This window comes from Camelus bactrianus, chromosome 23 (genome assembly GCF_048773025.1).
Source record: "Camelus bactrianus isolate YW-2024 breed Bactrian camel chromosome 23, ASM4877302v1, whole genome shotgun sequence".
NCBI classification, from domain to species: domain Eukaryota; kingdom Metazoa; phylum Chordata; class Mammalia; order Artiodactyla; family Camelidae; genus Camelus; species Camelus bactrianus.
The window spans coordinates 18041815-18330172 of NC_133561.1; the positions used below are offsets into that span (position 1 = coordinate 18041815).

The 288358-nt window shown below is 37.2% G+C and overlaps 5 protein-coding genes and 2 pseudogenes across 9 annotated transcripts in view; 4 read left to right on the forward strand and 3 right to left on the reverse strand.

Annotated features, from left to right (window-relative positions):
- The first annotated feature begins 3111 nt into the window (after nt 1-3111).
- Nucleotides 3112-85335, forward strand: AHCTF1 (AT-hook containing transcription factor 1). 2 transcript variants are annotated; one of them, XM_074351713.1, is made up of 36 exons: nt 3112-3568; nt 18639-18766; nt 20532-20785; nt 23118-23298; nt 27589-27796; nt 29310-29426; nt 34057-34141; nt 35424-35574; nt 37175-37307; nt 37406-37587; nt 38007-38068; nt 38836-38964; nt 43769-43859; nt 44942-45031; nt 46828-46968; nt 47633-47737; nt 48644-48737; nt 49863-49986; nt 50138-50194; nt 50974-51120; nt 51786-51973; nt 59154-59298; nt 59374-59505; nt 60183-60333; nt 60977-61127; nt 61438-61545; nt 64072-64264; nt 65708-65911; nt 66475-66889; nt 68471-68594; nt 70533-70630; nt 72427-72632; nt 74150-75986; nt 80390-80523; nt 81624-81702; nt 82668-82857. In XM_074351713.1, the coding sequence occupies exons 2-36, from the start codon at nt 18646-18648 to the stop codon at nt 82703-82705; spliced, it is 6675 nt and encodes a 2224-aa protein (XP_074207814.1). In that variant the 5' UTR covers nt 3112-3568; nt 18639-18645; the 3' UTR covers nt 82706-82857. The 2 variants fall into 2 exon arrangements, with proteins under 2 accessions (XP_074207814.1, XP_074207813.1); XM_074351712.1 differs by having other exon boundaries at nt 3117-3568; nt 81624-81706; nt 82668-85335.
- On the reverse strand, nt 40019-43653 carry LOC141574721 (polyribonucleotide nucleotidyltransferase 1, mitochondrial pseudogene; annotated as a pseudogene).
- A 6114-nt stretch (nt 85336-91449) lies between the features above and the next one.
- On the forward strand, nt 91450-133832 carry LOC105084021 (kinesin-like protein KIF28). The gene is made up of 21 exons (XM_074352087.1): nt 91450-91569; nt 92239-92430; nt 94445-94648; nt 99090-99125; nt 100198-100422; nt 102042-102196; nt 106023-106134; nt 107828-107895; nt 109972-110078; nt 111044-111165; nt 112615-112705; nt 113703-113757; nt 115423-115546; nt 116550-116694; nt 119895-120013; nt 120636-120743; nt 127077-127351; nt 131695-131829; nt 132564-132730; nt 132952-133058; nt 133264-133832. Exons 1-21 carry the CDS (start codon nt 91450-91452, stop codon nt 133450-133452), a joined length of 2856 nt encoding a protein of 951 aa, XP_074208188.1. The 3' UTR covers nt 133453-133832.
- A 7954-nt stretch (nt 133833-141786) lies between these two features.
- Nucleotides 141787-172019, reverse strand: SCCPDH (saccharopine dehydrogenase (putative)). Of its 2 annotated transcripts, XM_010973628.3 has the most exons (12): nt 171682-172019; nt 169056-169168; nt 163586-163666; nt 161318-161447; nt 158965-159014; nt 152404-152534; nt 151636-151753; nt 150585-150704; nt 150440-150496; nt 144795-144906; nt 143451-143532; nt 141787-142420 (listed from the first exon to the last, which is right to left on the reverse strand). In XM_010973628.3, exons 1-12 carry the CDS (start codon nt 171869-171871, stop codon nt 142315-142317), a joined length of 1290 nt encoding a protein of 429 aa, XP_010971930.1. In that variant the 5' UTR covers nt 171872-172019; the 3' UTR covers nt 141787-142314. The 2 variants fall into 2 exon arrangements, with proteins under 2 accessions (XP_010971930.1, XP_045365416.1); XM_045509460.2 differs by lacking the exons at nt 151636-151753; nt 152404-152534.
- Nucleotides 172020-204399: 32380 nt separating this feature from the next.
- Nucleotides 204400-277386, reverse strand: CNST (consortin, connexin sorting protein). 2 transcript variants are annotated; one of them, XM_074351715.1, is made up of 11 exons: nt 277115-277386; nt 253897-254325; nt 242934-243139; nt 235991-236021; nt 233988-234074; nt 233421-233535; nt 230977-230998; nt 230709-230805; nt 222817-223709; nt 210595-210730; nt 204400-207708 (listed from the first exon to the last, which is right to left on the reverse strand). In XM_074351715.1, exons 2-11 carry the CDS (start codon nt 254273-254275, stop codon nt 207503-207505), a joined length of 2172 nt encoding a protein of 723 aa, XP_074207816.1. In that variant the 5' UTR covers nt 254276-254325; nt 277115-277386; the 3' UTR covers nt 204400-207502. The 2 variants fall into 2 exon arrangements, with proteins under 2 accessions (XP_074207816.1, XP_074207817.1); XM_074351716.1 differs by lacking the exon at nt 235991-236021 and having other exon boundaries at nt 233988-234087.
- LOC123613988 (large ribosomal subunit protein uL23 pseudogene) lies at nt 211331-212733 on the forward strand (annotated as a pseudogene).
- Nucleotides 277387-277516: 130 nt separating the features above from the next.
- The window catches only part of TFB2M (transcription factor B2, mitochondrial), a 15740-nt gene continuing 4898 nt past the window's right edge, over nt 277517-288358 (forward strand). For both annotated transcript variants that reach the window (XM_010973585.3, XM_010973594.3), the window contains exons 1-5: nt 277517-277965; nt 278835-278923; nt 282796-282949; nt 283278-283426; nt 285758-285847. In XM_010973585.3, coding sequence (XP_010971887.1) covers nt 277656-277965; nt 278835-278923; nt 282796-282949; nt 283278-283426; nt 285758-285847 — 792 coding nt within the window. In that variant the 5' untranslated portion in view covers nt 277517-277655. The remainder of the gene's footprint in view (nt 277966-278834; nt 278924-282795; nt 282950-283277; nt 283427-285757; nt 285848-288358) is intronic.

Genomic DNA, 288358 nt, shown 5'->3' on the forward strand with positions numbered 1-288358 from the left:
ACATAAAAAATAATTTTTTAGGAAGAAATTAATTGTGGTACAATGCTTATGACAAGTATTACCAGTGTTCAGAGAAAGAAAAAAAATCTGTGGCTTTCTTTTTAGTACCATTCATGAAAAACAATTTTTCAAGTGCATAAAGACTATATTTTAATGACAGAAAATATTTATATCACCTTTCTTTGAAAACTATAAATCTGATTCAAAATCTATTTTTTAAACTAAGCAAATAAAATTCATCCCAAAGTTTTTGTGGCAAATTATTTGATAATGTTGTCCCATCTATAAAATGAGGTGTTTAACCTAGAATATCTCTAGGGTCCGTTTGAATCTAATACTGTATATTTTGCTTTGAATGGTGAAATCAATAAACATATATTCATTCACTAAACAATTATTTTAGCACTTATTTATATGCTGGCCACTATGCCATCACTGGAAATATAGTAGGGAGCAGGAAAAATATGACTCTTCACTAAGATGATTGTCTAATTGGAGAAATTAAGGTGGGGGTACTGATTACTATAACCAATAATCTCTACAAAAATTATGAAAATGTAGCTATTAGGACAGCGGTATTGACTCTATTTCAGACAGACAAGCTCCATGTTGTTGTTGTTAAAATATCAAGGTTTTCCTCCATTACTTTGAAAAACAAATGAGATTTAATTCAGAACAGTTCAATGAGGTTCAAAATTCTCTGAAATCAGATAGCCGGCTGTAGCTCCCAGGATGTTGGAAGGGTATTGAAATATCACCTCTTGAATAAAGCATTCCAAACAGAGGCATGAAGGTCCATACTAGTCATTGTCATTTTCTAGGTTTTTTACCAAAATAACTAAGCTGGACACATACTTCCCTTTAATCTTTGCAACAGCTCAGCAAGGAAAGTAAGCAACATTATCCTTTCTTTTTAGATGAGAAAACAGGCTTGAGTGGAGCAATTCAATTAAAGTCATGTTGCTAGAAAGTAGGGACATGGATTAAAACCCAAGTTTGAGTGGTTCCAAATAACTATATTCTTTCCACTACGCAGTGCTTCCTCCAGTAAGGGAAAGCTTTGAAGCCGTGTATACCAGTTCATTCTGTGGAACAGTAATGAGGCAAAATTTTCCACAAGCACAAATGGATTCATTCCATGGTCAAGTAACTTTGGGAAATGCCAAGCATATTAAAGGCAGTAAAGTGTTTCATAAAATAAATGTTTAATTTTATTTAATTAGCTTTTCCCCAAACTCATTTGACTACCAAATCCAGATTTCTTTTTCATTTTAACACTTGTTAACATCTCTTGAAACTGAAATAATTTGGCATGTGCTTAAATGACTGAAAAGAGGAAACAGGAACGAATGAGAGCTTTAAAGTGGAAATTCAACTTACAAAGCAATTGAAATAAAAAAACTAGCAGTTATGAAAGAAGCATTTAAAAAAAGTATAAGATACAGTTCGTGCTCTCAGGGTAGCTGTAAGATGGGGAGTGATGGGTAGATGGAAGGAATCAAAGCAAAAGTGGAAACATAATAAAATAATGCAAACAATGTATTTTCATTGCCAGTTCTTAGCGATTAATGTGGGCTAAAGTTGAAGATTTGGGGGAGAAAACAGACGAGCTGGACCCTGAAGGGATATTAGATTCAGACAAGGGACGAAGAGAGTGGGAGACACTGAAAGGTAAAAACACATTTGGAAGAAAGTGAAGAAAACATTCTCAGGAACTCTATAGGGAAATAAAAAGGGATAGGTAGGATTGGTCCAGGTTATGGGCAATTGTACAGAAACCATATCAGCATTCGGTTGGTAATGACAGAAAGATGATTTTAGAAAGTAATCTGGATAGTGAAGTATAATGAGATACATTTTTCAATTTTACAACTGGCAGAGCCCCTAGAGCAAAGTTAACGAGTGTCTGTCTAATGAATCCACTGATCCTCTAATTCAATCCAGGGTGCTCTACAGATAACTGAAGCCCAGAGAGGTCATTTGATTTTCCTAATGTCACAGCTCATTAGCAGCACACCTGAGTTGAGAACTCATGTCTTCAGACTACCAAGAAATACCTCACCTGTGAACTGAGCACAAAATGGTGCCAAAGTAAGGAATTGTAAAATGGGGAGCGAGTCAAAGGACATGAATTAGCACATCTGACTGCAGAGTAGTTTCCGTTTGAAGAAATCTATTTAAAATAATTCAAGACAAACAACCGAAAAACCTTTTACCTCCTTCTCTGCCGCAACTTAGCCCAGTACCTTTTGCAAACAAATATGTTCCGTTTAGAAGTTGCTGTCAATAAAGAAACAAAAATTATAGAAAAAAGGATATTACATTTCTAAAACACAGCCTATTACTTAAAAACATATGGGAAAGGGCGACAGAAAAGGATAAACTTTCCTGATTAAAAAAAACCCCGACCTGCTAGAATCTTCCCGCTACCTCACATTGCAATCCTTTTATTTGGTATTTACTATTACGGATATATTCCACAAGTGTTTGGTGCTGGGACTAGCTTCAAAGATACTAACAACAAACAAAAGAAATTCTACAATGAAACTCCAGGGTGACCAAACAAGCAACACTTGATTTAGGGTAAAAATTTGAGTTAAAAAATTAGACTAGGCCTGGTGAATACCTGTGGTCACAAAAGCACGCTCAGATATTTAAAAATATATAGGAGGGGGAAAGAAGCGTTTCCCGAGAAGTTAGGAGCCCACTTTTTGGCATGAAAAGTAGGAGCAGGGAGAAGGAAAAAGACCGAGGGCAAAAATTATCATTTGGCCGCCAGCAAGCACAGCCAGATGATAACGTGGCGACTCTACCGCCACAAAAATCAACCCGAGGAACCAGGAGGCGGGCGGATCCAGCCCCGCGCTACTTTCGGCAAACTACCACTCCCGACTCCGGGCCCACCCACTAGACCGCCAGGGCTGTTTAGCGCGCAAGGTATTGTGGGATTTGTAGTCTTTCTCCCCCTCAGCTCATTGGAGATCTTATGTAAATGACCTGCCCTTCCCGACCCTGCTTCCCTTTCCTCCCTTTCCCTCCTCCCAGCTTCTTTGACGAGTTTGAAAATTCCCGCAGAGCCGGCGCCCAAAGGCCGGAACACTCGCGAGAACTCAGGTCCCGGCGCCGCGATCTCCTTTCCATCTCCCACCTCTCGCCGCCCTTCCCCGCCCCTCTCCTCCCCTCCCAGGCGTGTGGGACTCGGCCTGTCTGCCGAGAGTAATGCGCAAAGTCGACCCAGCGTTGCCGGAGCGGAGGAGGCAGAGTCGCGTAGGGGAGGACGCGGAACCGCTGCGCAGGCGGCGGTTGCGTTTTAGTCGCTGAGCAGTCGGCCGGCCTACAGCCGGCGAAGGCGCTCGCGGCGGGTGTGGGTCTGTGGCTCCGGCGGTCGCAGGCGGAGGCCCGCGAGGAGGGAAGCAGCTTCCGCGGGGCGGAGGTGTGCGCGCCTTGCCTGTGGCGGCCGTGTCTCCCGGGAGATGCTGTGACGGACTTGCACGGGAGCAGCTCGGGCCTCGCCTCGTGCCCCACTGGACTCGGCAGCCGCAGCGGCTCGGTCACCGGCCCTTCTCAGGTAAGCAGAGGGGAAGGAGGGGGTTGGGCCGGCACGGCGGAAGGCGGCTTGGCGCGGCCTGGGCCCGGCGCGGCGGCCCGGCTTCTCCCGCCGCGCCCGGCTCGCGGGGCCCTCCCCGCGCCGGGCCTAGACCGGGCTTGTGGCCGTCCAGCGAGGAGCGGCGGCTCGGCTGGCGGAGATGCCTGGCTCGCGGAGCGGGCCCTCGGGGGCGAATGTGGGCGTTGGCGGGTGCAGCACGCTCCAGGGCTTTGGCGGTTTGTTATATAAGCTCCTCCGCGGAACGGCGGCACATGGCGGCGGAGAGGCGCCTTGGGGTCTACCCTCCGCGCCGAACGGCGGACAGCTCTGTCCTCCAGTCTCTCCTGGACCGCGGCGCCTTTTCCCCACTGTACTCAGGTACAGTTGAGAGCTTGGCGGACTTCCCTCTGGGGGAACCTGCTGGTACTTTGAGCCTGTCTTACGTTGGTGCGTGCTCCACATGCTCCTGGGCCTGGCTGAAGTTAAGTCCGCGCAGGGGAAGAAGTTTGACTTGTGATTTGGAAAGTGCAGTGAATTGGTCAGATAAAGGAGATTTAAAATAACAGTACCTCCTGGAGTGATTATTAATTTGCCCTACTTGTCCCACCTGAAAATTAGAGGCTGATTACTTTTGTCACTGGTTGACTGCTTTTGGGGGGCGTGGGGAAGTTAATTTGTTCTTAAAGCCACGAACTTCAAACTAGCCGTTATTATCTTTTTTAAATAGTCAGTTTGAGAAATTTTTGATAAGAACCTGGATCCTTTAGGATAAAGTGTAGCTCTCTTGGAAACTTCAGTTTATTCTCAAAATATCCTTAAGAGCCAGTAGATTTTTAGTACTTTCGTGAGTTTTCATTGAGTCTATGAGGAGGGAAGAAATTAGGGTAGGTTTACTTATTTTGGAGGATTTGACTAGGGATGCTAAGCCTCGCTCAAGTTGATGTTTGAGGGATGCTCTTAAGAGTGTAAGCGCTATGGGAAGTCTGCTTCCCCCCCCCCCCCACTGTAATTTTTGATCCTAATTTTCAATAGCCTACTACTAAGTGTCACAGCAGTAATTATTTTTAAAAGTTTTTTAAAAGATTGTCATACGGAAGTTTTCGAATGGACACATCTTGATATAAGAGGAAAGCAGATATTGTTTCTTTCTCTCCTAATCATGAAAATTCTCAGGAAACTGTTCTTTTTTTCTTCAGAATGAAGTCTAATTCCCCTAGGTTTGATCAACGGTCTCTACAATAACTCTGTTCTATCATCCAGCCTCAACTAGTCACTAATTTATGCTTCAGCTATTCCAGAATCACCCCCTAACCCTGGGACCATTTTCTTGAAGATGTACTTTGATGTTCCTTTGCTCTCGTCCTTCAGCCTGAAATGCCATTTCTGCCTTTTTCCAGTTTTCAGCTTTCAAATCCTCCCTAGCATAAATGCCATCTTTTCTATGCCCTCTTTCATTTCTCTCTATCCCAGTTCTTTCCTGGGGATCTCACAGAATATATACCTTTATTGTAGCATTTATTTGTGTCTGATATTTTCATGATTGATTATGTGTCTCCTAGAATGTTAACTCCTTGAGGTCAGTAAGTCATCTTCCTGCCCTTACATTCCCTTCCCAACACGTTTTAAAAGTAGTTGGTGTTTAATACGTTTTAATTAAGTTTGAAAGAACAACTGCTAAAAGGTTGAAAGTTTCTGGGTATGCTGACAGTTTACGTTTAAATCATAATAGTCTTTTTAAGAGTCAAAAAAGTAAAAATACACACAAAACTTTTTGAAGAAATGTTTGTTCAGTATATGTTGCAATGTAATTATTGAACAACTAGATTAGAGCTTTATTTTCGTTAGTGGAATTTAGCAGCTTTCTTTTTCTAGGATGTATGTATTTCACACAGCTGATTTTTGGTGTTAGTATCTTTCCCAGTAATTTTGCAAATTCTGCTTTGCTTCTTAATATTGAAACAATGTACACTTACTTTATTTTTTAGTGTTTATTTGGGGGTAATACAGTTTATTTATTTTAATGGGATGTTCTGGGGATTGAACCCAGGACCTTGTGCATGCTAAGTACACACTCTACCACAAAGCTGTACCCTTCTTCCATTACACTTACTTAAAAATAAGTTGGACTCAATATTTATTGAGTTTTTTCTTTTTAATACACTTTATTTTTTAGAGCAGTTTAAAGTTCACAGCAGAATTGAGTAAAAAGCACAGAGATTTCCAGTATACCCCTTCCCTGTTCCTAGTCATGCATAGCTTCCCCCACTGTCAACATCCCCCACCAGACTGGAATATTTGTCACAGTGGATAATCTGCATTGACACGTCTTCATCACCCAAAGTCCATAGTTTTCAGTACTGTTCTCTCTTGGTGTTGTACGTTCTGTGGGTTTGGATAAATATATAACCATTATATTCTCATTAAGAGTAGTTTAACCACCCGAGAAATCCTCTATGCCATCCCCTCCAACCCTGTCCCTCCAGTCCCTCCCTGTTAAGCTAATCTCTTGTCAACCACTGATCTTTTTGTCTCCATAGTTTTGCATTTTTCAGAATTGTCCTATAGTTGGAATTGTGCAGTCCATAGCCTTTCAGATTGACTTCACTTTGTAATATTTTCTTTCAAGACTTTTCATGACTTGATACCTCATTTCTTTTCAGCATTGACTGATATTCCATTGTTTGAATGTACCACTGTTTATCTATTCACCTACTGAAGGACATCTTGGTTTTTTCCAGGTTTTGACAATTATTAATAAAGCTGTTATAAATATCCATGTGCAGGTTTTTGTGTTTTATATAAGTTTTCATACAAGTTTTATCTTAAGTTTTCACTTCCTTTGGGTAAATACCAAGGAGTGTGATTGCTGGATCATATGATAAGAGTATGTTTAGTTTTCTAAAAAACTGTCAAACTGTCTTTCAAAGTGACTGTACATTTTGCATTCCCACCATCAGTGTATGAGAGTTCCTGTTGCTCCACATCCTCACCAGCATTTGGTAGTTGTCAGTGTCAGGATTTCGGCCATTTTGATAAGTGTGTGGTGGTAGGTCATTGTTTTAATTTGCATTTTCCTGATAACATAAGATGTGCAACATCTTATCATGTGCTTATTTGCTATCCATATGTCTTCTTTAGTGAGGTGTCTGTTAAGATCTTTGGCCTTTTTTTTCCTTGCACATCTTTAATTCTTACTTTTTACTGAAGTGTAGTCAAGTTGCAATGTTAGTTTCAAGTGTACAACAAAGTGATTCAGTGATACATATACATATATATACACACCTTTTTTTTTTCAGATTCTTTTCCTTTACAGCTCATTACAAGAAATTGAATATAGTTCCTTGTGCTATGCAGTAGATCCTTGGCTATTTTTTTAATTGGGTTATTTGTTCTCTTGTTGGGTTTAAGAACATTGAGTTTTTAAAAACTGATTTTATTTTTCAGCATGTATATCCCTGTCCCTGTAGTATCTTGCTATCCTGATTTACCACATGTTTAGGACCTGTTAGTTTGCAAGGCATTGTGATCCTCCGGAATTCACAGGAATAAGATATGATTTTTGCCTTTTAAGAATTCATGGATGGTATTGTGGAGAAGACCAACACATACAAATAATGAATTTAGAAATCATTTTTAGGATTGCTGATGTAAAGGTGGAAAGGAGGGAGCTCAGAGATGAGATTGAATAGGAAAGGATTGATCTACCCAGACCACATTGTGTATCTAGTTCTTGAATGATGGGTGGGGCTTTGGCAAATGGAGATGGAGGAGGGAACAGCATAAATCAAAGAATGAATATATTAGACATTAACAAACTGATGAAGGAAGGGGTTTGGGGAGACAGACCTGTGAAGATAGTCTGGGACTGCTAGACTGTAGAGGGCCTTGATTGCCTGTGGCTGAGGATGTCAGTTTTTATAGGCAGTAGGGGAGTCATTGTAGGTTTTTGAGAAGACAGTGACTGTGCTTTATCAAGAAATGAACAGTATTTTCTTTGACAGAAGGCAGAATGTTCCTGCTCTGCCTATCTAGACCTTGGGAGTTGAAACTTTGTAAATTACTTTTTAGAAGTTGCCAATACTGGCATGTCTTGAAAGCTAGAACTACTAAATTTTGTGCAATACTGAACAAAGCTACTTAATGTGTGTTTGTGAAAATATATATATATGTATGTCTTTATTTATATGCAGTGTTCTTTCTTTTTTTTTTACATTTTACAAATTGCATTTTTTTCATTAACAGTTTTTGTGTGCTCTTTTTTTTTTAACATTTTTTATTGATTTATAATCACTTTACACTGTTGTGTCAAATTCCAGTGTTCAGCACAATTTTTCAGTCATTCATGGACATATACACACTCATTGTCACATTTTTTTCTCTGAGTTATCATAACATTTTGTGTATATTTCCCTGTGCTCTACAGTGTAATCTTGTTTATCTATTCTACAATTTTGAAATCCCAGCCTGTCCCTTCCCACCCTCCACCCCTCTGGCAACCACAAGTCTGTATTCTCGTCTGAGTCTATTTCTGTCCTGTATTTACGCTTTGTTTTTGTTTGTTTGTTTTTGTTTTTTAGATTCCACATATGAGCCATCTCATATGGTATTTTTCTTTCTCTTTCTGGCTTACTTCACTTAGAATGACACTCTCCAGGAGCATTGCAGTGTTGTTTCTAATATAATTTTTAGACGATCTCCTCAATGTGCTAAAAATGTTAAAATTCACCCTGTAAATTCGGGATTTGAAAGGACTTGAAGCCAACTTTTGCCCTGCAGATTCAAAGACTAACTTCTAAATTTGGAAAACTTTTCCTTCATTCACTGAACGGTTTTTTGAACTCCTCTGCATCAAATACCATGATAAGCTAAGAGTCGAAGAGATAAGTATTCTTTTCTAGAAACTTTGGTGTAACAAGAAGGAAGGCAGAATAAAGAAGTATAGCATTACTAGTAAGTGGTAGAACCTGGGCTTAAAGTCATTTCTAATTCAAAGTTTGTGTCTTTTCTAATACTCTGATTGGAACATGTGATTATTGCTCAATGTGGTATTTCTTAGACGTTTCGGGCTTTGAGAATTTCTTTTTCCCCTTGAAATAGGCATCAGTATACTATGAAAGTTTGAGTCCGCTACTCTAATTTTAGTGGAACTAAAGGAGTAAATTCCTTTGGCTGTGTAGAAGCTTACTCTGACTTACAGGACCAAGAAGTGAGTTAAATTGTTATCTTAAGAAACAAGTTAATAAAAAGGTGGTGAGACAAAACTATGAGGAATGCTTGGGAGGAGTATAATTACTGAGGGTGGAGAGAAAGCTATAGTTTTAGCATTTTTAGGGGGCATGTAGCATTTTAACATATTGTAAGCATTTAGTATTAGTTCGATGAATTAAAAATAGACTCAGAATTGATTATCCACTGAATTGGGGAGGTGATACAGCGGAATCATGAAGGAAATTAAGCTGAGCAGCTTTAAGAATTCAGAGTTCTAGTCTTTATAATTACTTTCAAAATTTCTAAGGACAGCACTAGTTTAACATGGTTACAATGTTAACCTTTTGTGGAAATATCTCAGTCACAGGTAAGATCTGTGGGGTACTTGGAACATTTTAACACTTGAAAACAAAAACATGGTTTAGCCCACAGTTGGTACAGATCTGGGTTCTGTTTCTGATGGATTAATGCAGTAAATATTTATTTGTTGAATTTATTTCAGCATAAGATAATAAAGAATATTATTGATGACCCATGCACTGTAATTTTAATTTAAAATTACAAATGTCTCAAAACATTTTGCTTTTATTTTAGATTAATTGTCAATTTGTATAAATTTTATCAAGTTTCCCCCCCTACTTTAAGTTTTTCTTTTGCAATTTAAAAATTCTCATATTTTGGGATATAGTGAGCAAGTCACATGACTATCTCTCACCTTCTGAGACTGTAATTCTTCTCCCTTGAACTTTTTCTTCTTAGACCATTACCCCCGATCCCCGAAAAAGTTTCTATCTCTATATGTCCATTTTCAATTTCAACACTATTATCTTTTGGGGGTGACCATTGAAGACTTTTTTTCCCTCAGAAAGTAACATTGAATGCTGTGCTTCTCAAATTGATAGTACCAGTGATATAAAGATGAGGTGAAATACCTGAAACCATAGGACAGACATGGTGTCAGTTTTACCTGAAGATTTAGTCTCATTAATGTACATAGAAGTTGCTTCATAGATTATAGCTTCCTCTCCCCTCCACCCACTTTTTTTGGATGTGCCTTTAGCTCTTTCTTCCATCTGTAGTTCCCATTTCTATGTCATATTGAGGAGATTTTTTTTCTCTCAGAAGGGGTAGTTGAATTGTCTCAGGACATTATTAAAAGTTTGTAATTTTCACACTGATTTGAAATGTTATCTTTGCCATAAGTGAAAGTTCAGTTTCTGGTCTCTTCCTTTCATTGATCTATTTATGTCAGTATAGTGGAGTTTTGTTTTTTTTTAAATCTCAAAGAACCAGCTTTTGATTTCATTGATTTTTTTTTTATGTAGTTTTTTTGTTTTCTACTTTATTAAATTTTAACTCTTTTATTCTTTTCTGCTCATGCTGGGTTTAATTTGCTCTTTTTTTCTTGTTTCTTAAGGTGAAAACTTAGGTTCTTGATATGAGATCTTACTGATATCCAGTGCTGCCAGTTTCTAAGCACTGCTTAAGCTGCATTACACCAATTTTGATGTGTCATATTTTCATTTTCACCCAGTTCAAAATACTCTTCATTCACTTTTTTGATCTCTTCTTTGATCCATAGGACATTTAGAGGTATGTTATTTAGTGTCCGAATATCTGTAAAATTTCCAGGTGTTTTTCTGTTACTGATTTCTAATTTAATTTCAATGTGATCAGAGGACATACTTTGTATGAATTGATTCCTTTTAAATTTGACACTTCCTTTATGGCCCAGGATACAGTCTATCTTGGTAAATCATCTGTTCGTTTGAAAAGAATGTGTAGTCTTCTTTTTCTTGGGTAAAATGCTCTATAAATATCATTCAGGTCAAGTTGGTCGATTTGTTGTTTAGGTCCTTATCCTTACTGCTCTGTCTAGTTCTATCAGTTATGGAGAGAGGGATGTTGAAGTGTCAAATTACAATTATGAGTTTGTATGTTTCTTCTTTCAGTTCTCTTTGTTTTTGCTTCATATAGTTTGAAGGTCTATTATTTGGTATATAGATGTTCAGGATTGTTAATGTTCATTTGGTGAATTGACCCCTTTAATATTATAAAGTGACCCTCTTTATCCATCCCTGGTAATATTCTTTGCTCTGAATTCTACTTTGATATTAATAAGCTGCTCCTGCTTTTTTGATTAATGTTAGCTTGATATATCTTCCATTATTTTACTTTCACCCTATCTAGTCTTTTTGAACTTGGTCTTGCTTTTTTTTAATCCAGTCTGATGGTCTTTGCTTTTTAATTATAATGTTAACATCATTTTGTTAATATAATTAGTGATGTAATGGTTAGGTTTAAATCTGCTGTCTTCCTATTTTTTATTTGTCCTATTTGTTCTTTTCCCCTTTTTTTATATCATGTGTTTGTATGTGTGTACTTAGTGGTTGTTTTAAGGTTTCTAGTATACATCTTTAAATTATTACAGTCTCTCTTTAAACAACATAGTATTTAAGGTATAGTGTAAGAACCTTGTAACAGTATGCTTCCATTTCTCCTCTCTAGGAGAATTGTGCTATTGTCATTTGTTTTACTGTAAATATGTCATAAACTCCTCAATATATTGCTATCACCTTTGCTCCAAATAGACAGTTGTCTTTTAAAGAGATTGAAATTAAGAAAAAAAAATTGACCTTTTTTGAAGTCTATTCCTTTATGTAGATCCAGATTTCCATCTGATATCTTGCTTCTGCCTAAAGGAATTCCTTTAATGTTTGTAGTGCAGATCTGTTGGTGACTGTCTTTTCAGCTCTTCTACGTATGAAAGATCTTTATTTTGCCTTCATTTTTAAAAGATATTATCATTGGATATAAAATTCTAGGTTGACAGGTTTTTTTTTTTCTTTCAGAATTTAAAATACCTGTTCCACTATATCTGGCTTGCATTGTTTTTAATGAAAAGTCTCTGTTATTCTTATCTTTGTTCCTCTGCAGTGTGCTACTTTAAGATTTTCCCTTTGTCCCTTGATTAGGATGTATTATTTTGGTGGAGTTTCTTCATGTTTCTATGCTTGAGGTTTACTGACCTTTTGAATTTGTGAATTTATAGTTTTCATCAAATTTAGAAAGACTGTTGCCACTAGTTTTTCAAATATTTCTGTCCTCTCCTTTTGGAAATGGCTGTTACACATATTAGATCACTTGAGGTTGTCCCATAGCTTCCTGAGGCTCTCTTTCCCTGCTTGCCTCAGCCTTTTTTCTCTCTCTGCTTCATTTTATTTAGGTAATTTCTTTCGTGTGTCTTCAAGTTAACTAATATATTCTATGTCTAATCCGTTAATCCCATTAAATGTTTCTCTCATCTCTAGAAGTTTGATTTAGACTTTTTTTATATTCCTAGTCTTTCCTTCATGTGCTCATGCTTTCCTCTAACTTCTTGGACATAAGATTTATAGCTAGAATAACTGACTTAACTGTCCTCATCTAGTGAGTCTAATTTCTGTGTGATTTCTAGGTCTGTTTCTATTTGTTATTTTTTTTCCCTCCTAATGGGTTATTTTCCTGCTTCTTTGCATGCCTGACAATTTTTGATTGGATGCTAGACATGAATTTTCTGAATTCTGAATATTTTTGCAGTCCTTTACATTTTCTTGAGCTTTGTCTTGGGATGCAGCTCAGTTACTTAGAAATAGTTTTGATTCTTTTGCTGCTTGCTTTTTGATCTTCTTTAGACAGGACCAGAACAGTCTTTAGACAAGGGCTAAATTTTCTTCCCACTACGAAGCAGTTAATACTTTTCTGAGTACTCTACTCAGTGCCCATGTATTAAGAGGTTGTTTTTTTTCTCCCCTACACTGGAGATATACCTGGCTTTGTGTACATTTTGGGGATTGTTTCTCCTCTACTTTTCTAATAATTCATTCCTTGGCCTCTGGTAGTTTCCTTACATGCTTGTGCTAATCATATGAAGATTCAGGGGAACTCACTGCAGATCTCTATGACCCTTTGCACTGCAGCACTCTGCTCTGTGAATTCTAGCTGCCTTTGGAATTCTCAGCTCCTGTCTCAACCCAAGGAGACCCTTGGGCTCTATTTGGGTTTTCTCTCTGCTCTGTATCCTGAATACACTATATACACTGGGACAGTCCTAGAGGTCATCTTGTTTGTTTTCCTTTCCTTAGGGACTACTGTCCTGTACTGCCTGTTGTCAAGTGTCTGAACACCTTGTTTTCATATATTTTGGGGTTTTTTTAGGTGGGAGAATATATTGGGGATGGAAATTACAATTCTTTTTAAATATTGTGACTGAGCCATTGCTTCCACATCATAATCTTTGTTTTATATTAAAAACAACATAACACAAAACACATCCAGCCTGAGAAATGGAATGTTTATTATATTTCATTTTCAAATAATTGATTATTGTGCAACTTTCAGATGAACTTTAGAATCATTTTGTGAAAGTCTTTTAAAAATTCTGTTAGGGTGATCTTGATTGAATTGCAGTGATTGTGAAACATTTTGCTTTTGTCCATGAACACTCCACTGATTATACTTTGGGAAAAACTACCCAAAGTGTATGGAATTTTAAAGGTTTTAGCTGTGAAAAAAATGATTTTGGTTTTAAGCTTAACAGGAAAAATGTATTAACTTCAGTTTACCATTGTACTGGTTTTATCAAGGCTATAGAAGGCCATTAGAGGGGAAAACAACATACTGTCAAACTGATTGTGGCCTTTCCCAAATTTGTCTAAAATCTTTGGTACCAAAATACTTTAAAGGAGAGGGATAGGATTAATTTGTGTAAATATAATGCTTTCAGCAACTAAAGCTTGAGTCTAGGACCCTCATTTATATAAGATTTTAGTATAAATATAAGAGGCTAATGATCATTACTTTCTACTGACTATATATTATAGTAATTACAGTCTATTTTAAATTTGATTGTACTTTTGGATAATAAAAAGCAAACTTCCACTTTTAATCTCACATTGGGAAATCACAAACATAACTTTTTTTGAGTTTTTGACTTAATAGTGACTCGGGTAAGTTTTTGGAGGTAGTGGGTCAGATTTTTGTCTAGAAAATAACACTCATAGCATGAACAGAAAATGCATGTTTTGGTTAACTTTTTGAATAAACCTTTTCAGATCTATTCATTTCTGCCACATAAATTGGGGTATGTGTTGGGGGGTTATCTAAGTGCTTGCCATTTATAGAATGATAAGAAGGAACAGAAGACTGGAGGAGATGAAAAGACCATTAGTCTAAGTTTTTGACAAAGGCTGAGTCACTAAGAATAGAAGTAATGGACTAGAATGTAGAAATGGTTTTGTTTTTGTTTTTTTTTTTGTTTTTTGTTTTTTTTTTTTTTGTAAAATTGGCTGTTTTGGGTTACCACTTGCATGGTAAAAGAAGGAAAAGGAAGCCATTTATTCATATAGTCATCCAGTATTCTGTGCCCCCCTCCAGTGTGGAAACTGGGATTAAAGTAATGAGTAGGGTCCAGTTTGTTTCCTAAGAACTTCCTAGCTGGGGATACAAAGAGGCAGTTACATAGTGTGATAAGTATCATCCTTGATAGGGGTAGTACCAAGTTCCTGAGGAACAAAGAGAATTGCAACTTAATCTGGACAAGGAAAGTTTTTTTAAGAATTAGTTTTTAGCTAAGTCCTCAGAGTTTCTGGGGGAGATCATGGAATCATTAACCAGGAAAGGAAATAAAAGTAAAGTAACAAATCTGTAGAGAGGAAAAAGGAAGATTGTTTCATTTTGGAAATGTTGAAGTTGAGATGCAGTGGAAGCATCCACCTAGAGAGTAGTTAGTAGTGTCTATCACTTTGTGTCAGGCGAACGTAATAACCACTACACTACATAAACAGTGATGTCTATCACTTTGGAAGGAATTTGTTGTTGCTGTCATACAATATTTGAAGTCATGGAATAGCAGGGGTTTCTTTCACCAGATGATTTGAATAAGTGAGATAGAGGATATAAGTCTTTTGTCTACAGGAAATAAAAATTCTACAATTGCCAAGTCAAAAGATTTGTCCATATAGAATTAGGACCTGGCAAATTATCCTCCAAAAAGGCTGTTGGAGTCTGTGTTCCGACAAGAGTGTATAAGCGTGTGTGTTTCCCTATACCTTTAACAGTGATTGGAAAAAATGGTATCATGACTTAACGTGGCATTTTCTTGATTGTTAGTGAATATTAGGTTGATTTGCACCTTCTTCCCAACTTAGATTTTATAAATATCTCTTATGTTTTCAAAGTTTTCTTTATATTTTAGATTTTGTTTTTTAAAAAGTTCTTTAATTATTGATTTTATAAAAATGAAAACTGTTTAAAGAAATCTAAGCCATACAGAAAAGTATAAAGTAACAAATCACCCCAAATTGGGGTCACACAAAAGTAAATAGTACTAATGTTTTGTATTTCAGTTATCTCTGTAGTCAGATATATAGATAGAAAAATTCATACAGAGACTAGTTTTATGAAATGAAATAGGCCATGCATGCTATTTTTCTAGAAAATTAATTTTATAAGAAAAATAAACTAATTAAAAGACAGGAATTATTAAGCTTATGATAACTTTTTTAACACAATCATTTCTTTATAAAAGTGGTGTTCTTTGGTTTTGTTTTGTTTTTAAGAAAGATCTATTAAGAGTGGCTGTTAAATAACTATTGTTTTGCCACCGGTTTCAGATTGATAGCATGGATTTTATTCTGTGAGAATGGCTTTGAGCTGAGTGTTAAAAATGTGTGTAGTCCCTGCTGGGGAACCATGTACCTAGTGAATTGACTTGTACCTGGGATTCCTTTCCTACCAGGGAGATTCCTTTGTATTTTAATGCCTTTCTTCCAAGAAAGCAGCACAGTGCCCTGGAAGATGGCCCTCTGCTGAGGTCCAGTGGTCTGTAGTATGTAATTATAGACTTCAAGACCTGGAGTTTTCCTAGAGAAAGGTATTCCAATTCTCTGAATTTTTTAAACTCACCTTTTTCTATATTGTTTCATGACGTACACACAAATATACTTTCATTCATTTTCTAGACATTAGGGGAGGAATGGGCAGAAGTATGTGCGTGGGTAATGTGTGTAACTTTGCTCTACCAATGTGTAATTGCTTTGTTGGAAATGAGTAGCAGATTGTACAAATAATCTTAATAGTCCATACTTCCATTCTGATTTGAATACCCAAATATGCTTTTTATGATTATTAAACTTTTGTGGTTCTGTGTCTGGATTGTCTGTTTCATTGATCTATTTGTCCATTACTAGCCTACTGTTGTAATTATTATAGTTTTAATTATTATAATGTAATAGTATGTTTTTACTGTCTGATAAAGCAAATTTCTCTTTATTCTTTTGTTTGGTTAGTTTTAGTATATTGCTGCTAAGGAAACTTCTGGTGTATACATTCTTGTGTATGCCTCTTCCTGTGTATATTTTCAACACGGATATGTAAGAAAGTCTAAAATAAGTCAAATCTATCTTCATTTTCTCAGATAACAGAGGATTACAGATACTTCATTTAAATCCCATACTTTAACCATTATTATTGTTGCTGTTATGTAGTCCGTATTTTAGATTTTTCCATTTATTTAACATTACTTTGACACACACGATTCTTTTTGTTATCTCAGACATTGTGTCTGATCATTATTCTACCTGAAGCCTTCTACCCTGTAAGCCTTTAGAATTCCCTAAGCGGGGAGGGTCTATTTGTGCTAAACTGGTTTTTGTCTAAAAGTGTGTTTTATGTTTGTTTTTGGGGATAATTTCAATGATATGTAAATTATATGTTGGCAACTATTTTTTCTTAGAATTTTAAAGATATTCCAGACTTCTGACTACCACTGTTGTTGAAAAGTCATTTATTTTTATATATTTGACCTAGGATTCACTGGTCTTCCTGATTTCAGAGAACTAGTTTGTCTCTAGAAATCTGAGAAATATCTTAAAATATTGCCTCTTCCTTGCTATTAGTGTTATGGTTGGGGGCTTCTGAATAAATATATGTGAAATCTTCCCTCTATATTGTCTATAACTTTTAATTCTCATCTCTTTGTCTCTCTGTGCTACATATTAGAAAAGTTTTTGGGGTTCTCTTTCTCTTGCTTCCTTATTTTTTGAGTTTGTTTTCGTTGACTTCTAAATAGGTACAAAAGAATTATTTGTTGAGTGGGTACAAAAGAATATTTTTAAGTTATGGAAAATTACAATGCAAAGAACACCTACGTGTTGGCTACCAAGTTTTAGAGAAAGAACTTTACCATTACTTGGAGTCCTTTGTGTATTCCTCTCCATTCCAGTCCCCTTTCCCTCCTCTCATAGGTAACTACTGTTGTGGATTTTGTATTTATGGTATCCTTTATTTTATTCATAGTTTTGCTACATGTGTTTGTATTCTTAGGCAATATTTGATTTAGTTTTGCGGTCTTTTTAACTTTATGTAAATGAATTCTGCATGTATTTTCTCTACTTTGTTTAATATTATACTCTGATGTTTGTTCATACTGTGCATTGTAGCTGCTACATTCTCATTGCTCCACTGAGGTTTTTTTCTTCATTGAGTTCTAAATTTTACTTACTTCATTTTTCATTCCAGAGATTCTGTTATTTTTTTTTTCCAAACCTACTTGGCCACTTTTCATTATAATTTTTAAAGTGTATTCCTCATTAGCAAGCTAAAGCTTTAATTTCTCTAAACCTATTAAACAGCTGTTTTCTGTTCTCTGGTCATTTCAATATCTGAATGAAGTCTGATAGACTGATTTTGCTGGCTCTTGATCATGATATCCTTGTTTTGTTATTTTATTATAAGGTCATTTTCTTTGGAACTTCATCTTTGAAATCTCTTTGAGATTCCAGAGAATATCTGGTGTTTCTGTGGATTGCCTGGAGCCTTACCAACCTGAGAATAGTTTATAGTATTCTTCACCTGAATATTTTCTGATAACATAGCTTGAATTCTGGCCACTAATTTTTGTGAAGAGAAAATTTCTTTTTTTGTAGAAACTTATAACCGTGGTCAAAACAGCTTTATTGCTCACTGTTCTGCATAGAGGGTGGTTCTCTCATTCACCTTTACGCTGATGGTATAGCTCTATTGGAGTTTAATATAGTTGGGGGAGCCTCTTAGCTTGCATTGGTTCTGTTAGCTCTAAGCTTTATCTTCAGCCTCTGTGGACCTCAGAATGCTCAAAACAAAATCAGGCCACCAGGACTGGATTTAGTAGCTGAACCTTCAAGGCCCAGACCAGCTTACATGTCTTCCAAAATTCCTGTTTCTACTTTTGGCTTTGCCAACTCCATAATAATTCCAAATGATACTTACATTTCAGCCATCATTTTTTTGTGGTTTACAATGGGAGAGTCATTCAGGAAATCTAGTCTTCTATACATTGGAAATGAAAGATAATTAAAAAAATTTTTTCTATCCACTTAAAGATATGTCAGACTCAATTCCTGAGGTTACTGTGGGTTTGGACATTTTTCATGGACTTTGTCTCCTTTTACTGTAGCAGTGATTTTTCCAAAATATTATCAATTTTTCCTATTTTGTATGTGAAGTATTCTTCCAGAATAAAGCAGTAAGATTAATCACACTGAATCAGTCTTCAGAGAATCTAGGGAATCATTCATGTCCTTAGGACATCTGGCTTAATGAATCTTTACTCACCTAAGGCTGTTTGGGAAATATTTTCTTAGGAGAGAATACCTCATACCCAGAAGCACATAATATGTATTTTATAGTCAGATTTTAATTTTAGTTTACTTACTTTTATATGGTAGTTTTGTCTTTTTCTTTTTTCTTTCTTCTGGCTAGAGATAATCAAATATCTTATAGTACAAATGTACCATGATGATCTTACTTTGAAAAATATTTACAGTGGAAGTATGCGAGACCTCACAGCACAAGTGACTAGTGGTCTTCTGCAGTTCCCAGAAGTGACTATTCAAGCCCTTGGAGAAGACGAAATAACATTAGAATCTGTGCTTCGTGGAAAGTTTGCTGCAGGTAAAATAATGTTGCTGAAAGTTTACTAATTTGATTGATTTGTAAGGTAAACAATAACAAGCATATATCACAGTTTCTTTAACGTGGAAGAAAAAAAGTAGAGCCTGGTTAGATTGGTGTTACATAAATATATAACATCTATAACTATAAATGTGATAACTTCTACATGAACATATTTTCAGTGAATCTCTTGGGATGTTACAGTTCATTTTTCCATATTAAAAATACCATATATTTTATATCTTAGTATTGAATATCTACATTTAGAAAGTAGAAATAATACAGGGCTGTTTTTTCTTTATAATTAGGAAGTTTTATTGGTGGTAAGTTTAGATTAGATTCTATATATTCTTATGAGTAGAAAAATATGATTGTATGATGGGTGATACAATATATTCAGAAAGTCTTATCTCTTAATTCCATTAATCTGAATAAGATCTTAATACATGGTTTAGATTGTATAATACAGCAGGAAATTATACCAAATTATGGATTTCTGTCTAGTGAAAGATATTACAGAAGACTTTTCTGAAAATGAATTTCGCAGCCATCCTTCTTAGCAGGGAGACAGCAAAACATATATATCAGTCATTTAGCTATTTAAAGTGCTGTTCTCTTGAATATTAAAAGTACGTGTAGTACTACTTTATATGCTAGGCACTATAACAACTTTTCATTGAGGCAAGTATTAGACTTTTCTAATGTAGGTGAGAATCAAAAAGGTTAAGTAATTTGGTCCCAGTTACACAAAGCAGGTGGCAAAAATAAACTTTGAATCCATGCATTCTGGATCCCCACTGTGCCCTGCTCTTCCCTCAAACTAGATAGCCTCTTTCAGCTGTAACCTAGTATATACAGCTGTCTGTTTGGATGCATGAGACGTCACAAATTTAGTAGTAAAAGTTAACACCATTTGTCTAGCTGCTCAAGGGAAAATTCAGGGTCTAGTTGTTGATCCTTCTCTATTACCTCCTTATTCATCAGCAAGCAAATCCTTTAAGTTCTGCTCTGAGATGAATCTCCAGTCAATCCACTTCTCTATTCATGGCCACCAATGAAGCATAGGGTATCATCTCCCTACTTCTCTATTCCCACCTTATTGTCTATTCTCTGTTTAGCAGTTGGATTAACATTTAAAAACATAAATCAGATTGTTATTTTCCTGCTTAAAACTATTTGCTTTACACTTAATACAGAATAAAATCCAGACATGACTAGTAAGGGGCTAAGAAGTGTTTCTGGTATTTTCTATTATTATGCTAGTTATGTCTTGTCTTCTCAGATTTTGAACTATTCGGGGACAATCATGTGTTACATTTTTATAACTCCCATAACACCTAGTTTAACTCTTAAGGTATAATGTACAAATATGTGTTTGGGAGCGAGACAGACTCGGGGATCCACTTCTGCCTCTAGTATTCACAGCCACATGGGTTTTGGGCAAGTTATTTAACTGTATGAAAGTTTAGTTACCTTATCTCTGTATTGAGGTATAAAAAGGAACAAATGAGATAATGTGTTTACGCATATAGCATGGTACCTTTATTGAATGGTTACTTTATTATTATTGTAGTAGTAGTAGTTCAATTTATTTTACTAATTTTAGAACAACTCTGTTCTATAAATGCTTGTATTTCAATTTGGAGATAATATGTAAAGTTTTATATAATGAGATATATATTATACATGTAAAAGAGCTGACTGCTAGTTAGTTTTGTTGTGTATATGCAGTATTAAAATAGGCAACATTTTTTTTTTCTTCTAGGGAAAAATGGACTTGCTTACTTGGCTTGCGGTCCACAACTTGAGGTTGTAAACTCTCTAACAGGAGAGCGGTTGTCTGCATATCAATTCAGTGGAGTGAATGAGCAGCCTCCTATAGTCCTGGCTGTGAAAGAATTTTCTTGGCAGAAGAGAGCTGGATTGTTAATCGGATTAGAAGAAACAGAAGGGAGTGTTCTCTGTCTTTATGATCTTGGTTTATCAAGAGTGGTTAAAGCAGTTGTTCTTCCTGGAAGGGTAGGTACTGCTTAAGATATGTGAACTGTCTGCTTTCAAAACTGAACCCCTGCTGGTTACATGGGTATGTTCCCTTCGTGAAAAATTATACAATTATACATTTATAATTAGATTACTTTCATGGAAGTTTATTATTTTTCATTAAAAAGTTAAAAATTCAGAGGTTAAGAATGTATATTATTAAAGGAACATAGCATTTATGACTTATTCTTGGCTAGAAAATGACAAAGTAAAAATAGTGATGATAATGTAGTGTTCTAATCTTTTATATGAAAAGTGGCATCTGAATCTTGTTCTTATCGCAGTTATGTTTAATGAGGACACTGAAAGTGTATAAAAATATTATATTCATTGCTAGGGCATTTTTTTCCTCTTATGTCTGTGTGTGGTTTTTAAATTTTTAAATTTTTATTTATGTATTTGAGACTATAGCTTTGGAGCAATATGGAAAATATGTCTTTTACTGTATAAGATTTGAGTAATATATTTAAATAGTGGATTTATTTATAATCATTATTTATTAATTCTAATATGTATATACCTTCCATAGGCCAGGTATCTTACTCAGTAATAATTATCGAAATCCTTTGGATTCAGGTTGTTTCTTCAGGAAATTTATTACTGCTCTTTTTACATGATGAGAAAAGTATGTATTTACAGATACACATGTGCAGAGGCAAATAAAATCATGGAAGAGTAGAATTCTTTTTATACATGGTGTGAAAAAAAATGCACTTAAATACACACAAAAGTAAATTACATATATGTAATAAATATAGTTATAGAATAGAATTGTTAAAGTTAAAAGGGAGCTTAATGAAAAAATACTGTGTTTTTACAGTGAGGAAACTGACCCAGTGTGCTGATGTGGAGTCTGAAGTAGTTTATAGCCTGGTATCTTATATATACTTGTCAGTGGTGATGATTTTGAAGACAGACTTAATTTTGCAGTTTATTGAGTGCTTACTCAAGCTGTGTGCTAGATTTTGGAGATAAATAAATGAATTAAAGTTAGTCCATGCTGTCCAAAAAGCTTGTGGCCTAATAAAATTATAGAATAAATATAATAAATGCTTTGATAAATTTTAGTACTTGGAACATAGAAAACACCTGGGTAATGTCTACTCAGAAAGTTTGGACATTTCAAGTAAAGAGACCAGCATGTGAAAAATCAGTTTATGGAACATTTGGTAAACTAGGCTTATTTAGAATGGCTGGAAGGGAGAGGAAAGGGGAAGTGGGAGCCAGAAATGATGAAGACTGAGATTTCTTATTTTCTTTCTCAGATGTTCATCAGTATTATAGTAGAAATCACAAGATCCTTAATTATCATATCATACCTAATTAATTTTTGTGAATTAATAGGAAACAGAAGGAAAGCTAAGTATAGAGTAAAATATGGACTATTAGCTAAAGACATTTAAAATTTGACTTATGAGATGAGGGGGAAAATAGAACTACATAATGTTACTACAATATGATCTTAAAATAAATTTAGTCCTTGTTAAGTGTCAGTGATACAGTTACTGCTGAAGTTTTGTGTAAAGTCCATTATAATGTAGCCCTTTTAAAGAAAGGTTAGACCTCTTCAAGCTTTATGGCATAAAAGGGATTTTTAAAAAAATTGTAAATAGTAAATTTTTCTGGAATGATTTATTTTTAGTCTTATTTAGAGGAAAGGCTAAATACCTAAAGAGTAGCTGGTTAAGAGTTTTAAAATAAGAAAAATTTAGATTTGAGTTTTACACTTAATGACTGTGTGACTTGGATGACTAAGTTAAACTTTCTGAGCCACACAGTGTTTCATCTTTTAGATAGCTATTGAATTTTATTTTATTTTATTTTTTTTTTGAGGGGGGTAGGTAATGTTTATTTGTTTATTTTTTTAATGGAGGTACTAGAGATTGAACCCAGGGCTCCATGCACGCGAAGCATGCACTCTACTATTGAGCTATACCTTCCCCCCAGGGTGTTTTATCTTTAAACAGGTATAATTATATATAACCCAATATCAAAGAGTTATAGTGAACATTAAAATGAATCAGTTAGCACAATGCCTGTAATATAGTAAGCTCTCAATAAACATCGCTTGCTATTCCAACTGCATGATTTTTTATATACTGAAATAATGGTGTAATTCTTGTTATATCTGAAGATTTCATTATGTTATTCAGATTCACAAACATCAAATGTGGATTTATGATTCTATCTTGGAAAATGTTAACAACTATTGTAACTAATAATCTGTTTTAACTGTAAAATTGGCTTGTTATGTTTTTAATTGTATTTTCTCACTTTGTATAAGAAAAGCAAGTAACTTTCCGCTTTATAGGTAACAGCTATTGAACCTATAATCAATCATGGAGGAGCCAGTGCAAGCACTCAGCATTTACACCCAAGTCTGCGATGGCTTTTTGGTGTAGCAGCTGTGGTAACTGATGTTGGACAGATCCTTCTTATTGACCTGTGTTTGGATGACTTGTCATGCAGTCAGAATGAAGTAGAGGCATCAGGTAATAAGTCATTCTTTGCTTGAAACCAGAAATTGAGCACTGGAATATTCTTATGCAATAGATTTTTTTTCTTACTTTAAAATATTTAAAATAGACAAACTTTTATATAGAAACTACTTTATGTATTTTTTTAAATTGTTAGAATCTGTTTTTTTGCATGAGTTATTCTGTTGATTGATGAGTGTTTATAGACTAAAGTCGGTCTTTTAAAAAATCATGTATTTATTTATTTTTTATTATTATTATTATTTTTATCCTTTCCCACTCCCTTTACCCACTGTTAACCATAAATTTGTTCTCCGTGTCTGTGAGTCTATATTTGTGTTTTGTAGATAAGTTCATTTGTGGCTTATTTTTCAGATTCCACATGTAGGTGATACCATATGGTACTTTTCTGGCTTACTTCACTTAGAATGATGATCTCCATGTCCATCCATGTTGTTGCAAATGGCTTTATTTTATTTTTATGGCTGAGTAGTATTCCATTGTGTATATATACCACATCTTCTTTATTCAGTCATCTGTCAGTGGACATTTAGGTTGTTCCCGTGTCTTGGCTATTGTGAATAGTGCTGCTGTGAACATTGGGGAGCATGTATCTTTTTGAATTGTATTTTTCTCCAGATACATGCCCAGGAGTGGGATTGCTGGATCATGTGGTAAGTCTGTTTTAGTTTTTTAAGGAACTTCTGCCTTGTCCTCCATAGTGGCTGCACCAAATTTGCATTCCCATCAACAGCATAAGAGGGTTCCTTTTTCTCCACACTCCAGCTTTTATTGTTTGTGGACTTTAACGATGGCCATTCTGACTGGTATGAGGTGATATCTCGTAGTTCTGATTTGCATTTCTGTAACAGTTAGTGATGCTGAACATCTTTTCATGTGCTTGTTGGCCATCTGTATGTCATCTTTGGAGAGACATCTATATAGATCTTCTGCCCATTTTTTGATATTAAGGTGTATGAGCTGTTTGTGTATTTTGGAAATTAGTCCCTTGTCGGTTGCACCATTTGCAAATAGTTTTCTCCCATTCCGTAGGTACTCTTTTAGTTTTGTTGATGGTATCCTTAGCCATGCAAAAGCTTTTAAGTTTAGTTAGATCCTATTTGCTTATTTTTCCTTTTATTTCCATTACTCCAGGAGCTGGTTCAAAAAATATTGCTGCAGTTTATGTCCAAGAATGTTCTGCCTATGTTTTCCTCTAGGAGTTTTACAGTATCGGTCTTACATTTAAGTTTTTAATCCATTTTGAGTTTATTTTTGTATATAGTGTTAAAGAATGTTCTAATTTCAATCTTTTATAGGTAGCTGTCCAATTTTCCCAGCACCACTTACTGAAGAGACTGTCTGTTCCCCATTGTATATTCTTGCCTCTTTTGTTATAGATAAATTAATTGTAAGTGTAGTGGTTTATTTCTGGACTTCCTGTCCTCTTCCATTGATCTATGTGTCTGTTTCTGTGACAGTAATATAGTGTTTTGATTACTGTAGCTTTATAGCATAGTCTGAAGTCAGGGAGCTTGATTCCTCCCGCTCCATTCTTCTTTTTCAAGATTGTTTGAGTATTTGAGGTCTTCTGTGTTTCCATACAAATTTTAACATTTTTGTTCCAGCTCTGTGAAAAATGTCATTGGTAATTTGATAGAGATTGTATTGAATCTGTATGTTTATTGTCTTGGGTAGTATGGCCATTTTAACAATATTGATTCTCCCAATCCAAGAACATGGTATATATTTCCATTTGTTTATGTCATCTTCAGTTTCTTTCATCAGTGTCTTATAGTTTATGGAGTACAGGTCTTTTGCCTCCTTGGGTAGGCTTATTCCTAGGTATTTAGTTCTTTTTGGTGCAATGGTAAATGGTATTGTTTCCTTAATTTCTTTTTCTGCTATTTTATTGTTAGTGTATAGAAATGCAACTGATTTCTGTATATTAGTTTTATTTCCTGCAACTTTACCTAATTCATTGATGAGTTCTGGTAGTTTTCTGGTCTCTTCTTTAAGGTTTTTTATATATGGTATCATGTCATCCTCTTTGCCAATTTGGATTCCCTTTATTTCGTTTTCTTCTCTGATTGCAATGGCTAGGACTTCCAAAACTATGTTGAATAAAAGCGTTAAGAGTGGGCATCATGTCTTGTTCCTGATCTTAGAGGAAATAATTTCAGCTTTTCCCCATTAAGTATGATGTTAGCTGTGGGTTTGTCATATATGGCCTTTATTATGTTGAGGTATGTTCCGTCTGTGCCCACTTTCTGGAGAGTTTTCGTCATAAATGGATGTTGAATTTTATCAAAAGCTTGTTCTGCATCTATTGAGATGATCATATGGTTTTTATTCTTCAATTTGTTAATGTGGTGTATCACATTGATTGATTTGCAGGTATTGAAAAATCCTTGCATACCTGGGATTAAATCCCTCTTGGTCATGGTGTATGATCCTTTTAATGCATTGTTGGAGTTGATTTGCTAGTATTTTGTTGAGGATTTTTGTATCTGTATTCATAAGTGATTTTGGCCTGTAATTTTCTTTTTTTGTGATATCTCTGTCTGGTTTTGATATCAGGGTGATGATGGCCTCATAGAATGAATCTGGAAGTGTTCCTTCCTCTGCAGTTTTTTGGAATAGTTTCAGAAGGACAGGGTTAACTCTTCTCTGGTAGAATTCACCTGTGAAGCCATCTGGTTCTGGACTTCTGTTTTTTGGGGAGTTTTGAAATTACTGATTGAAGTTCCATACTAATAATTGTTCTATTCATATTGTCTATTTAGACTAAGGTAGGTCTTGAAAGAGAGAGGGATATATTTCCAGATATACACTTGAAGAGTATGTAATTAAGTAAATGCCAGAAGAAAGGCTTTATGGTATAAAATCTTGATCCTTATCAGACAGTATAAAATTATCCAACTGTATAGTATCTAACAGAGTGTTTTTGGCATACTGTTATGTTCCTACAGTAAACCCAAGATGGAAATAAAGTAATTTAATAGGAAATAACAGTAATTAGAAAAAAAGTCTTTCTTCATAAAATAACATCCTGAAATAGAATTAATGCAACTTAAAAAGTAAAGAGAGACAATTTCCCCCTTTAATACTGATGGTTATATTTTATAAACCTACTGTTTATCAAGTGCTTTCAGTTTTTTTCTTTTCTTTTCTTTTCTTTTTTCTTTCTTTCTTTCTTTCTTTCTTTCTTTCTTTCTTTCTTTCTTTCTTTCTTTCTTTCTTTCTTTCCTTCCTTCCTTCCTTCCTTCCTTCCTTCCTTCCTTCCTTCCTTCCTTCCTTCCTTCCTTCTTATGAGACTCTAACTTGGTTTATGTAGGGAGGAGAGCTAAACTAAAAACTTTTTTAAAAATATGTATATTATAAAGTTTCAGAAAAGGACTGTTTGACCTTGAGGACCACCTGGATTTTGAAAGCAGTTCTGTAGTATTAGTGCAGATCTGTTCATTTATAAGTCAGCTGAGAAATGGATACAAGCAATCAGTATTTTGTCCCAATTTATAGTGGGTGTAACTAATAAACTGTTGGTAAGTAATAAAACTGATTGAAACCGCAGGTGGTAAAAGTTATGTTTGACCAGAAATTGGATGAAAAACCAAATGACAAAATATAACCTGAAAAATTTTGATTTGGCAGAAATAATGGTCACATATGCACTTAAAGAGAAAAAAATCCATATATAAACTATACGTTTAAATTTGATATGTATAAAGATCTGATTCATTAACAAAATCCTGGATAAAGTTTAGATGAAAAGAATTGATTAGCAAAAATAGTAGGAGCTAAAAATGAATTTGTAGAAAATTAGAAATGATTGAACTACTTTTTATAGAAAATTGATAGAGGAATTAAATAGTCTTGATGGAGTTTTGTTTCAGAGTGTTTTGTAGATGGTATTTTAGGTGTAAGGCTAATTAAAATACTTGCATTCGTAATTAAAACTCTTCAAATCAAAGTAGTAGAGCTGAAACATCTTTTCTTTCAGAAGTCAAGAGTCAGTAGTTGAATTCAGCACAAGAATAATTTTATAATGAAACTGGATTTTGATCAAAGATCAGAACCATTTCTCAATTATGAGAATTATGAAGCCGTTGAATTTTATAGCATACAAAAGGTGGCTGTTGTATAGTTCAGCATGTTTTGTTAGCACTAATCTTATTTTAATTGACCCTATTAGCTTTTTGTTTTCCTAGCAGCTTTCAATTGCAGCTTGAAGAATGGGTGACAATTGCTTTTGTGCTGTTTATAGTTTGTTAATCTCACTTGTCTTATTTATTTATTTTTTAGATCTTGAAGTTATAACTGGTATCCCTGCTGAAGTACCACACATCAGAGAAAATGTGATGCGAGAAGGACGCCATCTGTGTTTTCAGTTAGTAAGCCCATCAGGAACAGCCATTTCAACTCTTAGTTACATAAACAGGACAAATCAGCTTGCTGTGGGTTTTTCTGATGGCTATCTAGCACTTTGGAATATGAAAAGCATGAAAAGAGAGTAAGTATACCTTTCTTCCCTTTGATTATTGGTAATTTCTTTCTGAATATAATTTGTGTTCAATTACTATCTTTTTTTTAACATTTTTAATTGAGTTATAGTCATTTTACAATGTTGCGTCAAATTAATATTTTAAAATTAGCATAATGAGGAAAAGGTTGGATAGATTCATGATTGAATGACTGCATAATTTTCCATTGTGTTAAATCATAATGTGGTATAATAAAGAAATGACTTAACACATGAATTTAGGTAGATTCAGTGTATTGAAAAGGCATTTCAATTATTGTGGTGTTCCATGTGCTAGTAAAGATAAACTACATACTTGTATAGTATGAATTCTTTCAGAAGTACTTTTATACATAACCATGTGTGTAAAGTATTAGTTTAATAGTAATCGTTCTTAGTTGACAGAAAAAGAGGCTTTTTAAAAAGTTATAAATTAATGTGTTTAAAATTTTTTGTGCTGTCAAAAACTTCCTCCAAATAAAATTGTGTGATACTTTTAAAATAATTTTTTATGTTAAAATTGCTGAGGAACTAACCGTTTATTGAAGGAGGAAGCGATGGGCATTAGAGGTTTTAAATCTAATCTCTATTAAGAGTTAAGTAGATACCTATTTGTTTCTTAAGTTGTCAATTTAATATTTATTTTTTCCCCCGAGCAATTGGAATATATTCTTGAGTAATTTGTCATGCAAATGAGTCAACAAACTAGTCACCGTTCCAGACATTCTGCTCAATTTGTCTTGCCAACAAATTGGTACCTACTTGGCTTTGCTTGATAGTGAATGTTTGCCAAGTTGAAGTGAAGGAAAGAGAGAGATGAAAAATAGGATTCTCATCTATATCAGACCTATTTCTTACTTTTGGGTCCTTTGATAGTATTAGAGTATTAGTAGCCCTGTAGGTAAACAGTGACCATCCTTGCACTTCCTTGATGTCAGATTTTTCTGCAAAGTGCCAGTGATGAAGTGGCAAGTGCCTAGTAACTCCCTGTGGAAAGTCCACCTCAACTCTCTTTGCTGATATCCTTTTATTAGCTGTTGTCTTTGAATTGCTCCCAAAGAAGAACCTGTCTTCTACAGCATTTTCTTTAACTATCATTTCTTCACTAATTTTGAGAACTCTTCAGATTCTAACTCATTTTGTTGTAGTAATGGGGAAACTGACTCTAAACCCAAGCAGCTGAAATATGGGGTGTTGTGGCAGTATTTCATCTTTTTTAGAGTGCTTGTTATTGGCAAGCAGTGCATACACTTACATGACTGGAAGGATTATTTCACACATAAGTATATACATGTGCTTCAGTAATTTTAACCCTTTCTGGTTCTACGTGGGAGATGGATGCCATGCCCATTGTCTTGATGGTTTTTGCCCTGTGTGTTTTTGAAGATAAGACGATTGTATGAACAGTATTGCTCTAATCCAAATTCTTACATGAGGTACCTTTCTTTTTCATGAAATCAGAACTTAAAAGTAGGAAGTGTACTGATTTTTGTGCTTGTTACAGATACTTCACACAGTTGGAAGGTGGAAGAGTTCCTGTATACGCTGTTACTTTTCAAGAACCTGAGAATGATCCTCGTAATTGCTGTTACTTGTGGGCTGTTCAGTCTACCCAAGATAGGTAAGTGTGTTGCATGTGGTTTTTAATAATATTTGTCAAAAATGGCATAGCAGTTGATTTCTTTTACAAAGCTTTGTACTATATTCTCTCTCTCCCTTTTCTCTTTTTAACAACACCCATTTATTAGCTCAAGTTCTGTAGGTGAGAAATTCTAACATGGCATGGCTGGGCTCCCTGCTCTGGCTACCATAAAGCTGTAATCAAAGTGTCTGCTGGCCTGACACTGAGGAAAATTTGTTCCAAGATCATTCTTGTCATTGGTAGAATTCAGGTCCTTCCCACTGTAGCACTGAGGACCCTGTTTCATTGCTGTCCGCTGGGGGTCACTCTCAGTTCCCAGGGCTGCCACATCCCTTCTCCCTCCTTCACCTTCGAGCCAGCAGCAGCTCAAGGGATCCTTCTTGTGCTTTGACTCTGACTTCCTCTTCTGCCCTATGTTGTCTCTTTTTAGTGAAGGGAACATAATTCAGTGAGTTAGTGAGTGGTAGTTGAAATGACTTTAAAAAAAGTAAATGATTGTTTCTTTGTGTTTGAGTATTTTGAGATATCAGTGAGAAGAAATTGTGCTTGACTTGTTTGAATGTTATTTCGAAGAGCAGTCTGATACGCATGAGTAGGCAACCTCTTATTCCTTAGGCAATTTTTGTGGCCTTCTATGTTCTCTCATGAGAACATTTTTTCTTTTATAATCTCATTGCTTTTTTTCTCCTTGTTGTGTATGCCTCTCTCATTTTTGTGTATCCCTGCTGTGTTCTCTAGTCCTTCCACTTGACCTTCTGCAGTATATTCCTAGATTTTAATTTGGTTAATTTTTCCTTGTCTTTTCATAAGCTCTAATTTTGTTCCAGCTGTAGCTTGTGAGAAATCTTTCAGTTTAATTTCTAACTGGTTAAAATGGTTTATTTTCAGTGCTGGAACAGTAGAAGTATTTATTTTTCTTTGGTTTTCAGTTCTTTCTTTGATGATCGATGAAATAGTTAAGTCTGGTATAAATGCAATGATTTTGATAACTCACTGCTCCCAGTACTTTCTCTTCCTCAGTTCTTTCTGTCTTAGATTCTGGGTACCTAAATTGTGGTCAATTTGGGTTTTTGTGTCAGGTATCCTCACTTTGAGGTTTTGTTTCTCCTTACACTTTAGTAGGTCAATGAAGGAAGAATTGATTTGTGACTATTGAAATTTGTCAATCCTGGAGGAAAACTGAAATAAATATATACCGAAAAGTACTGGAATACTCCTTATTAAATCAAATCCATATTTCCATCCATCTGAGTGTAATGTGGACCAGCAGCAGCTTTAGTAATGTGCCTTATGAAGGCTCCATGTGATGAATGTGAGGGAAAATGTATGTGAACAGTTACTGTATCCCATCTATTTTTTATTCCACAGTCTCTTGTGATCTTAGGTTCTATAAATTTATTATTCTTTGTTTTAAATTCTCTTTTTCTAAATTTTATTCTCTTTTTCTAAATTTCTCACACTGAAGTCTAGAGGGGTTCCCTCTTATTTTGGAACTTGGTGAATTAGTCTACATTGATTTTTACCATGCCACTCATAAATTTATGGATTTTGTAAAAGTTTAGTCTTTTAAAAAGTCTTATAAGTGATGAATACTCTGTCCTTATAATCATGAAGTTACCTGAACATTCGTTGCTCCTCATTTTTTCTTAAAATCCTTGTGAACTGTACGTACTTCCCTTAGTCCTTTTTTGAGGTAGTTTGTAGAGCTATATAAGCATTCTAAGTGAGTCACAGTTTAAAATGTGGGCAGAATAGTATTTTCTGTTTTTCTTCCGGTGATGCCCTATATTTACTTATCTTTATTTATCTACAACATGTTGAGTAGTTAGCACATGGGAAAAATTGTCTAGTGATTTTAAATGACTTTATAGTATTCTATATATATTCTTTTAATGGGACAGATTTAATTTAATTTGAAATATTTATTCCCAAATGATTTACGTTTGTGAGATATTTTTGAGAATATTTTTGTGGACTTCTGGTCTTTGATTAGAATCCTTAAATTAGTAGGTCATGTACCTCTTTAAGAATCTGATGAAGGCTGTGATGTATGTTGGTATTTGTGTGTGTGCACTATGATTTAAAGCAAGATTCCTGACCTGTGGTCCACAGGTAAACAGAGCAGTCTGTGAGCTCCTGTAGATTGTATATAAGATTATTTACATTTGTTTATATATATGTATGTAGACAATACATATATAAACAATACACTTATACATATATAAACAATACATATGTACACATATACAAACTATATATATGTGCAGTACATACATAATATATATAAGCAGATCATACACACACACATATACAGTCAGCCCTCCATATCCGCGGGTCCCATAGCTGTGGATTCAACCAACAGTGGATCTAAAATAGGAACAAAACAAAACTCAAACCCAGAAAGCTCCAAAAGGCAAAACTTGAATTTGCCATGTTGGCAGCTATTTACATAGCATTTGCACTATATTTAAAATTATTTACGTAGTATTTACATTGTATTAGGTATTATAAGTAATCTACAGATGATTTAAAGTATAGGGTTGTGTGCATAGCTTATGTGCAAATGCTATGGAATTTTATTTAAGGGACTTGAGCATCTGTAGCTTTTAGTATTTATAGGGGCCCTAGAACCAATCCCCTGAGGGATTATGGTATCAACAAATGTAAATAATCTTGTATACAATTTATGGGAGCTCACAAACTGTCCTGTTTACCTATCGGCTACAGGCCAGGAATCCTGCTTTAAATCATTCTTAGACTAATCTCTTACTTTACAAAAGTGTGTAATGTAACAAAGTCTCTTCTTCCATCCCTCTGGTCATTGAATCACCCAGCACCTTATTGACTTTGTAAGTAGATTAAAATAATGTAAATTTGGTCTAAATTTATCAGTCTAAATCAGAAAGACTAGTGGTATGGTCTTGCCTCCTCCCCACCATTAGAGCAGTCTGAACAAAATAAAAGAAAAAAGAATCACTGTAGAGTGACTATACACCACAAAATTCAATGGGGATAGATCTTAAATTGTTTCCATACTTCTCATCAGTTATAATAAAAGCCACATTTAGTTTTGTAAATGAAAAAACTGGTATTGCCTTTAATGTTGGTTGTATGCAGTTTCTCCTGTTTTAATTGGTCTTTTTAGAAGTGTCTTTCCTTGTTTCATATCCTTGTATTTCTTCATTCAGCTAAGTTAATTGAGCATCTACTGTCCACTAATAACTTTTCTAGTGACTAGCAATGCAGGAGACAATTTTTCTGTTCTAGATTTTATATTTCAGTAAGGAAGACAATAAATAAATATACTAGTACATATATTTAATATAATTTCAGATAGTGATATTATATACAGAAAAATAATAGGAAAGATGATACAGAGTGTGGTGGAGTAGGGAACTGCTATTTTAGATAGGATAGTTAGGGGATTTGAATGAGGTCGGTTGGGGCAGGTGGCAGGGTAACTATGGGAAGAACTAGGGGAAAGAACACAAAGGCCTTAGTAAAATGTCACAAGGGAAAGCAAGAAGGCAACTAAGGAGAGAATGCAGGGTAGTCATAGGTGAGGCCAGAAAAACAGAACTAATTTATATAGGATTGTGTAGGCCAGGATAAGGAAGGTGTTTGAATTTGGTCTGGCTACCCCAGTCCAGTTAAATCAATTTCTGGTAGTAGGGCCTAAGCATTAGTATTTTTTCATAGCTCCTCTGGTAGTTCTAATAATAGGCAACCAACATTGAGAACCACTGGCTTCAAAAGTAAATGAGATTAGTAGAGAAAACAAGAGAGCTGGGGACTGAGCCTTGGAACCCTTCTGTACTTGGAGATACTTGGAGATTGAGAATAAGAGCAGAACAGCCAGCAAAGGAGAGTGAAGATAGTGTAGTATGAGGAACATTGGGAGAGGGTATTCTGGAAGTCAAGTAAAAGATATTTTTAAAGAAAAATCAGCTAGTAAGAATAAGAGTTCAAATTCAGACAGTATGGCTTTGAAATCTGTGCTCTTACTACTCACTGCATGCATGCTTGAGTAGTGCAGAGTTGATTTGCTGTCTTTACTTTATATCCTTATTGTATAGTCCTCATCCATCTTCATTTTAGGTATAAGCCTACTAAGATGGAGGAAGAGACCAGGAAGAAGGAGCAATGGACACGCTCTCCATTAAGAAAGATTTTCTGTAGGTGCTGTGGGATAGTTCTGTTTACATCCCTTTGGCCAGAACTTGGGTCTGCTACACCTAGCTGCAAAGGAGCTAGGAAATGTAGTATATTTTAGGAAGCCATGTGCCTAACTAAAAGTATACCTATTGAGGATAGGGAGAAAGAATATTGGCTAAACGATTATGATCTCAGCCACATAAGATGTCACCTAAGATAAGCAAAAACATCAGCTTAAGTTAACTAGAATCAATAAAAAATTAAAAATCAGTTATTTCAAAGGACTGCATTTTGTGAAAACAACCATGTAAAACTAATTTCTTCACAGTGACCTTAGTTTTGTCACATGAACTCAATATTATATGTAAACTAAATTTATTTGGACATAAGAGGTGCTTATTGTGTTAATAAGATAATTTAGTATTTTTCTTTGGCTGATTTCTGTTTCTTTCAGTGAAGGCGATGTCTTGAGTTTGCATCTGCTTCAACTGGCCTTTGGTGACAGAAAGTGTTTGGCATCAGGACAAATCTTATATGAGGTAAATGGTAATGGTAATATGGCTTCATAGTACCATTTTGTTCATTGTTTGCCTATTATAAGTCTGTTTTAAAATACTGAGATACTGAAACGTTATTCTTATATTCAAGTTAATACTATACTCATAATATAATGGGAAAAGTATTAGATTGGGGTCAGGAGACTTGTATTTACCAAGGTAGCAATTGTAAAATCTCTGGGTATCATTTTCCTCTAGAATGAGGGGATTGGACAAGGCTCAAGCTTGTGTAGCCAAGAAAAATAATCCCACTTTGTTGCTCTAACACATTGAACAATAAGCCATGGGGTGACTTTATAAACAGTCTTGCCATTTACAGTTGTAATAGAGGGTAAATGTATCTAGCATTTCAGATGATTATTTTTCTCCCTGAATTCTTGAGGAACTAGCAGGGTGCTATTAGCCATATTTGATCAGCCGTCACATTCCTTTCTCTAGAACAGGCTTTCTTAACCTAGTATTTCAGAGTATGTGATTGGATTTTAGGGAATCCTTGAAGTTCCTGAATTATGTGTGGCATTTTTATGATTAGTTTTCCCCCTTATCCTCCAGTTCCACATACATGGATTTATTAACCAATCATCGATCAGTAAGAGGGGAGGGGGAAGAAATTCTATAAGGTTCCAAAAAGCAAAATTTGAATTTACCTTGTGACAGCAACTACTTACTTATCATTCACATTGTGTTAGGTATTATAAGTAATCTAGAGTTGATTTAGAGGAGGATGTGCATAGGTTATATGCAGATATTACATCATTTTATACAAAGAACTTTGGAATCTGATGGGGGTCCTGGAACCAATCACCTATGGATAACAAGGGACAGCTGTATACATTTTTCTGGGAAAAGTTTTAAAGCTCTTGTCAGATTCTTATAGGATCAATTTTTTTTTTTTTTTAAATGTAAGGACTACTGTTTTAGTGGAAGAATTTCAATGAGAACACAGAAATAGGTTTACTGGCCTAGAGTATATATATGTATATATAATTTTAATGCTCAGTCCACTTTACACCCCAGCCAGTAGTCTATGAGATTTCCCATGTTTATTAACATTTTTAGAAGATTTATTGGTAATTATTTTTGAGAGACTAAATTTCACATTTTTATTTGTATTTTGTGCTATATAAAATCCAATGGTTGGTTCTCTTCATTTTTTAACTTTGCATCATCTGAAAACTTTTAAATTTGGAGAACATTTGATTTTAGAATGAGTTTTTCTTAGAATCCTCTTAAGATATAGATTGATGTACATTTTATGTTTCAGGGGTTAGAGTACTGTGAAGAAAGATATACACTGGACCTCACTGGTGGCATGTTTCCTTTGAGGGGACAGACTGGTAATACCAAACTTTTGGGATGTCAGAGTATAGAGAAATTTCGATCTCATGGTGACAGGGAGGAAGGCATGAATGAAGGTTGGTTAAAAGTACTCTTATTTTATATCATGTGAATGCTTGATTTAAGATTTATCTTGGTTTAAGATATACAACATGTATTGGTTTCTAGAGTTCATACTTCTGGCAGTTAAAATATTGAAATACTAATTGTGGAGTTTATTCAGGTCTGTGTGAGATACAAGGTATTTCTTGCTCTCCAGATTGCTCTGTGTAAACTCAAGAATGAATAGATTAAGGAAATGAGAGATGATTAATACAGCTCTCAAAACAGACCAAAAAAATGTATCAGTAGTCTCTGAATAATGTATAAATCTCTGAATTAAAGTCCCTGAATAAAGTTTCTCTCTGAGACATATATGGAAACATACTTTGGTTGCCTTGAATTTTTCCAGTCTCCTTTAGTATTATTCCTTCTTCCTAATAAATATCCTGACATAGTGAAAATAGAATTTTAGAATCCAACCAACATGGGTTCAAATCCCAGCTTTGTCACTCGTGACCTTTCAGGAATTATTTAACGTTTGGGACTGAGCCTTTGTTTCCTTATATGAGTGGTATAACAATTATACCTCCTGCAGAGGATGGTTGTGAGAATTAAGTGTGATAATGTGATAGGTTTATTCAGCTGGGAATGCGCACTGGGGCCCTGGTTTTGTTTGTTCTTACTGGGATTCATTCTCATGGTTAGCTCATTCGTACCAGAGATGTCCTCTGTCCTAGTCCCCACATCGATATGTGTAATCTAGTTTCCACATCCAACTGAACATGTCAAAAAAGAAGTTATTGAACTCTGTCTTTTACTCCCCACCCACATCTTCCCTTTTATATTTCCCATTAGTTGTGCCACAGATTTTTGCTTTCCTCATTCCTTTTCTTCATCTTTTAACTTTGTTCCTGTCTTTCCATTCCAGCCACCATCCCTATACTTGTCTCTACCCCTGCTCCTTACCATTTAGCTAGATCAATCATTCTCAAGTAGAATTCCTCTAAAGAATTAAATCCTAATGCCAAAAGGCATCCATTTTAGGTATTGATGCTTTCTGTACTAGCATTGTATTCTTAGGAAAATACTCATTTGAATCATTTTCTACTTTCTACCTACAGTACCTCGTAGTTGTCAAAGTGTAACTGACACCGAACATAAAACTTCTCTGTTGAGTGTTTTTTAATAAAGTCTTCTTGAAATAGAAAAACAGAGGGAAGAAGGGGGATAAATTGGGAGTTTGAGATTTGCAAATATTAACGAGTATATATAAAACATAAACAACAAGTTTCTTCTGTGTAGCACAGGAAACTGTATTCAGTATCTTGTAACCTATAATGAAAAAGAATATGAAAATGAATGTATGTATGTATATGTATGACTAAAACATTATGCTGTACACCAGAAATTGACATATTGTAAACTGACTACTTCAATTAAAAAAAAAGAAATAGAAAAAGTTAAGATACAAGTGAATAAATCTCTTCTTATAGAACAAATGATAGAAGTGTGTTTTGACAAATCAAATATGAATTAAACTTCTTAATTTAGGAGAAAATCTTGCTATAATTTTATTTGGGGGACTTACTTTGAGATTATTTACTCTGTTTTAAAAATTACATTCTTTTCTTTTAGCTCTGTCTCCTGACACCAGTGTTTCAGTCTTTACCTGGCAGGTGACTGTATATGGACAGGGAAAGCCTTCTATATATTTGGGACTTTTTGACATAAATCGTTGGTATCATGCACAAATGCCAGATTCATTAAGGTATGATTTCTCACTCTCTATGTGCGTGTGTATGTATGTTTGGAATTTTTATGTGTAGCAAATCATTGACTTAATAATTCTATAAAATTTTCTTTTAGATCAGGAGAGTATCTACATAATTGCTCTTATTTTGCTTTGTGGTCACTGGATTCTGTTGTGAGTAGTACTTCTCCACACTACATCTTGGATATATTAGTACATGAGAGAAGTTTAAGTCGAGGAGTTCCTCCTTCATATCCACCTCCTGAGCAGTTTTTTAACCCAAGCACTTACAATTTTGGTATGTATTTCGTTAACATTACTTTTTGAGAAAAATAACATGCAAAAGTATATGTGTGTGTGTATTTGTGCTGTTTGTGTGTATATAGTGTATTACTATTTGTTTCTCATTATTGTTAATATATGGATAAGTTAGAAAGTTAATTTGATATATGTACACAAGAAGTTTAATGCTTATATGTTTAATGAAGAAATCACTTCTAAATTTGCTAGAAAAGATATTAACTATTTCACATTTAGTTCATTTGTGATAAGGTTTGGCATAGTGTTAGGATAAAAATACCTGGGAAAATTATTTTCAAATGTATTGTATGTAGTAATTTCATACTTTGCCTAGAAGTCTGTTATTAGGATAAGTTTTGTCATATTAATGCCATCTCAAATATATCTAAGTGGATTTTTTTAAATCTTTTTTTTTAGATGCCACCTGTTTGTTGAACTCAGGAGTTGTTCATATAACTTGTACTGGCTTTCAGAAGGAGGTAGGTGACAAGTTGTACAGGGCATTTCTTCTTGAACTGAAGTCAGTTCATGGGTTTAAATTTTACTTAATGTTAATTACATAAACTATTGTTTCATCTTTCATGGTAGCTTCTACTAGGTTTATGAGATTAGCAGCTAGTAGCGTCAGTTACTGATGGCAACCTTCTAGAAGAGGTATTGGGATGTTTTTAGCAGATTTATGTGAATGTTAGCTACTTGAACCCCAAGCAGAAGAGTGAAGTAGGTCAGTGCCTTACCACATCTCTTTTTATCCATCTTCTTAATTTTCCTCCTTCAGAGAAAGCTTATGACTAAATAAACTAATGCAAAGAAGGTACCTAACACAGTGGCACAGCGACTGGCACAGAATGGGTTATGACTGTATGTTGAAAATACTTTTCCATGGAGTGACTATCAGCTAGATGTGGATGAATGCCCTATTTATATTTCATATCAGATCTCTTAGACCAAGAGGAGTAAAGTGCAGGATTTTTCTTTTGTGTGTGTTAAGTTCGTTAAGATCTGTCACCACACCCGTTAGCTTTATAGTGGGTAACTGGGTTACCTAGCAAGCACTGGTCACCTTAAAAACCTATAAGCGCTTTCCTTTGCAAGTAGTACAAAAATGTAGTCTTCTACAATTTTCATTCGGTATCTTTTAGTTTTATTCAAAATGTTAAGTGCAAAGAATGGTGATAAGTTATTAATTAACTTAAATTTGATTATTTGAATTGAGTATTGACTGATATCTATCACTGTGTTATAGACTTTGACTTTTTTAAAGAGATCAGGACCATCTCTGAATGAAGTGATTCCTGATGGTTATAATCGATGTCTTGTGGCTGGCCTTCTCTCACCAAGACTTACTGATATTCAGCCTTCCAGCTTAAGTCAGGTGAGATGATTTTTAACTGTTGTTTCTTTTGGATCATATGTTATTAGCTTTCTATTATAAAAATCTGTTAAATAATTTCTGCGAAAGAATGTTGAGTGGTATGATGCCTACTCTGCATGTCTGTAGCTGTGGTCTTTGGTTTTGCTTAAAATTCTTCATACTTCCAGGATCCGATAGGCCTGACTTGGCACCAGGTCTGTAGGATAGGAAACGTATCATGGCTGCATCAGGCATTAGTAGAAATCATTACAACAATCTGGGAGCCATTTTTCAGCCCCAGAGAGAACAGCATAGGTGTAAGAGAATGAGACCACATGAGTGGAAACCATCTTGACTAAGGTGAATCTCATAATCTATAGCAACAAATTGTGGTCTCTAATAACACCTTCCCTGGGAACTTGTTAGAAATGCAAGTTCTTGATTCCTACCTTAGAGCTGTTGAAGCAGAAACTGCTGGAGTAGAGCCCAGCAATTGGTGTTTTAATAAGCCCTTGATATGATTTCCAGTACAGTATTTTGAGAACCACTGCTCTATAGAAACCAGTATACTGTGAAAGCCTATTAGTGATTCCTAGTTCCTGCAAAACACAAGACAGTTATGGGAGTCAGACTCAGTTGTGGAAGTCAGAATCCTAATTTTTGAAATCTGAATCCAGATTTTTTTCTTGAGTCATTCAGTGTTTCTAGAGATCTATCAAACTGGCCTCTGCAGTTCTTTGCTGCCGGGTAACAGAAGAGTGGGACTGTCTATTCCATATACTGAGTTTTAACTTGTTACCTGTTTTTAACCCCATGTTTGACCACCCTTTCACCTACTTTCGTCTGTACTTGGTTTCTCCAAGAACTTAACCTAATAGGATTTTGAGAGCCATACTGACCCTATTCTATAATTTCCCTCTGTGCGGACTTTTAGGGCATGGTTTACTTCACACTGCTACATCAGTCACCTTTCTTCTACTCAGTACTGCTTTTCAAAAGTTTTGCTGAGCTGTCTTATCCCATGATGACTTCTGTTTTTTCTTTATCCTTGTTGATTTGTATCCTTTTTTACTCTTTAAAGACAAATGGTTGTGGTGTGATACTCCATTTTTATCCACAAGTAACAGGAATTACTTAAGAGAAACCTGTTTGAAGACTGGAGCACTTTACAGGAAAGCCTCATTTCTTTCATCAGCCAGATCATGTCCAAAGTATTTCACCTGAATTTCTTGGTCAACTTCTGATCCTCAGGCAGTGGGATGTTAAACCTTTCATTGATCAAATTGTGTGTTAGGAAGTAGTGCTGTAGTCAAATGGATATCGTTTTAACCATTACTCCAGTGTCTGATTTCAGTTATTGTGGTGTATGCACTGCTTCAGATTATAATTGCTGCTCTTGATCATCTTTGCAGATTTCAGTAATGAAGTCTTGCTTCATGCATAGCACTGGGTGTTGGTGCAAACAGGAAATGTTTCTTCATCTACCTGATTAATAGTTAATCCTGTTTCAGCTTGAAATAACATCCACCTGTTCAAATAGATTTTGCTGATTTTCATAATGGAACCTGAACAGATTCTACAACAGGTCCATTTTCTTTTCTAGATGCTTGAGGTTTTGGAATAGTTTTATTCAGTTTCTAAATAGGAAAGAAAAAAACCCTGGCCAAAATGACTTTTGGGCTCATGTGAAATAGTTTTGTTGATAATCTTTTTTTCATTGTAAGTAGTATGGTCTTTTTAGCCCATCTATTTGGTGACTGTTCTAGAAGAATTGTTAATACTTTGTGCAGAAGAAATCTGTTCTTTCTATTTAATGGGCCCTGAATAATATAAGAGTTATGGTTGATGAAACAGGATATTCTATGGGCCCATGCATTTGCATTTAAGCTAGTAAGATTCCATTCAAATGGCTTTGTGCAGCTCTGAATTAGGTTCATTAAGAGACTTCATGTAAATTTTGCCCTGGTTGCCCTGATCATAGGGCCCTTCGGTCAGGGATTGAAGCTGACTACCTTTCCCTGCCAAAAGCTTCAAATTAGTGTTATCTGGGAACTGTTAATCATCCTTGAGGAGTTCGGCACTTTGAATGCAATATTTAATTTTTTTTTTTTTACTTTAGGGAATTAATAATGATTTTTCTTCCTAATTATACATTATTATATTTAGTTAAAAGTAATGATATCTAAGTTTTGAAAAGAAAAATGAAATAATAAAAAATAACTGGTATTTTAGCCACGTGAATTAAATAAGCATTTAATGTGTTCTGTGATTATTTTAAATCTGGTCATCCAAACCATGTTTCCCCCCCCCCCCTTACATAGGTAATAAACAAATAATTTGAATTTAGAAATTGACTAAAATATACAGAAACATGCAGATGTTCACATTTTGTTGACCATTTTTTCATGTATCTTTTTTAAAAAAACTTTATTCCTACTATTGGCCAAATTAAGCTGTATTTGTTAGTGATGCATACTAGAGGTGAAACGAAAAGAAAAGCAAGAAAATGATTCCTCAGAAAGCGGGAGAATGGTTACCATGGGGGATGGGAGGAGTGGGTGGGATTTGCTTTTGATCAGGTAGGAAGAGACAGCTTCTGGGAAATGTTCTCAATCTAGACGTGGTAATTTTTATCAGTGTCCACTTGGTAATTTGTTAGTTTGTATGTATGGTATATGAATTTTCTGATATGTATGCTTTTCTTTCATGTATCTATATATTTCTCCATATACATGAAAAGAATGTTACCATATATGTAGTTTCAAAAATTTGTCATCAGGATTTGTTCTTTAATTATATATTTATAGGTTTTACCTTTTATTGAGTTGTCTTTCTGTTTATAGAAATTCTTTGTAAAATATATAGATACTCTGTCAGATCTTATAGATGTCTTTCCTGCTATTTCCTCTTGATTGTTTTATGGTATCTTTTTATGATATTCAAATTAATATTTTTATAGTCAAATGCACTTTATAGCTCTGGCTTAAAAATGGTTTCTAACACATGAATTTTTTTTTTAATTTAAGGCTGTAATTCATCTTTTTGTATCAGATCAGGTAAAGGTTCAGTTTTCTTTTTCCCAGATGATTAGTCCAGCTGTGATATACCATTTATGAGATAGAACCCATCATATCCCTTCTCATGCTATTGAAATACCACTTTTATCTGATATTATACGTTCGTATCTATTGGGTTCTATTTCCAGATTTTAATCTTATTTCATAAATCTAGTTATCTATTTCTATGTTATTTTAGTATACTGCTCTGATAGTAATGCAGTGCCTTTTTTATCTGTAGTTTTTGGTAGTTCATAGGCATTTATCCTTTTGTATTAATTACAAGATGATTTTATCCAGAACCCCTATTGAAATTATTTTGGAAATTTTGTTATATTCACAGATGAATTTGGGGGAGAATTGACATTTTTATAATCATCTAAGTGTAAATGGGTTATCTTTCCATTTATTTAGGGTTTGTTTTATATCTATCAGTAAGAGTTTATGGTTATTTTCTAGTGTGTTTTCTTTCTATTTTTATCCCTAAATGTCGTTTTTTATGAGTAGACCATTTTCCCTATATTCATTTCTAGATGATTATTGCTACTCATTTGATATCTACTTAATTAAATTAGAATCTCTTGGATTTTCAAGCTATGCAATCAGCAAATACAGGCTTCCCCCCCATATTTTTGTTTATTACTTTATTTTCTCATAACATTTGGTAGAACCTCTACAAACTGTAGAAAAATAATGGTACTAGCAGACATCCTTGTTTTGTCACTGATTTGAATGTAAATTGTTCTAATGAATCTCACAATCATGCTTTTTTCTAGTTTGGGGGAACCCTTTATCGTATTGTATCTGCTTCTATTCCTGTTTAACTCATCTCTCTCTCTCTTTTTTTTTTTTTTTTTTTTTTTTAAGTAGAGGTACTGGAAATTGAACCCAGGACCTTGTACATGCTAAACACACACTCTACCACTGAGCTATACCCTCCCCCATGAAATTCATGGATTCTTGAACAAGGTGTATATAATCCCTTTTTTAAATAATGGCTTTATTGAGATTTAATTCATATACCATTCAATTCAGTGTTTTTTACTGTATTTATGGAGTTGTACAACTATCACCACATTGAATCTTAGAACATTTCATCACCTCCAAAACCCTATACCCATTAGCAGTCAATTCCTTTCCCACTCTTCTTTCCCCTAGGCTTTGGTAACCACTAATCTGCTTTCTGTCTTTATAGATAATACTTGTTATAGACATTTCGTATGAATGGAATCAAACAGTATATGGTCTTTTGTGACTGACTTGTTTGACTTAGCACAGTGTTTTCAAGGTTCATCCATGTTGTAGCATGGATCAGTACTTCATCTCATTTTGTAGCTGTGTAAGATTTCACTATATAAATATACCACAGTTTATCCATTCTTCAGTTGATAGGCATTTGGGTTTTCATTTTTTGACTATTATGAATAATACTGCTTCATATACAGTTTTTGTACAGTCATGTGTTTTCATTTCTCTTGGGTGTATACCTAGATATGGAATTGCTGGGTCATATGGTAAATATATTTAAGATTTTGAGGAGCCACCAGATTATTTTCCAAAGTGACTGTCCCATTTTACATTCCAGCCAGCAGTGTGTGAGGGATTCCAGTTTTTCTACATCAACAGTGCTTGTTTTCTTTTTCTTTATAACCATCTTAGTGAGTCATAATGATTTTTAATCCTTTAACGTTCTTTATTCTGAGCTAGAACTTGCCACCTCTGTCTCTGATCACATATCCATTCTTTTTCTTTTTAAATATATGGTTTAGGAAGAACAGTTAGAAGCTATATTGTCAGCAGCAGTACAGACAAGTTCTCTGGGACTTTTGACTGGATGTATCAGAAGGTGGATAACAGAAGGTAAGATTATATTTAATAATTAAAGAATACTTTTGTATTTTTAAAATTAACAGTTCATCTTTTTGGGGGGTGGTGTTTAAGTTAAACTTTATTTTGAGATAATTGTAGGTTCACATCAATTGTAAGACAGAGAGATAGTTTACCATTTACCCTCCCATCCCCTTCTTGTGAATGGTAAGACCTGGCAAATCTAGTAAAGTGTCACATTCAGGATGTCCCATGTTGTCCATGTGTATACACACCTACTACCTCTGCCCCGCCCCCCTCATTTCTAACCCCTGACAACCAAATTTATTCTCTATTTCTATAATTTTGTCATTTCAAAAATGCTCGTAAGTGAAATCATATAGTATGTTACCTCTTAGGATTGGTTCTTTTCACTCAGAAAATTTCTCTGGGGATTCATTCAGTTTGTTTGTATTACTCTCTTTACAAACACACACTTCACATGCACACATTTTTGTTCTGACCATTTGAGAATAAGTTGAAGGCATTGTGCTGTGCTTCTTTACTCATAAATATTTCAATATATATCCTTTTAAGAACAAGGATATTCACTTAGAAAACCAGTTTGCAGTTACAAAAATCAAGAAAACTAATATTAATACATGCTATTTAATCGATATATCTTTTAATCTCACTACTAATGTCCTTTGTAACATTTTTTAGGGAGAGGGAATTTAGAATCCAATCCAGAATGTATCTTGTATTTAGTGTTCATCTTTTTACACTCTCTTAATCTTGTTTAATTCTTAAGGCTTTGTCTTTCAAGAAATTGACAGTTTTAAAGAATATGAGCCTGTTATTTTGTAGACCACCTGTCAGTTTGTTTTTTGATCTTTTCTCATGATTAAATTCAGATTCTGCATTTTTCACAGTAGCACTACATAAATTGATGTGCTCCCTAATGTGATACACTGAGAAGAAGGATATGTGATACCAGTTTGTCTCCATTAATGTTGTTCATGCTGATCACTTGGCTAGGGTGGTTTCTGTCAGGTTTCTCCATTGAAAAGTTTCATTTTTTTGTTGTTTGTAATTAATAATCATTCTTTTTTTTTCCTTTCATAATTACAAATAAGAACAACCAAATTCTGCTGCTAATTTGCGTTTTGTTCTTGAATGGACATGGAATAAAGTGGTTCTCACAAAAGAGGAATTTGACAGACTTTGTAAGTATTATATGAACAAACTAATTTTGGCTTATGATTTAAGTATATAACAACAATAATTTTTAATGATTTTGAAGTTGTAAACTGTTTAAAGAAGTCCCAGAAGAAAACAGTTTCTTTTTTTTAACATTCAACTGACAGGATTGTTTTTGAACATTTTGCAACAGATTGTTTAAATTGGCAACATGTTGGGTATGTCCATAATAGCAGATTTCAGAATTACACCTTACTTAACTTTTGCTCTTAGGAGTTTAATTGATAAAATATGCCGATGATGGCATCAAGTATGCCAGTTAACCTCTGAACTTCGTTCATTTTTATTTAAAATATTTACAAGTATAAAGAAGCTGAAAGGCAGGGCAAAAATTCATCACCTCTGTCTTCTACTAACAGATATCATTACTCATGCCAAGTCTTGTTTATTAGTCTGTTGTACACTTTGAATTTTTTGGTATCTTGTGAATATTAAACCATTATGCGCGATTAGTGCAAAATAACATTAAAGGTAAAATGATTGCCTTGTACATGAAAAAAAAATTCAAGTTTCTTTAGAAGTGTGTATATATATGTATTAGTATTATTGTGTCATGATGAATGAACAAATGGACTTTTTAAAAAAGTATTTATTTAAAAGTAGGGAATTTTTAAACCAACAAAATTTAATAGTAAGACATGGGGTTCTATATAGTATTTTTAGGGCATACTTAAACTGTAAACAAGAAATAAGAAATTTTAAATATTTTAGTGATCACAGTACATTTGAAGTCTGGAACACCTGATAATTCAGAATCAGGGTAAAAAGTTTTTTTGAGAGGAAAATGTTTTCAGGGCTGATTATGTAAGTTATGTTAAAAAAAAAAGTTCAACTCATTTCATAAATTGTATGTCTTTATTATGCTTTGAGCATAATGTGATGTTTCAGGGTTGAACTTGGCAGCTCAGTCATTATTGCTTTGAATTTTATTACTGATTAATTTTTTTTAACTAAGAATAATTAAAATAGAAAGCATAATAGTATTTTAAATGTATTGAAAGTAAAACAGTTTGAGGAAGTAATTAGAAGTAAGATATTTGTTTTCTGATCCAATCACACATTAAATATTAATTAAATCTTATCTAAAAAGATGTAACCAAAAGCACCTAAAATAGTTTCCCCCAAAATGCACTTGTAAATTCAACCTTCAGTTTGAAATGAAAGGACAATGAAGTCTGCAATGCATTATAGCAAGCATGCAGTTGTATTGTAATTAAGTCTTACTTGGGTCTTAATTTTAGTGTCTCACTATTGAAGACTGGAGTTAAAAGAAAGAGTTCTTATAAATAATAATCACAAAACAACATGGTACATAAAAGATCTGATATAAAACATTTTTTGAAAGATAAGCATTTAATGAATATAACTGATTTCTGTTGAATCTAAAGTTGAATGTATCACTTTCCTCCGTGCTCACCTCATTCTACATTTTTGTATTCAGGCAGGCAGGTAATTAGGTTTCTTCATTGATTTCGACTTGGAGGAGGTACCGGGGATTGAACCTGGGACCTCTTGTGTGCTGAGCATGTGCTCTACCAATTGAGCTATACCCTTCCCCTTCATTCTACATTTTTAACAGTAATTTGTATTTTTCCCTTCTAAATTCCTTGAGGATATTTGTCACTTGAAGCTTGTCTTTGTAAATCTTATGATGTATAGAGTAATTCTGTGGTTAATAGGAATTTGAAGTATTTTGCATTTGTGGTTATGATTAATTTAGATTTACTGTGTCAAAACTAATCATATATTTTATCCTTAAAAGGTGCACCATTATTTGATGGTTCATGTCATTTCATTGATCCACAAACTATACAGTCCATCCAACAGTGCCATTTACTTCTGAGCAACCTTCATACAGTCTTAAGCTGTTTTGCAACAGAAGCCCAAGAAATCACTGAAAGAGGTGTGCTCTTTGTCTTATGTAAATGAATATTTTATTGAATTTTACTTCTTGACTTTGAGAAAGAAAATATTTCCTGTAAGAAGGATCATTGGGCAGAGAGGCCATTATTTCTCAAATGCTGAAATTTTTTGTTTTTTAAATGATAAGCTACAGAATGTTTTTAGATGTACTGTGAGCCCATGATTAAATAAGCTTGGGAAATTTGAAGGTTAAATGTAAGGATTTTTAAGGTAATGTACGAATAGCAGAACTTCAGATTTTAAAATTTTATGTAAGTTTTTATTTGTAGAGGTGGTCATTGTAATTTTCATCTTTGTTTTGCCATTTAAACAAAATAGCCAGTTTCCTTTAAAGTCCTGGTTTGAACAACCTGTATTAATGATACTGTACTAGTTTGTATTAATGTATAAATTTGACTACTGAAATTAGTTAAATGGAAGTGTAGCTAATGTGGAAGCATATTTACCTGAAATATCTATTTAATCATTGAGTTATTTTAGCATTTTGGAGATTATTTGTTCAAGCTAAGTTTGTTTAAAAATACATATGTATTGTTAAAATCACCAAGGAATTAATTACTTTTTTTGAGAGCAGTTGAGTGCCTTGATTTTTCATTTGTGGTTGATAAAGTAAAAGCTAAACAACTGTTTTTAACTCTTTACAGGACTTATGGACTTGAGCAATAAGTATATGGTTTCCCAGCTCATCTGTCAGTATGCACAAGTGGTTCTTTGGTTTTCTCATTCTGGGCTGTTACCAGAGGGCTTAGGTAAAATATTTACTTGATACATATTAATCGAAACCTTCTTAAATCTTTGTAATTTTGTTGTTGTGTTCTAATATTGTCACGTTCCTTTCTTCTACCACTTAAGTTTTCTTCTGTTCTTACCTTCTTTTCTTACATTCTTCCTTACTTTGTATCTTCAGTGCCTCACTTCACGCCTGATACACAGGTGTCCATACATGTTTATTGGGTTAGAGGGAAAGAATATTTGACAAAATATGGCTTCTGAAAATGGGTTCAATATCACCAGCTATAGTTTAGATCCATAGAACTAGAAGTTTTATAATCTAATTTGCTGATCTTTTTCACTTTAAAGATTCTTTTAATATGGTTGCTAACCAGTATTATTTGCCATCAATTAAATATCTTCTTTTATCTAATTATTCATGTTAATACCAAGAATTATAGAATTTAAATCTTAACTATATTTGTTTACAACATCCTTCTAAAGCCTTTAATTCTTGCATTTCCAGGAAACACATCAGATTTACTTAGAAGTGCTTCTGCCACTGTGCATAATTACTGTTGATCTTATACTTTCATAATTCTCTTAGATTTTCACTTGAAGAAATAGTGAGCTTGCTTGCTTTTAAATTATCATTTGTGCCTAAATAAGTAAAATCATTTTCTAGAATAGCTTTTCCAGGGATTTAAGCCAACATCCTGTTGTCACAAACTTTGATGAGATACTCAGTTTTCTCAGTTGTGCCTCTGTTAATAAAAGGGCATGTAGTGTTCTTTTATTACTTTAATTTAGGAAGTCTGCAAATTAAATAAGATTATAAAATTATAGTAAAATATCAAAAATATCAATGTGTGTAACCTTAAGTATTGTTGGGATATTTTGGAAATATGACTAGCTTTTTTTTCCAACTTTTAAAAAACATCTAGATGATGCTGTGCAGTTGTCAAGGTTATACTACAACTACCCTGTAATTCAGAACTACTACACCAGTCGTCGACAGAAATGTGAGCGCTTATCAAGGTATAGTACATCCAGAACCTTCAGAAAGCATTGTAGAAATTACTTGTGTAAGAAGTCAAAGCTTTCTCAGATGGAACAGAATTCATCATGTTATAAAAGGATTAAATGGAAATAAATGAATTTGTCATCAGTATTACTATTTTAGTTGTAATGTTTGCCTTGACCTAATGATTACACCTTTATTTGAAAACTTGAGTATAGCTATTTATTATTTCCTAAATAAAATGACTTACCATGATTGATTTATTAGAAGAGATTCTATAATTTAATATGTATTTTTCCTGAAAATTCTTACTCACAGATTCCCAAATCTTGATTCCAGATTTCTTATGTCAGAATCTCTTGGAAATCTATATAAGGCTGTGCCAGCTGTAATTTTGATGCATGGCAAGTTTTACGATCCAGTGCTTTTGAATAATCTAGGATAGTGAGCATGGACTTGGAAGATATATTAGGCATATTTTAAAATTTTATTATTTCCTAAGTGTATGTCCTTGAGTAGGTTGGCTAAGCTTTCTAATCATATTTGTCAGATAAATTACAAAATCAGTATAAAAATGAAATAAAACATCATCTGCAAGGTACCTCTTACTGTGCCTGACTCATAAGAAAACTTCATTCAGTAAATAGTAACTCCTGCTATTATTAATATTAGATGAGGAAACAGAAAAGGTCAGTATCTGCTTATTACCTTGTAGGTGCTCAATAATATATATTTTTGAAGGGATTACCGAGGTTAAAAGACTAGTCCAGCTGATGAAACTGAAAATATAACTGTTTGACTTTGAGCTGCAGTATTACTTTCTCTGTACTGAGTTGCCATGCTCTTTGGTAGTCTTCTCAAGATGGTAAAAAGTAAACAGCCTCAAGCATTTTCCTGGCTAGACCACGTTCTCCCTTGGAACCTGACCTTTGGTTAGTGCTGATGACCAGACTTGAGGCTTCTTCAGGGTTTATGTGACTAACTCCTCAATATCTGGATTTGTAATGATGGGATCCTGTCCTCAAATCTCTTCTTTTTGGTAGTTGAGATCATTACTTTTAAGAGTTTGGTGTGTATTATCTTAATAATAATATTTAATTAACAATAATACTAAATAATCTTTAATGTTGCCCTTATTACAGAGGGAAGTGGAACCCTGATTACTTAATGATTGATGGAATGGTTTCTCAGTTAGGCGATCGAGTGGAGAAGTTGTGGAAGCGGGATGAAGGAGGCACAGGAAAATATCCTCCTACTAGTCTACATGTAGGTTTGCAATAATACGGTATCACTTAGTCTCCAGAGTTGGGGTGGAAGAGGGAGACATGCTTAACTGTATTTTTCATACCTGGCACAGGCTTGGGAACGGGAGCATAAATGAACAAATATATAACATGCACCAATTTTTTTTTAATAGGCATTACTTGACATATACCTACTAGACAACGTTGCCGAAGCAAGCAAGCATTCTGTTGTATCCTTTAAAATTTTATCAAATAATTCATGTATTACAAAAGTCATATAGTTGCAGAGTAGTAGGAACCTTATACACTAATCCATTCTCAGTTACACATTTGAACTTGTTTTAAAGGAAGAGTTCTTAATCCAGGATCTGTTTGTTGGATTTAGATGGTCTATGGTTAACCCAAAACTATGCAAAATTTTGTTTTATGTTTATTTTTCTAGGGTTAAAGTTAATGGCTTTCATCAGACTCACACAGCTGCTCTAAAGCACTGCTAGCAAGTGGTCATTCTAAATGAGATTAATTTATATGCTGAGTATGAATAAGTTAGCTTTATATTTCTTAGGCTTTGTGTTTGAGCCTTGTGGTCTTTTAAATAAGATCTTCGTACTAATGTCACTTTCTTAGTCGAAATGTGCAGTTCTGTTCATAATTTATGAGATAAATGATGTGTTTGCTTAAGCTGCCAGGTTTTGCTGGGTAACTGAAATTTTGTTTATAACTTTGTTTCTTTAATTTCTTAAGCCACTAACTTCATAAAGAAAGTATGCTTTAGTTCTTTTCCTTTGTGGTGGTACTTACTGAGAATGAATGAAGTTGTTTGTGGAATTGGCTGTACCCACATTTAACAAAACTTTAATTCCATAGCTGGACGTCCACAGCAGCTTTTCTGAACACTAAAAGAAGTCGCTTACGACATTTTTCTGATATATTCTATTGCTGCCTATTGCAGATGTATACATAGGAGTTTTTCTTTTGTTTATTGTCCTTAATCTTCTTTTTTTTAAAGACCATTTATTTGCTACTTGATATTATGTATTCCTTTCCAAACAAAACGGATACTTCCATCGAATCATTTCCAACTGCCTTTGCCATTTCTTGGGGCCAGGTTAAACTTATCCAAGGGTTTTGGCTGATAGATCATAATGACTATGAGGTAAGTCTGTAGTTTACTTAGGATATATGCTTTTGTAAACTATTACAATTTTAGAAAAATACATAACTGGATTAAATTTGGTATTAAAGATATGATACAATCTACTTTAAGGATTCAGTTTAATCAGTACCTTCACCAAGCACCGTCTTAGGCAGTAAGAATATTCAAAGATAAAATAGTTCAGTACCCCAGGTTCATTGCTATCTAAAGGAGGAAACAAACAAGTAAACAATTACTAATAGTGCACATATGGTGATTGTTAGGTTAGAAATGTGTTTGGTGTGTTGGGTTAAATAGAGAAGGCAGGATTTGGCATTGATATATGAAATTGGTGATGGAAAGATTTTATATAGTTAGCTTAACAAGGTATCAGAAGTGTGAGGCTTTGATAAAGCTTTTATTTAAAATAAAGCATACTATATTTCATGTATAACTGAAAAATTGTGCTCTACGCTGGAATTTGACACAACATTGTAAAATGATTATAAATCAATAAAAAGTGTTAAAAAAAATAGAAAAGCATACCATTAAGTAGATCTTTTCAGCTATATTTAAACTGATTTTATCTTAATTTAGGTAAGTTTGGCACGTTACCTTTTTTTTTACCCCTGTCTAAATGCAAAGCATTATGTTTGTAATAACAAATTTTCATGTCCTTTTTGCAGAGTGGTTTGGATCTTCTGTTTCACCCAGCTACTGCAAAACCCTTGTCATGGCAACATTCAAAGATTATTCAAGCCTTCATGAGTCAGGGTGAGCACAGACAAGCCCTCAGATATATTCAAACAATGAAGCCAACAGTGTCCAGTGGTAGTGATGTTATCCTTCACCTCACTGTTTTGCTTTCTAATAGGTAAGTACATATTTTGAAAGTACAAACTCTTGATCATATATGTTAATAAAATGGAATTGATGACCTAGACAGTAGCAGTATATATTTTGCCTTGGTTGCATTACACAATATTCTTACGATCTTCATCTTTCATCATTAAGAAAAATGTAAAGCAGCTTTTATCTGGAATAACGTGAGTAAAAGAAGTACCTTGAATAAAAGGGAAAACCAACAGAAGTTTAAAAATAATGTTTGTTGCTAACTGACAATGTTGACAGTCTCCTGCATAGATAATTGAGGTTTGGGTATGCTGAAAAGCAGACAGAAATATAGAGGAAGAATGAAGTTATGTTGAGTTGATAAATTATATTCTTTGAGGGTGTATTCTAATGATGATATACGCTTGTTAGTCTTGATTGCTTGGGTATTGCAGTTCTTTGCATTTTATTTTTATTGTTGCATCGTTAAAAAGAAAATCTTGAAGCATCTGTTTAAAAATTTTTTAAGTATCAGATTTTGTAACTTAATAACAGGTTTGAGCATGTGCTATCTTTATTTTTCTTAATTCACTTCTCAGTGTTTTAATGTTCTCTGATTAGTGTGCTATATATTATAGCAGTACACATATTGCTATATAATATTTGTCATCTATAGTAACTGTGACACGTTAAGTGGCATGATTGGAAATATAGTGGTCTGGTTATTGGATTTTCTAAGTACCTAATTAGTTGGGAAAATTGCTTGAGGCTGAAATTTCTTACTAGATTGTGACCAACAATTTGTACTAGTTTTTTTTCAATCTTACTAGTTGAGTCATTTTTATATTTTTAGAAATAAGTCACTTTACTCACCCCAAGTTGTCATTTATGAACCATACATCACTTCAGTGTCAGAACTCTGAAAGTTAAGTTTTCTTTGTTCTTTTTAGTTTAAACAATATTTCTAAGGGGAGAGGGTTGTATCTTTACATTTCAGACAGACGAAAAGTTCTGCAGTTTAATAGTAAATTGGTTAGACATGTAGAAACTTAGCATCCTCAAAAATATTGAATTAAGTACTTTTTGAAATAATTTGGGTTAGCAAAAGTGTTTGGCTAAGCTGAATAAATCAGGAATAAAAATAAGATATAAAGAAGCTAAAAGAGGTAAATGTTTAGTAAGTGAGTTAAGAGTTGTAGTATTTGGTAAGCAAGCAGCATGTAAACTTTTTTCAGTTGCATATAAGTTTCTCACTCTTAAGTGACTTTAAAGAGGTGGTTCTTGAACATCAGTGCTTTTACATTAGAAGAGCACATGTTTGGAGTTTGGGGGGAAAAAAAACTTTGAAAGATCGGTGGTTTTTCTCTTTGATTACATTGTCCTTTAATTCATCCATAGTATGCTTCTCTGATTTGCCAGATTCTCCTCTCCCTTAGCCATAGCAAATATTATGTAATAATGTTTACAGGGACTAGGTATAGCTCAGTGGTACAGCTTATGTTTAGCATACTCAAGGTCCTAGATTCAATCCCCAGTACCTCCATTATTTAAAATTAAAAAAAAAAAACTTTAAAAAAATGTTTCCAATAATATAATTTCTATATAAATATAATTTTGAAACCTTATTTCTCTTAAGTATAGTAATGCCTCAGTTATCCAGTCCCCGGAAAACTAGCATCATTGTGTCCTTTATAGTAAGTGCAGAAATAAAAACAATGAAACATTCAGTGTCATTTGTGGGATAGCATGTTTTCAGATTCAGTAAGTGTTTAAAATAATTACTGGTCCTGTAAATGGAGAATTACTCAAATGTTCTTAAAGAGATAGAACACACTATTAAGACAAGTAAAAGTAATGGGAATTTTTTTATTTTTAAATTGAGATATAATTGACATACATTATGTTAGCTTCAAATGTAGAACATAATTGTTTGAATTTGTACACATTGCAAAATGATCACCACATAAGTCTAGTTAGTATTTGTCACCATACGTAATTACAGATTTTTTTCTTGTGATGAGAACTTTAAAAATTTACTCTCCTAGCAACTTTCAAATATGCAGTACAGTATTTACCATAACTTACTTATTTTATAACAAGAAGTTTATGCCTTTTGACCCTTTACCCATTTCACCCACTCCCCACCCGTGCTCTCCTGTGGAAATCACAAATCTCATCTCTTTTTTTGAGTTTTTGTTTTTGTTAGATTCCACATAGAAGTGAGGCATTTGTCTTTCTGTCTGACTTATTCACTTAGCATAATGCCCTCAATGTCATCAATGTTGTTGCAAATGGTAAAATTTAATCCTTTTTTTTTTGTGGATTTTATTGAAAGTAAGAAAACAGCACAGGAAGAGGCTGCTTTCGTTTTGAACTGACAATTTTTCAGAAAGACAGCCACATTTCATTGCTTAGGATGTCATGCAGCTACATATTCTGCACTCTGCTTTTATCAGAAGGAAGTAAATGACAAGAAAATATGCTGATTTTTAGGGATTTTTCAAGAAAGCAGAGTTCTCGGGTATGTCCTGTGTTTAGTGTGCCATCACCTAATTTCCCCAAATACCTCCATCTCTAATCCAACAGAATGATTAACCAACCACAGTGTCCTTGAAACATGAAAAAAGGCTAGGCTTGAAAAGTTTGAACTAAAAATAGGAGAAGTCAGGCTACACAGTGGTCTTTCTAACACCCATATGCCATGATTGCATAGTGATAGTTAAAATAGCTGAAAAAGTTTTAATCAACCATCAAAATATGAATCCCCTCCTCAAGCACACCCCCTGATAGATAAGTGAGGTAGGTGTTGCTTGGCTTTCCAGCTATTATTTGAATTTATATTAATGATGATATTGTTTATTAATTAATTTACACCTTAAAAAAACAATATTGTAATGGCTTCTGATTGTAGCACAGATGATAAGAGCAACCTTTGGACTCAAATTAATTTGAATTTATACCTAAATTTTGCTGCATTCTAAAATATGATGAAAAGCAGTTCAATTATCATCTCTGAGCTTAAGTTTCCTCATTGGTAAAATGAGGATAATAATGACCACCTTGCAAGATTCTGAGGGTTAAATTGCACAGCCAGTATTATAGTTGTAAGTAGTAAATCAGAGCATTAGTAAATGATGTTAGTGATTGACTTTTTGGCAGATAGGTTACTTGCAGAGTAACCATAATGTACAGTACGTGATAGACTTGAAGTAAGAACTTAACATGAAAGTACAATACAGCTGGAAAACCCTTTTGTATAGGTGTAATCATTGTCTTCATTTTTTTCTTTCCACTTTCTGTGGGTTTATTCTGCTGTGCTTTTCAACTCAAGTTGGGTAATTTCTCATTTTCAGCCTTTTATCTTTACTAATACAAAAATATAAATCTGAATGTTCTATATATTGCTTTGGCATCATCCCACAATTTTAAAAAATTATCTAAGTATTTAAAATTTTTCTTTATGTTTTTCTCTTTCTATTATTCAGAAATTTTAATCTACAAATGGGTGTTTAAAAATTACCTTGTTCTTTTCTAACTCGGTTGCATTGTGACAACATAATGTGATCGATGTGGTGCCTGTACTTCAAAAAATTCAGGAAGACTTTGTATTCACTGATAAGTAGTCAGTGTGTGCCTCATTTATTAGGTGAGGTGTCAGTATATTTGCCTAAAATATCAAGTTCGTTCATTATGTGGTTTTAATCTTTCTGTGTCCTTAATAATTTGTGTGTGTGTGTATGTGTGTGATCTCTTAATAAGTTATAAGAAAGGTATGCAAGTTGCCTACTCTAATGAAGGATGTATTCATTCCCTATAATACTGCTAACTTTTTGTATTCAGAATATTAGATACATGAGTTTTAAACTGTTATTTTTTTAATGACTTTAACGTTTTTTTATTATAGCATAACCTTCATCACAAGTAACTGTTAGTGTAGCTGTACCAGTGTTGTTATTTATGGTATATCTTTTCCTAATCTTTTAAGTTTTACACTAATCTCTGGAAATCAATAGTTGCTTTTTTACCTGTCTGGGATTTCTTTTTTTTTCATTGTGATCATCATGATGCATTTCAAAAGTTTGTTTGTATTCAGTCTACCATTTTTAAGCTTGTCACAGGAGTGTTTTTTCAGGCTATCTTTTTCGCTGTATTGTCCCATATAAGTCCTTATTGAAATAACTTCTACTATCAACACCCTGGTCTAGCCTTTCATCAATTGAATTGGTTTTCTTACTGCCTTTCTACCATAGGAGGCAGGAAAATAGTGGGAATTTGGGACTTATTTACTTTAAAATTTATATAAGTGTTGGCCCAAAATGGAGTATCCATTTCTTGAAGTTGGAGGTAATTATATCTTCTCCTGTTATGGGAGAAACTGGGGGAAAAAATATTATCATTTGTTTTTATTTTCAGGTATGCTCAGTTATTACATTGATATTTAATAAGTCATAAATAAATCAGTCTTACTCCTACTAGTATATCTGCTCGACTGGGAGTGGATATCATATTTTAAAGTAGAAAACTTAAAAAACATATGCATGGGCTGGAGGGAGGGAGGGTCAAGAATATGGTTTTGTTTTTGAATTGTAAGATACTTACCTGCTTCTTTCTAAAGGTACAAAAAGATAGGCAGTGAATTCCCAGCCCCCAAGCTTCCTCCCAGTTCCCAAAGTTAATAATTTCTAGTGTATTGTTCTAAGATATTCTGGATATACTTAAGCAAATGCACATGTATGTCATCTGCCTTGCCCCCTTTAAAAATACAAATAGCATACTATGCATCTTTCTGCAATATACTTTTTTTTTTTTGAAGTATAGTCAGTTTACAATGTTGTATCAATTTCTGTTGCACAACATGTTTCAGTCATACATACACATTGGTTTTCATATTCTTTCTCATTATGTGTCACCACAAGATATTGAATATAGTTCCCTGTGCTATGCAATGTACTTTTTAAGCTAATTTAGTTTGGAGTTCATTTCATTATAGTACATGAAGAGATTCCTTATTTTAATTATTGCATGGTAGTTCATTGTGTGGATATACCAGTATTTATTTATCTGGCTTCCCTTAGTGAATATTTAGATAGTATTAATCTTTTGCCATTTTAAACACTGCTATGTTTGAGTAACCATGCATTCTGCAGAACTACAAATTTTGTTAAGATAAAATCCTGGAAGTGGAATTACTGGGTTAAAGGATATTTTGCAGTTGTAATTTTTGGTAGATAATGACATGTTGCCTTCCATGAGTGTCGTGCCAGTTTATCACCCACCACCACCCATCATCTTATGCTGTGCTTTTTAGTTGGGTATTTATCCATCTGGTAAGTGATTAATGGTAATATTAATGTGATTGGTCTCACTATGGCAATAAGAGAATGTATCTTTTCATAAAGAGCTATTCCTTTTATGAAGTCAGAATTATCAATATTTTTATTTATGAATTTTGTGTCTTTTTCACTTCATTATTATTATTTAATACTCTCATTGTTTCTGCTACCACTTTTATGGTTTTTGTTTCAATCATTTAAATTTTTGATGCATTTAAAAGTTTATTTTGGTATAAGCATTTTTGTAAGGAGCTTCCAGAATATACAAAAGTAGAATAGTATTATGAAGCTACTACACACCCAGTCTAAATCAAATTCAGTAAATAACAAGATTTTGTTATACCCACTTCTCCTATTTCTTTATATAGTTTTTAAAATCAGTGGAGAGATGTTCATTCATCTTCCATATCTACAAAAATGTTGTGCTCATTTTAACACTCCTACATTTTTGATTTAGGAAAACACTTAGCCCTCTTAGCCACAGGTTATAACAACCACACTGTCATGCGTGTCCTGGTAGAAAGAGAAGGACAAAGCAATTTCCGATTTTTAGGGAATAACAGGGCCCTGAACTGTTAACAATGGGAAATACTTCCCTGAGGAACTTTGTATCTATAAGAAGTCTGAGACAGTGCTGGCAGAATTTTCTCAGATGCATTTTCATTATGAATATTAATTGCTGTACCTTTATTCATATATTCTATGTTTCTTATGCATGTCAGCTATTTATTTACAAGTCCTTATTTCAGTATTTGTGATTATTTCAAGAAAAACTGTAGCTAAAGCTTTTTTATTAAGATGCCTATTAAAATAAAAATTACCTAATCACTTGGAATTAGGAATGATGATTTTTTAGGAAAATCATACCTATCTACTTGTCATTCTCTATTCTACCCCTCCTTCTGCCTTGAAAGTTATCAGCTCCTCCAGAAATCCTGTCAGAGTAATCATTGTCAATCTTAGTGTATATCTTACAAGACATTTTGTTATCTAATTAAATAAGCATATAAACATTTATAGGCTTTGTTTATTGGTTAATTTTTAGAAATTATAGTTATTATTCATGCTGTTTCAAGCTTATTTTTACTTAATATATCATGAGAAACACTACTTTATTTAATGACCTTATTGCCCACAGAAGGACATTTCAGCAGCCCCACGTGATATTTAAAACTAATTTGACCCAAATTCTTCAGTCAGATCTTTTCTGTAGATCAGCCAGAATTGTCTGTTACTAAGCTAAACCTTTCACCTTCCATAAACACAGTGTGCTATTTCTGTCTATAGGCCTTTGCTCAGTTTCTTTTCCACTCTTTTCATGCTGAGTGTCACTTCCTTAAGAACCTCACTTTTGTTTGTCACACCACACCAAATGAAGACCACATAGTTTTTTGTCTTCTTGAACTCTGTGTACAGATAGTCCCTGACTTATGACAGTTTGACTTAAAATTTTTCAATTTCACAAGGTACACAGCAATACGCATTTAGTAGAAGCCTTACTTTGCATTTTGATCTTTTCTGGACTGTCGATGTGCAAGTGATGCTAATGATGCTGGACAGCAGTAGGAAGCTGTAGTTCCCGGTCAGCCATGTGATCACAACTATGAACAACTCATACATTTACAGCCATTCTGTTTTTTTCTTTTCAGCACAGTATTCAATAAATTACACGAGATAATCAACTTTATTATAAATAAAGTCTTTAAAGGTCCCTTGTTTTCTTGTTGACATTAGCAAAACTTCATTATGAAGTGGTTAATATTCAATAAAATTTTAAAATAGTTTAAATTATATGTACAAAGTATCTTTGGGATTCTTTAGGTGGGTTACTTATTTTGAACATTTTAAATAGCTTTCCTAAAACTTAACTTTGATAAATATTGATTTCAGATGCATGGTTGAGGCCTGGAGTTTACTGCGACAACATTCTAATAGGTTGAATATAGAGGAGTTGCTCAAGCACACGTATGAAGTCTGTCAGGAAATGGGCTTAATGGAGGATTTACTGAAGCTGCCATTTACAGACACTGAGCAGGTAATGACATATCAATATAAACTTGTCAGAAACTCAGGGTAAGTTTGTAGCTTATAAATGTTTTGTTCTTTCCAGGAGTGTTTGGTGAGATTTTTACAATCCAGTGCCAGTGTTCAGAATCATGAATTCCTTTTAGTTCACCATTTGCAGCGTGCCAATTATATTCCTGCCTTGAAGCTGAACCAGACTCTGAAGATTAATCTTATGGTACAGTTAAACTTGTTTTATTATTGGGGACAAGAGAATAAGGAAAACAGGTGTAGTTTGGTAACCACTGAGCTTTGTATAATCTTGAGCTTGGAAAACTTTCTTACCTTCTGTAGTGGATTTGGGAAACAGGGTATTACTATTTACCTAATTCTTTCATATATGCCATTTTTGTTTAGATGTCTGGCTGCAGTCTTGCCAGACTAACTACTTCACTCAGGGAAAATAAGAATTGGTAGAGGACAGCAATAGGAAATAAATAGTGCAAAAAGCAGGAGCTTCAGTGGTCGGACTAATTCTTAATTTGTGTGCTTGGAACACCCTCTCTGAACCTTGGTTTCCTCAATTGTAAAAAGACAGGATCTCTTTGTGAGGATACTCAGAGATGTGTGTGAAGTTACATGTTACCTGACACATATAGATGCTTAGTAAATGATAACCATTCCATTTGTTAGTTATGAATAATCAAGGCTGGGAATGAGAGACTTGGAATTTATTGATGGGTAAGTAAAGCAATTAAGTATATATATGAGATCCTTAGTTTGGAAGAATGGATATGTTGGGAGAAGGAAGATATTCTTGAGTATTCATAATTATATTTTAAATCATAAATATATAAACATAGCACTTAACATTTTTGAAGATTAAATTTTTGCCAATTATGGTATGTTTAATAGAATGATCGTGATCCTCGTTTGCGGGAGAGATCAGTGGCTCGAAATTCTATATTAGACCAGTATGGGAAAATTCTTCCTAGAGTCCAGCGAAAATTAGCCATTGAGCGAGCTAAACCTTACCATGTGTCAACATCATCAGTTCTTCGAGAAGGTAAGATTTCATTGAAAAATGCCATAAAGTATTGGGCCAGAAAAGATATTGAATGGTTACCTTCTGAAATGATTGTTACCTTCTATTTAGCTCAGTTTTGCTTTGATTGACCACAGTGGTACTTTGTTTTTCACTGGCCACTCTACCCCAAGAAATATAAAGCTTTCCTGGAACTTTTTTTGTGTATCTGAAAGTCAGTTTATTTAGCAAGATATGCATTCCTTAGACAGAGCACAGGCCATCTCAGAAGGCAAGAGAAAGGCCAAGAGGTGGGATGTTGGGTGTTTAGTTTAAAGTAAAAATAGATACATACTCCATAGACAAGAACATGGGCCGCCTCAGAAGGCAAGAGATAAAGGGCCTCCTCGAACTTTTTACAGTTTATTTAGTACAGAATGACAGAACTCTTCTTATTTCATTTAGAAGACTCATGTTCAAATTTTAGAAAACATGTGGAATAATTATTTTAACATCTCCTAAAAGCCCAGATTGTTAAATTTCTGCATAGATGTTGCAAAACCAAATATAATTTTAACTACTCTTATCTTGTGTTTTATTTTCTCCAACTACTCTTTCATATTAATCTTCTATTGAAATCCTGGTGTTAGAAATGAAATGAAATCCTACATTTTTCACTTTATAGTTTCTAGACCGAAACCATTATCAGCAGTTCCAAAGCAAGCTGTAACGGGGACTGTGTTAACAAGATCTACTTTCATCAATAATGTGTTATCTAAAATTGGAGAGGTTTGGGCAAGCAGTGAACATAAAAATAGCATCTCAATCTACAATAGGTACGTTTTTCTTACACCTTTTATAGTCATGCTACTGGATATCAGCTGCATTCATAAACAATCAAATCTTAAAGTTTATTAGTGATGTAAAAAAGAAAAACTTTTATGTTGGCTACTTTTCTTGCAAGAAGATCATTCTTTGTCTTTAAATTTAAAAGCAATTATGTTCATTGTTATTTGTAAATAAGCAATTGTACGAAGTAAAAAATGAAAGCCCTCCTCTCCATCTAATCTCTCCTTCTTACAGCATTTGTAATTTAATCCTCCTTGTGATATATAATCAAGAGTTAAATTCTGATTTTCTTTGTAGTCCTAAAATAGAGGAACCATCTCCTGTAGTATATTCTCTCCCAAATCCAGAGCTGCCTGAGGCATTTGTTGGAACACCAATTTCGAAAGCATCACAAAAAATTTCTAGGTAAGAAATTATTAAATCGCTTTTAAAAGACAATGTTACACAATAATTATACTGTGATTTTAATTATCTTTAAAATTTTACAAATATTGTTTTAAATTCTTTTTTAAAATTGATGTAGGGCGAGGGTACAGCTAAAAGTGGTAGAGTATGTACTTAGCATGCACGAGGTCTTGGGCTCAATCCCTGATACCTCCATTAAAAAATAAATAAATAAATCAAGCACACACACACACACACACACACACACACACATATTGAGGTATAGTTGATTTACAGTATTGTGTTAGCTTCAGATTTATATTCTATTTTATCAAAGACAGAATTGCATTATTTTATAGGAATAAATTTATCTGAATTAATGATACCAAGAATAAGGTGCCCCAAATAAGTTAATAATTTGCAAACAATTGGGGCCAAAGCTATTTGTAGTATACATAATGGACATTTTTCAAAGCTTGAAAGGATTTTCTATTTTTTGGATTAGATTTTATTAGATTGAGGTTGTTTTCTTTTAATTACCTTTATGAGATGTTAAGAATATTTCTTCAAATAGAAGCAGTTATTAGTGACATTCTGTTTTCCTACCAATAATTTTTTTTCCCCACCAATAATTTTTTTTCCCCCACAAGTCACTTTTTCTCAGAAATACATCTGGGATTCAAGAAGGGAGTGATAGTAAAAGTTTTAAGACTTGTGACTAGTGGCCTAAGGACCTAAAGATGTATTATGAGACTCCTTTAAAGCCAGTATTTACTCATATGGAATAGAGCCAATTGAGTTGTGAATATTTACCTTGTATAAAAATCACTCTGTTCCCGGGGGTGTGGTATAACTCAAGTGATGGAGCTCATGCTTAGCATGCACAAGGTCCTGGGTTCAGTCCCCAGTACTGCCTCAAAAAAATAAATAAACCTAACTGCCCCCCCCCAAAAAACTTAAAAAAATAGTCACCTAGAAAATGTAAAGCAAAATTTTTTTTAATTATTCTGTTCCCTAATTCTGTATTTTTCAAATTGGTTTGCATTAGTGGGTAGTAAGTAAATTTTTTTTTTTTTTTGGTAATAAGTAAATTTAATGAATTGTGACTAGGATATCTTTCAATGAAATAGAATAAGTAATAGCTAAGTGCTATATTATGTAATTCATGTTTTGTGTATGTACATGATCTAACATGCATTATTTATTTGGCTCATGATCAGAAACTTCTTGAGGAAATCATAAGACCTAATGTAATATTTAGCATTTTCTTCAGAGAATATTAATCAGTTTTTTTCTTGATGTCTTTTTTAAGTATAACTTAAATATGTTAAGTCTTGTTAGCGTGAGAAGTTGGCTTTTACTCAATAGGTGCCATTTGTTGCACAGGCCTTGCTTTGAGAAGCAGTCATTCATAAATAAGCACCTTAAACTAAATGTTAGTACAATGCAAAGCATTTAACAAAATATCTATTTGCGATAGTATAATACAAAAATGAGCAGTTTACAGATACAGAATTTGAATACAAATGAGGTAGAGAAGGAAAGAAGAATCAACAGCCAATGAAGAAAGAAATGTGTAGCAGCCTCACTGAGTATTCTTGGTTTGGTAGATATCTCAAGGCTGCACTTAGTACAGAATAACAAAAAGGAAGACCATGTATAAGAAAATGCTTCCTGTAAATATTTCCGTACTGAATAATAGGCTGAATCTTAAAGCACCTTTTTCTCTTGGCCTGTCACCCCTAATTGCAGAAGTCTTTTCTGAATTTAAAGGATAGAATGACAAGGCATAGCAACGGGAAGTTTTTATTTCTGGGCACCAAAACATGTATTTTTCTGGTTATTCTCAGTTTATCTGTAAATTAAGTTTTTAAGCTATTTGGAGTAAGCATGCTTAATAAAAGTCATCAGTGAGACAATTTTTATCATTTGGTATGAATTGGGTCCAGGACATTATAGAAAACCATTCAGCAGAATACTGAGATGGTATTTTGCCACTAAGCTCATTAATTTGAGAGAATTAACTGTTGTTGTCGTTGGTAAGTCTAGTTTTTATTGTAATCAGAACCATTAAAGGTAAATAAACCATTATGTACATCACATGGAGGTGAAAGGAATTTTTATGTGTTAATTAAAGTGAGTCGTATTAAATGGATTGCTGGGGAAGCATTGCCCAGTTTTCTTGAGTGTTTAAATCATTAGCAATTCATCTTCATTTGAAAATAAATGAAGGGCTCAGTAAATATTGGTAAATGGGAGGGAGGAGGACTAGAACTCATTTTGGCAAGGAGGGGTGGGGGCGTGATCAAATTAATTATTATGTAGAATTCATAATTCTCTTTTTTTGCTACTAAATTAATTTTGATTTTTTGAACTAAGCATGGCATTACAGTAATATACTTGTCTGAATTTATATTTTCATGTGTTTATCATATTTTCCAGTGAATACAGAGGTCTGCTTAATTAAATAGGATATCAAATTCTTTGTTTTTTCAGTATAACAATAAATGTGTCACCAAGATTTTTCTATTTATACTGTGATTACAGACTACTGGATTTGATTGTTCATCCTGTCCCCCAGCCTTCTCAGTGTCTGGGGTTTATTCAGCAAACCCTCATAAGATCTCCTTTGTACCTGGCATCCAGTTCATTGCCAGTAAGTTCACAATTAAAAAGATCACATCAAAATTGCTCCAGAGCTTCAGAATTACATTTACTTGAAACTCCTCTTGTAGTTAAGGTGAGTATTATATATCTAACATTCACAATGAAGTTAGGAAGTTCTTACTTTTCAAGTAGCAGAGAGAAATAAGCTATTTATAATTGATTTTTTTGGGTAATAGGCAGCTCTAAGCCTTATTTTCTTTTTTCTTTTATGTGGGTATCTTTCCAAAATGCTTACTTTATTTTTATATTGTCATAAACAGACTTTACTAAATTTACCCTTTGTGCTTTACTGGCATTATACTCAAGGTTAACAATTATATTCTGAAAGTAATGCAAGACTATACGGTTATTATAAATTGGCCTTTATTCTTTGAAAAATGCTTTCACATTTTTGGGTGTTTTTTTTCTTTAATTCCATTTCTGATGCTATTTTGTTTTTCTTTCCTTTATCAAATGCTTTTTAGTTCCTTTTTTTTTAATTTATTTTAAAACTCTGGCTTCTTCTGTCTTTAAATAAATGTCCTTAAATTGCCTTTTCCTTCACCTTCTTTGATAAATTATCAGCTAAGAAACCACAAAACCAAACATGTAATGATTGGAAACTGGTTTTTTTACCTTCCCATTGTCAAAATGTTTTATAAATGTTATCTCCTAGCTCCTTGTTCCCAGAAGCTTTCTTAATTGTTTCTGGATACCCAGCATTTAAAGTGAAGCCAGGAAATTCTTATTTTTCAAGTTGGAGAAAAGATACTTCAGTAAATGTTAGTCCTAAAGTAGTAAAAGAAGTTGAAAAAAAGTGCTAAGATTATTAAAATCCTGACAGTTAATATCCAGTATGATATTTTTAACTTTTTTTCTTCTATTGAAAAACACATTTTATATTCTCTATAACTAGGTTCAAATGAAATTTAATAAGGGAACAGTTCTGTACTTGTTACCAAAAAGAACCTAGAAAAAAAGTCAGTATAATCTTGTACTGAATCTAATGGGATCCAATAATCTGTTTACTAGTCCTTTAGAGAAGTTATTGAAGGAATTATTTTTACTAACTAACTAGTTCAGTTATTTGTATTCATTATCATTAACTGTCTTTGGATTCATGTGATGAAGTTGTATTTTTCTAAAACATTCTTAAAGTCAGTCTTACTAATTTAGATTAGCTTGCTATAATTAAATTAGGTTCTGTTCATCACACACTATCACCTCTTTTACCTTACTAAAGTTTTCTAAGCAATAGTTAAATGATTTATCTCAGCACTTTATTTTTTAAGTTGAAATTCAACTTGTGGATAACCAAGTTCTTTAGATTGATTATGGATGCAGTTTTATGTTTTATAGCCTTATATATAGATAGAATTTTGTATTTTCTTTCCAGTAATCTGTAATAAAAATTTTTATTCATGTATTTATTAGAGATGAGCATATAGCCACCTTTGTGACTACTTGATCCTGTCTGTCCTTATGTTAGTGCCCTTTACAGATACTAATGGTGAATTCCATTCACTCTTTGTCTTAGAAAGCTAAGACTTTGGCCATGTCAGTTACTTCCTCTGGATATGCTGAGTTCACTCCTCAATCCATTCTAAGGTCTGGTCTTCGAACAACACCTTTAGCGTCTCCCTCGCTGTCACCTGGAAGGTCTCTTACTCCTCCTTCACGACTCAAAGAAACTAGAATTTCATTCATGGAAGAAGGCATGACCATAAAGTGGACTGCTGGAGTAAGTTTGATAATAGTTGGAACAAAAAAGACATAATAAGAAAATGTTAGTTCCTGTAAGTAAAAAGTTAGATAAGTCAGTTTGAATAATAACACTACAGATTTTTGTACATAGTCTTGCAAATAGTCATAAGATCAGAAAACATTTGTTGAGAAAGAAACTTCAGGGCATTGACTAAGCCAAACCAATGATTTCCAGTGAAGAAAATAGGGCTAGAAGCACCAGATTAAATTGTCTGTAACCAAATAGCAATTTGGTGGCATATGTCTTCAGATCTCCACTGTAGGCTGATAACAACCCATTGGTACTTACTGGGCATCTTGCCTATTCTGTGTTTCAGTCTTTTGGAAATACTGATTTATTACCAGTTAGAGAATCATCAGCAGTCATTAACTTTTAATCATGAAACTGAAGAGAATGAATTTAGAATAAGTGGATTTCGATTGAGAAGAGAATTTGGAAAAAAACTGAACATGGAAAGGGTGGATATAATTGGGATGGATAGCTTAGACTTGACTGATTTTTACTAGTAAAATTTTTTTTCAAAACCTTTTACTTGACAGGCTGCAGATGACAGCAAAACAAAAGCATTTGTTACTGTACCTTTCCATAAATGTGGAGTTCCAGCAGAAACCGAATGGCTAAAGGACAAAGATAAGACAACATCTTTTCCCCTGAATAGCACTGAAGAGGACCATCAAGAAATGGATGTACGGTCACAGGATACAACTTCACAAAGTTTGGAGAAACTGGATATGAGCATAGAAAATAGCAATGCTTCAACCAGATCAGACCAGACTACCTTGGAGTATCAGGATGCTCGGTTACCAGAAGACTTTGAAAATAGTCTCATGGCCTCTAAACCAGTGAGCTCTTCCACTGAACTGATTACCAATTTAACTGAACAAACCGAGAAGGACAGTGATAAAGATGTGTTTGAATCAGAAGTAACTCCTCCAGACCTGGAGAAACAAACGGGTAAGAACTCATTTCCAAGTATTTTAAATGGCCGTTGATTGATGTCCCTCAGTAAAATTTGTAGTAGAAGTTTTTCTGTTGTAAGATGAGTATCACATATCACATACAAATACACAGCTTACTTACATTGTTCCATTCATTAGAAAGTAGGTATGAGATTTGAGAGGAGAAGAACTTATGTGTGTTCTGTTTTCATTTCAACCTGAAATTTGGAAAAGAATAGTAATGGTTAAGGAAGAAGTATCAGATATCAGTCTGACTTAAGGTCTTCCTGTAGCTATGAGATATACTAATACTAACTTTACATACTAGATTAAATTACCCATCCAGCAGCCTCAGCTTTCTAGAAAGCTGCTCAGAAAACAGGAGATTCGTTATACTTTCCATCCCTACCTCCAAAATAATCACTGGAAAGTGAAAATAAATGTCCGAAGGCCCACAAATTTATTGTCTTTATTTTCATTTATCTATCAAAAATTTCTGATCCCCTAATGTATGTATAACACATGGGCTCCTTTGGGTGTGCTAGGTGTTAAGGATCAAGCAATAAGTAAAGTAGATATGGCACCTACCCACATGTAATTTAGAGCCTAATGGCTTATATAAAACAAGCCTATGCAGTGCTGTTTGATATATACTATGCTGGGGGACATAGAACAGACCAGTAGAACACCAGGAAGGGGAGAGACTTGGCTTAGAATTGGTGGATCAGAAAATAGTCTGTTTTTATGTTTCTTATCCTTGCACAGATTTTAACAAGCTGATTTAAAGGTAATTCCTAACTTTAAATCTATAAAACCAAATATTTATATAAAAATTTATGTCATAGTGATTCCTTTAGGGAAATATTTTCTGCCTAAGCTGAACTAGGGTTTCTTAAGATGTGAATCCAGTGAAGTTTGGGCTATGATTTCTTTATTTAAAAAACATATGCATTATTAATTGCTCTAAAAACTCAAGACTATCTTCATAAATAGCATATATTTAGAAGTCTACATTACTCTTTTGTGTGCTATGTTTCACTAAAATATTTGAATGGTAAGTACTAGATGAAGGTGTTCATGGCAGTGTCTTCATTGATTCATCTGAAAATGATTTGGCAGTCTCAAATAGAAAATTTCATTATTTTTGTGGAGGATTATATAGCACAAACTATAAAGTGAAACAAACTAGATTTGAATCTTACTAGCTCAGCTAGTTACTAGGATTGTGATCTGGGATAAGCAGTGTAACCATATGCTTCTGTTTACTCAGCTGTAAAATGAGGAGAATAATACTATGACTTTGGGTGTTGAGGATTAAGGGACTTGTAACATGTAAAATATTTGTGCAACAATGCCTGTTATACTGAAAGTAAGAGTGATAGATTAAAGAGAGGGTGGGGATTGGAGGGGAATCGCTCTTGGCCTAGGCTCAGAGAATTAGAAGAAGGACCTGTTGGCAGTCTGATGCCAAGGGAATAAACCAAAGAGTACAAAAGAGCAGACCTAGCAACTTACTGAAAAGTAAATAGGCCAAGACCCTGAATAATTGCTAAACATTTAGCATAAATGTAAATGTTCTTAACTGTATGATTTATAGACACTTCAGAAGATGCAGAAACAAAGGATCTCTTAGTTACAGAGGGTGCACTTTCAGAATCAAATCACTTAAGCCCCATTCAAGGAGTTGAAGCTTCTCTTTCTGTGCCATCAATCTGTGAAGGGTAAGTTTATTGAGAAGATTTCAAATATTAATAAAGTATAATGAAACTGTGAATCATTGTGTATATTCTATACATAGATTAGCTCTTATTTAGATCTATGGCATTTCCATTTTGGTAATGTTTTCTCTTATGAAAGAAGTTCATTTATACAATTTATGTTTTTTAGTAGTTTTTGAGTTCTTAAGTAGTCATAAAGTCTTAGAATGATACCAGACATTTCCTAAATATATAGAGACATGATGAATTGAGGCATAACTCTTTAATATTCTTCAGTGATTCTATTTTTGTTGAAAATCAACAGTTTCACTCACAAACACTCATTCCTTCTTGCTCTCCCATTTTCAGTGGTTTTAGGATGATGAGATATGTATTCTGTAGTAGTACCAAGGCAGACTATAGGGGAGATGGTTCAGAGGCAGTATTGTTCTCTGCCATTTGGTTGATACGACTCTAGCAGGTTTTGTTTTTCAGTGATTGCTTGAACTATTATGCTCCCAATTAGTCAGTTTGATTTACACTTACACATTTAGGCAATGTAGTAGATGATGTAGGGCAGTGCTTCTTAAAGTGTGGTCTAACGAAAGATAGATGCCAGTTCCCAGACAATTTATGGCCTGCAACAAGGTAAGCAGCTTGTATTAAAATATAAATCGATACTCTTCCTTTACTGAAAAACAGCTAAACTGATCAGTGAAGTGATTGATTCATCTTCTGGCATAAACTACTTATCGCAAGACTAGATATACTTCATATCAGCACTTTGAGTAACACTGTTCCAGAGGATACAAAAAATTTTGCAGCTTATCAAGAAGTAGTAAGGATAATTTACAAAGATTAACCCACATAAAACATGATAATTTAAGACATTGTGAATAGTTCATTACTTTGTAAGTCCTGAGAGTGGCTTCACAAGTAAATTACCCACAGTAATCAGTATCATAATAGTCACCTCTTAGGTTGAACTCAGTCATATGCTTTATTTCTGAGAAGAGAAATCCTGATTTAACTGCAATCTTTGCCAGGTCATGGAAAAAGTGGGAGAAAACAATATGAAAGGATTATCAAGATTGTTTCATTGTTTAATTCTGAGGATTTTTTGAATTTTAATGAAAGCTAATGTTTACTGCAATGGGTTTGATGGTTAATTACAATGACAGTGCAAAGAACAATCACTTGACAGGGAAACTTTGTGGTTGTCGATGATAATCTAGGTGAATGTTCACCATCTTGGCAAACTAGTTCCTTTTTAATTGTAAATTTATTTGGTTGTTGGTTCTTAGTTATTCTTACTATAAACATTGTGATTGAGATAAGCCTTACAAATATATCTATAAATAAATGTGTATATATTCCAAATATGTACTTTTTCTTGAATTTACTTAATAATTTTTGTCCCTTTAAAAAAATCAGTATACTTCAGTTGCATTTAGGAAAAGACCAGCTAGAACAGGAAGGGACCGCTGTCAACATAACAGGTGGAATAATACAGGTCCCTTTGGTCTCCCATTCTGAGTCATTTATCACACTTTTCAGTTAGCATTAAAATATCGAACTGATTCTACTGAGTATATGAGAAAACCATCCATAATATTTGATATACTTATTTGATGAATGTGGCCAGAGATAATTAAAAATTGACATAAGTGTAATTTATACTGACCAGCATTTAAAGTCATTTTATTTCTAGTTTAAGACCATGCCTTTGTCTTCAACAAAATAAAATATTAGAAAATAGTAAAAACAAATACAGCATTTCTTACTTCTAAATTCACTTGTAAATAGTACAGTATTATTCAAAATGAACCTGCATGGTATTAATTTCTCTGAACTTCAGTTTTCATCAGCAAAAAGAAAAGTAGGAGTTGGGGCAAGGTTAAATAACGCAGGTTAGAGCACCTAGGTTCTTATGCACTAAAACACATATTTCTATTTCTAAAGGAAAATCCTCATCCCGAAGTCCAAGAAACCAGTTTTAGATGAAGGACCAGTATCTGTTGAAACCTGTACCTCTACAGTTAGAACAGATAACAATAAATGTATGTATTATTTTGACTTTAGAATTATTTCATTTTATTTTGACTAATGAATGTTCTGTTCCTGGGGCAAAAGAATTTGTTATCCAGACTTTCTTATCTCAGTTATTCCTCTCCAGTTGCTTCCCAGGCTAAAAATAGAATTCTGAGGAGGTATATCAGCTCTCAAAATGGTGGGTTGCTTATAAACACTGTATGGTTCTAATAGTGTCAGTCTTAGAATGGTTTTTGTGGATGTATTTTCCCTCAGAGCATCAGAGAAGAATAAAGTAAATTACTAGTCCTCAGCCAGACTGCACATCTGCTTTTTGATCGTCTGGGATTCAGATATCTGCACAGGGCAACTTCCATATTTATTCTGTCTGTGATAACTTACAGCCAAGATTGGCATATTGTTAGAAAATAATCACAAGTGACTAAACTTACTCCAGGGAAATTAACAGTTACATGGAGTTTGATTTTTTTTTTTTTAATGCAATGGATCTTCTCTCTCTTCTCTCCTCTCTTCTCCCTTCCCTCTCCTCCCCTTCCCTTCTTTTTTTGTACCTCCTCTCAGTTAGACCCTGGCCATACAGAGATGAGGAAGATATATTTTCCACATTGAGCTCACAGTTGGGTTTAGGGAAAAGCAGGTACCTTGAATGTCTATGCCCAGAACTTGTCTAAGCATTTCACATGAGGACATAACACTGCTGTATGTTATGGTGTTGATGCTGTCCCACCCTAGAACTCATGCTCCTAACTGTTAGGGTAGATTTCCTAAACATGGACCTCCTGGGTCAAGGAGTGTGCACAGATTTTTAATATTTCATTATTTTCTCCAGTAAAGGTCATTATCTGTTAAAAGTGTGAAAATATTTTTTCCTAGTTTGTCTTTTTTTTTTTTTTTTTTTTTTTACTTTTTAATTGATTTTTGTTAAACACTTAGTTTTTCTTTTTTGTTTTCATTTTTAATGGCGATACTGGGGATTGAACCCAGGACCTTGTGCATGCTAAGCATGCATTCTAACTACTGAGCTATACCCACCCTCCCTTAAATGGTTTTTAATTAAATTACTCAGATTCATCTCCCTCCCCACTACCCCAGGTGATTTGAATTTTGTGTCATTCACAAACTCTAAATCCAAATATGGCTGATGGGTGCTAATAACATAAAACTTTGGCAAAGTGGAAGGTGAAAAATTAGGAGGAATTTTTTTAATGACAGTCCTCCCTGCACCCGCCATCCCTTATTTAAGTGGTAGAGTACGTTTGCGGCCATTTGAATGCTTTCTGCCAAAAGGGGGATATCTAGTCATTTTCACAGCCAGATCAAAGCCCAGGTTGCATGTCTCTCGTGTAATTCTATAATGGGTCAACAGGGATAGCTGGTTGTATAGTTAGTAGTCACCTGGTAAATATAATTTTCAGACTGATTTAATAAGGGCCAAATATCTGAGTTCCTCAAAGCAGTTGTCATATTAGTAAGGGCAAGAATTATATTCCAGTTGAGAAAAATCAAAGTTGTTATTTTTAACTGTAAAATTTATCTTCTGTTTTTTATCTTTGTGGAAAGCAAATATGTACTTAAACTGAGTGATTGGATACTGATGAAACAGGAGTAATGTGTAAATCCTCACAGGCATTTCCTCTTTAAGATGTTAGAAATTTTTTGGTTATATGACAGTTTTTCAAGGAAGTATTACGCGCAGTGCAGCCTTTTCCCTTCTGTTTGCTTCCCAGACTGTGTATGTATCTTTTGTTCTGTTTTGTTTTTAGTTTAGAATATAGAAGATTAACTTTTTTTTTTCCTCCCCCAGCGATGGCAGATGTCCTTGGTGGTAGTGGAAGCTCTGGGCTCATTACCTCTGAAAGCCCTGTTGTCTCTGAAGATAGGCTTGACCAGGAAATAGCACTGAACTTAAAAGAAGATCATGAAGTAGAAGTTGATATATTAAAAGCAAGTGTTGACATACCAGAAGAGCCTCCAATTTCTGATGATCCTCCTGATTCTCAAGAAATTCATGTAAAAAAAATGATTTTTCTTATTTCTTTGTCAGTCTTTCAGTTTTGGTTTAGTTAGGTTTTAAACCATAGTTCAGATCTAATGTATTCATTTATTTGACTGCTGTATAGAAACCTCTTTTAAAAAATCTGTATTAAAAAATATATGAATATATGGAACACATCTTTTAAGTAAGGAATTGTTTTACATGAAAACCAAAAGGCTGTGTTAGCAAGAAGTCACAGTTTTAACAATTTAATTTTCACTTAGTGTCAGGTTCAAATAAAAGGTTTTTTTAGCCATAAAACAGATATTGGTTACTTTAGAGACAAGTATGACATTGAAACTATCCAGAGCATATATTTGAAAATAATTGAGTACAGTTAAATAGGATTCCACCTCCCCACCCCTCAGTCATACTTGTGGGAAAATGATACTCAGCTGGCTGAGGTTTAATTTCTTATACACTCCAGAAAGGTTTTGTTTTCTTTAATACTTAATATGACGTAAGTTTCCTAAAATTTCCACCAAATCTCTTTGAATATCAGTAGGCAGTTTTTATGTGATAAATGAATTTAAGATGAAGGAAAAACTCACCTCTTCTAATTATTTATAGAAATATGATTATATAATATTTGGGAAGCTTAACTCATAAAACTGTCATGGTTATCCATATTCAATTTCATGAGCGTTCTCACTATGAAATAGATGGATAAAGTCCCTATTCCTTCAGCTGGGAAGCTAATAAAATTTATGGGCATGGTATAAGTGGGAATCCTCATTTCTGGGTATTTCCAGTCTTTCATCTCACTGAATGTCTGGGGAGTGGGAAAATGTCATTGTATAGGTGGGTGGTAATGTTCTACCTTCTTGGTCAGGAGATCTCTCTGTTACTTTCTGCCTCCTCCTTTTTCTCCCCTTCCCTTACCAAAAGGTAAATGCAAGGACCATTCCTTCTTCCACCAAACCCTTGCAAGAGAGGTTCTGAACTTGAAAGCCTTAGGAATTTCATGGTTTATGCAGCCCCAGCAAAGGGAAGAGGATTGAGTCTAGCCCAAGGGAGCTTATGTAGGTGACTTCTTCTTCAACCTTATGGGGATCGTGCTGTTTAGAAAAAGTGTGGTTAGTTAGGTAATTTGGGGATTAAATTAAAACCAGTTTGGGGGTTGTTTCTTTTTCTCCAGTTAATTTTTTTTTGGGGGGGGTGAGAATAGAATAAATCCTTAATTCTCACAACTGTTAGCATCATAATAATTTTTAAGGCTTTGTTAAGACTATGTTTTCCTGTAATTCTACAGGAAAATGTAGAATTTCTACTTTTAATTCCATTCAGAATCTCAATCTTTTTCTATCTAGTTATTTTGACTGAGAAAGTCTAATTGCTTAAATGGATATTTTATAAAGTAAACCCATAAATATATTGCCATATCAAATGTAGTTTATGTTTAATAATTCATACACCAAGAGTGAGATGGTCATTTAAAAAATTTATGCTTTAGGTTGAGTATATACGTTAACAATCTCTTTAATCATTTTAGGTAATTGAGCATGAAAAGCTTGAAGTTCAAGATTCAGAACAAGAGGCTAGGAATCTTTCATGTAATGAGTTGTATCCCTCAGGAACTCTTAAGCTTCAATATAATTTTGATACCATTGAGCAACAGTTTTGTGACTTGCCTGATAATAAAGACTCTGCTGAGTGTGACATTGCTGAAGTAGATGGGGAACTTTTTGTGGCACAGAGCAACTTTACCTTGATTTTGGAAGGTGAAGAAGGAGAAGTAGAGACAGGTGATTCTGCAGCATCTAATGTGTTAGCTAAAGCAGCTAACACGGCAACTGAGGAAAAACTTGTAAACAGTGGAGAAAATGAGAATCACAGCCATGTTGCAAATGTGCCATCTGTCATAACTAGTGATCAGGAGTCCCAGAAGGTAGAGACGTTACCATATGTGCCTGAACCAATTAAAGTAGCAATTGCAGAAAATTTATTGGATGTAATTAAAGACACAAGAAGTAAAGAAATTACTTCGGATACAATGGAACAGTCCATTCATGAAAACATACCTTTAATAAGCCAAAAGGTAATGCGTTCCACCAGGTTAGCCAAATCTACGTTTAAGACTGTTCAGGAAACAAGTACAGTGACTATAAATGTCAGCCAGGTTGATGACGTGATTTCTTCTAGAACTCGCAAGAAAAGACGTGTCCAAAACATGAATGTCAAATCAGCACAACAGGAAGAGTCAGCAGATGTTGCTACTCCTGAGAAGCTGGGGCTTTCAGTTACAAAGAAAACTAGGAAAACAAAAGAAGTTTCGGGGGCTTTTGAGAGTGTCTGTTGTGATGGCAGAGAAGTATCTCAGAACCAGCAAATACCTCAAAGTTCTATTACTCCTAGGAGAGGAAGGAGAAAAAAAGAAATTAACCAAGACACATTAGAAACTGTTAATTCTATAGAACAAGAATTACAAGTTACTCCAGGTAGGGAATTAAGAAGATTAAAATCATCTCAGCCTTTGGAACCAGCAACTGAAGAAACTTTTTATAGAAAAGAAGTTAAGCTTTCATCTGTTACAAAAAGGGCTCCTAAAAGAATGAAAAAATCGGTGGAAAATGAGGAAAGTGTTGAAATTATAAATGATCTGAAAGTTAGTAAAGTAGCAAGTCCTAGCAGAAGTACCAGAAAATTGAGACATGCTAATTTGGAAACTTCTGAAAATGTAGGATATAAACAAGATGAGGAGTCCATTGAACAGCAGCTGCCTATTCGACATAGTAAAAGGATTAAAAAGAGAGAAGTTAGTGCATCGGATGTTATAGGAGATTCCAAACATGATTCATCCCAATTGACTCTCCAAGCAGAATTTGATACACCTGCTACGCCTAGGAAACGTGGTAGACCAAGAAAAAATAATCCATCTGAAGATGCAGGATCTAAGGCTGTTAAGGAAGCAAGAAGTCCCAGGAAGGTAGAAGGTCTCAGCATCCAAAGGAGATCTACAAGAAATACCCCAGCTAAAAGTGAAAATACTGATGTTGGAAAACCAGCTTTAGAAAAATCAGTTTTAGTGCCAGATGAGGAACTTGCTACAGCAACGAGTTCTAAGAAAAGGCTTACAAAAAGGTCTGAAAACCAAAGCCAAAAACGTCCATTACGCTCAATATCAGAAAAATGCATAGATGAAGAAATGACACACAAAGAATCTAATGAACAAGAAGAAAAATTGCTTGCCACAGTTGCTTTGACTAAATCTTCCCGTAGCACAAGGACTAGATCTAGCAAGGCCATCTTATTAGCAGACCTTTCTGAACCAAACAATGACTCTTTTTTATTTTCTCCTCCTGTGTCAAAGGATCCAAGGAAAGAGAAAGGTACTTTTTTTTTTCTATTCAAAGCACACTTTTCATTTCATTCAAAGTCTTCAGCTTAAAATTCCGTTGCTTGAAACATGATTAGATTTTGTTTAAGACACTAATAGATTATTTTTCCTAAAAATGACTGGTTACAGGGAATTCCTCCCTCCACCCCTGAAAAACAGTTTTGATTTTTTAATAGTAAAATTTAAAGGCTTTTATAGTTCAGAGTTTGTTTTTGGATTAAAGAATTTCCTGTTTCAGTATGACTTTTTAAATTCTATAATTCACTTGACTTAGGTTTAATTTTTTCTCTTCATTTGCCCTTACATCATAAGGGACTTAATTTTGATTTCTCCCCAGATAGAACTATCATTTTTGGCTCATGTCCCAGGTGATATCCACAACTTCATATTGTTTTGAAGGGAAACAGCAGTAGAACTCTATTGATTATGATACAGAAATTATTTAAATCCATATTTTCTATTGCCCATGAACTGAGAAGGCTACATGCTCAACTGCCCTCGCTGACAGTTATGAGCTAATGATTGTATTGTTTGGTTAAGATCTCAAGAGGAATGATGTCTCTCCCAAAAGAGTGAAAATGTCTTACCCTTTTTAGTATAAAGCAGAGATATATGTAAAGTACATAAACAGATATATAGTATATCTGTGCTATTAAGATTTCTTGGGGTGGGGGAAGTTCAGTGAAGGAGGTAATTAAGAAAAAAAAGGTCTAAAAAAGTGATAATAAAACAGTTTAGGGGCTTGTAAGTAAAGTAGGTGACTTTGTTGTTTTATTAATAAGCTTTTTAAAACTGCTGCATTTATTTTTAAATACATTAGTGAATATCCTATGTAGTTGCCTCCTGACTTGAGGAAGGTTAAGAGAAAATAAGCCATTTAAAAATCTGCAAGCTGAAATTTTCTATCTTCAACATTCACTATGCAAAAACTTCTTTTAAATATATTGTATTCATGAAGTCAGTTTGTTATATTAACGTTGCCTGAAAGGAAAGGGCCCTTTGCCATTGAACTGATCATTTGTCCTAAAAATGATTTGTAGTTTTAGTAGTGTCTTCTCTCCCCGCCCCCTACCCCCATTTTTGAGTAAATCTTTGATTTTGTTAGTACTGTATAATTCAGTTTCTTCATGCTGCTATTAGGAAAGTGTAGTTATGCCTATACTTTGCATGGAGGAAAATGAAATGACCAAACATGTGAGATTTTAGCTCACTTTACTAAGCTGTTATGTTAGATAAAAGTTAAAATGAAAAAGAGCAGTGATATAGAAGAATGTCATTAACAATTCTTTTATACTTTGCTCATGACATAAAGAAGTGTAATAAACATTCTGTGGGTTATTTTGGTATAGCATAACAAACATCAGTAATTCTGATCATTATCATCTTTACATAATTGTCATCTATATACATACTTTTTTTCTGTAATAAAAGTAATACACGCCTGCCACAAAATTAGAAATTAAAAATATTTAATCTAGCCATCTAGAGAACCAGTAACCACTGTTCATTTTTTTGTGTATGCTTCTGGTTATATATATTTTTTATTATATATGTATTTTTTGTTATATATATATATACAAAACAAAAATATATATATAGTTTTTAATGTAACAACCAACAAACTGCAGTTTGTATCTATATGTGTACACCCGCTCCTACTTATGAGCATTTTTAAGATACTGGTAAATATTCTTTTAACTCTGAGTGTTCAAGTTTTGTATTTTTTTGTTTCTGTTTACACATTGATAAAGTCCAAATGTGGCATTTCATCTCCTGATGCGCCACGGATTGCTTAAGCATTCTTCTGCTAGGTATTTGAATTGTTTTCAGATTTTCTACTATGAAGAATAAGCACTTTCTAGTATGAGATTAGAGGCGATAAGAAATTTGGGACTGAGATCTCTCATTTCTGCCATTTACTAGCTGGACAGAAAATCATTTAACCTTTCAGAATCTTGTTTTCTCATCTTTACAATGAATGTAATAATATCTATTGTATAGGGTTCTTGTGAGTATTCACTACTTTTCAAAGCAATTACCAACATAAAGTTTTCCTTTCTTCTTTTGCCCTCAGATTATTGTTTCTATACTCTTAACAATACCTACTGCCCCTTGTGCCTATTTAACTTGTATTTTTAAAGCTCCTTCAGGGAAGAGTGGGAGGTACAGAGAAGAGTGGTTACAGAAATACTACTGTATGATTAGAAAGCTAGAGACCATCCTCTGTTTAATCGAAACCTGTCTAAGAAACAGTATCTTAGAATTACTAGCTAAAAAGAATGTGAAGTTTGACATTTCCGTGGATTTTCTCTAATTCCGTTACTCAGCAGCAGATATTTAAGAAGGGTTTACTATATGCTTGAGGCTGTACTAGGGTACACATTCATCAGTTCATTTGATTCTCACTACAACCCAGTATAGTATAGGTACTATTTCCTTCTTTTCATAATGAGGAAAATGAAAGTTCAGTGAAACTGAGCACCTACATCAGCCAGGTAATAAGTTAATAGTGATGTCCTGGAGCCAGCTCCTGCTCACTAGTGAGAACCAGTTATTAAATATTCAGGAATTTTGTGAGCCAGCCATGTAGGGACATTTACAGCACATAAGTAGGCAAATGCTATTAATCAGAGCTGTGCCCCCTACCCCCCCTTAAGAAAGCTGTTCACCGGTACGTTACTGGGTTTGAACCTATAGGACTTTTAAACTTCTTAGACCTTAAGTAGCACTGGCCATCAAAACTTACCCCCAGGGAGCTTACAGAGATGAGTGAGAAATTGACATACAAAGAAGTATAATAAAATTTCATCTGGCTGTAGAAGCAGATGGAAGGAATGATGGGGGCTGAACAGTTTTGCATGTGATGATGTATTTCTGTATTTCCTTCTTTATTCTTTTGGATGCAAGGGAAACCATAGGTGAAGAATATGAACTAGAATATGAACAAAGAAGCTGTTGTTCCAGGTAGCCTGAAAGAGAAAACTAAAATGTATCATTTTCATAGAAAGAATATAGGTTTGTCTGTTTTTTAATGCCTAAAGAGGGGAGTTACCACCACCAGTGCCATTTATGCCACTTATCAGCTGGGAGCAGCGATGACTTCTGTTTTTGACATCACCCCTCTTTTTTTGTTTGTTAAGGATCACATGCTTTAAAAGCAGAATTTGACATGTTATAGAACTCTTGTTTGTCCTAATAGGTGAAATAACATTGAACTATAATTTGAGAATTTTATTTCAAAGATTTGTAAATTGTTGCAATAATAGCATCATAACATGCAAACATCTGTAAAGCACTTACCATATACCACACGTTATACTAATGCTTTAATCTTCACAGTAACTTTATAGGTGCCGTTATTAATCCCATTTTATAGAAACTGAGGTACAGAGAGGTTTTAGGTAACTTGCCTTTGGTCCCACAGCTAATAAATCCAGAAACCAGGATTTAGTTTCTAGGAGACTGCACCGTGCCACTTCCATAATTACATTGCTAATTGCCATTAATGTGGAGACCCTAAAGTAAAACAGGAAAAAAAAAAATCTTAAGATCAAGTCTGTGATAGATGTTAATTACATATTTTCAACTAATTCTTAATTAAACCATGTATACTTTTCTATAGAATATCTTCCTATCAGCCTATTTTTCTATATTCTTTTTCTGCCTACTTTTGTCTTTTTGTGATACGGACTTTTCTGTTGTTCTCCTTGCCTGTAACAACTAGCTCAGAATGAGCTGGAAGGAAAGAGGGTTTGTCTCTCTTTGAAAATAAAATTGCTTTTTGAAATAAAAACCTCGCTTCTGGAAAAGTCAAAATTACGAAGCAGAGTAGCTCAGGTTATGCAGGTAGGCATATCTTGGAGATACTGTGGGTTCAGTTCCATACCATCACAATAAAGGGAGTATCATGATAAAGTGAGTCACACAAGTTTTTGGTTTCCCTGTCCATGTAAAAGTTATATTTACACTACACTGTAGTTTATTAAGTGTGCAATAGCATTGTCTTTTTAAAAAAATAGTATGTATCTTACTTAAAAAATACTTTGTTCCAAAAAAATACTGACCATCATCTGCGCCTTCAGCAAGTCTAATCTTTTTACAATAGTAACATCAAAGATCACTGATTACTCTAACAAATATGATAATAAAAAAGTATGAAATGTGAGAATTACCAAAATGTGACACAGAGATGTGAAGGGAGCAAATGCTGTTGGAAAGATGGCACTGATAGACTTGCCACAAACCTTCAATTTGCCATACCTCTTTTTACTGTGCTTTGCTTTATTGCCCTTCATTGCACTTCACAGATAAACTGGATTTTTTTGCAAATTGAATTTGTGTATGTGTGTGTGTGTATGATAATAGTGTTTTTTCTTTCTTTTTGCCTTCCTTTAGCTAAAAAAATAGAGGCTCCTGCACAGTTGAAAGAATTAGTTTCAGATTTATCCTCTCAATTTGTCCTCTCACCTCCTACTTTAAGGACCAGGCAGAAAATCACATCTAATACATCCAAACTTGTGGATAAACTGGTAAGAAATACATGATTTTATTTGTATGCGTATTTAAATGTGCTTTTTATTTTTTTTAAGCAATGCCTCCTAAATAAACTTCTTTAAAAAGAGCAGACATTTATACTAAAAGTCCAAAATTGTCTGTACTTTTGCGGACCCTGCCTTTCAGACAAATCAGTATGTTACTTATGGTGAATTACTGGCAGCTGCCATTTAAATTACCCATTAGGAGAAAGATTTTTAAATTGTAGTTTCCCACCAGAATTTTCTGGATGTATTTCAAATGTAGGTCCCTGACCCCCTGGAGTGTCATCACAGACCACACTTGGAGAGACATTGTTTCAGAGTTGACTATATTACCTAGTTGCACATAACTCTGAAATAAAAGTAGTTCAGGAATTAAGTGTGAGCATGAGACCCTTATGTTTATTAATCTTAATTCATGAGCATTTCTTGAGTTATCTGCTATGACCCAGTTTTATGCAAGGGCAAAGACTTACACAAAAATAATTCAGGCAGATTCCTTGTCTTTCAGGAGTTCAGTTTAATTGAAGAGGCAGAACACACAATTATTTCACAGCATGATAAGAATCATTTATACCCAGATAACCTTATAGACAGAAGGTAAAGGAGACAAGCATTCCTGAAAGAGAAGACAGCAGATACAGAGGCACAGAAGCGTGGCAGTGCATGAGAAAGGGCAGTGGGGCTGTTCACAGACTAGCAAATAGCCATGTACATGTTCTAAGTAAAGTTTTGATGAAAAATTCTAGGGAGGAAAAAATAGTCACTGGTGGACTAATTCTTACGCAGCAGCAAGAACCTGGATTTGGACAGAGGCAACAGGACAAAAGGGCAGTGGACAGTGGAAACATTCCAGAGCAAAATTGACAAGACTTGGAGAGCAATTGAATGTGTGCAGATGGGGGATAATGGGCTGTCCTAGATGACCAGTGTTTCTACCAAGAAATATGAGGATTCCATTTGAGATTTGTTGAGTTTTGATTCATTTAGCACTATTTGGCTATATTCCTTGACTCGGGATAGAACTGTTTCAGTTTAGATTTCAAATGTTTAATTACTTAAGGTTGATCTTGTAAACATTGTTTAACCCATAGGAAGATGATGCTCAATCAATAGAAACTGTGGGAAAGCAGCAAGTGAAAAGAATCAGGGCTACAAAAACAAAACAAGCAAGCAAGTATGACTTTTTCTACATCATATTTTTTTGTTTGTATGTTTCTTAAAATTAGATTTGAGAAGAATCTTAATTTTAAAAAGTGAAATTAAACTCATCAGAAAAGGATAATTCTTAGGGGAATTTTTATGCACTGGCTCCATGTAATTGTTAGATTTCACTGCAGAAAGTGGCTCTCTCTTATAGCACGAAAGCCTATTCATCCTTTTTAAAGAAAGATAGTAGGGTGGGCGAGTTGAGTAGCCAGTGAATATTTGTTTTTGCAATGGGTTGGGGAAGGGGAGTGGAATGTTTTACCTTTTCCTTAGTAAAGATAGATAACTACCAGTAAAATAGTTAAAAATTTAAAAATCCTGTGATTATTTCACTGTAGCAATGAAAACTTCATCCATGGGGAAATTACTCCACTTCAGATATATTTGTGCTTTAGGCATGGTTGAATTTCATAAAAGTACAACATAATCAATTTTCTCTTATTTTGAAAACTGATTTAATGAGAGGTTTTTTTTTTTACTATAATTCATAACACTTTACATATAAATTGGCTTTGTGGATATGTGGAAAATAAGTTGTATTATAAAAATATATTCATATTTTTGAGAATTGTCATTTCTCATACACTTTATTATTGGCCTGCTGGGCTCTCATTCCATGGACTGACTGCTGGTACTTGGCCAATCCTTGTAGCCTGTCAGTATTTATTAATACATATGAAACATTTAAGTGAAAATTCAGCATAATTGTTCTTGAGTATTCTAGTCATAAAGGGAAAATTCTATCATGTGAAACCTTCACTCTGCTTCTAATTAGCTCATACGACTTAAGTTTTAACTTGACTTCTCCTTTATAAAATGAAAGCACTATGAAAGGGTAATCCCTAAACTCTCCTCAAATATACTGGGAAGCCAGTTACATTTTATATTATAATGTGTTTATTCTTACCTGAATTACATCTTTATTTCAGAAACACAGAAGAAGAAAGTTGGTCACCTCCTCCAGTAGAAATTAAGCTGATTTCACCTTTGGCAAGTCCAACTGATGCAGTAAAGAGCAAGCCAAGAAAAACTGCAGAAGTGACAGGAAAAACTCTTGGAAGGAGCAGGAAGAAATTGTCTTCCTTTCCAAAGCAAGTTTTACGCAGAAAAATGCTGTAATTTTTTTCAAGTTTTTAATGTACACCTATTTGTAAAGTCATCAGAATTCTGTGGATTATTAAAAATCATCTAATTTGGAAGAAAATAATTTATATAAATTATTGTAAATTTTTGTAAACATAAGGTCTTCAATAAGTAAAGTAACTCCATATGGAGTGTGATTCTTTTAGTCCAGGCAGTTTTTCTATTTTATATTAAGACTTCATACATTTATATTATATGTAAATATGGCTTATTATTGGAATGTTAAATAAAGTATATACTTCACAGTAGTTTGTGTCTGTTAGATTTTTAAGAGGGGATTTCTGTTTTAATGATTTTATATGCTAGTAGATACTGGTTCAATTTTCTTTCTCTATATAGGTATTAGACCAATTTTAAAATGAGGATTGAACTGTTTTTAAGTTGCTATCTTATAATTTATGCACTTTGCTTCTGTGATTAAGATACCTAATCATAAATTGGGGGAGGTTGCTATTAACTGTTGAAATTGGATTATGGGCATGTAATTTTGCCACTTTTGTTTTTACAGTTCAACAAATTTTGTATATTCTACCTCAAATTAGTAATTTTTTAAGCAATGCTTTGGTTAAATATAATATTGACATTTCTTGTTCAGCAAGCTTAGAGGCTATTTTTTAAGTCTCTTAATTATTCAGAGACTAATTATCCAGGTTAGACTGACCGGTTCACTGCTCACTAGCAACTTCTTAAAAGGTTTTGAGAGGGAAAGAGAATGAAAAACAAATCTGTTTTGTGGCTATTCAGTGCAACTTTTATGTGCTTAATATTAATAGAATGAGAAGTCTGAACAAATTTTATAATATTGCTGTGAAGGGGCTTGCTACTGAATCACAGAAATCCCTTAATATTCAGGTTTTAAAACTAACAAATTCTCATAGGACCTCAGGCACAGAGTATGGGGAAAGAGTGAGTAGATGTGGAAAAAGGAAAAGAAAAAAACACTGTTCTCTGCAGTGTGACTGTGTGCAGTTAAGTGGTGATACTTGATGTAGGCTATAAAATTCATCAATAAATAAGTGTTGTAAAATAATTTATAACAGGTAATTGATAGTATGTAATGAATGGACCATTAATAATTGATTGTCTAGAAACAAACTGCTTTTGTTGGCTAAGCTTTTAATGTTTTAGTGTGAAGCATAAGCAGTGTACTTTCTACATTATTTTTCCACCAAATAACAATACAAATAATGGGAAAATGATGAAAATGCCTATGCCAAGTATTGACAGAGTGAAAGTAGCAGTACGAGTGCGGCCTTTTAGTCAGGTTAGTGATAAATGTTACATTGCCTTGTTGAAAATTTGACTACGACTTTAATTTTATTAATTTTTTAATGATAGTTATCAAACTTGTATTTAAGCTGCTTGTCATTTATTGAATATTAAACTTATTTAAATGAACTTGTTAAATGAGTAATTTAAAGATCTAAACATAATTCAGTAAACAGTTTCTTTGCGCAAGTAGCACAATAAAAAAAATTGACAAGAAAAATTTATTGTCAAGTTAATTTTTAAACCAGTGCAGTTTGGTGAGTATAGATATGTGCTATGTATTTTTAAAATGTACTTTTCCCTTCAAAAGCAATAGATTGTAAGCAAGCAAATTAATTCTGAATGAACTCTATGTATTGTAAATGCTTTTATGTATAAATATATTTATATAACTTTTTACAAAAACACCAGTCATTAAACTGTTGCTACAACATCTTAGATAATACATGGATTATACTCATTCTAGAACATTTACCATTTGTCTATCTTTGATTATCGATGGAGAAGTTGAATTTTAAGATAATTCTAAACAATTGATCCATTCAGCAGACTTTTGATATTCTGCCATGGATTTAACGCTCTTGAGGATACAAAGGAAAGTCCTTGTTTTCCAACAGCTTGTGGTCTTGTGTATGTTAATAATGTATAGCAGTATGTACCATAGTAAGGTAAGTCATTGTGGTACCCAGAGAAAGATCAGGTGTAGTTCATTCTGCCTATAGAGAACTTGAAGACTTCTGGAGCTAGAAGCATTTGAGATGGACATAAAGGATAGGTAAGATTTGGATAAGAGTATGCTAGAACAACATGCAAAGGCTTACTTGACAATAACGGTTCCTGAATGGGATACAATGTAATGATGACCTCATAACGGGTCTTCATTGCCACTTGTACAGTTTGCTTTTTCTCTTTTTACTGTTAATATAAAATACTGTTTTGCACACTTTCAGTTGGTATCAGTTCTGTCCCTTAACATCTATATTGCAGAAAATATTTTAGCAATCAGGCCAACATGTAATTAGATAAATTTATAGCTAGACAACTTTTAAGTGTATCACCTATTTAAGACTTCTAAAGTGGCATGGTTTCTCAGGAAACCGACTCAAAAAGTGTCAAAAGAAATAATCATGTGATCAGTAAATTAAATGTTTTGACAAAAAAAAAAAAAATCATTTTATAACCTAACACATCAACACATTGAAAGTTATCCCAGAGGTGTTTTTCACCAGCCTTTAGTATCACTAAAATAATTGCAAAGTTTTGTTTTTGTTTTGTTTGTTTGTTTTTTGAGTTTTAATTTGAGGGTAAATAGTTATGGATCACAGCTGGATAACTGTTATATCCCCTTAGTGACCTAGACCCTGCCTAATTTTCTAATTTCATACCCAATCTATCTTCATTGTGAGATCAGAGAAACAGCTTTGTCAGGAGCTTTTGAACAGATGAACTTGGGTTCAAAACCTTACTATATCACTTGTCTACTGTGTTGCTTTGAGCAAGATTTTAAACTCTGAGCCTTGGTTTCCTTACATGTAAAATGGAAATACTGGTACCTCACAGGGTTGCTGTTACACTAAGTAAAATAATGTGTAAATCAGTGAGCACTGTGCCTGACAAGTACTTTTTAGTATTAGCTGCTGTAGTTATTTTCACGATAATGTTCTTAAATGTTTTTCTTGAGATTGTAATTCACATACTATACATTTAACTCATTTAAAGTGTATAACTCAATTTTTAGTATATTCACAAGTATATGCAACCATTACAGTGGTCAATTTTAGAACACTTTTACACCTCAAAAAAGAATCTGTACCCTTTAGCTATCATCATTCTCCCAGTCCTCAACGATTAAACTAATCTCTCTGCATGTTTCCCTGTTCTGTACAGCACATGAATGGAATTATGTAGTCTTTTGTGACTGGCTTTCACTTAGCATGATGTTTTCAGAATTTACTTATGTTGTAGCATATATCAAAAATTCATTTCTTTATGCTGGAAAATATTCCATTGTATGGACATGCCACATTTTGTTCATTTCCTCAGTGGACGTTTGGGTTGTTTCCACCTGTTAGCTATTATGAATCATGCTGCTATAAACATTTGTTTACAAGTTTTTGTGTAGACACATTTTTATTTGCTTTGGTCATACATCTAGACATTGAATTGCTGAGTCGTATAGTAAATTATGTTACTATTTGAGGACTTACCAGACTTTTCTAAAGCAGCTGCACCACTTTATATTCCTACTTGCAGTGTATGAGAGTTCTAGTTTCTCTAATCCAGGCCAACACTTGTTATCTGACTTCATTATAGCCATTCCAGTTGGCGTGAAGTGGTATCTCATGGTTTTGATTTGCATTTTTCTTATGATTAATGATGTCACGTATCTTTTCATGTTCTATTATTGCCCACTAGTATGTCTTACTTGGGAAAATGTCCAGATCCTTGTTCATTTTTAAGTTGGATTAATTACCTCTTTATATTGAGCTATTCCTTATATATTCTGGATACAATTTCTGATTAGATAGATGACTTGCAATTTTTCTCCCATTCTGTGGGTTGTCTTCGTTCTTTGAAGCACAAAAGTTTTTAATTTTGATGTCCTTTTTTTTAAAAAAATTGTGCTTTGGTGTCATATCTAAGGATACTTTGCCTAATCCAGTGTCATGAAGATCTACTCCAGTGTTTTCTTTTTCAGTTTTTGCTCTTACATTTAGGTCTTTGGTCCATTTTGAGTTACTTTTTGTGAATGTTATATAAGGTGAGGATCCTAGTTCATTCTTTTGGACATGGCCATCAAGTTTTCCCAGCTCCTTACCTTGTAAAGGCCATTCTTTTTTCTTTTTGTCAGCCTTTTGAAAATCAGTTGATCATAGATGTTTGGGTTTATTTCTAGACTCTCAATTCATTACATTAATCTGTACGTCTGTCATTGTGGCACTACTACATTCTTGATCACTGTTGGTTGTACTAAGTTGTGGTAAGTGTGAATCCTACTTTCTTCTTTGTAAAGATTGTTTTCGCTATTCTGGTTGCTTGGCAGTTCCATGTGAATTTTACAATCAGTATGTCAATTTCTACAAAGAAGGCAGATGGAATTGTTGCTGAAACTCGGGCTCTGTACCCCCAATTACCAAGGACTGAGTTTTAGGATGAAGTAGAAGAGGCAGCTTTATTTTTTTGCCAAGCAAAGGAGGTCACAGTGGGCTAATGCCTCTGTAAGCCTGTTGGGGAGAGAAGGTATGGGGTTTTATAGTAAGGGTTAAAAAAAAGAGCTCAAGGGGTGGTACTAGGTATGAGGTCACATACAGGGTAACAAATTGTTGCAAAATTGTTTTTGCAGATGCAACGGATCTGGGTCCCCTTCTGGGTATGATGTTTTCCCTGGCTTTGGGAATCTCTAAATATTCTTGTGCTTAGAACAAAGGGTGTTTAGGAAAGGGGGTTTGTGAAAAAGTGCTCTAGAGAAAAAAATGCAGTTTAAAGTCAGATTGATATATACTTACAGCATTTAGGCTGAGGCCAGGGGACCTGCACCTTGAACAACAGAATACAAAGAAACCACAAGTGACTGCATGTTCCGTTGAGGTGAGTTATAAACAACAAGATACAAAAAGCAGAAACCCAACTGCCATTTCTGAGGTATCAGGAGCAAAAGCAGGGCGCTGAGCATGATCCCCATGTGCAGCACCATGAGGAGGTTGGGCAGACCATCCAAGCCTCTCCTCTCTCCAGCCTAATCCTGGTTGATTAGGAAAGCATGATCAGGAAAGCCATTTAAACTATTACACAGTCAAGCAGTTAAAAATACCATATTGTCACCAATGACAATAGGGTCCTGCTTGATTACAGGATTCTGATAGAGATTGCATTGTATGTACATCAATTTGGAGAGTATTATCTTTTGATCTATGAAAGTCTTTTGATCTATGAAATGGGATGTTTTTCTAATTTTCAGATCTTTAGTTTCTTGCAATGATGTTTTGTAGTATTCAGATTATGTTTTTTGTTGTTGTTAACTTTATTCTTAAATATTTTTGGTAGTATGAGAAACGAAATTTTCTTAATTTCATTTTCTGATTGTTCATTTAAAGTGTATAGAAATACAATTAATTCTTGTATATTGACTTTGCATCCTGCAACCTTAACTCATTTATTAGTTCTACAAGTTTTTTAGTGGATTCTGTAGGATTTTCTAAGATCATGTCATACATAAATAAGAGATCATTTTACTTCTTCCTTTCATATCTGGATGCCTTTTATCTCTTTTTCCTGCCTGATTGCCTTGTCTATAACCTCCAATACAATATTGAGTAGAAATGTCAAGAAATCCTTGTCTTCTTCCTGATCTTAGAGGGTAATATTCAGCCTTGACTATTAAGTATATTAGTAATGATTTTTTTTTGTCAATGCCCTTTTTGAGATTGAGGAAGTTCCATTCTAGTTCTAATTTGTTGAATTTTTTTTTTATCACAAAATGGTGTTGAATTTTTGTCAAATGCATTTTCTGCTTCTTGAGATAATATGTGATTTTTGTGTTTTATTCTATTGATATTATGTATTACATTAATCATTATTTTAAAGTGTACCCAAGATTTGTTTTAATCAGGTATAGTAAGGTAACAGATACAGCGACAACTTGCCTTATAATTTCCAAGAGAAAGGAGCATTCCATACAGCCGCATAGGTAAGTATCAAAGTTGGTCAGAAGGCAGGAGCAAAGAGTACATGGCTCATAGCCTTACTGTGGTTTCCACAGGAAGGAATGGGCAAGGCATGTAGGCAAGTTTGAGCAGTCTTAGGATTGGATAGTTTGAGTCGTTTACATAGGTTCTGGGCTTTAGTTGGTCAGGTGCTCTCTAGTTGTCAGGTACCTGACCCTTGGGTGATAATTGGGCAGGGAAAATATTGGCTTGGTATGTGGCTAAGGTAAAGGAGGTATTTGGGATATGGACTTTGGATTGGTTGATTTGCATGAAAAATAAGTTGTTTGCTATCTCTAGGAATTCATTAGTCCTGGGAGGGACAATCTTTCTAGGTCCCAGGTTGTCAAAGCATCATAAAATAATAGAAAATAAAAAATATGATCAATAGAATCATTTCCAGATATTAAACCAGCCTTGCATCCCAAATGATCCCTTGCATCATTTGGTTATGGTGTATAATTCTTTTTGTATGTTCCTGGATTCATGTTGTTAATAATTTATTGAAGATTCTTGTATCTATATTCATAAGAGATATTGGTCTGTAGTTTTTGTGTGTGTGTGTGATGTCTTTGGATTAGGTATCATAAAAATAAGTTCGGGAGTGTTCTCCGTTTTGGAAGAGTTTATGAAGAATTGGTATTAACTCTGTAAATGATTGATAGAATAAAGTAGTCAAGTCATTTCTTTGAGAGTTTTTTGTTTTCTTTTACTACAATCTTCACTTGTAGGTTTATTCAGGTTGTTTTATTTCTTGAGTCTGTTAATACTTTGTATCTAAGAATTTGTCAATTTCATCTAAATTTAGCTAATGTAATCAATTGTTTATACTATTCATTTATAATTTTTACTTTAATCTGGTTTCCTTTGGTTCTGTGAATGTTTGTAATGATAACTGTAAAGTCTTTTTCTGATAACTCCAGTATCTGGTCACTCAATTTCTGTTGCCTGCTTTCCTTCCAGTGTGTGAGTCTTACTTTCCTATTTCTTCGCATGCCTCATAGTTTTTTTTATTGGAAAGTGGACATTTTAGATGATATATTGTAGCAAGTCTGGGTACTGGTCCTCCCACCCCTCAGTAGCTTGTTATTCTTATTTGCTTGTTTATATGTATAGTGATTGGCTGGATTATATTAGTGAAATCTTTCTCCCACCAAGTTCTAATTACTTTTGCCATAATCTTTGCCACAAATATTTTCACCATGTGACTAACTGGCCATGGGGCAGTTTTACCATAAAAAAAAAAATAATGAAAAGTAAAAGGGAATTAAACGACTTTATTTCAAAATACAAAATATTTTAATATGTTTAAAACGTATGTGTATTCATAGCAATACTGCACAAATAACTGGTTTTATTTTGTGGGTTGTACCTAAGCACTTATCTACAAAATCTTTCATTTATAGTATAATGCATTTTTTTGGCTTATTGATTCATTTCCTCATTGGTATTGCACTTTTTCTTTTTCACTAAAATTTCTTCCTTCATTAAGAGAGGTATCAGTTTCCAAACAGTAGGATGCGTATTTGTAATGGAGCTTTGTATTGTGTTGTGAAAGCCTCTGTCTACACTGTTGTTTGTTCTTGGCATATTGTCACCTGTCCTTTGATGGACGTTCCAAAGTTCTATGGGAAATGTGAGTACAACTCTGTGCTTTTAAGGTCTTTGCCTCTTTATTCTCTAAAGTGTGTTTCAAAATAAGAAACAAACTCTTGAGGCAAATAAATCATCGTCATCTGTCAGCTTGTTAAAGCCATCGATAACATGGATAACTGGAAGAAATGCTAATGCATTTCAACCAGTTGGAACCAAACTGTCAACCAGTTATTTTATCTTTCGAGACAAAATTGCCTTATGACCAGTTAGTTTATGCAGTGAAATGTTTGCGGTGAAAATGCCTGCAGCAAAGATGTTTGCAGCAAAAAAGTGCTTAATGGCGAAAATATCAAACATCAAACAACACCCCTACTTTTGTTGTTGCTCCTCAAAAAGATACAGCTTTTGGTATGCCCTGGTCATCCAAGGTTGATAACAGTTTTGGTAGGGCCTCCTGTCTTTCTTGACCACGTCAAGCTGTAAACCCCGCTGACTGCTGATTGTTTGCTATGTTGTTTTCAACAATGCCCTGGGGTACAAATTGCTCTACAAACTAATTCAGTCAAATTCTGGTCCGTTTGAAAGGAATAGTTTCTGAGATCGATGTTTGATATATTTTCTGAGTCCAGGTAGGTTCCTCCCAGCTATCTTATTCCCCAGTTCCTCCCCTGCAAATTAGAGAGCCTATAATTTAACCTGTATCTTCAATCTGCCAATTGCCTTTCATCACAACCACCCTAGGATTGAACTTCTCTACAGGAGCAAATGAAGTCAGTTCTTTTGGGAAGAGATTAGGTGCTATCTGCCCAAGCAGGATCTCTAAACTAGGGCTCTGGACTTGGGGGTGGGGACAACAGCAAGCTACCCTATGTGACACCCTGCTCTAAAAGGCTAGCACTTGGTAAATGTGGAAGAGTAGTCTGAGATCCTCTCAGCTTGTCTCTCCTGGCATAGAACCACCACCTCAGGAGCCAGGGTAAGCAACCCCAGTATTCTCAGCATGCTGCAACCAAAGTGGAGCCTCCATTCCATGAGTGGAAAATGGGTAGAAGAAGGAACTCCCGTCTCTCAACCATACTTTCCTCAGACTTATCCTCAGCCACAGGTAGATGGGAGCAGGGTAAGAAATGCCAATATTCTCCTCCCAGGAAGAAATCCCTCCTACTGGAATCTGGGGAGAAAGGGAGGCCCGTGGTTTTAGCTCTGGCATTCCAGAGTAGTCTCCACTTTGCTGAGTTGGCAAGGGAGAGGGAGGGAGTGGTCTTGCTTAGCTACCACAGACTCTTCTTTCTTACCAAATTTTGATAGATTTTATTGAATTGATATTCCTTCATTGGCTGTTTATTCTTATTCTTTTCTTTTTTGGGGTGCGGTGTTGTTTATTCTTAGAACCGTTTCCAGAGGCTTAAAATGGTTGGTTTTTTCATTGTCATTTTTTCATTAATAATTTTCACCAGTTTTACAGGGGGAGTGGGACCGTGGAGCTTCTTTCATTGTGATGCTGAAAGTGGATCTCTGACGCTATAGTCATTGCTATTAGTACAGTTGGGTGTTAGATATGCTATTCTCAGAAAGGTAATATGACTAGAGACAAGCCTTTCAAAAATTCTAAGGAAGTATAAGAGCAACTGTTGTCATAACAGCTGCTAAGAATAACATAATTAGAGAACAAAATGAATGAACGGTAAGTTTCTGGCTTAATTTTTTACTAAATATGAAGACCTGGAAAACAATTGGATGACAAAGAAAAATTGCATTGATTGACTCTCAATTTGTAATTTGACTATAGAGAGAGAAGAATTCTGGAAGCAAATGCGTGATTTCCATGCATTCCAGGACTACCATTATACAAGACCCTAAGAATCCAGAACATATGAAGATGTTTACTTTTGACCTGGCATATTGGTCTCACAATGGATTTCAGAAGGATAAAGATGGTGTGTTTATTTCAGCTGACCCAAGCAGTAAATTTGCAGGCCAGGTAAACTGCTTTAAAACAACTTCGATGGAAGTTGTTTCTTTTTTAAATTTAAGTGTTAGCAGTGTAACAGTATAATAATTTTTAATGCAAGAATGGTACAATATATGCTTCCATATGAGAATTTGGTTTTAAATTTATTCCTTTTCATGATAAACATGAGGTCCAAAAAGTGCAACTATTGCTTAGTTAAAATTTTAGACACTCAAATCAGTTATTTCCCAATGTGTTGACATATTTTGAAAAACGAATGTCAGTCAAGTCGATTAGTTTTCCTGAGATAAGCAAAATAAGCAAAACTTGTGAGGCACTCAGCATTTGAGAACTTTTGGTTTATTGACTATTTATCACGTACTATGCACTATTCTGCTGTAAAGTTGCTCACAATTTGGTGTTAAGAGACAGGCAAAAAAAAGTACATTCAGATGTTACAGGTTCTGTGACAAGAATATGTATCCAGACAACTACGTGCAAAAGAAAGAATGTTGTACACTTGAAACTAATATAATGTTATATGTCCATTATATCTCAATTTTTTTAAAGATAGCTTTAAAAGACTGCAAGAATTATGCTGTAAAGAGACTTGACTAACTTTGTCAACAGCATTTCCTCTCATTCACAGTGAAGATGAACACCTATTTTTTCTTGACCACCTATTAAAATATTTCAGAATATTGTTTCACATACTGTAGTGCAGAAAAATGTTTCATGTAATTGATTATAGGAGGGTAAATAGGAAGAAATTAGAAATGTAGTTTTATGACTTCTTGGTTTACCTAATATATGAATCACTGACACCCAAAAGAGATTTCAATGGAAAACTGTACAGAAAACTCTACAGCTAACAAAATTTATAGAATGATTCAATTCTCTAAGATTTTATTTATTTAATAAAATTCTATTTTAAAGTTTTCAGTTCATAAAAGTTGACAATAAAAACATTTCTCCAAATCTCCAAGTAGCACAGAAAGAAAAAGACAGCAAAACTAATTACTAAGCTTAGTAAGCGGTCCTTAGTTTTAGCTAATAGCCCATAAGGTAGACTGGATATCCATTATATAAATATAATTTTCTGGTAAGAGTATGGTCACAAGGTTCTGAAAAACCACTGACTAGATTCTATGGTTTAAGTCTGGAGCTCCACTAACGCTTGTACTGCAATAATTTTTCTTCTTTTCTCATGAGAATTGAATAGTGTAAGAATATTGGCTATTGTCTGTGGTCCATATATAAGTCACTCTATGTTGGTATGTGCATCTTTTCCAGAAATAAAAATTATATAAATAATACAAATATATATATTGCAAAAAGTGGAACATGTAATGCTTACTATTTTATTGATATTAGAGAATAGAATGTACACTTTGAAACAGCCTCAAATAAGAGAATTCATGCTGACTGGCAATAATATGTAATAATAGCTATAATATTATAGATAATACAATAGATAATAAAAGAGCCAGACCACACTCTCTCTTCTAAGCAATTGTGGGCACAAGCACCGTCTCCCACTTAAGGAAAATAAAAGGTATATGTGTATATGTATGTGTTGGCCTCAGAACCACCAGGTCTTGTGAAAAAAGCATTCAGCAGCAGTGGGCTAGAATTAATCTAGTCATTTTGTGATGTTATTATTTGAATGAAAGAATACAGAGAAAGTAGAAAACACTTTGACCTGTCTCTGTCCCTTGGTGCATTGAAATTTTTGTCTAATTGCTGAATTTTACAGACCTAGCCCATGTTTTGTCAAGGGTGTAAAATACACAAATCCGATACTGATGGATACTAGCTGGTTGAAGATCCATGGTGATCCCTGGTAATCAGTGTTTTCCAAATTGACAAATCCCTTTTTGGTTTCTAGCTTTATTCCATTGGTTCTAAGAAAGCATCTGAGTTATACTTCCAGTTAAGTTGTATGATACTAATTAAGGTGGAATTCATTAAAACCAGAATATTTGATTTTAAGAGTACTGTGAAAAGCCTGTGCTGAACATGATGCCTGTGATCTTCTTTCCAGAGAGATGTTTTCCACGACCTTGGCAGGGGGATTCTGGACAGTGCTTGGCAAGGCTATAATACTACTCTCCTGGCCTATGGCCAAACTGGCTCTGGAAAAAGCTATTCCATGATTGGATTTGGAGCAAACAAGGGTATTATTCCAAATGTGTGTGAAGAGCTATTTAAAGCAATTGAGAACCGGGAGAAAAATCAAGAATACCAGGTATGTATTATTCTAAAACTCCTTCTTTAAGAATTTTTTTTCATTTTAGAAATTCCCTGTCCCCATTGGAAGTTATCAGCATCTCTATTTTAGGATAATATTAATTTTCCATACCAAAATGTTTACATGATTACCAAATCAATTTGCAGCTAAATAAATGTTAAATTTTTCTGGTTCTATGGGTGCAAACCAAAGGAAATATTTTTAAAAGGCATTTTGAGTATGATAGAAGCAGGCTTCTTAAATGCTGACAATAATGAAGGAATATTGTTGAGGCTTATAACACAAAACCTAAGCTAACTTAAGTCTCTGGTTCCCTTTGCTCCCCTCTTCTACCAAGGTTGTGAGTGTGTTCTCATCTTAATTTTTATTTCTAAATAAAGAATATTATTTTGTTTCTTAATTGTCCAAGCGTAGTTTCTTTTTTTTAAATTTTTTTAATTTGAAATATTGTCAGTTATAATATGTCAGTTTCTGGTGTACAGCATAATGTCCCAGTCATGCATATATATACATATATTTGTTTTCATTAAAGATTACTACAAGGCATTGAATATAATTCCCTGTGCTATCCAGAAGAAACTTGTTTTTTATCTATTTTTATATATAGTGGCTAACATTTGCAAATCTCAAACCCCCAAATTTATCCCTTCCCATCCCATTTCCCCAGTAACCGTACCATTGTTTATTTACTATGTGTGTGAATCTGTTTCTTTTGTAGATGAGTTCATTAATGTCCTTCTTTTTTTTTAGATTCCACATATGAATGATATCATATGATATTTTTCTTTCTCTTTCTGGCTTACTTCACTTAGAATGACGATCTCCAAGTCCATCTATGTTGCTGCAAATGGCAATATATATATATATATATATATATATATATATTTATGGCTGAGTAGTATTCCATTGTATGAATATACCACATCTTTTTTATCCAGTCATCTGTCAATAGACATTTAGGTTGCTTCCATGTCTTGGCTATTCTATGTAATACTGCTATGAACATTTGAGTGCATGTATCTTTTCAAATTAAGAGTTCCCTCTAGATATATGCCCAGGACTGGGATTGCTGGATCATATGGTAAGTCTATTTTTAGTTTTTTGAGGAATCTCCATACTATTTTCTGTAGTGGCTGCACCAAACTACATTCCTGTCAACAGTGTAGGAGGGTTCCCTTTGCTCCACACCCTCTCCAGCATTTATCATTCATAGACTTTTGAATGATGGCTATTCTGACTGGTGTGAGGTGATATACCTCATTGTAGTTTTGATTTGCATTTCTCTGATATTTAGTGATATTGAGCATTTTTTCATATGCCTATTGGCCATTTGTATGTCTTCATTGGAGAATTGTTTACTTAGTTCTTCTGCCCACTTTTGGATTATGTTGTTTTGTTGTTGTTGTTGTTGTTGTTATTAAGTTGTATGAGCTCTTTATACATTCTGGGAATTAAAGCTTTGTGAGTCGCATCACATGCAAATATTTTCTCCCATTCTGTAGGTTGTCGTTTTGTTTTGTTTATGGTTTCCTTTGCTGTGCAAAAGCTTATAAATTTCATTAGGTCCCATTTGTTTATTTTTGCTTTTTTTTCTGTTGCCTGGGTAGACTGCCCTAGGAGAACATTGCTAAGATTTATGTCAGAGAATGTTTTGCCTATGTCTATCAGTGGATGAATGGATAAAGAAGATGTGGTATATATTTACACAGTGGAATACTGTCCATCTGTCAAAAAGAATGAAATCCTGACATTTGCAAAATGGTTGGACCTTGAAAGTATTATGCTAGGTGAAATATGTTAGGTGGAGAAACTCAATTACTAAATGATTTCACTCTTATGTGGAATCTAAAAAAACAAAACAAAAACAAAATAAAATGAAAACAATCTCATAGATAAATTTAGTGGTTATCAGAGGAGAAGAAGGTTGGGGGATGAGTGAAACTGGTGAAGTGAGTCTACTGTATAGTGGCGCATGGTAACTAGTCTTGTGTGATGATCATTTTGTGGTCTATACAGATGTCTAATTGTAATGCTGTACACCTGAAACTTACAAAATAAAAAAGTTTTCTTCTATACTCCACATTGTGTGTTTTCTCTGAGTTCCTATTTTCTATTGTTTATTTTGATCTCTCTTTCATACTGGAAGCTATCCTTGTTTGCTAATCCTTGACCAATTGTTTATTTTAGTTCCCTTTTCTTTTAGCTTCTTCCTTTGTAGTTTGATGATTTTCTTTAGTGGTACGCTTGGATTCCTTTCTCTCTAGTTCTTGTGTATCTATTGTAGATTTTTAATTTGTGGTTACCACGGAGTTCAAGTATCTTGACTTATACCTACATCTAGCTTTAAACTGGTGGTCATTTAAGTTCAAACACATTCTAAAAAAAATCTACATTTTTTTGCTCCCCTTTTCCATGTTTTGTGTTTATGATGTCATATTTTACAACTTCATGCTTATCTCTTCACCGTTTAATTCTAGCTAACTATCATTTTTGTCTTTTAATCTTCATACTAGTTTATTTAAGTGGTTGAGCCACAGCCTTTACTATATATTTACCTTTATTAGTGGAATTTTTCTTTTCCTACAAGTTCTTACTTGTTGTAGCCTTTTCTTTTCTACTTAGAGAAGACTTTTTAACATTTCTTTTAGGTTGATTTAGTATTGGTGAACTCTGAGTTTTTGCTTGTCTGGGAAATTGTTTCTCTGTCCTTCAATTCTAAATGATGATCTTGCTGGGTAGAGTATCCTAGGTATGTCTTGGGTTGGGTCTGTTTGGGTTCATCTTGTTTGGTACCCTCTGTACTTCCTGTACCTGGATATCTCTTTGTTTGGTAAATTATTTATTTATGTTTTATTAGTTGTTTTTTTGGGGGGGGGATTTCACTTATTCTTTCATTTAAAACAAATTCCTCTGTCTTCTCATTTTCCTTAACTTTCTCTGTCTCTCTAAAGTTAGGTGAAACAGTTACCTGTTGCAGTCTTGCAGAGGTGTTTTTGTGTGAGCTTATCCCTATACAATTTGTGTGTGCCCAGTGGCTTTGGTGGGAGAGCTGAATCTGACATGAGCACATGAGTTAGGTCTTCCCCCAGGGTGTGCTGGCAGCTATCACCCTGGTAGGAGCTGGGGCTGGAGTTGGAGGAACTAAGGTCAGACCTAGGTGTGTGAGCCAGGGCCTCTCCCCTCTGCTCAGTGACTGTCACTGCCCTATACGGGGTAAGGCTGAGTCCCAAGTTGCTGAAGCAGAAGCTCTGAGGGTTGGATCCACGCTGGCTCTGTTCCCTCTTAAGTGTGCTCTTCCTCCTCCTCCCAACAGAGGAGAGCCTTTCTGGGGCAAGAGGGGCTGGAGGCTGGAGTGGATGCTCGGCTCAGGCTGGAGGCTGGAGTGGATGCTCGTCTCAGGCTAGTTTCACTCACAGGAAACTAGCCAGAGTCCCATGACAGTTTTACTCTCTCTCTGCCTTGTTTTGGGAGTAAGCAAGTGTGTGTACATTCTGTGAGTGGAATCTAAGTTTCTTACAACCCTGCTGTCAGTCCTACTGGTTTTCAAACCAGCTATGGGGACTCATCCTCCCAGTGTCATACCCCAGGGCTGAGGCTCCCACTATGTGGTTCAAGCCGCTCACTCTCGAAAAGGATCTGCAAGCCTGTGTAATACCCTTCCTCTTCTGTGTCTCCTCCTAGGGTGCAGGTCCCAACTGATTGTTCCCTTCCCTTCCTAACCTGATTCTGTGTGGACCTTTCTTTCAGCCTTGGTTTTGTAAGAGTCTTTCTGCTAGTTTCAAATTTGTTTTCAGTGAGAATTGCTCCACATACAGATATATTTTTGATGTGTTAATGAGGGGAGGTGAGCTCTGCATCCTCCTACTCTGCCATCTTGATCTCCCCTCCCATTTGTTCATTTTAAAACATGAGTCACTCTGAAGCTAGTTGGAAGCTCTGAGGACGTTAGGTTTGACTGGCAAGATTCACCACAAGGTGACTAATAGACAGGCTGGCTTTTCACGGGTAGGGGATGATGGTGGCAAAATGTCAATATCTTAGAACATTTTCTCTAGACTAGAGTCATTCAGATCCCTCCAGTCTCCTGTTTAAGAGATGTAATCCTGGCTAGCAATGTTCCAGAAGCACGGTACAGTAAAGACCAATGTTTTTTTCTACATATGTTCAGATTGGAGGGTAAGCAATAAAGAACAACTTTTTCTGTTCACAGTTGAAACTGAAACACACACAGAGTTTTGTATCTATTTTTAATTTATATTAAGAACTTCGTATCATTAAAATTATTTGAGAACCTCGTATTGCATGGGAAAGAGCCTTACTATATTTAATATTAGCCTTTTCCTTTGTTATACATTTATGTTGTTTCCATGTTACTTTTTTTTCCCCCCCAAAGATGTCTGTTTCAAGAGACTCTTAATTTATGCTCTTTTCTACACAGGTTACATTCAGTATGCTGGAAATTTACAACGAACAGGTAACAGTGATTATATTCTGACATACAAATCTAACTTACTCTCTGCAGCTTAATAAACGTCAGGGGTTCCCCCTCACCTATCCTGCACGTAAAGTCAAAACTCATCAGCCCGGCATTGACCATCCAGCCCTAACCTACCTCTTTTTAGGCAGGTTCAGCTTTGTTTTGTTTCTTTTTATCTCCACAGTCTCTGTGCTTCAGCCACATAAAACTGCTCTTGCTTTCCAGAACATGTCATTCTTTCCTGCATTTATCCTTCCTCTTCCTGAAATGTCCTCCCTGCTTCCTCTGGCCTGAAAGAACCCACTAGACTTCAAAATCCAGCTCAGATGTCAGTTCCTCTATACATGCTCAGACAGTTGGCTTCAGTCAGCCTAGCTTCAGTACAGGGGCGAGCAAAGTACAGATGGAAAACATTTTAGGCTTTGGGGGCCATAATGTCTCTGTCACAAGCACTCAGCTCTGCCCTCACAGCACAAAAGCAGCTACACGTAAGCGAGGATACGTGAGTGAGTGGACGTACCAATAAAACTGTTTAGAGACTGAAGTTTGAATTTCAGATAATTTTCACATGCTACAAAATTTTTTTTTTCAGCCATTTAAAAATGTGGAAAACTTTCTTCCCTTAAGGATCATACACAAACAAGTGGAGGGCTGAATCTGGCTCCCAGGATGTAGTTTGCCTGATCATAGTTAGAGCATTCTTTGAAATCCTCTCATTTACGGGCTGTGTGACTTTGGAGAATCACTTTATCTCAGAGCTCAGTTTGCTCATTTATAAAGTAGAGGCTTTAAAATAAGACACTGCGCACTGAGATGTACTGAATTTTAAATGTCTAATGCAGTGCCTATCACATATATTCAGCAAGTGCTTTTCCATCCTGGCCTCTCCCTTTGCACTTATATTATGCTGTAAATTCTTATTTACATATTTATATCTCCAGAATACATAACTGCACCTTTCTATTGGCAATACTTAGTACAATATTTGGTCTAGAATGGATGCCCCTAAGGTTTGCTGAGTGGGTAAACTGACAAAGGTATCTAAAATTATTTATTCTTTTTTCCACAGGTAAGAGATTTGCTGTCCAGAACCAAGAAACCTGGAGGGCTAAAAGTAAGAGAAGACCAACAGCTGGGCTTTTATGTGGATGGTCTGAAGTCAGTGCCTTGTGAGAACTATGCACAAATTGAAAGACTGATGGAACAAGGAACAAAAATAAGGACCACAGCTTCGACCAACATGAATGCCAGCAGCAGCCGTTCTCACATGGTCATCACCATTCAGTTCAAGCAGGTGAGATTCAAATGGATGCACTGTCCGGACCTCCCACCAAGGTGGTCCATGGGAAGGGGTCCCAGGGGCATTATGGGCTGGTGAGTATTATGGAATCTTTTTAGATTTGACCTATGGATTAAGGTGGCCACTTTCAATCATAGGCTACAGGGTCAGAAGCAGGAGAAAGTGAGGCACTTGCTCTTTTCTTGCCTCCCCCCACATCCATGCCCCACCCCGGCTAAGTGAGCACATTACTAAGGGAGGGGTGGTAGTAAGGTCTACCAGATCCCAGAAGTGCCCGTGGGACTAAGGCTGCCTTCCCTCAAGAAAATTCCATGTTCTGAGGAATGAGTTTTGCCACCCTAGTTGATCAAATGGGGGAAATATGACAGTGACTCTGTGGTTTGTCGTGGAGAATTCCATTAGTATCCCTTCTGTTCATCACCAATATGATGATGACCAGCTTTCAGATCCATGAGCCTAGGGGACCACTGGATACTGAGGTGCCTCTCTAATGTTTGGAAGTACCAGTATAAAGTCTTTGAAACCGGGCAATCTATGTAACCCTCCACTAACTAGAATCTTTGGTAAACTAGAGCATACTTTTCTCCTTCGTTCTCCTTGGTGGATTTCAGCCAGTGATCTCTACCATTATCAGAAATGGTTATTCACAAAGCCTGGGAAAACATTATAGTTAGCTACAGTTTTACCACCTCTGTTCCCTAAACCGCAGCGCTGGTAACAGATAAAACAGTAATAAGTGAACATTGTCCTGCTCTAACCAGGGACAGTGGGAAAATACTAAACCATGTATGACTGTTTACGAGTTCTGAACCTTTGGGAAATTTAACTTTCTTGAGTCTGCGTTTCTTGTTCTGTAAAATGAAATAAATAGCTATCCTCATAGGAATATTGGGAAGCTTAAATAAGATACCGCATTTTAAAGAACTTTGTAAACTTTTAAGTATTATTCACTTGATTTTGCAATGTTGGTAAGATTCATCAACTTCATATATGATTTGCCCTGCTATTTTTTTTAACTTGGTATTTAGAGGCAAGAGATGAAATCAACTGAAAAAATGAGCATATTCTGTTTATTGGTGTCAGTAATAATATTTACACCTATTAGTGTATGCCAGGCATGGTTAGAACCATTACACCTTTTATCGTTTACCCTCATAACATCTCAGTCATATGCTATCATCCCTAGTTTACAACTGAGAAAGTTGAAACTCTGAAAAGCTGTCATTTGCTCATTGCCATGTAACCAGCAAGGGAATCTGCAGGATTCCAAAATACATTGTTCTTTCCACTACATGACATCTTGAACAGTTGCTTATTTTGCAGATTTCACAGTATATTTAAACTGCTTATTGATCTTAGAAATACTTGGTATCTAATATAACATTGGAAATTGCTTTGCAAAATTGGGAAGGGGCAACTGAGACAGCTGGGCCCAGTAATGTGGTTGTAAAATGTCATTGTAAAGAGGATGGCATTTTAACTTGTAAATTTTATTATGCCTTTTCTGAGTGGAAAATATAATTAGAAAAAAATATTTTAGAATGTAAAATAGATCGACTTCTTATGTAGCCTGCTACTACTCTAATAGCATGACCTGTGGTGCTTCCTCTCAGGTTTTCCTAGACAGAGACCTCACCAAACAATCCAGTATTAATCTGGTGGATTTAGCCGGAAGTGAAAGGCAGAAATCTTCAGGATCAGAAGGAGACAGACTGAGGGAAGGATCTCGAGTTAACTTAAGTTTAACCAATTTAGGAAATGTTATCAGGTAAATAATCAGTGAATAGGTAATTATTTGTGCCATAAAAATGACCTCAAATATCAAAATTTAGATTAATCATAACCCTTGGTTCGTGACCCACTATCATTGATTCATTCCTGGCCCTCGTATAGACTTTATTTTAAACTAGTTAATTGCTTTTAAATAAAATAACCAACACTAAAAAAACACCATACAACCCAAGAAACAGTTGGTATTCCTTTCCTGTGCTCCCTTGGGGGTAACCATCATTTTGAATTTTATCTTTATCTCCCTTCCTCCCCTCTTCCTTCCTTCTTTCTTTCTCCCCTCTCTTTCTTCCCTCTTTCTTTCAACCTTCCTTGTTTTATCACATGAGTATTATTATTTAGTGCACTGGTTTTTGTATTTTATAAAAAGGGTAAAATGTTATATGGTCTTCTAGAGTTTGCATTTTTTAAAGTTATTAAGGTATAAATTACAGTAAAGTGTGCAAATCTTAAATTTGAGTTCAGCTCAATGAATTTTTTTACACATGTATTAAATTTTTCACAAAGCAAATGGAAATCTCTAAGCTCCTTCCCAGATCCACCTGACATCATTGTTTAAATTAGTGCACTGAATTCACACACACACACACACAGACACACACAGACACACACACACACACACACACACACACACACACACACACGTGCACATGCAACATTGTATTACAGTTTTTATATATATTGGATTTCATGAAAATATTTTCTATGAGATACTTTTGATTCCCAAAGGAAAGGAGGAACACTCAGAGTCAGGAATGCAGACCTATTACAGAAATATATATTATAGTTTTACGTATATAGTAGTGCAAAGCTATGTTCTCAACATAATTACCTGCAACAATGGATCAACTCAATGAATTTTTATATATGTATATATCTATGTAGTTACCACCTAGACTGAGATATAGAACATTTCCAAAACCCAGAAAGCTGCCTCAAAGCCCCTCCTGGTTTTTAATCCCACCAAAAGGAACTGACCTTTGTTGCCAAAGATTAGTTTTTCCTGACTGTATTGATTTTCGTATAAATGTAATCATTTATATGAGGTCATTGTCTTTTGCATCTGGCTTCATTCACTAAGAATTGTGTCGTGAGACTAATCCTTGTTTTTTCATGTAGCAATTATTAGTTTATATTGCTATGCAGTATGGCATTGTAGGAATATACCACTATTTACCCATTCTCCTATTAACGGACATTTAGTTTGATTTCAGGTTTTGATTATTATGAATAAAGTTGCTATCAACATTCTTGTACATGTACTTGGGGAAAATAATTACTCCTCCTCCTAAGTATATACCCAGGAGTAGAGTTTGCTTTTAGATTCAACATTATTAACAATACCTATCCATGTTATGTGTGGCACTGGTTAATTCATTTTTTGTTCTCTAAGAGATCCATCCATGTTGTTACAGTAGCAGTTGTTACTTCTTTTTCATTATTATATAGTATTCCATTGTGAGAATATGCCACAATTTATTCCTTCATTCTCCTGTTAATTGGCATTTTGATTGTCTCCAGGTTTTTGTTTGTTTTTTGCTATTACAAACAATGCTACTATGAACATTCTTGTGCAGATCACTGGGTATCAATATTTTAAAGTTTCTTTGAGTATAGTCAAAGAGCTGAAATTGCTGGGTTTCATATATAAGGTGTGTGAATACCTAATTTTTTAAGCTGGTGACAAATTGTTTTTCAAAGTGGTTGGCTCAACTTAAATTCCCAGCACAATGTATAACATATCCCATTGATCTGCATCTTTTCTAAGGTTTGATATTGTCAGATTTCTTGATATTTACCAGTTAAATGGGTATAAATATATTTTACTATGGCCTTGATAGTCTTGGTTACTAGCAAACTTGAGCATCATTTGATCTGTTTTTTAGCAATATGTTTCCTCTCAAAATATCTGTTTTTATGTTTTCCCCATTATTCTGTTGGGTTATTGTCTTTTTCATTGATCTGTGGATTTTTTTTAATGTATTTTATATTATTTTTTTCTCAGGTGTATGTATTATAAATATCTTCTCCCAGATAGTAGCATGTCTTTTCACTTTCTTTAAGGTGTCTATTGATAAGCAGAAGCTATGGTTTGTGTTTTGAATTTTTGCATTTTCTGTGTCTTGTTTAAGAAAATATATACTTAAGTTCTAATCCATCTGGAGTTGATATCTGTGTACAAAGTGGGCATCCTTTTAGTTATTTTTTTCCCTAATAGATGACCAATTATTCAGTTTCATTTTTTAGATATTCTCTCCTTTCCCCAGTGATCTATGCTATTTCTGTCATATGTCAAAATTCAGTATATGCTTACTGTTTCTTGGCTTTTTATCTATAAGTTGGTCAAAGTCTAGATATAATAAACACTTTAGCCTCTTCTTGAATAATATAATAATCTCCACCCTACATATGTACTTGTTAACATATATTTTAATTCTATTCTTCTTTAACCTCAAAAGACATTATTATTACTATTTTATACAGTTAGTGTTCATTCACATTTATTCCTTTTTTATTCATTCCTTCTTAAAGCTCAGAGCTGCTGTGTAAGTTCAGTTTCCTTCTGGTTGAAGTATATTCTTTAGAATTTGTTTTAGTGATATATGCTGATGGCAAACAATTTTTGTTTGTTGGAAATTTCTTTATTTCACTTCATTTTGAAAGATAATTTTGCCGAGTATGTAATTCTAGATGGGCAGTATTTTCTTTCAGCTCATTAAGGATACCATTCTCCTGTTTTCTATTGTTGGTCTTATTGCTATTGCTTTGAAGATAATCTTTTTCCCTAGCTGCTTTTAAGCTCTTCTTTTCTGTTATTCTCCAATTTCATTACATTGTATTTTATTTTCCTTAGCCTCCACAGCTCTGCGACATTGATTTTCATCAATACTAGAAAGTTCTCAGCCATTATCTTTCACATATTGCTTCTGACCATTTTTTTTTTCTCTTTTCTCTCCCGAAACTTCAGTTAGACCATTTGAATCTTCTCACCCTGTCCTCCACGTCTCTTAACCTTTTTTCTTGTTTCCCATCTCTGTTTCCAGGCTGCAACCAGGATTTCTTCTGAGCTATATAGTTCACTAATTCCAAATATAGCAGTGTCTGATTTGCTGTTAAACGTGTCTATTACTGTATTGATTCCTTTCTAGATGGTCATTTTGTTGCTTTTCTAAATCTGGTAGGTGAATTTTTTTAGATTTCTTTCCTGTTTGTGATTGTGGTTTCCCATGGACAGGATTTCCTCCTTTTTCTTCCCCACTCTCTTCATTGCCAGCATGGCACTCTGTGTGGTACCCTGAGTGGAGTGTGGACTAAGGAGTTACTTCTCACTCACTCTTACTCTGATGCTGTAGTCATATGGGGTCCTAACTGCATGGGGTCTTCCTAAGGCAGTATGAGGGAAAGGCAAGAAACCCACTCCCCAGACCTGTCTTCACACTGCCAGCCTGCCAGCTTCCTCCTCAGATGGCAACCCTTCTCTAGATTACAAATTTACAATATCCTGCAGTCTCTGGGGTTTGCCTCCAGGGTTTAGTGTGTGAGTGCCTCAGATCTGGGCTTCCCTCTCTGTTACTGTTTCCTCTGGGTTGACGTTGGAGGAGGGGCCAGCAGCCCCTGATGCCCTGTTGCTTCAGCATCTTTGTACAGAAGGTGTGTCAACTTTTAGATACGCCTTAGAGTCATGTCTCAGGTTTATGGGGGCAACAAGGTGATTTGAGGAGTGTTTCTGACTTATCCACAGGGAGGCAGATTTCTTCCTGATACATTTTAGAAATGTTGTTGTTTTGTATTTTCTTTTCATTCAGTGCTCTGGCTGATGAAGCCATGGGGAAGAAAGTCTTGCACATTCCCTACAGAGACTCTGTTCTGACCAAACTGCTCCAGTCAGCTCTGGGTGGGAACAGCAGAACCACTTTGGTAAAAATGACTTTTTTACCACATTTCAGACGGTTTAGACTAATGCAGCTACTATTACTATTGTTGTTGTCATTTGCATTATTCTCCGTGGACCACTAACACAGCTCCCAGCACTGACATAGCACATTCTTACCTGTTATGTTAATCCATGGCTCCTGAAGCTCTTTCTATGATGATGTTCAAAGAAAGTTTCTGTTTTGCTAATTTTGATATTTTATTTATTCTCTTCTGTAGTTTTCAGATTCTCTACAAGGAACATACATTACTTGCATTATTAGGAAAAAGCTAATACAGTTTTAAAAATAATACCATGTCATGTTATTCTAGATCAGCAGTCTTTCCTTGGCAAGACTGGAAGTCAGTTTGACTGTTTTAGACACAAGGCAGGTGTTTAACCTGGAAAGTAGCTAAATCATGTCATCTCAGCAAAGACTCCAGACCTGACTGCTGAATGTTTGCCAGGCAGGTACAGAGCGCAGTGTGTTAAATTGGGGCGCTCTGCTCTTCAGCTTTGGGTGTAGGAAGGAGCAAAACTGGGTGGGCTCTGCCTTCAGCGTCATCCTGGCCTCCAGTCTATTGTCCTGGTCAGGAGAGGAATGCTCGTCACTGGACCTGTTATTTGCACCTCTCTCCAAAATGTGCTGGAAAACACATCCTTACTCTATCATTATTCTGTTTTTAAATATTTTATTTTAAAGTTTTTCTGGTTGTCAGTACCGTGGGCCTCCTTGGGACATCCCCCAAGAGGCTGGAATGAGAGAAGGCCCATAAGACACCTCTGAACATTAAACTATAAAATCAAATCTAACGGGTCTGAGCAGACATGGGCAAGGTCGTCTGAGACAGAGGATGACTTGCAAGTCTTCCTTGGCTGAGGTGTTATGATGCTTTAACAAAAAATACGTGGTGGGTAGGAGGCTGGGGGAGTGGTCACTGATTATCTCAGGAGGCAAATGAATCCACAAAGCCAGCGTCCAAGCTCTAGAGTTTCCATGGCTCCAATCCCAGTTTCCTCACACTTACCGTGAAACCTCCTTTTCTTCCTTCCTAAAGTGGAGATAACAATATCCCCTTGAAAACAGTGCTGTGATGATTAAATGAGGTGGTATAATGAACAAGCTTTAAAAGCTCCAAAGATAAAGGATTAGTCACGGGCCCTTGTGCGCCCCGGATTGTGGCCTCCAGGTCCAGAGGTTAGGAGCTGCCACGTGGGCAGTCACGTTCCCTCCTATTCACCCTCCGGGACCCTGCCCACCTCCAGTTCATCAAGAAGTTTGTTTTCTCATTTGAATTATAGAACAACTAAGCCAAAGCCAATAGCCAGACTTGAACCCATGCAAGTGGCTACCCGCTAATGAGCAACGTTGACTGGTCTCCGCAGTGCTAAGGTCAAGGGTCATTTAAATCCCCAAGGACATCTGCTGGGGACCCAGTGCTGAGGGCAGCGCCATACAGAGCTTACAGCACAGGTGTTCAAGTCAGGGCTGGTCCAGGTCCCAGCTCTGCCAGCTCTTATCTGGGGGACCTTGGTACATTACTCTTCCCTAAGCCTCAGCGTTCTGAGTTGTAAAGTTTAAACAATACCACAAATTACAAGATGTTCTATGAATGTGAGCTGTGGAATATCAACAATGATAGCTATAAACCCCTAAATGAAAGACAAAATCTGAAAAGGATATTTACTTTTTTACAGATAGCAGCCATAAGTCCAGCAGACATCTGTTACGAGGAAACTTTATCCACATTAAGATATGCTGAAAGGTACGTTTACAGACACTTATCATCCACAGTGGTTCTCAGTCCTGAATCTGGCAAATCCTTCTAGGACCCTTACATCTGATGGGTTGGTGTTTTGGAAAGGGGTCCAGGAGAAGGCAGAACAAAATGATTTGGGAGAAAAGACTGAGAGAAAAATAAAACGAATAAGAGGGGATAGACCTGGGGGCTGAGGGTCTGCCTAAGCCTGTCATTCCCTCTCTCCAGTGCTGGATGGGGTGGGGGGAGCCGGGGGCTCAAGTCCGTGGGAGGAAGCATTGATCCCAACCCTGATGTGGTTAGTTACCCGTCTCCCTGTGTCTTCCTGACAAATAGCATGGCCGTTCACAGATTCTCCTTCTATCACATGAGTAGAAAATAGTGACAGGCAGGGAATTTTTGTGCTAATAATGGAGAAAGATGAGCCTGTAAGAGGCACTCCTGAGGGGGAGTACCTGCCACCAGCTCTGCAGCTTTCCCCGTGTCGGTTCTCCTTTCTCTAGGCTCAACGTGGCAGATTATACTCCTTGGAGGAGGCCTGCAGGTCACAGGCATCTCCTCCTAGGGAGAGTCTATCACTGCAGGCTCCTGGCCCTAGAAACAAGCTCACACAGTTAGTTCTGGCAGGAGGCTGTGGTCAAGGTCCTGCTTTTCAAGGCAGGAGCCTGCTCCTCCTGACCCTTCTAGGGAGGTGAGGGTCTGGGGAAAGGGAGCCTCTAACCAGAGGTGGAAACCACATGCCCCCACCGCCCCTTCACCCCGTTGGCATGGCAGACATTGAGAATCCACCACAGTGGGGTTCCCAGGATCTTGGACTCTCAGCCTGCGTTCCAGGCAGCTGGAGCTGTCCTGTGACAAGAACTTAGTTCCTCTTCTAATGCATCACTCATCAGGTCTACGGGCCTGTGTGTTTTAAGTCTAGTCCTGCCTGAGATGGGACCTGAACCTCCCTGCCCATCAGTTACTTCACACGCTGAAGGAAATGTTACCTCACTCACAGAGCTGGGCGGAAGACCCTCTGAGATCATTCATGATCTGTTCCTGGCAAAGCTCTGCCTGGCACGTGGCTGAAGCTCAAAAACGATAGTTGTTATGATGCCCCCAAGCAATTGCCTGTCCTTCTGGTCTTTCCTTGGCTTCTTCTCAGGGAGGGGCCCTCACATTGTAGTGACAAACACCTGCATCTGTACCAAAGACTCAGATCTTAAGGTTTCTGTCTTTAGGAACATTGTCTTTAGAAATATTTAGAATGTTCATTTTCTCTTATCAGATGCAAATCTCTTGCTAGCAGTTTTTACGTAAGAGACTGTGTGATGCAGAGAAAGGAGACAATGGTACCCAGGGGCCCTGGGCTGGCAGTCCTGGAGTTGCCGTGGACAGTGTGACTTGGGGCAAGCCTTGGAAACCCTCTGTTCCTCAGTGAAAGGAATAAGGTTGCCAAAATTAGCAAATAAAAATACAGGATGCCCATGGGAGGGGATATAGCTCAAGTGCTAGAGTTCAATTCTGCGTTCAATCCCCAGTACTTCCTCTAAAAATAAATAAATAAATAAACCTAATTACCTCACACACCCCACCCCAAATACAGGATGCCCAGTTAACTTTGAATTTCAGTTAAAGAGCGATGTTTTAGCATAAGTTTGTGCCATGCAGCACTAGACAGGAGTGAACCAGGTGACTTCTAAGCCCACTCCTGGCCTGGTGCACAACACAGAGAGGTCCCCTCCAGGTGTGTGTTCTTACAGCAGCAGCAGCAGCAGCGGTTGAACAGATTTTTTTCATTAACCAAGTCAGCCCAGCTGGCTGAGTGTGTTCAGGGCCCAGGACATGTTAGGGGCAGGGCTCTGGGCTTTAAACATGAGCTGAGCTGCTCATGTTTGTTTGAACCATGGAAGTCATTGAAGTCTCTTTTGGTCTTAATGGTTTACTGGAACCTGACATGATGGAATCTCGAATCACTTGGGGTGAAAGTCTCCCCCTTTGACCATTTGAGACCAGAGCCCAGTTTCTGGCCAGAGCTCTGGCGGTGCTGCTCCAACTGCAGAAGGTCCAGGGGCTGAGTGTGTGTCCACTTCTGCAAAGGGCTAAGAAGATCCAGAACAAAGCCACGGTCAACACCTCAACCCTGCTGAGAGAGTCCAGGACAGAGAACAAGCTGCTACTCGGATGTGGAAACTGCAGAATGGCAGGTAAACTGTCAGTGCAGGTGCAAGCCAGCAGCCAGGTGGCTGGCAGCAGGAGGAGGGAGGGGACGTGGCCAGCCCCGGGCTCAGCAAGGGGGCTGAGAGCCAAGCCCTGGTTAGAGTCTGAGGCGAGCTCTAGGGCAGGCTGGGGTGCCCCTGGGCCTTGTCCAGGACATTTTGGCCTGAATGTAGAGCCACATGCAGTCATAAGAAATGATGGTCATAAAACAAAACCAAAAACAAAGAAATAATGGTCCTGTCCTTTTTAAATGGTCACTTTAGTCTCATTTTTTATTGCCATTTTTATTTTGAGGCTAAGGTCTCCACCGAGACTACTTTTTCCCTTACCAGGTTTTGGTGGTGGCCGTATGGCGTTTATTTTGCTGATGGCCTCGTGCAGTTAAGTGGTGTTTGGAGACCAAGGAGCATTAGCCCCAGCACCCCCTTCTAAGACTGTGCTCAGCCTTGGCTGCACGTTAGGGTCACCTGGTGACTGGGTCCTCCAGGGACCAATTAATCCATCCCTGGGGCAGCAGCAACGCTTAAAGTGCCCACCTTAGGGTGGCTCCACTGTACGATTGTGGATAAACACTGCTTTGAGTCAAGGCCTTACATTTCAGTGTGGCAGCCTGAGGTGTGTATAATTTTACGTCCCTTAATAGTTTAGAATGAGATAGATAAATAGGGCAAAATATGAAACTGTTGCAGTTGAATTGGTAAGTGTTCAGCCTCAATCAGCCACACCGGCAGGTCCCAAGCCCTGCACTCAGTGCTCTTAGCAGACTGCGACCCCACCATCACCATCTTGCCCTTGGTACCCATTCCCCTCCCCGACAGGGGCTCCCTGGTGGTGGCGGCACTTCCCAACCCAAACACAGTCCTGCACACACACACCTGGCTGTCTGCATGGGTGCCTCACCTTTGACATTGCAGACCTTAAATTGTTGCTTAAAATAGCTCCCTCCTTTCAGAGCTGCCAGCCTGTCTGCTGGCAGAGCAGGGGCTCTGGCCTCCCACTAGTCCGATGACCTGGGCGCGCCAGCTGGAGCAGGCTCAGAGGGAATGGCAGCAGCACTACGTGGCCATTGCCCAGGTGAGCTCACTGCCTCCACCTGCCGAGGCCGACGACCTTGCACCTTACCCAGATGCACTGATGCCTGGGCTACTGTCAGGTGGATAATCGGGGCGAGGTGTAAAATGTATAGCATGTGAATGTGACATGTGATATGTGATGTATGACTTTAAATTACTGGCAGAGTTGCGGGGAGAGACAGCAAGGCATGAAAGGAAAGGAAGCGGAGAGGCCTTGCTGTGTCTTGGTGAATGAGGCTGAGGAGAGAATTCAAAGCTGTTGATAATTAGAGTTTGGGGAGAATTTGAGGAATATGATTATCTTCTGGGGACTGTGAGTTGTGACCCTGAACCACATATCTATCCTGGCATTCACTGCCAATTCCAGATCATAAATGGGCTGTGAGGTGAACTTCATACCTGGGTCAGAGAGATACCGTCTCTGCCTCCCTTCTGCACCACACCTCCCATGACCTTACTCCACAAAGCCACGAGGCCCTGGACAAAATCCAAAGTCGTGGGCCAGCCCTGGAGGACTTTAGGAGTGGTGGGGAGTGTCCAGTCCAGATTCTGAAAGGCTCATGAAGCCGGAATAGATGTGAGCCTCCGGCGGTAGGAGAGGAGTTGGGTGGAGGTCTGTGACAGCAGGGGGTCAGGTTAACTTAGGGCCCAAGGATTCCAGAGGTGTGGGTGTAACACGGCTGCACACAGCTGCAAGAAGCACCAAGAAAGTAGCATCCTATGTAAGGAGTACCTGGGTTTGCAACTCTTGGTGCAAGAGTCAAGTAGGATCCAGAGTGAAGGACCCAGGGCTCTGTTCTGCATGGACAGTTAGAACCAGAAGGACTTTCCTCCTCTTCACTCTGTATCAGAACTTCAGGATTTAAAAGCTTTCCCTGTGCCTGCACAGTTTATTCCAGTTCCTCTATGACCACAATACCCATCAATACCTGTAATTCAAGAAGGAAATGCATTTGAGTATCCAGGAGAGGGTGAAGCAACAGGCCACATTTTGCCATCAACATCTGATGCGCGATGAGCTATACAGAGCACTTGGGGAATGAGCTGTAAGGAAACTGGTTTAGTGGAGTCAGGGAAGGATTACCCAGGTTGGGCACCAGGATCCTGACAGCTGGGGACTCCGGGAGCCTAGAGAAACGACACGGGTAGAAGCCAAGGTGGAGGGGACCATGTGAGGGCAGCTGGGAAGGGTGAACAGTCAGAAACCAGCTGTGTTTTGCAACAGTCCTGTCTGGGTGAACTCAGGCCCCAACCACTGACTTGCCAGGATCTCACCCCGTCTGTCAGCGAAGCCCCTGGTTACACTTTCCTCCACTGGGTTTGCTTTACCAGGTGGTAGAACAGGATGCAGAGACAGACGGCTCTGAGGAGCAGTGGGTAGGAGAGGAACATTGCCCTCTCGGGTGTGCTGCCCTGTCTGGTGAGGAAACCCTCTCTATTCCTCCTTCAGGAGCAGCAGATGATGAAGAGCTTCCCTCATCTTCTCAACGTCAATGAAGACCCGCAGCTCACTGGGGTTCTCAAGTACTTCATTCAGGCTGGTACTCACCCCTCTTACTGCTCTGATCCTGCTCATGCCTCTTGGCCCCTGGGCATGTTTCTTTTTCTTAATTTTTTTTGGGGGGTGATAAAATATACATAACAGAAGATTCACTCTGTTAACCATTTTTAAATGTGCAAATCAGTGGCATTAAGTGCACTCACATTATTGTGCAACCATCACCCCCAGCCATCTCCAGGTCATTTTTATCTTCCCAAACTGAAACTGTCCTCATTATGCAATGATGCCCCCATTAGCCCCTCCCCTGGCCACCACCATTCTACTTCTTGTCTCTATGAATTTGACTGTTTCAGGTACTTTTGCGTAAGTGAAATCACACAGTATTTGTCCTTTTGTGTCTGACTTATTTCACTCAGCGTAATATCCTCCAGGCTTATCCATTATTGTCACATGTGTCAGGATTTCCTCCTGTTCTAAGGCTGAATAATGTTCCACTGTATGTATAGACCACGTTTTGTTTATCTATTCATCCACTGGAAAAGGGCACCAGTATTTAGTAACAGCTGGCTTTCCCACCCTAGCCCTGTGAACATTCAAGACAGGAGAGGCTCATGTAGGATGGCATTTGGGGCTGGAGGAGGGGCAGCCTCTATGGAGCTGGGGTGATGCTCCCAGCACTGACCTTGGGGTCAGTCACTGGACAGAAGCAGAGCTTCACAGACCAGGACCTTCCCTGTGGCCAAGCTACAGCACATCTCAGAAGGCTCAGACGCAACAGCTTCTTCCTCCAGAATTTCCATAAAGAAGGCAGAACTTTAAAAAAGTTAGGAATATCATTTTAAAAATGCAGAAAGTGAAACAGTTCTCCCTAAGGCAAGCTGATGTCCAAGTACCATCATGGTTGAAAATCACAGTGGGAAAATCCCTTCACGTGATCCAACTGGAGAGGAAATTGTACTTCTGAAACATCAGACGTGTTAACTTGTTAAGGTCAAATCCTGAAAAATTTTGAAAATAACTTATCCTAATTCTTTCAGGTTCATGTGATGCTGGTCAGGCTGCTTCAAATGCCATCACCCTTCGAGGTTTGGGGTAAGTTGCCAGGACCCAGCACCTTTGTCCAGCATGAGAGAATTGTGGCCACTCAATCCAGAGGAGACTCAGGATTCACCTAGTCATCGTCGGGCCAGACCACAAACCCTGCTAGATAAGCAAGAACAAGAAACTACCGTTCCTTCCTTGGGGCCACTCTAACATGCTTATGGGAAGCCCTGGGAAGGGCTTTCATTCTCTCACTGAAATCCCTTCTGCTGCACTCACTTCGTTTCCTTGGCTCTGACCTTGGGAGAAAGGGACACATTCTTCACAAATGAGCATGACTAGATCGGGCAGGAAGTGAAGAGAGTTGGGAGGACAGGCCCACTACGGGCACCCCACGCCTTTCATGGTCCCACCGCCAGCAGCAAAACATCCTGAGGGGGCTGTGCTTGGAGCCCTCACCCACCAGACTAACGCAAGACTTTGCTGATCCTCTCCCTGAGGGCCCCACGGGACCTCCTGCAGGAGCCCCTGTGGGACCCCAAGGCCGGTTTATAAACTCAGAGCAGGACCCCACCTCTGTGGCCTCTCTCCTGGGGAGGCTGCTGCTCCAGGGTTCCCTCCCTGCTTCCAAGACTTACAGATTTTTCAGCCAATAGTCTCCATCAGCCCCTGCAGAGAGAGGCCTTGCCAACCAGGCTCCCTGACACCTCTCAGCCCTGCTTGGCCCACCTGGGCCCTTGAGGGTGTGTGTGTGTGTGTGTGCGTGTGCGTGTGCGTGTGCACACGTGTGGGGAGAGTGCTGACCGAGGGGCTGGTCGGGCCTAACTACCCCCTCCCCCGCCGGCCTCCAGGCCCTGATTCTTCCTGGGGGTCCTGTCATCTCCCTTCCAGACCACCTCCTGGGGACACTCTAGTCTAACACATAGGTCTGGAAATGGCTGAACTCCAGGTGAGCTGAGGTTAAAACCTTCCCCACAGGATCCCTGGGCCCCAAGCAAACAGGGCTGTGAATGAACGTGTATCTCAACGTCCAGAACATTCCACAATAGCCAAGGAGTCCAGGAACATTGTAGAACAGTTGGGAAGCCGGTCATTCAGGGCACAGAGATGACTTTGTTGGGCAGCAATCTGACACCTCTGATATCTGGCCCAAATCTTGTAACATCTGAAGTCAGGATTTGTAGAGATAAAGACCGAGAAAGGACCTAAACTTCTCTGCAATACGTAGGCTTGTTATTAAGTCACCTTCCCAAGCATCTCTTCTGAAACACTTTTCCTTTCATTTCCTCTCCACTCAATCCCACCAGCTGTGAGCTTCTGAGGACTCTGGCATCTCCTGGCTTCTCTCAGCTATGGGCACGAGGTGTTGCAACATTCTACTGATAGAACAATTGCTTTGTTGTCTCCTCACTCCAGCGAGGGTCCCTCTCCATCCCCACCCACTGAGCACTCCAGGCAGGAGAGGCTCATGCAGGATGGCAGTGGGGGCTGGAGGAGGGGCAGCCTGCATGGAGCTGGGGTGATGCTCCCAGCACTGTCCTTGGGGTGAGTCACTGGACAGAAACAGCTTCACAGACCAGGCTTCAGCCCATCTCCCACGGTGCTTCCTCGATAGCTATAGGCCTTTCCTAATTGTGCAAGTGAGAAAGAACGAATTCTACAGCTCACTAAAATCGTAATGTATTTGGTCCCTTGGATACATTCTTGTCCTTTTAGAATTTCAGATAAACATGCTTCCTTCACGAATTTGGATGGTAAAGTGACGGTGACTCCACACAGCAAGTGCAAGGTCGTCGTTAACGGGGTGCCCATCACAACCAAGACGAAGCTGCAGCACTTGGTAAACTCCCCTGCTGAGCCACAGGATTTCCTAAATCCAACCAAGAGAGGTGCAGTGAGGGCCGGCAGAGCAGGGCGCTAACGCCCTGGTGTCCCTCCACTGCCGTGTCACAGTAATGACAAGGCCACAGCTGTGAAGTCAGGATACTTCATATTAGCTGGCCCTGTGTCCTGAGGAAGTCATTTCACCTCCCTGGCCTGGCCTATGAAACAGAGAGGGTGAACTAGGTGATTGCCAAGATTCTTCCAGCTCTAACCGGGTATGACATTTTGGATTTTTAAAACCTGCTGTTGAGAGGGACTGTCAGCACCTGCCATCATCGGGCTCTCCCCACCTCCTCCCACCATCCCAGCCCGAGTCCCAGCACCACAGGGGCTCTGGTCTCTTCTCCACCCCACGGCCACTGCTAGCCTCTTAGACAGACAAGCATATCGGATCAGGCCACACCCACTTCTGGAGATCCTTCTGTGACCTCCCTTTTAGGACATCTGACTCCTGCCTCTCTGGCCTCACTGCCTGGGCTTCCCTTGGTCACTCGACCTTTTGGATGCTCAAAATGTCCCAGGTTTTGGTGGGCAGCCGCCTTCTCTGCCTCAACAGAACTTAGCACACTTGAAGTGTCACCTTAAATAGTGTACCTTCCAAGAAGTCTTCTCTAGTCCCCATTGTAAATTAGGCCCCATAGACTCTGCAGAAGCAGCGCCTTTTTCCTTTCAAATCATGAGACCTTTTGAATCACAGGCTGTGATCTCATCATTAGTTTATCAAGTCCTGGAGCGAGGGTCTGTCTGGGCCCCGCTGACTGCCAGTGCCTGACAGAGTGTGGAACAGAGGAAGCAGTCAATGAAAGCACGCATGAAAAAGCAAGGGTCTACCCCTTCCCTCTTTGTTTATGGGTCTTTTCTCTGTAGGGGGCATTCACAGGGTCTCACGATTTAACACAGAGGAGCAGGCTGAGCGCTGCTCTGGCCTCCTCCCTTTGAGCCGCCTGTCTCCTCCCTAGGACCGAATTATTTTGGGATCCAACAGTGCCTACCTCTACATCGGGCTTCCTTCAGAGCGAGGTGGTGAGGACCTGAGCAGATATGATTATGACTTCTTCCAGCTGGAGAGGGCGGCTGCGGAGGGAGTGAGTGTGGACAAGCTCGGTAAGTGGGGGCCCCCGACTCCTGGCATTTTCCACGGGCTGATGTGAAAGCAGCTGCTTTCCTTAAGGAAGTAATCTTTCATTGTGTCATACTACAGTGTTTAGAAAGTTAAGATATGATTTCCATACAGATATAGAGTGTGCAGATGTCAAAGATTTGTTTAATTCATAAAACTGTTTCCCTTGTGGGTGTGGGTCCAGGAGTAGAGAGGAGAGTGGTAGGTACAGCACAGGGAGAGAAGAACGTTGGAAGGGGACTGCTGGGTTTGGCAGAGCTAGTCAGTGCCTTCAGGGCAATACTCTTCACTGGATGAAAATTCATTTCAACTTCCAATCTTGTATAAATTAACATCTGAGAGCTCAGAGTCCGGTCCTAAGTGGTAAGTAGTGAGTGAACCTGTGTCCTTTGTGTTCCAGATCTAGCAGGCACTTGTCTGCACACGTCTTACTGAGGTCTTGGCAACATCTTACACAGTTGAGTCCTCTCTCCTTTTTGAAAGCTTTAACTCTTGGAACCGTATATTCTCCTCGTTTTCTTCTTCTAGGCCACTTCTTCCACATTCCCTCTCCTGGATCCTCCTCATCTAACTAACCTTGAAATTTTGAGAGCCCCAGAGCTTGGACCTTGGCACTCTTCTCTAGATGGATGCTTTCCCCACGTCGCTGCCAGTCTCAGTGGTTCTAAGTGCCATCTATGCTAACAGCTCTCAGCTCCATTTGGTACCTCTTGATACCTTGATCCAGCTGCCTTCTTGATGTCTCTGCTTGCATGACTCACAGGCATCTCAACATGAAAGGGTCCAAAGCAGAGTCTTGATTCCTCACTGACTCCAAGACTGTTCTCATACCCAGGACTTTCCATCTTGGCAAACTGCTCAAGCCAAACACCTAGGCCTCCTCCTTCCCCTCACTTCTTCACCCGGCCTGCCTCTTCTCCATCCTCCTGTGCCACCGCTTCAGTGCAGGCCATCCTCATCTCTTGCCTGAACTGTATAATCACCTCTGAACTTATCAGATCATGATACTCTTGGGCTGAAAAATATTCATCAAATTTTCAGTGTTCTTAGAATAAAATCCAAACTCCTTACCATGGTCTTGAAGGCTCTGGATGATCAGCCACGTGCTTTCTCTTCAGCCTCATTTGATATCACTCTCTACTCACCACACTTTGAATCTCACTGATATCCTTTCTGCCCCTCAAACATACCAAGCCCCTTCTGCCTCAGGGCCTTTGAACATGCTGCTTGTTTTCTTTGCATCTTTGGCTCATTCTCATCTTCCATCTCTCAGCTCAAATATTACCTCCACAGATAGATCTTCCTTTTTCTTGGCTTTGTTTCCTCCTTCTTATTTAACTATTTCTTTCATAGCATTTTTAACATTTAAAATTTTATTTATTAGTTTGCCCTCATGAGACTATAAGCTCAAACTGAGATTTTTTTCTCTTGTTCATCCACTCATTTATATATTCCTCCACTCAACAAGTATTTACTGAGCTCCTACTATGTGTCAGGTATGGTCCTAAGCCCTGGGGATCCAGCAATGAGCAAAGCAGGGCTCTGTCCTTACAGAGCTGATGAGAGCATGTTCCCTTCTGAATCCCCAGAGCCTGATAACAGCCTAGCAGTGGGCCCTCAGTAAATACTTGCTGAATGAATGACAAATGAGATTAACCAAATCAGCCCCTCAACAGAAGCTTAGTTGAGCACACATGCATGGTCGAGGGCCCAAACATGGACACATTCTGCTCTTTTCTGAGAGCAGCCCACCCAGGAAGCCCATGCCCTGGACATCAGGTTCCTCCCAGGGCGGAGCAGGCGGGGGTCTGTGCTCCCCACTCACCCCCTAGCCCTGCCCAGGGGCCTTCTGGGCCTACACAAGCTGTGGCCCAGCAGCTAGATGCTGACTGGGAGCCTTTAGAGACAGTGATAAACAAAATCCTGGTCTGGAAGAAATTATAGCCCTAGTTTTCTGAGTCAAAGATTCCCCTCGTCCTCTCAGCCACCCTCCATGCCCCAGCAACAGCCTGGGACTTGCCGTACACAAGAGCATTCAGCCGCTCTGGCATCCCCCTTGTCCATCTCTTCCCTCGCCTCAGATGGAGGTTCGACCACCTTCCCTCCCCTCCCATCCCCAGGCCTCAGCTCACATCCCTCAGAGGAGGCTGGGGTACTGGGGCCCCCAGAAGCCAGATGAGCTTGGGCTCCACCAGGGCCTCAACACTGTGCTGGGCTACCTGGGCTCTTTTCAAGCCACACGGGTCCTGCCTGGTCTCGCCTTAATAAACCCATGGGTGGGGAGCCGTGGGCTGCACCTACATATCAGCAAAATATCTCCTCCCTTTTTCCTACCTCAAAGACTGTTCCTCAGAATTTTAGCAGAATAAATTGGTTTGAAATTCACCTCCTTGTTTATTATTTTCTTCAAGTTCCTGACCAAAACTAAACAGGACTCCATTATACCAAGCCTGGATACTCTATCTGTTCATTTATTTATTCACAAGGTTGACTGCACACCTGCCTTCCAGCCCAGGGCTGGCAGCACAATGAGGCCGAACAAGCCCCAGACACTGCGTAGAAGGTGCTCAGCACCAGCACAGAGGGTGGGCCTTCAGCAAGGTGGCCGGTGGGCAGTTCAAGGGAGTCAGACTGCAGGGCAGGAAATCCCTGAAGAGATGAGAGTTCCTGACCCAAGGCTGCGTCAACCGGGGTCTGGCGGGGGATCTTTTCACCCATCATCTCCACAAGCCCCTCCTCCAAGCCACCCCAAATAGAACAGAAGTGAGAATGGGTTGTCCCTGCGCCAGCTGTGGCTCCAGGAGAAATCCTCAGACTTCCTTTAGCCAGCTGTACCCTACCTGCCCCACCTCCTCCCTGCACAGCCCAGAGCCACCTTGGGTCAAGGACCCTGAGACCCAGAGTGGGACTTGAAAGCAGAGCACCTCCTGTCACGATGCTGCTGAGAGTCACGGGTTGAGACCAGCAACTACTTAAGTAAAGTCAGGCAGTGTCCTTTCCTCCCCACTTATTTAGCTTTCTTCTTCTTCTTTTCATTTACATGTTTATAATTTCAAATGTAGATATTAGATGAACAACTGAATAAATGACTGAATGAAGGACCAATGAGCATGTATATTTTTCCATGGCTGGAAAGTATCCCGGAACCAGTGAGTGACTTTCCCTCCTCTCTGATCTGTCCTAGGTGCTGTGCACAATGGGGCTGGGAAGGCAGACCCCAGTGTCCTGGCTGTGTTCCAGGACTACATCAAACTGATGCCACTGGTTGCAGAAGCAAATCAAATGAGTGAAGAGCTGAGGAAGGTGAGTAAATGGTAAAATCTCTGCTCCAGAACGGGTTCAACGTGCCCCTCACTCCCATTGCCCCAAACTGGCTTTATAGTGTAGACAAGACCCGCAGGCTTGGAAAGGCGAGGTGCTTTGCCCGAGACCCCACAGTGAGCTAGTGACAGAACATCAGCCGGCACCCGGGCCCCAGTCCCAGCCTTGAGTCTAGTCCTCCCAACTTTGGCCCCACGGCTCCCAGGACCACCAGGACGCCAGACCAGTACTTGTTCACCATGGCTATCCCATCCTGGGTCATCCTCCAGAGGCCATCTGGGTGCAGGCACCCTGATGGCTTCTCGCCAGAGAGAAGCTTGGGTTGGAGTTAGATCCCTTATGGTCAGGGATCTTGCATAAGACTCAGTCACTCTGGTGAGGCTGCAAGTGTTAGTTCCAGGATATTGTTGAGAAATCCCAGGTAGTTTGTCATTTCTCTCGGTGGGAATTCCAAGGAGCAAGAGTTGATCCATTTTCTTTTAGAAAGTCAGATCCATTCGTCTTTTAGAAAGCCTGAGGGTGGAGAAGAATGAAAAATAAATTGCAAAGATGGTATAGGCTGATAAATGTAGGATTATTTAGTGAGAAGTGTTTTTCTTACCAGGGACTTAAAATGGAGTTGAAAGTGAAGAATTTAGCGTCATCAGATTCCAGGGGCTGTGACCTACAAAAAGAGGTCATGGTGAAGGTGACCAGCCAAAGGACTCATGAGGTAAGGCTGCCCCGGGGGTGGGCGTGAGCCTCTCCAAGGGGTTTCCCAGGGCCCTTCCCAGGGACACAGGTTAGTTTTACCAGGGCAGCCTGTGGAGACCCAACGAAGGCACAAGACAGGTTCCATGTGTGGGTGGGATGGTGGGGGGCAGACTCTGGGGAGAGGAGGCCTCTCCTCTGCATCTCCCCTCCTGGGCCTCTCTCCCACACAGCACCACCACCTGGGATCTTCCCCCCACACAGGCAGTGAACGCTTCCTGTTTATTTTTATCATGACTCCAAACTTTAGTACCAGAAGGGAGCCTGAAGGTGTGTCCAGCTGATAACAGTGCCCGTGTGTGTGCCCAAGAGAGACAGCGGCCATTCTGAAGCAAAGGGAAAACCACATTTTCATTTAGACTCCAGAGGCTGTTTCATAAACTCCACTGGCTGGTCCTTCCCCTGTTTGACACTGCTCGCTGTTAGGAAGGTCCTTCTTAAGCTCTTAAGACCCATTTCCTCTCCGTCTGCCTAACAAAAGAGGGGGTCTATAGCTAGTGTCCCTTATGTGTGTTATGCTGAAGTTCGGAGCAGCCCTCTAGCCAAATGCTCACTCCTAGTGCATCTTCAGAGGATGTGCCCCTGATTCTCAGGTGACCTTTGGGTGGGCTGCTCCCTCCCAAATTCTCGGTGCACACGTGCCTCCTTAGCAGTGAGTCTTGTAGCAAACATGCCACTGGAGGAGGGGCTGGCTGTGACAGGGGACTTTTTGGTCACCGGATGATCTGCTCTACTGAGCAACTAATTGATGCTTCTCTGGGTTTAACTTTTCTGCTCATTGTCCTAAAGTTGCCAAAATTTTCTGGGTCAAGACCAGTCTTTAAAAACTTTAAAAACTTGTGAAATATGACAAACAGAGAAAAGGTTATGAATATATATATGTTCACATGGTAAACGCTTGAGTACTCACCAGCCAATTCAAGGGGCTCTGTGTCTGCCAGGTGCTGGGGACACCAAGACCGCCACTCATGTTTCACTGGCCCTGGGCTGTGGGGACCCAGGAGACAAACCTGAGCAAGGCCGTTCCTGAGCCACAACTCCTGAGATTCTTGTCCTTTTCTCCTTCTCTGACCAGCACCAAGCTGGCCTCCTCTCATTCAGTAGGTTGTCTTTTTGTTTTGTTGATGGTTTTCTTTGCTGTGCAAAAGCTTGTAAGTTTAATTAGGTCCCGTTGGTTTGTTTTTGATTTTCTTTCTTTTGCTTAGGAGATAGAGCCAAAAAAATATTGCTATGATTTATGTCAAAGAGTATCCTGCCTATGTTTTCTTCTAGGAGTTTTATGGTTTCAGGACTTACATTTAGGTCTTTAATCCATTTTGAGTTTGTTTTGTAGAGAAAATGTCCTAATTTTCTTCTTTTACATGTACTATTCAGTTTTCCCAGCACCACTTACTGAAGAGACTGTCTTTTCTCCACTGTATGCTTTCGCCTCCTTTGTTGTAGATCAATTGAACACAGGTGTGTGGGTTTCTTTCTGGGCTCTCTATCTGTTCCACTGAACTGTGTGTCTGTTTTTGTGCCAGTTCCATAGTGTTTGATTACTGTCGCTTTGCAGTATAGTCTGAAGTCAGGGAGTGTGATACTTCTGTCTTTGTTCTTTCTTCTCAAGATAGCTTTGGCAATTTGGGGTCTTTTGTGGTTCCACATAAACTTTAGGATTGTTTTTTCTAGTTCTGTAAAAATGTCATGGTATTTTGATAGGGACTGCATTGAGTCCGTAGATTGCTTTGGGTAGTCTGGACTTTTTAACCATATTAATTCTTCCAATCGATAAACATGGAGTGTTTCCATTTCTTTAAATCATCTTCAGTTTCCTTCATCAACATTTTATAGTTTTCAGAGTACAGGTCTTTCACCTCCTTGGTTTATTCCTAGGTATTTTATTCTCCTTTATGTAATTATAAATGGGATTGTTTTCTTGAATTCTCCTTCTGGTAGTTATTATTTATAGAAAAGCAACAGATTTCTGTCTATCAACCTTGTAGCCTGCAACTTTACTAAATTCATTCACTAGTGCTAATAGTTTCTTGGTGGAGACTATGGTTTTCTATATATCAAATTATGTCATCTGCAAATAGTGAGTTTTACATCTTCCCTTCCAATGTGAATGCCTTTTACTTCTTTTTCTTGTCTGACTGCTGTGACTAGGACTTCCAATACTGTTAATTAGAGGTGGTTAACAGTGGGTATCCTCGTCTTGTTCCTGATTTTAGAGGAAAGGCTTTCAACTTTTCACCATTGAGTATGATGTTAGCTGTGGGTTTGTCATAAATGGCATTTATTATGTTGAGATAAGTTCCCTCTATACATACCACTTTGATGAGAATTTTTATCATAAATGTAGAACTGATTTAGTGGTGCTGAATTCTTTTAGCTTTTGCTTGTCTATAAAACTCTTTGTCTCTCCTTCAAATCTGAATTATAGCTTTGCTGGACACAGTATTCTTGGTTGTGGGGGTTTTTTTTCCTGTTGTCAATGAAAATTCAATGAGCTTTCAAGTTAAGAAGAAAAAAGGGGAATTTTATTCAAGCCAAACAGAATTATAACCCAAGAAGTGGATTCTTGGAAAGCTCTGAGAACTGTTCTGCCTGTTAGAATTTGAAGCCATGACATACATATTTTTGAGACAAAGTATTGTACATCAAAATGACATTCTGACATTTTAAATAAAGTTCACCAAGGATACATAGTCCAGGTAAGTACTTACACGAAGTGAGCAGCAAGTCACCATGGCCCCTAAAGAACTGGAAAAGAACACTGTTCTTTTAAGAATACATTGCTAGCATCAGAAGAAAAAAAAATTTGACCGTTATGGTTGAGCAGGCTCTCCCATCTGTGAGGACCTCTGGTTAATGTGTAATGTAGGTGCACATGGCACATTAGGGAAGGAGGAGGCCCAAACAAACACACAGAGAGGATTTTATGTTTAATTTTTTTCTTGTCCTGACTTAAAATATAAATTTTATTTCATCGCCTTCATCACTTTAAATATATTGTGCCACTCCCTTCTGGCCAACAAAGTTTCTGCTGTAAAGTTAGCTAATAGTCTTATGGGAATTTTCCGGTACAAAACTTGTTCCTTTTTCCTTTCTGCTCTCAGGAGTCTCTCTTTACTTTTTGCCATTTTAATTACAATGTGTCTTGGTATAGCTATCTTTGGGTTCATCTTGTTTGGGGCTCTCTGTGCTTCCTGTACTTAAATGTCTGATTCCTTTCCCATGCTGAGGATGTTTTCAGCTATTATTTCTTCAAATAAGTTCTCTGCCCTTTTTATTTTCCTCTCTTCTCCTCCTTCTGGGACCCCTATAATGTAAATGGTTGGTGTTGTCCCAGAGGTCTCTTAAACTGTTCTCATTTTTAAAAATTCTTTTTTCTTTTTATGTTCAGTTTGGGTGATTTCCACTACTCTCTCTTCCAGCTCATCGATCTGTTCCTCTGTATCATCTAATCTGTTGATTCCTTTTAGTGTATTTTTTCATTTTCAGTTATTGTATTCTTCAGCTCTGTTTGGTTCTTTTTTATATTTTTCTAACTCTATGTTAAACTTCTCACTGTGTTCCTCCATTCTTCTCCTGAGTTCTTTGAGCTTCTTTATGATCATTACCTTGAACTCTTTATTGGGTAGATTGCTTATCTCCATGTCACTTTGTTCTTATTTTTTATCTTGTTCCCTCATTTGGAACATATTTCTTTATTGCCTCATCTTGCTTCATTTGCTGTTTTATTCCTATATATTTGGTGGGTTGATTACCTCTCCCAGTCTTGGAGAAGTGGCTTTTGAAGGAGACATCCTGTGTGTCCCAGCAGCATACTCCCTTCTGGTCACCAGAGCTGTATGCTATAGGGATGCTTTTCCTATGTGGACTGTGTGGGCCCTTCTGTTGTAGTGGGCTGACTGCTGTGGGTGGTCTGGTAGGCCCGGCTGGCCCCTGGGCTGGTTGGTTGCCAGGCCCTGCCTTTTGCGGAGGTTGCTGGCCACTTGTGATTGGGGCCAGGTCACAAGTGGCTGGCTGTGGAAACCTGGGGATCCTGGGGCTAGTCCTTGCCCACTGATGGGTGGAGCTGGGTCCTGGGGTGGTTGTTTGCAAGGTCAGGGGTCCTGGATCTACTGTCACCTTCTCGTGGTTGGGGCTGGTTCCTGACATGGCTGGCAGTGGGGCCTGGTGTGTCCCAACTCTGATGTCAGCCCATTGGTGAGTGAGGCTGGATCTTGAGGCAACTCTTGAGATGCTCAAGGTTCTCAGAGCTGCTGTTGGATTGCTGGTGGGTGGGATTGGGGCTCAGGGGGTCCCAGGGCTAGTGCTGGCCTGTTGGTGTGTGAAGCCAGCTCCCAGGGTCTCTGGCTGCAGGATTCTGTGGGTTCCACAGTTGGTATTGGCCTGCTGGTGGGTGAGGCTGGGTCCTGGGGTCTCTGGTTGTATGGTCTAGGGGTCCTAGAGCTGGTTTTGGCCTACTGGTGGGCAGGGTGGGGGCACAAAGGTTCCTGGGGCTAGTGCCTGGTCATTGGTGAGTGACACTAGGTCCAGGGGCTTCTGACCTGGGGGTCCTGGAGCTGGTATCAACCTGCTCGTGGGCGGGGCTGGGTCCTGGACCCTCTGGTGGACAGGGCTATGTCCCCTGGAAGCTGAGGGCTCAGGGTGTTTTTGGCAGCAGCCTGCTGATTGTTGAGGATATGCCCCCTGCCACTACCTGCTTAGACTGAGGCATCCTAGGACTGGTGTCAACTGGCTGGTGAGTGGGGCCAGGTCCCAGTGCTAATAAGCTAGAGGGAGGATTCCAAAATAGTGCTTGCCAGCACCAGTGTCCTCTTGGTAGATAAGCCCCCCAAAATGGCTGCCACCAGCATCTATGTCCTCAGGGTGAACTCCAGTTGCCTCTTGCCTCTCCAGGAGGCTCTACAAGATTAGCAGGTGGGTCTGATCTAGGCTGCTTTCAAACTAGTGTTTCTGCTCTAGGTCTTGAAATGTGTGAGATTTTGTAGGGGCCCTTTAAGAGTAGAGTCTACATTTTTCCACAGCCCTCTCGCTCTCCTGAAAGTGAGCCTCACTGGCCTTCAAAGCCAAACATTCTGGGGGTTTGTCTTCCCGGTGCACAACTCCCAGGCTAGGGTGCCCAATGTAGGGCTCAGACCCCTCACTCCTTCAGGAGAACCTGTGCAGTTGTAATTACCTTCCTGTCTGTGGGTTGCTCACCTGGGGGTGTGGGTCTTGATTATACAATGTCTCCGCCCCTCCTACCCATCTCGTTGTGATTCCCTCTTTATATCTTTCATTGTAGATCTTTTCTGCTAGTCTTCAGGCCTTTCTCATTAATAGCCTGTCTATAAATTGTTCTAATCTTGGTGTGCTCATGGGAGGAGGTAAGCTCAGGGTCTTCCTAGTCATCCATCTTGGCTACTCCTGGTAACCATTTCTGATGTGACATTTATCATCAAGAAGTTTTCCATCTGACTGGAATTCCTCATATTCTGGCTTATGCTTTTGTCCACTTTCTCAGTAGGCAGTTCTGATACAGAGGCCCTGTCCCTCACCTACCTTAGGGACAGATAGTGGCAGGCTCTGTCCTGGATCTTCTGCTCACTAGGTATGAGCACACAAATAAATTATCTTATAGTTCAGTGAGCAAGGAGTCCAACACTGATCTTACTGGGCTGAAAGCAAGGTATCAGAGGGCTGTTTTGCGTTCTGGAGGCCTTAGGGGAGAATGTGTTTCCTTACTTTTTCAAGCTTCTAGAGCCGCCAACGTTCCTTGGCTCGTGGCCATCAGAGTCAGCAACACAGCATCTCTAACCCTGCTTCCATCACTCTCTCTTTTCTCTGACCCTCTCTTCTGCCTCCCTCTTCCATATTTAAGGCCCATCTTGATAATCCAAGCTAATCTCCCTATTTTAAGGTCATGTGATGAGCAAACTTAATTCCTCTTTTCCAGGTAAGGTAACGGATTCACAGGTTCCAGAGACTGGGACACAGACATCTTTGAGGGTCATTCTTCTGTGTACCACGAGCCCAAACCTTCATTTCCTGGGAAAGTTTATTTTTTTTTTAAACTCCATTGTTTCCTCTAAGTCATATCCTGGGCTCCTGCAACTCAAGCAGTGCTGAAGTAAATAGGTCAGGAATGAATGTAATGCTCATGAAGGACTTCACCAAAGCCAAGTTTGATGAGAGTCTTCCTACTCCTTGGGTACCCAAAACCCAGCCTGGAGAGAGCATGCTGGGAAAAATCGTAGAAAAGATTTCTTAGAGCAACAGATGGAATCAAATATTGTGATATATATATAATTTGTGTTTCCAGGTGTGGATTTGGTCCAAAGCCAAGTTTATCAATAGGAAATTCCTAATGGAGGAACTTTACCAGCGTTTTCTAGATGGAGAAGACAGCCATGTAGCTCAGGAAGATGATCCTTTCTGGGATCCTGTTGAAGTCATCCACTTGGGCTCAGCTCACATCTGGCTCCAGTCGCTTGCCTACTGCATGAAGTTTGAGGAGCAAGTGGAGTTTCTGAACTGTGATGGGCTCAGAGAGGCCGTGTTGCACATCCACATAACCCCGTGCTTCCCGACAGGACAGTGGGTATCTCCTCCACTCCCTTGTCTAGTTCTGAGTCTGTCACATAGAAAACTGACAGCAAGCCTGAGTTCTCCTGGAGGGGGAGGTCAACTTGGTACCCTGAAGAGGTCATTCATGAGACCAATGAATGAGCTCATTCATTCATGATTTGGCTTTATCAATTCTGATTTTTACCATGGCAGCCAAATCAGCTGACCCGGAATATTTAAAGTCCCATGCCCAGCAGCCTTTGAGCAGCTCAGCACTGCCATGGGGGACCAAAGGAATGAGGACATCCTGCAAAGAGGCAGCAGAAGGAAGGCAACATGGACACAAACAAAAAGACCTGGGTTGATAGAGAAGCCAAGGGTGCTGTAGGACCTTCTGCCTGCAGCCCTCTCCTGGCACCTGTGAGGTCTGGCACCCACCACACACACTTGCTCCTTCCTGTGCTAGAGGCCCATCCCTGCTGATGAGGCCTGAGAACCAGAAGCAGAAAGCTGATTTCCAGCTCATCCTGTCTCCATCCTTGGTACAGGCTTCGGTAATTTCTTTGTTCCTTGTCTCAAGGGACTGTGGTGTCTTTGTTTCCTTCTCTGGCCTCATTCTGAGCAGTTATCTGACCACTTTCTGTGGGTACAAGCTTTGTTTTAAATCCACTCCATTACCTTTACCACCCTCTCCCGGGGAGGAACCTGTTTTCTCTCTTTGAGCCATAAGCAGTTTAGGCAGTTTTTACAAAAGCTAAAGTCCTTTAGCAATTCTAAGCAAAGAGGCAGGCTGGGGGTCTAGTCTGGGTGCCAGGGTCCTCATGGGCACCCAATGCAAGCTTTTTGTCTTTCTGAAGAGGAAACAGACTCAAGAAAGGGGCAAGAGAATGGCAAAATCCTGTGACTAAGAGATCAAGATGAGCACTGACTCACTGTTCTTAATGGGACTCTAAACAACTTCCCGGTCACTTGGCTGCCTTGGGCTTCTAGGCTGCCTGCTGGTTATCTTTCCCGTTGTGAATTAATACAGTGCATTCTAGTTTACAGGTTGCAAACTTGTGAGCTTGGTTGGTAAGAGAGATATCCCCTGTTGGAAAGCTGCCCAAATTAGTTTCTGAGCCTGTAGGCCTGGAGTTTACTCTGGACTATGAAGAATTCGCCAAGGAAAATGACACCTTGATGAGGCCACCTCTAGGCAGCCAGCTGGCTTTCTCTGGGTGGCAGCCCCTCTGTCCCACTGGGAACCTACTAAATCTTCAGTGGTAGTTTGTCACCCACATCTGGGTGCATTTACTGCATGAAGTTGTTATATTCCTGCCTCCTCCTTGAGAAGGTCCATATCTTACCTTGAAGTACTAGCCTAGAGTGGACCCCTGTTAAGTCTCTTGAATGAATGAATTCTATAGCTGGTAGTATTACCCATCCTTCCTTCAGAGAATTTGGCCACCTCTTATGGAGTCTGTATAATTCCTATTGACATCACAGTCCTAACTTGCTTGGACCCAGGCTTTTTTTTTTTAATTGAAGTATAGTCAGTTACAATGTGTCAATTTCTGTGTACAGCATAATACCCCAGTCATGCATATACATACATACATATATTCATTTGCATATTTCTTCTTAAAGGTTATTATAAGATATTAAATATAGTTCCCTATGCTATACAGAAGAAATTTGAGTTTTTTAAATCTATTTTTATATATAGTAGCTAACATTTGCAAATCTAACTCCCAAATTTATCCCTTCCCATCCCTTTTCCCCCAGTAACCATAAGATTGTTTACTATGCAAGTCTGTTTCTGTTCTGTAGATGAGTTCTTTTTTTTTTTTTTTTTTAGAGTCTACATATGAGTGATATCATGATATTTTTCTTTCTTTCTGGCTTACTTCACTTAGAATGATGATCTCCAAGTCTGTCTATGTTGCTGCAAATGGCTTATTTTATTCTTTTTAATGGCTCAGTAGTATTCCATTGTATAAATATACCACAACTTCTTTATCCAGTCATCTGTTGATGGACATTTAGGTTGTTTCCATGTCTTGGCTATTGTCTATAGTGATGCTATGAACATTGGGATGCATGTATCTTCCCAAATTAGAGTTCCCTCCAGATATGTTCCCAGGCATGGGATTGCCAGACCATATGGTAAGTCTATTTTTAGTTTTCTGACGAATCTCCATACTGTTTTCCACAGTGGCTGTACCAAACTACATTCCTACCAGCAGTGTAGGAGAGTTCCCTTTTCTCCACACCCTCTCCAGCATTTATCATTTGTGGACTTTTGAATGATGGCCATTCTGACTGGTGTGAGGTGATACCTCATTGTAGTTTTGATTTGCATTTCTCTGATAGTTAGCAATATTAAGCATTTTTTCATGTGCCTATTGGCCATTTGTATGTCTTCATTAGAGAATTGCTTGTTTAGGTCTTCTGCCCATTTTGGGATTAGGTTGTTTATTTTTTGTTATTAAGTTATATGAGCTGTTTATATATTCTGGAAATTAAACTTTGTCAGTCATATCATTTGCAAATATTTTCTCCCATTCTGTAGGTTGTCATTTTGTTTTGTTTATGGTTTTCTTTGATGTGCAAAAGCTTATAAATTTCATTAGTTCCCATTTGTTAATTTTTGCTTTTATTTCTGTTGCCTGGGTAAACTGCCCTAGGAGAACATTGCCAAGATTTGTGTCAGAATGTTTTGCCTATGTTTTCTTCTAGGAGGTTTATCGTGTCTTGTCTTATATTTAAGCCATTTTGAGTTTATTTTTGTGTATGGTGTGAGGGAGTGTTCTAACTTCATTGGTTTATATGCTGCTGTACAGTTTTCCCAACACAACTTGCTGAAGAGACTCTCTTTTCTCCATTGTATATTCTTGCCTCCTTTGTTGAAGATTAATTGACCATGAGTCTGTGGGTTAATTTCTGGGCTCTCTGTTCTGTTCCATTGATCCATATGTCTGTTTTTTTGGCAATACCATGCTGTTTTGATTACTGTAACTGAAGTCTTTTTCTTCAGTATTGCTTTAGCAATTCTGGGCTTTTTGTTATTCCATAGAAATTTTAGGATTATTTGTTCTAGTTCTGTGAATAATGTCATAGGTAATTTGATAGGGATCGCATTAAATCTGTAGATTACATTGGCCATTTTAACAATATTGAGTCTTCCAATCCAAGAGCATAAGATAGCTTTCCATTTCTTTAAGTCACCTTTAATTTCCTTAATCAATGTTTGTGTAAGTCTTTCACCTCCTTGGTCAGATTTATTCCTAAGTATTTTATTGTTTTAGATGCAATTATAAAAGGGATTGTTTCTTTACTTTCTTTTCCTGATATTTCATTGTTAGTGAAAAAAAAATGCAACTGATTTCTGTATGTTAATCTTGTATCCTGCTACCTCGCCAAATTCTTTAATCTGCTCTAGTAGTTTGTGTGTGGAGCCTTTAGGGTTTTCTATGTATAGTATCATGTCATCTGCATACAGTGACAATTTAACTCTTCTCTTCCAGTTTGGACCCCTTTTATTTCTTTTTCTTGCCTGACTGCTGTGGCTAGGACTTCCAAAACTATGTTGAATAGAAGTGGTGAGAGTAGGCATCCTTGTCTTGTTCCAGATTTTAGTGGGAAGGCTTTCAGTTTTCCACCACTGAATATTATACTGGCTCTCGGTTTGTCATAAATAGCTTTTATTGTGTTGAGATATGTTCCCTCTATACCTACTTTGGTAAGAGTTTTAATCATAAATGAGTGTTGAATTTTACCAAATGCTTTTTCTGTATCTATTGAGATGATCATGTGATTTTTGTCCTTTTGTGGATGTAGTGTATCACACTGATTGATTTGCATATGTTGAACCATTCTTGTATCCGTGGGAGGAATCCAACTTGATCATGGTGTATGATCTTTTTAAAATGCTATTGGATTCTGTTTGCTAATATTTTGTTGAGGATTTTTGCATCTATGTTCATCAATGATACTGGCCTATAGCTTTCTTTTTTGGTAGTGTCCTTGTCTGGTTTTGGTATCAGGGTGATGGTGGCTTCATAAGAATGAGTTTGGGAGTATTCTCTCCTCTTCAGTCTTTTGGAAGAGTTTGAGAAGGATCGGTATGAGTTCTTCTTTGTATGTTTGGTAGAATTCCCCAGTGAAGCCATCTGGTCCTGGACTTTTGTTTGCAGGGAGGTTTTTTTATTGCTGATTCTATTTCATTTCTAGTGATTGGTCTGTTCAAGAGGTCTATTTCTTCTTGATTCAGTCTTGAGGGACTGTACGTTTCCAGAAACTTGTCCATTTCTTTTAGGTTGTCCAAATTGTTTCCATATAGTTGTTCATAGTCAGGCTAACTTGTGATCAGTGTTTACCTTTTCTGTTTGTAGAGCACATGGTGAGGAGGACGTGGTTATCGACCCTTTGGAGCTGCTGGGCAAGAGGATGGATTTCCACATTCACATTGTGCGGTGCCTTGGCACCAAGTGGCTAAAGGAAGATGCAGAGCGGGGCATCCAGATTGGGTACCAGCCTGCCCCACAGAACTGCTTGCTGTGTACAAACTACCCACCTCGTGGTCCCTGGTGGGGGGTGTATTTTCTCAAGTTTTAAAAATGAGTTGATCGTGAAAAATGAATTGATCTGCTTATTCAACTCCCTATTTAACAGAGGGATAAGCCACATGTCCCTCCAGGTCACTGGACTGTGGTCAGTGTGTACTGATCCTCCTAAGTGATTGAAGTGATAAGAGTCAGAAGTTTTAATTATCAGAAAGAGTATCTAGTAAAACTGTTATCTGAGGAGGATGACTGAGGTTTTTGGGTTTTTTTTTTTTTTTTTTTTGAAGCAAAAGGACTGTATTACCATATGGCAGAGATACCAGATATACTTAAACTAATTAGGCTAAAAGGATATTAAAAGATAAAGCAATAAAGAAAGGGAGATTTTGAAGGACAAAAACAAACCACCACTTCACATGGAAAATTAACAATTTTAGATTATCTAAGTAGAAAGTATTTATCAAAATCCTTTTCCTTTTTTGTTAGACATTTCATATTATCCATGTAGTGATGATACCCATGTTGAATAGCTGAGATGCTGGAGGCGGTAATCATGAGAATCAATTTTAGGTTATCTTTTATCAACTAACCAAAGCAGGCTATAATTCTTTGGCTCACCTGACCAAAGTGTATACCTTCTGGTTTCTTTACGAGTGTATACCTTCTGGTTTAAGTTATGTTTTCTGTTCTTCTCTCAGGTACAGAATTTATGACCTTCCAAACACTTTATATACCAAGCCTGTATGGAAAATTGTGAATCCCCAAATTGAAGAGACTATCCAGTTTACAGCCTTAAATGCATCTCAGGAGTTTCTGAATTATTTACAGACAAATGCTCTCATTGTTGACTTATGGGGTCTTCAAGGTACCACATTTATTTCCTCTTTTGCATGGTGCATTCCTCAGTCAGATATTGTGTCAGGGTATCTAGGGCTGCAAAGGTCTTGACAGCGGTGGCCAAGAGAATCTTCCCCTGGGCCCCTGGGGTTTAGTCCACAGGTGATTATGTGGTTTAAAGCTCCTCACACAACAGTGCCGGATAATTGAGACATTTCTTTCTTTGGTGGTGTCTTCCCCACACTACAGAAGGCTGTGCCGAACTGAGCTGCTCTTGGGCAAACTTCATGGTCACAAGTGAAGGCCATATCATGGTAGACACCAAGAAAAGTTCCACTATGATGGATCCAGGCCAGGTGTGTATATTTATGTGACATTAAAATGGACGTTACAGATGACTAGAAAAATCTCAGGTGACAGCTGCTTAGGGATCATCAATGTTCCTTCCCATTAACAAACCTTTTTTTCAAATCTAGATTTCACATGGTATAGCAACAATTGCCTGTCTCAAAGGATATGCAGATAATCCAGCAAAAGGCTAAACTGACATGTTTTTTGTAGACTACATCAAACCAGATATCAGAACTCTATCTGAAGCTGCTCAAGTTAGAACAGGAGACGGACCTGCTCAGAAACATTAACAGAGTCCTTCGAGTAGAAAATGTGTTTCTCAAAGAATCTCTTGAGAAAATTGGTGCTTGTCAACAAGGTGAGAGGCCACTCAGGTCTTGGTGTTTAGTTTCTCTTTGAACTCCTACATTTGTGATGTGTATCTGTCTTTCTAAGAAATAAATTCTTTAATAAGTTAATTTATTTCTTGTCTTAGTTGGAAAAAAAAAAAGGGAGAACTCTTTTTCCTTGTAAAATTTCTTTGGATGGGTCCAAATTGGTGTCTGATGAAAATGCTGATGTAGTAAAATGCCACCAAGATAATTAAATATATAAATACCTGGATAAATAGATAAATAAGTAAATGCTATCTTTTGTTTCAGTCTCAGAACATCAGCCTTCGAACACCCTGAAGATAGCTGGGATGACAGCACGACTGCCAGCAGCCAAAGAGATTAGTCAGATGGGCACCCAGCAAGCCAGCTATGACAGAGAATTTGCCAAAGCGCTTAAGGTGTTCTACCAAAGCATGAATGTGGCGAGAGGGCAGTTTCTCAAACTGAGACATTATAAACCTCCGGTAAGTAACCAGAATCCTGGGAGCAAAAGGAATTTCTTCCCATTAGATGTAGATATTTGATATAATTGCACTTCTCAAGCTTGGGGATGTGCATGTGTTTAAGCAGAAGAGCAGGTTGAGGCCTGGAATGGTGTGAGTTTACTCCTTTCAGGCCTCTGCCCGCCTTTGCTCCTGGTTTTTTCACTTTAGTGTACATCTGGCTGGTTCAAGGCAGCTGTGGCCATTGCAGGATTGATATTCATTCACTTTATGAAATACAGGATATCCCAGAAATGCAAGTTCTGTTTATCATTATGAAAACAAATAAATATAATTCATCATATTAAGCTATTACGGGAGAAAAGCCATGATTACTTCACTAGATACAGAAAAAGCATGTGATAAAATTCAGCATCCTACCATGATAAAAACTTTTACAAACTAGGAATAAAATAGACATTCCTTAATCTGAAAAGGTAATCTTAAAGGGACACACAGCAAGCATAATCTTAATGGTAAATCACCAATGTCAGCTATCTTCACTTCTGTTTGACACTGTACTTTAGATTCTAGCTAGTGCAGCAAGGCCAGAAATATGAAGTATAAAGACTGGAAAGGAAAAAAATAGTAATAGCAGTTAACAGCATATATTATATAATACTAACTGCTTTTACATTTTCTGACTCAATTCTCACAAGAACCCCACGGGTAGGTACTGTTACCAGCCTTATTTTACAGCTGATGGATCTAAGGCACAAAGAGCGGTTACGTAACTTCTGTAAGGACACACAGCTAGTAAGTGTTAGGGCAAAGCTCCAAACCCAGCCAGGGCTGTTCCACAGTCTAGACCCCCACACCATGGTGCCTCTAGTATTATTTCCAGATGATGTGTTTATGTAAATAGAAAATCCAAAAGAATTTATAAATTAAAAAGTTGCTGGATACAAAATCAATATTTAAAAATTAACTGTATTTGAATATGACAGGAACAAGACAGAAAAATTTTTATAAGCAATACCATTATAATTACCTCAAATATAAGAAGCACTTAGGCCTTTAGCTAACATAAAACTATGGACCTTCTATGGAGAAAATTTTAAAAGTTGAGAGATGTTAAACATGATCTAAATAAATGGAGAAACATGCCATGGCTCCACGGTTTGGAAGACTTGCTATTGCAAATCTGTCAAGTCTCCTGCGATTCAATATAATCTCAATAAAATGTAATGGAATCTGACAAGATAAACCTATAATTTAGATAAAGTTGCAAAAGCAAAGAATAGCCAAGACAATTCAAGATCCAAAAACAAGATAGGAGGACTTGCCCTAGCCTGATATCAAGGCTTATTTAATGCTATTTGTAATAGATAGTAAGGGATTGGCCCAAATGTAGGTAAGATAACCAAAGGAAAAGAACAGAAAATCCAGAAATAGATTCACTCAGAACTAGAGATGAGTGTGGCAAGGATGGATTTTTCAATAAATAGTGGTAAGAGAATTTATATGAGGATAAATTGAGTCTTACCTAGAACTATACCCAAAAATGAATTTTAGGTGAGAATTAAAGACCTAAATATGAAAGGTAAACCCCTAACACTTACAGAAGATACTTCAAGAGATGTCTTCATGATCTCACAGTAGAAAATGATTTAAACATGATGTGAAAAATACCTAGGTTTAAAGAAAAAGATTGATAGATTCACCTACCTTAAAATTGTAAAGTTTACATAAATGCTGGAGAGGGTGTGGAGAAAAGGGAACCCTCCTACACTGTCAGTGGGAATGTAATTTGGTGCAGCCACCATGGAAAACAGTATGGAGATTCCTTAAAAAACTAAAAATAGACTTACCATATGATCCAGCAACCCCACTCCTGGGCATATATCCTGAGGAAGCTCTAATTTGAAAAGATACATGCAACCCATTGTTCACAGCAGCACTATATACAATAGCAAAGACAGGGAAGCAATCTAAATGTCCATTAACAGATGGTTTGATAAAGAAGTTGCAGTATAACATACACACACACACACAATGAAATACTACTCAGCCATAAAAAAAGATTAAAATAATGCCATTTGTAGCAACATGGATGGACCTGGAGCTTGTCATACTAAGTGAAGAAAAAGAAAAATGCCGTATCGTATCACTTACATGTGGAATCTAAAAAAATGACACTAATGAACTTATTTACAAAACAAACAGACTCACAGACATAGAAAACAAACTTATGGTTACCAGGGAGAAAGGTGGGAGTGGAGGGATAAATTGGGAGTTCAGGATTTGCAGATACTATTACATATAAAATAAACAACAAGGTCCTAATGTACAGCACAGGGAACTATATTCAATACCTTGTAATAGCCTATAATGAAAAAATACTATAAAAAGGAATATATATATATATGTATAACTGAATCACTATGCTGTACACCAGAAATTAACACAGCATTGTAAACTGACTATATTTCAATTAAAAAAATTAAAACTTTCCAAAAAAAATTGTAAAGTTTGGTCCAGATACCAAAATAAAGTCAAAAGGAATAGGAAAAGTCATCTGCAACACATTTATTATATAATGAACTACTACAAACCAAAAAGAAAAATAGATTTTTACTCAATAGAAAAAAAATGATCAGAAGACCTAAACAGGAACTTAACAAAAGAGGAAATCAAAAAGGCCAATAAGTATATGAAAAAGGGCTTACCCTCATTAATAATTTGTGAAACACTAACTGAAGCCACAATGATATACTAGTATAAAGCAACCATACTGGCAAAAATTTCAGTCTGAAAATACCAAGTTTTAGTGAAGATACGAAGCAACAGAAACTTTCATGCTATGCTGGAAGGAGTATAAATTGGTACAACCACTTCAAAAATTGTCTGCCATTTATCTACTAAAGGTCAAAGACGCATCTACCCTATAAGCCTGCAATTCTACTCCTCTTCTCCAGGGTACGCTGGTTTTAATGCCCCGAGGCAGAATTTCTCAAAGTGTGGGCTCCCCACCAGCAGCTCCAGCATCATCATTTGTTAGAAATGCACATTCCACAGTTCCCTCCCAGACCTGCTGAACCAGAATCTCTGGGGTGAGGCCCAGTAATCTTGTGTTTTAACAAGCCCTCCTGATGATTCTGCCTGAAACTGAAGTTTGAGAACCACCTCTCTAGGCATCCTATGTATGTAATGAATTAATTTTTCTCTTACCTGTCTGGAACGGTGCTAGTTATACACTACTCTTGAGAGAATTGGGAAAAGTCACTCATTTTCTATTCTGTGGTTCAGATGATGGATTCTGCAGAAACCTGTGCCTATGTGCACTGACTTTTTATAACACCATCTTCCGTAATAGTCCCAACGTGGAAACATCTCAGTGTACATCCACAGAAGATAAGTAAATCATAGCACCTTTTATACTGTGGAACACGACACTGCAGTGAAAATGAACTATAGCCACATGTAACTGGATGAATCTCACCATCAACAGTGCTGACTGAAGCTTCAGGTCACAAAAGATGTCATCCAGTAAGATTCCATGCAAATGGCTAAAAGACAGGCAAAATATACTGTTTAGGGCTGCATTCTAGGTGGCAATTATCCCACAATTCATGTTAGTTTTTGCTTCTGGGGGAGGGGGAATGGGTGTGATCAGGAGGAGCTTTAGAGGCAGCATTTTTTTCCTTGAGCAGGTATGTTCCCTTTAACTGTACCTACACATGCATTTTGGGTATTCTTTTGTATGATATATCTCATAATAAAAAAGGAAAAAAATGCAATGAAAGACACTAAAAACAAAGTTAAAAATAAGCCATAATCTGTATCTATTTGTATTTATCATCAAAAATTAGTATCCAGAATATATAAACAACTACATACTTTTAAAGTAAGAGAAAGACATGTTGGAAAACACACTGGAAAAAATGGCAATAGTACATGAGCAGGCATTTCACTAATAAGCAGAGAAACAGCAACTAACACGAGGTGCACGGCACACTACCTGCCCCCTGCCCGTTCCCATCTCTGTGAGCACTGGCACCTGCGCCACCACGGCTCACTGGCACCCTGGCCCACAGGGGTACCTGCTTCTATGGGGCAGGGGATACATCAGCCAACCCCAACCATGGGAGAATTCCCACCATGTATGATCCTTTGCAAACCTCAGAACTGCTACAGCATTAAAAAAAAAATACATACCATTCCAATATGAAATATTTGGTTATCTCACCAATTTTTCCTGTTGGCAGTAACTAAAGGGCCACTCAGGCAGCCTTCTCTAGTAGCAGCTATCAAATGCAGCTTTCTAGCCCAAAGGGAGAACTCACTAGCTACCTCCCTCATGTACGCACATAATTTTTACTATAATGATGTGAGTCACTAATATTGAAACCAAACAGGACCCTGCAGGACCATCCTGGGTACAAAGGCCTTTCCGTGTCCCCTGTTTGTTGTTTGTCGAAAAGGCGTTAGTTTCCTAGGCCTTCCCTGAGTTCCAAAGAGTGGATTCAAGCACTTACTAACTAGGGAAGTGAGGGAAGGCAGAAATAAAGGAAATATAAGCCCAACATGATCTCTTCCATGACTATTAGCTGAAACCAATGCCTTGATTTATGACCCCAAACTGGGGGATAATGTCCTATGGCTTCTGTTAGCTGGCCCCAAATGGACTTAAAATTGATGACCAGGAAGGTCAATTAAGAACTGAAATTCCTGAACCATCACGAAGGCTCTAAGTAAATAATAAAATGCCTCAACCATTGCTTGTGCTCTCTCCTCGAAAGTTAAGGTATCAGGAGACCATGATGTATTTGCTTGGCAGGAATACATAGATCAATCACATTCACAAGAGACACATCAAATCACCAGACGATGCCAGGAAGTCTGCAACTGAGGTCTTATCAGAAAGCACAGGGAACTATATTCAATATCTTGTAATAACTTGTAATGAAAATGAATGTATGTATATATATGCATGACTAAGGCATTATGTACACCAGAAATTAACACATTGTAACTATACTTCAATTAATAAAAAGAAAAAAAAGAAAGCTGAAATCACAAAGATCCCCTCTCCCCTTTACCTTTTTTGCCTTTAAAAACCTTGTGCCTTGGCCAGCTGACAAAATGAATTTAAGATGAGTCTAGATTTCCCATCTTCCAGGTTGGTACCTCCTCGACTAATAAACCTTTTCCTGCTCCAAACTCCGACGTTTTGGTTTGTTTGGCCTCACTGTGCATCTGGCACACGAACTTGGGTTCAACAACAGTATCATTTTTTCTCCTTTCATTTATCTTTAGGAAGATGATCAAATGCTTCGACCATTTGTACACCAACAGTCACAAATGTTAAAGGAATTTGGGGACCTACTTGAATCTAGCTTGTGGAAACTGAAAAATGATGTTGCTCTTATAGTGAAAAAGAAGAGAGAATGTTTACTGCACATGGAATAAAGAAGATACACCAACTGAAAACATTTGAGCTGTTGAGGATTATTTGTGCAGCTAATGAGCTGAATTAACTTAGTTATAAGAGCTGAATTGTGAACTCAACATAGTCAACCCATTTCCAACTTATTCAACCTATATCGCTTTTAAGCAAAACTCATCTTAAATTTGATTTAAAATCATGTAAAAAATGAATCCATATCCAGGGTGAAGTTTAGGTGGGAGATACAAAAGTTGATTGTTTAACACTGAGCTCTGGGATCGACTGCCTGGGCTTGAATCCATCACTTATCAACTGTGTGCTTTGGGGCTTCCCCTCTCTAAGCCTCTTTGCTTATCTGTTACATGGGAATGGTAACTACTTACTACAGATGGTTAACAAATATAAGAGAATATAAAGCTTTTAGTATGGTGCCTAGCACTCAGAAGCAATTGATAAGCATTTGCTCTTCATATTTTCAAGACCAACAGTTTGAAACTTCAAGTAAAAACTCTTTTGATAAATTTCTTGCAGACCTAGAGAATGGTTATTTCATGACCTTCATTTTGTATCTTTGCTCTGAACAAAGTTTGATATTCTACCTCCCCTTATTTTCTGTCTTCATAGGTTTATTTGAAATAGGTTCAATTCATTAAGCATCATTGGTACCTGTACTGTGGGACTGCTTCAGTGCAAGGGCCTTGCGTTCAAAGATTAAGATTTATTACGAAATCTGCCAGGAGTTAGTGAACCTCAAAGTGATCTTGATTCCACAAAGAATTCATTGATGAGTCTTAGTCAAGGACTTACAGGCACTGAGTGCTCTGGGGAAAGGCTTGTAAAGAAACTTTTTGTAGCCAAAGAGAGACTAATAACAATAGCAGCAATAATACTGAGACTGAGTGCTTACTGTGTGTCAGGCACTAATGTAAGTGCTAAGTATCTGTTAGCTCATTTAATTCTCACCATAATTCTATGAGTTTGGCTTTATTACTTTCCCCATTTGCGGGGCTTTAAATGTTAAATAAACAAGGCTTGTCCAGGCCACTGTGAGTAAGCAGTGGGCTGACTCAGACTGCATTTCTAACCAAAGGCCTTGGGCCTTAATATGCAGGACTGTCCCAGGGAGCCATTGGACTGATTTGCATAAGCAACCAGGAAGGAGGAAATAGAGGTGACAACCCTAAAATGTAAACTTAGGGAAATCAAATGTAATGACACTGAAACTCTGCTGGCAGGAGGGGCCATCAAGGGCTCTAAAAAGGAGTCTCCCTGGGAAGGGGAAGGAATCTGGGCTGGATGATTTCAGCTTACTACCAGGGTCCAAGGGCTTATGGGGGGAGCTTGGGTTTTGCCTGCAGCTCAACGCCTGACTGAGTGCATAGCAACTAAAAAATAACCTGTAAACTTGGAGCCCAAGCGTGGAGCTCCATGTTGGTGATGGCAGGGACAAGGGTCAGCAAACCATCATGGAATCCTAGAAAGCCTCTGTCAATGAGGCAGAACAGCAGTGAGGCCACAGGAAGCAAGAAAAATTTTTAACTCTTGGACTGAGCCTTGAAGTTTTTGGACAATCTGCAGAAAGTATATTATTCAGACAAGTAGTATACTTTCTGCAAATGAGGAGGTAGAGCCTTGGGTAGGGGGTGGATGTTAAAAAGAAAATCAGGATGAGACACGCTGGTTTCTCAAGCTGGAGGACAGAGTCACACAGGTGGTCATTATCAGTGTCAACCCTAGAATACAACACAGCACACGTTGCAAAGGTGGAAAGAACACTGACACACACGGAGTCTTACCCAGAAGCTCCCAAATGCAGATCTAAACCACAGATTCCTATGGCCCAACCTTCAGACCTTCTGCATCAAACTGCTGAGGTTCACTGGAGAACCTATGTTGTTTGTGATTCTGATATGCAGTTAATCATGACATCCGTTGCTCCTGCCCATCTTCCTGATTTTAGAGATGATAAAACCTTTTCTAAGGTCCCACAAATTAGGGTGCAGCTGAGACCAGATTCTGACCAGCCCTGGGCAGAGGAAGCAAAGTTACGATGAACAGTACTAACACCAAGAATCTCCCTCTCATCTTCTGTACAGGCAGCACATGAATAAGATTCCTATCAATGTCACTCCTCTTGCTGTAGAGCAGAAATTCCATAAAGACAGTGGCTGTCCTCTTTACATAATGAATGTAACAGAACACTTATATGTGTTTATTGTATGCTTATTACCAAAGGAAAAGTCTTTTACCTTAGTTTAGGGCTTCAGTGGAAAACCTGGTTAAAATATAAAAAATAAATTGAAAAAAATTTTGCTTAGGCAATGAAAATTAATAGAAACTTACCAGCTGTATCCTTAAAAACAACCACAGGTACAGAACCAGGTAAAATGAATGACAAGTCCAATTATTAGCAGTACACAGACCACTTAGGAAGCACATTTCCACCACTACTAAATTACACGGCCATGTTCAAACACAAAAACCACTGTTTAATTGATAATCCTTTATTATGCAACTTAGGTAAGAATCCAGAATCAGTCAGTGTAGGTGGGTGAAAAACTAGGCTAAAATAGCAAAAATGCAGTTTCATTTGGCAAAGGCCTACTCGATGTAGAGAAACTCATGGGAAAGTGTGATAATCATGGCAAAGAAAGCAGCAGCTACTTATTACATGAACACCAGCCTGGGTGCTTCGTCAAGGAATCTGTCAGCAACACAGACAGAGCTATCCACCCCACCCTCTGATCTGCCAGCTCACTTATAGAAACTGACCATGAATTCTTCAATGAAAAAGTCAGTCAAATAGTTTTTTCTTACAAGTAATAAAAATCACAAAAATCAGCTAAGATTTGAAATTTAGGGTAAGCAAATACAATTTCCTGCTTTTAGTGTACATATTTTAAATTTGACAATCTTTTCCATATATAGTCAGATAGGCTTATAGAAGAATTTCAAATAACAAATTAAAAAGCTGTTAATTCATGCATTTTATGACTTCAGTTAATTCTTCAAATGTTTAGACTTCAGAGCTGCTAATGACACTAAATTCAATGCCACGTTGGGTAAGTCTGTCAATCAACTTTGTTCTGGAGAAAGCTGCTGCAGGTGTGAAGACCCCGCCCCTGAAAGACAATAACAAGATAAAACAGTGCACAGAGCCCAGCTCCAGCCCCTTCCTCTGCCAGCGTGATTTACTAGAGGCCTAGCTGTCAGATCACCACAGAGCTCATGAATACCTGATTCTTGACTCTGTCATGGACTAGTTTTGGTTCTGTTTCTAAAATCAGCCAAAAGAGCAAGTATCTAATACTCAGGAGGACACTAGTACCCAGCAAACCTGTCTAGACTGGTTCAACAACTAGTGAAACTGTTTCCATGGTACTGGTGTGTGTCCGAAGGGCACATGGAGGGTTATCAACCCAAGTAACAGCAGCTGTTTATAAAGTCAGCGAGTTTATAAATTCAGGATTAAATAAAGAAATCAGCAAAGTAAATTTAAGCAATCAATTATTAATAAAGCATAAATGAGACAAACTGGATGAAAAGTTCCTTTAAATATAATGGCTAATATTTAGAAAATGATAAATATTTTCAAAGGGCATACAAAAATTTGAAAAACTTTAATTAGGTTTCACTTTGTATAATTTCTATGTTTATTATTTATTATTGTTTCAGGTCATGCCTAAACTTATTTGTTCCTAAGCTTGTGGGCTTGGCCTACTTTTAGGGTAACAGCTAAATGCTCCAGTAAAATAATCCATTTGAAAATTACCTGGCCTGGATGCTTGGTGTCAAGGCTCCCACTGCCAGCTGGGTATCATTCAGTGCGGATTACAGGCTCCTGTCAATACCATTCAACTACAGGGACCTTTTCTGAGTAGCTGACCATGCACCTGAGTTATTTTTAGGAGGAACTGAAGCCAACTTACATGGATCTCAAACTTTTCTGTCTCCTCTCATTTACTCTACTCTGCTCCTAGGGGTCAATAGGAACTATCCTTCTCACAATTTTAAGTTTACCTCTTTGATCTTTGATCAAAGGTACTGTAAATGCTTATAGACAAACCCGACGCCTGAAAACCAAACCTAAATAAGCTAAATTTTAACATAAGTGAAAAAGGTATCTTCAAACTTGAAGACAATCAGACTTACACCTTAGGAAGATCAGAGGCATCATTTAGAAGAGTCATGGCTGCCTGGACCATGGCTATGGAGGTAGCCACATAGCCGGCTTCTGTAGGAAACAGATGATCAAAGAGAAAGAAAGTGTTCATGAAATATGCATTCAAAAAGACCCACAAATCAAATGGTAGATTTTATACCTAAGTATAGGTATACAGAATTTCCTCAATACATACTCTGTTCACATAGTAACAAATATAACATTTATATAGAACTTACTAAGTATTAGGAACTGTATTAAGTGCTTTAAATCTATTAAACTCATTTAATTCTCCCAACAGTTATATGAGGTAAGTACTATTTTACATCCATTTTAGAGATTAGGGAACTGAGACAGTGAGAGGTTAGGCGGCTCATCCAAATGCACAAAGTTAGGCAGTGGGTGAGCCAGAATCACATTCAGGCAGCCGGCTCAGGTCCACACTCTTACCAATGATCCTAGGCTTCTTATTTCTCTTTCATACACTAAACTTATCTTTATCGATCAAATATACTAAACTTCACTTTTAAAAAAGGACTCAATTTCTTAAAAAAAAGCAACTGAGTAACTCTCAAAGAAGTCCAATTTTTAAAAGTAACTCTAAACAAAGTCTATAAACAAACAGGCCATTAGTGTTTATATTCATGTCAAATAAGAACATAGTCAACTTACCTTAAAAAGCCAGGTGACATTTGAAAAAAAAAATATCTTTACTACTGGGCTTGATTAAAACTACAAAAGAGATCCCCTGTGATATACTAGGAACGAGGGTAACTAAACTTATACTGTGATCCACAAGCAGGATTGTCTCTGTATAGTTCTCTAAAATTTACAGCATTAAGTTATGAATGTTTTTGGGTGACAATTCCTTGTAACAACCTATCAAAACTTTTACCCTCCCCAGGAAAATGCACATGTGCACACACACTTTACAAGCAATGTCAGGGTGATCACAGACTCCAAAGAAACCTTGAATCACAGCTTTGATTTATGTTATAATTGTACTGCTTTACAGTAACCTTTGAGTATGAGACTAGAATAGAAAAATATCAATCAGCCCCTTGTCTTCTTAATATTTAAAAAATTCCATTCAGAATTATTGAATCATACTGAAAAAGAAAACCAGAGGGAAGAATACAATAATAAAATTGAAATATGCCAATAATTTCAATCCTTCTTTTGAGAGAATCATTTATCATTATTAGTTAATTTGTGCAAATTTATTTCTAAAACAAACAAGCTTTAAAAAAGCATCTACTGTAGTAGTAGTACACCACTGTACAGCTTAAGACAATGTAAAGCTCCCAAGCGTTCTTAAGTCATATGTGAAATACCTGGTCCTTTCACCTGAGTACAAATTCTGATATTTGGTTTGCTCTTATCAGTACCAAATCCTTGGCTGTATCCTTGACCAAAAAATGTCATAGTAAATGATGAGGCATCAATCTGAGGAAAAGAAAGCAAAGGGTTTATTAAATAAATATGTCATTTCCTCCTTGAACACAATAAAATCTACTATTATACTTCATATAAGACATTTTCAGTAGATTAAAAAAAAATTCTATCTGCCAGAACATCCTGTCATCCTGTATTGAAGCATGGAGCAAAATGTAATTCTTTGAAGACATACAAGTTTTGCTGACTGGTGTATACTGGGGGGAGGGAGGTAGTGAGGAATAAAGCTGAAACAAAGATGATTCTCAGGTTGTGGCTTAAAGAAGGACAGCATCACTAAAATGCAGTTTCAGAGGGAAAACTGGAGGTATTTTTATTTTATGGTACTCTAGTTTTAGATATCTGAGGTGACAAGACAAAAATAGTCAGCAGCTAGTGACAATATGTAATGGCTTAGGGTGTAGATATAAAATTGCTCCACTTTGAAGTATAAAAATTTGATTCAAAAATTATAGAAGATTTATCCAAGCATCTGTCATAATCACTGACTTTAGAAATAAGGTAATAAAGCCATGGTCAACAAACTTTTACTTAGTATTAACTAAAGATCAGACGCTATGTTAGGACCTGAGACTAAATAAAATATTTATAAAATAAAATATATGGCATTCCTAGAGCTTCCAGTTTAGTTAGAGGAAATATATATGTGTATAAAAATTTACTGAGGAGGAGGCTAGGGTTTTGAATTGTATGTGCGTGCATGCATGTGTGTGCATGCATGCACATACACACACACTCTCTCTCTAACAGAGAAGTTTATTACACAGAAAAGTAAGGTTGGTGACAGAAAGGAAAAATCACTATTTAAAGGCAAAACCAGGCAAGGGTGCCACAAGAAAATCACAGCCAATATCCCTGATGAACATAAATGCAAAAATCCTCAACAAAGTATCAGCAAACTAAATTCAACAACATACGAAAAGGACACAACACCATGATCAAGTGGGCTTTATTTTAGGGATGCAAGGATGGTTTAACATCCACAAATCAGTCAACGTGATATACCACATTAATAAATAAAGGATAAAAATCATATGATCATCTCAATAAATGCAGAAAAATCATTTGACAAAGTTCAACATTTAAGATAAAAAGTCTCAACAAAGTGGATATATAGAGGGAACATACTTCCACATAACAAAGAACATATATAAACCCACGGCTAACATCATACTCAATAGTGAAAAGCTGAAAGCATATCCTCTATGATCAGGAACAAGAGTGCCCACTCTTGCCACTTTTATTCAACCTAGTATTAGAAGTCCTAGCCACAACAATCAGACAAAAAAAAAAAAAAAAAGAAATAAAAGGAATCTAAATTTGAAAGGAAGTAAAACTGTCACTGTTCACAGAGGTCATGATACCACATATAGAAAATCCTAAAGATGTCACCAAAAAACTATTACAACTAATAAATGAATTCAGTAAAGTTGTAGGATACAAGGTTAATATACAGAAATCTGTTGTATTTCTATACACTAACAACAAACTATCAGAAATTGAGAAAACAATCTCATTTTCAATCGCATCAAAATTTATAAGACACTGATGAAAGAAGCTGAAGATGACACAAATGGAATACCACGCTCTTGGACTGAAAAGAACTAATATTGTTAAAATGACCATAATTACCCAAGACAATCTACAGTCAATGAAACTGCTATCAAAACACCAATGGAATTTTCCCAGAACAAGACCAAATAACTTAAATTTGAGGTCAAAACAGAGAAAGACAAATATATGGTATCACTTACATCCCCACCAACAGTGTAGAAGGGGCTCCCTTTTCTCCACACTCTCTCGAGCATTTATTATTATTAGTCTTTTTGATGATGGCCATTCTGACAGGTGCGAGATGATACCTCATTGTAGTTTTGATTTGTATTTCTCTAATAATTAGTGATGTTGAGCATCTTTTCATGTGCCTTTTTGCCATCTGTATGTCTTCACTGGAGAAATGTCTAAGTCTTCTGCCCATTTTCTGATTGGGCTGTTTTTTTTTTAATATTGAGTTTTATGAGCTACTTACATATTTTGGACATTAACCCATTTTTGGTCGCATTATTTGCAAATATTTTCTCCCATTCTGTAGGTTGTCTTTTCATTTTGTTGATGGTTTTCTTTTCTGTGCAAAAGGTTTTAAGTTTAACTAGGTCCCATTTTTTTTTAAATTTTTGCTTTTATTTCTTTTGCCTTGTGATACAGATCTAAGAAAATACTGCTACGATTTACATCCAAGATTGTTTTGCCTGTGTTCTCTTGTAGGAGTTTCATGGTATCATGTCTTATACTTCGGTCTTTAAGCCTTTTTGAGTTTATTTTTGTATACGATGTGAGGGAGTGTTCTAGTTTCACTGAGTTACATAAAGCTGTCCAGCTTTCCCAATACCACTTGCTGAAGAGACCATTTTTCTCTATTGTGTATTCTTGCTGGTTTTGTCATAGATTAATTGACTGTATATTTGTGGTTTTATTTCTGGGATTTCTATTCTGTTCCACCAATCAGAATATGTCTATTTTTGTGCCAATACCACGTTATTTTGGTAACTGTAGCTTTGTCATATTGTCTGAAGTATGGGAGGGCTATGCCTCCAGCTTTGTTCTTTTTTCACAGGATTACTTTGGCAATTCTGGGCCTTTCATGGTTCCATTTTTTCTAGTTCTGTGAAAAAATGTCATGGGTAACTTGACAGGGATGGCATTAAATCTGTAGATTGCTTTGGATAGTATGGCCATTTTAACAATATTCATTCTTCCAATCCAAGAGCACAGGATATCTTTCCATTTCTTTGAATCATTTTCAGTTTCCTTTATCAACGTTTTACAGTTTTCAGCACATAGGTCTTTCACCTCTTTGGTTAAATTTATTCCTACATTTTTTGTTTGTTTGTTTTGATGTGATTTTAAACTTTTTCTTTCTGATATTTCATTGTTAGTGTAAAGGAATGCAACAGATTTCTGTATATTAATCTTGTATTCTGCTATCTTGCTGAATTCATTTACTAGTTCCAACAGGTTCTGTGTAGAGTCTTTGGGGTTCTCTATAGAGTATCATGTCATCTGCAAATAATGACACTTTTACCTCTTCCCTTCCAGTATCGATATCTTTAATTTCTTTTTCTTGTCTGACTACAGTGCCTAGGACTTCTAATACTATGTTTAATAGAAGTGGCGACAGTGGGTATCCTTGTCTTGTTCCTGAATTTAGTGGGAAGGCTTTCAGCTTTCTACTGCTGACTATTACATTGGCTGTGGGTTTGCAGTAAAAGGCTTTTATTATGTTGAGATATGTTCCCTCAATATCCACTTTGGTGAGAGTTTTTATCATGAATTGATGTTGAATTTTATCAAATGCTTTTTCTGCATCTATTGAGATGATCATATAGGTTTTGTCTTTTCTTTAGTTAATATGTATGTCACATTGATTGATCTGCATATTTTGATCATTCTTTCGAACAGAATCAGATTTGTGTCACAGTTTTCTTGTACAGCAGTGGGAAGATGAATTAGAAAGAAATCATAGGAAGGCTATGAATAGTTCAGCTGAGAGATAAGGGTCTGCATTATTAACAGTGAAAAGACAACCCACAGATTGGAAGAAAATATTTGCAAATCACATATTTGATAAGGGATTAATATGCACAATATATAGAGAAGACTTCAAACTCAACAATACAATTAAAAAATGGGCAAAAGATTTGAACAGACATTTTTCTAAAGAAGATATACAAATGGCCAATAAACGTATGAAAAGAAGTGCAACACTGCTAATTACTAGGGAAATGCAAAAATCAAAACCATAATGAGATATCACCTCCCACCTATTCGGATGGCTACTATAAAAAATAACAGGAAATAACAAGTGTTGGTAAGGAATGTGGAGAAACTGGAATCTTTGTGCACAGTTGGTGGGAATGTAAAATGGTGCAGCTGCAGTGGAAAAGTTTGGTGGCTCCTCAAAAAATTAAAAATAGAATTACCATAGGATCCAGCAAATGCACCTCTGGGTATATACCCCAAAGAACTGAAAGCAGGGTCTCAAAGAGAAATCTGCACACCCAATTTCATAAAGGCATTATTCAAAATAGACAAAAGGTGTAAGTAATCCAAGTGTCCATGAACAGATGAATGGATAAGCAAAATATGGTATATACAGTCAACCCTCAATATCCGTGGTTCCCACGTCCACAGATTCAATCGTGAATCAAAATTATTTGGGAAAAAAGGATTCCAGAAAATTCCAAAGAGCAAAATTTGAATTTGCCTCATGCCAGCAACTACTTACATAGCATTTACATTGCATTTATAATTATTTACCTAGCATTTACATTGTATCAGATATTATAAAGTAATCTAGAGATGATTTAAAGTATACAGGACAGTGTCCATAGGTTATATGCAAATACAATGCCATTTTATGTAGGAACTTGAGCATCATGGATTCTGGCATCTGTGGGGGATCCTGGAACCAACCCCCTACAGATACCGAGGGACAACTGTATATACAATGCAATATTATTCAGCCTCAAAAAGAAAGGAAATTCTGACCCATGCCACAACATGGATGAACTCTGAGGACACTATGCTATGTAAAATAAGCCAATCACAGAAGGGCAATTACTGCATAATTCCCCTCATGAGGTACCTAGTGTGGTCAAATTCATATATACAAAGTAGAAAGATGTTTGCCAAGAGCTGGGGAAAAGGGGGAAAGGAGAGTTATTTTTTAATGGTATAGAGTTTTAGTTGTACAACAATATGAATAAACTTGATACTACTGAACACTTAAAAATGGTTAAGATGGTAAATTTTATTTCATACGTATTTTACCACAATTAGAAGGAAAAAGAGCAGAGAGAGAGGTAACAGCCTGAACTAAGGTAGCTGTGATGGATTTGGAGAAAAATCTAGAATGTTGCTTATGCTCATGACTGGGCAGATGATAGTGTCACCAACTGAGATGGGAAATAGAGAAGGCAGAAGAGGGTTTGGGGGAAAGAAGTCCAGATTTTTACATGTTAGATCTGAAGTGCCTGAAGCAGTCACATCATGGAGGATATTGGACAGGAGGTAATTCAATCTACCATGGGGATTCAGGGTGTGTGGAAGGGGAAGAGGGACACATGGGGGAAAGGGAGAGAGGAGGTGAAAAGGAGGAGATAACAAAGGAGAAAAACAGAAGAGTAAAAATATTTGAAATCTCTATGAAGTAAAGAGAATACAATTTCTGGAGCCAGATGGCTGGGTTCTCATCCTAGCTTGGTCATTTACTCACTATAGGACTTTGGCAAATTTCTTAGCCTCTCTGTGATTCACTTTCCTCATCTGTTAAATGGAGATAACACCTACCTCAAGGAGTGTTTGAAAAGATTAAGTAATCTAATTTATGTAAAGAACATAAAGGAGCGTCTTAAACACAGTAAGTGCTCCATTGAGTTTTAGCTTTTATTGTCACTGCACTGAGGAAAAGTAAAAACAAAGAGACGTATTGCTTCAGAGACCTAGATACAAAAGAAAAGGTTACCTGTCTTTGTGTTGGACCTTGTTTTGAAAAATAACCAAAGGAGAAGAGCCATGGGAACTAAAGGAAGAAAAAAAAAACTTCAGTGATGTTTTTAAACTCATGGAAAATAATTCTAAAGGTCTAATTACATAAAAATATTACTTACTTTTATGAGAAGTTGCCTTCCAATGCTAAACCTCACAAAGAATAAAAAGAAAAGTCCAGCAAACATCAGCTTAATAACAGAGGTGATGCCTCCCACAGTAAGATAAGCAGCATACTGAACCTGAACAAAGAATATAAAGCCAGGATGTTACTCCCTGCTTTCTTAGACCAAGTAATACAAGGATGTTACCTACTTATAACTTATTCTATAGTCATAAATACCGAACAACAGCAGTTTCCACTTTATGAATGTGTTATGTTCTAAAAGCTGGTTCAGAAACCAGATACTGGGAGGACATTTTAAAAAAGAAATTGTTATAAATGGTAATTAGCTTCCCCTACTTGAACACAAAAGTTCATATAATCCATATATAAAAGTCCATAATATACCTGAGTTTAGCAACTATACACTATAGAATGCAGACTCCACTTATGACAACCTCTTCTATGAGAAAATACTACTTTTTTTTTTTTAACTTGAGATAGCTTCTTCTTCAAGTCTCAGCAGTGGGAGTAATTCCTTCCCTCACCAAAAGAATAAGATGATACTCCAGAGGTAGTAAGGAGAGAAGAGAGAAGAATCCAGACATCTCCATAGGCAACAGAAAGAGTATTCTAGCAGCTGAAATTCTCAACAGGATTGTCAGGTGTTTATGCCCCAAGATTTCCCAAACTGAGCTTGCTACTGTTGCATTACATTAAAAAGGTATTCAGCAGGCCAGATTTGAATTATGGGAGGAGGCTGTTACCACCCTTATAAGATGCAAAATGCTCTATGCTACTAATTCTTTGTTTCCAGAAACTAAAACATGCATTATTTAGCTCTTTCTTTTATTGCTTTATAAACAGAAAAATCCTACATCAAACAGACAGGAGAACTGAAGTAAAGACAGAATACTCTATAGTAAAAAAAAAAAATCATAAAAACAAATATATGTATGTTCATGTATGACTGAAGCATTATGCTGTACACCAGAAATTGACACAACATTGTAAACCGACTGTACTTCAATAAAAATATATATATACAAAAATAAATCATATACACTTACAGGTGATTGCTCTAAATTTTCATACAAGTAACGCTGAGTCCGCTTCACAACAGATACATCTGCTCCCAAGAAAGGGATGGAGTAACTGTTGAGTTCTCTGCAGTAGGAAATTGGCCACCTGCAAGACAGACCCACGTTGCATTTTCTCCATTTACAGTGACCACAACTTTAACTGGTAAATTTCTGAATAAAAATCTTAATTTATCTTGAGGCAATAACAGCAAGATGGCAGATCTGCTCTTAATTAAAATTTACTTTAGTATTTAGTATTTGTTCTTTGTTCTCTACACCTACACCTAAACAAGTGACAAGTTGGAACAATGTAGTATTCTTCACACCATGGATACTTAACACATAGTTTAACTGTTTCATATCCCATCAATTTTCCTAGACAATGATAAAAAGAACACTCATTTCAACAGCCAAACTCTGAGTTTAGAGATCTCACATATAAATACCATTAATAGATTGTTTAATCTACATAAGATCATCACATTTTTACTGCATAAAATTTAACTGATGTTTAATTTTGATATTGATAGTGAAAAGTCATAAAATAAATTTTTCCCAGAGTCAAAGTGTATTATAATAGATGAAATATTTAAACTTAGGGTAAGGTATTAGTTATATTTTATTTATCTTTGAAAACAATCCTGAACTCACTATACGTCTCCTAGCTTTTCTTAGTAGTGTATGTTATTAACAGCCAGATCACCAACAATATGCTTAGATTAGATTAACTAAAGAACAGATTTTGAGATAACATACCTTCTTTTCAATTTTGGACCAACAATTGGGACAGGCTTCAGATTTGCCTCATTTCGTAGTTTTTTCAAACTACTCTGATCACCAAAACCATAAACTGCTGACTTCCAGGTACCATCATGAACACACAACCCCTGACAAAATAATTCAAGACTTAAAGAAACGTATCTTAAGGAATAATAAAATGTAAACCCAAGTAACTTATAATTAATACAAAGAACATTTCACCTCTATTTGAGCAAGGCATAATCTCTTATTTAACAATCTTGAGATAAATTTTCAAGACCGGCTAGGCAGCAGTAACGCTCACTATTTTGATCGTATTCACTATTTACACCCTATTTACACATTACATATTTACAACACATGCCCTTTCTTCTTTCTTCCTAATTATACTTTTTTTAATAAGACAATTTCACTCAGCTAATTGACCATACACCTTTAAAATTAGCCTCTCTAATCCCTGTCTCAACGCTGATTCTTCAAAATTTCAAGATATGTTCATAAGCACAATTATGTATGCATACACAGTGTACTGTCGGTCTAGTCCTTCCCTGTTGTATTTGGTGCCCCCTGCCCGAAACACCCCTTATTCTAGCCCCAAGTTATACAAATGTATTCCACAGAAGGCTTTTTAAAATATATTTTTTTAATTTTAAGGCTTATTAATATGATTTATATTTTAATTTCTTTCTCCACTTCAATTTCTTTCTGGTACTGTACCCAGCATAGAATCCTTGTTTGATCTCACCCGGACTCTCATTCATCCATTTATTTTTCATCTCTTCGATGACATTCTTAGCTCTTGGTGCCTTCCATTCCTTCTAATACAATTACACCTTCCACAACCCTCACCTCCAACTCTAATTAGAAATGACTGGCAGAGGGGAGTGTATAGCTCAGTGGTAAAGTACGTGCTTAGTGTGCAGGAGGTCCTGTGTTCAATCCCCAGTACCTCCATAAATTTAAAAAAAAAAAGCTTTAAAAAAAAAGAAAGAAAGAAACGACTGGCAGAAAGGAGAGCACAGGTAAGGATGTAATCTTGGAAATTACTGTCTTAGTACTGTCCCTTCTTTACCTAACTTCTAGGTGGGCCTTTTAATTCTCTATTACATAAATATTTTAAATTTTATTTATAATTTTGATTGTACACATTGTATTATGTCCTGCTTTATATGCTGTCTACCTTGTTTGAATGAACCAAGTCATTTAGAAAAATTCAAAACCAACTCCATCACAAGATTCTGAAAGACAAGTAACAGTAAAGCAGATGCGAAGATACCATTGACTGCTTTAAGTAGAATAAAAGAAACAATCAAACCATCAGAAGACTCAGGATTTCATATCATAGCTCTGATGACACTGAAAGGTAGAGAGACACCAACCTAATTTCTATTTTGGTACAGATTAATTTATTCTGTTTTGTTAAAACTAAAACAGAGCTAAAAGTCTCAAGAGTTTATGAAACTATCCTAAATCTGTGCCTAGTCAATTTGACCTATTTGCAAACAAAGATTTCCAAAAATCAGAGGAAAACAGTTTTCTGAAAACCTAAGAATATCTTCTTATAAATACAAGTCATCAAAAAGGCAAAAATTACATTCCATTTAAAAAAAACTTCTTACTTTAGTTCACTGAAAAATAAAGAGAAGTATACAAGACATAAATGTACAACTTAATGAAATTATGAAGCAAACATCTATGTAAGCCCAGAAGGCCTTTGTGGTAATCAAGAAAAGTCCTTGCTTTTCTTAAGAGTTTTGCTGCCTAAGTAAGTATTCATTCCTAAACAGTACAGTGAGTTTTGCCTGTTTCAAAATCTTACAGAAATGGAAACATATAATATACTCTTTGAGTTTGGCTTCTTTTGCTCAAAATTGTGCTGTTAGGATTTATCATGTGTTAGAAGTACCCCCTACTCTGCAGCTGACCTTTCCATTTTCTTAGTGGTGTCTTTCGATAAACAGACATTCTCAATTATAAGTTTATACAATTTTAAGTTTTTCTTTACATTTAACGCCTCTGTGTCTTTTTAAAGCAGTCATTTCCTGTACAGCATGGTGACTATAGTTAATACTATCTACCATATTAAAAATTTGCTAAGAGAGAAGATTTTAAATGTTCTCATCACAAGAAAAACAATTTGTAACCAAGTGTGGTGATGGGTGCTAACGAGCAGTGATCGTTTTGTAATATATACAAATATCAAATCAGTATGTTGTACACCAGAATAGTACACTTGTTATCTGTCAATGATACTTCAATAAAAATAAATTAATAAAATATATTTCTGAAAATAAGAAGCCATTCCCCATTCCTGACCTTGAGGCCATGAAATATGTCTTCTTCTAACAGCTTACTGTTTTGCCTTATGCTTCTAGGTCTATAATCCACCTAAACTTGATTTTTGTACATAATGCAAAGTATGAGTCTAATTTCATTTTTTTCTCCATATAGGTACCCATCATCTGCTGAAAAGCTCCTTTACCATAAATCAAGTACTCATACATACACGAACTACTTTGAGCCCTTTATCCTGTTCCACTGATCTACCGATATGCCCCTGCTAACACACTAACTTATGATGTCTTGATATTTGAGAGCATCTTTCTACCTTATTCTCCTTTAAGAACACCTTGGCTATTCTTGGCCCTCTGTATCTCCATATACATTTTAGAATTAGCTTGTCAAGTTGCACACCAAAACAAAACAAACAAGCAAAAAAAAAATCTGTTTGAGATTTTGATTGGAATTATATGGGATTATAAATTAATCTAAGGAAAACTGACATTTTAACAAAACCAAGTCTTCCAATCAATAGATAATGGTGAATTCTTCCATTTATTTGTCTTCTTTTAAGGTCTTGCTATAACATTTTACAGTTTTCTTCATAGGAATTTTGTATATTTTATATCACTTATTCTTAAGTACTTGATTTTTTTATTTAAGTATAGTGAGTTACAATGTCTCAATTTCTGGTGTACAGCATGTTTCAGTCATACATATACATAGATACACTCATTTTCATATTCTTTTTCATTATAGGTTTCTACAAGATATTGAATATAGTTCCCTGTGCTATACAGAAGTCTGTTTTTTATCTATTTTATATATAATAGTTAATATTTTCAAATCTCAAGTTTATCCCTTCCCATGCCCTTTCCCCCCAGTAACCATAAGATTGTTTACTTAAGTACTTGATTTTTAAATGCTACTGTAAATGGTCTCTTTTTTTAAAAAACCCATTTTCTAACTGTGGCTGGTATACAGAAATGCAACTGTTTTTTCCATTATTGGTGTATCCAGCAACAATAAAGACTAGAGAGGAAATAAATGAAACAGAGAATAGAAAAACAACAGAGAAAGCAAAGCCAAAAGTTGGTTCTTTGAAGAAATCAACCAAATTGAAAAACCTTTAGCAAAACAGACAGAGAGAGACAGAAAGAGAAAAGAGAGCAAGAGAAAGCGAGCACGTGAGAGAGAACTCAAATTACTAAAATCAGGAATGAAAGAAGGGGCATTACCAACCTTACAGAAATAAAAAGAAGTATAAGGCAATACTACAAACAACTATATGCCAACAAATTAGATAACCTGGATGAAACAGACAAATTCCTAGAAAGACACCGTTATGGATTAAACTGTGTGCCCCCTCAAATTCATATGTTGAAGGCCTAACCCCCAGAACCCCAGAACATAACATTACTTGGAAATAGGGTTGTTGTAGATGTGATTAGTTAAGCTGAGGTCATACTGGAGTAGGTGGGTGCCTAATCCAAAACCACCAGGGTCCTTATAAAAAGTAGAAACTTGCACATGCGCGCACACACACACATACACACACACCATGGGAAGATGAGAGGCTGGAGTGATGCATCTACAGACTAAGGAACATCAAAGACTGCTGGCAAACCACCAGAAGCTAGGAAAGAAACATTGAACAGATTCTCCCTCACAGCCCTCAGAAGAAACCAATCCTGCCAACATCTTGATCTTGAACTTCTAACCTCCAAAACTGTGAGAACAATAAACTTGTTGTTTAAGCAACCCAGTTTGTGGTACTTTATTATGGCAGTCCTGGAAAACTAACGTAGAAACAAACTACCAAAACTGACTTAGGAAGAAACAGAAAATCCCAACAACCTATAAGAAGTGAAGAGATTGAATTCTTGTTACTGTTTCACTGATTGCTAAATTGCATTATAGTTTAAAAAATACTCTAGAAAAGGGGTTGGCAAACTGTAAAAGGTCATACTAAATATCTCGGGCTGTGCAGGCCACATCTGGTCTCTGCTGCACACCCCTTTAAAAATATAAATCATTCCAGGCTTGCAGCCATATAAACGCAGGCCACGGGCTGACCCCCCGTCCATTGTACAGCACGTAGGGAACACCTTCATCACTGTGTTGTGGATGTGGAGGATCTACTAGCCAGCACTGTTCTTGAGTACATGATTTCAATCCACTGAAATTCTCTGAGTCTTGCTTTATGGCCTAACACACAGTCTATGACTCAATTTTTTATGTAAAATTAAAAAGCTTAAGGGGAAAAGTAGGGTAAGGAGTGGCAGGAGAACAATCTAGTGCCAAGGGATGCAAAGAATCAAGGGAATTATTTCTGTCCCATCCTTATGAAATTAAGGCTCTGAATTTGCTTTAAGGGGGATTAGCAGGACCTGCACTGATGTGGATGCTTCAACTCTCTGGTCTTGATGTAAGCCCCAACTTTGAGTCTTTATAATAATAATACTTAATGACATTCGAGTGATTATTAAGTGTCAACCACTGTTCTGAATTATATTCACTAATTTAATCCTTATAGCAACTGTATGAAGTAGACACAATTATCATCTCCTGTTGTAGAGCATCTCCTGCTGCTCTTTCAAAGAGGCCTCTTCTCTAGCTCTATTTTCTCACATCTCCCTGTAGTGGACATCTGTTTTTCGTCAGTCGTGCATTAATTTCCTGTAACCCCTAACCCAACTTCTGCTTATAATATTCTCTTTTCTATTTGGAATTTGCTCTGTGTTGTTCAGAAGGGCTTGGCCCTATGATCCCCACTCCAGAGGCCCATGACCCAGGCCGAGGCAATCTGATTACTCCATTACCCCAGTGCGCACCGATTGGCTCAAGAGTATTTGACTCATCTCCTTATCATTTGATACACAAACTCTGGCAGCTGATCCTGAGAAATTACGAACCTTAAGGACAATACACACCTGGGGCTGCCAGCTCCTTCCCTGCCACTGTGAGAGCCTACACAGAGGAACACAGAAGAAATGAAGAGACAGGAAGAGGAAAGAGAAAAAAAAATAGTTCTGATAATCTCATGTGAACATCTAGATCCAGCTACATTATTAACTTGCAGACGTCTGGTTATATGAATCAATACATTCCTTTGTTTTGTTAGTTTAAACCAAGTGAGTTGAGTTTCTAACACATGCTGCCCAGGGTTCCAAGCATGTCTTTTGATCTTGTTTCAAAGCCTCTGTTCAGGTTGCTGCCTCTGACCTTCCAGATGCTATTCACTTTTCAAGGTTAAGCTTAACAAGGCCTCTGAGAGACATTCCCAGATTACTCAGGCCCACTATTCTGACACTCTAGTGGACATTCTTTGTAACCACAAATTTTAGCATGGTTTATATAGTTCTTTGTGTTCATTAATCTGAACCCACAAGCAAGACAAATAGAACTATTACTTAAATATGCTCCACACCATCCCACAGTTACATCTTTATTAAACTATTTCCTCTCCCTTATCCACAGCTCCTCAGCACTAACCTTTAAAATTCAGTCCATATCCCAACTTCTACAAAAAAATTCTTCATCTGTAGCCTCCTACATAGATATACTCTCCATTCTCAGAATCCTACAGTAGGATATGCTGCTTTAATAACACTTTTAATCTCCTGCTAAGTTAAATTATTACCTCTTTAAGGGCAGGGTTTGCATCTTACTTATGTCTCACATTATCTTGCACTCCTATATATACTTGTACTACTACACAAGATTTGAAATACTGAAGTATTTAAAGAGAGCAAATACTTATGAAGCCTCCATTATAGACACAAATTGGGTTAGACAGTATTGGCAACAAAAGTACTACCATAAAACATGGTCCTTTTCCAGAAATACAACTATCTTACATTCTCTGATAGACCATAAATTCAATAAGGTCACATTTACATCATACATTTCTTGTATGGCCACAACAGCACCTAACTCCAAGTAAGGTACATAATAAAAATGCACTGATTGGCACCAAGGTGATAATTTTCTTGGTTGACAACATTCATCACATAACAATGGTAGATCTTTAGTGTTAGGATGATGGTAATTCATTCTAATATAATGAATTGTGCAGCTGCTGTAAACAAAGTTTATTTTAAATAAAAATAATTCTCAGCAATTTTTACTTTTTAAAATTAAGCATAGTGACTTCCATACACTAAAATTACAACTATATATAAAATTTAATTAATCTGAATCCTTTTTAACAGGCACATATCATTTCCAAATGTTTTTAGTATTAACATAGAAAACACATGACCAACCAAAACTAACCTCAGGTCCTGAATGTATAGTCAGGAAACTTTCCACAGCAGTCAATGTACCTAAAAAAGGAAGAAAATAATAAAAGTAAAATCAAATAAAAATCTACTGACCCAGGACAAATAATAATAAGCTATTCCTATTCATTTAAGGAACATTTTTATTAAGCCTACAGCTGATATAATCAGAAAAATCTGTGCTATAACAGTATTATTAGGTTATTGTAAGCAGACTTAAGAAGGAACTAAAGCCAGGTAAAATGTCAGAACAAGAGTAGTTTAGCATAAACTACCTATTGGTACTGACAAAATCTTTCCTAGTATTTAAGCTGACAATGCTAAAAATCTCTTCCAATAAGACAATTATTTAGCTCACTCATTCTGGAAGGCCATCAGTTCTCAAAACCACATCTATGGAAATTATTCAATTTTCCAATATGGGAGCTTTCAAGAAGACTTACTAGTAGCGACTTACAATGAATGTACAGAAAACCTACCAAAATGGGCCTTTGTGATGACTTACAAAATACTTAAAGTAAGGTGTTTTAATGAAATAAAAATATAATGAGTAAAAAATAAAAACAGAAAACCAAGACCAGAAAAAAGGGGAGAAACCAATTATATTAACCATGGGGACTAATATATACATATAGTGGTTAAGTAATCTTTGAGCTTATCAAGAGCAATAAGACAGAAGGAAAACATAAAGACTAGCTAATTCTCAAAATCTGGTAAAATGAAATACATCAATTTCTTAAAAGACAAATGTTACTAGTTTTAATTCCAAGGGAAAATTAAAGCGTGGGACCTTAGAAAGCTGACACTAAGCAAGGTAACAAATTACAGTGTCATCAACAGTGATGTTACACTAGAAGAATGCTGCTAGTCTGACCACTGACAAAAACCAAGACTAAATCATTAAAATCCAGCTCCCTAGAGATGATTCTGAGGGTTAAGAGAAGGTGGCCTGGATATCTGGCTCTGTGATCTAACTCATCCAACTCTATCCACAGAAAGAACATGCACCACCTAGAGCAGTATGTAATAAAAACGTGAGCCACCCACATCAAAAGTCCGCAGCAGTATTTGTTAAAATGCTGACTGCTAGGTTTCAGTATCTGGAAAAAAAGTTTTAAAACAAATCTTAAAGTAACATTTCTCTCTTAAAAAGAAAAGGGCCTATTCAAAATTAAAACTATTAAATATTTAAGAATAACCTCAATGAAAAAAAAATGTAGGACCCATCATGAAAAAAATCTAAACTTTTTTAGTAATTATAGATTTTTAATAAATGGAAATATACCAGATCCCTGGATTGGAAGACTAAATAAATATTTTAAAGATGTTCAATTCATGCCCTTCTCTTTGCTAGGCATGGTTCCAGTGTTTCATCTTAAGTATGATGTTGGCTACTGCCTTCTGACATTCATTGTGTTAAGAAAGCATTCTATTTCTAAAAATCTAAAATCAGTAAATGGCATGAATTTTCAAATCATTTATTGAAATGGGCATATAGCTTTTCGCCTTTGATTGTCTGATGTGATGATTATGTAACTTCCTAAAAAACCTTAGTCTTGATATATTATTCTTTTAAAATGCCACTGGAATTTATTAAAATTCTATTTAGCACTTTCTCTTTACTACTAATTTCACAAGCAAGACTGATTTGTAGCTTTCTTCTGTGTGTGTGTGTATGCGTGTGTGTGTGTGCATGCCATGCTATCTTTGCTGGTCTTTTCAATATAAATTGGAACACTTCCCATCTTTTTAAGCTGTAGTATGATTTATACAAAAGTGGACTTGCTTCATGTCATTTTCTAGATGGACACTTTTTATATATGCACAACATTACTAACGTCCACTGTTTTACTTAACAGTAATTTTTTCCACTCTTTTTGTTTTGATTTTTTCCATTCTTAAATTATTGTCTCCATTTTATAAATGAGGTAAAAAAGATATCAAAAACTTTGTTCAATACTTTCTAGCTTTGTTGGTTAAAAAAATGAAAACTTTCTAATTATAGTGACTATATAGATTACACTTTAAGATGTAGTAATTCCTAAGCAAAGCAAGTTTGAATTCATAATGCCTGAATTTTTTTCCAGGAATTTTACAGCTGTAACCAAAACTAAATTGAAACAATGGATAATTCCTTAATTATTACACTTACAGTACTAACCATATCTCAAAAATAGTGTCAGTAACATTTTCTAAGAAGTATAGCTATATTAAAAACAAAGCATGTGTTTTAACACTACCCGCTTATAGTTACGTTTCTTTTCCCAAGCAGAATTTAGTTCATCACAGTTACAAACATGAAGTCTTTTTATTTTAAATTCCATTATTGCTTATTGATCAATAATTACCATTCATTTTATTTTTGGTATATATTACTCCCAGATCTGCTGGAATGGAGTCAAAGCCACTGCTTCCAATGATATAAACCCCCTTTTCTGCAGCTTTCTCATGATACTTCCAATACATTAGTTCCAGAAACTAAACATTCAAGAAAAAAGATCTGAATCAGAGCTATACAGAAACATCAGACCAATATTAAATCATTTAAGAATAAAGCAATTAAACTTTGACAATGCTAACCAAAATGGCTCTGCAGCAAAATATTAACTGTCAAAATATTTGGCACTTATTCAGCAAACATACCTACCACGTGCTAGGTGGTGCAGGAGCTGTGCTGACGGAACTTAATGACACTATTCATTTTTTGAATGTCTTTTAAATGCAAAAGTCATACCTATTATGAAAAATTAATATAGACAAACACAAAGCAAGCAAAATAGTTACCTCAAATCACATGACCCAGATGAACACCATTACAGACATGTATCTATGCAGGTGGAAACAGAAGATGGAGTGGTAGGAAAGGAGGGGATGTGAGAGGAAGAATGTCCGAGCAAATCCTTTGCCTGTATTTTTAGAAATTATTTTTTATAACAGTTTTAGATTTACAGAAAAATCGATTAGTGGAGAGTTCCTAGGTACCCCACACTCAATTAACCCTATCATTACATCTTTTACATTAATACTTGTTATAATTAATGAACCAATTAATTGGTTCAGGTTTCCTTAGGTTCTGCCTAAAGACCTTTTTCTGTTCCAGGATCCCATGCAGGATGCTATATTACATTTAGTTGTCATGTCTCCTTGGGCTCCTCTTGGCTGTGATGGTTTTTCAGACTTCCCTGATTTTTTTATGACCCTGACAGCACTAGTCAGGTATTTTGTAGAATGCCCCTCTGTTGGTATTTACCTCATGATTTTCTCATGACTACACCAGGGTTATAGGTTTTGAGGAGGAAGACCACAGGGATAAAGTGGCATTTCATGAAGTCATATCAGGAGTACATACTATCTCACAGACACTGAAAACAAATTTATGGTTACCAAAGGGGGATAGGGATTAATTAGGAGTCTGGGATTAACAGATACATACCACTACATATAAAATAGATACACAACAAGGATTTACTGTATAGCACAGGGAACTGAATTTGATATCTTGTAATACCCTATAATGCAAAACAATCTGAAGAAATAAATATATATAACTGAATCACTTTGCTGCACACCTGAAACTAACACAGTATTGTAACTCAACCATATGTCAGTTAAAAAACAGAAGAGAAAAAAAAAAAACAGAAGAGGACATACTATAAACACGATTTATCTCTATTCACACTGACCCTGAATACCTGGCTGAGCTAGTGTGTGCCTGGTTTCTCCACTGTTAAATGATTCTTTTTTCCCCTCCTTTTGGGATTGTACTCACTGAAAGGAAGTGCCTGCGTGCAGCCCACACATAAGGAGTGCAGAGTTACACTACCCTCCTTGAAGGCACAAGAGCTACATGAATTATTTGGAATTTCTCTGCACAGGAGACTTGTCTCTTTTCATCCCTTTGCCCATTTTTTAATTGGATTAAATTTGTATTTTAGACTTGTATATATTCTGGATCTTTATTAGGTTTTGATATCATTTTCACAGCACTTTATAACTTACAAGCTTATCATCATTGTCTTTGCTTTAGAAGATTTCAAATAAGATAGCAATCAGTTTTTGTTTCATTCATGTTTCCTACCTCTTCTTGAATCAGTCTTGGTAACTTACACTCTCCTAGCACTTTCCAACATACATTACCAACTGAAAAGCTCTAAGTACGTACTATATTGGCACATTGATGACGGCAGTCGGCAGAGACTGTAGGGACATACAAGGTTACAGTTATAAAGGAGGTAGTGTAGCTTAATGCTCATTAACACTCCACTTCCTGTAGCCAGGCAAACCTCAATTCAAGTTCTAGTTTTTCTCCTTACTAGTTGCATGACTCTGAGCAAATCTGATTTTAATTAATTCTGTTTACAGCATGCAATAGCTATATAAATCAGCACATCCCACACACAAAGGACTTGATATAAATAAGGTTGTAGGGAAGAAAAATTCAAGAAAATTGAAGCTAAGACCTTACCGTCATGCTCTCCTTCAAGCTTTCAATGAAATACCATCTCTAAACTCTAGGGAGGAGTCATCACCTTCCAAAATATGTCTGCAAAATTGCACTATCTTTCACATTAACAGAAAGTTGTATCGTTAATTCTGCTCTTTTTCATTATACATACCTGAGGTTCCCCACAGATGTCAATACAGCTAGTTCCATTTTCAACACATGCTTTTACTACAGGTTCTCCATAAAATCGGTACTGGGTGAATAAAGAAAACCAACAGTTTACTTTGACACAACAAGCTTAAAGGAAGGAATACTATTGAGTTTTGGAAGTACAGTCTTGCTTTTTAAGAAATCAAATATTAATAAAGTAGCCTAAGAGAAAATGAGAAAATAATGTTCCTGCAATATACCATGAAGACATGATGGAATTACAGTGGAATGTCTGCTTACCTCTAACTGAAGACAAAATGGGAAATTTTACAGAAGAAGTGATTTATTTGAGCTGAATCCTGAAGAAAAATAAGGATTTGCCAAGAAAAAGAAAAATCCAAATAAAGAAAAAAGTATATGCAAAAGTGTAAAAAAAGGTCAGGATATCTGAAGCACAGAGTAGTTGAGAGGGGAGTGGTAAGAGATAAGTCTGGAAAGAAACACTTGGGTCAGATCAGGAACGACCCTGAGTGTCGTGCTATCAAGAACTTTACCTCTGCTGCATTACTGAGCTCTCCTGGAGGATTGTCAACAGGACAGTGGTGTAAGATTTATAGCACAGACATACCGCTGTCTGTGGTATTGGAAAGTGAAACTCAAGGCAGATAAGAAATGATGAAGGACACAACTAAGGAAGGGGAAGGACATACTAAGGATAAGATATACTTAAAAGACAGAAATGACTGGACCTCCTGATTAGCTGGATAGAGACCACAATTAGTGGTACTATTAGCCAAAATAAAAACAGGACAAAAAGAAGGTTTGGAGGGGATAACTTTAATATTGAACACAGTAGATATTCTGAGACTGTATGATTTTGAACCTCTCAAGTTATTTGTTGCTCAAACTCAAGGAATTAAAATTTAAAAATTATATAATAGCCAATACATCAGGGTGAGTCCCATTTCAAAACAGCATGACAAATTTTTCCTTCTGTGAGGGCAGGATAAGGAGAAGCACAGACTCTTCTGCTTCTCTCATTCCCCGCAGAAAAAGATGGAGAAAGGAGATCACTTGTTTCTTCTAGCCTTCAAGAAACAAGTAAAGGGACACTTAAAAGGTAATGCAAGGACTGACCTTTTCAAGGAGGTCACATAGGTTTCTCTATACCTAGCTCCAAAGCCTCACCTCCACAGCCTTAAGAATAGCAAATAACATTAGACTTAAAGGACTGCGAAAGTGTACATAAATTCTAGTTCCTCCTCTGCCATTAACCAACTATGTAAAATGACTGAAGCACTTAACTTCTGAGGCAACAAAGTATAATGGAAAAAACAAGGGCTTTCAAGGTAGCAAGACTCAAGTTCACACCCTAAATCCATCATCTACTAAACTATATGAATTCATTTACATATCACTTACATGGACTACTATACTAATATACATTTAAACATACATAAAATGGAAATAAAGTTGAGATTAAAATAAATACAAGTCAAAGCTCTGTTTTCTTTCTGTACCCAACAGATCACCTTGGGTAATCTTTACACATAACCATTTGAAACTCATTTAGAGATTTCCTTGGTCTTTCTCTTGGTTGTTTTATCTCCAAATATCTCAAGCTGGCCAGTAGTCCACCTGTGTTAAAATCACCTGAGCCACTCATTAAACATGCCAGTTACTCAGCCCCACCCCAAATTCCTCCAATAACAGGTTTTCTGGGGTAGACACCAGCAACCTGCAGGCTTAATGAGCCTCACAGGTGATTCTTATGTATATTAGAGGAGGAGAATCACCCCCACCCACACATTCTCCCCGGAAAATCTCACCTACTATCCTTACTTCAACTACATTATGCTGATGACTTCCAACTTCTATCTCCAGAGCTGCACACTGATGAGCATTCCTTATCTGTAGCTTCTGTTATAAAATGCAGGACCCACAAGAGCAAAGGACATGGGGCAAAACTAATTTCGCTTTGGCTTCATTCTCTCCACTATTTTCTCTTCACCCAGACTTCCTCAGTTACCTTAAAAAAAAATTCCACTATATTGTAAGTATTTCCTGTCTTATTTCAAAAATATCTAGCAGACACCTCAGTTTCAGCATGTCCAAAATCAGATTCATCATCTTTCTCTCAAAATCACTTTTCTCCTCCAGTTCCCAACACAGGAAACAATAAAGAATAATGATTAAAAGCAATCATTCAGTCATTTCTGTATATTTTGACATAATGCTTGTTTATGTATGCCTAACTAGCTTCATAGATATCATTTGATTCTCACTAAATAAACTGTGACAAAACAGAGAAATGGATTAAAAAAAAACCTGCAAAGAAACAAATTATGACCCCCAAGTTGGCAAAGTTAACACATCTACCCTTGGGAGTATAATTCATATTATAAAGTGAAAACAGCCATCCAAGTGGAGCTTAGGGATGAACAAGTTTTCAGGGCAGAAAGCTAGAGATGCCCATGAATCATCAAAGTGGAAACATCCAGAAGAAGGTAGCTAGATCCTCCAGCCTGGAGTTTAAGGAGTAGGTTCTCACTGGAAATAACTTAATGTAGACATCACCAACCTACAGATGGTATTTAAAGCCTTTCAAATCTGACCACAATCCACCCTAAGAAATTCATTTCACATAGCAGCTCCATGCACCAATATATCTAACTGAAACAAAGGGTTCATGAACCAGTCATTTACCTATATTATGTATAATTCACCCCATTTTCTCTTTCAGTCTATGATTTTTTTCTTTTTAATGCCTACTCTCAACTCACTAAATTGATTTCACACTGTTTAAAAAATACTGTCCCAGGGAAGTGGGGTATAGCTCAGTGGTAGAGCACATACTTAGCATGCATGAAGTCCTGGGTTCAATCCCCAGTACCTTCGTTCAGGAGAAAACAAATAAGCGAATTTTTTTTAATTAAAAAAAAAATACTGGCCCAGTTACAGTTTCTGTTTGGGATGATGAGAAAGTTCTGGAAATAAAGTGGTGATAGTAACACAACACTATGAATGTACTTAATGTCACTGAAATGTATACTCAAAAATGGTCAAAAAGGTAAATTTTATTTTGTGTATATTTTACCACAATAATAATAATAATAATATAAAAAAGTGGTCCAGGAAGTATAAATAGAGAAGAGTTTCTAATGCTTAAGCTCTAAAGTCTCTGGCATTTGGAGGAGGATAAAAAAGATCCAAAAGAGGAGACTGAGACAAAGCTGGTGGATAAAAAAATAGCTAGGAGAGGGCAAGAATTCAGGAGCCACTTGAGGAAAGGAAGAAGTGACGGACTGGGACAAATGCTGGGGGATGTGATTAAGATGAGGGCTGAGAACTGATGCTTGGATTTGACAGGATGGGGAGCTTGGCAGAGTAGTTCCATTTAAGGAGGAAGGATAAAAGCCACACAGGGCTAGTTTAAGATAAAGAAGGAGGTGATGAAGTAGAGACAGTAAGTAAAGAGAACTCTTTCAAGGAGTTTTGCTAAATGGGGGTAGTTAGAGGAGTATGTAGAATTAAGGGAAGTTTTTCTTAAGATGGGAGATATAACCCCATATTTGTATGTTGAGAGAAATAATTCAATCGAGAGGGAAAACGTGATGATAACAAGAGGATGTATAACTGTAAACCTAAAGTCTCTGAATACCGTGCCCAACATAAGCAGGGGCGGCTTCTTGTAATGAGAGGTGAGTGGAGTCAGGGTACAATGCAAGTGGGCAAGTAGGAAGACCTGGTGATACGAAGACAAATTCTCTTCTGAAAGCTTCTATTTTCATAGTATGAAAAGAAAAAGAAAATCACCAGGTAAGAGTGAGGAAAAAGGAAGGGGATGCAGAAAGTGCGAGGAGAAAAAAAAGTTATAAGACCGCTGCTTCCGAGAGTAGGAGAGAGAATAGCCCAGAAGTACTGAGGTCACAGGTGAGGTTTGTAGCCACATTCTTAAAGTGGGACCAGTCAGCAGGGGGATGCATTTTTCTGCAGCCACACTGAATTACACATATTCAGGTAAAGAGTAAGCAGGGAGTTGGAATAACCAAGGCTGGGGTTTTTCCAGGGTACTGGGAAGGCAAGGACAAGGGAGTTAGCTGAGAATGTACATAAGACAGTGATTCAAGCACCAAACCACAGAACCACATTCTAAGCTAGTCAAGAATGAGATAAATCTAAATAAACAACAATTTAAATACATTTTTTACTTGATAACAATCAAAAAGACCTTTCTGCTTACATTTTTAAAATTATCAAGTTTTCTAGATGCTTAATTTTGAAATGTTTTGCCAATTGTGATGGCCTCCTCAGATAAGTAAGTGTCACCAACATTCACCCTGTTACACAACCAAAAGTGTCTCAATCTAGTCCAGCAGAAGTTAGTGACTCTCCTCTCAAAACATCTGAACTCAGCCACTTCTCAGTACCTCTAATACTCCTACCCTGTGCTTGGCTTGCTTGGACCATTTCACTCTTGGTCCTCTACCATCTATTTTTCCTCTCAGAAGCCAAAGAATTTCAAAAGTGTAGATCAAATCACGCCCTTGCTTTCAACCATTCAATGACTGTCTTATTTAGAAGAAAATTCAAACCCTGATCTTGACCTTTCAGACCTGATGACCTAGCTCCTGGGTACCTCTCTGATCTAACTTCCCACCTCTCTGCCCAGTTCACACCCAACCACACTGGCCTCTGGCACATTTCTCAGTCTTGCCAAGCACGTGCTCACCTCAGGACCTTTGTATCTGCTCTTTCCTGAAAGACCCTTTTCCTCAAATACTTACTTGGTTTACTCCCTATCTTCATTCTGGTCTATACGCAAATCTCAATTCCTCACAGAGACCTTCCCTGACCATCCATCCAATAGAAATTGATGTACCAATCTCTTCACCTCCTTTCCCTGTTTTTTTGTTTTTTTTTTTTTCCTTCAAAGCACTGGTCACTACCTACTGTTTCAACCTTATTTCTCTGTCTTCCCCACCGACTGTAAGCTCTGTGAGGGATTTTCTGTATTACTCACATTATACCCCTAGACTGGTACAGTGTACATATAATAAACATTCAATAAATATTTTTTGAATAAATGAACAAGTCCTTTTTTAATCTCTATATTTGTACATGTTTTAACATATATATTGGTACAGTAATGCAGAATATAATTTTAAAATAAATTAAAAGTACATTGGGGTACATGCTCAAAATTTTTTATTTCAGGGGCATACAGTTTAAAAAAAAGTTTGGCAATTATAGCTGTAACCACTAAATAAACCAGCACATATTCCTTCAGTCTGGTGTCATTCTCTCTCTCAGGAGACCTTGGTCATATCCATTTGCTTGTCACAAGAAGTGAGAATTCCCCATATGGGGTTAAGGCCCTGAATCAACTCTTCTGCCCCCTGCCCTTATGTTTCTCTGGAATATAAAATACCAGATTCTGCTAGAAATGAATAGACTGTTTGTTCTGATACAAAGAAGGGCTGATTACTTACTGGTCCTACACAACTGAGGACAACTGTTGCCTGTTTAGCCATTTCATCAAGTGAGGCTGGATTAGTGATATCACAAATTATGATTCCAACTTCAGATGACAGTGTTGGTCTTCCTAAAATGAGAAATAAATTGTTTTAAGCAAATCCTGATATAGTATTAGATTTCCCAGATCTTCTTTTCATAGTAACCAGTGATGGCAAATTTACTAAATATATTGAAAGTTAATTCTCCCTCTCAAACAAAAGATCAAAGTGTTTTTAACTATGTAATAAAAAAGGAAAGACTATGAAGAAAATGGAATTAATACTAAGATTCACTAAAAAATAATAACCTTTAAAAGAAAATCTAACATAAGGAATGTGTAAATGACAACCCTACATAAAATGGCGATTTTACAGTTGTTCAGATACTGAGCAGATGATTGTCCTGACTTCCTCTCCACCAAGAATTACATTATAAATAATAAGTAGTTTCTCATCTCCTATTAAACAACTACCTATGATAAAATTACGGGGTGGAGGGAAGTTGTTAACAGCAACATAATGAAACAAAAGACTGAGATGAAAAACAGTCTAGGGAAGAACACTCAGTTCATAATAAGAAAATAAGTGGAATAAACTGAATCAACAGAGTAATGCAAGTTTTATGGATCAAGGTGTATTCTCTGCAGTAATTTGATCTAGGCATTACAAATGGTAGGTAAGTAGGCTATACCTGTACAGTCTTATTTAACAGGAAAAATAAATGAAAGCATATATTTTAATAGTTAAAGTATTTCATTTGAAAAAAGTAAAGAAAGACCAAAAAGCTCTTTGGTCAAGATTCTGTGCTTGGTACTGGCAGCAGGAAGAGCTGTAGGAGAGCGCAGCCTACAAGGTATCCTCTGTACATGACTACCTACAAAACAGGTTCCAAATTCCCACCGTAAGCAGGGCTCTGTGTGGAATTATAAGGCAGTGGGATAAATTAAACAGCAGAATGTATGCCCAGAACTCTAACAGGTGCTATTTGTCTGTATGAAGGAAGAGCAGTGTGGAAAATTAACAGCCAATTTAAAGGCTACCGATTCCTAAATCAGATGTCTCCTCCCTCCCCCACGACCATGAGGGTAGGGTCCCACATCTGTATCCCCAACACTCAGAATAGGACCTGGCGTAGAAAAGATGTCTCACTAAAAATACGTTGAATGAATGCTGAAAAAGTAACACCCAAGCCAGAAATACAAAACAATTTTTTTTTGGATGAAGAGTGGTGAAAGGGTGCAGGATGTTGTGGACTCCCCCCACCCCCCCAACCCCTGCCTCTTGTTTATAGAAAAGCTGAAGTCTCCAGGCTTCCCTAAGTCATAGAACAGCAAGTTGATTGGGACAAGCATGCAGGCACTGGGGGATGGCAACTACTCTGACCACCTATCTCAACGATTAACTGAGATTATTCCATTTCCCTTTAAAACTTTCATGGCTGAACAGAATCTTTGGAGATGGTTTTAGGGGGGATGCTGGGTTAAAAGCAACTTTCCTTTTTGTTACCAAGGCTGTTGCCCCCAGGATCATACTCTGCTCCTCCCTCAAACAGAAACCAATTACTCTCATCTAAGTCTCAGGAGGCAGCTGTAAGAAATTAGAACTCCTTAGAACCAACACCCAAGATGGTGGAGGATGTGACTTCCAGCAGACTTCGAGCCTTATTATACACTCATTGTAATGTATTAGCATGCTAAATGACACACTCACCAGCACCATGACAGCTGACAGTTCTCATGACAACAACCAGAAAAGCCCTTACAAGGACTGAAACACTCGAACCAGGACTGACTGGCTCCATCACACCCAGAAGGGGGACTTGATAGCAGAATTCTCCCCTAAGAGTCCACATGGCCTGACTGGGCTGGAGCTGTTTCTACCAGCCATCTTGGCTGACGGCTCCCTGCTCAGCATCCCTTCCCCGCTCCAATGCTTTCCACCCTTTTCCTCTTTTGAGAAATAAAAGCAGTTTTTGCTCTGTCCCACTGCCTCAGCTGTGAATTCTTTCCAGCTGGCAGGCAGGGATCCATACTTTGGTGGGCCTCCTAATTTAAGGGGATCTCACTATCGGCTAGCAGTGGGACTGCTGGGGAATTCTCACAAGCAAAAAATAAATTAAAAATAAAAGCCACAGGAACGTTATCAGTAAAACACTTAAGCTTTCTCTCCCACCTCCAAAACACAAGGCAAAGACAAAGTATAAACAATCTCCAAGAAACCAGGGCTCTACTTTCTACCCATCAAGTATCAAGAGACCTCCGGTCCCACCAGTTACTAGAATGGGACGGAGCTGGGAAACGAAATACTAAAGTTCTTCACTATTTCCCCAGCGGGGCTCCCCAACTAAAGGAGAAATTCAAGGTGTGAGTTTTTTTTTTAATTTAAGGGGCAGAACAAAGCTCTGTCACTATTTGAAGCATCGCTCTCCACCTCCTGGCCTCGAGCAGGGCTCGGGGAGCTTGAGGGACGCCGTGGGACGAGAAACGCTCGTTTCAGGAAACCTGAACCCCTCAGCCCAGAGAAGGGGGGCTCCGCAGTGAGGGCGGCGGCGGCGGGGCCGAGCTTGGGTCCCCAGAGCCCCGTCCCAGCCCGTCCCCTTTACCCAGCTTCATGGCAGCCCTCTCCAGCACTCGCTGCAGCTTCTCCCGTGAGCGGCCCGCCACGGCCCACGGCAGGTGGGAGTTCCGCTCCGGGGACACCTGCTCCCGGGCCACCTCCTCGGTCACGAACTGCCCGGTAAAGCCAGAAGCGCCGAACACCACCAGGTGGAAAGGCCTCTGCTGGGTCGCCATGACGAGCTCACAGCGATACGAGACCGGGACGGGCTGAGTCCACGGCGCCTGCGCCTCAGGCAGCGACCCCAGTACCGGGTGCAGCAACCGCCTCCGCCGTGGCCGCCACGGTCTCCGCCGCCTGCGCGCCGCTCTCCCGAAGCCCCGCGCGCGTCGCCGCGCCAGAGCCCCGCCCCCAGCCCCGCCCACGCCGACTCGCGCTCGCGCTGCCGTGGCGCCTCTTTTCCGGGGGGCTCAGGCCACACTAGCGTGGGCGGTCCTGGTTCCGGGGGCTGGTCCGCGTCCGGGGCTATCGGGAGCAGATGGCGGCCCATCCTCCGCCCGGCCCTCGCTCAAGCACAGTTCTGACGGCGCCAGGCGTCGCGTCTTCTCGCTCGCCTGAAGGCTGAAGGGGGCGGCTGCTGTAGCTAGTTATTGTGGTTGCAGGAGGGCGTTGCGCAAAGTAAGAGTTCGTAAAAACCTGGTGGCCGGAGAGCACTACCTATGCCGAGAACGGAGAACCACCCCCACCACAACCCCCCCCCTTTTTTTTTTTTTACTTTCTAAGCACTTTTTCCAAGGAGTGTCTGCAGAGCCGGGTGGAGGTGGTGGGTGGATGTGAGGTCCGGGGTTTCCACGGATCGCCTCCACCATCCCAGGGCCCAAGTCTGCAGCGCCCTGTGTCCAGGCCCCTGCCTCCAACGAAACCACTTCATGCGCTGTGACACAGTTAATGGTGAAGCTCCGCGGGGAAGTATCTCAGAGAGCTCTCCTGACATTTGAGCTGTGATGTAAGGTGAATGGTGGCTCAGGACGTCTTCAAAATGCAGAAGAAATCAAAAGTTACTTGAGCGGTTATTATTCATATATTCACAAACGTTTCAACATAAGTAATTGAGATAGTACATACATAAATGAGAGAGAAGAGACAAATCTCCCAGTACAGACGTGTTTCAAATGACCTGTGTACTTAATTCCTCCTCCAGGAAAGGAGCTTAACTCCCTCCCCTTTGAATAAAGGCTTTGTTCAGTGCCATGTTTCCAAAGAGGAGACGGTGGAAAGAAGAGGAATAACTCTTTTTGAAATAGTCCTCCATCTGAAGGATTTCCAAGGAATCCCTCCTTTCTGGGGACCAGTATGGAGGTTCGTTCAGTTCAGCCCCAAGGGTAGAACCAAGAAGAAGGGAAGATGCCTCTTCGTACAAGAGAAGAAAGGTTGACTTGTGGACAAGGTGCTGGCCACCATCTTCAAGAAGTCAGAGACGCAGCCATCTGAGGCTCAGGGGTGAAGGGTAGAAAGGTCAGGGGGCTTGAGAAAACAGAAGAATGCCTGTGACATTAGCTGTGAATGTTTGCTAGGTAACAAGATTTTTCTCCTTGACCAAACTCTACCAAGGCTCTTCTGAGCCCGCCTCACAACTAGGCCTCAACCTCAGCCTATAAAGACTTGAACAAACACTGACACAGTGTATAATTGCTCAAGGATGCATCCCTAGGAATATACTAAAATTCCTGAAAGAGCCTGCCTGAGAAAACTCAAGGTGGCCAAGATACTTTACTGTTCATTCCAGCCAACACCTGAAGATAGGATCCCTGTCTCCCAGCCTCTCTGGGAGGGTAGGAGCCTAACTTCAGGAAACACCAATTAGCAAGCCCAGATTGGCTGCACATGGACCAAACCATTACCACTTTTTATAATTCTTCACTTTCCTGACTCTACTGAGTCACCTTCCTCCCTATTGCTTCATTCTCCTTTTAAAATGTCCAGGCACTTCTGTTGAGTTCTGTTCACACTGGCCTCTTTTTCCCTAGTCCAATAATATATTACTGGTTAGAAGCTGTCCTTACACTTTAGTATCTGGCTTTATCTTTGATGTCATAAATCAGAAAGAGAGAAATAAAGGAACATTGAGGTAGTTCTGGGTCCATTTGAAGCTGAAAGAGGAAAACCAACTTGTGAGGTGCAGGTGGGGCTGCAGCTCTCTGGGGCCCAGTGGGGACAAAGCAGACATGGGCATGAGCCACCTGAGGAAGTGGTGTGGCAGTTTCAGCTATATGTGCAGGGGAGAAGGGGGGTGTCACTTAGAAGTTGTTTTGATTGCCAGACTCACTTGCTGATCCCTAGTGGATAATGCCATGCCTCCAAACACAAGCAGAAAGCAACAAAAGGGGGAGGGTACAGCTCAGTGGTAGAGCTTGTGCTTAGCATGTCCAAGGTCCTAGATTCAATCCCTAGGACCACCATTAAAAAATAATTTTTAAAAAACTTAATTACCTCCCTTCCCCCACCAAAAAAGAATGGAGCCTCTAGGAAGATGGGAGAGCTAATAATGGCCACCCTCCTGAGATCAGTCATCATAAATGTAAAGCAGGACTCATCAGCTGGGGTGTTTACTCAGCCACATTCAGCTGCACAGGTTAGGTATTGAGAAAGCAGACAGTCGTATTCAAACAGGATCATGGCTTAAGGCGAGCAATATGCTGAAGCAAAAGAAGATGACTCAAGTTGTGATCACAAGCATGTGCTTATCTTCTGCTTAACGGAAATGGGGTTTGTGTTTTACTTTTTGCCACTCCCTTCCTATTGCCTCTTAATTGCCTGTTGCCCTAAACGGTAGGTACAGAGAAATTTTACTCTGGTTTAGTTGGGAACCCTGGCAAAACATCACAGTTTGCTTAAATACAATATAACACTTAAATGGGCATATGTTGATATCATACATTTGGATAAAGAGATGTATATACAAATAAAATAATTAAGGTGGCTGGAGCTCCAGCTCTTTAGGAAGGAAGAGAGAGATGAAAATGGCATCCTTTGGGGAAGTAAATTTAGTTTATTGAGCTTCTGTTATTCCCTTTAGTCTGTATCCGGGTTTCTCAACCTGGCACTATTGACATTTAGGGTCAGAGAATTCTTTGTTGTAGAGACCTGTCCTGTGCATGGTAAGATGCTTAGTAGCGTCCCTGGCCTCTACCCACTAGATGCAAATAGCATTCCCCAGGTTGTTGCAACCAAAAATATCTCCATATAGAACAGGGAAATATATGCAAGATCTTATGGTAGCTCACAGAGAAAAAAATGTGACAATGAATATATATATGTTCATGTATAACTGAAAAATTGTGCTCTACACTGGAATTTGACACAACATTGTAAAATGATTGTAAATCAATAAAAAAAAAAGTTAAAAACAAAATCTCCAGAATGTCCTAAGGGGGGGATGGGGGCAAAATCACCACAGCTGAGAACACTTTGGCCACCCAACCCTTGCCAATGCTTAGCAAGACAAAGAGTGAAGGGGAACTGGTAAACCCACACATTTACCCTCTGTCCAGGCTCTGGTTTGGGCCCAGCTGGGAAAAGCAAGTCAGATTCATTGGAAGTTTATCAGGCAGGTATATTCACTGGACCAGAATATATTCTTGGCCATGTGACACTTCAGGTAAACACTTAAATATTTTTCAGGATGGAAAAAGATAGTATGGGAAATTTAGGTCTCCTAGTTATTTGTTTGTATGATGGTTAATTTTACGTGTCAACCTGACTAGGCTATGATATCTAGTTTTGATCAAAAACAAATGTAGATGTTCTTGTGAAAGTATTTTTTAGATGAGATTAACATTTAAATCAGACTTTGAGTAAAGGTGATTACCCTTCACAGTGCGGGTGGGCATCATTGAATCATTTAAAGACCTTAGTAGAAAAGACTGGAGTCCCCTGAGATAAAAGGAATTCGGCTTCCAGACTGCCTTTGGACTCAGCACTGCAACATCAGCTCTTCCCTGGGTCTCCTGCCTGCAGGCCCAGCCTGCAGATTTTAGACTTGGCAGTTACCACTACTGAGTGGGCCTGGAACCCTGACTCATGTGGTTGGTTTCGCTCAAATGGAACATGTTCAAATCAAACCGATTAGATTTCCTAAGAAGCACCCTCTGGATACCTATCAGTATCCTCATGATGCCTGAGCCATAGGATCAGTCAGGAGAGTTGTGTTACAATATGGAGGCATATAAAGTTCAAACTGTCTGCATGAATGGGCCAAGTAATTTTTTCTTTTACAGAAGACATCAGAAAGACCTAGGGAAAGATTAACAAAGAGTTTTGCAAGGATAGATGTGTGAGCCAACTGGCAGGCTAAGCTGGAATTGTCCTCAGTAACAACCATTGTAAAAAAAAAAAAATCAGGATTGGTAGGTAGGGTGTAGTTCAAGCGGTAGAGTGCATGTTTAGCATGCATGAGGTCCTGGGTTCAATCCCCTGTACCTCCTCTAAAATTAAATAAGCCTAATTACCTCCCCCACCACACACACACACCAAAAAGAAACAGAAAAAACCCAAATAAAATAAAATGCCAGATTAAAAAAATTTTTTAATCAGGATTAAAAATCTCAGAACAATTTGCTTGCGCAAGGGCCTAATGACTTAGTACACATTGCGCGGATAACAACTTGTCAAGTTGGGCACTTATGGTTGCACTTAAGTGGTTCTCAACCTTTAGCATGTATCAGAAAAACCTGGAGATTTTGCTAAAACACGGACTGCTGGGCCCCTTTCCCCAAGTTTCTGATTGAATAGCTTTGGGGCAGGCTCTGAGAATCTGCATTTCTAACAATGTCCCAGGTAATACTGATGCTGCTGGCCGGACCACACTTTGAGAACCACGGTTAGAAAAGATTGCTTCAAGAGGAAAATCAGAGCAAGGATGAGAGACTTGCATCTGGTGGGTATCTTCAGCACTCGCCAGAACCCCGCATCTGAAAGTGCTGCACTGTCTCAACACAGTGATCATTTATTGAGCATCTGCTAGGTACAAGCCCAAGCTAGGCGCTGGGCGTATTAAACAGCGACACAAGCCCTGCCTCCACCGCCCCCACCCCGTTACCTCCACTTACCTTATTGACCAAGGAATCTAGATTGTTACAAGATCTCTATTTGGGTGTACACCATAATCTGGCCCCAATATTACAATGCCATCTCTGTCCTACCCCTTCCTCCCTCACACTTTATGGTTTAATAATACTAAAATGCTTACAGTTCCCCGAGCTCACAGTGGTATTTTGTGCCTTCATGATTATGCCTATTTTCTTCCTTCTGAGAAAAATGCACTTTTTTTCTCTTCCTGCCTGAGTAAATCTGACCTCAAAACTTAACTCAGGCTTCCTGGAACCACCAGGTTGGAAAGCCCAGGTGCCCTTTATACATCTTTGTGGAACTCCCTCCACACGGAACCTTAGGACCACAGGAAAGAGGAACTTTTCTAATGATATGAACAGAGTAACACCCCTGGCCTCCTTTCCCACCTCTCTCCCAGCAGAGAAGGGAAGCTCACCTGATTGGTGAGTCAGGAGAAGGAATAGGGTGTCTCCCCTCTTTTCAGACTGTTGTGTGCAGAGTTTTGTTCTGCCCTGCTCTGTCATGTCCCACTGTGTCAGTGCCTGGATGGCAATGTCTGTCCAGTTTAGGGGTGAAGGATTAAGAAGCCTACATATCCAGAATGTGCTATGGTACAACTGTTATGGAAAATAGTATGGTGATTCCTCAAAAGATTCAAAATAGACTTACTATATGATCCAGCAATCCCATTCCTGGCTATATATCCAGAGGGATGTGGTGATTTTGCCTATATCGCTGTTTTCAGGAAGACCCTCCTTCTGAGGCTGCCTTTATTTAACTTGACTAGGACCTCACCTCACCCAGTGTAAAAAGCCATTTCCCTGGAGCATTTTTGGAAAAAACTTCTACATCATTGTTGACCTTTGCAGCTGCCTGAAGTTGGTGAATGGTGTTTGGGGAAACAGTAATCTCACAAAAAAGCTTAAAATGAAAACCTGGACAATGAGATGTCACTGGGGGCTTTGAAAAGCTTTGACCTGATCCTGGGAATCTAGAAGGCCATGCACAAGCATGGGGCTGGGTGCTTGTCCAGGAGAGATCTGAGAAGGCCCTAAGCTCTCACCTCAGTTGATGTGAAGGCTCTGTGTGAGTAAAAAGTGAAGGATAAATTGGTGTGATGTCTTCTATTTAAGATACTCTAGCAAAGAAAAACTGCAACACCATTGGTGAAACAGACTGGTAAAAACAACGATAGTTTTTTAAGTTGGGTGATAGATACATGTGAATTCATTATATCATTCTCTTCATTTTATATGCGTTGAAAATGTAAAGAGTAAAAATAAAAATTTATCCATAAATATTTTGGTGCGTATCTCTTACAGGAAAGTTACAAGAGGAATACAAAGAATTTCTATGTATCCTTTCATCCAGATTCACCAAATATTAAAATTTTGCCTTATCTTCTTCTTTATCATTTTCTCTTTCTCAATAGATGTGCATATTTTTCTTCAGAACCCTTTGAGAGTAAATTGCACATATGTCCCTTTAACTCTTTAAGTATTTCTATGTGTCTATTTCCCAAGAATAGGAACATTCTCTTACATAACCACAGTATAAAGATCAAAATTAGGAAATTAATACTGATGCAATATGACTAATGAATCAATAAACGGTTTTCAAATTTTGTTTCTTGTCTCAATAGTGCCTTTATAACTAAACAAAAAATCCAGTGTCACAAGTTCATTCTGTTGTCATCTCTTGGTTCTTCTCTGACTTGGAACACTTCCTCAGTCTTGCTTTGTCTTTCATAACCTTAATATTTATGATGAGTACAGGCAAGTTATTTTCTAGAATGTCCATCAGTTAGAGTTTGTCTGATGTTTCCTCATGAACAGCATTTGCATTTTGTCAGAAATATCCCAGAAGTGATGTTTTCTTCTCTCTGCTTTTTTGAGGCACATGATTTCAGTCTGTTCCATTTCTAGTTATGTTAACTTTGATGATCTGGTTAATTAATGTCTGCCAAGTTTCTCGACTGTAAGGTTGCCATTTGTCCTTGGTGAATAAATGTTTTGAGACTATGTAAATAGAGTGTTACTCTTCAAATTTTCGCCCACTAGTTTCAGTATCCTTTGATGATTCTTGCCTGAATCCATTACTATAATGATGGTTGTCAAATATTTATTTCCTAATCCCATCATTCCATCTACATTTATGAATTGGGTTTCTACCACAACACATACACACACACGTACACACATGTTGTACATGTTATCAATATCTTGGACTCTTGGATTTTTATTTTATTCAGAGGATTACAATATTTTACTATCATTATTCTGTACTCAAATTATCCCAGATATAGCCAATGGGAGCCCTTCCACACTGGCTTCTGCATCAATAAAGAATTTGAAAAAATAATAAGCCCCAAAGTTTCATCAAATTTAATATTAACAATAATTCCTTAATATAATGTCACATCCAGTCTATTCTCAAATTTGGTGATTGCCTCACAATGTCTTTTTATAGTAGTTTAAATCAGCATTCAAACAATATATGTTGTTTTTTATATAGCTTGTAAGTCTGTTAATCTGTAACAATTCCTTCTACCTTCATTTTTATTCATTTTACTTCATGCCATTTACTTGTTAAAGAGGTCATGCCATCTGTCCTACAGAATTTAATACATTCTGGTTCCAATTGATTGCATCATCCTCAATGTGTAACTTAACGTTTTCCTTTATCCTTCTTATTTCCTATAAATCAATAGCTACACTTAGATGCCCGACTACACGCAGCACAATTCTTTCGGTGAGAACGCTTTGTAGATATGCTTTGTGCTGCTTATCACCAGGCAGATGATGTCAGACTCTTCCAGTCTCAGTGATACTCAGACTCGTCACTGGATTGAGATGGGGTCAGCTTGATGCCTCCATTGTAAAGTTTCTCATCAACCATTTACTTGATTAGCAGGCATTGATAATTGTTGCCTAGAATCATTATTTCACTAATGTTGCAGATGGCAGTTTTCTAACTCTATTATTCCATCTTCAATTATTATGTTGAAATTTTTGTACAAAGGAAAAATTTCCTCATCAATTATTTGTTTACTCTAGAATATCGATGGGGAAAAATGTGAGAAATTCTTGAGTTCTTCCTTTATCAATTTTCAGAATAATAATAGTGATTAATAAATTTTTAGTATTATTGTAAATGCATGGATTTGTATTTGTTTAATATGTTTCAATAGATCACAGTTAAAATTGTTTCTGATGGTCAAAGTGCCCCATCTTTGAACAGTGGGATTCCCTTCAAGTTAAATTTTGTGTTCTTTTTTTCTCCCCCCCCTTTTTTAATTAAAGTATAAAATAAATAAAGTCTTAAATATATAGATCATTGAATTTTTTTAACATTTTTTATTGAGTTGCAGTCATTTTACAATGTTGTGTCAAATTCCAGTGTAGAGCACATTTTTTCAGTTATACATGAACATACATATATTCATTGTCACATTTTTTTCGCTGTGAGCTCAGATCATTGAATTTTAACACATATGTGTACCCTGTAACCACCACCCAGATCAAGATATCAGATGTTTGCAACACCCCAGTTTTCATTGTAATCCTTTCCATTTAATAAATATTAAATTACTCCAGGAGTAACTTCTTGAACTCATAAAATTGAAATCGTTCACTATGCGCTCTTTCACATCTGGTTTCTTTTGTTCAACATAGTGTCATTAAGATTTACCTGTGCTACTGCATGTACCAGGAATATGTAATTTCTTAGTTTTATTGCTGTGTAATACTACATTGTATGGGTAAACCAACATTTAATTTTTATTCTCCTGTTGATAGATACTTGGGTATTTCTAGTTTTACAATTATGAATTAAGCTGCTCTGAACATTCTTGTACATATTTCTAATTGCTTATGTATCCTTATGTCTCTTGAATGCATATCTAGGAGTGAAACTGATGGTTTAAAAGGTTGGTATATGCTTAGGTATAGCAGACACTGCTACGCAGTTTACCAAAGTGGCTGTTTCAGTTGACACTTCCACCGGTTGCTCCCTGTTCCCACCAGCACTTGGTATTGCCACTCGTCTTAATTTTTAAGCCATCCTGGTCTGTGTGTAGTGGCATTTTGTTGTGCTCTTAATTTGTATTTACCTGGTAATTAAAGATATAGAGCACCTTTTCATGTTTATCGGTCATTTGCATAGAGTGGTTATTTCCTCTTTTGTGAGGAATCTATTACAGTATTCCCTTTCCCTACCTTTTTGGTCTTATTGGTGATGTTAAGTTTGATCACTTGATTAACTGATATCTGCTTTATTTCTCCATTTGAAAGATTCCTAAAGTTTTTCTACAAACAAGAGACAGGTGGAAGACATGGTGGGGTGGGGGGTCCTGTTCCAGGAAGACCCCATAGGATCCTGCTCAGTTACACCATCATCCTTGCGTGTGTCCTTTGTCTCAGTGGGTAAGAATGAGTTCTGAGTTCCTGGCCAGGAGTATTGGGTGTAACAATAATGAGGGTAACTGCCATTATCCTTAGTGGACACATCTTTTCCAGGCCTGTGTCCTGCAAGTTCTCCACCTCTCCAGCTACACTCCTCAGAATCAAGGCAGAGAAACTGATGTTAGTGGCAAGATCTAGGTGAGCCACCATCAAACACATTTCATGGCTCTCTTGAAACCCAATTGATCCAAATTAGACTGACAACATCTATTTGTATATATAAATTAAGTAAGGATACGAGTAAACATGTGGAGTAGTGATGTCATTAAGATGGAGACAGGTGGGAAGGGTATAGCTCAAGTAGTAGAGTGCATGCTTAGCATGCATGAGGTCCTGGGTTCAATCTCCAGTACTTCCTCTAAAAATAAATAAATAATAAACCTAATTACCTACTCCCCCCACCCTCCCCTGCCAAAAAAGCTTAAAAAACAAAGATGGAGACATAGGTGTTCACAACTTCAGTCCCCCTCTCAAGAAAAACTAGCAACATCCCCGTTTCACAGGGCATTGTGAAAATCCCAGAACACTGGGGTGAGGCTGAAGCACCCCTGGACAACAGACCTAGAAGGATCACATCAGGTTGGTCAAAGGAATGGCAACACTCTGACCCCATCCCCCCTCCCAGGCCTGGACAGAGCTGCACCAAGAGGGCCCCCAAGCCTGTGGCTTCTCCAGTGAGAAAAAGAGCCAGAGGTGGACATCAGCTTCCCCAGCATTGTGGGGCACTTCCCAGGAGGCCTACTCAGGTCCCACTGCATGGGGATCACTGGGCAGAGGAGTGGAGTTTGGCCACTGGGGATGAGGTGGAGATGCAGAAGGAGAGACAGGGCTTGCAGCACCTCCTTGCAGCAGTGCCGGAGCAGACGCCCCAGCCAGCAGCTCTGCCCCTCTGTGGCACGCAGCCCCTGTGGTGCCCCCTCTGGCCAGGGAACTCAGTTGAAAGTTCTGCCTGGCTTGGGTCCCCTGCCAATAGGTGATACCAGCTGTGGCACTTGTTCTATGGCCACATTCAGACAGGGCAGCAGATTCACAGCTCCATCCACCTGCTCAGCATGGCCCCCAATCTCACCCCTCGGGGAAGTGTAGCCACAGATGCCTGGCAGCCCCAGAGCCCATTCCATGGCCTCCCACCCAGGGAGCCCAGCCAGCAGCCCTGCCCGACTGTTGGGCACAGCCTCTGGCCCCACCTGACCAGGGAACCCAGACAGTGACCCTGTCCGACTACAGAGAACCATCTCCAGACCCACTCAACTGTGGAGGACCGGTGGAGGCCCTGCCAGGCTAGAGAGACTGCCAGCAACCTCACCCAACAGCAGAACAGAGTCAGCGGCCCCCATGGCCACAAAGCCTAGCCCACGGCCCCTTCCAGCTTGAGGGCAGAGCCTGTGGTCCCATCTGATCTGACCACAGAGTCCAGCCAGCAACTTCATCCAGTCGGGAAGCACAGTCTGGACCCTACTCACCCAGGAGTGATTGCACAGTGGCCAGCAGCCCTGACTTACAGTGGAGTCCAACCTGTGGCACTGCCCTGCCAGGGATCACAGAGTGTGACCTTGCCCGACCAGAGGGGTTACAGAGCCCAAGTAGTGGCTCCAAGTGGCCCCAGAGCCCAGCCAGCAGCCCCACCCACTCAGGGAGCCCATCCAGTGGCCCCACTTGAGCCCAAAGCCCAGAGCCCATCCAGCGGCACCCCTGGCCTCCAAGCACGGGCAGTGGCCTTGCCCAACTAAAGCAAGCCCCACCTACCAGCTGAGCCATCGGGTACTGACTGGTGAAGGTCTTTCCCTGCCCAAAGCTGTGATGTCTAGAAGAGGAGATTGCAGAACAGCACACAGATGCCAATGCAGGGGTAAAGGATCACGGAGAATTGAGTAAACATGATACCAGCCAAGGGCACTGACAAAGCTCCAGCTACTGACCCTGAGAAGTGCAGACCTATGACCTGTCCCACAGAAAATTCACAATAATCCTCTTAAAGAAGTTCGGCGAATTACAAGGACACCGAGACAGACAACTAAATGAAATTAGGAAAACAATGCATAAACAAAATAAGAAGTTCAACAAAGTAATAGGAACCATTAAAAAAAAACAAAACAGAAATCCTGGAGTGAAGACTACAATGATTGAACATAAGAATTCAATAGAGAGACTGCCTTTGGGGCTGGGTCAGAAAGAGGTTTTCCATGTGACTTCTGTCCTCATGTCCATTTCCAGGGCTGTGTTCTGTCTGCCCTTGAGCCCTCTTGCCCTGCCTCCTCCTCTCTCATTCCTGAAGGAAGTGGAGCCGGTGAGGCCAGACAGGTTCATGTGTATGGGGACCACCGTTTTATGTCATTTGAATGACAAATGTGGGGTTTTGTCTCAGTCTCATCTGAGCAGCTGATGAACATGAGTGCAAAGCCTCGCCTCTGTTTCTCTAATGACAGTTTCCCTGGCTGCATAGTTTCCTTTCAGATTTTTCACAGGATTCTCCATATTCTTGGTGGGCACAGGAAAACACTTTTTGTTCACTTGGCACTATTCTCCTCCTATGAGGCTGAACACCTCCATAAGTTGAAAGGGAAACAGACAAGATGCTAAGGCCCTAGGAGAGATTTGCAAAGCAACAGGCACTGCTCTCTTAGTGGACCCTCCTCCCCCTTGGCCCTCTCCCTCCCCAGTTATTTCAGGACTAGCACCCCTGAGCCCAACCTGATGAAATTCCTCCTAAAGGCCACCAGGTGGCGCTGCTGAGCAACAAGGCCAGTATAGCCTCACCTGGCTGGCTGTTACTGCTCTGGTTGATTCATGGATTTTCTTTTCCATCTCTTCAAACAAACATTTACTATGTGTTACCAGGAGGCAAGAACTGGAGACTGGTAATAATTAGCAGTGGATTATTACCTGACCACTTACAAATGCTCAGTAGCTACCAGGCCCACAAGGGGAGCCAGGGAAGTTGGGAAGACCAGGCCTTGAGGAGTGAGCAGGCTCCTCCGCAGGCAGGTGGGAATACAGGGGAGCTTGTGAGTGAGGCGCCGCCAAACTAAAGCAAAAGGATGGGGTTGACAGTGAGCAGGGTGGCCTGGAATGGCCTTCTCTGGGCCTCAGCCTCCTCAGGAAGCCCAGCAGGTGCCTCTGGGCTTCACATCTTTCACCAAGTTGAGAATAACAGCCGAGATGCCCATGTCTTTGGTGGGCACATGTGCTTGCCCTCCTCTGGGACGACGAAGGTGCCCAGGACAGGCTGTAAGGTGTGAAGAGAATGCCTGAGCTCACAAGATGACAGGCCTGCATTTAAATCCCATCTCAGCCACAGCTGCTGTTTCAGTGACCTGGGACAGGTTACTTAACTTCTCTGACCACCAGTTTCATCTTCTAGAATACAGCGCTGATAACATTTGCTTTTATTCGGGGGGAGATACTCTGCAGAATTTAAGAGCCTGGAGGCCTGAGTTCAAGTTCTGGCTCAGCCACTGGCTAATTGTGTGACCTTGGAAGTCAGCAAATCCCACAGAGTCAGAATTTCTTCCTCTCTAATGTGGGGATATGAGCTCTAGCTCATAGGAAGAATGAAAACTTCACTAAGGTGATGTTTCTGACCCAGGGCCTGGAACATGTTGGGTACTCAATACTGTTACTTTTTCCCTCTCACTCACACAGCACTTCTGCCAGAAATACAGTTACACAAGCAATATATCCTGCCTTGCATTGCTCACAATTGCTACATTTGTTGGCCTTGTTTCCACAACAACTTCATAAGGTCATGGATCACATTGCCTAGCAACGCGCCCAGCACACAGTAAGCACAGAATAAACAAACCTCCGTGCCAAGGACCAAGGCAGGGATACTCGGACGTTGGCACTTTCATTGATCTAAGCGTTATTTGAGGAGTTACTATGTTCAGGCTTATAAATTCTGAAACTCTTCTTTTTCAGGACTTAAACTTTCTCTATAACAATGTTCTAACATGTAAAATGTTCCAGGGATCACAGACTGACTCTGTGGCTACTACTATCAACAACAACAACAACAACAACAACAATAACAACAGCTAACCTTTATTGAACATTCCATGAATAACAGACAATGCACTCAGGATGTATTAGCTTATTTAATCCTCATAACAAACTCAGGAGGTGATTTTTGATTATTTGAATTCTACAGATAAGGAAACTGAGGCTCAAGAGGTTAAGTAAAAAGCTGACGTTCACATAGCTAGTAAGCGGGGAAAACTGGGATTTAAGTCCAGGTCTTTCTGACACTGGAGCTCTTGCCCTGGCTACTCTGCCATCCTGCCTCTCAAGTAATGACATACATGCACGCACCTCACAAGTGCCTGGCACATAATAGGTACTCAGTAAAAGTTGGCTGTCTTCCTTCAGTTTAAGAAGTACATACGTTGAGTCTAGGATGAAACAGGCCCTATGGTGAATAACGAGGGTGTAAAACCTCATCCCTTCCTCCAGGTGATAGACTATCCAATCAGATTCTAATGTGCTGTAGAAAAACCTCAGATACTTGGGGATTTTTCCAGCTTAGGATCGGCAAGAAGGCTTTGTTTCGGGCAAGCTGTGAGAAGGGGACACTGCAGTTCCTCATCCAAGAATCTGGTGCCACCTCGTGTAGTGGTGCCATCATTAGGTACAGCATCCCCAGAGGTCTGCTTCCAAAGCAAGGAGAAGGCAGAAGGGTCACTCGAGGATTCGGGAGCTAAATTTGGTATTTCTGAGAGACAGCTGCCTCTGTGTCCTCTGTCCCAACCCTGAAACCACAGTCTGTGACCCACATGCTAGTCTTCGGAATCTCTTCTTCGGGGAAAAATAATGTGAGCCCTGCCACGGAGCTTATTTACAGAACAAACACACAGAGCTATTTTGAGCAACAATCCTGGGAATCATTACAGCTCAACGTGTGTAACTGGAACTAGGTCATCAGGTAATCTCAGCAGAGTCAGAAGAAATGCATCTGGGACGGAGAACGCAAACCCAGGAAGGCGGGAGAGGAGCCCTCCCCTTTGCCTCTGGTGAATCCATCTGCTATGGAAAACTGAGGACGTTTGAGAGGCAGGAGTTATGTGGACCAAGCATTTTCTTTTAAAATTGGTGATAATCTGACCATAAAGGGAAAAATCGAGTCTTCTGGCTTTTGTTTTGGTGTCATCATCATTGCCGAGGGTAGTCATGGAAACTAGCAGCGATGTCACACCTTAGCACTCACAGCTTTGAGACCAGAACCGGAAGTTACTCTGATGGAGTTTTGTTTTTCTTTTTTATTAGAAACTGTCTTGAGCCTGGATGAGCAGGCCTCAATGTTCTCCCTTCACCTGGTTTAGAAATGTTTTCCTTTATCTTTTCTGGCTACATGGACCCTAATAATACATCAGTAATTGGTCCTGTGATGTATATAAAATGTTATAGTCGGATTCTTGTCAGTTGCCAAAGGCAGAAACCTAAGTCAACTGAGGTTAGATGTGAAAAAATGGGAGGAGGGGTTCATTAGCTTGTATAGAGGGAAAGGGCTAAAGCTGGGCTGAACACACACAGGGACTCAAAGATGGCACTCTCAGGGTCTCTCTCTGTTTTGCTGTCTCTCACCTTGGTGTCCACCGGGGACAGACCTTCAGCTCTACGGCTCCTCCTTGGCAGGAGATGTGACTGCTGGCAGTTCTGAAGTCACATCCTCACATTCTTTCTATTTCAGCCTCAATTTTTTAAAAAATTCTAAATGAGGCTACAGAGATGTGTAAAACATTTCTGTAGTAAGGTAAGGAGATAATTTTGCTTGTTTTCTTCCAAAGTTGTTTAAATGTGAATTTAAGTTAAAAAAAAGTTTGATTCCTAGTCTCGGCCCTGCTTCTTGTAGTAGGTCAAAGACACTCTTCTCACCACACAACCCTCAACGGGGCTGTTACTGGGAAAAGGGAAATAAGAATTACCTCAGTTCTTAGGCACCCCCCCCCCAAAAAAAGAATTTTTAACGAGAGACAGCGTGATATGAGCAAGATTTTTATTAGTAAAGTAAAAAGTTAGTAAAAGATAGTACACTCCCGAGAACTGGTAGGGGGCCAATTCAAGAGAGGAAAAATGGTGCCCGCTCCTGTGTTTTCCGATCTTATATCCTGGCTTAGGGGCGTTGTTGTGATTGATTGATTAACGGCTCAGGTTCTTTGAGTGATCAGGCTGATTGACAGCTCAGGTTCCTTGTGCTCTGGCACGCCCATCCCTTTTTGTGCAGGTTCTTACCCATGAAGCACACAGAGAAACCTATGGGAGGGGGCTGAAACTGTAATGTTAATTACATTATAATGAGCATTGGATCAGGTTATGCCTGGGCCTTCTCTATTGCGCAGCTGCAGCATTGGATCCTAGCCGGCTTCCTTTGCTGACCCTCATTTAGAGAAAGTGAAAGTTTCTGGCGTCCCTTATCCTGAGTGCAGACATATTGTTATTTCCTGGGTTATTCCTTTCCCGTTCGTCTCCCCGTGCCCAGTGCTCATTTCTACCTAACTGCCTAACAAGGCTACTCTGAACTTATAAGGGGTCTTCTCCCACAGGGTGAGAAGTCAGGCTACAAACTCTGAGCCCAGATCCTGGATGGTAAGACGTGTCTCCTGAGCCTGAGTCAGGCATGCAGAAGGCAGCGGCTCTTTGGATCTCTAAGGGCTCATTCCATTGTTAACAGGCTAGACTTCATGTTATGTGCTGGGTTTTTTTACAATAAAAATAAGTAAGTAAAATAAAATACGAAGAAAAAGAGGAAAAATATAAAGCAATGGGGAAGGAAGCAAAGAGGAAGGGGGAAAGGGTCTGGTGTGTCACCTAGTTACCTGGAGATGACAGAACAGGAGAAAACTCCTCTCCGAAGGTTTTAAAGATGATGTCTCCACAGTGTTCACTCAGCAAGATGGTCCTGTCCTTTCTCATCCTCGTTCAACAGGGACCCGAAATGTCATCTTTATCACAAAGACATAACTATAATCTCATGTTCATAGCAGCATTTTAAACAGTGGCCAGGATGAGTTTGTCAGTTGAGGGGCCTGGGACTCATACCTGTGCGGAGCTGGTCACCTCACTGAGAGGACACCTCACCCCCGCACAGTGGCCCAGCTCTCTCGGGCATAACCCGCACTTGCACAGGAGGAGTGCGTGTGTTTACACAGACTACTTCTCAGCCACTGTCCGGAGACTCGGACACCTTTTGCTGGCAGGTACTGCTCCCCAGAAGACCTCCAGAGTTTACGTCTGCACAGTCCTACCTTATAAACTCCCATCTTCAATGCTCCTGTCTCCCTGCAGGGACAACATGAGACAATAAACACAAAGAGCTGTGAAATCCTCTGAGAAAAGCTATTCCACACCTTCAGTGTTTACAGACAACATCCTCCCTCTGATCGCAGGTCCTCAGGCAATTGTAAGCTATTTGAAGGGCCCCCAGAGGTTACTCCTGGAAAAATGAACTATCCTAGTCACAGATTTTTAAAGTTTCCACCTCCCTCAAAACAGTCATTTTCTTTCTTCCAGGCCCTTGGACCCATTCATAGGGAGACCATACGTCCCAGTTTACTTCGGACAATCCTTGTTTACATTTACTGTCCTGGTGTAATCACACCAGCTCCAAGGTATCCTGGTTTGTGTGATAAATTTTAGACCATCCTACCCATTAGTCACATCTGTGTTTCAGGTTAAGCATGCCCTCCAGTGGTTGGAGAGGCTCATTACATGTATCCCAGCTGTAGAAGGCCCTGGAGGAGGACCCACTGGGGGACTCCAGCTTGTAGGAGTAACATCTGAGGTTGCCTGCAGGGGTGTGAGAGACAAGAGGGGAGAGAGAAAGGGCTGCCTTAGAAAACAGAGCTAGTGCCTACATCCCAGGAAAGAGATGAGTCCCTCAACCCCAGGGGAATTGTCACAATTATTAAAAAGCATCCACTGGGAAGGCAGAGAGTAGGTTACAAAGGCAAAACAAGCCCAGTCCCCAGACCACAAGAAACTTCTCATTTAGTTGAGGAGATATAGAAAAATAAACGGCAGTGCAAGGTAGTGTGAGCCAGGTCCATGCAGGCATATATTTATTGAGTCCTTTATTCATTCAACGAACGTGAACTGAAACATCCCAGGCTGGGTGCTGGGGATACACAGTCTAGGTGTATACGTTCCAGAGGGTAGGTGCTATATTCCAGAGTTGTGGTGGGCTCAGTGGGTCTCATTCCAAAACTGCCTTGCAAAGCACTCACAAGATCCACCTCGTTTATTTTGCATGAGAGCTAATAGCATTCCACCCACTTTCTGATCTGGGCGCTGAAGAGGAATGAATCCTTACTGGTCTGCACTGGAGAAGGTGGCTCTGGAGATGTGGTGTGGGAGGGAGAAGTGATGGAGCTGGAATGGGGAACTCATTTCTAGGCTGGAAACCAAGGAAACCTAGCTTGTCCGCACCTTAAGTGGGACTTCCCATCTTACAGATTCCTGCGTACCCAAAGTGCTGAGTATTGAGTAATAATATTCGAGTAAATGAATAAATGAAAGAATATCCCCACAACCCCAAAGTATTAACTAAATAATCCTCATGCCAATTGTAAAAATTAGGAAATGAGAGGGCCGGGAAGGAGAGCCTCGTCTAGCTGCTAAGCTATTCTGAGGTCTTACTTCTGGGCATTTGCCTTTCCTAGAGAACGAGAGCCCAGCCACATGCAGGGGTGCTGGAAAGTGATAGTCACTGCAGTGTGGCGGCAGAGGCCATGTTTTTGTCCTAACTCTGAACTCCTGGCATGGGAGGCAGTCACTGCCTCCACACTGACCTAGACAGATCAGAGCCCACTCTTGAGATGCCCAGCTTCAGTGGGAGGCCAAGCTTAATAAGAGCTGATACCTCAATGAATAAAAAGATCTGCACTCCGTGATTTAGATGGAAATGACCATGGGTCTTTGTCCAATTTAAATGCCGATTAATGAGCTCCTTGGGCTAACCAGTAAGTGGATAAGATTCTAAGACCAAGGGTACTCCCTGTGGAGGTAACATTTCTCTGGGAAGGGTGGGTAGACTCAGATCATAAATTTGCGCAACTGGGTCTACTTGCTTTCTTAAGAGTCTGAAGGGTTCTTGGTGAACCGCTGTGCCACCTCTGGAAGACTTCTCCCAATTCCACTTACTTCTTCCCCCTGCCAGTCACCTGTCCAGCCACTCACTTGGTGGAGAAGATCTAGGTCACTCAGCATGACCTCAGGCACCTTCTGACCTTTCTCCTTTGTCCCTGTACCCTCGGCTCTCTCCTCTGCTAAACTCAAAGTTTGCCCCCTCTTATTCTCTACCTCCAGTTGTCCATCAGGCCCCACAGGAGAACATCTTCCTGGTGGGTTTCTCCATCTCTAGTCTTCTTGCCAGTCTCAGGGCCACAGCCTTTGCTCAGGTCTTCATCCGCTCTCCGTCGCCTAACCTCTCCCCGCTCCAATTCAGGCCATGCTCCCAGTGGTTATGGAAGGTTGTTACCTGAGCCATCTCCTTGGAGCACTTCTGTTCATCTGACTTATTGGCTGAAAACTTTTCACTAGTCAGTAGTTCCTCACTGACTACAGAACACCAACCTCAAACTCTTCAGCCTATCTGATAAAGACACTTTGGATTTGAGTTCCAATCTTCCCTCCTAGCCTTAACTCCTGCCTCATCCCAGCAAAGATCCCCCTTTCCACCTGATGGGGGCACTTACCCATTACTTAAACATGCCTTACTCTTCCATCTACATATCTTTGTTGATGGCATTCTTTCCACTTGGATTGGCCATTCTTCAGGGACCAGATTAAATTCTACATCTTCCACAAAACCATTCCTTGTTCTTAAAAAAATTAAAAAGTGACACTTCATCCCTCGGAATCCTTCTATCATTTACATGTAACATACTTTAACATTCTTCTGTAGGTTTGTCTGGCACTGAGGAGGGGTCCTGAGATGAAGGGTAGGGGTTGGAGGGACTGGGACGAGTTGATCATGCTACCTTTGTGATACTTTTCACTAAATGCCTTAATAAGGGCTAACATTTACTGGGCATTTACCTGAGAAAGCAATTTGCATGCACTGCCTTGTTTAGTTTTCACAATACATGAGGCAAACGTGTAGCTCAAAGATAAATAGGAGGGGCTTAGGGGCTGCAATTTAATTCAATCTAATTGGAAGGGGAAGATGCCAAGTAACATACTACTTTTACTTAGATTTCATACTGGTTCAAGGTGGCTTTGGGGGATGCTGGTGGCAGTTATGGAAAACAGGGACAAAAGCTTCCCAATCCACCACTTGAGATGCCAATTGTTAAGCATCATCCTTATCTTCATTATACAAATGAGGAAATTGACACTGAGACAGGTTGAATCACTTGCCCAAGGTCACACAGCTGACACAGGGTGGAGCTGGACCTTGGGCCCAGTCCTTGTGGTGACAAAGCCCGTGCTTTATGGCATCACCATTACTGCAGCACAGTTTATTTTTCTTACCAAAACATTCCCTCTTTGGAGGTGGGATTTTGATTTTTATGAGGTTATTTTTCCCAAGTCAATTAGCACAATGCTTTCCATGTAACTGGAACCCAATGATTATTGTTTGAATGGATGAATAAATGAATAGTGAGTGAATATAAGAGGTAAAGCCATCATAGTAGCCTTTTTCTTTCCACACTCAGACACTATCCCCTGGAAACCCAGTTATCATGTTATGTCTAGAGACTCCCCTTGTCCCTTCTTGGGTATAGAGTCCGTGTCTGTGTGTGAACATACATGGATGTAAATACATAGGATGCCCTGGCCGATTATCTGCATGAGATAGAGTGGATATAATGATATTCACAGCTACTAGATCAGACCATCATTTTAAAAGGCTATGATTGGCTACTTGTTTAGCAGTTAAAATTCTCTAACTGTATGATTTCTTCTTCAAATATAACCTTGACCAACCCTGTCTTATGTAGTTAAATACCAAATTTGATCTCTTTTAATAACACTTGTGTGCTAAAGGGCACTATGTATCTGGGATACAGAAAACCTTAGGATTTTGTTATGGACTGAATTGTGGCCCTCCAAAGTTCTTATGTTGAAGTCCTATCCCCTGTACTGCAGAATGTGACTGTGTTTGGAAACAGGGCCTTTAAAGAGGTAATTAAGGTAAAATGAGGTCATAGGGTGGGCTGTAATCAATCATGACTGATGTCTTTATAAGAAGAGGAGATTAAGACACAGAAACAGAAGGAAGACTCTGAAGACAGGGAGAAGGCAGCCATCTGCTAAGCTAAGGAGAGAGGCCTCAGAAGAAACCAAACCTGCTGACACCTTGGTCTTGGACATCGAGCCTCCAGAACAGTGAGGCAATAAACTTCTGTCATTTAAGCCTCCCAGTCTGTATCTTCTTACAGCAGCTCTGGCAAACTAATGTAGGTGTTAAGGTTTCCACGTAGGATGGGACCTGGAGGACGTCTACCCTTAGGGTTCCTGCTTTCACCCCTTCACCCCGCCTCATCTTTCCAACAGCATTTCTGTTTGAACATGTCCTCTTTGAAGATCTCCTCACCTTCACAAGATGCTTTTTTTCATTTCAGGCAGCTTTGACTAATAGAAAGCTTTGTAGATTGAACAAAATCTTTGTCCTGATTCTGGAGGCAGCCCTGTAGGCGTGCTATAACAGGCACAGAGCAGAGAACTGGCACAGGTTCTTTGCAGCCTTGGTTCCCCGGGAAGCAGGCTCTGAAGTAGAGTTTAGGGGCAGGATGTTTATCAAGGAGCGTCCTCAAGATGAAGGCCTGTGAAGAGAGGGGACCAAGACAGGAGTGGGCAGAGGGAGAAGCGGGGCAGCATCACAGGCTCAACCACAGCCTTGGCCAACCCTCAGGGACCTCCGGAGCTAGAATGTTTTTCAGAGTTGTCCTGATCTGGGCTGAGATGGGCCGGTCTTCATACCCGGGCTTTGACTCATCATGGGATGTGGGCGTGGTGTGGCACTGGGTCAGGGTGGATCTTGGAGAGGCAGCTCTCAGAAGCTGAAGCAGTTCCTGACAGCCTGTACCTGGGTCTCCCCTAGTGCTCGTCAGGCTCCACTCAGGTAGAACTCCCCTTGCACAAGAATAATATTAGGCAATGACCTGGGGGACTTTGAATGGGGGACAGCAAGAGACTGTTATTTTTAATAAGAGATTTGTATTTCAAAGGGAAATAAATTCCATTTACTGAATGGATTAGGAAAATTTTTCTTTACCTGCAATGTCAAGAATCCTAGGAACATCCAAGTTAAAGCAATATGTTTTCCATTTATTCCTGTGATGTTTCAGACTCTTATTGACCAGTGAAGCGACCTGGGGGGTTGCCTACCATTAACCTGGCTTTACGGCAGCAAAGAGGAATGTGAGAGAAAATGTTGCTGCAGAAGTAGGATGGGAGCCAAAGCAAACACTCCCAAACAGCATTCACCCAAAGGGCAGGAGGGAGGAAACAAGGGGAATTCGATAGTTGAGCATGTGGTCCAGAGTAGGACCCCTGAGGAGGCCAAGCCAGGGAATGCGGGGCACTCTGAGACAGTGAACTTGAAGTCACACCTGCAGGAGGGGAGGGGTGGTTCTCATCTGTCTCTTCCACCCTGAACTTTGTTTTCAAAACACACATAGGGATCTTTAAAACAGAACAATCTTGTTAAATTTAAATCCTAAAAATGGCCTTACCTGGCCCTGCCCTCTCCTCTCTTTGCTCTTCTCTTCTTTCCTCTAAACAATAGGAACATAGCATCAAAGACCTGGAGGCCCATTCCGTGCAGAGATTTACCATCGATCAAGAGGATGACACCAATTCATGTGGGCTTTCATGAAAAGATCTTTTTTTTGTCCGTAGGCAAACTTGATTGGTAGATGAGAGTAGGAAGCTTGGCTCTGATTGGCAGGGGAATTGGTGGGTGGGAAGGGGGGAGGGTGCAAACCCTGATAGGAGAAGAGGAGAGGAGAAGAGATGATATCCTGGCTCTGATTGGTAGGGGAGCCTACAAGATGCAAGACTTTGACTGGTGGAGAGGAGAGGGGAGCCAGGCTCTGATTGGCTGGGAGTTCTCTGGGTGCAAGCCATGTTGACCTCTGTGCCTCTGAATGATAATTCTTGTTACCTGTTCCAAGCCTCTTCCTTATGGTTCACCATCCCTTCAGCATGGGGTCCACATTGGAAGCTGTCTGGGTGCCAGTCACTCTTAACCCCAGAGGAACCCTTGTCTTCCATGGTGTCAGCCCATCCCGGGTTGGGTAATGTAAGGAGGGCTGGCTCCAGGCCACCAGCCCTGCATGTTGTTCAAGGGTGATCAGCCACAGTCACCCAAGGCAACTCAGTGATGCAGGAGAGATGACATGCACTAAAATGGGCATGTCAAGAATTCTATTTGCAACTCATTAGAAAATATGAAAAAAATGCACCTCACTTCCTTATCACCAGCTGTAGATTTAGAAACATTACTGAAGAAGACAAAAGACTTTCTCTCCACTTCCTGGCTTCTCATTGGCTTAACCAACTTTGGGAAAATGCATGAGTCATTGTTGAAGACAGGCTCTGTGCCCTTTTCAGCCCCAGCTCCCAGCTCCCAGCCCCTTCTCCAGCAGTGTTTTCAAGGGATCCTCAGGCTCAGACCGCTGTACCCACAAACCATGCCTCCTCGTAATTATGTGAAGCAAGAGCTGAAGTCTCAGAAAGGCATCCAGGAATTGAAGACTGGAGTTTCTCTCCTGCTGAGGTCTTCTGAGGCTTTTGACATCCCAATTTATCCTTATTGGAATAAGAACATTATTCTCTTCATTTAAACTATAGTATTTCACAGAAGAACTGAAGGATTCTATTGAAAATAATGCAGGGAAAAATAAATACCATCAGAAATAGGACCCAGAATAGTTAAGGAGGGAAGGACAGGGAAGAGTCCTAACCCAGAAGCAACTCCAGAGCTAATGGGGTGGCTGATTGCATTTTCCACCTTGTAGCTAAGACAAGGCTCAGTATGTGAGGTCACAGAAAGGTTGCTGTGGACGGTTTCCCCGGGCGCACTGCTTCTGGGTCTCTGGGGAATGGAAGTGCAGGCACCAGGCAAATGTCTGTGGCTGGTAAGGTGCTTGCAGACAGGTACTGCTCATCTCTGCCTGACTCTGCCCTCTTTCAGGCCTGCATTTTGGGATTTTTGTTCTTTTACCATTTCAGAGTTTTCCATAAGCATTCATTATTATTTAAACAATTGATCCCTTAAATGTTTATGCCTTGCTAGACTGAGTAGTAACTATCTAGATGAAGGGGGGAAAAACATATACACACACAGTCAAAACGCATAATTTCTAAAATTCTGTTATCTTTCATTGTTTTTCCCTCTATTCTTACTTGCTTTTTCCTCTGACAAGTCCAGGCTGCTTTGCAGACGTGTATGCAAACGTGGCATTTACCGTGCCCTACATTGGAATTTGCAGTGGCCAGGGCGCTCTGGGGAGGATACTTCCCAGGACACGCAGAAGCTCACCCCGCACAAGGAACCTGGCGTCTGGGCACACAGGTGGTGGCTCTGCGAGGACATGCCTTGCCTGCTTCCCCACCCTCTCTTCCTTCCTTTTGCCAATTTATCACTCTGCACAGAAGGGAAGAGACCAGATGGATTTTGGCCACAGCCAACAGTAATGTACTTCTATTTATGAGTAATCATTTTTAACAGAAAATGGGGTTTGCTGTCCTGAAGAGAAGGTCAGACTAAGACTAAAGCTCTCATCATGAGAAGCTGGTTTCACTGTGTGAAAACAAAAAGGCAGAGGGGCTGACCATGGTTGGTGAAAAGCAGTGGCCATCGAAAGCGAACCCTATGAATACAGCAAATGAAAAAGCCATCTTTTTTTCACGAGAGGAGGAAATGAATAATTTAGTTTCGGCTAGGTACAGTCAGCAATCTTATATCTGGAACAAGGGCTGAGTGAAAACAAGATGACCTAAAGGCTAAAGCAAACTAGGTATTTAAGGCCATATTTTATCTTTGTGTTATTAGCTGGTTCTACCTGAAGACCAGGAGTAAAACACAATTCTGTGAATTTGGATCACTGAATGTCCTGGGTGCTATATAAGACACTCATCACACAGAATCACATTTGGAAGATTTTTCGCTTCAGGTGAAGTACTAAATTAATTTTTTGCATTACATTCTAAGCTCTGATTAAATTCTCATTTTTGTGGTAGACTGAAAAGCCTTTAAAGTCTATAGACTCAGAGCTTTGAGTACATAAATGCCAACAAATTTTGGCCACGTTCCACCCCTTTGTAGACACGCTGATCTCATAGCTGTGCTGATGCTCTGTCTTCTGTTTACACACCCAAGACCTTGCAGCTGCTTAGGAAATCCAGAAAGGGGGCTGAAGGCTGCTCCCCAGAGCAAGTTGTGTCTAATCCCCTCTGCCTCTGTCGCCCTGATGAGCCCCTCCCTCTTTTCCTCAGTGTGTGTACCACACCGTGGCATGGCTAAGGCTGCCAGATTTAGCAAACAAAAATATAGGATGTCCAGTTAAATTTGAATTTCAGATGAACAGGTTTTTTTTTAGTATAAGTTTGTCTCATGCAGTAGCTGGCATCCTGTATATTATCTGGCATCTCGAGGCTTCTGTGCAAGCAGTCTGCCAGGGAAGCCCTCTACCTGCTCAGTGGGACCCGCTGGAGTCCCTCACACAAGCACAGGATGGCTACCCACCAACTGCCCCAGAGCCTGGGGCCTTCGGTATAGAGTAAGTGCCAGGCCTTCCGGAAGGGGAGTGTCATTTGAGTGATGGGTCTTGGTGACTCTCAAGAGCTGGACTTTCCAGCTTCCTGCTCCAGAAGCTCTGCTGTTTGTGGGACTCCAGCCTAGGTGGCCTCCCTGAGGCCTGCTCGGCTTCTCTGCCTTCCTAGTGCCAGGGCTGGATGCAAACTCTGGACCCCAAATTCAAATGATCTGAGAGGGGACCTGCTGAGTCAGGTACTATTTACAGAAACTCCCGGCTCTATGTTGTTTTGGAGACTGAAAAAGTGTCCACGTCACTCTCCTTCCTCATTGTCAGGCCTGAAGGAATGCATCAGGCGAGGGCACCCCTCCCCTGATCTAAGCAACTTATAGCCACAGTTTCAGGATGATGTAACACACAGCTTAGCACCTTGTTGAGAAGGAACCACCGGTGGCAGTCTCTTTCCCCGAAGGGGCTTTGGGCACAGTGGGCACTTCAGTCTGTGAATCAGTATATCCCACCTCTTGCCCCCATGTACAGTTTCAAAGAACCCCCATCCAACCTAATGCATTTACCCACCAAATACAGACATCTGGCCTGTCCTTTCTCAGTGATGAAAAGTGAAAAGCTTTTGGTTGGTTATTCAAAGAATCAGAAGATTTTAAATTTGAAGTTACCTTAGAAATATATAGATGAGGGGAACTACAAAGAGGAGGCTAAAGAGCTGGTTAATGTGATCTCACTGCTCATTGAGATTCCAACTCAGGACTGCCTCCCTTCTTTGGCTCTTATTTACCATCAAGCTACCTTATATCCCAGTCTCCTCTGCAGGGTTGACCAAACTGCTATTCCTATTTAGTAATTTCGTCTTTCCAATCAAGAAAAAAATGAAATGAAAAAAAAAAACCAAACAGACTGCCTATATTTACAAGAAAATAAGAGCCAGCCATTTATGCGCTGTCGTCATTCTGATGAATGATGTGAGTCTTCTCTGTTCCCTAAGTGCATATCTCCTTCCTGACCCTTGATCCAAGGCAATTAAGAAAAGCAATAAAATCACAAAACCTTACTTTTGATCAATGCATTCCGGCCGGAGGGAGACCAGTTTGTCCTTACAGAATATCTATAATTAGATTGGGTTTGAAATTTGGCCTGCTGCATCAAGTAGAAAAAAGCATCACCCTCTCAACATTTTTTTAAATTGAAATACAGTTGACTTACAATGTTGTGTTAGTTTGTGGTGTATAACAAAGTGATTCAGTTATACATATTTATATTCTTTTCCATTATAGGTTATTACAAGATATTGAATATAGTGCCCTGTGCTATATGGTAAGATCTTGTTGTTTATCTATTTCATATATAGTAGTTTGGATCTGATAATCCCAAACTCCTAATTTATCCCCCACCCTGTTCCCCTCTGGTAACCATAAGATTGTTTTTCATGTCTATGAGTCTGTTTCTGTTTTGTAAATAAGTTCATTTGTATCATATTTTAGATTCCACATATAAGTGACATCATGTGATACTTGTCTTTCTCTGTGTGACTTACTTCACTTAGTATTATAAGCTCTAGGTCCATCCACATTGCTGCAAATGTCATTATTTCATTCTTTCTTATGGCTGAGTAGTATTACATTGTATACATACACCTCATCTTCTTTATCCACTCATCTGTCCATGGACATTCAGGTTGCTTACAAGTCTCAGCTATTGTAAACAGTGCTGCTATGAACATTGGGGTGCATGTATCTTTTCAAATTTTCAGTTTTCTCTGGACAAATGCCCAGGAGTGGGATTGGTGGACCATATGGGAACTCTATTTTTAGTTTTTTAAGGAACCTCCATACTGTTTTCCATAATTACTCCATCAACTTACATTCCCCCCAACAGTGTAGGAGGGTTCCCTTTTCTCCATACTCTCTGCAGCATTTATTGCTTGTGGACTTTTTAATGATGGCCATTCTGACTGGTGTGAGGTGATACCTCAGTGTGGTTTTGATTTGCATTTCTCTGATAATTAGCAATGTTGAGCATCTTTTCATGTGCCCGTTGGCCAAATACATGTCTTCTTTTAACAAAAAGACTATTTAGGTCTTCTGCCCATTTTTTGATTGGGTTGTTTGTTTTGTTATTGAGTTGTAGGAGCTGTTTATTCTGGAAAGTAAGCCCTTGTCAGTCACATCGTTGGCAAATATTTTCTCCCATTCCATAGGTTGTCTTTTTATTTTGTTTATGATTTCCTTTGCTGTGCAAAGCTTTTAAGTTTGATTAGGTCCCATTTGTTTATTTTTGCTTTTATTTCTATTGCCTTAGGAGACTGACCTAAGAAAATATTGCTAGGATTTATGTCAGAGGATGTTTTCCCTATGTTCTCATCTAGGAGTTTTATGGTGGCCTCTCTTATATTTCAGTCTTTAAGCCATTTTGAGTTTATTTTATGTATGGTGTGAGGGAGTGTTCTAATGTCATTGATTTACACGCAGCTATCCAGCTTTCCCACCACTTGCTGAAGGGATTGTTTTTCCTTCATTGTATCTTCTTACCTCCTTTGTTGAAGATTAATTGACCCTAGGTGTGTAGGTTTATTTCTGGGCTCTCTATTCTGTTCCATTAATCCATGTCTGTTTGAGGGGCAATACCATGCTGTTTTGATTACTGTAGCTTTGTAGTATTGTCCAAAGTCTGGGAGGGTTATGCCACCAGCTTTATTCTTTTCCCTCATGATTGCTTTGGCAATTCTGTGTCTTTTGTGATTCTATATAAATTTTTTTTCTAGTTCTGTGAAAAATATCCTGGGTAATTGAATAGGGATTGCATGAAAGCTGTAGCTTGCTTTGGGTAGTATGGCCATTTTAACAGTATTATTTCTTCCTATCCAAGAGCATGGGATATCTTTCCACTTCTTTAAATCATGTATCTCAACATTTCCAAAATAACTAAAGAGATCCAAAAGCTGTGAACAGAATTAGGATTTAAATCAAGGCCTTTTGAACTAGTGACTTTATTGTAACACTTTATAAGGAGCTAGTTGAGTAGTTAGGTCTTGTACAAATGAGGGGTGCTATTTAGAGGTCATCAAACATTTGTCTAGCCCAATTAAGCAGCAACAGTGAAAGGGAATAGGGGATAGGGAGAAGTAATAACTTCCCATTTCCCTCTTCCCTCAATCCCTGGTAACCATTGTTCTATTTTCTGTCTCTTTGAATTTGCCTATTATAGATATTCCATATAAGTCAAATTACATAATATTTGTTCTTTTGCATCTGTCTTATTTCACAGGGCATAATGTTTTCAAGGTTCATCCATGTTGTAGTATATATTATTTCATTTATCTTATTGTAGTTCTGAATTAAATTTCTCTGATGATTACTGCTGCTGAGCATCTTTTCATGTATTTATTGGCTATTTGTTTATCTTTTTTGGAGAAATGTATATTCAAGTCCTTTGTCTTGATTGGATTCTTTGTCTTTTTGTTGAATTGTAGATGATCTCTATAAAGTCTGGATATTAAACCCTCATCAGACACTTGACTTTAAAATATATTCTTTCTGTAGGTTGTCTTTTCCTTTTCTTATAATTTCCTTTGATGCACAACTTTAAAAATATTTAAGGAAGTATAATTTATCTATTTTTTCTTTTGGAGCTTGTACTTTTGTTGTCATAGGAATCCATTGCCAAATCCATAGGCATGAAGATGTGCCTTTATGTTTTCTTCTAAGAGTGTTATGGCTTTACCTCATATTTAGACCATTGATCCATTTTTCATTAATTTTTGTATATGGTGTGAGGCAGGGGTCCAATTTCATTCTTTTGCATGTGGAAATCCAGGTGTCCTGGAACCATCTGTTGAACAGAGAATTCTTTCCCCATTGAATAGTCCTGACACCTTCATCAAAAATCACCTAGTCAAAAAGGTATGGGCTTATTTCTGGATTCTCAATTCTATTCCACTGGAATATATGTCTGTACTTATGCCAGCATCACACTGTTTTGATTACTGAATCTATGTAGTAAATGTTGAAACTGAAAAATGTTAGGGCTCCAATTCTGTCTTTCTTTTTTTCAAGACTGTTTGGGCTATCTGGGTCCCCTTGCATTACCATATGAATTTAATAATTGGCTTTTCCATTTCTGCAAAAAAAAAAAAAAAGCTGTTATTTTGATTGATAGGTACTGCATTAAATCTGCAGATCACTGTAGGTATTATTGGCATCTTAACAATAGTCTCTCTATCCATAAACACAGGATACCTTTCCCTTTATTTAGATAGTCTTTAATTTCCTTTATCAATGTTTTGTAGTTTTCAGCGTACAAGTCTTCTCCTCCTTGGTCAAATTTATTCCTAGGTACTTTATTCTTTCAGATTATATTGCACATGAAATTTTTTATTTCCTAATGTTAATTGCTAGTGTATAGAAATACAGCTGATTTTGTGGGCTCACCTTGTAGCCTGCAACTTTGCTGACTTTATTATCTCCAGCATCTTTCCTGTGGGTTATTTAGGAATCATATGTAATATATATGCATATATTATATATGATTATGATTCCAATTATAGTCACAATTCATCTGCAAATATAGTTTTCCTTTTTTTCCAATTTTGCTTTTTTTTTTTTTTTTTTTTTTTTTTGTCTAATTGTTCTGGCTAGAACTTCCAGAACAGTTGGATAATAGTGGTGAAGTGAACATAGTGTTGTTCCCGGTCTTGGTGAGAAAGGTTTGTCTTCCACAACGTTAGCTGTAGGTTTTTCACCAATGCCCTTTATCATGTTGAGAAAGTTCTTTCAACTCCTAGTTTGAGAGTTTTTATCATGAAAGAATATTGGATTTTTGTCAAATGTTTTTCTTCTGCATCAGTTGAGATAATCATAGTTTTCCCCTCTTATTCTATTATTGTGTATTACATTGATTTTCTTACGCCAAACCACTCTTGCATTCCCGGGGGTAGTGTAGTCTTTTAAACTTTAATCATCCTAGCAGGTGTGTGGTGGTAGCTCAAAGTTCTAATTTGCATCTTGATGGCTAATGATACTCAGCATCTTTTCATATGCTCATTAGCCATTTGTATATATTTTTTGAAAGGAGTGTTCAAAGTTTTTAGATGGATTGTTATAAGATTGAGTTGCATGAGATATTTGCATATTCTGAACACAAGACCTTTACCAGATAAATGTATTTTGAATTTCCCCCCAATTGTCAGCTGGCTTTTTCATTTTCCTAATCATGTTCAAAGAGCACGTTTTTAAAGTTGAGCTAATCATTTTTCTTGTATGGTTTGTATATTCTGTATTCAAAGAAATCTTTGCTTACTCAAAGTTTACACAGATTTTCTCCTGGTTTGTTTTAGTTTTATAGTTTTAACTTTCACATTTAGATTCATTTATTTCAAGTTAATTTTTGTGTTGTGTTAGGTAAAAGTCTATGTTAATTTTATTTCCCAATAGGCTATATAGTTGTTCCAGCATTATTTGTTGAAGACTCCTATCCCCACTTGACACCTTGGCAGATCATTTGAACATATACATTTGGATCCACTTCTGGATTACTTTTGCCATACCACAGTTTTATTATTGTAGCATTCAGTCCTGAAACCAAGAGTTACAAGTCCCCCAGTTTTGTTCTAAAAGTTTTGTTGGCCATCTTCTAGGTCACATGCATCTCCAAACACATTTTAAAATCAAGTCTGTCAACTTATAAAATTGCTGGAATTCTGACTGGGATTGTGTCAGGTCTACCGATCAGTTTGGGGAGAACTGACATCTTAATATTGACTGTTCCAATCCATTAAAAAAAACTGCATCTCTCCATTATTTAAGGCTTCTTTCAGCAATGTTTTACAGATCTCAGTGTACAGGTTTTGCATATATTTTGTTAGATTTGTAACAAATCTAAGTAAATAAATCTGATTTCATGTTCTTGATGCTATTGTAAGTAAAGTGAATTTTTTCATGAGTTTTTCATTTCATTTTCCAATTGTTCATTGGTAAAAATAATTGGGGTTTTTTTGGTATATTGACCCTGCATCTTGTAACCTTGCTAAACTCACTTATTCTAGTAGCATTTAATAGATTCATTAGGACTTTTTTAAACAATCACGTCGTTTGCAAAAAGGCTTATTTCTTCCTTTCCAATTGATATGCCTTTTTTTTTTCTTGCTGTAGGACATCCAGTACAATGTTGAATAGAAGTGATCTCAGTGAACATTCTTGCCCTGTTTGTTTGAAGTATTTGATATTTAGCTGTGCATTTTTCAGAAATGCCCTTGATCAAGTGGAGGAAGTTCACTTCTAGTCTTAGTTTGTTGAGTGTTTATCATGATGTGTGAATTTTACACATTAATTGGTGTGAGCATATTTTTCTTTTATTTGTTAAAATGATGAATTACACTGAGTGGTTTTTGAATGTTAAACTAACACTGTATTCCTGGGATCTCACTTGGTCATGACGGTATGTAACCTTTTTTTATTTAGTATTAGATTGGATATACTAATGTTTGTTAAGAATTTTTGTGGTTAAGTTCATGATAATGGTCCTCAGTTATATATTCTTATTGTCTAGTTTTGATATTAGAGTAATATTGGTTTCATAAAATGAGTTAGCAAGTATTTTTTCCTTTTGAAAGACTTTTGTTGGATAGGTATTATTTCTTGCTTAAATGATTGTTAGAATTATCCAGAGAAGCATCTGGACCTGGAGTTTTGTAATGTTTTCAGTAGTGCTGTTTAGTGTTATTCAGACTCAGTTTTGAAGAAGGCTCTTGCCAAGAAGCTTTCCGGTGCTAGAAAGCCCACCAGCTATTAATGCCACAAATACTAACTAGAAGAAAAGCGTAATAATTACTAGAATTTTGGTTGGTAGAAAGGAGTCCTGTCTATCAAGTTGCTACACAGGTGGCCTAGACAAAATTGTTTTATTCCTAGTAGTGCATGATACATGGTAGGAAGGAATGAGCACACGTTTCTACCCCCATATGTAGCATTATCCTCTATTTCTTCTTTTTTTTTCCCCCTTTCACAAATACATTTACTTTACCAGATGCTAACTTCTTTAAGCTGGTGCCATTTCTTGTTTCAAAAGCCCCAGCACCCAGCACAGCATTAGACACAATGCAGGCATTCCAGTGTCTGTCAAGGCACAGTGATAAACACTGTTGCTCAAGACTCTGCACTGTTCTTGGGGCCACAGACAAAAAGTTGAATCTAGGAGTACTTTTCTTAGGACCAGGAATAAGAGATGCTCACAGGTTACCATAACCTTTTCTCTCTCCCAGAGAGATTTAAATGCTACTAGAATTCCTTAGAGAAAATTTTAATTCACTATAGTTTTTAGAGGGTTAGCACATAAGGCTCAGTAAACGTTTATCTTTGAGGTTGTTAAAATAGCAGATGGCACTGTAATTTGTGCCATAAACCCTAGATTACTCTTATTCTTTTTGAGGACAGAGGCTACATGATAGAAGGGAAAGTGTAATGGATTTGGGAGTTACAAGACTTGGATTTGAGGGATGTGCGTTTATTGTCTAAGCATCAAATGAATAAATGTGAAAGCACTGTATACACTTCATAAGTTAGTATACAAGGGTGAGTTACTATTACCTGAACCCACAGAAATGAACAGAGTTATAAAGGTCATGTCAATGGAAAGACAAAAATTCAGTCTCTCTCTGGATAGGGATTATATGCCACAAAGCCAGCTTCAGCAAAACAAGTTAATAGCTAAAAGATTTCTTTGTTCTTTTCCCACCTTCCCTCTTTTGCTTCTCAATTCCTGCCCCTTCTTCACTCTTCCACTCCCACTCCATATCCTCCTGCCACTCCAGCAAGACCCAATTCAAATCTGTCCTTTCAAAATAAGGCCTACCTTCAAGTTTCAAATCCTCTTAGCATTATGAAACAGCTCAATAAAGGTAAACCCCCCAGGGAGATTTTATTTTTAAATCTAAAGGAATTAATTTTTAGAGCAAATTTCAGCTGTTGTTTCAGGCAGATAGGGAGGTGTGTTAGAAGCAGAGGGGCCTTTACGTAGGGACCTATTAGACTTCCCAAAATAGATGGCCATCTACTTGCAGGGCCAAACCAACTTCTGGAATTCTTTTACTTTCACTCTAAAACAGTTTTTCTCAGTAGCTAGGGGGTTCAAACAAACTCTCTGAGACACTTTGTTGGTGTTTAAATTACAAGCTTGATCTGTTACCCTCAAATACAGTTCTTAAGGAAGATTAGTTACAAACAGTTGTCAGTACTTTCAAATGACAGGAAAAAAATTACATTATAGCAAAACTGGATGAATTTTTTATGCGTGAGATAACAGTTCTCTCATCAGCGGATGGAATTACTCCAATTCATGCAATAAATTACCATTATATTTTTAAAAGTTGCCCTAATTTTCTAGGTGAGATTTCATGCCTATTTTAAATCAAGACATTAATACACTCCTGAGCTCACCTTACCCTCCCTGGGAAGTAGTGAGGACACACATGGTTTTTCTGAGACTCAATTGGACCCCAGAGTACCAAAACACTATCTCAATCCTTTCACCTCAGTGTGAAGGTTCCCAGGAAATCTTCAGTTTCAGAAGTAACGGCCCTGGCGGCCAATATGCAAATATGACACTATCGATTATTTAGGACTTCGATAGTGACCTAAAAGAGAAGATGTGAACAGGAGAGGGAAATTTTGACTTATCTTGACATAGAACCGACAGAAATCAGCATCACCAAATTTCTGTAACTAGAAATCATGAGGGTAAAACAGAAGAGGTCTGTCTATGATGGGGATGCCCCTCACAGTAGACTGTGAATGTCTTTTAAAGAACCACAAGATAGATAGTACCATCAACATTTTACATATTTTACATACAATCTGAATACAAATTCTTAAAATTTATAATAGAACATTAAAATAATCTTCTAATAAAATCAGCCTTAAGTATAAGGAATCTAGATTTCAGTATCTCGTACACTTCTAAATAAATATCTTTTATCTATAATCCTTGAAAATATTATAGTTCATGGTGACATGACAGACAAGTCAAACAGTATTATAAGTAAAAATAAAACATCACTTTAAAAATAAACAATCCTAAAAACACACTGAGCTGAAATTATAGAAAATCAAAACCCTAGGGACACAGTAATTAAATATCTAGCATTGGGATAACCAAATGCATGCTCGATGACACAATTTCAACTTATTTAAAAAGCCCTTTAAAATTCATAAGTCTAAATAAATAAGCAGAAACACAAAGGGAGGTACTGTACCAGCCAGTAACAACTAGAAAGTAATTTCTCTTTTTCCTTCAAATGATCCTACAGAAAAAAATGAAATAATAATCATTGCTAAAAAACTATAATTCATGTGTTTTTTGTTTCTTTTAGAATGCTGCCAATGATATAAAAAGCCAAAGCAAGGCTTCCTAATTGTTAGACCACTGTACCTTGGAAAAGGAAATGCCACCTGACAGATTTAAACAAAAATCAAACATTTCTCTATTTAAGATATGATTGAATTTTCGCCTAATGACCCCATAACAGGTCTAAATCAAGCCCATGATAATGAATGCACATTCAAGCATCTGAATGTATGATCTGTTAATACTGAATTATATATAATGAGTTAATTTCATTTGCCAATGTATTAGTTTATTTTACATAAAACATCTAAAGCAGAAACTAATATCTTATTTACCTTTGTATTCTGGTTCTTAGATGCTTAGAATATGACAGGTACTCAGTAAGTGTTTACAGAACTGAGTCCAGCATTCATGATATCAGGAAGCACTGAATCCATGATGATACTGGATGCCTCAGACTCAGAGGAAGGAAGTGCTTTAATTTTACCTATAGGCCTGTGATTAACTTCTGGCTAGCTAATTAACTGTCACACATCTGTCACAGCTTCTCAATTCAGGGCCAAGATTTCTACAATTCATCTGTCCCGCAGTTAAGCCTTCTTGAAAGATTTGTGCCTGCATATCTATAGTCATGTTAAAAGAATAATCTTTGTTATTCCATGTTGGGTATTTGCTTATGATAACTGTCTGAAACACACACACACACACACACATATTTCACAAATGGAAAACAGAATCTGGAAAGAGTGCACAAAGTCTAAATTACACAGCTTCCCAAGGTGAACTAAAAAAGACATTAAAACCATAAGGTAATTCCTTTTCATTACACACAAACTTATTGCATGATGGCTGGAAGCAATGTCTTTGGACCAACAAATGTAAACCAAAAGTGTCCTTTAACCACTAGCTTGACAAGGTAGCCAAAAAGGTTTGGCTCCAGCACTGCCCTGTTTAACTCTGCTCAGTGTAGCTCATTACACTAGGAAGCAGCAAGGAGGAGATGGACATGCTCTCCAAAGATCAGTCCTACGACCCACAGTGCTCAAATCAGTATTTGCCTGAAATATTGTGGATTATTTTAAAGAGTTCCTCCGGATTGCCATTTAAAGTTGTTGTTTCGGATGTCTGTGGTTCCTCTCTGGGGTAGGAGGGCGCACGTTACAGAACTCCTGAAATAAAAGCTGTTTAGAAAGTTTCACTCTTTGATTTTCACTGCCAGCATGCCTGTCCCTCTTGAATGCTGCTAGGAGAGGTAGATCCAGTGTTTAAGTTCTGCCATTCCCTGCAGTAGCTTAGTGTAATAGAAGTCCATGTTGTCAGCAAAGTCTGTACAAACAGGTGACTCCATGTCACCAAAAGTGCAGTATAATGCAGTTCCTCCAACACTAAGGAAAACCGTTGCTATGCACAGCAAGACCAGTAAAATGCAGGAACCACTTCCAACTTCATCTGCAAATACGAAAACAGAGTAAGGTTAAATTGGCACAAAATGAAATCCTAGTATCTGCTGTCTTCTGTTGATTAAGGTAACAGTGTTTCTAATGTTAGTCCTCTGTGGCAGTCACTGACAGAGAGCCAGTGCCCCTAAGGATCATACAAGGACCTATTAGTTACCACAGAGATACATGCTTGTGGAGCTTGTGAATGCTAAAATTAAAACTAGCTCATTTACACAATAAATATAACCATTTCCATAAAAAAGAAGGAAAATGCAGTACTTTTCTGATGTGCTCACAGTGTTATTTTAGAATACAAATTATAACCTCACTATTATAGTATCTTTGGAGTTCACACCATGGGACCATCTTTAAGCAAATTCAATTTGATATTAAACAATAAAAAATGTCTTTGGGATCTTGCATATTAGTAATATTCAATTTTACCATTCAGTAGAATGGTGAAGTTCTAGCTACTACAATAATTTCTATTTTTTAAACAACTTTGGCAGGTTTGTTTTTAATAAAAATGTCCACATAAGTCTTTCTACATTGAAGAAAATATTCTCTGGCTGAAAGTCTTAATGATCACTTATAATTAAAGAAAAATAAAAAATATGTGGAAAAGACTAAGAAGTTTTACAACCAGCATGATGAGGGTGTACCGAAACCTTCTTGGAAGGTAATCTGGCAGTATCTATTAACCTTTTAAATTAATTTATTGTCCAGACTGGGGTACTTTTGAGAGTGCAAGAGTATTAACTGAATGCAATGCTGGGACAATAGGTAGGAACAAAGACTGCGTGAGGCCAACTGGGACACATGGTCCTGATCATTTAGCCCAGCAAATCCACTTTCAGGAATTAGCCTATAGGTCGGCACAACACACACTATCATATTCACAAGCATGTTCACTGTAGCAAAGTTTGTTATAACAGGAAGTTCAGAATAACTTAGTTATTTTAGTTAGACTGATATAAATAATTACAAGATGTTCATATCATGAACACTATGCAATTGTTTAACCGAATGAAATAAATTTACTAGGTTCTTCACAGAAAGATGCCCATGATTGATGGTTAAATTAAAAAAGAAGTGTATAAAAGTATACAATGAACCCATTTGTGTTAAAAAAAAAAAAGACACATGTATGAGTCAGTGTGTATACACACATATGCATACACATATACAGAATGTGTTGTGAAAGGATGGTAAGAAACTTCAATCAACACCTGGGGGAAACCCCCAAGGGAGGACTGAGGAACTTACACTTTTTTACTTCATTACTGTCTGAGTTTTTTCATGATTAGCATATATTACTTTTATAATTAAAAGAGTACAAATCTCATAGACTCTAATATAAACAAAATACAATTTATTTGGGAAAATTTACAGTAATATGTGAATATATTTTCCTGATAAAAATTTAAACATGAAAGTATCTAAGAGCCTAAGGGACTACTCTCCCTTTTTCTCCTACCCAATCATATTCCCCTCTCACCCAAGGGGCATCACTTAAATTTGGTGTGAGTCCTTCCAGATCAAACACATGTGGTTTCAGGATTTTTACAGAAGTAGGATTATGAAATCATATTGTCCTGTGAATCACACATTTATAGTTTAATAGATTTTAACAGCTAATAGGTAGTAATAGATTTAATAGTTTATACTAACATATGCAAATATAATTTTTATACACACAAATAAATACGATCATATCATTCATGTTGTGTTTTGGTTTTTGGTCAGTATATTATTTTTACCATCTTTTCTTTTTTTGGCATGATTTCCTCCCACCCACTTATCTTCATTAACAATCTAGTTTATGTATTTTTTCAGATATTTCTTCATTATCATATATTTATATAAAAACATTTAAATACAGTTTAGTTAAAAACATCTATTTTGTTTTATCTACATGCACTGAAAATGTTTAGAGCTGTGCTGTCCAACATGGAAGCCAAGAGGCATAGGTGGCTACTGAGCATAAATTAAGTGACTTAGTCTAAGATGAGATGGGGACTAAATGAAATAGGGACTAAATCCAGGGTTCCTCCTAGTTTGCAATGATTCAGTACCAATTAGTACAAAGAACTGAGCACTTTATCTCGAGAAGACTGTGATAGCTATAAGTAAGGTGCAGAGGTAAAATGAGGGGTGGGAACACATTATTTCCAAGGTGCCTATCAGTTTATAATTGTAAAAGTTTAGAAACCTCCACTGTTACCACTTTCTGTCATACTTAGAAAGGATATCTACATGCTGACACTGCTATTTTAACAGTGCAGTTGTTTTATGAACATGAAAAGCATACTGACAGGTTCTTGGCTCTATTTCCACTCACCCTGATTTACCCAGGCCTTAGGGAAACTGAACAACCACCTTAAATATAGACCCAGGAGGGAAAAATCAAACTAGCAATGGTGTTAAACTGCTGCTCTTGAAAGACACATTTTTCTATAGAGTCAAGAAGAAATCGCCAAAGGGAATATATTTGTAATCCATAAATATTTTCCACATCAATCAAGAAGAAGTATTAACTGCTACTGAAAAGAAGACAAAAATAGCAGGCTTACTAATAACAAAAAACAAGCCTCAGAAAATAAAACACTGAACAAGGAAACTGAAATGGGCCTGGAACACTGAGGACTATCTGCAGGACAGGAAGGCAATGAGATAAATGTTGCAACTTGCTTACTTATTTGAGCAAACAAAATGCTTACGAATTATTTAAGAACTGATGAGAGTTGCTTTATCTTCCGTGAAGAAACACAGAGAATCAAACTAAGTACACATATTCTTTACAAATCCCATTAGCAAACACCGTATTGCACATTAATTCATTGTTTCAGCAAAACACTAATCAACTCTGCACTGGACACAGTGCTGAGCACTTTACCTTGATCTAAGTTGTCATCTATTTCTTGGAACCTCACTCTTCGCTTAGATGGTTTCTGCTGCATCTGGGCGGGATGATCTCCTACAGTATCATTCCTCTTCTTTAATATAGAGACCAATCCTTCAGCTGGAACAACCTGTCAGAAATTAGAAGAACTGTGTGTTATATTATGGGGGGACTTATCAATGATGTTTTACCTGCAGTGGTAATAAGCCTAATTCAATTCAACGGGTATTAGAGATTTATCCAATTCCTATGGGAAAAAAACACAATCATCAAAATCTAACAGAATAATACTTTCACTTCTATAAAGATGACTGCCAAACATATATGCTAAAACTCTGAGTGTTTCTCTAAAGCCCTGAATTGATTCCAGGGCCAGGCAGTGTGACACAGCACGGACTGGAAATCAGGCTTCCATTAACTACCCTGCTTTATAGCTCCGCTTTCCTGTTAAGTCATTTGTAAAATGATCCCTTACAGCCCCTCTCTGCTTAATCATTAGTGCTGGGTTTTGCTGTATAACAGAGGCTGATAATTCACTGCTGCTTTTTTCATTCTTCAGCAGTTTTTAAGAAATGAATACGAGACTTAAAATATATCTGACGCCAACTTTTAACATCAAAATGAGTGTTGTCCTCAGTTCCTCTGAGAAACTATGCATTTACTAAATAATGCCCTAGTGCTCTAAATATTTTTAGGACTTCTCTTCTAGAATATTTCTTAGAGCCAGTTTACTAGGGATATACTTTGTAGTATGCAGAAGTTGGCAAACTGTGGCCAGTAGGCCAAAGTTCTGCTGTCTAGTTTTATAAATAAAATTTAACTGGAACACAGACAAGCCCATTCATCTACATATTGTGTATGGTTGCTACTATGGCAGAACTGAGAACAGACCATAAAGTCTAAAATATCCAATATTTGGCCCTTCATAGGAAAAGTTTGCTATTATCTTTTTAGTTCCCCACCCCTACCCCTCTCTATGCTGTCTTCTGGTTTTTACTTGGGCACCTCTCTTTTGCCTCCACCCCACCCTTGACTTAGGAACAAAGACAAAAACTCCTTGCCATTTCGGAGTTAAAAGACTCTGAGGTGTAGGGACAAAGAAGAAGAGAATGAGTTGGTAGAGCCAGGCTGGGAAGCAGAGGCCTTATGAAAGGCCCCCACCTCAGCAGTAGGTTGATTCACAGAAGTTAACCTGCGAGTTGCCTGCTTAGACAAGCTGGAGGTGATGACATAGGTGGGCATTGTGGGCCTAACACTGGAGATGTCAGGGACTTGCTGGTATGAGACCACTGTCAGCTGAGGACTGCCATCTGATCAATGGCATAAAATACTTAATATGACTTCCAGTTCCAGCCAGCCATCTCTGATAATAAGTTACACATAAATATTACAGATTCTATTAGTTCTTTTTATAACTCAAGGCTTTTAGAGCCAAATAACTCAACATAGTCTTCTCCTGGACTTCCCTGAATATGAGTCTACAGAAAGCATTATCTAAAAAAAAAAAAAAATCAATAAGTTAGCAATTTACTGTTTTTAGAGAAAATGTGTATTTCAGATAATGTCCTTCTTTTGAGAAAGCTGAAGTACTTTAGTGACATCAAAATGAGAAGTACAAATGTGGAAAGTCTTTCAAATCTTTCTTTAGAAAGCAGCAACATTAAAGAGCCTCCTCCCTTTTCACGAAGATGGCGCCGAAAGTGAAGAAGGAAGCTCCTGCCCCTCCCAAAGCTGAAGCCAAAGCAAAGGCTTTGGAGGCCAAGAAAGCAGTGCTGAAAGGCATTCACATCCACAAAAGAAAGATGATCCAGACGTCACCCACCTTCCGATGGCCCAAAACACTGCAGCTCAGAAGGCAGTCCAAATATCCTCGGAAGAGTGCCCCTAGGAGAAACAAGCTTGACCACTATGCCGTCAGCCATGAAGAAGACAGAAGATGACAACACACTTGTGTTCATTGTGGATGTCAAGGCCAACAAGCACCAGATCAAACAGGCTGTGAAGAAGCTCTATGACATTGACGTGGCCAAGGTCAACAGCCTCATCAGGCCCGATGGAGAGAAAAAGGCATTCATACAACTGGCTCCTGACTATGATGCTCTGGATGTTGCCAACAAAATTGGAATCATCTAAACTAAGTCCAGCTGGCTAATTCTAAATATAAAATTTTTCACTATTAAAAACAAAAACAAAAAGAGCCTCCTCATACAACAAAGAAAAGTGACTTTATAAGTACCTTGCTGAAACTGGGTATCTGAGGGAGGGAAAGAAGTCCTAGTAAGTTTCTAAAGAGTAAGAGATGGAAAATGGAAATTAATTTTAATGAACATGTCACTACTAAAGACATATCAATGACTTTTAAAAATTTTAATAAATATAAAAAAGGGAGTTTTCATAGATTCATTCACTATTTTCTGCATAAAACAAAACAGTACATTTACCAAGAGTGACTTCACATTTCCAAGTTGTTTTAACCACTTAGAAAAAACAGTCCTATTAAGAACAGTTTCAAAGGTGAGCCCCAGAGTTGCATTACTATTAATTGTATATCTCTGTGATACTTGTTTTGAACCTGTAAATTCAACAGACCCAATAGTAAATCAAAAGACACTGCAAATATGGGGAAGGGACAGACTGGGATTTTAAAATGCAGAACAGATAAACAAGATTATACTGTATAGCACAGGGAAAAATATACAAGATCTTGTGGTAGCTCATAGCGAAAAAAAATGTGACAATGAATATATATATGTTCATGTATGACTGAAAAATTGTGCTCTACACTAGAATTTGACACAACATTGTAAAATAACTATCACTCAATAAAAAAATGTAAAAAAAAAAAAAAAAAGAAGAAGTTTTGCATCTCCTTTGTACCTTTCCAAAGTATGCTGATTAGGTCAAGGAAACCCGTTTAAAAGGCTTTACAAAATAATCAGTATTTTTTCAACATGATGTTCAATGTCAGCTAGACATGCTTCGAAGCACATGGCATGTTTTGATTCAGCATATTAGCAGAAAAATAAATTCTCAATCCCTGGTGAATTGTCTATGTTTGGTCAAGCTGGATCTAGCTGAGGGGTCATCTAGAATTTCTGCCAGAAAATCATCTCAGCTGAAATTCCTGCAGGCACTAACAAAAAAGAAAAATCTCATTTAAAAGAGATACCTTACTGTATAGCACAGGGAAATGTATACAAGATCTTGTGGTAGCTTATGGTGAAAAAGTATGTGACAATGAATATATGTATGTTTATGTATAACTGAAAAATTGTTTTCTACACTGGAAATTTAACAGAACATTGTAGACTGACTATAACTCAGTAAAATAAAATTTAAAAAGAGATACCTTAAAAAAAAAAAAGACTGCAAATATGAATAAATGGATGTTGAAAGACTGAGAGAAACTCTCAAAATCATCTGGAAAGACAGAATGTAATTTCAAGTCCTAGAATTAGTCCTAGTGTAGCAGATGTTAGGCCCCTACCTTAGGTTCTGCTTGGCCTAACCTTGGGTGTTTGGCTCTGGAAGTCAGGCAGTTGAGAGATACAAGCCTTCGCAAGCGGCCGCATCTCATTTACTGTGGGTGGTAATGAACTTTGACAAATTTTTGAAAGAGTGAAGAAGTATGAGAAACTGCAGTTGTGTGGGTGAGCCAACTTTTTGTCTTGACACCCTCCCCACTCCACTCTCAACTCTTGGCTAAAAAATCTAACCACAGCCTTTACTTTCTTTTCCCTTCTCTCCCACCAAGAACCTTTTGTTTCAGCAGGCCTGCTCCAGTGTCTGGAGTGTAAGAATGTGCTCTTTTCCATTTCCTTTCAGTCTTGCTCAGGGAATCTTCTCCAGGGACCTTTCTTATCTAACTGAGGGGACCAAGTTTAGGCACAGGAGATGCAAACCAAGGGTGAAACTCCTAGAAGACAGGTGGGTGTGGTTCTTTCTGTTCTGGCAAGAGTTTTGGGCAAAGGTCTTAGAACCTACCCCTAGCACAGAAATTCCTACTTACCACACCAAGGCAGTGAAACATAGGGTCTCATTCAAAAGACTGCCAAGTGTTTCTAAGTCAGTTGGGAAGCTGAGTTAGGGCACATAGAAACATGTCTTCTTCAAACTACTCCTAAAAAACATTTCCATGCCTTTTAATTTTTTACCATAATGTCAATATTAAAAGGCAAAGAAATTTAAAACACCAAAAAGTAAAGCTTTAAAACCGAATTTAGTTTCCCACTTCAATTACCAAATTACTTTCCTACCAAAATATGCCAAATCTTCCCACTGAGAACAGAATGTCTAAGCTGTAATTAGTGTAACTGTTACTGGTGGTAGTCTATGAGGAAATGCAGAATTAAAACAAATAACAAAACATCCTCCTGACCTAGCTCTGTATATTTGTAAATAAACAGGTCTTCTGCACTTCCCTCAAATAATCATCAATAATCATCTTAAATAGTATTTTAGGAGTCAACTGGCTGCAAAAACAAAATTATTTTGCAACTCCCCTGGCATAGGAAATCATAAAGTGACAAGGAAAACATTCAGAAAGGCCTTGCTATTAGAACTGCTTCCTTAAATTTGGAGAAAATAGATAACAAATAATACTCTTTTAATGATCTAGGCTTTACCCAGCCCTGAAACTCAAGGTTGGTAAATTTTGAACAGGAACATATGCTTGATTTCCAACTAACTTGAGAATTAATATTCAGAAATCATATCAGTATGTTATAAATAGCTTAAATGCCAGCGATTTCACTATAGAAACATGTCAAATTTTCTGCTACCATTCTTCACTGAAGGAACAAGTGATGGTTCTCTGCCTGGTCCTTCAGATTTGAGTTCCATAATAAAAACTGTAATTTAATGAATCTGTACAGCTTATGTAAAGACATTTACATAATATGGCATAATTAATCTTTACAACTCTATTATATAGGCATTATCAATCCCCTTTTACAGATGAAGACAAAAGGAATTTATTAGGTTTATTTGAACATTCTGTTCCTCTCACTTTAATTGTAATATACATTATAACAAATGACACTAAGCAAAATTTTAATAATCATAGAAAATAAGATCTTTTCACATTAGGGAAATGGCAAGAGGTTTAATCTTGAGTTTGTATTCAAACTCTGCTAATAATTAGTGCTACAGATATAAGCAGCTTATTTAAGCTCTCTCAGTTTAGCTTCTTATACTAAGTTTCTTTTGTCTTTCCAAAGTACTCTGTCTCTAGCAACAAATCCTTATTTTACACATAACCTGAATTAAGAGATACTTAAACTAATGGCTAAATCCATCAATCTAGAGACATGGGGGAGGAGATGGTTAGATGAAAGATCCTTTGTGTCATTCAATTAATCTGGAAGTAGATTAATGTTACGTCTACCAGTACAGCAAATTAATATAACGATTCACAGCTGGAGCAAGAGGAGGCTGCTCTGTGGAGGAAAGCCATCTTCTAGAAAGAACATGGTGGCGATCTCTGACCCCACGATGATGCATCCTAGAACACCGCAGTATGAAGAGAGCAAAGATCAAACAATGATGAAGTATGTTGATGCTGAATTTTTAAAAGACCAATTTAAAAAGGAAAAAAATTTTTTAAAATAAAAATATGAATTTCATAGTGTATCTAAGTTTTTGGATTAGGCACTACCTCGTGTTTTTGTAATTAGTCTCTGTTTGCTTAAAAGGACAATTTAATATACATAAAGTAGAAAAATAAATGGTAAGAATGTCAAGATACCACCCCACTTTTTAACTCCCAATAAATCGTTTAAATAGGTAGATTCCAAATAAGAACTCTGGATTCTCTTCTCCTCAAAACTGCTCCTCACCACTTACCCCATATCTAATCCACTACCAAATCCTGTTAGCTCCTCCTTCAAAAATATATCTTCACCATATCCATGCTACAAACTGAGTCCTTCATTATTTCTCGTCTGAATAATTGCAATAAACAGACTGGTCTCCTTTCTTTGGCCCCTGCCTCTATTATTCTGGTCTCCACAGAGCAGCCAAGAAACAAATCACATAAAATCTTCTGCTCAAAATCCATTTCAAAATTCCACATCATTTAAATTTAATTCCAGTTCCTTACCCTGGTCTACAAGGCCCTATAGGAAAAATCTCCAGCCTGCCTTCTCCACCTGAACTTCTGCTATTCTCTTGTTCACTGCACTCAGCTCTGCTGGCCCTTCTGCTGACCATTGCCTTCCCCTACACCCTGGTTAACAGAGTCTATTCCTCCACCCCACCCATCACTATAGTCTCCCTACCTCCCCTGCACCCTGCTGAGATTTCTTCAGAGCCGCTACCAATATTGGCAACTGTGTTGTTTATTTGTATGTGAACGTTTTTATTATGTGTCTCTCCCTCCAGAGAGTAAGCATCACAAGAGCAGGGACTTGATCTGTGTTCACTGGTGCCTCCTTAGTTTCTAAAATATAGTAGGTGCTCAATAAATATGCCAAAGAGCAAATGAATATACAGATGAGCAGCTGATACAGAGAGAGCACCTAGCCCATACTTATTTGAATAACATAGCTTTTTCCATTAATATAATCAAAACTAAATCTATCCTTAAAGTTGATTTATTTTCTAAGCGAACTAGGTTAAAAAAGAAGAAGAAAATTAAAGAAAAGAAAGAACGGTGGGGGAAGGTTTACTGTGTTCAGGTGGCTGTTGTTTACAATAATCTGTGTTGGCTTTGTAGACAGTACAAAAATGTATTCAACAGGATCCCTGTCCTTAAGGAGTTTGCACTTTGATGTAGAAGGCTATGCACATGTGCATGTGTGCACCCGATAATAACAAGGGAATGTTACAGGTAGATAAGACTTTAGGAGGAATTGTGCTCAAGCTCCTCTCTCATTTAAAAGTCAGAGTAGTCTGAAAGGAATAAGCATTATGGACTTCAGTGATCAAGAAATAACGGCAGCAGCCAGCAATTACTGGGTACTGCCCACAGCAGGCATTGTGCCTGGCACTCATCATGCTAAAAAGGCACAATCTAGATACCTAGATCTTGAGAATTGAGAAGAAATAAAAACACATAGAAAGGAATTCATCACTCCAGAGCAGACTAACACAATTTGCAAGGGGTATCTGGGAGGCAGCAGGGAGGCCAGGCTGACTGCAGTACAGGTTGAGAACAAAGGAACCAGTAGGACCTGCTGTTGGAAAGGTAAAGTGGGCCAGATTACCAAGAGTCCTGAATACTAAGTCACACAGTACAGCCCTTATTCTGGAGCCAAATGGATTTGTGGGAGGACACTGACAAGCAAAAATTATTTTATAGCAAAGATTTAGCAGTCTGTGTGTTACATCCAGACCCTCTGGTGTGTTTGGTTTCATCTATAGCATTTTAAAAGCTGTTCAGTTTTCTAGATAAAGCATGGGAACATTCTCCCTATCTCTCTACAACTAAGTCATTTCATTTACTTCTGTTGCCTGATTGGCCCCTTTGGGTATCAGTTTGAGACCTCAAGTTTATAGAGTGCTAATGTAAGGCAATTTGTGGGGGAAGAAGAGGATATGAGGAATGGGGAAACTTATTAAGTAGCTATTGCAAAAGTCCAGGAAGATGCAGTAAAGATGTAAATTAAAAGAATAACCAAAATGGAAAAGAAAAGAAGCTGGGTGCAAGAGACATCATAAACAAGAGCGGCATTAATTAACTAGAAAATTTAGAGGGCAGGATAAAAAAGAAAAGCAAAGATGAGGCCATCTGGCACAAAGGAAAATAGGTAATCCCTGGATAATCCTTTGGGGCGCTTTAGGCACTTACATAAACCCTGAGTCAAGCATTTTCCATGAGCCCTCTTTTATTACTGGAGAACTGTATTTCCTCTATTGTGATGAAGCTGGACTTCCGCTTTCCTGAAGAGAGCCATTCAAGAACATCATGATCGCTGTTTCTAAGACCCTCCTTTGTCCGAGATTTATAGAACAGCTAACTACATAATTTCCTAAAATCCTACTGCTTAGTCCTAGCCTCCAATCTTCAGCTGGTAAGGGAATCCCCCAGTGGCTAGTCTTAATGTAACTTAACTTCACCGATCCCAGTGATCTTAGCCAAGAGACAGAGATGACTACTGGGCAGAAGTCACTTAGATTAGATAGCTTCTCTGAAGACAAACCCGGCAGCAATTTGGGGTTGTCATCTTTCTCCCCATCAGAAAGTTCTAGGTTATGTCCTCCTCTATTTTGTTTCCCGTGAGACAGACAGGTAGACCTGAGGATATCAGCAAATGTTGCCAAGGTAGACAGAAGGTAGGAAACATATTTTGTCCTCTTTCACATTAAAAGCTTTTTAAAGCAGTAGCGGAGTAGCTTCTTCTCCAGCTATCATATTATGGTATCATTTCTAAAAACAAAAATCACTTAAAAAAATCACTTGAATCTGAAGCATTTAATAGAGTTTTCTGAACATACAATATCTCTACAAACAGATCACACACATGTATGTTAATGAAGAAAAATGGTTTATCTCCATACGGCATATCATACTGCTAAAATCTGCCCACAAAGGGATCGCTGAATTACATACTATGATTATTTTCACTGTGAATAGATTAATTTTTATAAAATTTACCCAACATTTGATGTGTTACTTATTTAGAAAACAAAACAACTCCCTCACCCCTAAAACATGTAACAGTCTATCCTAAGCTGAGTGATCTTTTATTAGCTGTATGAAGTTGGGTCCTAATGCCGCCCTGAATTTGTATAGCATATTTCCTCTCTAAGGTTGTGACTCTAGGAACAGCTCAAGAGTTTAAAGAGAAGATAATGCAACCCTTCCAGGTTCTAAAACTAAGCAAGTCAATGATCTGTTAGCATTACTAGGTTCCTGGGTAAAATGAGTTTGGATTCTGACATTAAGAGATAATCATGTCAGTATATTATGGGTACTGAGATAAAATTTCATCTTTTCCCCAAAACCGGGATACTCAAACTCAGCAAACAGGTAACATTTGCAGTCAGACAACTGTTAGACTGAAGGTTTCATACATATAGCATCCTTCTCTGAATTTTTAATCACTGCATATGTAATGTCATGGCACTCACATAGAAGTTACTCATATAATAATTACTCAATGAGGGAATAAATGAGTGAATCTCTCTAACTTGCTGACACTCAACACGTGATAAACTTTTTTCTTAAAAATCTGTAAAATGAGCGTAAATGTTTCTGATGCTTTTTTAAAACAGTGGAGATTATACTTTTCATGATGGTGTGTCATGCTCTTTTTTATATAAGAAAGAACAGCAATGCTTCAGATACCAAGCTATCATCTGACTTAGCAAAATTATTCTGGTTTTGAAAAAGGTTCCCAAACCCAGGAAAGTTTCACTTCTACATGTCTCTATTTTAACAAATTAAATTAGTGTACACATTTTTAGTTCTTGATGGGACTTTATATAAAAATTGTTTCATTTTAAGTGATGAACCTAATTGCTTAAAAAAACACAGTAAATACTTTCACTGTGCTGGTAATGGTTATCGAAGCCAAGTTCCACTGAACCCAGAGCTGAGCAATGCAGAAGTGGCACAAGAAAATGAAAGCAGAGACACAAGAAAAGAAGGGAAAACTGGCAATGAAAGAACATACCATTACATTCTACCATAAACACAGTGGGAGAAAGAGTGACAAGCAGTAAGGAAATCTGTGAAGGGCAGAGTCACTGACAGGAAGAAATGACAGATTTGGGAGAGAAAGACTCAGTAGGATAGCACAGTGATGTGGAGGAAAGCAGGCTCACGAGCCTCAGCGGCTCCTGAGAGTGTAAAAAATATTATTCTTATTGTTGAGTTATTAAGAAATTATGTTCTGTATCCTCTGTTAGCAAAAGTATGGACAAGTGTGGCAGCAGAGAACCCCCAAAACACCAAGAACTTCATTTGATGCCTCACTGTATCCTTAGCACCTGACACATGGAAGATATCCTTCGTACAATTCCATTAAAAGCATGAAATAATGTTTGGATTAAAAAAAAAGTTTGCACTTATAAGCAAACCCCTGAACATTTTACTTAGCCCAAAACTTCATTCTTAAGGTATTAAGAAAATAGTAAGCATTAGTGCTTTTTATTTTTGAAATTTTAAAAACTTCCTGACACAGTTAGGCAGATTTTATTAAAGTATACTTTTCAGAATGGAGAAGAAAGTATTCAGAAACAATCTGTTTCGCATCAGCATAGGAAAGTCAATCAGTTTTGTTAGTCATACGGAACTTTTGGGGTTCTTAAAACAGCATAATTTAACAGACCAAAAGACTTTTAGGAAAGGGAACCATCATGTATAAAAAGTAACTTCACAGGAAAGGCAGCTTTAAAATGTATATACACATAGTTTCAACTGCTAGGTGTCATCTAGAGGAAAAACTGCCATTATGAGCTTGAGAAAGGACTATCCCATTTAATTGTAATATAATGTTAATTTAACAGCACTGCCCCACCATAAATGTTCTTTAGGGTAGGCAGGGAGACTCAAACAGGAGCACTCTGGTCTGTCTCCACAGTTTATACCTAAAAGGTAAAACTAGAGTATACATAAGGTCAGCTTGGTTCAGCTTGAAAAGAAGCAGTCAGATAATGGTAATCTTTCATATTATAGCTAGATGTAAATATGGTTGTGATTTCTGTTTTGATAATTCCCTGTACCAAAGGTCTGATGAAATTAAACAAGAGAAGGAATCACTGGGTACAGTGCTGTACTGTTAGTGCTTTTTAAATTTTTTTAAACTATTTTAAAAATTGTGGTAAAAAAAACATATATATATATAACATATACGTATAACATAACATTGCCATTTTAACCATTTTTAGATGTATAGTTCAGTGGTATTAATTACATTCACAATGCTGTACAACCATCACCAATATCTTTTTCTAAAATTTTCATCACCCCAAACAGAAAACTCTGTACTCCTTAAGCACTACTAAATAATTTTAAGAAAAAATTAAGAAGAAAAGTTATGGTTTATGGAGGATTGACTGTAAAAGGTAATAAAAAGACCTGGTTAAATAGACAAAAGAATGACTATTTTATCTAATCTTGTCAAGAAAAAAATTAAGAAAAATCAGAGTTGATGGAGAATTGACTATAAATGGCAATAAAGGAAGCTAGTAATGTAACAGTTAATTATCTTAGAAAGCTTTCACGGGGTTCCATTTTCATGTGTTCTGTTGTCTATGTTGGCATTGTTACTTTTCCATTTTCTGCTTAATTTTTTCTCAGTGATAATGCAGAATAAAACAATGAATATAAGTTAAATTAAAAGCTTACTTAGAAAAAATATAAGATGAAGAGGAAAAGGAGTTAGCATCCTAATCCTCAGAGAGTCAGCAGAATTAGAGAGTTAAACAGTAACTCCATAAGGCTGGTAACTGGTGGAGTCGGTATTTGAAATAACGTTCAGACTCTTCTTTCCACTACGCCAGGCTGCCTTCCTGAGGGGCTATAGTTCTGGAATGGCTTTTTGTTTCTTTTTCCTTAACTTAAAAAAAATTGAATTAGCAAACAAAGGAGGATGGTCATCTTGATACTCTCCTCTCCCCCCTTTTCTGGTTTTGACAGCTTAATTACTGCTTAGAGAAACTTTAAAACTTTGACTTATTTGTAATATTTGACTTAGTCAAGCAGTAATTATTGTTTGTTCAAACCTAGAGCTTATAAATTAATACTGTAAGAAAGAGAAGGATCACAGCATATAAACTTAATGGCTTAAAAATCCATTCAGTCTCTCCTACTTCTATTGTATTTTAAAATATTTCCTTTATTCTGTTATACTATTTTAAAGAATTAAAAAAATACGGTAATAATAAGAAACAGTGAGAATGTATTTTATCTTCTAGATGTATAAGAAAAATGAGATTTCCTTACAAGCATGTATCTAATCTTGTCTTGTTTGTAATTCCAGGGCTGCCAAATAAAAGTCACAAAAATATAAAAAATGGTATACATAATGCTTACTGTACTGGAGGCATGCAATATAACTTCCTGAGGTATAAACATCACAATTAAAAGTCATTTTATTTAATATATGTAAATAAATAAAACTATTAGTGACTAAAAGTTTACATTAACTAAACTCCCCCCTCATGTTTGAGGCCAGGGAAAATTGACAAAAACAAGGCAATATTTAGCATAAATGTGCTTTCAAATTTCACTTTACTTTTAATTGTATTTATATTAAATCTCAAATTTACCTCTGCAATCTCTATCCTTTTTGCAAGATCATCGAGAGAAAGACAACTTTCATCAGAAGACAGACTCTCCTGTAGACTATAGGATGCTTCTTCAGGAGAAAGATCTTGAAGGAGATCAGAATCTTCCTCTTGATTATCGTCGTATGGGAGAGAATCTTCAGTATCTTTTAAGCATCCTTCTAAAAGGCTGTTTAAATAGTCTTCTGTTTCTTTACTGACTTGGTCGTCCTTATCTCCCTGTTCCTCTGGGGCCATATACACCTCTGGAAGCACTGTATCTAAGTCAGATACTTTATTATTTTCACAAAGTACACTCTCAGAGCCCTCTGAGTCAGTCTGCCCTTGTGGTGATTTTCCATCACCGCCTGTGAGATCAGGTTGCTGCAGCTCATTTAATTCATTGTCCTCAGGCTGGTCTGTGGGCAACGCCTCAGAAGCATCCTGAAGTAGCAATCGGAGTTCCTTTCTTTGAGTCTGTGAATATTTACCCTCAGAAATCAACACAGGAGGTATATTGCCAGAGCCTGGTAAAATCAGTGGCTCTATCACTGACTCGCTGCAAACCTTAGGGTCTTCAGCAATGCTTTCTATTTCGGCCACATCTTGGCAGGCCTCTGTCTGAGCCAGCGGCAAGCGGCTGTCATCCTCATAAGCACTCCCGGAAGAGTGTGGCCCAGACCTGCTCCCGGCTGACTCCAAAGGCTGGGCGTGGAGCTCCAGTGTGGCTTCAGCGCTGCAGAGCGGCTCCTCCGTGTGGTCCTTTGCTGCAGTTACTGGTAAGCTCGGGGGATCTGCCTGTCTGGCCATCTGATTACAGCAGGGACTGCTCTCTCGGGTCTCTTCTTTATGTTGGCTTTCTTTTCCTGATTCCATGCCAAGACAAGTTTCACTCTCTAAAGACAAAGCAAAACAAGCTGTTTTAAGATTCAAAACAGCACTTTGTACACGAAAGAAGAGAAAGGACATATGAGGAATATGTGGGACTTCTCAAATAGAAATTCTACCTGTTGGATCTTTAGGTAGAGGAAATATCCTAAACATTCAGTAATTAATCCTTTACATACAAAAATTAACAGAGATTATTCAAAAACATGTCAAGAATATGAATAAGTAATTAGTCTTCATTATCACTAAAAAAGTCATTTTTCAAAGGTTTAAAAAATACTCTTCTGAACTATATTGGCCACTTATATTTAAATATTTTAAAGTGCAAACAAATTAAGACATGGCATATATTAAATATTTTCACATGATGAACCTTAGTAACATAATTTAAAGTGTAAGAAAAACAATACTGGTTCTAACCTATTAAGACTAAATTAAGGAAGTCTGCTCTGTTCAAATTTGTTTAAGCATAATATCCTTAATAGTAACATTCTAAATTAATATGTTTGAAAATTACTTGTAACTTCTTAAAGGGAGGCAGTAAGATTTAAATATTTTAAATTTAAAATGTTTTTCTTTCACTTTAAAGAATTAAAAACCTTCACAAAATATATACTAAATGCATAAACTGGTAGATAACAGAGAGTCTTGCTCATGATTTAGTTTTTGGTCCATAAGGCATTCCTAACAACTTCCACAGGAGTTTTAACTTTTCCTTTTGTCATATTATTTAATTTATATAAATAATGGGCCAAAGGTTAAAATCAAGGATGAAACATAATTCTACTTGGTTTCTCATTTATGGCACTTTAATAATTACCAGTTGGCAATGGAGGCACATACCAGATCAAAGAAAAGGCAGTAAATGCCATCTTCCTATTTCTGAGAATCAGGGACAAAGGCTGACCACATCAACTCTGGACTGCTGAGTTTATTAGAGTTTGTACTACCCCCGCCCCCCAACACCTTGACTCAAAAATCAGATAGAGGACAAGAAAGGGGCAGGGTATATATAGTTCAGTGGTAGAGCACATGCTTAGACAAGGTCCTGGGTTTAATCCCAAGTACCTCCATTAAAAAAAAAAAAAGAAGATGACAAGGAAAAAGAGGCCAATTTTTGGGAGAGTACAGCATTCCTTCTCTCTTCCCACCCCAAAGAATCACTCAGTTTGAAGACTACACGAAAACACATGGACATTTTACTCCCCATTAGGTTGTCTGCTTCAGACACCAACCTTGCCGGTGTGCCCTTCTGTTAAGATGGAGGTCAGAGCAAAGAGGGCCACAACCAGATGGAAAAGGGACCACACTGTCTTCCAAAAGTTCCCAGTACCCAAAGGATCAGAAGATGGCCCTCAAAACACATCTACAGAATTCAGAGAATAAACAGCATAAACACAGGGCAGAGAGGCCCCCACATCAGAGGAATGGGATGTGCTGTCTCTAGCTAAGGATCAGTTACCTAAAGGACTGTAAATATTTAGGATAGTGACTTTGAAGTAAGCCCCTCCTCAGCTGGTCCTGCTAGAGCCACCACATGTGCCTGTAGTCTGGATTCAGTCATATGCACTAATCTAACTTCAACAGCAAGCGGACCATGCTCCTTGCCCCTGAAGAGAGCTGGTGAACAGAGAAGAGCTTTGAATAAAATGAGATGTAAGTGTTAAGGTAAAGTTTGGAATCGAATGGGACTACATCACAAAGAATCAAAATGAGACTAATAGCTATTAAGTAACTGAAAAGTTAGCAAATCAGCCTGAGATGCCATTATATGAGTAGAAAGTAAGGTGACTGACTACAGTTACTAGGCAAAATACAATTGTTTAAAGTAATGTTTCTAATAAAGCAAGATACCATTTAAGTGACGTGTAATGAAGACTATGCATTGGTACAATGTATTATAAAATACTAGCCTGAAAACAGTTGCTTCATTCCACTATTAGAAACAATACAAATATGAAAAAAAAAATAGTAGTAATTTAAGATACAAAGGGCAAGAGTTCCAAACTAGATCAGGAGAGTGGCTGTAGTTTATGTTTGATGCCACATAAAATCTAAGTTATATTTTTAATACATATTCAGTCTCCAAATCAAATATGACATATGCTATTTTATAATTTGTTGTCTCAAATTATGCTTTGGAGGAAAAGCTAAAATCTGTCTTCACAGGTAATGAAAAATAGTCCTCTGCCTTAACCTCCCCAGTCTGTTCCTGCTCTCTAGGGGCAGCCACTTTTCAATTCTTTTAGCTGTTTCCTCTCATATTTACCATTCCTAGGTAAGACCTATATTGTTATTTATTGACTTTTCAGTTTTAGAGATCACCTACTGACTTGCTACTATGGAAGAAGAGAATTAGTTCTCTCAGTTCTTTCAATTCTTCCCCTCTCCCCTAGTGATGTTTTCTTTCCCTTCCTCCAGCTCCCATTACAATTCAACACAATTCCGGGGCAAATCAATATTGAGGTGTTTAGATTACCAGGGCTTTGTAAATACTACTCACAACTGACCCACACTGTGTACTATGACACCTTTTCCTTTCTCATTTATGCTTTGCTCTCCTTGGTGTTGATAACTGCATTACTCCATTAAAAAAAAACTCTTTACCTATGCATCTTCAAACTCTGACAGATGTACAACTATGGCACATATATCAAAAGAAAATCTATCAGTTTTAAAACATATCCTTCTTAAGTCCCTGACCTGGAGCTCCTCTCCAGGCCTGCTACACAGGTATCGCCCTGGAATTTCCCTTTCCAGTGATCTTAGGAATTCTTTTCAGCTCTGTTTTGGAAACGTTGTTTTCCCTGAACCCCAGGCCTTCCTCTTTGTTTATTCTCTCTTAGTAGAACATTTCCTAAGAAAAGGTACATGGAAGGTAAACATTTTAAGACTGTTCACATCTGAAAGTCTTTATTCCTTCCCTTGACTAAAACTTTGGTTTTCTAGGTTAGAAATCATTTTCTCTCACAATTTTGAAGGCACTGCTGTATTGCGTCCAGCTTCCAGTAGGGCCTCCTGCTTGATAGGGAATATAAAGGTTTAAATGCTCCTTATATATAGTCTTTCAGCCCAACCCTAAACCCATAAATTAAGAGGTACCCTTGGTACTTCCAAATTCCAAACCTTTCCAGGCAGAAATCAACACTCTCCCTGTAGACACTTAGTTTTCAGCTTCCTCTGGTATGTTAAGCCAGTTGCCACTTGTCCATCTGCTTTCCAGCTTCCAAAATTTCCTGGATGTCACATCTGCTGCTGTTTCCCTGCCAGTTCTGCCCCTCTGGCTTTCTGCCTTTAAGGATCCCTTTCTGACATTTTAATAGCGTTCCAAGAAAAGGTGGAGGTAAATGTTTGATCCATTACGTTTAAACAAAAATATTTTCTGAATTTTCTACAAGTATGTACCATAGTATAAAGCTTATTGTCAATGTTCCTGTTAATATTAACATGAATTTCTGTTAACTGGCTCTCCTGAACCCAAAGCTCTAATGAGGTAAGTTTATTAATCCTTATTGCATTGACTTAAGAAAAAAAGAAAAAAAAAACTATTCTGATGAAATAAAAATGGAAATAACAGCTGAGAGCATCAAGATACTTAATAAATACCAAATTAATGAGGTAGTTCTAAAATGAGAAGTTAGACTTAACCGCAGTTCCAACACATGCTCTGCAAATGCATATGCCCTTGAGTTACTCTCTCATCACCCATTCCCCGATCAATTCTCTTCAGGGGAAAATTTCCCATGTAATTCATGATACGAGACTAAAGCATTCATAAGTTAATGTATTTTTTATGCCTCTGAGTATCTCACTAATCATCATTAGGTACAAACATTTGAGTGGTATCAGGTTTGAAAAAGAAATCTGCACTATAAAAATTTATACTTAAATTTTGAAAAATACTTAAACTACATTTGAAACAGTGTTACGTGAAATACTGTTAATAAATCAGTACAGCTTCTATAGAGGTTAATTTAAAACTAAAAATGTACACACCCAGTCATCAGCGAAAGGCAAGTTAAAACCACAGTGACATTCATATCCACTAAAATGACTAAAATAAAAAAGACTGACAACATTAAATGTCAGCAAGGATGTAGAGCGAACGGAATTCTCATATATTGCTGATGACGTATAAAATGGTGTAACTGCATTGGAAAACTGACAATTTCTTATAAAGTTAAACATTTACCTTCCCTATGACTCAGTGATTCTTTACTCAAGAGAAATGAAAATATGTATCTACAAAAAAACTTCCTAGCTGTTTTATTCAGGATAGCCCCAACTTGGAAACAACCCAAATGTCTATCAGCAGGCATACTGATAAGCAAATTGTGGTATAGTCAAAAAGTGGAATACTACTCAGCAATAAAAAGGAATGGACTCATGATATATACTATATGGATGACTCTCAGAAAACCCACTGATGATAACAAAAGCACTGGGTTGCCTGGGACCAGAGGTGGGAGAGACTGAGTGTAAGATGACTGGGAGGAAGATTTTGGAGTGATGAATATGCTCCATATCTTGACTGAGATTAATAGTTACATGGAGGTATACAGTTGTCAAAACTCATCAAATATACACTTAAATTGGGTACATTTTACTGCATGGAAATTGTACTTTCATGATATACAGTTGTGAAGTTGATGAAAAATGGGAAGAACATTATAAATATAAAACTCAGGATAACGGCTACCTCAGGGGTGGAATGAAAGCAGATGATGGGATAGAGAGGAGCACAAAGGTGGTTGTAACAGAACTGACAATAATTCAGTCCTTAATTGGGTATAAGGTTCACAGGTCTTCATTTTTAAAAATCATTTGTTATAATGTATGCATGTAACATATTATTTTTACATGTAAAACATTACTTAATAAAAATTAATTAAAACATAAATTAATAAAAATGCATGGGCTTCAGGGTCAGAAAACTACAGTTTAGCTTTGAGTTCTAACTAGTTCTGTTCCTGAATATGTCACTTCCCTTCCTTGAGTTTCTTAAAATGATTTAGCCTACTTTATTGGGTAAGAGAAACAGATGAATAATATACATAAAACATATTTTGAAAATAGAAAATACTATGTAAATTACTTGAAGACTTTAATAATGGCAGACTAATTAGAAAAGCAGTGATAAATAACACATGGACAACGTTAATGGAGTATCAGTAGTAGGAGTAGCATAACATGAGGGAAGTGGTGGAGACTAATGACGGCAGTGAGCACATACTGAGTTCTTACCTTGTGCCGAGTACTGTTCTAAACTTTAATGAAATTACTAATTTAATACTCGTAAGAATTCTATGAGGTAAGAACTATCAGTGTCCACCTTTTGGAGCTGAGGAAAAGAAGGGACAGAGAAGTTAGGCAACTTGCCTAAGGTCACACAACTTAAAGTAGTAGAGCCGGGATTTAAACCAGACAAGTATGGTTCCAGAAACAATGTCTTTAACCGCTACACACCCAAAAAAGCAATTTACACATTAGGAGCTTAAGACCAAGAAATGTAGAGAGAAAGAAAAGAGAAAATCTACACTGTAGAACATGTACAACACTAGAACTATATATTTAATATAAATCATTTAAAGTAGTATTTCCATATTTTCCCACTTTCTTACATTTCTGAGAGATTTGACATTTTTCCTCAAAAGATATTATTTTATCAGATTTAGCAAGATTTCTTTTTCCAGAATTTAGTCCACACCCGCCCCTTAAAATGGTTATTAGTGAAATGTCTGCATTGTGAAGTCATTGACAATCCATACAACTTACTTGGGAGAAGTATGTGCTGCAATTCAATAAGAAACCAGAGACAGACCCAGGTTCTAGTTCTAAATCAAAGCACCAAGCAAGTGGCCTAAACTGGTATCTCAGTTTCCCTATCTGTGCCATGTATCTCTCGCAGCAGAGGCCAAGCTAGAAGTAGTGCCAAGCTAGTTGTGTCAGACTCAACAATCAGCTCGTGAAAGCATTCTTTCCAATGTGCACATCACAGAGACATATCCACGCCCAAACTACGTGACTATCTGGTGATTTTTTTCCCTCTTTTAAGATTTTTATGAGGTTCATTGCACTCTGATTTCCAGTATAAAAATAACGGGAAAAAAGAGGCAGGAAAAACAGAATGTATAATAGGATTAACCTAAAGCAACTCAAATTTGCCTCATACAAGGAAATAAAGTAAGATTAGGGAGTGGGTAGGAGGCCTGTGGAGAAACAAAGACTGTAAAGAAAAAAAGCAAAGTGAAATTGAAGGCATCTTATCTCTTCAGACAATTCAGTCAAAACACCTGATGCCGCCTGTTTACTACCAGGGCTCTCAGGCCCAGGAACATAAACCCAGGAATATCAGTTAGTACTAAAATCACACACAACGACAGATAAACACCCTTAAACATATTTATTGAACTTTATTTTCTAATGTTTTTATAATGAACATACATTACTACGACAAGAAAAAAGGTTTCTAAAAATCTTTAACTTCTGACATAAGACACAAAGTGATATATCATAAATGCCTTAGAAATGTATATATACAAATTAAAGTATACTATATGTTAATTAACAAAAAAGAAAGAAAATAAATTACTATAGATAAATTATTAAGATACAGAGTTTATCTTGATAATAACTAGATTTTCAGAACAAATTTCTGGTAAAGTCTTTACAATAATTGTTGGTTTTTAAACAGAAAAAGATGCTGAATACACTAAAACCAATTTCTATTTCAGAGCTTATTTGTACAATCTTGTCATATTCTGTTAGATATGTATAACCACCATCTACTGAAAACATGAAATAATTTTGTTTTTATAAAAATTTAGGTTATATAATTTCTACTACTAGATATCTAAAAAGAGTTACACAATGCAAAAAACTCTTACTTTGCTATTTTTGCTAGGAGAGGTATATGCAAAAAAATTCCTTCACAGCAATTCAGATGTTAACACTTGTTAAATATTGTTAAGAGGCAGGCATTCTTATATCCCTCTTTAAAAACATACCCGGCTCTTTGGCTGTAGCTCCTCTTTCCTTTGGCTCTTCAGACACTATTAACTGTGTAAAGCATTTCCTTCCCAGGGACTTTTGTACAGCTGCTACCTAAAAAGTTTTTTAAAAAGAAAAAAAAAAAAAAACTTTGGGGGAAATTGTTGCATTAAATTCAAAAGCTGAAAATAATCTGAAGAGGTTTCTGTTTTCTAAAATAGTCCATACAACAAACATGACACAACATTTTTCCTATAAATATTTTCCAAGAAAACAACCTCTTACCTTATGTTTGGATAAAAGGGGACTGTAGGAAAAGAGAGAAAAAAAGAATTAAAAAAAATTACAGCAGCAATATGCTTCAAAGCAAATGTCACTGAAATGACTGTTTAAAAAAAAATACAGCTTCTCTGGATTCTAATATTAGCACAGAACATTTCCACTGCTGAAACATTACCACTAGTTCACATAGTTCAAAGTGCAGCTATATCATGTGTTAATCTCCTGAGATGGCCAATAACTACTGAAAACCCTCAAAGAAGTTACAAATGCTGAGATCCAGGAAAAAAAAGTTAACCTTTGCTAAAAATGTATTTAAAGAGCATTTTACATTTGTATTTTTAAATTTTCAGTTTATGTCATTATACTCTAAAAATAGGTTATGGTGGAAGATAATTTTATTGGCATTATCCATAGAAATAGATAACAAAAAAAGAAATTTTAAATATTATATTTTATGGAATACCCAAGATAAAAGAATGCATATATTCACCAAAAAGCATACACAAAAATGTTCACAGCCATTTTATTCGTAATATTCAAAATCCATAAACAATTCAAATGTCTATTAACAATATAATGGGTAAATAAATTGCTACAGAGTTATATAATGAAACCACATGGGACTAAAACAGAGCAAATTACCATACATGTAACAACATGTAACACAAACATAAATATGGGCAAAAGAAGCTGGATACAAAAATCGACATTCTATGTGATTCAATTTTGTATGAAATTACAGAAAGGCAAATACATTCTTAAAGAACTCACACAGTAGTTCCTTTGGGGGCTGGGTACTGATTTTGTACACAAATGAGGGAGCTTTCTGAGGGGCTGGACTGTTCCGTATCTTGGTCAGAGTGGTAGTTACATACACATACATGTACATGTAAAAATTCATCAAACTTGTGTACTTATTTAATGTATAACTCAAAATGTTTTTATATTAAATACATATAATTTCAGAAGTATAATTTGGGGGAATTATCAAACTTAAAGCATAAAAATTTTTGGTATTGTTTACTATACTATCCACTGTTCTTTAGCCAGAAATTCTCTACTGGTATGAAGCAAAGCAACTGAAGACCAGTTTTCAAATTACATGTTGGCAAGCTGCCTTTTATTTAAAAAGAGAAAAAAAGGAAAGTAAAGAAAAAGGCATGCTCATATTATGTCAATAAATATTTGTTTTTAAATAATTAAAACATTTGTAACACATTAAAAAATTATTAGTTCCATGGGAAGGGCAGAAAAAAATGTCTATATTGAACACTTTGACAGAAAATAATCCCCTTTACCTATTATAAAAAATTACATTAAACTCTACAAAGTTGAAAGTTAATCTTTTAACACGCTAAGAAATTAGGTTTTAATGCAGAATCCCTAAAAATACTGTTTCAAAGGTTCAAACTGACTAACACAAAACTGTCACCACTAGGGCTGAATGAGCATCACTTCTGAATTTAGAATCATTCTTCAAAGGCTGGTCTCCAGAATAACCAGATCCAAAAGCAACTGTCTATCTGCTGCATGAACTAAGCAACTACTACTTGGGTCTGATTCATTATTAACAAATAGTTTTTAGTTTACCCTTTGAGATTCTGAAGGAAAAGGAGAAAAACTTATCAACAGAACAAAGTCCTTCAGCCTCTACTTATGCTGTATATCCCAGAAATCTGCACCAGTTTAATCACTACCATGTCCCCTCATCCTCAGAATTCTGAGTCTTCAAAGAATGAATTAAAAAGATAAATATTTAAGTGCTTTATTTTTACTGTATTTAGTTTTAAAAATCCAACTCTTTGATAAAAATCAAGCATTTTAAAATTATCTGATAAATGTAGTGTTCCTTCTACAGTATTTTGGTTTAAAAACCACAGTGCATTTGCTTTGAAGTATTAGACTACTCTTAAAAACATATTTTACTACAATATACAAACACTAACAAACATACACTGAAAAACAATTATAATAAAAAACACTAACACAAATTTTCCATCTGATTCACCTAATCTCTTAACCAAAAAGTTATCAAAATTAGAAGTTATATTTAAAAATTTCTAATTAGAATGTGCTTTGAATTCATGTAAAGTATGTCTTCTGTTAATAAGAAATGGAGATAAAAGCTGAGAAAGGAACCTAATTATTTTATCAGTTTCAATTTCTCCAGTTGAAACTTTTAACAAAATAGATAAAGAAATGAATCTTGTGTTTCAAATATTCAATGCTACAATGCTTCTTCAACATTCTATTCCCACTCATTGTAAATGAATACTGGTGTACTTACTCTTTTTTTAAATTTTTATTTATGTATTTATTTTGGAGGGAGGGGAGGTAATTCAATTTGTTTACTTTTAGAGGAGGTACTGGGGATTGAACCCATGACCTTGTGCATGCTAAGCATGTGCTCTACCACTTGAGCTACATTCTCCCACTGATGTACTTACTCTTGATGTGTTGTACAAAACTTAGCAAGCCGTTCAAAATCTTCACCATTAAATCCTTTGTCTGAATTCCTCAAAGATGTAACTGTATGTGGTTGTACAGTTTTCCATTTTGTTTCTAAATTTAAAATATTTTTCAGTTACTGGCTATTACAAAACATATTTAGGAGAGAAAAAAATAGTTAACTGGTACCATTGACTAAAATCATGCAAATGTATCTCTCAACCCCAAGGTTAACACAGTTAGAAATAGCTAAGTGATTACTTTTCAGTATAAGTAAATATTATCCCAGAGACTGTATGAGCCAGTAGGGCACACAAAGGGATCAGAAGCAATGCAAATAGTTGCAAGTGTTCTTTCTCTGGCACTGATACGACGAGCAAAATGCAAAGAGAAAAATTTTCTCACAATGACATAAACTTATGGTAAAAATGCTACTTTCTTTTTAACATTAACTTGACTGTAGAAACATTTCCTGACTTACAAAACCAGGTCAAATATGTTAACTTTCTATTTAGCAATTTGTTAGATTATTGACAAGTCCACAACCAATGTTAGTCTGTACTCACCCCACTGTTCTTGAATGGCAGAAAGATTTGCAAGCAGTTGCTCATGATACAGTCGTTCAAGCTGAATGAATTTCATTGCCTTCTCATCTGAGTAGAAAATCTGAGGAAAATGGGAATCCAGACTAATGAAGAATGTACTATATAAATTGAGAAATTTGAAGCTTACCAAAAAATGAGAGGACTCTAAATATTTTTTAATTTAAACAAAGCATAAGAAAGGTTTCTTGGTTTTGAAGTAGGTAGATTTTAATGTAGCATGTCATGCAGTACGTACTTGGGTTCTATTTTATCAGCAAACAGTAAAAACAAAAAGGTATCTTAATGCTGAAGGAATGCCTGCTTGCTAATATATCTCTAGCAGAGTCAATTAAACATAATTTAATTGGAAATAGGACCCATATGGAATCCTGGAATCTAAGCATTTCCTCCCCCCTTTTTTCTCTCCTTAAACTACTTTCTGTCAAGCAACTATGTTACTCTCTAGTCAAATGTTTGTTTCTGATTCCAACTCCCCATGATCCTTAACTTATTTCTCACTGAATGCTTCAAAAAAAACATTAACTTGCCACAGTGATTTTCATAATTATGTGATTCCACTTTTTTGGTAGATTTTCGTATAAACTTCTGCCTTCTCCATCTGTACCACACATTTAGCATCATATGAGGTTCTGATAAACTGTCCAACTGTCTACCTTCCTTTGGGCCATGTTCTGAAATTTTGACCTAGAAAGAAGGTACTCACTGTTTAGCTTTTTGTCCTTCCCATGATCACTCAGAGGTTCAGTTCTCTCTCTCACTTGCAGTCTTAAAGATATGCCAGGCATTATAAAATAGGCCAAGGAGAAGCAGAGTCAATTCCATTTTCCTCTGCCCTTAACTTAAAAGTATATAAATGTTTCTCAAACTTTACTGAACCTAAAAATTATATGAAAATCTTGCTAAAATACTGACTGATGAGTCTGATACTGAGAAGCTCTCATTCTAAAGCCCATGAATTTGCATTTCTAAGAAGCTCCAGGGAGGGGAGGGTATACCTCCTCAGTGGAGAGCGTGTGCTTAGCATGCACGAGATCCTGGATTCAATCCCCAGTACCTCCAATTAAAAAACAAAAAACAAAAAACAAACAAAAAACGCTAAATAAGAAGCTCCCAGAGATGCTGATGCTGATCTGCACTCATCTGGTTAGGAAAAAAAAAGTTCTAGCTTCATTTCCATCAGAATTTGATTTCCTACTTGCTTAGTAATGAACTGCCATTATCTCAAGTTGCTACCATAGATTGATTGATAGGGTTCAGGATGATAACTACTTATTCTTCAGTCTGCTCAGAGATGTGGTGAAAGTCAGCAAGGTCAGGAGGAAAAAGAAATCACAGAAATGGGGAAACAGAGATACAAAGGATACATTCTTTCTAGAGAGTTTATATTGGGTCATCCCCCAAAAAGAAAAACAATTTTAAAAGAGAGAGATTAAAAAACTAAGGGAAGAAATCTTTTCTATACAAAAGCTAACATGCAGCCTCACATGACATTCATTCTGTTTATTGCTAGTGAAGAACTCACTCTTCCCTTTGCAGATACACAGCTGTAATAAGACAGTACCGAGATTTGCTGTGCATAATATGCTTGACAGGCTCTACCATATGAATATTACTTGGCTTGTACTTCTGTTTAGTTCAAAAGAAAAAAAATACAATGGATTTTTAAATTATACTTTTTGGCAACATGTTTTTTCTCCCCTCCTAAACACACAAATATTTAGATTTTGGTAAAATTAGGGCTTGTTCATGGGTCAAATTGGGTGGTTCTAGACAATTTTCTGGAGTGCCAAATTCCCTACATGTTGCTTTCCGAGGTGGTTACATGGGTGGATACAACTATTAAAAACCAGTGAAAACAACAGATTATACACTGCATTGTATGTAAATCTCAGGTTTTTTTTTAAAAAAATTAGTAGTTCTCAAAGAGTTCTATGAATTTCTTCTTGTAATTAAGAAAAGGATACAGTCCTCCTCCTCGAAATAGGACTCTGCTATCTGTTAAAAAGAAATAAAAAACAGAGGAAATTAAATTAACATTTGGATGAAAAGACAAATTTGGAAGAAATCAAGACCTTGAAACTTTCAAAGTCTTTGATATCAAACTAAGAAAACTCCTATTTAACTACAGTCACTAGTTCAGAAAAGAATCTGACTGTAGGCACAGGACACATTTCCGAAGTCACTTATCATAAGCAAAGCAAATAGACATTCTTTGGTCCTTGTATAATTTTATTCTTCTTATTCTATTTCAAGTTAAAGCAAACATCACTGTTTCATTAGAGCTTAGAACTAAGAACTCTAAAGAATGAGGGAAATGCTATTGAGTTTTATAAAGGTATAACATAAGTGAATGACTTTATCAAAAATTAAAAAGTTGAAATATATATCATATGAGATCTTAAAATTCATTCATTTCATATCTATTTCACAAACTACCCTATGGGATGCTGACTTTTCATTCTCTTTTGATATTCCAGAAAATGCTGGACAAAGTACTAATAGTTCAGCAATGATGTCTGGAATATATATAAAGTGCTGTACAGTGTAAGGGGCACTGGATGGGGTGGTGGGGAGGAGGGAGTGGGGTCCAGAGACTCAAGATCTGGTCCCAGTTGAGGCTTATCGCTTAGGAGATTCACACTGTGTCACCTTTAAATTTAAAAATTCTTTGATTCTAAAAACTTCAGGGTCTTTTATTTAGATACAGCATTCTATAAATAGAACAACAAAACCAAAGTATTCATTGAGAAATATTTGCATAAATTGACTCTTGTCAGATTTATAATATTTTATTAAGTGCTTTACTCTTTCAGTTTTCACTGATTTTTACTAAGTCTCTAGTGGAAAAGGTACTCTGTTTATAGATCACTATCTCCAATTTTCCAGGTAGGTGCCAATGTAAAGAGCAATAAAGCACTTGTCAAACCTCTAAGCTAGCAACAAAAGGAATGTTTTTCCTCAAGTTTCACAGTGGAAAAAAGAATACTTTTAAAGAAAAATATTTCCTAGCTTAAAATTTATTCTATGTATCTAATATTCTTCCAGGAGCAATACAGCAATATAGAAGGACTCAATCACCTCTTTGTAAATTTTCAGTGAAATCAATTAGCTTTCAGGTTTCTGTGACAGTTCTAGTACTGTAAGTGCAGCTATAAAGACAGTCATGAAACTCACTGCCTTAAAAGTAAAAGGCATTTCCAGGTGAAAGGCAGCTTGAAAAATAAATACACAGGGCATTTCCCATATAAAAACTTACCCCTGGCAAGTCTAGATTTTTTTTTTTTTTGATGCCCCATATATCTAAATCTGGAAGGTAGCCTGGTAGAGCAGAAAAAACATGAGGTTTGGAGGTGAATAATCTGACTGTATTCTAGCCAAAGCTTTGCCACTATCAGCTGTAAGACCTTTGACTTGTCATTTCACGTCTCAAGCCTCAGCTTCGTTATCTATAGAACAGGAACAATAATATCTACCACTCTAAGTGATAGGGCTGCTGTAAGGATTAAGTGAGGGAATGTGTCTAGCATAGTGCCCAGCACACAGCAGTAAGTGTCTTATATGGTTTTTGAGTCTGACTCTGGACCAGCAGTGCAAGATGCAGAGTAGAATCATGTGAAGAAGTTAGTTGAAAATCACATTGGGAGAGCAAGCAACAGTTTTAAGGTTATCCTGTTTCAGGCTTTTTTTTTTTTTAACCTACCAGGGAACAAAAAAAGGGAATTAGGAAGGTGTAATTTTTTGGCCAATGTCTCACAGAGTGGCTTCAAGGATCCCAGTGGAGCCATTGTCTGCCTGAGTCCGAGACTAGTTTTGGGATAAGCTCACCAAGTACAGAGTACAGCACTTAATGTTTTTCTTCTCACTTCTATATGAAATGCTTCCAAGTTTACGACTTCAGTTATACACTTTAATAACTGTCGCCAAATTAACTCTCCATCTCTACTTCCTTATTTCTGTTAATGGTACTACCATTCTTCCCAACCGGATATCTTAGAGTCATTTCTCTCTGACTTCTTTTCCATCCCCTTTTTACTATCGTCCATCAAGAAGATTTCAAATTCATCACACTCCATTTCCACTGTTACCACCTTAACCTAGATGCTATTCTTAACTAATGCTTGGATTATAAATGTCGTCTTTTACACATGCATATGGTTTAAGGAGTCAAAGAGTTCTTTAAGGTGTGTTAAGAAAGCCCTACCCTTCTTGGGGAAGGGTATAGCTCAAGTGGTAGAGTGCATGCCTAGCATGCACGAGGTCCTGGGTTCAATCCCCAGTACTGCCTCTGAAAAAAAAAATAAGTAAGTAAAATCTAATTACCTCCCCCCTCCCCACTGAAAGCCCTAACCTTCTTGTCCTATTCTACTTTCTTCTGGAGCACTTAGATTTCTTTTGTCTGTTTTTTTTTTTCCCTCTGTATCCCTAAACATTATGTTTATGTTTGCTATTTCTTAATTTTTCAGTTTTAGAAGATGAGGATTGAGTCCTTTGCTCCTCTTCCACACAAACCCTACAAACATACACCACACACACTTTCTCTCACAGACTTACCTACTCCATATTGTTATATTATAGTAATGGGTAGATAAATATTTAATGTTTTCCTTATTATGAATCAAGCCATGTAGTAAACTCTTGTTATTTTTTCTTTCCTGAAAATCTTTTGTTTTCCCTGGAGTGGTTTGGTTTTTTTTGGTATAGTTTTCCATGTTCTTGTCATTATACAACTCTACTCCACCAAGAGTCTAAATCTTCTCTCAATACATTCAGACACAGCAAACTGGAAAATGATATAAAGGTTTCTCCCCAGACCCTTCCAATCTGCTCTAAACAGAATCACTCTCTCCTTCTTGGTACAAAGCTGCCATCTTAGAATCTCTCTTCACCTATCTCCAGGGTAGCAGCCCCAATTTCCTATATCTCACATCTTCCTGGTCCTTGGTTTACTCCCTTGTTTTGGTGGAGGACATCATCCAGCAGCTTCCTGAGAAAGAAGGGAAAGGAAATACCACAGGCCCTGAGGTAGGAATATCCTTGGTAAATCTGAGAAACTGTTAGGAGGCCAGTGTACCTGGAAAGGAGTGAGTAAGGAGGAGAGTTTTAGGAATTAAGGTCTAAGAGGTAACAGAGCTGGATTATGTAGGGTCTTGCAGGCCAAGAATTTTGGATTTTACTCTGGATAAGAAGAGAAGTCAGTACATGGCTTTGACCAGAGAAGTGACATGACCTGATACATTTATCTAGATCACAATGACTGCTGTGTAGAGGAAAGAAAACTAAATGGAAGTAAGGGTAAAGCAGGGAAGTTTCTACAAGCAGTAGACTGCAAGAATCCAGGTGAGATTTGATGGTGCCTTGTGCTGAGATGGTGGCAATGAAGGAAGTAAGGAGTTAGAATCTGGATACATATACTGAAGTCGGTCAGCAGGACTTGCTGATTGGATTTGAATGCCAGGAAAAGTGAAGGATGCCTTTAAAGTATTTGGTCTCAGCAACCGGAGGGGTGGAGTTGCCATTTTACCGAAGGGGGAATACTAGGAAAGCAATAGTTTTTGGAGAAAAATCAAAGTTTGAGTTTGGACATCTTAAGTTTGCAATGTGCACGACACTCCTCTGGAGTCTTAGCTAAGAACTGAATCCTGAAGCATTCCAATGATTAAAAATTAGTGAAAATTTGGAGGAACAATTGAGCCAGAGAAGGCATGACTAGTGAAGTAAGATGTAAAAGCCAGAAGTGAGGGGTCCTAAAAGGCAAATAAGGAAAATGCTGCAAAACATGTATGTGATCAATTTGTCAGAGCTTCTAATACCTCCAGTAAGATGAAAACTGAGGACTGATCACTAGACTTGCACAAGTATGCAACATGGAGGTCACTGCCTGCGTTTACAATGCAGTTTTTTCGTAGAGCAGTTGGCACAAAAGCCAGACTGGAGTGAGTTCAAGAGAGAACGGAGGATGGAATGTTAGGTAAGTACAATTCTTATCCAATAAATTTTAACCTGAATCAAAGCATGAAGAAATAATCAGAGACTAATTATGGGACATTTTACAAGAATTCTTGGGCTCTTTGTAAGTGTCAACGTTATGAAAGTAAAAACAAACAATCAAACAAAACAAAAGGTAGAGGATTGTTCCGGATTACCACAGACTAAAGAATATTCACAACCAAATGCAATGTGCACTCCTTCACTGAATTCTGGATTAGGGGAAAACTTAATTATAAAGAACATCTGTGGAAAAACTTGAGGGAAACTAATACAGGCAGTATATTAAATATTATTAAACCAATGTCTCATTTCTTGGGGTTGATAATGACATTGTAGGCTATGTAGGAGAGTGTCACTGTTCTTGGCAATTTATGTGCAGTGATATGCCTGAACATTACTTTTAAATGTTTCAGTGGAAAATAAACGTTTGGGAGTGGGGGCGGGATATGAAAATTTGGTTAAATGTCAACAACTGACAAATCCAAATGAAAAGCAGAGTATGAGATGCTGGGAATTACTGATTAATGAATAAAATGTCACTCCACTTCTCCCTGATTTGTGACTCCCTTGGAAGGTGTCAGGATATTTTGTATTCTTGGGCTGAGGAAGGCAGCTGTCAGCTGACTCTTGTTGCCCTAACGTCTCAGTTTACTGCAGGCTTCAGCATCTCTTTCCAACAAGCAGTGTTTGACTGAGTGACAGAAATACATTTATAATGCTTAACAGTTATTTGGCTTTTACTGTGTACCAAGTACTATGTTAAGTGCTTTTATGTGCATTATTTCACTAAGTCCTCTACAACTTTATAGAAAAGGAAACTGAAAGCCACTCAGCTTGTTAGTGGTAGAGTCAAAGGCCATACTTTTAAACTACCACTAGACTCTTTAAGCTCCTTTGCCAGGAGAGGAGAGATTGCTGAGGTATTTAAGAAGCATAACCTATGGGACAAAGCATAACCTCAGGGACGTGTTCCTGGGAGATAAGGGTGGAATTTTACTTTGAGACATAAAAAAATCAAATAATCTTCATCTGATCAAGAGTGTTATCATTTCCTGCCTAAAAATATGATTTTCTACTAGAATCTGCTTCAGTTGTAGGATTGCCTATCAGTAGAAAAGAACATTCTTCTTAACTTTAACAATAGCCCAGTGACATAAACTGCTTGAAAAGATCTGACAACATTTGCTATTTCCATCTTTACTCCAAGTGCCTTTTCCCCAATTTTTTACTGAAATTCTACAGAAGAGTTCAAAGAATAGTAAAATCAACAGCCATATATCTTTTGGCAGTTCGTCAATTGTTGATGTTTTGCCAAATTTCCTTTCTGTCTTTCCCTCTATTTTTTCCCACTGAAATATCTTGAGTTGCAGGAATTATGTCGCTTTATTCCTACATACTACTTGCACATGTGTCTCCCAAGAATGAGGATACTCTCCTACATGACTTCAATTCCATTATCAATCTCCAAAAATTAGACACTGATGCAATAATAATATTTAATATATAGCTCATATTCAAATTTCCCCCAAGTTGTCCCCAAAACAGAGGCACTGAATGGGAATTAACAAATTCTAGCTCTAGAATTATAAGGAACCTGTTTTCTGAGGGAGTCTCCATCTCCCCATTTATAAGGATGATGATAATAGCTCTCTAAATTGTTTGGAGAATGAAATAACAAAAGTGTGAATACACTTGACAAACTCAATCCACTGTACAAATTTAAGGAAAACTGAAAGATTAGAAGGCTGCCTTGGTACTGGTGCTTCTCAACTATGGTGACATATACTACATATGTTAGTAACATACCAGATAGAGGTCAAAAAGTAGCACACATTTTCTCACAGGCATTCTTCAAGCCCACCAAGGAGGTAAAACAAATTTGTAAGAATATACGTTTTCCTGCCTTGGTACAAAAGCTATTTTTCTTTTTAAAAATTAAAAATTATCCACTGCTCATTAGAAAAGTTAAATGAAATAGGAGTGAGTGAAATAAAAAGCGAGGCTTTTCCCATTCCCATACACCAATTATTTTCATTTTAAAAGAAAATAAAATGCAGCTCATGAATATCTTAACCTTTTCAGAATTAGCTCTTGTGTAAAAAAGCTTCCTCATCACTATCCTAAAAGCCTTCCAGTCTCCAGGTTCTCCACCTTCTAATTCATCCTCTTAGTCACCAGAAGAGTTATTTTTCTGAAATTCAAATTCTGGCACTCCCATAATTAAAAGCTCCCAGCCCCTAAAAACAGGCCTCTATGCCACAAACTATCCAACTATCCAATCTTAATCCCTGTCTCTTTTCCCCCTGAATCTCCAACAGTGTGCCAGCCATGCCTTTGCAGAGGCGGACCTCTCTCCGTACCAGCTCACTTTGTTCATCTAGTGAGAGCCTATACATCCTGCAAAACCCAACTCAAATGTCACTTCTTTTCCCCTAATGTCCACAGGACAAAGTTAATTACACACTTTGTGTTTTCACTGCTCCTTAAACACATATCTACTCTAACACTTTATATAGACTTCTATAATTATCAACATAACTGTTTCTGCTATTCCACAGTGCCTCTCAGGGATTTGCTCTGTAGGTAATCTGTTTCCCCAGTGTCCAGCTTAGTTTTGTCAACTTATTGGTACTTACTAAGTACTTGCTATAATGACTCTTACTTGTACATGGCTTATTCACTAAATAAAAGAATTCAGCAACTATTTGAACTATAGATTGATTATCCAAGGCCAACGGGTGGCCACCAAATTAGGTGATATACCAAATTTCCCCCAGCCGCTGATCCAGGGTCAGCTTCTCCTGGGCCCACCGATGACATATCGGGTAGAATCAATTACAGAGAACTGAATTTTAGATTATTACAAATATTGGTCCCAGGATTTTAGTGAGGCTGAAAGTGAAGGGTTTAACATGGTACCTGATGAAGGCAAAGGGGAAGTGCTCTTGAATCCAACTCCTCAACTTCACCTCTTATAAGTGAGAACAGTGATTGGAGAACTAGCTTCGGGGCTTCTAGCTGATCATTGGCATTTACTTCTGCAGACTCTTCATCACGAACAGCATGTGGGGCTGCAGGTAGTGTACTTTCTTGCATTAAAGGTATGGTATCTCCTGAAGAAAGTCCTTTGAGAAGCAAATAAAATGCCTATGTTAGAATAAATTTCCATCATGGTAGAACACCTTAAAACAGTTATGCCTGTTAACCACAAAATATTCAAAGAAAACTAATTATACGAAAAAAAAATGCAGAAACCACAAGCTACTCTCCTCCTTAAATTAAGTTTGTGTATCTGACTGCTTCTATTGGCACACAAACTATTTTATGCAGAATTATAATTAAGAATATAAAAAAAAAGAGAGCTAAAGTATGCAAGTTAAAACCTGACTAAAAACTTGATTCTCCCAAAGGAAAAAAGGGAATTAACAATAACCTGAAGTCATGCCTTGCCAAAATTGAAATAGAACTGAACAGGAAGGTAGATGTGTTTATCATATGAAAGGCTAAAGAAGTTAAGCTTTCCTCTCTAAACGTTGATCTGATAACTTCAGAACTACTTCTGGATCTTAGGAGAAACTTTTTTGCTAATAAGAAGTAACACAAACTTGGGGAGAAAATCAAAGGATAAATGCTGGGCCCACAGCTCCTGAAGTGAGGCACCAAATTTTAAAACTTTAAATGTTATACATTATAACTTCATCATTCACTGAAATCTCAGCATCAGTTTTAATTTTCATAGGAACTGCTAAACTGTTTTCCTAGAGCTCTATAGGATTTAAACTCTATCTCAACCACTGTATCCTTAAGAGGCTTTAAGGTTTATGCTTTTTTCCTCTTCCATCTCTAAAAGAGAGATAATATTGAGACAGGAGGGAAGGGCGCAGGGCACAGCCATTCAAGGAATGACAGCAATTAAAACCAAAAAAAGATTCAACTCTTGGTAGGCCTTGAGGCTCAAGGTGGTGGGAGATTTGACTTCTAGTAGCCCTTGAGCTGTAATGTATTAGCAGAGTAAATAACATGCCCACAGGTGCCATGACAGTTCCAAGGCTAACCATAAAAGGTCAAACTGTGGCTGGTGGCCCAATTCCTGGGAATCCCAGTCCTTTCCTCAGGGTAATTGGAATGGCCCTCCCACTTGTTAGCGTATGTAGCTACCAAGCCCATAAAAACTGGCACAACGTGCCCTCGGGGCACCCTCCTCTTCGGAGTCAGCCAGCACTCTGTTTGTGGAGCGGTCGACTGAAATAAATGCACAGCCTAAAAGTTGAGAGTTATGTTTTATTTGGCGGACATTTCTGAGGACTTGAACCCCTTTGAGCCCAGGATGACAGCCTCTCAGATCGCTCTTAGGGACTGCTCCAAAGAGGTGGGGAGGAGCTAGGATATATAGGAGTTTTACAACAAAGACCAGATAGTCAGAGCATTAAAAGATGATTTGTTAACCTGAAGAAAATCAGACATCTCAAGTTAAAGAATTTAGCGCTTTTCTATGAATGGGAGGAAGCAAACATTTGGGCTCACTGAACTCATTCCTTTGACAAGCATCCAGCTATCTAGGGCCTGTATCCTGTCCTTTCTTATTCTGAGTCCCCTCAGAGTGCACCATTGCAGGGTGGCTGCAGGCTTGTCTTCACTGGAGGTGGCAGCAGCTGCTGATGACTTGATGGTTTCAGCAATCTTTGTTTACCGATACGGTTTGCAGTTATTTTTCATTCACAGTATCTACTTTTACTTTAACCTGAGCACCCAACCCCCACACCTAGTGGCCTTTCTCTTGCCTTCTGAAATGGCCTACACACTATGCAGTATGTATCCCTCTAAATAAATTTACCTTCAACCAACTGGCTCGCTCTTGAATTCTTTCCTGCACGAAGCCAAGAACCCACACTTGGTGGGGCACGTCCCTCCTCTCGCCCCACATCCGTTTTTTTCTAAATCACTACCAGCCATCTTGGCTGAAAGCTTCCCTCTCGAGCACTTTTCTTACCTTCTCCCTGCTAGAGTGCTTTCCTTCCTTTTCCTCTTTTGAGAAATAAAGCAATTTTTCCACTTTTCCCCCCGTCTATGCTGCAAAATCCTTCACATCCAGAGGCAAGGACCTACACTTTGGTGGGCCTCCTCACTTAGGATATCCGCTAACAGCATGTTAAAACTCTTGCCCTCCCCACAGCTCAACAGCAGTCTTTTTCTTTTTTTTTTTTCTTGTATATACATATTTTTATTGAAATACAGTCATTTTACAATGTGTCAGTTTCTAGTGTACAGCATGCTTCAGTCATACATGAACATATGTGTATTTGTTTTCATATTCTTTTTCATTATTGGTTATAAGATATTGAATATAGCTCCCTGCACTATATAGTATAAACTTGTTGTTTATCTACTTTATACATATTAGTTAGTATCTGCAAATATTCCTTCTCACCCTCTTCCTCCCCTGTTAAGTTTGTTTTCTATGTCTGTGAGTCTGTTTCTGGTAATCAGTTTCTAATAAATGAAATGGCAGAAGTAATGGAAGGTCTCTTTTAAAATAAGGTCTTAAAAAAGTGTGCCTTCTAAATGGGGTACTCTCTCTTGGATCGCTAGCCCTAGGGAAAGCCAGCTGTTATGCGGTAAGGCAGCCCTGTGGGATGAGCCACAGAGGGAGGGACCGAGGCCTGCCAAGTACCATGTGAGTGGGCTTGGAAGCAGATCCTCCAGCCACAGTCCAAGCCTTGAGATGACTGCAGGCCTTACTAACACCTTGTTCATAATCTCATGAGACTTGAGTCAGAGGCACCAAGGTAAGCCACACTCAGATTTTGGATTCACAGAAACCATGATAATAAATGTTCGTTGTTTTAAGACGCTGAAATTTGGGGAAATTTGTTATGCAGCAAAAGATATTACATAGACAATGCAAAATTCTTAAATTATCTGCTTTTTTATTATATTCTGTTGTTCCTGTCCCCTACATTTTCGTGTTTTCAATTGCAACATACCATGCCCAATACTCCTAGAAATGGAGCAGTCTGTTGGAAAGAGCTAGTGGAGGGCAGGGTGCACATTTCCACCATTCTAGCTATCAGATTAGGGTAGCTTCTAGAAAGAGGTGATATGTTACCCCAAACTATCAACCCCTAACTGAGCTTTCCACTAAAGGGTTCTCTATCATTAACAGAATTCCCAGGGATCATACTTCAAGCTCATCTCTTACCAACCTCCAAATAGCTCTATCCATTTAATACACATTTGTGTCAGTTTCAAAGAAAGCAGTGCTTCACCCTACCCCAAGGCATAACTCCCAGAACTGACTTCAAGTACCACGCACTCCTGCCATAATTTTATCATTTAATGCCTGCCTTTGCACTAAACTCCATAAAAAGTCCATGAGGTAAGGACAAGATCTATCTTGTCATCACTGCAGGCACTGCACTGAGTACCTGGCAAACACTTAACACAGTAGAAAATCAATAAAAGTTGGTGAATTACCATTACTATTATTAACCGTTATCCAGAGAACCCTCACTGTTCAGCTGGAGAATTTGGATTCCGCTGCATGGAAAACAACTGGCTCATTAGGAGCCTCAGATTCACATCCTAATTCTTACCCCCTCCCCTGCAAAGATGGATATGGCACTTTCTACATTAAACCTTAACTTCCTCACTTGTAAAAATTAAGGGGTTAGAACACGTAGTTTTAGGACCCTTTCTCACTCTCTCAAATCTAAATCTTTAGCCAAGACCATAGTCCCGAGACCTAGACCAACAGCCTGTTGAACATGTCCACTTAAATGTGACTAAGAGAATCCAAACACATGCCCCCAAATCACCACTGCCTCCCACCCTCTTCTCCCCAGACTGCTTTGTTTCCTGTATTTCCACTCTCAGTAAGTGGCATTATCATGGATCTGACAATCCAACAACTGAGGATTATCCTGTACTCTTTTTTCATACCTAACCTATGATCCAGTCTAGTTAATTCCACTTCCTTAATAACTCTGAATCCACTTACTTCCTTCCAGCCCCACAGCTCTATTTCCTCAGTACAGATCACCAGCACTCTTTGCACAGATTATTGTGAAAGCCCTTTAATGTGTTGCACTGCCTCTAATTTTGCACTGTTCTAACCCGTTCTCCACAATGGATTGAACAATCTTTCTAAAAAATACAACTCACATCATGTCACTTTCTTGCTCCAAACCTGCTGAGAAGGCCCATAACTGCTTATTATAACACAAAAAAAATCTTTTTTTTTTTAACTTGAAGCAATTGCTTTTATTTATTTGTCTCTTTGTTTTAACTGAAATACAGTTACAATGTATCAATTTCTGGTGTACAGCACAATGTCTCAGCCATGCATATACATACATATATTTGTTTTCATATTCTTTTTCATTAAAGGTTATTACAACATATTGAATATAGTTCCCTGTGCTATACAGAAGAAACTTGTTTTTTAAAATCTATTTTTATACATAGCGGCTAACATTTGCAAGTCTCAAACTCCCAAATTTATCCCTTCCCACTCCCATTCCCCCAGTAACCATAAGATTGTTTACTATGTCTGCAAGTCTGTTTCTGTTTCGTAAATGAGTTCATTATAGTGTCCTCTTTTTTTCCTTTTTTAAGGTTCCACATATAAGTGTTATCCTATGGTATTTTTCTTTCTCTTTCTGGCTTACTTCATTAGAATGATAATCTCTAGGTCCATCCATGTTGCTCCAAATGGCATTATTTTATTCTTCCTTATGGCTGAGTTGTATTCCATTGTATATATACCACAACTTCTTTACCTAGTCATCTGTCAACAAACATTTAGGTTGCTGCCATATCTTGGCTACTGTATATAGTGCTGCTGTGAATGAGTGCATGTATCTTTTCGGATTAGAGTTCCCTCCAGATATATGCCCAGGCATGGGATGGCTGGATCATATGGTAAGTCTATTTTTAGTTTTCTGAGGAATCTCTGTACTTTTTTCCATAATGGCTGCACCAAACCACATTCCCACCAACAGTGTAGGAGAGTTTCCTTTTCTCCACACCTTCTCCAGCACTTATTGTTTGTGGACTCAACACAAAAAAATCTTTTATAATCAGAAACTTGCTAATCTTTTGAGTCTCAACCTCTCTACTGCTCTACTCTCTACTATTTCCCCTAGATTCATTTTTCCCTTTTATTCTGCTCCAGCCAAACAGAATATTGACAGTTGCCAAACACAAAGTGCTCTCTTCTTGTTTTCTAGGTTTTAATCCATGATGTGCCTGAAACCAGTAATGTCCTTTCTCTCCCCTTTATCTCCATCTTCTTTACTTGGCTAGCACTTACTTGTCCTGCCTCAGCTCAGATATCAGTTCCTCCTGCAAGCCTTTCATAACCCTCCTAGGACAGTGTATTTCCACAGTCATGTGCTTACTTAGTACCAGTCATGACTCCCATCTTGCTAGACTACACTTGTTAGTTACTTGGTTCCTGCCCTCACACATAAAACACTCAAAGGCAAGCTCACCAACAGTTTTATAGTGCCTGGCATACAATAAGTATCTGTTGACTTAATAACCTTGTATGGTTGTACAAAATAAGATAAGAAAAATATTTTATAAAGAGGAGAATTCGTCTATCATGCAAAGTCAACTAGTCTATCTTAATTAAAATCTTTTTGTGGTAGGCAGAATAATGACAGAAACAACCATGTCCCAATCTTAAATCCTATAAATATGTTAGATTACACTGCAAAAGGGAATTAAGGCTGCAGATGGAATTAAGTTTCCTAATCAGGTGACTTAAAAAGGGAGATTATCCTGAATTACTGGGTGGACCTAATACAGTCACAAAGGTTCTTAAACATGGAAAAGAAAGTCAGAAGTTATCGACATGCCCTTGCTAGCTTTGAAAAGAGAGGAAAGACACCACAAGAGGAGAAATGCAGGCAGCCTGTAGAAGGTGAAAAGGGTAAGGAAGCTGATTTTCCCCTGGAGCCTCCAGAAAAAAACGCAGCATTGTTGACACCTTGATTTTAGCCCAGTGAGACCTGTGTTAGATTCCTGACCCATAGAACCGTAAGATAATACATTTGGTTTTGACCCACTAAATTTGTGGTAATTTGTTATATCAGCAATAGAAAACTAATACACAATTAATATTGTTTTTTTTTTTAAAGTTAATTTTGGCTAGTGACCTTAAAAGTCCCTTCTGATTCTAAAAGTATTCAAAACTATATAAACCAAGAACTCTTATTATTACATAGAGAACTGCTAACTTTCAGAATTGATACTGTCTGTCTTCACCGGTCAATCCTTTAACGAGGGAAGAGTAAAAAGACAGGCAACTGTTTCTACAGGTCACTTTCCAGAGAAATTTTAGTTTAAAAGGGCTGAAACATTTTCTAGGAGCAGAGATAAGGTAAACCAGGACTTCAGAATTATGGAAGTTTAGTGTATAGTCTGTAGAGAGTTAAATTGTGTCTTTACCTGCCTAACTGACAGAAGGGGTTACAACCCCCAAATATCAACCCCAGCACCAATCATTCTTCTTACAGGAATTTAGCTAGGCTTTTACATTTCTAAATTTGAATGCATTTAGGGTATACACACTTCTGTTCACCATAGTTCACGTCAATCTGAATGATCTCAATCCTGGCCATGACTACCAGTATATAAATCACTCAACTGGCTCCAACAGGCATTCAAGTTTAGAGGCCAGGTATAAAGGTTCTGCTACAATCAAAGCCAGATATGTAAGATGAAAATACGCCTTGAGGATTCATACTTACGGCATTACAGGTTATGACTGTAGACATCAATTAACATTCCAGCAGACCTGTTACAGCTAATATTAAACTAGGATGGCACTGGAAGTACGTTTTTAGAAATGTACCTTATAGGAGAGAGGCAGGGTTAGGTAAACTTGAACATAGAGTATTAACAAGATTCCAAGAGCTAAGAAAGATACTGACAAAAGAGGTAAGATGGGCTTAAAGTCAAACTAAACCAAGTACTTAATTTTGTTGAATGTTGTTCCTAGTCATGCCACTTAAAAATCATCTTGTGACATACATAAAAGAAGACAGCTACCATTAAAAGCACCTATTTCATGCTGGGTATTTTACAAAGTGCTTAACAAACAGCATCACTCATTCTAAGGACAATCCTGCAAAACATGTGGGATCAGCCTACCTTCAGACTAAGAAAGAGGCTCAGGGAAATGAATTATTTTTCTAAGGTCCCACAGATGGCAACAGGCAGAGCCAAAATTCAAACCTGAAGTCTTTTCTCACTACACAACCCTAACTCCAAGCCACCGACCCATTTCCAAGGTTTGTTTCCCTCTAGCTTTCATGTCATCCTTGTCACCTCCCAGCTGGCCACACTATGAAGGCCTGAGTGGAAACAAATCAGGGCAACGAATAGTGGCAAATCAATCTGGAAAGGTCTTCCTTCCTCAGTTTTCATGTGCTGTCTATCTCTGGCTTCCTGTCATTTGCTGAACTGTGTTGTCAACTGCTTAGATACTATGGTGACTGAATAAATGTCCATATTGTTATGGTACCCATTAGACACTTAATCTGAACTTGTTTCTTACAACCATACAAAATTTATGAGCTAGTGGCTGCCATAGGCTTGGGGGGAGGGATGAACAGGGAGTGATGCTAATGGGTACAGAGTTTCTTTTAAGAGGAGGATAAAATGTTCTAGAATTAGATACTGGTGATGGTTGCACAACGTTGTAAATATACTAATGCCACTAAATTGTACACCTCATAAAGGTGAACTTTATGGCATGTAAATTATATCTCTACAAAAAATTTGTGGCTATAATTAAAGAGTCAAAGTGTTGGAGAAGTTGTGGAAAAACTGCAGCCCTCATATATTGCTGCTAGGAATGTAAAATGGTGTAGCCACTTTGGAAAACAGTTTGACAGGACCTTAAAAAGTTAAATATAGAGTTACTTTATGATCCAGTAATTCTATTTCTAGGCATATATAACCAAAAACAAACAAAAAAACCCACTGAGATACACCCACAAAAAAAATTTACATGCAATGTTCATAGGAGCATTATTCATTATAGTCAAAAAGTAGAATCATTTCAAATGCTCATCAACAGGTAACAAATGAAATGTGGTATATCCATGAAACAGAATGTTATTTGACCATAAAAAGGAATAAGGCACTGATAAATGTCAGCATAGGTGGATCTTGAAAATATGCTAAGTGAAAGAAGCCAGTGATAAACGACCATAAATTGTATCATTCCACTCGTACGAAATGTTCAGAGTAGGCAAATCTATAGAGAAAGACAGTGATTAGTGGTTGCCTAGGGCTGGGGTGGCTCGGGAAATAGGGACTAACTGCTAATAGGTTTTTTTTTTGTGGTGGTGAAAAAGTTCTAAAACTGACTGTGGTCATGACTGCACAGCTTTGTGAATATACTAAAAATCACTCAATTGTACACTTTAATATATGAGTGAATATATGGTATGTGAATTATATCTCAATCAAGCTGTTAAAAATGTACTGGATCATTATCATTTGATTTTAGGATATTTACCTGAAGCTATGCTAGATTTAACTGTACTGAAAATGATGTAATGCAGTTTTGAAATCCTGTTGAACTTATCAAAGAGATTCAATTCCTTTCAGGAAAAAACTTTTTTGTAATGTAATAACAACTAGACTTCCCTGGGGCCAAGTTAAGGCTTTAGCAGGTCTATAGGAATTCTTATTTCTGTCTCCAGAAAACTAGTAAACATGATGTCTCCTACTACTATTGCTCCATTTTTTTTCCCACCAGTACTAGCTTTTGGATACATGAAAAATTATTACAAATTAAACTAGGTAAGGAAGCATTAATACTGAATAAATTCACCTTAATGTATGTTTCCAAAACAATGTTGAGAGGACGCTCATCTACAAAAAAATTATTTCTGGTTTGGAATTGAATATTATGTTTTATAAGTCATTTTGTTTCACATTTGAGAAGCTATTCTATTATTAGAAAAGTACTTATCTGCAAAATTTTGAAACTTCCATTTACTTAGGATCTTAGAATTAAATAGTACAGAAGAATAAATATGCACATGTCTAATCTCTAACCATACTCTGCATTATTAGCTTTGACATACAGAATGGATTAGCAAGAAACAAGATGGGAGACATCTTTAGGAGACCTATACAGTACTCCAGCTAAAGATGATGATTAAAACCAAAGAATGTACCAGTGTGCCCCTTACATATGAAAAATTACAGACACACTAGAGGTGAAACACCAAATTTTAATCAACTTTATATATGCCATCTCTATTCAGAAATCTGAGAAATTCACAGCTCAAGAAGGAATTTTATAGTTATATGTAGATGAACATCGTCATTACACAGATGCAGAAACTGAAGTATAGAATGTTTAAGTCTCACCAAGTGACCCAGAACCAGAAATAAGATTCGAACTTAGGTTCCTACTTCAATTTTCTTATACTCTTAAACTCATTTTATTAAACATACATTAATTTTTAAAATAATCTGTATAAAGACTACCCATAAGTTTTATAAATCACAAATTTCAAGTGCATTAGGGGATAGTAATTCTACACATATGTGCTCACTGGATAGTAAGTACTAGATAACTTTAAATTACATAATCACACCTAGGGTAACTGGAATAAGGTCATGGAAGGAAGAAACAAAAGGAGCCATGAATCTTGAAGCTATGATTGACCATACATAATACATATGCAACTAGGTCTCAGTTCTTAAAAACATCACAAGATCAGATTAGAGCAGAACAGTCAAATAGTCCTTGGATTATGGTTACAAAATAAATCAATTTATATACAAATAGCACTACTGATGTTTACACTTAGGTCTTTTAAGAAAATGCTTTCATATCTCTTGTCAAAAATTATTTTAATTTGCTTTAAGTCTGCTAAGGAAAAGCAAAGGAAAAGGGATCAGTTAACTGGAAAGCCAAACGATAAGTAACATTAAAAAGTTATCAAATTGACCTACTGAATAAATAAGGATTGATTTGTAGAAACTGGAAAGTTTCACATTTTACTCCAAATAAACAAATACAAGTAAAAAAACAGGATATAGACAGACTGACCATATTTCTAATCAGCCAAAGAAGCAGAAGAGTGCAGAAGATGAGAGGAGACACTCTATTTTGTTCACTAGAGCCTTACGCCAACTGTTGGTGCCAGTCTAGGATGTCCAGAACTCTCTAGTTCCACGTTTCTGATCAAAAATAACCAGAGGCTGCCTTTTCCCAAGAGCTCCCTGTGATTTTGGCAAAAAACCCCATAGCTCCAAAGTTTAACTGTGAAACTTATACCAGATGAGAAATACTCTGAATTACTTTGTAACCAAAGTAATATAAAGCTAGATGTCATTCAACATTGTTATATAATGTATATTAATCTATGTTAATGTTAATTACTCACCTACTAAGTGAGATGGAAAGATTCTATAAAGAGGCTGAGTAAAATTGTACTAGCCCATAAACTCCCAGGTTAGAAATCAAAGCCAAAGTGATGACAGAAGGAAATTTTTAAGGCTAATATTGGTAGATACTAGTCTAATATAGGAAGGAGGCTATATATATTTAAAGTACCTAATGTGAAGACATGTACAAAGAATGTCATTTCAAAGCATTTGTTATAGCAAAATGCGGGACCAGGCATAAAGAAACGGTTAAATAAATTATGGTACACCCATGCAATGGAACACTATAGAGACATGTCACACGCAAGGCATACCACACAGCTGTGCCCATATGTGTTATCATAGAACTAGCTCTGGAATATATTGAGAAGAAAAGCAAGAAGCAAGAGTACACACAGTATGGAATGGGAAGATGGTTTATTCTTAAAGAATAGTGTAAATAATAACTTTCTAAAAATACCTTGTGATAGCTTCTTAACAGTGCCTCTTTTGCTCCTTGAACTTCTTTTTCCAGGTGTTTTTTGATCCTTTCCCAGGAAGGCCGGTCCATCTCTGGCGCCTTCACAAGAAGTGTTTTCCGAGTTCTCACTTGCATCCACCTCACAGCTTGGTGTGCAGCTTTCATTATTGTTGAGACTGTCCTGCTCAAACACTTCAGGTTTGCCCATTGCACTGTCACTGCTGGTCAGAAGCTCATGGCCATCCCCATCAAGTTGATTTTCATTTTCATCTGACGCAGAGGGCAAGCATGTCACTATACTTCCCACGCTGTCATCAGGATGACGTTCATCTTGAGGTTCTATCTGCAGATTATATGTAGGAGTTTCGCTGTCATCCATTAGAGCATCTTTTGTTGAATCACTTAAATTTCATTAAAGTCTTTCAATGTCTACAATGACAAAAAGAAAAAACTACTTCATTTTCTAAACTCTGGATTTTCAGTGATCTTTGATTTTCTTCTTCTCTTGGATTGTTTTACTTTGAGTAGAAAAGAGAAGGAAATGACCAAAGCTCATTCCTACTACTTCCACCCAACTCGCAATCCCACCAACATCACCTAGTTCCTGCTTGAATACAATGGTTCTCAACCCTGGCTGCATGTTTATTACATGTGACGCTTGTCAAATTTCTATCTTAGACGTATGAAATCAGAATCTCTGGGAATGGAGCCCAAGTACTGACATATTTTTTGAGGTTTTCTAGATTATACTAAGGTGCATCATATTGGAACAAATGCCTTGATGAAAGAAAATTTTGGTTAAATGAGGTTGTCTGCTAAAACGAATCACTTATATTATATCTGGACACTTACCAGACAACTGAAAGTTAGCTGTGTAAGTCCTTATCTGGCCAAACAGCAACAATATTTGCAAATGAAAACATTTAGAAATATTTTCTAAATAAATTGGAAAAAAATATGGGTGAAAATTCAGGTAGCATTTTTATTTATACTATATTCTCATTACATGCTTTACTTCCTAAATATAAGCCCTGAAAAGTACCTTAGAATTGTCAGCAAACTCCTTTTATATGATTTTTGAAAAAGAGAGGACCATGATTAACTCTAGGCTATTTAGTCAGACTTGGAAAAAATCTAAATCTGCTCCAAGAATCCTTCCAACATTTTAAGGATATACCAAATAGATTCTAAGCCCTTTATCAGTCATGTTTTATCCCTTCTCATCATCCAAAAGTATATTACACTTAAGAAAAGTGATGCCAGCCAGATCTAGATATTTTTATGCTTGCCAAGCATTACTGTGGGTTTGAAACAAATACAATATTTCAGTAATTTTCAGAAAAGGAGACAGAATGTTTTAAATTCTTCAAATTAATAAAAAGAAACATTTAATTGCTCTTTAGAAACAGTAAGTATACTGTAAATAAATATATTTTATATTTAAATAAAGTACAATTCTTCAAAAACATGAAAACAAAGGACAAAATAAAACATGAGCCCTAAACCGATCATATCGTATGCTTTCAACTTATTTTGCAACTGGAATATTTTATTTGATTCAGACATGAAAGTACCGTTTGTCAAACATAAAAACATCTAAATCTGGCTAGTATCATTTTCCTTAAAGTATATGCTATGTATCTCCACCAATAGGTAGGTAATATAAAAAGTAAAATGATTTAACTTAACTAGAATAACTTAGTTTAGATTTAAAATGAATTCTAACTGGGGTATAATTTTTAATTTAAAAGGTTATTATTTTAATGAAGCATCTTCAAGGCTACTATCATGAGATAATCCAAACTCAAATGAATTTAAAAATGCATGTGGCTAAAATGGCAAAAGCAACCCAAATGTCTACTGACAGATGAACAGATAACTAAAATGTAATATATTCATACAATGGAGTATTATTCAACCATAAAAAGGAATGAAGTTTTCATACCTGCCAACACATGGATCAACCTTGAAAACATCATGCTAAGTGAAATACGCCAGACACAAAAGGATAAATACCATGATTCCACTTACATGAAATATTGGTAATAGGCAAATTCATAGAGTCAAAGTACATTACAGGGGCTAAGGACAGAGGGTGGGGAAGGGAGTTACAGCTTAATGGTTACAGAGATTTTGCTTAGGGTGATGGAAAAGATCCAGAAAGAGGCAGTGGTGATGGCTGCACAACAGTGTCAATGTCATCAACACCACTGAATTGTATACTTAAAAATGGTTAAAATGGCACATTTTATGTCACATATATTTTATCACAGTAAAAACAGTGAGAATTTTATGTGGCTATGTAGGAGAAATGTCAGCCCTTAAAACTGCTAACAGCCCCAGCTGTTTTCTAATTCAAATAATCAACTTATTTCCTGACATGTATTTACAGTTGAAAGTAAAAAGGTTTTATTTTACCTGAAAAAGACACAGAGTTCTCATGCCAAGGGGGAAGGTGGGAAGCAGAAGGCGTCCAGAGCTCCCCAAACAATAAAGTCACCTCTTGTTGTGTCTCTGTCATGCATCAGAAATGGTGCCAGGTACTTTACATATCTTATTTCTAACTCTTCAAACAAGCCTACGTGGGGAGTATTCATACTATGGTTTAGATGAAGCATCTCAGGCTTGGAAAGGCAAAAGTAACTTGTTTAAGATCATATTCCTGGAAAGAAGTGCAACTGGATCTGAAACCAGGTCTTCCTGATTTGAATCCTGTGTAGTACGCTTACTGGCTGAGAACACAGGCAGAACAAGGCTCAAATTCTGGCCCTGCCATTTAACAAACTCTGTGTGTGACCTTAGGCAAGTTAACATCATCTCCAGGCTTTAATTTTCTCATTTGTAAAAGTGGAGAACTGTAATACCTACCTCGAAGGTCATTTGTGAGGTTCAGACATGGCTGGTGAAGCACTAATAGAGTGCTTGGCCCACAGTAAATGCTCAAGAAAAGTTACCCATTTATTACTTCTCAAGAAATCTCACAGATTGGCATTAAACACTCTGGCTTACTCAAGTGGGTCTGTAGCCTTACTGAAGGTTCAGAAACGGCTTTTCCAGACCTCCTGGAAATGATTTGGTTCCTGATGATAGACTAAAGCTAACTAGAATCACTTGAGAATGTTCAAGTATTAATTTATGATACGGATATCTTATTCAGTTCCTGGAATGCTTAACTGTCTGTTCTGCACACCATTTAAGATGATGAAGATACCTAGAAATTAGTGATTAAGGCTCCTTGGTGAGTATAAAATTACAGATCACATTTCGCAACTTTGTTGAGTGTCATGCACCAGGCCCTGAGTTAAACTCTTCAGACCAATACTCTATGCATCAGCTGAGATCCTGAGGCCGCACTTACTAATCATGCTCTGTGGACAATGTGGAGAAAGTAAGTGAAAGAATACTTCACTCCAGCTGTGGTATACCTACCTCAATGAAGAATCTCCACCCTACATTAGAGGACACATCTTTAATAATCAAGAAGTTCAAGTTCCTGGAAGTTCTCTTTCCCTGGGAACTGCTGGATCCACACAATACACAATATCCTATGCAGCCCACCTTCTTCTGTTGATAACTTTTTTGTTTTTTAAAGACATACTAATACACTATTTAAGTTAAATAGCTATTAAAAGTAAAGTAGGCCTTCCTTTCTTTGGGCCTCAAGACGTTTTGCCTCCTGTTATTTGATGAGGATGTAACTAGTTTAATTCTCAAAAAGCTACTTTGTAAACTACTTCCTAACACTAATACAGTCTTTCTAAGGTGTGAACATTCTGTAATTATTCTTAATAGACCTCTACCAAATTCTTCAAGGTTTTGCTCAAAAGTCACTCCAATTTGTCTTCCCTGACTTCTCCATTCCAAAAGACCCATATGTAATGTACGCCTCTAGTGCTCTGTACCACATATGGAGTCCTTGTCAAATATGGCTCTGCACTATATATATTTGCATGTGTGTCCTACCAGATTTAAGCCATCTGAATACCCATAACCTAGTCATAGGTAATTTTTATTTTTTACATTGTCTAGCCCTGGGTCTTACACTTATTAGATACATGAAGGATTAGGAAACTTATTTGGCTTCTACCTGTATTCCTAACAAATTTCAATTGGAACACTTCAAGCAATAGGATAACTTTTTTTTAAAAGTATAGTCGGTTTACAATGTTGTGTTAATTTCTGGAGTACAGCATAGTGATTCAGTTATACATATGTATGTATATATATTGCTTTTCATATTCTTCTTCATTATAGGCTACTACAAGGTATTGAATATAGTTTCCTGTGTTAAACAGTAGGAACTTATTGCTTATCTATTTTATATATAGGAGTTAGTATCTGCAAATCCTGAGCTCCTAATTTATCCCTCCACCCCCCTCTTTCCCTCCTGGTAACCAAAAGTTTGTTTTCTGTGAGTCTGTTTCCGTTTTGTAAATAAGGTCATTTGTGTCATTTTTTAAGATTCCACGTATAAGTGGTATCATATGGTATTTTTCTTTCTCCTTCTGGCTTACTTCACTTAGTATGACCATCTCCAGGTTTACCCACATTGCTGTAAATGGTATTGTTTTATTCTTTTTATGGTTGAGTAGCATTCCATTGTATATATATACCACAATTTCTTCACCCAGTCATCTGTCGATGGACATTCAGGTGGTTTCCATGTCTTGGCTATTGTAAATAGTGCTGCTATGAACATTGGGGTGCACATATCTTTTCGAATTTGAGTTTCTTCCAGATATATGCCCAGGCACTGGATTGCTGGATCATATAGTAAGTCTTATTTTTAGTTTTCAGTAATCTCCATACTGTTTTCCATAGTGGCTGCACCAAACTACATTCCCACCAACAGTGTAGGAGGGTTCCCTTTTCTCCACACCTTCTCCAGCATTTATCACCTGTGAACTTTTTAATCATGGTCATTCTGACTGATGAACTTTAATGGGATTTCAAATTAGTATAGTCTTATTGCTTTTGAAAACAGTTATAAATAAGTAAGTATTATTTTTGTCTCTTCTTCCTCCTCTTTCCTCTCCCTCAATGCTACACCAACGGAATTTCAAAAGGTTGATCTTCATGTACACCTGTATCTCACTATATGAAAGTTCCTGGGCTAGAGAAAATCACAGGGAGAAAGAGACCCCAGTTGATACAGTCTTTGAATACACAGGAACATTGTATGACACCCTGAGCTTAGAAGTACAGTTGAAATGGCATTCAAAGTTACTTGCTCTATCTAAACTGTCTACTCTGTAAGAGCTCCTATGTCCCTATGTCTGTACCAACTCTCACAAAAAAAACAGCAATTTACTACAATCAGTGCACAGCACTGACTATGGCATATTTTGCCTTTTAAAAACAAGATACTAAGTGCTGTGCAAGTTTCCAGCCTCTTGTGGCAAAACAGAATTCCAAATATGTACACTGTACAAAAGTTATTTGACATGTTGACTCTGTACAGCTGAAGAATTTCAAGCAATCTATCCAAATGAGGCTTAAATAAGACTTGAAAAACAAACCTTTGAGGAAGAAGCTTTAAATAAAGTAACAGACTAACAAGAATAAATCTACATTTGGCAAAAATATATCTCAATCCCAGGTATGATATGACTTTGCATTCAATTCACCTTAATGGATATCTGGTAAGATTGAACATCAGGTGTTACTAACATTTAAAAATAAATTTATAGGAATGGTTAAATATATAACATTATTCAATTATTTTATTACAATGTTTTAAGAAGATTTTGAGTGCCTTTTTTCTGTAATCCATATAAATTAGGCCTAAATACTATACTTTTACCATTGATAGAGGCCAAGATTCTTTTTAAGAATTAAGATGCAACCCCAAGTTTAAATTTGGATGACTTAGAGTCACACCAAAATTCAGAAGACAGTTACCAAACCAATAACATATTCTATTAACTCTAAATTTAAACCTAGCGGGGAGAGGATAGCTCAAATTAGGGGGAAGGGATAGCTCAAATGGTAAAGGGCATGCTTAGCAAGCATGAGGTCCTGGGTTCATTCCCCAGTTCTTCTTCTGAAAAGTAAATAAGCCTGACACCTTCCTCCAAGGAAAACAAAACAAAACAAATCTGACTACTCATAGTTAACTCAGAATTCAGGAGGTCACTATATGCATATGTTGTGTTTACGATGGTAACTACACATCACTTTACATTTTGCCGTCTTACTCACCAGACGTGTTCCAGTATCACTTATATCTCATTGCTAAATCTACAGTATTCTGTGCTTAATGTTTTGTTTAGACATATGTACCTATAGGCAATATTACAAATAGTACACCAGCAATCAAAAGTATGCCCCAGAAGAAACGATTCTCAAAAATTCTGCAGTCCAAAATAAAAAATTCATTTTTCATTGAGACCTGTACATATAAAATACATATATATAACTCAAACAAAGATTTCTCAAAACTAAACACACACGAAGCACTCTGATACCTTCTCCATTCTATTCAATACTATTTCCTATTTTTTTAAAATGCTGATCAAGATCTGCTAGGTAGATACCATACCCCACTGACCACAGCAATTAAGGCAGTTTCTAGGAATTAATCGTACCTCAACCTGAGGCCCTCCATCTGAGCACCAGAGAAGTTTGCAGTTATCTCCAAATTTTTTCTGAAAATGATGCAGACCATCTGAAACTCAGACATAAACTTCACTTGAAACGTAATCCCCATAATTTTAATATAGCAATTTTTGCTAATTTCTATTATTCCTTACACATTACAATTTAGCTAAAATACTATGCTTGATTCAGAGTCCCTTACTTGAGACCTTCAGCTATATTCTACATCTGTGCTAACCAATATGGTAGCCACTAATGACACAGGCTACTGAGTACTTAAATATGAACAGTAAGACTAAGGAACTGAATATTTACTTTTACTTATTTTAATTAATTTAAATTTTAAAACAGATATTAATTCAGTTATTGAAAAATGTATATATGTTTAGAACAAACTGGTAATATGAATCTGCTTTTCCACCTATAAATTTTGGGCAATTTAAATATAGATCAAGCATTTCCAATTTGGATACACTTGGAAAAATGTATCCAAATTGAGATGTGCTATATTTGTAAAATACACACCATATTTCAAAGACTTACTATGAATACAAAGAATGTAAAGTAGCTCTTTAATAATTTACAATACTGACTGTATGCTAAAATAATATTTTGATCTAATGGATTAAATAGTTATTAAAATTAATTTCACATTTTAAAAAGCTTTTTCAATGTGGTTGCTAGAAAACACAATTCTATATATGGCTCACTATATTATATTTTTTTTAGACAACATTGCTCCCCATGATACTGCCTTAATAGTACCACAGTAGCCAAAGTCATAGCTCATGACGAAACACTCTGCTCAGGATTCTTTCTGGTTAATACAAGTTATGCTGTTGGCATTTCCTGGTTATAGACATATTATTACTATAATTAAACAACGTAAATATCTAATTAAATAAATAGATACTATAAGCTTTTAAAATTAATTTCTAAGTACTCACTTACATTCTATTTTCAGGATGTAAACCCCAGGATCAAGTTATTCCTTTTTTGTACTTTCTCTTATTCAAGATATTCTTGGTACTTCATAAATATTGAATAGTAATTATAACTAGTAAGACAGGCTTCCAGTAATGTTTACAAATACTTTAATTTCTATATAACAGTATGTACAAAAGTAAACCAGGTTGTTTTAATATTTTTTAGTAAGAATTAAAATACCATTTCATAACAAGGAATTCACTCTTAATACAGAAGAAAGATCACAGAAAATTTATGTCTGAAGGAGGATAAAAATAAGACAAAATATACAGCAAACTACAAGAATATAAAAGGAAAAACAAGAAAAATAGATGATCAATTGTAGTAAAATATGAAGGCAATCATTCTAACAGAGAATACAACATGGATTTTATTTATACAGAGAAAGTACTCTTAAGATCTATGAAGAAATTAACCAGAGCCATGTGACTCATAAGCCCAAAACAATCTTGGGTCAGGTAAGCTGAGTGAAAGGAAGTATAATTTGTTTCATTTTCCTCAGTCCTCCCTTTCACAGCAGGGCTCAGTTCACGATAGCTTATACATCTACAGGGCCTTTGAGTTCAAAATCCATCGCATAAATGGAAATGACAGGTCAAAAGCCTAACTGTGGGTAAATCCAAGCAGTGCAAAGATAGAGTCACCTCTCTCCTCTTCCCTCTTTCTTATACACGGGCATATACAAATTTTACTTAAACAATAGAGACGCAAATCTCTAAAACAGTGTGAGTGCATGGACATCTTCAGGTATCCAGAAACATTACATTTAGCTACAATTTCTAATAATTTTTTTCATTTAACAAGCATTAATTATAAATTTTAATATATAATTATATATAATTTAATATATAATATATATAATTTTATACATCAGGCTGACTGAATTTATGATTTAAAATGCTCCTAGAATTTAACAACTTCTATTATCACTTGAAGATACAGAGTAGGCAAATCACAGCATATGAATTATCAGTAGCAATACAAGCATTTTTTTCAGTTATTTTCACAGAGTTAACATCACATACTCCGAGAGAACCACAAATTAGAAGATGGAGTCATTTCACTAGGTTCATACATTAGTTATGTTTATTTGGTTTTAAATGCAACTTTATTGTAAAACTTACTGCAACCATACTTTGAAGCCACAGCTAACAGAAGCTAGAACTTGAAAATACTTTTTGGTTCAGACCATAACCACCCCTTTTAAAACAAAAGTTATGCTTACCACTACATATCTACTATATATCTTCATGAAAACTCGATTAATAATTTTTAAACTTTGAATACTTTGCTACACAACTAGTAATATAAAGCAACTTATCTGCACTGTGATCATTAAATACACACATAAAACTACATATTTTGTTTTAAAAGGATAATTCTTGTTAATATAGTGATAAGAGCAAATAGTTCATTAGTACCTTCCCTTAAGAGGCCAAATCAAATAGCATTATCTGAATAAAGTTAATTATTAACATCAGGCAACAATTATTGAATATTTTCTAAGTATCAATAATTATTGAATATTTTCTAATATTTCTTTAGGCAGTGTTTCAGTCATATATAATTTAATATACATTTATGAATTTTAAATTATTCAAATTAAAAATTATACATTTATAAGTTTAACATGTAATTCAATCTTCACACAGGTCCTACAAAGTAGTTCTATAATTATATCCGTATTATAGAGAAGGAAGCAGCAGCAGAAAGATTAAATAAATAGGGCAAGGTCAAACAGTTGATACATGGCAAAGTTATGATTCAAACTCAAAGAACCTGACTCCAGAGCCTATACCTTTAACCACTATAATCATTTTTATACTAATTTTAAAAATCAAGTGTTCTCATATATATTTTTTGTAAACATCAAATTGCTAGCTTTAAGGAAATGGCAACATGAACAACTTCTAGTATCCTGAAAATGTTTTTCAGATATATAGGGTTTAGAAAACAAGCTGAGGCAAAATAACGCAAAACCCACCAATAAGACTATTTATTTGTTGTATTTTTTAAATGTGATGAACTCACTTCTTTAGGTTTACACATTAATTTGTATAACACCCCGTTAAGAGACCATCATCGAGAAGTTGGCATGTACCCTTGTACACACAGAATAATTTCTACTAGGCAGATCACAGATATTTAATGCACCAACATTACAGCCTTTAGCTGTAATGGGAAAATAAAGGGGAAATAAAGGGGAAATAAAATACAAGAGTGTTCAAACTTTAACAGTATACCCCTAATGAACAAAGAAATTGATTACACATATATTCATTGTATGCATGTTTGTTCATAACTTACATGGACGTATACTGAACTAATATACATGTGTATATTCATTTTTGAATATATATAAAAGTAAACATTAGGAAACGATGAAAGAATTCTACTTCTGGCAAGTGCAGACTAGTTCATGTTAGACAAACCCTCCTGCTGATAGCAACTAAGGAAGCTGGCAGAGAGCTTCAACTTGGAGGCCAAAAAAGCTGAGCAGAGCCTTGAGGAGACCTACAGAGTTGGCAGAAACAACAGAGCTCAGAATTTGCCAAGAAAGAAGCCTTAGGCTTTCAAGTAGGACCTAAAAGGGCTGCTCCCTAGAAGAACAGGTGAACCTGAAATAGACCAGCCTTCACAGGGACTACAGCCCAGTAGGATGACTTTCATTTCTGGATGAATTAAGATGATTTGCCCTAACATGGCTGCCGGCCAGCATATAAATAAATCCCCTCTGGAAGAAGAAATCAAACAAAGGCTCAAATTATCTCCACAAGTTTTCATCTATAAGGCACAGAATAGAATCCAAAGTAACCAGGCAAAAAAGAGATCAAGATTTGACCAAAAAAATCTTGGAGGAAAAGCAGTTAAAGAAGCAGATTCCTTAGGAATCCATATACTAGAGTTAACTTACAGAAACTTTAAAATAACTATTAACATGTTCAAGGATGTAAATGGATAGGTGATAAAATTTTAGAAGAATTGATAATATAGTGACAAAAGCAAATAGTTTATTTTGCTTTTTAACCAAATCACTGCATTTGAATTTTCAAAAATCAAATGGCTATTCTAGCTCTAAAAAATACAATAACTGAAATTACTCCAGAATGGGAACTCAAGGGTAAATTTATTAATTTCTAAAAGATTTTTAGAATGAAGAAATGAGTATAACTCTGCAGCTCATGCAAAATGGTGTCTAATAACAAGATAAAAAGATGTAAAATGTGACATCAAAAACATTAAATGGGGGGAGTGATGAGTACAAATGTAGAGCTTTAGAATGTGTTCAAACTTAAGTTGTTACCAACTTAAAACAGACTGCTAAAAATAGAAGCTGTTATATGGAAGCTTCATGATAACCACCAAGCAAAAACCTGTAACAGATACAGAAAAGATAATGAGAAAGGAGTCTAAGCATACCCACTAAAGAAAGTCATCAAACTTTCAAACAAAGGAAGAGAGCAAGAGAAGAAAAATGTCAGAGGACTCCAATGTGAGATATAGGATGCTGACAGGAAAGGAAAGGGCCAGTTGAAAGAGAGAAGTGAAGTGTAACAGGAGAGACATTCTGCTATACAAATAATGGTACAGAGACTGAGGAGGTGGGAAGGCACCCAGGACACAGGCAGAGGGACTATCCTTAAACAGAAGGGACATGTTTTTCATTGTGACAGAAGGATTGGGGGTGGTGGGGGGAGGTAATGTTCACATTGAAGTTAAGTAAATGAGGCATTTCTATTTAGTAATATATCTTTCTCAGGGAAACAGGGAGTAGGGTATCTGCTGAATGGGGGAAAGAAGTTGGGAGCAGGGGCTTGCAAAAAAGAGAAGGTTTAAAACAGCCAGTGGAAGTTTGTAGGGGCTGCTGCTCAGGGCCCACTGAAATGAGTTCACTACAAATTCACAGTCTCTGTTTTACTTGGTTATACACACTGTCTTCAAAATCAATCTCATGATGCAAATAAACCACAAAACAGCAGCGAAAAGGAGGCTCTTTGACCTAACCTTCCATGTGAGTTCAAAGCATCAATAGAAAAGATGGAATTTCCCCATGGTAATGGAAAGAGAGAGATTTCTTCAGTCCATCTCAACACCAATCTTCACTTGTACTCCTGTTCTTTAGTCCACACAGCTCGCCATTCTTCTTCCTGCCTTTATACGTGGACACCTGAAAGCAGTTTGTGAAATACTTGCGTCTGGTTTATTTCATTTAAAGAAAAAGAATTCTTAAAATCCTAGACTGGACTGTAACTGTACTCAAATGTATACCAATTTTTTTTAGTAATAGCACTTCATTTAAAAAATTATTTTATTTTTTATGGAAGTACTAGGGATTGAACCCAGGACTTTGTGCATGCTAAGCATATGCTCAGCCACTGAGCTATTACCATCCCCACAAGAGCACCTCATTTTAACCTACCACTTAGATCTCACAAATGCTGTTCACTAAACTTTTATGTTCTGAATAGGTTAGAAACATCACATCCCTAAAATGCCACTTCTTTGGTTGAAATTAGTTTCAAATTTCATCTTATTTCCTCTCAGCAGTTTGGGAGTTTTATAATGTAGATACAAGACTAAATTCTTGTGCCTATATAAGAAAGTCAACATACTGATTTAGGGACTCAGAAAACTTGAGTTCTAGTATTACCTCATTTCCTGGAATATAAGATTCCTCCAAACATTAACATCTGATGATTCTAGTTACTAGTTTCCAAGTTCTCCATTATTTGTCTTGTACTGCCTTAAGTCTAAAACAAATATCACTTTCTAGGGTATTATTATATGAGCTGCAATCACTTGTTACCTACTTAAAAAGTATAGCTACCACCAAACTCACATATTTTCTTCTGCCTTTCCTTATCTTGAAAACCAATGATATAAAGTTGCCCTTTGAATGGAAATGAGTCTCCTGCCCTACTTCCAAAAGAATACTAGTTTTAAACAGTTTACATAATACAGGTGTTAATTCTTTGTTTTTTACCCAGTGCACTTTGTAACCAAAAGCACACATTTGGCAAGCATCAAAGGTTTATAATCAGGACACAAAACAAAGCCAATACATTTCCACATGAAGACTGAACTTTGACCTCAGAAATGGACTGCTTTAACCAAGCTAGTCGGAGGGTAATGTAATCCTGTCTACTATGAGCAAGCTATACTAACTAGATACAGTGGGAGAAAAGGGAGACAGAGAAGACACAACCTTCCCTTAAGTGTTTGTACTCTAAGGTGTCAATATCCAAAATATATAAAGAACTCATACAACTCAATAGCAAAAAAACCCAAATAATCCAATTAAAAATGGGCAGAAGAAGCAAGAATAAACAAATGGGACCTAATGAAACTTACAAGCTTCTGCACAGCAAAGGAAACCAGAAGTAAAACAAAAAGACAATCTATGTAATGGGAAACAATTTTTGCAAATGAAACCAACAAAGGCTTGATCTCCAGAATATATAAGCAGCTCATATGACTCTATAAGAAAAAAATAAACAACCCAATCCAAAAATGGGCAGAAGACCTAAACAAGCAATTCTCCAAGGAAGACATACAAATGATCAACAGGCACATGAAAAAATGCTCAATATCACTAATTATTAGAGAAATGCAAATCAAGACTACAACGAGGTATCACCTCACACCAGTCAGAATGGCCATCATTCAAAAATCCACAAATGACAAATGCTGGAGAGGCTGCGGAGAAAAGGGAACCCTCCTACACTGCTGGTGGGAATGCAGTTTGGTGCAGCCACTGTGGAAAACAGTATGGAGATTCCTCAAAAGACTAGGAATAGACTTACCATATGACCCAGGAATCCTGCTCCTGGGCATATATCCAGAAGGAACCCTACTTCAGGATGACACCTGCACCTCAATGTTCACAGCAGCATTATTTACAATAGCCAAGACATGGAAACAGCCTAAATGTCCATCATCAGATGACTGGATAAAGAAGATGTGGTATATTTATACAATGGAATACTACTCAGCCATAAAAACCAACAATATAATGCCATTTGCAGCAACATGGATGCTCCTGGAGAATGTCATTCTAAGTGAAGTAAGCCAGAAAGAGAAAGAAAAATACCATATGAGATTGCTATATGTGGAATCTAAAAACAAACAAACAAAGCATAAATACAAAACAGAAATAGACTCATAGAAATAGAATACAAACTTGTGGTTGCCAAGGGGGTGGCGGGTGGGAAGAGATAGACTGGGATTTCAAAATTGTAGAATAGATAAACAAGATTCTACTGTATAGCACAGGGAAATATATACAAGATCTTCTGGTAGCTCACAGAGAAAAAAATGTGACAATGAATATATATATGTTCACGTATAACTGAAAAATTGTGCTCTACACTGGAATTTGACACAACATTGTAAGATGATTATAAATCAATAAAAAATGTTAAAAAAAAAAATGGGCAGAAGAACTAAACAGACATTATTCCAAGGTGGAAATGCGGATGCCCAAAAGGCACATTAAAATATGCTCAACATCGATAGTCATTAGGAAAATGCAAATCAAAACTACAATGTGATATCATCTCACACCTGTTAGAATGTCCATCATCAAAAAGACAAGAGGTAACAAATGCTGGTGAGAAGGTGGAGAAAAGAGCCTCCTTGTGCACTGTTATTGGGACTGTAAACTGGTAAGCCACTATGGAAAACAGGAAAGGAGGTTCCTTAAAAATCAAAAATAGGACTGCCATATGATCCAGCAGTTCTACTTCTGGGAATATACCCAAAGGAAATGAAAACACTAACTCAAAAAGATAGCTGCACTCCCATGTTCATAGAACATTATTTACAGTAGCCAAGATATGGAAACAACCTAAGTGCCCATCAACAGATGAGTGGATAAACAAGTTGTAGGGTACATATACAATGCAATATTATGCCATTATGAAAAACAAGGAAATTCTGCCATTTGCAACAACATGGATGGAACTTGAGAACATTATACTAAGTGAAATAAGTCAGAAAGAGAAAGACAAATACTGTATGATCTCATTTATATATGGAATATTAAAAAAAAACTCATAGAAAGAGATCATATTTGTGATTACCAGAAGCAGGGGGAAGGGGGAGGGAAAACTGGAGGAAGGTGTCAAAGGTACAAACTCTCAGTTCAAAGAAATAAATACTAGGGGTACAATGTACAGCATGATGACTATAGCTAACACTGCTGTATGATATATATGAAAGCTGTTAAGAGAGTAAACCCTTAGAGTTCTTATCACAAGGAAACAATTTTTTTTCTTTTTTTGCTTTCTCTTTTTATCGTCCCTGTATGAGGTGATGGATGGAAGTCAAACCATTTATGCTGCACACCTTAAATTTATACAGTGATGTATGCCAATTATATCTCAATAAAACTGAGAGAAAAAGAAGAGTTTATACTCTAACAGGAAAAGGCTGCAAACCTTGTCCTAACCTTCCTTCTCCTGCAAAAACCTTTGCTACAGAGAAGAATGTGATAAATGGCAGGCAAGTTCTTTGAGAATTTAGAATTACACTGAACTCAGAATTACATCAATATCTTATAATAACCTATAAGGAAAAAGAACCTGAAAAATGGTGTTTTATATATATATAAAACTGAATCACTCTGCTGTACACTAGAAACTAACACAATGCTGTAGATCAATTACACTTCAATAAAAAAAATTTTAAATAATTAATCACCTTTCTTCAAAATGCACAGAGGGCAAACAAATAAAAAACAAAGTATCCTGCAAGATACTAGAGAAATATAAAGAGAAATTTCTGAAGTTATAAAAAAATAAAAGGTAAGGTATTTGAGGAAGATCTGTTTTTTAAAAGAATCACTGTGCCTTTTCTTATAAAATAATCTATTAAAATCATTTTGTCATACCTAAAGTATTACTAAAAAATGAAGCTTATATATAGGAATCCTTACAAAACTATAGCTGCTTATAAGAGTTGAAGATCTATAACTAAGCTCAAATTAATTCCATGGTTCTTACCCTTTTCTGGGTCACGGACCTTTTGAAGAATCTGATGAAAGCTAAGAATTGCCTCCTCAGAAAAATACACATATACCACCACTAAGTTACTAATGTTATTTCAAGGGACCCCTTTGAAGTCTATTCTTGGGCCTGAGGTTAAAGATTCTGATTATTCTCAAGAAATTACATTTTACCCATGTCAAATAGGTAGCTACTGTTTTCTATTACTGTAATAAAATATCTAAATAAATATTTATGATATTAATCCTTACTGTGATATGGGACATAACGCTGATATATACTGATTCATATCTTCAGCATACCGAAAGTTAACAGAAAGGCAGGAAAGGAGATAGGTGTAAAAGTGAATATGCTTTCTTATAATTAGTCATTCAAGAAAAAGCACTTTGATTGGGGTATGGAGGTGGGGGAAATTCCGGAGTAAGGCAGTTTATTCTAGGTAAGAAACTCTAAGAAAAGAATAAACCAATAGAGAAAAAATTTGTCCCAGAGGAGGATACCTTCCAATGCTTTGAAAGACTATTGGTAGAATACAATTTTCCCCCAAAGATGTTTTATTTCTGTGGAGAATATTCCCTAAAGAAAACACATATGACAAAAGAGACACTATTAATATATACTCTAGTATAGTCTATTCTTGGTGCAAAGTTTCCTCTACTCAAGTCCAGAAGACATCAAAAGTAGGATGAGAGAGATCAACGGATTCTGACTGCTAAATTAAAGTTTCTGTTCAACTTTCATTGAAGGAAAAAACATTAATTTTTGAATAATCATGTTTTCCTCAAGTTAAAACTTTTTTCTCTCTGGAGCACTATTACTTTTGTTGGCATTGGCATGACAAAGAACTCAACAACAATTTTCTGAAGGAGAGGAAAGAAGAAAGGAGTAAGATTTGTTGTATTCCTACCCCCTCCCCACCCCAAGTTTATAATAAACCATGATCAGTCTGACTTTTGAACTTTCCATGGACAACAGAAAAGGGAAAAAACAAAAGATGAGGAAAGGCAAAATAAGCAACAGGGGATATCATTCTGGATATCTTTCCACATACTCTGAAGTCCTGGAACAAAATGGAAACTCTCCAGCAAAGGCTATACAAAATACATGGTTTGTTATACAAGCACATGGAAACTGTAGTTTTAAGACAGACATTCTTAGAATATCTGTTTCCTCAGTCTAAATAAGTGTTCCTGGAGCAGAATTTTAGCTCATAAGTTTTCTGCATAGATAGGTACAGTCTTTGAGGCTGGCAGGGAAGGTAAGCCACATATTCAAAGGTCAAAGCCCTGTTGCAGGTCACTAGGGAATCCCTAGGTTTTCCCCAGACATACAGCTGAAAGAGGATTAAAAGCCTGTAGGCATCAAAATCTACAAAATTATAATTAACCAAGAAGCCCCCTGATACAATAACAAACTACCTCCTAAATTAAACACTTTTAAACTTTAGGTTATTTTGAAATATATCTTTCCCTGGCTAGTGAAAATAGGATATTTTGGTGGATGGAAGACCTTTAGATCAATTTTAAACTAGAGTTCAAATATGACCAATAAGGCAAACCATTTTGCCTTACAAAACATTTATTATATGACTAAACTAAGGAAGTCACATGACATTGCTTCTTATTTTGGCTCTTTACTCTGCTTACCTAATGTTATTGATATGAACTCTATTGGCATTACAAAGAACTCCACAACAGAGGGGAGGATATAGCTTAGTAGCAGAGTATGTGCTTAGCATGCCTGAGGTCCCAGGTACCTCCATTAAATAAACAAACAAACAAACAAACCCAATTACCTCCCCCCACAAAAAATTAATAAATAAAAATAAATGAATGCATTCTTATAAAAAAAAAACCCTCTACAACAATTTTTTAAAAAATTATTGGAGCAAAAGGAACCTAATGATTACTTTGTAAATTGTTCAAGAAAATAAAGCCTAATGACTAAATTTGGATTAAGAAGTTACAAACGGGTTAAATAAAGCCTGTTTTTCAGAAAACTGAACTTCATAATTTTCTAATCAGCGTAGTTTCTCAAACTTCCAGTCCTCTTTTCATCTGAGTTGAACATGAGGGAGGAAATCATGTCTGTTAATGTCTATTACTTGCTATGAATCTTTTTAAGACTTGATTTAAATAAAACTTTTTCATGCTCCACAAGTGGAAAGGAGAAATATTTAAAGTTGTCTTTGGTAAATACAGAACTACCATATAACCCAGCAATTCCACACCTGGGTATATATCTGAGAAAACCCCCACTTAGTTAAAAAAGATACATGCACCTCAATGTTCACAACAGCATTATTTATAATTGCCAAGATACGGAAGCAACTTAAGTGTCCATCAACAGATGACAGAATAAAGTAGATGTGGGGTGCATGCGTGTGTGTGTGTATTCACACACACAATGGAATACTACTCAGCCATAAAAAGGACAAAACTTTGCACCTGCAGCAACATGGATGGACTTGGAAGGCACTATCTAAGTGAAATTAGTCAGAGAAAGACAAAGTATGTATAATCATTTATATGTGGAATCTAAAAACTGTAACGAACTAATAAATATAACAAAAAAGAGGTGAATTCACAGATATAGAGATCAAACGATTGGTTACCACTAAGGAGTGGGAGGTACAAACTTTTGGGTATAAGGTAGACTACAAGGATGTGTTGTACAACACGAGGCACACAGTCAATATTTTGTAATAACTGTAAATGGACTGTAACGTCTAAATATTGTATAAAAAGTTTTTTTTTTAATTTTAAAAAGTAATCTTTGGTGCTTCAAAAGAGAAAAAAAACTCTACTAGGCTTCAATAAATAAAATGCATATTCAGAAAAATAAGTCCTTGTTGAAAAATCTTAAGCATTTTCAGTTCATCTAAAAATTATTTTTAAGACTTAGTTGTACCTGCAGAAGAAACAGTGAACAAGAAAAACAATGCATGCATAAAATAAAAATACAAGTGGTATGCTCTCAAATACCGAGGAACAACAGCATTCTTTACCTTATTATAAAACTCACATATTTTAAGAAAATTATTTATTTCAAAATCTGTAATATAAAAAATGCTTTCAAATGTTTGCCTTTGTTCAAATTACAAAACCTCAGCCACCTAACTTACTGGGTTTTCAAAATGCAGTAAACTGCAAACACAGAAAGAATCTAAGTTTTTATTCATGTAGTAGTTTTCCAGGAAAATCAGGTTAAGTATTCTCACAGGAGAATTTAACAGGTATGACAATTACAAAAATTGTTAGTTTCTAAAATCTCCTAGGTACTGGCAATTAAAATATCAAATGCCCAAATGTCATTAAAGGTGACTAAAACTGTAGCTTACTGCTTCAGAATTCTTACTGTTACAGTCAAAGAGAAAAATAATCTTGATTTTTCAGTATTTTGACAAACACACACTATCTTTCCTTTCCACATGGCTAATGAAGATGAAACAGAGAAAGTCTGAAGAGATGGCAGGGAGGAAGTGGTATAAAGGTAAAGTTTCCATCTCCAAATATGTTAAAGAACAGAATCTCAAAACTGTGACTTAAACAATTTAAGAAATCGCAAACTATTATAAGATTCAGAATTTTTTAATGATTTTTTTAAAGATTGTTCAGACATGATTTTAATTTTTTACTTTCATTTTATAGTTCTGTTTAGGTATAATTGAGTAATGATATATTTCTTTGAAGGATATTACAAAATAATTATGAATCAAATGTATGAAAAACAAAAGTTTTCCCTGGTTAAAAGGAAACATAATTTTCCCCAAAGGAATGATTTAATAAAGGAAAGCCTGTATTCACGTAAATCTTCAAGGCTTAGCAGGAGAGCATGCTCATAACAGTATCAAGACACAGATATATCGAGTGTAGAACTTCTCAATAAAAATATAATCCTTGTAGGGGCCACTTAAATCGACTTTTTTTTTTAATTGGAAAGTGCCAGACTATCAATTATTCTTCCTCAAATAACTAAAGAAATATTTGCTAAGACTAAATTGTAGGAACAAAACAATATATTCCCTTTGTTATCCAACTAAAATGGTATCAATGGATAGCCATCTATATTTAAATACAAATGAAATTACTGTATTTTCCTACAGAATGTGCATGCACCTCTCAGGAAACAAGCAACATCTAATAAGTAACCCCTTACTCAAATCCGTCTTTGATCCTTTAACTCTCCACACACTGCCAACACTGTGCTAGGTCTATACTGACTAGGTAATTTAAGATTTCTTTATACCATAAAAGTTGTGGAGGGGTGAATGTATCTCATATTAAATTATACTGAATATTAACTAGGCCTTCAGGTGAATTTTGACACTGAATTTTGACATTAAATGTAGATGTAAAACAGTGCAGCTAAAATATTATTTAGGAAAATTTACCAGAGTACAGAGGTCAAGATAAGAACAATAATGGGTCCTACTGATCCCTAATGCAGTCAATGAGCTGCAGGGTTACCTTTCCAACAAGGCTATCTTTCAGTTGTGACAGCTCTGAACAAGAGATGGTTCCATGCAAATCACCACCTCTGTTGCAAAAAAACAAAAAAAACAAAAAAAAAAACCCTTAATACCATCCCTAGGGAATATGTCAGTAGCTTTCTATAAAAACTGCCATATTTCCTTTTAAATTTACCTAAAGCACCACACACAAATGTGTGTGTGTGTGTGTATGTGTGTGTATGTTACTATTTCTCAGGCTCCCAGTTTTTTAGAGGCAAAAAACATAACCTCTTCCTTTCTAAATTTTGCTAAAGAGATTTTATTTTTCCTTTGATAACACTATCATACAGAGAAGCACATTTACAAAACTCTGAGCCACATTTGAAACTGATACAGAAAATAAGTCTATATTAGCAAGTAGTCTACCTGTTTGCTATAAAGTTCAATTTTCTTGTGGGTCTTCAAGTTCTCCCTACTTAATATCAACAGATACAGTAGACAAAGACTCATACTTTGCTTTGACACATTGTTGACATGCAGATATAAATAACTATAACAATGACACCCCAGGAAATGACTGAGCACTCAATTCACCTTATGACCCTCACTAAACAAGCACTGGGTACCTGTTTATCCTCCTCAGTGTTATTAACACTGTCAACACTAAGAGAAAGAGACTTTTTGGAACTTTCTTCCTGCTAGAATCTTCTCAGTTTGAATATCCCAGCACCTTAGGAAAAGGATTTTTAAATTTACCCCATAGAATTTATCCCAGGCTCTCAGGGTAAAAAAGACATCTTAAGAATCACACAGTAATCCTATAGGTACATGCTGCCCAGTAAGATCTTAGCCATCAAGTAGCTATATGTAGCTACTGGCACTTGAAATGTGGCTAGTCTGCATTCAAATGTACTGAAAAATGTAAAATACACATCAAATTTCACAGATTCAGTATGAAAGAACGTAAAATATAAAATATCTCATTATTAAACTTTTAAAACTGATTACATGTTAAAATTATATATATAGGATTAAATAAAATATATTAAAATTAATTCCACTTTTTTTTTTTTAGTTTGTTAGTGTGACTAGAAAACTTTAAACTGTTCATGTGCCTTGCTTGCACTGTATTTCTATTGGACAGCACTACTATAGATACACAGCCTTAATTCTGATAGCAAACAAAAACTATTACTTGGCACTTCCCAATTACAACTGCCATATAAAAGCCAAAAGAAGAAAAAACAAAAACAAAAACAAAACAGTACTTTGGCTTCTCCACCAATTTAAATGAGATAATAACAAAAACAACTAAATGAGTATAAAAATAGTCAATAGAATCACTTTGCTCTGACATGAGTTTAAAGAAAGATCACACTACTTCAAAAAGGCAAAAACAGCACAGGATACAAAAACTACACCTCTTAAGAAAATAAGAAGGGAACTATACAAATCAAGTTTTTCTAATAAAGTAGGTCTAAATGCTGATTACAAGGTTCATCGTTAAAGTGAAACGGACATTTCTTTCATTTCTAGCACCTGGGGCCTCAGAAAAACAAAATGTATGATTTTGTCTCTTTTATATTCAAGTACCTTCGATCACAAACAAGCCATTAAGATAAGAAGGGAAATAATCACCATGACCTAATTCTCTTTTCCAAAATCAAAAGAAAATAATATCACTCAAAAGCAAAACTAAAACCTACATCAGCATCTCTAGGGCTGAGTAGCCTATCTTTGGTCCATAAACATTATGAAATAAGCATTATTTTAAGGTAAGTATTTTCTACCACAATTTAAAAAAACATATTTTAAAAGTGAGAAAACAACACAGCTCTATGAGTAAACCATTTCTTCCTCTATGGTAACACATCATTCTGCTTTGATTTCAAAAATGTTTAGACCTCCAGGGCTCTTGGGGGAAAAATTCAATGTATTTATGAATCTACAAAAGTATTTTTATAAGGAGAGAGAGGGAGTCAGCTCAGTAAAGGATGGGTGGGGTGGAGCTCTCCCAGGTGTTCATTAGATGCAAGAATAACTTATAGAGAACTGTCAACGGGGAAACTGCATTAAAAAAAAATTTAAAAAAAAATTAAGACCAAAGAGCTCGCAGGGCTTTTACGACAGTTGCTTAGATACTTTCTACGGTGTCCTAACAAATTTATTATCCGAAAAAGTCCGTATTTGGCTGTCAATTCTTTATCCATTTGAGATTCATCAGTTGAGTAAATCTTCAGACTTCTATTTGCTAGGTGATACATGCCTTAGAAGCCTTTTCCTTGTGCATTTAAATGCCAAGCTCAATTACGCTCCCGGTCAACTAAGCAGAAAGGATTGTACATATTTTAACATAGGAAGTTGACTGGCTGCAGTTTTCTGCCTTTGTGGAAAGGGTGATTGGTAAAGTTCTTTCTAAGTATAATACTTAAATCCTGAAATCACTCTCAAATAATTGAGTCTTCTAACATTGCCCAATAGTTAAAAAGACTGCCAAAATTTCCATCAGAGCATCCTATTTTTAGAGTCTTTGGAATTGGTCTTTTAAATTGCATTCCACAGTACGTGTTTGACTAAGTTTACAAAGGCAACAAAACAAGCATCCTAAGACCTTAACCTTTTAAGCTTAGAAAGGAATTTTACGCTTTTAAATCTTAATCTTTCTAATAGTGACTTTAAATCTTTTAAACATGCAAATTAAAAATAAAAATGAAGGTAAATACTGGCCCAGCGGGAGGAACAGAAGGGAGACACTAGGTGGTTCCTGACAATCAAAGTGGTGAGGGAGATAAAAACAGGTATGAAGGAAAATAAAAACCACCCACCAGGGTGGAGAGACGGGGCTGCAGGCAGCGGGACAGAAAGGAACAGAGGCGCCGTGGAAGCCGCAGGCTCCTCGGCCAGCCGGGCGAGAAATGACTTCTGGCGCGAATGCCCCAGGGAGAGAGATATGGGCGCGCTGCGCAGGAAGAGACCACGGAGGCGAGAGAAAAGAGAGGAAAACAGGGCGCGGGGATAGAGCGGAGGTGAAGGACCGGGGCTACACGGCACCGAGGGCGCAGAGGCGGCGCTGCCTGAGGAGGACAGCGTAGGAGAAGGAGCGAGGGGAATCCCAAAGGCTTCCCCCCGGCCGCGAGCCGGCCGGTCTCCCGCGTCCCGCTCTTGCTCTCCTCACCTGGGAACCGGATACGAAAGCAGGGCTACCGCCGGGCGCCGGGTCTCTCCCCAGCCTCGCTCGCTGACATGGCGGCCGACGAGCTGTCACAGAGCCTCCTCAGGTCTCCCGCCGCTCGGGTGGAGGAGGCACCTCTCGTCTTCCCGCCCCGCCTCCCTCTGCACACCCCTCCCGGCGGGCGGGCAGGCGGCAGGCCGCCCGCGACCGCGGAGCATAGAGCGCGGGCGGCTAGAGAGGAGGCGCAGAGGGCGGACGACCATAGAGTACGAGTCCTGACACCTCCCGGATGGTCCGGATGGTCCGGGCGGTCCGTCTCTCTCCTCGGCCGTCCACTCACGATCCTCCGGCGTCTGCGCCGGCACGGAAACGGAAGTGAGGGCAAAGGGAAGACAGAGAGGTCGTTCGCACGCGCAGTGTGGAGTGTTTACTTACGCCGGTCTAGTCCGGGGGTAGGGCGATGTTACACGTGGTCTCCCCTGTACCGAGTTCGTCGACTATGTAACTACCCTGAGTGACTTTGAGACAGGCCTTAAGGGTGAGAATGTGGGTCCCAGTGGCGGGGCTTCCTTCGCTGCTCGCGCTCTCAGCCTTGACTCGCGGTGGGCGCTTTTGCATTTTGAGGTTCGGAGCCGCGAGGCGGAAGGACGTCCTGGCTGGGAACCGCCGTGGCTTGTCTGACATCCACCCGCAGCTCTTGTCCAATGTGGGTTTCGGGAAATCGTCTTCGCGTGTGTACAGGTGCCGCTCAGAGATCAAGCGGTACATAACCAGTCCGAGACTGGCTGAGACCTTGGTGCAGATTCTGCAGGGAAAAGGAGACGCTTCCCAGCTAATCCTGGAGTGCAATCCAGGTGAGTCCCTCGTGGACTGCGTTTTCTTGGATGTTCACTTCTGCAAACTGTCTAAAACATAGTCTCTTCCTTTAAGCAACTTAAATGGTCTGCGTTAATCATGACACAAGATATTTTTGTAGCACTTTGCACTTTACAAAATATTTTGATAAAACATGCTCTTAAATTTCACCGTCTTCCCCAAAGAACTTTTACCATTCCGTTCGTTTTCTATAGACAGTAGCAAGATGCTAGGAACACAAAATATATAGACGTTTTGAAAAATAATTTTTAAGCACTATTTCCTCTCATGAGAAGTCAATTCTGTTTAGGTTTGACGGTATCTTTGATGTTAAAGTATCGAAATAGTCTGAGTAAATGGTAGGCTAGATGCAACCATTTTGTTTGCTTTTTTTTCTTGAGAGGTAGTGAAACATTGTGATTAAGAGTGCAGATTTTCCGCACAGAAGATAAACAATTTTATACTGTATAGTATAGGGAATTACATTCAATATCTTGTAGTAACGTATAATGAAAAAGAATATGAAAATGAATCTATGTATGTATATGTATGACTGAAACATGCTGTACACCTGAAAATGATACATTGTAAAAGACTATACTTCAATTTTAAAAAAAGTGCAGGTTTTGCAGTCTTGGATGGAATGGATTGAAAGCCAAACAGCACCACTTAGCAGTTGTGATGTTGGAGTCAAGTGACTACCTAGTTCCTGGTTTCCTTATATGTAAATAAGGAGTGTAATATCTATTTTGGGGATGTTGTGAGGGTTAAAATTAGATCATACATACAGGTAAAACATCTAATTTTTTTAATATTGAAATTATGTTGTTTCTTTTGCAAATAAACTTTTTGTTCTTTAATATACTAGGTCCTGGGATCCTGACGCAAGCATTGCTTGGAAGTGGAGCCAAAGTGATTGCCCTTGAAAGTGACAAAACTTTTATTCCACAATTGGAGGTATGTTTTTAGTTTGTAAAAATAATTTATTGTTCCGTTGGCTATCTTTGAGTGGTTTAGGAAAGTAAAATTATGCACACAGTTTATTTTTAAAGAATCACTTTTTGGGGTCATGCCTTAAATATCTTGTTATCCCCAGTGACTAGAACATAGTAAGTATCAATGTTGAATGAGTAGAAGATTGGATTCAGAGACTTTTTTCTGGTTCTATCTCTGCTGCAGATGGGTGACTTTGAACGAAATATTTAAAGTATCTCTAGGCTTCTTTACTCATCTCTGGTAGGCTATGCTGTGCCCCTTCTTTCTGCTAGCCTAGAATCTAATTAGAGGGCTAAGATTCGGTTAATGGAACTATGTTAACTCTGGACTTAGGGTTTCAGAGGCAAGAAAGGTGTAGTATATTCAGATGAAATTGCATAGAGTCGAGGCATTATCCAAATGGATTTTTTTAAACTTTTTTTTTATTGAGTTATAGTCATTTTACAATGTTGTGTCAAATTCCAGTGTAGAGCACAATTTTTCAGTTATACGTGAACATACATACATTCATTGTCACATTCTCTTTCACTGTGAGTCACCACAAGATCCTGTATATATTTCCCTGTGCTACACAGTAGTCTTGTTTATCTATTCTACATTTTAAAATCCCAGTCTGCCCCTTCCCACCCCCCGCCCCTTTGGCAACCACAAGTTTGTATTCTATGTCTATGAGTCTGTTTCTGTTTTGTATTTATGTTTTTTGTTTTTTGTTTTAGATTCCGCATATGAGCGATCTCATATGGTATTTTTCTTTCCCTTTCTGGCTTACTTCATTTAGAATGACATTCTCCAGTAACATCCATGTTGCTGCAAATGGCGTTATGTTGTCGGTTTTTATGACTGAACAGTATTTCATTGTATAAATATACCACATCTTTATCCAGTCATCTGTTGATGGACATTTAGGCTGTTTCCATGTCTTGGCTATTGTAAATTGTGCTGCTGTGAACATTGGGGTGCAGGTGTCATTTTGAAGTAGGGTTCCTTCTGGATATATGCCCAGGAGCGGGATTCCTGGGTCATATGGTAAGTCTATTCCTAGCCTTCTGAGGAATCTCCATACTGTTTTCCACAGTGGCTGCACCAAATTGCATTCCCACCAGCAGTGTAGGAGGGTTCCCTTTTCTCCACAGTCTCTCCAGCATTTGTCATTTGTGGACTTTTGAATGATGGCCATTCTGACTGGTGTGAGGTGATACCTCATCGTAGTTTTGATTTGCACGAAATAGATTTTTTCAGTAAATTCTGTTTCATATATAGCAGATAAACTTACATAGCAGTAAAATGAAAATTCCTTGCATCACTGCCAGCCTCTTTCTCTTTCTCTGCCTTCCTCCTTAATTATGAATCTTTCAGTTCAATTCAATTCAGGAAACTTAACACTTGCTATGCCAGCCTCCTGAAACCATATAAAATGGTATTATCTGAAGGTGCAGGATGATAGCAGAAAATGATGAAAATGTCTACCAAATCCAGCTCTTTGTTTTTTAATAAAACCATGTACATTAGATGGTTGTTATTCTACAAACGAAAAAATTCAAGGTTTTAGCCAGGTTATGTAATTGATGTTAAATCTGCTGGAATGCCAAAAACAAGAAGAGAAAAAGAACATAAAATTGTTCAGAGATTCAGGGTCATAAAATGTGATTTAGTAAACATAGCTATCTGTAATTTCCACCTGGAAATTAAAAACAAGATGGCTCTTAATCTTTAGAAAGGGGCCTACTTTTGAAGTTTAATCTACATGTTTACAAAATTATTAACATGGCATTAAAATGTCCTCCTGTTTACAGTTTATTACCGTATAACACAATAGTTGTTTTTCTATAGGATCAAGATAACAATGGTCTTAATTTAAAAACAATTGATACAACTTAAAAAAATGGAGCTAGAGAATTAGCTCCTAGTTAGGGACTAGAGAATTCCTTACACACAGTATTTCTTACAGAAATATCAGTCATTAAATGTTTCTGAAGTTATAAATGTAAGCAAAATGTAAACTTCATTGACTAAATACAGTCTTTGATTAGAACTAGTTCTTGCTCTAGTTAAAGCTTTTGTTTTTTTAAACTCACACTTTATTTATTTTTAATTGTAGTTGATTTACAATGTTGTATTAGTTCCTGGTATACAGCATAGTGATTCAGTCATACACAACGCGCGCGCGCGCACACACACACACACACACATTCTTTTCCATATGTGTTTTCTAACTCCCTGTGCTCCCCTCCCTCAGCACTAACTGGAGCTCAGCCTTTAGTACATGTTCTTTCACTCATATTAACCAGTGTTAACCATTGTTATGATGAAATGAAAGCCGTTCAAAGTTTTGTGTGAATTTATCTATTTGTCACAATAATAGAGAACTATTTAAGTAGAACCTTTGTGGCCCTAAATCAAGTCCTTAAAGTGGTGCTTTGAGCAGACACTGCTTCTAGGCCACCTAAGGCTTTCAATTTTGCTCCTAAAAACTGAAAGGATTTTCAATGATAATGCTGGACTCTAGGTTTTTAATCTAAATTTAGAATCTCCCCCACCCCTACTCCATTTCCCTGATAAAATTCCTTGGACTCCACATTAACAATGTTTCAAGCAGGAAAAGCTTGTTTTCATATCTGAATTTGCTAGAGATTGTGTTCTATAATAATAAATGATGATTTATTTATTCAATTGTGTAAACTGTTGCTGCAGAAATAACTGCATAAGTTAAGTTGAAGACGCATCAGCTTTTGTGGTAAGTTGTGTCTTACTCCAGCAAATTTATATTTTCAGCCTGAACCACTCCACTGACCTCACCATTCAGGTCTTCCTACCTAGCACCTTCCCTTGGATCACCTAATAGGCATCTCAGAATTAACATGACCAAAAATATATAATTTCCACCCCCAGTCTGTTCCTTTCAAAGTGTTTTTCAAGAGTTCCTTTGAAAATAATCATTAAAATGTATTACTAATCCCCAAATATAAGCTATCATGTATAAAATAGACAAACAACAGGGTCTTACAGTATAGCACAGGGAACTATATTCAATACCTTGTAATAATCTATGATAAAAATATGTATATATAAATATGTATGTAAGACTTAATCACTTTGCTGTATACCAGAAACTAACACAACATTGTAGATCAACTATACTTCAATAAAAAAATTTACTAGATTTAGAAAAGAATCATTTTTATAGGCTGAACTCAAATAGTTAAGAAAAATTGGGTTTTTTAACCCATAACTTTAACTTGCAAATTCATTGAAACCTTGATAAATACCAGCAGTGGTGTTTCCTGTGCATTAGAACCTCAGTGTGCACATCAAAACATTGCTCTCTTCTATTTGATTTTTTTTGTGACTTCTTACTAAGTTTGTAGGGTCTGCAGCTAATACTTCCTCTCACTACTAAGTTCTTCAGTGCTGTTGCAAGGGAAGCATATCAGGACAATAAAAAGATTGAGGTATACTGGACATCTTCCTGTAGGCAAGGAGCTTTCCTTCTATAGTTGCCTCTGTCTTTAGAAAAAAGTAAAAAATTAAGAGGAAAATGGGGAGTGACCTACACAATGAGCTTAGATCATTTGGTGAAGGACTAAACTGTTCTGGAAAAAAAGGAATGCTCTCTTAAATCTATCCATCTTTCACTTTGATATTTTTATTGTTTTTCTCTGTTATGAAACGTCTTCTTCCTCTGACCAGCACATGGATCACAGCTCTGAATAACTGAAGCCATTGAGATAAAGTAAAATAAACATAAGAATTATTTTTTGAAGTAGATCTTTGAATTGTTACAAGGTCTGCATAGCACTGAAATTTCTAAACATGTTGTCTCTGTTTCTCTTTAGTCCCTAGGGAAAAATCTGGGTGGAAAACTGGAAGTGGTCTACTGTGACTTCTTTAAACTGGATCCTAGAAGTCGTGGAATAGTAACTCCTCCTGTTATGACTTCAGAGATGCTTTTTCAGAATTTGGGAATAGAAGCACTTTCTTGGTCAAAAGGTGATTTTTGTTATTTAGTAAAGCAGATACCTTATAATTTGCCAGCTTCCTCTAGCAGTATACCAGGTTTTTTGAGATTTGTGTCAATTTTTATAATTATATAGTTTCTGAGCAGTTGCTCTGAAGTTGAATATGGTTTTTCCTTCACCTAGACACAATCAGAGCAATTTTGTAGAACCCAAGTTCCAGAATAAAGAAAGATGCTAAGGCTTCGTTTTAATTGGAATAAAATAATACAGTTTGTTAACTTAGTTTGACTCAGTGAAGTATGGTCATAGGAAAAAGTATTAAGAATGTATTCACATATTTTTGCTTATATTCTTAACAGGTAGCCCTTTTAAAGTAATTGGAATCTTACCAACTAAAAGTGAGAGAAATACACTTTGGAAAATTTTTCATGACCTGTATTCCTGTACTTCCATATATAAATATGGACGAATAGAACTAAATCTGTTTATTACTGAAAAGGAATGCCAGGTAGGTTATTAATAAGTACCTGATTAACTTGTTATTTTGAAAGAGTTCTGCAGTTTTTCTGAGTAGTCAATCTGTTATTTTAATTTGGGCTCAAGACATTTGAGAGTACAGACTGTACAGCAATCTTTAGGTTTTATTTTTTTAAGGGTTTTTTGGTGAGATAAAATATACATAATATAATATAAAGTTTACTGTTTTAACTGCTTTTAAGTGTACAGTTCAGTGGCATTAAGTACATTTACATTGTATTACAACTATTAGCACCATCTGTCTCGTCTCAGAACTTTTTCATCATTCCATACTGAAACTCTGTACCCATTAAACACTAATTTCCCATTTCCCTCTTCCCTGAACCCCTGGTAACCATCGCTTTGCTTTCTGTCTAGGAATTTGACTATTGTGAGAACCTCATATAAATAGAATCATACCGTATTCCACTTTGTGTCTGGCTTATTTTACTTAGCACACTGTCTTTAGGGTTCATCCTAGTTGTACCATATGTCAGAGTGTCATTCCTTTTTAAGGCTGAATAATATTCCATTGTATATTTACACCACCCCACCACCTTTTTATCCATTTCCATCAATAGATATAATTGACATGTAGCACTATATAAGTTTAAGGTGTAACATAATGTTTTGACTTACATACATCATGAAATGATTACCATAATAAGTTTGGTGAACATCCATCATCTCATACAAATACAACATAAAAAAATTTTCTTTCCTTGTGTTGAGAATTTAGGATTTACTCTCTGAACAACATTCATATATTACATACTACAATGTTAATTATATTAGTCAGGTCGTATGTTAGATACTAAAAGTTTTTATCTTTTGACCACTTTCATTGAATTCGCCTCCCAGCACCCCCTGTCTCTGGTAACCATAAATCTGATCTCTTTTTCTATGAGCTTGTTTGTTTTTGGTTTTCTTTTGAAGCGTAATTGACCTAAATACTATGTTAGTTCCTGCTGTGTAACACAGTGATTTGATATTTCTATTCATTACAAAATGATCAGTATGGTAAGTTTAGTCACCATACAAAGTTATTAAATAGCTATTGACCATGTTCCCCGTAACTTACATTTCATTCCCATGATGCATCTGCTTTGTAACTGGAAGTTTGTGCCTCTTAATTTCCTTCACCTATTTCTCTTATCCCCCCACCCTCTCACCTCTAGCAACCACCTGTTCGTTCTCTATATCTATGTTTCTGTTTCTGTTTTATATTTGTTCATTTGTTTTGTTCTTTAGATTCCACATACAAGTGAAATCATATAGTTTTTGTCTTTCTCTTTTTATTTCCCTTAATACTTTCTAGGTCCATCCATATTGTCGAAAATTACAATATTTCATTCATTTTTATGGCTGAGTTTTATATATGTATCTCTCACATCTTTTTGCATTCATCTATTGATGAACACCTAGATTGCTTCCCTTTTTTGGCTATTGTGAATAATGCTGTAGTGGAGATAGGGTTTTAGACTCTACTTTTTTATTTTCTGAAATCAAATAGCCTCCTGAAATCCTTGATAGTGTGTTGAGAGTTATGTCTCTTTGCTGCACAGAATACTTCTTGTTATTAATCTTTTAATCCAGTATAACTGGAGATGCTTATTTGTCTATAAGAGAGCTATGGATTGGGATGGGGGGGGCAAAAAAATGAAATGATGATTTCCTCACCAGATTCAAATGGTAAGTAAATAGTGGCTCTCCTTAGACAGAGATCAGGGGACTTAGAACCTTAAGTCTGTACATGCGTGAAAGAATGAGAGGAAGAGAAATAGTAACTGCTTCATCAGGTTTCATCTTGCTACTAGGAAAATGTTCTAATGTTTCTTTTACCGTGGACCTTTTCGCGTGTGGTTTCCTCTCTCTATAGTGCCCTCATTCAATGAGGTAACCTCTGATGCTTCAAGTGTCAGCCTAAATAATCCTTGATTCAAAATTTAATAGCCCAGCCAATACATATTTCCAATACGTACCCTTCTTCACAATAATTACATATTTTTGTTTCATTTTTTTGTTTACTGAGAATTTGCCCTGATAGGGGATATGGTTAAAGGAAATCAGTTTCAAATACATTGTATTTTAAGTGTACATGATGATATATTTCAGTATGAAAGTTTAAAAAGACTTAATTGTCTTTCAAATGGTTATAGTAAAGATTTTGCATTTAATTATAATTTTTTTCATTTCTAGATACTATTAAGATATCTATTATATCTAGATATCTATTTCTAGATATCATTAAGATCTAACACTTGATTTTGATTGGTTGATTATAGTTAAGTATAATATGTAACTTCTGTTTTCCTTTTACTAGAAACTACTAGCAAATCCCCGAACTCCAAACTTGTATCAAGCATTGAGTGTGCTCTGTCAAATAGCTTGTGGGATTAAGGTTCTGAATAAGGTGAGTAAAATCCTTTTAAATTTCAACAGAGAATCTCATTGTTTTTCAAGGAGGCTGCATTTCTGTGACCAGAAAATGGAGAAAAATCAAAGATTAATTTTATTATTTTTGCCAAATGTTGAAAATAGTAGAGCAAGGTAACTTTGTCCTAATGTTTGTTACAAATATTTATATTTTTCTCTGATTATAAGAATAATATATTCTCATTATAAAAATGTGAGACATGCTAAAGAAAGAAAGAATTTTCTAAAAATCATCACTAAAATTCTACCACTGAGAGGTCACTATTGACATTTGTGACATAATTTTAGTTTTTTATCTTTCCTGGTTTTTTTTCTTCATATAGTAGAGATTATACTGTTTATTTCCTTAGGCAAGATCGGAGTTGTCAAATAGAAGTATAATAACAGACACATAACGGAGTTTAACATTTTCTAGTAGCCATGTTATGAAAAGTAAAGAAAGAAGTAAAATTAATTTTAATATTTTATTTAACCTCTATTTAAAATATTGTCATTTCAGTGTGTATTCTATTTTAAAATTAGTTATTACATAATTTACATCCTTTTTTGTGTACTATTAATACATTTTATATTTTATAGTTACAAGATCTCAATTCAGATTAAACACGTTTCAAGTGTTCAGTAGCCACATGTGACTTAGTGGCTACCATTTTTGAAAGGAGAGGGCTAGATTATAAGGAAAATAATGATAAATTCTTATTTCTTTCATAGCATAATTTGCCCATTCCCTTTTGGAGGGCCATGGTAATTAGCTTTATTTATTTGTTTACCATTCTCTTTTTTATTTTGGTAGACTAGAGTATATATCAGGTGGTTTTTATAAGATATGTGGTTGTATTTTTTATGAGCTCTTGTTCTTCCAAGGGCATATTGGTTTAATTTTAAAATTTTGTAGGAAAATACCCTATGATATCACTCATATGTAGAATCATAAAAAAAAAAAAAGACACAAATGAACTTATTTACAAAATAGAAACAGACTCACAGATGTAGAAAACAAACTTATGATCACCAGGAGGGAAAAGGGGTAGGAAGGGATAAATTGGGAATTCAAGATTTGCAGATACTAAATATGATATATAAAATTGATAAACAACATATTTCTTCTGTATAGCACAGGGAATTATATTCAATATCTTGTAGTAGCCTCTAATGAAAAAGAATATGAAAACGAATATATGTATATATAGGTATACTGCAACATTATGCCCTACACCAGAAATTGACACAACATTGTAAACTGACTATACGTCCATTAAAAAAAAAAATTTGTGGAGTGTTTTCTCCATGTAGTCTCTTCATACTTTTGTCCAGGAGCACATGAAGACCTTCAACGTGCATACTTGGTTGTTAGAACGTTATCTCATTTGATTCTACCTTTTGTTCCGATATTTTTTTTTTCCTTCCAAAACATGTGAAGTTCTTAGGTTGGGTCTCTGTTTCTTGTCTTTCGTATCTGTCATGTTCTCATCCTTTTTTTGTATTCCCAGAAAACACTTTCACATTTAGCCTTCAGAGCACTGACCATGCTTTCTGCCTGTACTGTATGTATATTGTAATCTTTGTACTGTAGTTATTTCCCTAAAATCCTTTCTTGACCCCACTGATCTCCTCTCATTCTGTTGGCTTTTCATGTCAGTTCTCTCCTCCTAGCTTTTGGCTAGTTTCTTCATAGAGACCCTCTGAAGACTTCAGCTTTCAGGATAGTTTTTTCTGCAGTATTTGTTTTCAAAAGCCATTTGTTGAGTTTTGCCATTTATTAACCTCCAGAAAGGAGATGTCTTTTTAGATCCAGCGTTTTTACTGGAGGGTCCATTGTTGAACTCGGTTCCTAAGGTCTTGCAGGTTTTCCTGTCCTGTGGGTTTGGTGATGGGAATGTGGTCTCCTTTGTGCCCACTGCCTTGCCCTAATCGTTGGGGGGCTGCAGTGCCCACTGCACACTGCTACTGCTGTTGTTGGAACTTCTGAGAATTTCCCAGACGGGCAACAGTTGCATTTTTCATTCCTCTTCAATTGCCACTGCAGTTAGTAATAAAAGTTTTAGTCTTTTATGTCTGTGTCAGATGCTATTATTTTGGAATTTAATGTGTGGATATGTATTTATATATGTATAGAATAATTTTTTTGTTGGTTCATCTTTTAAAATTGCTTCATGTACAAAATTGTATGTACAAAACTTAAATACAGAGAAGTAATGATACTTTTAAAAAATTGACACAAGTTTCTTCATTTGTCTATCGTTACATGTCTCAGTATATTCATATCAGTGGCTTTTCCACTAAGGTAGGGCAAAAAATTCCTCAGTATTGATGTAATTGCCCCTAAAATGATAGTGACTCTAATATGGAAATGTTATTAAAAATGTAACTTAGGAATATATTTGCATAATTATATTAAGAGCAACTCTCTTTTATCTAAGCCAATAATAGAGTTACCAGTATTGGGATAGACCTTTGACTTAACTTGTCTTTATGTAAAACAAACAAG

What these genes read in the sequence shown, in the direction of transcription:
- CNST (XM_074351715.1), bottom strand. Translation starts at nt 254,275, where the DNA reads ATGGATGACAGCGAAACTCCTACATATAATCTGCAGATAGAACCTCAA. An exon ending in TTCCCCTTTGCCTTCATCAG is followed by an intron (nt 236,022 to 242,933) that starts GTACCATGTTAA and finishes TCTTTTTAACAG; the next exon opens with ATAGCAGAGTCCTATTTCGA. An exon ending in CCCTTTTATCCAAACATAAG is followed by an intron (nt 230,806 to 230,976) that starts GTAAGAGGTTGT and finishes AAAACTTTTTAG; the next exon opens with GTAGCAGCTGTACAAAAGTC.
- SCCPDH (XM_010973628.3), bottom strand. Translation starts at nt 171,871, where the DNA reads ATGGCGACCCAGCAGAGGCCTTTCCACCTGGTGGTGTTCGGCGCTTCT. An exon ending in ACATCTGTGGGGAACCTCAG is followed by an intron (nt 161,448 to 163,585) that starts GTATGTATAATG and finishes TTGAATGTTTAG; the next exon opens with TTTCTGGAACTAATGTATTG. An exon ending in AAGGTCCAACACAAAGACAG is followed by an intron (nt 144,907 to 150,439) that starts GTAACCTTTTCT and finishes TCTTTTCCTCAG; the next exon opens with ATTGATGCCTCATCATTTAC.
- AHCTF1 (XM_074351712.1), top strand. Translation starts at nt 18,646, where the DNA reads ATGCGAGACCTCACAGCACAAGTGACTAGTGGTCTTCTGCAGTTCCCA. An exon ending in AGCATCTCAATCTACAATAG is followed by an intron (nt 61,128 to 61,437) that starts GTACGTTTTTCT and finishes TTTTCTTTGTAG; the next exon opens with TCCTAAAATAGAGGAACCAT. An exon ending in CCAAACTTGTGGATAAACTG is followed by an intron (nt 80,524 to 81,623) that starts GTAAGAAATACA and finishes TTTAACCCATAG; the next exon opens with GAAGATGATGCTCAATCAAT.
- LOC105084021 (XM_074352087.1), top strand. Translation starts at nt 91,450, where the DNA reads ATGCTGCAACCAAAGTGGAGCCTCCATTCCATGAGTGGAAAATGGGTA. An exon ending in GCAGTAAATTTGCAGGCCAG is followed by an intron (nt 92,431 to 94,444) that starts GTAAACTGCTTT and finishes TCTTCTTTCCAG; the next exon opens with AGAGATGTTTTCCACGACCT. An exon ending in GGAACAGCAGAACCACTTTG is followed by an intron (nt 106,135 to 107,827) that starts GTAAAAATGACT and finishes ACTTTTTTACAG; the next exon opens with ATAGCAGCCATAAGTCCAGC.